Raw genomic sequence first — 269,722 nt, forward strand, 5'->3', positions numbered from 1 at the left:
GAGGTTGAACTTCCAAAATTTGAAGAATAAAAAAAAGTGGAAAAGCTCAAGCGGGTTAACACGGCTGTGTGGTGCAGCTCAGACGCTGGAGGGCAGAAGACGGCGCCGCCCTACTGTACAGCTGGCCGGACCCTCACATCAAAACAGCTTTACGTTTTTGTATTCCTGCCATTTTAAACAGAGCTTGACTAAGCCAATTCCCCCTGAAGAATGAGCATCCATCGCCTCCCGCCTCTTTCTTTTTATCTGCCCCCTTTGAAGTGCCGAGCTGTTGGGATAGACTTGAGCCCAGGAAGAGAGGGGCAAATTGGATGTTAATCCTTGTCCGAGTGCCAGAGATGTCAGCTGCAAGAAAGAAAAAAAGGGAAAAAAAAAAGTCAGGTGCCGGTGCAATTCGTGCTATTCCTCTGTAGCTTTTGTCCTCTGCCATCACATTCCCTCCAATCGCAAACTGACTTGGGGGAATTTCCAGTAACGACTCCTGAACGGCGATGTGAAAGGGCCAGGTGCTCAGCTATTATCAGCGGATCTTGTGCTGTAGCGCGTCCACATTCAGGGCGGGAAACGGGAACCGATCGATGCTAACTCTTGCACAACTTAAAAGGAAGAGCGGGAAAAGGCTTTGTCTCCCGTCGGATTCCGGGGTTCACTATCAGTTTAACGCATGATCGAGGAAAAGCTCTTTTTTTTCTTTGCTGTGCCGAGTCCGTTTAAGCTGAGAGCAGTGGTGAAATGCAATTAAGTACATGTACTGTAGTGAAGTACAAGTTTGAGGAAAGAATATTTATTAGGGTCGGAGCGAGTGACGTCGTCAGTCCGAGAGGATCCTGGTGAAACTGCTCTGCTTCTTTTCATTGTTCTGATTTAAATTGTTGTACATTTGGACTTGTCATACTCCAAAAGTCATCAAATATGGACCGCTTGTCAGGCCTGGTGAAAATAGGCATCTGATATAGGTGTAAAAAAAAAAAAAGTACCAAGAAATGGCTCTCTTGCGCCCCCTAGCACAGTTTAGCACAGTTTTAGCACAGCAGCTAGCCTCATTGAAGCAGCATCACCAGGAGGAAATTGACCTTTCACCGCAGATCAGCTGGAGGCTGTCAGAAAGCCCCTGAGAAGTTGGACGAGCACACATGTCCAGCTCCACCTGCTCGACAAAAAAGCCTCTCAGACCCATAAAGTCCGTCAACCAAATGTTTATGCCATTTTGAATTTTGTGAAAAACACGTTTTTGCACTTTTCTCCTAGAACACTTGGTCCGATTCATCCCGAACTCTCTGTGTTGGATCATCAAGACTGCGTTGAAAGCTTTCTGATGTCTCATTACGTTCAGGAGAGACAGACCAATTAACCTCTTAGGGGCGTGTCTTGTTTTTCATGCTTCTACTTTGCTAGATTTCAGGGGGAAATACTTTTTACTTTACTACACCTGAAGTGAGTACATATTTTCAAACAAAACAGTGCATCTGAAACGAATATTTAAATATTCAATTGGTAGAAATTTAGAAAATCCTTTGAAGACCATTTCATGATTCCAGCTTTACAGCATTTATTAAATAAGTTATTCTGTAAGAGCTGCAACAATTATTTTTTGGTGCGATAAAAGTCCATCACACGTCCCCAAAGCTCACATTGCAGCTTTCCAATGACATCACTTTTGTCTTCTTGCTGATCGACAACTGTCGTAATCAGAAACTTCGTCCTGTTGACTGTAATTATTTCAGTATCTGTCCTGACCTTTGACCCCAGCTCTGTGCAGACACTAAAAGCAAGAGATCACACGTACAAAGTGGCAGAGATGAGCTTTCCGTGCACGGAGAGACTTTACTCTATAATCATGAGCTCACGGGGTCATCTGGACGCTGTCGTCTTCTCCAGCAGCCTGATGAGGAGAGCTGACCCTTTTTTTGTAGATAATCACCCTAAACTTTAAATACCCACCCGTCTTTAGGCCTCTGCTCGAAAATGTCCTCCCCAAACTAAAAGTGTGTCTCTCTACAACCACGAGGGCTGTTTGAATAATGTTGTGTTATAATAAAAGCTACACATGGTGTTGTTCAGATGTGTAAATATCAGTCTACATGTTTCTGGTTCAGAGGAAATGAAGATGACACACAGAAAGAAATGAAAAGGTTTCAGGTCCAACGAGAAAAAATATCACTTCATCAGGATGATTATTAGTTTGAAATGATGCAGCTGTAAAGTCCAACTCTAACAAACCATAACACAACACGTGAACGTTCAACACATGAACATTCAACACGTGAACATCCAACACGTGAACGTCCAACACGTGAACGTTCAACACGTGAACATCCAACATGTGAACATTCAACACGTGAACGTTCTCTCTGTAAAGTTTGACTTTGATAAAGTGAAGCAGAACAAAGTTAGAAAGGTTTCATTTTTTAGAGAATTCATGCAAAGCCCCATTGGGCTTCATCTGAGCTATTTGAATGCTATTTGCATTTTCTCATGTACCAAACCATATATTTCACTTGTATATTACTTATGCTGTTCAATACGTCCAAATACAGCAGTTTGGGGCTTTTATTAAAAGAATAAAATAATCATAAAACACCCTATGAAGAATCAGTGGGGATTGGTTTCTCGTGTAATGGCTCGTAAAGCAAAGTGAAAAGAAATCATTGCTCGGCGGTCAATGTCTCATGTGAAAGACATCGAACACAATAAGATACAGAAATCTCTCTGGATGCGAAGAGAAGGGAGCGAACACACACTGTGAGCGGCGTTGTGCGACTGTACTACACAGTGTGTCTTTTAGCAGCTACGTGTTGACAAACGTTCAAGCAATTCTGTGCTAACTCTTAGCTAACAAAGCTAATACACAGCGCTGTGCTATCAGAGTCTGATTTATTATACAGCATATACAATTTAGTTTATGAACTTACACTTCTATATTGACTATGTATTAAAGAAAACATTTTTAAAGGAGTTTTGAATGGATTATAGTTTTGAAAATATATTTTTACAAATCTCCGCGTGCCCCTGGAGCGCCTCCGCGTGCCCCATTTGAGAACCGCCGGTCTACACAGTTTCATCAACACTTCACACAAAGTAGTGAAGGCATTACATCGTGAAACCTGGCGGTGGCGCTCTCGAGGGAAGTCATTCTGGTTCATCCGCCAGTGATTCATGGAGAATCTGTGGGTTTTGTTCTGGAGGCGCTCTGGTTTCACTTTGCAGCGCGTGGAGAATTGATCTGATGAAGATTTATCTTCTCATTGAACTGAACGCTGACGGGTTTGAAGGTTGATCCTGAAGCTTTGAACAAGATGTGACGTTCAATCCATCTGATGGTTGATGAAATATGAGCTATAAGTTATTATATATTATAATATATACACGTATATATTATTTATATGTGGTTCCCTCATCTCTATTCCACAAGTACGTCAAATGTTTGATTCCTTTGACAAATGTGTTGCTTGTTTTGGTTGCATGATGAGAACTTGCAAATAATATAACTTTCTGATACTTTGTGTGTGAAAGGCACCTTTTCTTTCTCGTGTGATGGCAGATGCAAGGCTAACCGCTTGGGTGTCATTCATTAATAAAGGACGGCATATGGAGAAATGTATCCTGATCCTCTGAGAGAAAATGTCTTCATGAACTTGTGAGGTAACAAAAGACACACATTGTGACTTTACAATGGTTTACATCATCTTCCTGCAGCGGTCCCAGTCCTTCAATGCAGGTTGTTTTCCCTGCAACGCTTCCCCTCTGGAGCGCTGGAGCTCCACATCGGCCCCGTGGGAGGAAGAGGAGAAGCAGCAGCAGACGGCTTGAAAGGTGAAGGAAGAGGAGACGAGTCACACAATCTGAACTGGAAGCACCATCATGCCTGAAATGTGGTGCAAGAGTGTGAAAAAAAAGACAGAAAATAAGATAATGTGTTTTCCTCTTTTAAAAAAGACACGATGAATGCACTGCGACCTGAAAAGCAGCCCTGATGAGACTTCTCATCTCGTGATAGAAAACAAGATTTTCACGTTGGCTGAATTTTCACAATCTCATCGTTCACAACAAAGACTTTGACAATAGTGTCTAGTTGTATGTATTTGTTTTCAGAAAGGCCGAATATGAAAAAAATATTTTTGGATATTTGAGAGGAAGCTGCAAGAAAACAAGTTTGGATGAGTCTTTTAAAAAGTGCTTTCTGCAGCACAGTAAGCAGACCTGGACTACTTTTACTCTCAGGATGCTCGTCCACATATTCTGACTCCAACATGCTTTACATGTCTCGGGGTTGTATGTCCAGTGCTCTCTTTCCCATAAAGGCACACGTTAACTGGTAATCTTTTCTTTAGAGGCATACATATAGAGATACAGTTTCAGGACAGAAAATAGGAAAAGTTAGTAGATATCTACTTTTACACAAAATAAATATTTTTTAAATTTATATATACACAAATATATTTACTTTAACCTTTTGGACACAGTTGTTTAACTGAGACTCTTTCCTAACAGGCCAAAGCTTTGTTTTATTGTTTATTTTATTATTATAATAGGTCCTAATCTTTCCAAAAATGAGTTTAATTAGTATGTAGGTTGTGGTTAAGGCCCTGAACTATTCAGTTTGAACTAGTCAGACACCGCTCCAGGAGGCATTTTTAGGGAATCTGGTTCATATCACGCTGGATGTTCATAGTTACCATCAAAACATCTTTAAAAGAGATTTTTTTTTTTAGATATACATTTTTTACCCAAGACTTTGCTGAACAAATACATACAATAAACACAAGTATTGGAATTAATGTGGGGTTCCTACGACGACTCAAACACACAAAAAGAGGTCTAGAGACTAATTGGTTCCACAGTTTTCAACGGGTTAAACTGATGTATTAATATTAGCATTTAGATGCTGCTCACATTAATGCAAAATCTGTACCAATCCAATATGATATCTACATTTACATAGCAATGTAATACTTTCATCTGCACAATGGCAACTCAAGCCTGTGTGTGTGTTTAGGACAAAGCGCCATCTAGTGGCGAGGGTGCAGATTGCAGCCGACTGGAACTTTCCCGCGTGCTCCTTCTGGTGGCAGCGTTTGGTGGCAACATGGCGGCCGGCTTCATGCAGAGGATCAACACTAACTGTAAATATGAACAAGATGGCATCAGTGATAACGAACTGTGTTCGAGGTGAGCAACATCTTATGGTCTGCATATTTTAAACTCAACCATACAGAATGTCCATCAGCGCGACGACGACTGGAATAAATCGCTATGAACGTTAAATGCTTTTGTTCCTTTGTTTGTTTGCTTTGGAGATATTCACAACAAATAAACAATATTCCAGCCACATTATGGAGGGTAACGATGCGTGTCCGCGCCCAAATTGTGCTGAAATAACGATTTGTTTGCCGACATGCTTTTCCAGCGGAGGATTTATTTCTGGGCTCTCACAAAAGCGACAGTTCAAAAGATGTTATGAAATCTGTTTTGTCTCTTGATGCAAATCAGATTTCATATTGTTCAACCGCTTGCCCGCCGCCTGAGGCTTTTTCCATTTTAATTCCCATAATCACTTCCGTTGGTGGCATCTTCCACATCGAGGGACGTCAACGAAAATGTCACGCCTCACTTTGCGTTTTGCTCCACCGGCAGACGAGCGTTCATTCATCAGACGTGAGATTACATTCACAAGCCTTCACTTAAGTCAGCCGGGAAAATGATTGGTTTGTTTTCAATGAATGCATTCATGACACGTGTCAGTTGTAATATTGCCTCTCTGGACATGAGGCTCGTCGTACTTTTATTCAGAGAGTCTTCACATTATCACAGAAATGTGAAGTACAAAAGAGATCATTTACCGTCACTCAGCTTCAGTTACTCGTCTCCTGGCTCTCAGGGAGAAGTGGACTTTGATTCGTTGAGATGTTGAAATGAAAGAAAAACTCACGACGGGGAAAAGTAATCGTTGTAGAAACGCTGCGCTTTTAACCCGTTGAAAACTGTGGAAACTAGTGTTGTCTCCAGACCTCCTTTTGCCTGTTTGAGTGTTTTTCCCTGTGTTTGAGTCGTTGCATGAACATTAATTCCTAAACACTCAGAGAAAAGGAGCTCTGGAGTCAACGGGTTCACAGGTTACGCTCCTGCATGCAAGATTCGCTGATTCTTGGCTTCTTGCCAAAAGCGGACCTGCAGCTCCCCCACAAAGAAGCCGTGAACCTAAAGGAAACACGGTCGTTCTACTAATGGCACCCTCTGATTCCAGTTGCTTCACTGTGTGGTCTTTCTCTGCTGTCACCCATCCTTAAGCCTCTGAGTTATTCTCTGACCATCTGATGCTAGCCAGAGGGAAACACATGTAGCTTGTGTTACAATAGCAGGAGCATAGCGTCCATCCTGGAAAAGATCCAAATGTTATGAAAAACAAACATATTTGATGTAATGCCAGTTGAAATATGTGTATATGGTCTGGCAGTGAGCCCCGGGCCCTGACAGACACAACACATGAGCTGCAGGTGAGGCTGACAGGTGCTCTGCAGGTCCATCAAGATTTACAGGGATTTTGCCAATTAGAAGCTTGTAGATGAAATAACTGCCATGAACCTCAAAATGAAGTGTTTTAACTGTTTTAAATTGGTATGTTTCCATCTTCCATCCTAATTGTTGCAGACAGACGCGTGTGAATAATCTTTCCTCATAACATCTGAGCACATGATGGTGAACGGACAGAGAGGAGTCGACTACATTAGCTCTGCCCGGCCGGCCTGAACCGACCTTCATTCTCATCCTTCCAGAAGCAGATAAGATGCTCGCTGCGACGCCGAATCAGTTTCCTGTCATGGCTAATTATTGTTAATGCAGTGATCTGTCGCGCTGTCAGCTGTGGACTTCCACTACTCAGGAATTAAATCAGACAGTCGCTCCGTCAAAGTTTATTCATGCTGGACTTTTAGTTGATTTATTATAATGACACTGAAGGACATGACAAAAAGTCTCAGCTGGAGACACACACACACACACACACACACACACACACACACACACACACACACACACACACACACGCACCTGTTATAGGTTAAGCAGATGTGCTTCAGCAACATTTGTTCAATAATTATCAGGCGGCTGCAGAAATGCAGATTACAAACGATTCTTTTAGTACCGCAACATTTTCTGTTTAAAAAAAAATTGTGCATTGATCTCATAATGTCAAGATATCAAAATAAAAACCAACCGACACACAGCAAAGTGACTCATTCGCTCCTGTGATCTTTTGCCGAATTTACCTCCCGATTTCACAGAAATCTGTTGAAAGGGTTTTTTTCATCCTTCGCGCCAGAGAAGAAGATACGAGGTCGACGGGAAGCGCACGAGCGACGATGACGTTGGAGGCCTTTTGTTGGTCCTCTGTGTGTGTGTGTGTGTGTGTGTGTGTGTGTGTGTGTGTGTGTGCGTTCAGCGTGAGCGTCTGATGTGCTGGACGTCCTCGTCTATGTTTGTGGTCGGAGAGACTTCCCACTCGGTTAACCTTTGAGTAACATCCCCCTGCGGCGGGACCGCCCGCCTTCCAGCCCATTTGCATATTTGCCAAAAAAAGCAAGAAACATTTTTACATAGAAGCGGCCCAGGGAGGTGTGTTTACGCCAACGTCCACGATGTCCGAAGAAACAACGACATTATTCAGCTGGGAGACGTGTGCGAATGCAAAACAACGCTCCTGTCATGAAAGGTTAAAATCCAGTGAAAGGCCAGAGCTTTAATGCATAAACATACCACATAATCACACGCAGGACAAGAAAAAATACTATACCGGTGTGAGGAAAAGGGCAACAAGCAGGGTTATTGTCATAGCCCGCATTTCATTACTCATAATTTATCTTACAGATTATTTTGTTTCACTTCAGTTCGTTGGATTCATTGTAATTTTAGATTTGGAGGTAACTTTACATTCAACTGCAATCATAAGAGCGACAACCTATTGTTTTATGTAACTTTAGGCTCTTAGGTGGTAGTTTGGTTATTTTGTGGGTTGCAGCATTAAAAAGTGTCTGACTACGATAAGATGCATGATGAGATATCAACATTACATGCAGGCAGAATACAGAGGATGCTGTCGGGCCGTGTGGACTAAGACACATGGAGATTTCATCAGCGGTACTCAATAAATGCTCATATTAATGCTAATAATAACAATTTACATGTTTATGGTGTCTCAACAAAGGTCACAAAGGTCAAATGGCGTTCTTGTGAAGGATCATTGTCTACTGTAAACCCCTCCTCTGTCTTCTGGCTCAACGGCTGTGAAATATTTAGGGAGATTAAAGGAGCCGGGTGAATATTTTATTACCCATCTCCCCCGGGAACAACTCCCCCGTCTGGGGGAGGAGGTCAGCTCGGAGGGAAGTCAAGTTTCTGTGGTTGTCTGGCGCTTTGACATTGAACACGCTGCTGCACACGGGGACGGAGATCACACACTGTCGACACAAGTCAAGCTTCAACATGTGTGTGCTGTTCGTGTGCATGTGACCACGTTAGGAGAACGTTAGTGACGACAGCGCGACCAGGAGAGAGAGAGGGTCGAGCGACACACACCTGCACACACACACACACACACACACACACACACACAGAAACGTTTAGTGGAGTTTTAGCAGCTAAAGATATTTCCTCTTTGATGTCTGCTGCAGAACCAAAACAGAAGTAAAAGAGAAGGAAGTTTGTCACTTTCATCCACAAAATGGGTTTAGCTTTTACAAAAATATTAGTGAATCCAATTTAACTGATACAAAATGTTCTAAAAAGGAAACCAATTAGTTTTCCAGTATATTCTTATCCGATTAATCAATAGTAATAAACGTATTCATAATTCGTAGACGCATATGTTGGTGACTGTCTCTTTAATATGCATGGTGCGTGTTGTCCTGTTGTCTGTCATTTCCTTTTAGCCTTTAGATTAGCTCACATGCTTCCAGACATCATTAAATTGCACACACAAACTTTGAACCCTGCATGTAATTGTATTCTGGATATTCACTCTAAATGAATTATTTGCGTGTATAAAAACGAACGACACGCTGGACCTCGCACCACCGACCCTGGAATCCTGGCAAATTAGAAATCTTCAAAGAAAAGTAATTATTAGGGAACACACTTGTCACATCCTTCAAGGTATGAAACACAATCATGAACAAAGACGGAGGCGAGCAGATGCCCCGCGGTGAGCTGCAAATGAGCGCTGGCATACATGAAGCCACTGAGTTCCATTAAACCCAGTTACTGGTGTTCAACAGCTTGGGCATTAGTAATTGGATTTATTTAGAATTAAATGACAAACAGACAGATGGGCGAGCAGACCGAGGCGCAGCCGTCCAATGTCAGAAACCCGACGCAGCTCTGCTTCATGTAACAACTTTGTGTGTTTGAGTAAATCAATAGGCCACATGCAGCTTCCAGCTTTGAAAAGAACGGGTCAAGTGTGTAGGATCAGAGGGTTTCTGTACGGAAAGCTACAATACCATCATAATAACTATGTTTTCATTGGTAGGACGTGTGTTCTTTAGATCCCTCATTTCACTTCAACATGTACTGCTGAGTTATGCATGTTAAATAAAAGACTATGGAAGAAATGGTCTTTTTTTTATAAGCGACTCAATAAAACTCTCTTACGGCCGACCGGAGGGTCATAACCAGACTTTGGGAATGATGTAGAGAACATGGACATAAAGAGAAAGCATGGCTCTAGTGCTGCACCACACAGCTAGATGTATAGTCCCATAAAGTATGTTCAGCAAAGGTTTTTTAATCTTTTTCAAGTCTTTCCAACAGAAATCCTGTTTTGCTTATGGTTTACTGATTTTCTGTATTGTCAGAGACGGGATGTGCGACTCATAACGTCACAGACGAGGCTCAACCGATGGAAAAACTAAATTTCCCTGGACTCCACGATGGGAGCGTGACATCGAACACAACGGACCGGTTGGAGTCATTGACGAAGACCTTGGAGGAGCTCTTCTCTTTCTGTGTGCTTTACTGACCGAGTAAAGTCATGAAACACCACAGCCAGGGGGAAATAAAACCACAATAAAAACTGTACTGCATATGCTAACAGGGTAAATATCCTCCACAACAAACATCCCTGTGACGGTTCACTGCTGTGACGAACATCAACGCCTCTGGGGAATAAGCTGTTAATTAGTCTTAGTCAAAGTGTGTAAACGTAAGCGATTAGCCGCGACCTCATCAGCAAGTCCCCGGGGTTACATTTTCACATTCTTCACAAGCTGTTCGGGAGTTTGCTTTGGCAAGACGGGGGAATGCGTGCGAGTGCGTTCGAGGAAGAGGATGAAGAAACATAAAGAAATCCCACGTGGAGCCGCAATCCACAGCGGTGCCAAAAGACGTCCTCTAGCTCCAGATAGTAAGAGTAACACTGACGAGTGTGTAGTTCAGTTTGTATTTGTGAGGCAACACCAAGTTGCTCTTACATCACAGATCCCCACACACACACACACACACACACACACACACACAGCCCATAGGCCGGCAGAGCCTCGGCGCTTAGTGCCAAACCGGCTTCACAGAGAAGTCCAACATTTGAACATGTCCCTCATCTGGCTGAGAGCCGGGGAACCGACTCCCAGATGGAAGAAAAACCGACACTGGACTGTCAAAGTGTCTCCGCTGCTCAGGAAACATGCACTTTAACAATGAGTGCTTCTCTCAAGCCTCACTGCTGTCACTGCTCTGCAGATACCTCATTGCTATGTACATGTTTGAGTATTTCTTGCCTTTTCATGATTGCATATAGTAGAACAATGACACACTGAGGGTGGGAGAGGATGGCAGGTATAGAGTATTATAGTACATTTTACTGTATTAATGTATTATACACAATTTTACATTCTGGGCTTTCAAGGCTATTTCTTTGTGTAAACAGTCCACATTTCTACATGTTATTATTCTACCTGGTTTTGTTGTTATTGTATTTCTTTTTTAATTCTAATCTGAATACGTTATTAGATATTTATTTGTGCATTTATTGTCCATTAATAGTTTGAATAATCTATTATAAACTGCTTAGAACGCATGTGTGCAAGTTGAACAGGTTATAAATCCATGTCTGATGTCTAATCTAACATAATCTCTTGAGCAGTCTGAACACTGTCGTTCATCTGGTGAAATATCCACTACCTTTAAGTACATTTAACAACTTTTAGTCAAATTTTGTATTCCATCTATTTTTATTCTCTCTGTATATTAAATATTCTTTGTACTGCTAATTTTGTATTTTGTACTTTTATACACATGTTTTATTCCACCTGTATATTTAATATTCTTTTAATGCTAATTTCTTATTTTGTTTTATTACCGTTCTACTGTTTATTTAAATGACTTGATTTTTAAAAATCGTATTTACTTGTGAGCAGTGCTGCTGTAATCCTGTAATTTCCCCACTGAGGGACTACTAAAGGATTATCTAATCTTAACCTGATTCATTCCTTAAAGTTTCTAATCAAAAACTCATTCTTGCAACATCACATTTAAACGCATCATGACGGCGACGCCCTTCAGACGCAGTTTGAACGCAAAGCAACGCCACGCAACCGCCGTTAGCTTCATCCGTTAGCTCCGTTATTGAGCAGTTTACGGCTAACGGTAACTAGCTTTTCTCCTGCCGATTCCACATGGATTTCTTGCTTAATTGCGTCTGTGCGCTGTTGATTAGCGCCACGAGAAGAAGAGGAGCCTTTGTGAGTTAAAGGTCAGAGAAGATGGGATAGTAAGAATAAACATAAGTTTCTACAATATGATCTGCCACTGCAAGTATTTAACAGTTGTTGATGTTGGGTTTTGGTCGCTTTTGTATTTTCTTTTTCTTTTTGTGTAACAATTTGCCTTGTTGTGTATTTGTTTTGGGAAGGGGAGACGAGGGCTGTAATGTGTATCCTCACCGTTTGGTTGTCGGACATCTTATCCTTTCACTCCTCATTTGTGAGGTCTATTGTTTTGTAACTTCTACAAATAAAAGAGAAGCTTTGATTAGAAGAAGGAAGATTAATATTTAGAAATGTAAGAATCACTTCAGCGCTCTTGTACAAACGGTTTCAAATCGGACTGATAGCGAGAGTATTTTTAATTAAACCGTCACACTACCAAACAAGGTAAAAAACTTCTTTTTTTTCAAAAGACAATTGCATTTTGAGAATGTAGTTGCAATAAATAAGTCGAGAAACAGTACATAGTATGAAGAATAATGACCCGCTCCCACAATTTGGTACGTCCTACACCTGAAATGCGGTTGGCCAGTGGAGTGGTGTGTTGGTGTCCAGGTGGGAGGTTTAGTCACACGATGCTGCGCAAGGAGAGATCTTTAGTGGAAAAGTCTGGTGATTTCACCAACAAGAGCCAGCTGAATGTATCAGCTAAATACTGATGCAAATGGTGCTTAAAATTGAATTTAAACATCTTAATGTAACAGTCATTGGATGTACAACATGATCATTAGATCAATATCTATTGTCCACTGGTGCTTCTTCCTGTATGAACGGCTGCCGCCTCACTGCAGCCATCTGAAGGCAGCAGGACGCCGTGGCGAGCCGTGCATTTCCTACCTCGGCCGGCCGTCTGATATCTTATGCATAAATACGTGCATGAGGGTTGCTGTCATGCAGGACGCACTCGTTGTGTCTTTCCACACGGCCGTGCACTGTGTTTACTTTCACCGAAAACAACCTCACACGCCTCTGCACACATCAGATGTCGGATTATGGAAGGGCATTAATTAATCCTGTGCGTCACAGCCTCCTTCTTCCAGATCAGCTGGTCGTGTTTGACGCTGCTGTGAAATACAGCAGTTACACCACAAACAGGAGTCGGATCAATTGAAATCGTCTGAACTGATTCAAACTATTTCCTATCATTGGCTTCCATCCTCAGTGCAGTGTTTAACCTTTTTAAAAAGAAAACACACCATCTGTGTCTGGCTGCAGAGACGAGCAATGTGACTTGTTGAGTCTTCATTCGTCATATTCATTCATCATATTCATTCATCATATTCATTCATCATATTCATTCGTCATATTCATTCATCGTGTTCATTCATCATGTTCATTCATCGTATTCCACTGCATCATGTTGTGAACACAGTCCTTCATATTTTTGAGGAATTGCAGTGCAGGCGGCCTCATGGTTATGCTCGAGTGCAGCCCGCTGATTTTTTACTTTCTGACTTCAAGATACAGCGTCAAGGTCGGTTGATCTTAAAAAGGGGTTAACATGTCAGAACGTGTTTCATTTTAGTTTGACTTATTTAAAGAAAACTGAAGATGGAAGAATATCGTTTTGTGTCTCTGATTCGCCTTTTGAAAAGGAATAGTTTGACATTTCATTTGTTTTCTCTGCAAGATCTCGGATCATTAGAAGAAATGAACAACAGAAAATATGGAGAACACTCGCCCCCAAATATCGTATTTCTCAGGCTTTTATTGTGAAAGGTAAGAGTGGATCTGGTCTTTGAGGCCCAAAGGAGTCATAAAACTTGCATTTATTCATCAATAACTTCAGTTGCTTTTCCGCTGGGTAATCTTCCCCTTCTGTGTCTAAACGTGACAAAACAGTTTAAAAAGATTTATAAACCCTCTGGGCTCTGAGGTCATTTCCTCGATTTTACAAAATTCCTTAAATTCCCTCTTTGTTACATCAAAAATTACAGAACAATCTCAGCTCTCTGTATGAGGAGGCACCACTGTCCTTAGGCACAAGTGTGATCGCACAAGTGTGTAAAAGCTTTTAGAAGAACACTACCTCGATGTTAGGAGGAGGAGTCTCATAAAAGAAAGTGAATTTGTGTATTTCCCAAAATGAATGTTGAACTACTCCTTTTTTCATAGCAAAGACAACTTCAACTTATACATTTCAAAAATAATTCCACTTCCTCGTTTAAAGACTTCAGGCTTCAGCGGCCAACGTGTCCTGAGCTTGGTGGAGCTCAGCCTCAATCCGCGGCGCTTTAGAGCAATTAAGCATCATTGGAAACCAAAATGCCTTTTGATTTGCGCGCTTCGATTTCTTATAGCTCAAGATGAAGAGCGCTCCTTTCTGTGAGCGAGCTGTTTCCCAACAGCTCATCCTGTCATATCAGACTAATCCTCGCCGGGAGCTGCTCCCCACCGAAAATCCATCGTGATCACATGATGATCCTCTGTCCTCTGGTGCCGAGGGAGACGACGTCGCCACGCCGGCGCTCTCAGCTGCCGCCGTGCCCATGTTTGTGTGTCGTGTTTTTTTTTTATGGAAATGAGTGAACCTCCCAGTTGAAGGCTGAACTTTGTCTCTTCCAAGGAGATGTAAACCTTGACTGTATCATCACTGGATGTTGTTCTCTTCTCAGAGCTCGCTTGCCAAAGAGACCTTGATCACAATACTTTATACACTGTCCGGCCAAAAAAAAAAGTCGTGGCTTCATCAGAAGTTGGCGCTCCTCGCATGGCTGCAGAACACAAACTTTACCGTCAGCTATTATTGGCCGTGTTTCATGCCGTCTGCACACAAACACAATATCAATGTAAATCCAGGAAGACGCTGACAGCAAAACAAGCAGAAAAAGTCAGCTTCAATATCTCATCGAGGGCATTAAATCTTTTCCACTTCAAGCAAGCGGAAAAAAACAAGTTCAGCGGTGTGAAAATGTTGGTTTTGGAATCACGGCCGGTGAGCTGTACAGCTCACTTGTGCTCGCTTGTAACTCCCTTTACCAGCTACACCTTTGCATTAAGCAACAACTTCATTGGATTGTTGATTGAAAGCGAAGTAAAGTACATTATTGTATGAAAGCATTTCTCGACTCATTACGTGATTTGGTATTTGATCATTTCTTTGAAGGGATCAGAGGCGTTGACTGCAGGTGTTTTCATCGGGGACTGGAACTCCTTTTGGTAATAAACGGATAAATAAAATGACCACCTTGTATAAAACGACACTCTGTGGTGTTATGCCGGGTTCAGACCATCAGGCCATCGGGCTCAATAATGGCGTGACACGACAATTGTAGAGAGCGAAAAATGGGCATTGATTGTCAGCGAGCTCTGATTGGCCGGGGGACCAACGCGAGGTCTGTGTCCTCTATCATCCTCTATAATCTGATCAAATCTTACACGACAGACAAAGACCACGCAGCCTGAACCCGGCGTTACCGTCACCTTTCACCGTTTGTAACACAACTACCACAGCACGTCACTGTGGTGCGAGTTGTGAACGCTCGTAAACAAGCCTGTTCAATGCACTTCTCCAAGATGCCACAAAAGAGTGTTCCCCTCCTCCCACAGTCATGTGTGAACAACACATCTGATGCCTTTCACTTCCTACCTTTGATTAGCAAATAATGAGTCTTATTTTGCGCCGTCTGCCACTGCAGATGCTGTTGAGACGTAATAATTCACATCATTTTCTCTCTCATCAGAAAAAAAAGGCACTCAAACGAACGCATGGCAGCAGCTCCGCCTTCACTCAGAGGGTTCAGTGCTCAAGACGGGATGTGACTGGGAATTTAATTTCAACAAACCTCATCGCTGAGTCAATGCAACATGAATGTGTCCGGTTCCTGCAGCTGAAGGGAACAGACATGCATGGATACGTTCACCTGGAGGAGTATCTCCAAAGAAGATTGTCTGGTAACATCACTATTCATAATGCAAACGTAAGTGTGTGAGCAGCCTGTCAAGTGTTTATTTTCCATAGGTGTAAACAGGATGTAGCTGGAAAACATTATTGTCTTTTTTCTAAGAATAAAGAGCATAGGTCATATAAATATTGATTTAAATGGCACAGAAGGCCCAGGTAGAAAATGCACTTAAAAGCAGCATCGGCAGCTCCCCTCGCCTTCAGCGCTTCACAGCTAGTTCCAGTCTATTGCTCAGATCTCCGGCGTTCATCTTCCTAGTTCAGGTTCACTCTATGACGTCGCTTTATGCTGCAGCGGGATGCGTACTGGACCTGCTCGCCAGCAAACAGCAGAAAGACAGTCGGAGGCGAGCTGGTGAGCATCGTGGAGCGATTGGCAGCTGAAGAGACGGATAGTGGAGCTTTGAAGAGAATGTTTCATTGATCTATTGGACTCAGAAGTTGTTATGAACCTCACCAGAACTAAAAGGTCTCACTTCCATCGCTTGTCCAGAAACTCCAACGTGACGCTTGTGTTGTTCGATGCCTCCGGGATATGTAATAATAATAGTACCGTGATCCCAATAATCATAATGTACGGGAAGAGTTTTAATCAATAACATTAAACAACTGAGACTGTTGCTCAGTGGAGAAAAGGGTTGACCTTCAATCAGAGGCTCGGCGGGTCGATCCCGAGCTCCGCTCGTCCACTTAACCCCAAACGGCTCCCGTAGCCGAGCTAACGGTGTCATTACAAGTTGCTGTGGATAATTGCGTTAGCTAAATTAAATGCAGCATGATTTAAGAGTGTCTCAGAAGTGGATTTCTGTGAGTTAGTTTTGGTCTCTTTACGCCCCTACGCCCCTTCCATCTTGAAATAACATCCATCAAACGCTCGTGGAGGGAAGGAACAGAACGCGAGCCGCTCGAAAGACGAAGAGACGAGTGGAGGCAAGCAGGGAGCTGCAGAGGAGGGATGTGTACAATAATACACAGATGAAAAACGTCTTGAGAATCTGAAGTTGATTAAAGGAGATGGAGAGTGATGCTCACATGAGTGATACCCCACCGCCCCCACACACACACACACACACACACACACACTCTATAGTTCCCCAATGCTCATTGGCATAAAGTAGAGAGCCATTGTATGTGTTTTATTCTTTTTTCTTTTCATTATGAATGCAAGAGTACACATTTCTATTTGGTGTGAGCTAATTATGAATGACGCTTTGACAAAGGCTCCGCAGAAATGACTGCTCGTACGTGCAGAGATGAAATTGATATTCATACAGCGTTGCATTTCATGATATGAGTGCCTCTGCATAGCTATTGTATAACTTACACTTATGTCTGTTTCAGTGCCAAAATAAGAGAAAGAACCTCTCCCTCCATTCATTTTGCATAATTTGGAAAACCGGAGGACCGGAATGACTGAGAAAAAGACCTTTACCACCAATTTGCTGACATAGAGATTATACTTTACGTCCATTACCTTGACAGACCTGTGAGATTTGTTCCAATCTTCCATATGAACATTTATGAGTTCCCTTTGGGAGCGCTCTCCCTTTTCAAAAGAGGCCCTGAACAAAGAAAAAAGCTTTTTATTTCTGTTCTTTTTACCAACTCCTGAGCCATTAGTGTTGGGCAAAGCATAGATACTAAAACAGGACAGTGAAATCCAGGCGTACAATTAATTGTACATTTAATGCTCCTCTGGTTGTGGAGAAGCTTCGAGGGCGATGCACTCAGCGTGTAAATAATTCAAATACAACAAGATAGTTTGCTCTGCTTTCTTACAAAAGATTTTCCGTAAAAAAAGCTTTTAAAAAGATTGTTTGGAAGTGCGTATTCATTTCAGTTTATTTTACAAATTATCCTCCGAGGGCTTTGCAGTCTGTCCACATGACATCCTGTTCCTGATCTCACATCAGATCAGGAACAACTCCCCAAATAAAGACAGTAAAACCCTTTTATAGGGAAAACAGGAAGAACCTCCATAGAGCAACAGAGGAGGATCCTCTCCAGGATGAAGCAACAGATGTCATGTGACCAGAATGAGCAGCGTTACATGAATATGACAGAAACGATTCATATAATGAGTAGTATACACATGGACCACGATCCAGATAACCACAGTCCATGAAGCAGAAGAAGGTAGAGAGGAGGACATCAGCAGGGCTGCCATGCAAAGAGGCAGGAGGCAGGAGGCAAGAGGCAGGAAGCAGGAGGCAGGAAGCAGGAGGCAGGAAGCAGGAGGCAGGAGGCAGGAGGCAGGAAGCAGGAGGCAGGAAGCAGGAGGCAGGAGGCAGGAGGCAGGAAGCAGGAGGCAGGAGGCAGGAGGCAGGAAGCAGGAGGCAGGAGGCAGGAGGCAGGAAGCAGGAGGCAGGAGGCAGGAGGCAGGAAGCAGGAGGCAGGAAGCAGGAGGCAGGAAGCAGGAGGCAGGAGGCAGGAGGCAGGAAGCAGGAAGCAGGAGGCAGGAGGCAGGAAGCAGGAGGCAGGAGGCAGGAGGCACTAAGCAGGAGGCAGGAGGCAGGAAGCAGGAGGCAAGAGGCAGGAAGCAGGAGGCAGGAGGCAGGAAGCAGGAAGCAGGAGGCAGGAGGCAGGAAGCAGGATGCAGGAGGCAGGAGGCACTAAGCAGTAAGCAGGAGGCAGGAGGCAGGAGGCAGGAAGCAGGAGGCAGGAGGCAGGAAGCAGGAAGCAGGAGGCAGGAAGCAGGAGGCAGGAGGCAGGACTAGTTCCAGACTCAGCCACGATACATGGAAACTTGAGGCGAGGAAGCACAGAGGCTCCCGGAAAGAAGTAGAGTGATGTGCGTTGAGAAGACACTCATTTATCGAGAAGGATAGAGAGAAGAGGAGAAGAGGAGAGATAGAAGAAAAGAAGAGGAGAGAGAGGAGCTCAGTGTATCCTAAGATGCCCCCCAGCAGTCTAGACCTACAGCAGCATGTCTAGGGGCTGGAGCAGGGCGAACCTGATCCAGCTCTAACTATACGCGCTGTCAAAGAGGAACGTCTTCAGTCTACTCTTAAGTGAGGTGACCGTCTGCTCCCCGAACTGAAAGTGGAAGCTTATTCCACAAAAAAGGGGCCAACTTATTTTTTAAAACTCTGGGAAACACAAGTAACCCTGCATTCAGTGAGCGCAGCTCTCCAGTGGGGTGATATGGCACTATAAGCTCCTGAAGATATGATGGTGCATCACCAGGTAAGGAGAAGGATTTTAAATAGCTCTTGATCTTACAGGAAGCCAGTGGAGAGCAGGAGGAATATGATCTCTCTTCCTCGTCCTTGTTAATGCACAAAAAGAAATGAATAGAAACAAGATTTTACTTAAATTCACCCTTGATTGTGTGTAATAAAATGTATGAAGTCTTTAAACAATGAAGTAGATGGATTTGGTATGAATATTGAGGAATGCTGTGATAGTTTGGCAATGTTGATCGGTCGGATCACTTTCATGAGCCTCGGAGGAAAGATGAACATGCTAACATCCGTATACATAAAGAAATATATACATATATGTGTTTTTGTTCCTGTTAATTTATGTCTTTTTGTTATATTAATGGCAATTTCTCTAAACCTAAATATGTATATAATTCTAAATATTTTAAAATGCGTTTCTGCATACAGAGGCCCTTCATGGGCGGCCGTGGCCGCTCCCGCTGGCCTCTGCAGTCTACGTGTCTGCACGTCCTCGGGCAAGACGGCACGCTACCTGGCTCCTGGAGTCGACCTCATCGGTGTCCGAGTGTGCGCGTGACTGTTCAGCGCTCCTGGTGAGCAGACGGCGCCCTGCACAGGTAATCCCCGCCGCCGACGTCTGAATGTGTTGTGAAGCACCCGAGCTGTCAGAAGGCATGAACCCATGAACCGCTGCAGCATCGCGGGGAAAAAAGAGGGAAGCGGACGTCAGAAACGCACGCGGTCAGAATCAATCCACTCACGGTGATGCTCGTCGTGCTGCGTGGACACAGCCGGGCCACGAGCCAAGCGTACAGACGGAGAATGAGCATGATGGACCCTCTCTCGTTTCTCTCTCTCTCTGAGGGAACAAGAAATCTGACAGACCACGACCCTCAAGTCAAGCTCAACAAGACAAAGACACTGCATGTCAGCAATTACATCTAAATACACCAGGCGAGGTTAAGATGCTGCACACACTCCGATAACATGCACGACAGACAATACTGCCGGGATTCAGCAGCTTGACAGCCATCAAAAAGAATAAATGCTTCTTTTGTTGGGGAAACGTTTGCAGCTGGCGTCTCCCCGCCGCGTTGAACCGACACGAGGCCTCTGGTTGCAGACATCTGACAGAGAAACAGACGCTGCAGTCACTCCCCCACCATCTTCCCCCTTCCTGTCCTCCAAATTCAAGCTGCTGCAAACATCAGAGTCCTTTAAAGAAACTGTAAACCGCCGCGACGTGCAAAACGCTGCAGACGTTGAGCTTCATGTATTTGTTTGTAGACAGAATATCCTCCAAAATGAACCCACTTGATCTTCTTCTTCTTCTTCTTCTTCTTCTTCTTCTTCTTCTTCTTCTTCTTCTTCTTCTTCTCCTTCTTCTTCTTCTTCTTCTTCTTCTTCTTCTTCAGAGCCTGGAGGGTTGCAGGAATGCTGATTGACACCTCGTCTGAATATTTGGTCAGGAGGGTCTTTCTTCTTCTTCTGCAGAAGTCCATTTCACAGCTGCTCTAATTGCCTCTTCTTTCTCAAATTGTCCCTCTTGTGCCCCTGTGATCAAATGTGTGCACGTTGTTAAAATAAATTGGGGTGAAACATAAAGGGAAAATACTTTCACAGCATCAGTGTTCATCTGGAATATCTCATCCTTTTGAAGTTTCACGTGCTGCTGTGTTTGAGGACGCGTGCATGAAGTCAAGTTTGAGATTTACACAATACCAAATCGTGACAATGGCACATGCACATGTATTGTATTGTTACAACGCATTGGGCTTTTTGTGACATTTTCCTTCACAAAAACTCTCCTTCAGCCTTCAGTTTAGGATTGCCACTTATCTTCTGTGTGATTAGAATCTAATTTGATTTTAAGCAGCTTCTTCAGCCCGAATGCTGCAATTGATGAAAGACTGAAGTCTTTATTTCTCCGTACCTGGTGTCTGTAGCATCTGACAATCATGAAGTTGAAGCAGCGGGCTGAACACTAAGATCACCCGCTGCTTCTTCCAAATAATTGACATCCTTGTGACTCACGCCTTCCTGTCAATACGCAGCACTGTCACGCGCTCAAGCGACTTTTTGATTCTGGAGGACGGATTCATGAAGTACATGTCTGTGCTCTGTGGAGGGAGACTCAGAGATAAAATCACTTGTGTGACTAATCAGAGTGTGTGTGCTTGTCATCACTGCGTATTGATTGAAATTTCAGAGTGATTGTGCTGCAGCTGCAGGACGCCGCGAGAGAGGAACAACTTTTTTTTTTCAAAGTGGATTAAACTTGTACAGCACTTCTTCTGACCAGCTAACCTTTTGGAAATCCGTCCGCGCCCATTTTAAGTCCCAGCATTCAGACAATCAATTTTTCCATTTTTAAACCAAACAACACAGTTTTTTGACTGAAACTCCTTCCTAGCAGGCCAATACTTTGTTTTATTGTGAATTTGTTGCAGATTCTGATTCTTTAGGTCCTAATCTTTCCAAAAAGGTGTCTTATTGACGCTCCAGGAGGCTTTTTTTGGGGAATCTGGCTCATATAATGCTGGATGTTCATTAATGATCAAAATGTCTTTTAAAAGTGTTTTTTGGGGGGTGAGATATACATTTTTTTCCCCCGAAGACTTTGCTAAACAAACACATACAGTAAACGTGCATACAATAAAGTATTGTAATTCATTTGGGGTTCCTAAGACGACTCAAACACAGGAGAAAAAAAACACTCGGGGAAAAGGAGGTCAACATTGCTTCCAGAGTTTTCTACGGGTTAAAGCATTTTGACATCATTCACCAACTTGGAACCAGGAACCGGGATGGAACCGTGAACCTCGCGGTCCCAGGACGACCGCACTTACCCATGAGCCTCAGCCGCCCGACGCAGAGCAGGCATCTATTCCCAAAGCATGAATGTGTATTAACATAAGGCGTTGATGTTTTATTCATATTCTGCCACCTCCGTTTAACTCTAACTTGCTGTTTAAGTGGGTTTAAGTGAAATTCTGCCCTAAAGTTGAGCGGGGCGATTATTCTGACCTTCTGAGCTGCTTTAAAAGTTAAACTCTGCTGCGGTCCAGCCGGCTCCTGCAGCCCGGGCTGGTGCTCATAAACCATTTCTCCCTCTGCAGCTTCACTTAAAAGGCAAACTTTCTACTTGTTTGGATTGAAAATGACAGCGTGAGCAACAAACTGCCTCCAATTTTTATTGTTCGAAAAAAACTCACAAAGGATGTAAAATTGAATTCTTCAGTAGAGCTGACAATTGTCTTTTTGAAAAGTAAGACACATCTATGTTTTTGAAGAAACAGTGTGGATTTAAAAAAAAGAAAAGAAAATACATATATATTGTGTTGTCAACGGCTTTTTAAGATAGAAAACACTTCAAACTCGAGTCTGACTGATTGGACACATGATTTCAGAAATAACTTTTGGAATTAGTTTCTCCAAACTAAACAGCACACATTGTACTGTAGTATATTACACATTGACCCTGGAGCGGTTTCTACTGGATCGATTCTCCAAGCTAGTTATTTTTTGTGAATTGGCATTCCCGTCATTAACAACACACACTCCTCTGTGCGCTTCTGTGTTGTCCCTCAAATCTGGAAAGCATGCAGACAAGATCGTGTGTGTCTTTGCCTCCTGTTTCATTATGAAATCAACATGCACCTCCTTCATAATTGAGTCACTAATCAGGCCGCAGGGGATGCAGGACCACGTTCCCTTTCCTTTCTGCAGGTTCATGCAACAGTTGAACGAGCTCTCTGCTATTCTCTGCTCCCCACAGCTGAACAAAAAAGTCATTACTGCCCTTTTTCATTAAAACGGTACAAAACAACACCAGCAGCTATTCGTATGAACGGCCTTTCAATTGCAACATACTATTTTTTTAAGTTGTTAAGCATTGAGCAACATTAGCATTCATTTGGCATCATGTAAAAATATTCACCGACTTAGTTTTGTTTAGTTTTCCATCCCTAAACGCATGCAGCATTTATTCTTTTTCTTTTAAAACCATTGTCTAAAAATGTCTTGAGAGGACAAAGCACTCACTTTATCTTGGCGTTTACAGTGTGGGACATCGGCCTGTTCTGGGACATTTGTTGAAGCACAGTTGAATGAATGAATAAATACAAAAGGCCCAGATGGTCCAGCTGCAGAGACAATTGTCATGAAAAGCCAACAGTGTCTCTTTCCACCCGCTGCAGCGGTCGCTTCTTTTCAGAATGCAATTCCTCTCGAGCACATCGGAGTCAAAAGGTTGAACGGAGAGATGACTTGAACACTGCTGATGATTTCAACTCTTTGAGGTGCAGCCTGAAGGATTCTTACTGTTGTCAATCAGTTTTTTTATTCATGAATCATTACAAACATGCAGCGTTTCCAAAAAATAGCATCCATCCATCCATCCATTTTCCGCCGCTTATCCGGGGTCGGGTCGCGGTGGCAGCACCCAGCAGACCGACCCAGGCTTCCCTCTCACCCGCAACATTTTCCAGCTCGTTCTGGGGGACCCCGAGACGTTCCCAGGCCAGCCGGGAGATGTAATCCCTCCAGCGTGTCCTGGGTCTTCCCCGGGGCCTCTTCCCAGTTGGACGTGCCTGGAAAACCTCTAATGGGAGGCGTCCAGGAGGCATCCGAATTAGATGCCCGAACCACCTCAGCTGACTCCTTTCGATACGAAGGAGCAGCGGCTCGACTCCAAGCTCCCCCCTGATGTCCGAGCTCCTTACCCTATCTCTAAGGCTGAGCCCGGCCACCCTACGGAGGAAGCTCATTTCGGCCGCTTGTATCCGCGACCTCGTTCTTTCGGTCACGACCCAGAGTTCGTGACCATAGGTGAGGGTTGGAACGTAGACCGACCAGTAAATAGAGAGCTTCGCCTTCCGACTTAGCTCCCTCTTCACCAAGACGGACCGGTACAGCGCCTGTTTTACTGCTGCAGCCGCACCGATCCGCCTGTCGATCTCTCGCTCCACCTTACCCTCACTCGTGAACAAGACCCCGAGGTACTTGAACTCCTTCGCTTGGGGCAGGCGTTTCCAAAAAATAGCAGATAAACAAAATAAATCATGTATATAAAATGTTGATGCATCAAGATGAATCGATTGAGCAATAGTTAATGCACGGTTAACACATCATGGGATTCATGTGATGACACAAAGGCCTGCAGCAAAATGTCAAATCCAGATCTTGAATCTGAGGTGGGTTTAATGTTCCTCCCTGCTGATGTTTACAGTATCTGACAGCAGTTTATCTTGCCAGAGTATGTTTGCAATAGCTCATTGCAACGGTCTCATTTCAGATTAAAATCACCCATCAACCCTCAGCCAGACGCGGGATAAACCCACACAATCATCTGAGAGTTGTTAAGCTGGAGAAGCGTCTTGGATTTTACCATCAAAGTGCAAAAGATAAAACCGCACATCGCTAAGAGCTAAGAGCTAAGAGCTGCACGTCAGCAATGTGACTGCTCACGGTGGTTCGTTTCATGCGTAATGATGGCAGCAAAAAAAAAAACCAGGCCGTGTTTATGGCAGCCACAATCACAATCAGTCCATCATGGCGACAGCTGATCCGAGGCTTTCCTCCAGAGTGAAACGTATCCATAACGTTATATTGGTTGGGCAGCCGGGGAAATTCAATAAAAACAGGAGTGATTTCCAGAGAAACAACAACAATATTGTAATAACGTCGGTGATCCTTCTTTCACCAACAGGTCAGATTTTCCATTTTTTTCATTGCAGCATATGAAAGTTGAGGGCTTTAGTGCCGTTAGAGGGAAAAAAGGACAAAATATGGAGCAAAGTTGTCGAGAATTGGATATTCTCTCAGGTTAAAGAAGCTCAATATAGAGAAAAGAAACTTATGGATTAATACATTTATGATCATGTTTGTGGCAAAACGGTGGATTTAAAATTTCGGGGTCAATCCGGTGATGCTATGAGGCCCAAAGTTATTTCCCCCAGTACTTACATTGAGAAAGAGACGTCTGAGCGGATCATTTAAGCCAGCGGGTCCCAAACCTTCATCACTATGGCCTTAAACAGAAAAATATACAAAAGTCTAGCCCACTCACTAGAGGTGAGGTATATCGCAAAATGAATCGAATGAGGTCAAAACGGCATTAGAGGAAACTTGCCCTTTTCCAAGCTCCAGTAGGAGTCAGCTACAGAGAGAAGCTGATGCTGGTTCTTCAGAGCAGCATCACGCTGCATCTCCATCAGTTCTAGTTGCAGACTCTCTTCCACTTCTTCTGCATCCTTGATGCTGGATTTCTTTCTCAATGACAGAAAAAGCTTAGAAGCGCTGATTGAATTCTGTCACGAGATGTGATGACAGACACATATGTCTTCATTTTAGCAGGAAGGTTGAACTCTGGAAAAGCTACTTTGATTTCAGAGAGCGTGGGGAAGAGCACAGCGTTGAAGCTGCATAGGTGTGTCTCAAAGAGACAGAGGTGAGGTCAGGTCTGCCGACCATGGAGGTCCTGCTCATGAAGAGGTCGGTCCTTCTCTTTCAAAAAGTGCTACATTTCTGATCTCGGTGAATAAAACTGCTGCAGCGACCTCAGAGTGAGAGAGTAGGTCCAGTGTTCAGCTCCAGCATCAGACAGGAGAGCTGGAGCTTCTCTGCGGTGGATCTGACTCAGCTTCAGACGTCTCCTTCCCCGTTGTCGTGCCCTTGAGACTCAGATCCAGCAGCTCCTCCGTAGTGCAAAAGTTATCCTCAACTCCCCGATAAAACAATGAACGGCTGAGCGATGTCTGTGCTCTCGTCACACGCGATCGAGTAAAAATTAAAAGCACAAGTTTCATCTGACACCTGATGCTTTAAGTTAGCTGACAAGTCTTCATGTTTCTAGACAGGTTCACCTGCATCTCTAGCGAGCACATCATTCCTGACTTTAGTGAAGCTCTGTGTTATGAAGTCTCCGCCTGAGAAGGTTTTGGATGTTGAGCTAGCCTTGTTAGCTGCTGTTTGCTTGCCTGTCTCTCCATTATATTTTAAGAACTTGCTACGGGCCAATGGAAAATGGGTTTGGACACCCCTGATTTAAGCGGATCATTTGTATTTCTTTGGTAAATCAACATCCCAGCATGAACACAGGCTTTTTGACATGTGAGTGATATGGATCCAAAAACGAATGACAGCATCAAGGAACTGCTTGCAGGGGCTTCATTAAGGTTCATGCTATATAAGAGATGTTGCTTATGAGAGAATCTAAAACATAAAAGGAGATTGCTCTCCTCCAATGCTGTGCAGTTGAGGACAGCAGAGTCACGCACTTGTAGATTCCAGCTTTCATGTGAAAAATACCGTGTAAAAGAGCTTTCCATATACGAGCCCTTTCAGCTTCACACAAATACACCATGACGCGGCTGATTGGCCCACTGCTGCAGGTTTATTCCACTCCTCCTCTCCCTTGGCCAAATGTCATACCCTTCAGGCATAATTATCTACCGCACTCCCACAGAGCGCTGGCCCTCATCCCTTTGCGTTGATGGGATGGATGAGGGCAGCGCTCACACTCAGACACCAGCTGAAGGTTGGCACATGGTGCTGTAGGAAGCCTGACATGCGCTAATGCTCCATGGCCCCTGGGGATGGGTGGTGGGCGGGGCTTAAGGGTTCTTCTCCTGCTGTCAATCACTGCAACACAAAAACAGAGGGCCGTGTGTCCAATAGTCCACTTGGGTTAGGAAGCTTCAATGCTTCCTTACTTAGCTCCTTTAGCATAGGAAACACTGGACCTTCCTTTCCAAAAGAAAAGGAGATAGTGCCGCCCCACAATTCCTTGCAGCGGCAACATTTAAAGTGACGAATTATTCGGCCGTTCATGAGAACAAACGATCATGAAGACAAACGCAGATCATGTAAATAATCTGAACCACATGTGGAGTAGTTTTCAGCCCTGAGTAGTGCATGCAGACCTCCCATCAGGCTGCAGGTCCAACAGTACCCGTCTGCATCTGAGAGGCAATAAACATCTAAAAAAGTAGCTGAGGTGACTCTGACGAGTGTATCAACCACTCTATCGCCACTTCTTTCCCTTCATCTGGCTCTCTGCAGCTGGAGTAAAAGACGGTCTTCAAAGAGAATTCACAGTGTGACTTTAAGTGAAACTTTAAAAGTAAGGGGGACAAAAACAGTATTTTTTTAAATGTGGAAATTGCGTCCTTGTGAGGATGAAAAGGTCCTCGATGCCTTGCAGACAAAAGAAAACGTATTTCATCTTCCTTTGTCTGTTTTCAGTCAATCCCACTCTGCTGATTTAAGTGCCTCTGTTTTTGGAAACACACCCTTCAACAACACTCGTACATGTCTGGACCGCAGAGGGTGAATGCGCTAAATTGTTACACAGATTATCATTTCAGTGGTGTCTATAATCTGAATTCCTGGACATAACATGTTCAATAGTTGTTCTTTACAAACCCTCACTGTGAAATATTAAATTGCATTCCTTGTTGGGTCTATGTTAGACACACATATTGATTGATCTATGGTCTCAATACTGGACCAATTTTCTAAAAAGTGTTGTCCCCATTAGTCACTTAGACATTAAACCATGGGGAAATATATATATTTGAACAATTTCTTGTCTTGAATTGTTTGTTCATCTAAAATGTCCTTTTTTCAGTCACTCTGGAAAATGTGTGTCATTATTCTAAAACATGGCATAATGCCAGCTTGTTAAATTACTTTGTTCAGGTTCATATCCCATACAATAAGGTTTTCTTCGAGGAAAAAGCTCACCGGGGTTCAGCTTGTCGCGATGGCAGGAGGGTGAAAGTAGTGAATGTGATTGGCCATCATCACAGCCTTTAATGCACACATCATACACAGATTCAATGGAGACTGGCCACAAAATTGCCAAAAAGTGTGATATAGGAGTGTAGTGGAAAGGCAGAGAGGAGAAAATGAACAAGAAAGTCACACACACAGAATGAACAACTGTAACACAACGCCACATCAGCCACTTGTTGAATAAAAGCCCCACACAGTCAGTGGTCAGATAATCAGATTCACATGTGCCAGCTGTTCATTCAAAGCTTTTATATGCACCAACATCGTAAGCTGCTTGGTACGTACAAGCAGATGGTGACCTGCAGGTTCTGCTGAGCAGAACCGATGCAGAAGCTGCATTCTCTCTCCTGACCACCAGGGGGCGACACCTTTGGTTGTATAGAAGTCAACGCTTCATGTTTTAAAGCTGCATTATCTCGCCTGACCAACAGGGGGAGACTCCTCTGGTTGTATAGAAGTCTATGCTTCATGTTTTAAAGCTGCATTATCTCGCCTGACCAACAGGGGGAGACTCCTCTGGTTGTATAGAAGTCTATGCTTCATGTGTTAAAGCTGCATTCTCTTTCCTGACCACCAGGGTGCGACTCCTCTGGTTGTATAGAAGTCTATGCTTCATGTGTTAAAGCTGCATTCTCTGTCGTGACCACCAGGGGGTGACTCCTCTGGTTGTATAGAAGTCTATGCCTCATGTGTTAAAGGTGCAGCTGACCACCAGGGGGCGACTCCTGTGGTTGTATAGAAGTCTATGCGTCATGTGTTAAAGCTGCATTCTCTCCCCTGACCACCAGGGGGCGACTCCTCTGGTTGTTTAGAAGTCTATGCCTCATGTGTTAAAGCTGCATTCTCTCTCCTGACCACCAGGGGGAGACTCCTCTGGTTGTATAGAAGTCTATGCTTTATGTGTTAAAACTGCATTCTCTCTCCTGACCACCAGAGGGCGACTCAGTTGGTTGTATAGAAGTCTATGCTTCATGTGTTGAAGCTGCATTTTCTTCCCTGACCACCAGGGGGAGACTCCTTTGGTTGTATAGAAGTCAACGCTTCATGTGTTAAAGCTGCATTCTCTCCCCTGACCACCAGGGGGTGACTCCTCTGGTTGTATAGAAGTCTATGCTTCATGTGTTAAAGCTGCATTCTCTCTCCTGACCACCAGGGGGCGACTCCTCTGGTTGTATAGAAGTCTATGCTTCATGTGTTAAAGCTGCATTCTCTCTACTCACCATCAGAGGGCGACTCCTCTGTTGTATAGACGTCTAGTTTTAAGTCTTCTTTATAGCAGCATGATGTTCATTTAGTCCATTTTGGTCATTTAGTCAAAATCCTAGTTTATTTGGGAGGTTTTCTGTGATTGACAGGTCGCCACTGCTACCAGAGTCGTATCAGGCATCTCTTCTTTTGGTAACTTTCATTTATTGGTTTGCACAAAAACAACAACAAAATGATAATCAAAGATGGTGAAATGGATGATTCAAAAGAGATCAGATGATAGTGTTTGGCTGCACTGAGCATGTGTTGAGCCATGTGTTAAGAGTTGTGTTGCTTGGAATGAGTTTTGCAGGTGATGTGAACTGTTTAGCTCAGGTCACTGTTGGTAGTGCAGACTGTAGTTAGAGTTTTGCACATATTACTCCAGTTGTGCTCACTGTCGTTTAGCAATCGAAAAAAACTGTAATAATAGAGTGAATGCATCACTTGCCAGGTGACAAACTTCCACATTGATAGTTCTAACCTCTCTCTCACCGTAGGAAGAAAGAAAAAAGTCTTTAAAGAAAAGTCCTCACTAATATCTTGCAGCAGTAAAAACATTCTGACAGTTTTGTTCAGACTGCGTCTTCTACACCCGAGAGCGTTCTCACACTTCAACATCCATTGTCACAGTGAAGAGTGTGTGAGTGTGTGTCTGTCTGTGTGTGTGTGTGTGTGTGTGTGTGTGTGTGCGTGTGTGTGTGTGTGTGTGAAGCCTGATAACCTCATTTCCCTGATTTCACGGAGATGAGGAAGTGTTAAAAAAACCTGAAACTCTTCTGGTTCATCATCCAGAGGTCCAATCTAATACATTTAAAGTGCTAAAGTACTGAAGCCCTTGTGAGAAGAGCTTTGACCGAGTACATGTTTTTAAAAAGATCATTATATTTTAATAATTACCGCAACATGACTTTCACTAAATCACTAATGTAGTACCACTAATAGCAGCAGATTTCCTTCATACCAGAGTTTTTGGGGAAATTTGGGGGGCTGCGATCTCATTGGCTCTCAGACTCGTCCGACAGAGAAGTAGATGTCACACATCAAAGCAGACGGTCGTTTACAATATAAGTACCTCATGGTGTGACTGAGATTCAGGTCAAAGTCGGTCATTTTTCTATTTCTAAACCAAAAAACATGATTTTTGGACTGAAAATGCTTAAAAACTTGTAATTGCTTGTGTTTATAGTGATTATTATTGTAGGTTTGGAGGCTTTAGGTCTTAATCTTTCTAAAGAGATGCAGAACTACTCTGTAGGGTCTGGATTCATATCAACACCCAGGGTCCCCTTATCACATCCCAGAGGGCTGGTTTGGCTGACAGTCAATAATACTAATTCAAAGAAATAACCTCTTGTTCTGCTTTATCCTTCCACGACATACATGGTACCTTTCAAACTCCATGGTGTCTGGGTTCATAATATCATCCGTAGTCCCACAACAGCGTCTGAATGACGGCCGCTATCAAGTTCTACTTCAAGGGGACCGGCAGCAGTTTGATTCAGCAACGGACTTATGGACTTAAATTCATCAAATGTAATCATGATTATCTTCTTCTCGTCAGCAGAGAAAAGAGACGCTCTTTCCCTGATCTTATTCGCCGTTGTAGAAAGAGAACATCATGATTTTGGCGTTCGACTTTTCGCCCATCTGGAGAGGAGCGGCGTCATCCTGAGGACCGACGTCCGGTTAGAATGAACGAGAGCGTTTGAATGCGGATCCACCTTCAGGGAACCTGCATATCCTGTAGTCTGTCATCTCGTTAGGTTAAGCTGGATAATAGGACATTTTATCGGCTTTGTTGAACCATGTACGTGGAATAGGGCTCTGAGCTTTAATGTTTAGTTCTGGACGGAGCAGAACTCATACACAGTGTGGAGGATTTCTAGTGTGCGTGAAGCAAAGCCACGCCGATAAATCCCCCTACCATGGAAAACCAAAGGGGATGAAGACTCAAGTATCTGGACAAAATGTCACAGTCAAAGCGACCTCGCTGGACTCGTGCCGCAGACCGTGTTGACTAAACACCCCCGAGACTTTCCTGAGAAAACATGGATGCCTGACAGCTCCGTCTCCGCCTCGGCCCGGTTAACCCGGACTTGCTGTTGTTTGCTGTCGCTGAAGGACAGATTTGGTGTCTTTGAAGTGGGCGGATTTGTTCGTCTCATGGCAGAAGAACACGTTCTGAGTCAAACATGAGAGACACACATCAGACTGGAATTTCAGCCAAGATTGTGGCCAACAAAACAGTTTTGTTTAGTTAGATGGTCAGTTTTGAAACTTCACTGCTCAAAGTTTTTCTACACTTTTTGGTTGAAACGATCCACAAGACGACCATGATACTTTGATTTACTGGAATGATACGGCTAAAAAGAAGAATAAAATGGGAGAGGGAGTCCTGGGTTTGAGTGTTTCAATCAATGTCAAGTCTCATGTAGTGTCAAGAAGTTTTAAAAAATATCCAAAATGTAGCTCAGATTCTAACTGAATTTCCAGACAATCTGTAAAAAAAAAATTAAAAAAAGAAGAAAAGTGAAGTAATGCAAAGTCAAACCTGTATATAAACAATGTGGAGAGCATGATGGACTAGGAATCAAATGTGCACCTGCCACATGCAGGGTACCGGTTGGATGGGGAGGGCTACAAACTCAGACCACCTGCCATAACGGCAGATAAGTGTATTACAGTTTCTTTTCGATTGCTAAAGGACAGTGAGCACAATTGGAGTAATATGTGCAAAACTCTAACTACAGTCTGCACGACCAACAGTCACCTGAGCTAAACAGTTCACATCACCTGCAAAACTCATTCCAAGCAACACAACTCTTAACACATGGCTCAACACACGCTTAGCCTTCCAGCTGAAGTTGCAGTCATCAGTGTTTAAAGGCACGAGGCTGAAATCTATTCTGTTTTGAATGTGTGTTCACAGTTTTGACAGCAGTGTGTTAGCATTTGAACAAAGTGCTGTAAATCCACAGTGTTGTGCAGCTTGTGGTTAAAGTCATGGGATAAGTGTGTAGAGTTTTGAAAACTGTGTTCAAGCAATAAAAAAGTTAGAGTTGGAGTTAGAGTTTTGCACACGTGACTCCAGTTGTGCCCGCTGTCATTTAGCAATCGAAAAAAACTGTGAGGTCACATGGTACGCGTGTCATATCTCTACTGTCTCCACATGACACACATGAACTGAGCCTCCGGTGTGGTTGACCGGCCACATGTGTGGCAGGTGAGGAAAAAACCCTCAAAGACCCTGAAGAAGTAAATATGACGTTTATATTTGTTTCAGGTATTCATTTAAGAAGGTCACCATCTCCTCACCTTTCCACACGTTCGTGGCTCATACTTGGCTCATCACCAGAAGTTTATATTAAGCTTCATGTACGGCATAATGTATTCGCTAAGCTGGTGACTATTGCATTTTATTTCATTCATTTTTGTGTCTATTAATTAACTTTTGCCCCAAGCAATGGATTTAAAAATGTTGGTGATATTTTAAGTTGGGCTTTTCTTCCTCAAATTTGCTGCTTTTCCACTTCTGTACATCTTTCAATTGGCGGATGGAAACACATTTAATTACTTTTAAGTATTATTGTTACTTATAGATCAAATTAAGGGAAAATAACTGACGAGTAAGCAAAACTCTTAATCAATCCCTTCAGGAGTCTAATTGACTACTGGATGGATAGTTTGGCACTCTTAATAAACGCACGCTTTTATTGCTATATTTATACGGAGTTGGGGTAATTTTGCTAAAGCATTTTTGAAATCTTGCCATATATACATGTTTTAACCTGTCCAATACCGCAGTAACATTTCAACTCCGATAGCTTAATGTTTGCTGCACAAATACATATGATTGTTCCCCAAAATAACACATAAACACAAATGATGGATTCAGATATCAAATAAATGCTTTCAGCGTCCAAATGCATCAATTTTTTGACCAAACAATAAAAGCAAAAAATAAGAAAAGCACTGCATGTCAGTGTGTACAACTTTAGTTTTGCATTGTGCTCTTTTCTCTTTGTTATTCTAATTCAGCAGCTTTAACAAACAGATCTTTTAATAATATGCTTACTCAACCCTGAGTCTTAAAAATCACATTCACAATGCGTTCTCAATTATGTTTCAAGGGTAATGTGTTTTTTTTAACGTTATGAAAGGAAACCAAACTAAAATTTAACAGAACACTTCCGCTCAGGTTTTTGGAAAAAAGATCACCGTTTGTTTTTGTAGCTGAAGTACGTAACGTTTAATGCATCGTTACAATAAGTCAAAGCATACTTCTGGTTTCAGGCGGGACACTGACGGCGTATTCCTTGGTGAAAGTCCTGTGTTTGCTCAAACCACCCATCCATTAACGCCAATGGACTTCAATGGAAGAAACAGATTTCTGATGCAATGAAGACATTTTCAATCTGGGAGGAAAAGCTTCTCCCTCAAAAAGATGCGAGTAAAACTGCCTTGTCGGCCTGTTTTCCAGCAGGAGAGAAAATGCACAACACAGCAGCTTCGAGGAGATGACTAATGCTTGGGTGGTGGTCTTTTCCATCTTCTCTTTGCCACGCGACGTTTAAAACAACCTGACTAGGCAACATGACCTAGTTCGAACTCCGTATGGGGGCCACTAATTCACCGCCTTCACAGTTTGGGCACAGTTTATGGTTTCCCATAAAGTTTCCCGCAGGCTTCTTGTGCTGAAGTGAGACCCATGAAAGCAGGACTAGAGACAGGGGTTGAGAGTGGGCTGCTCGGCTCTAATCCTACACCATTGTTTCACGAGGTTTGTGTTGCCCAGTAGAGGAAGTAAGAGATGACTGTGCTCTGCAAAAACAAAAGCCACTGACTGACAGCAGTGTGCCTGAGATGGATGTAGATTAATACTGACGACAGTTCACGCGCTAAAGAAACCGAAAACCTGCAAAAATGTGCTGATTTTTTTTCCTCACAAATATTCAACAACAGTGAGAAAAACCCAGATGAAACATGATTTAAATATAAAAGGGTGTAAGCTTAAGTTCATAAACCAATGTGATGTATATTGTCATTGAAGCAGTTTCAGAACATATTTTTGGTCACATTGTTGAATAATAAGCTATTTCATGCTATATTTTTGCGTTTCTCTAAAACATATTGCATTAAAGCTGCATAAATCTTGGCCATTAGAGGGCAAAAAACCTCCAGACTAGCTGACAGATGCACTGCTCTGACATATTGCCTTTAAAAGGTTCCTACTCATCCAGAAGACTCAGAGCAGCGTTACCATTCATTTGGTAGGTTTTATTAATCTGATATTTACTCTTCTTTACTTTCCAACTCCGAAGAAAAACATTTTAACTCTTTAGATCAGTGGTTCTCTAACTGTTTTTGTCACACCCCACTTTGGAGGAAAAATGTCCATGCCTCACCGCCCCAACAAAATAGTGACAAAATGGTAACAAAATGATCCAGTGGAATTTTTGAGCAAGATTGTTGAGCAAGACTCTGAAACCCCAGTTGCTCCCTGGGCGCTTCACAGCAGCCCACTGCTCTTTAATTACTAAGGATGAGTAAAGTGCAGAGAATAATTTCCCCACTGTGGGATTAAAGGATTATTTTTAAAAAATGCCTGTAATACCTCTGCGCCCCACAAGAGGGCCTGTAATACCTCTGTGCCCACAAGAGGGCCTGTAATACCTCTGCACGCCACTAGAGGGCCTGTAATACCTCTGCGCCCCACTAGAGGGCCTGTAATACCTCTGCACCCCACTAGAGGGCCTGTAATACCTCTGCGCCCCACTAGAGGGCCTGTAATACCTCTGTGCACTCTAGAGGGCCTGTAATACCTCTGTGCACTCTAGAGGGCCTGTAATACCTCTGCGCCCCACTAGAGGGCCTGTAATACCTCTGCGCCCCACTAGAGGGCCTGTAATACCTCTGCACGCCACTAGAGGGTTCTGTAATACCTCTGCACGCCACTAGAGGGCCTGTAATACCTCTGCACGCCACTAGAGGGCCTGCAATACCTCTGCACGCCACTAGAGGGCCTGTAATACCTCTGCACGCCACTAGAGGGCCTGTAATACCTCTGCACGCCACTAGAGGGCCTGTAATACCTCTGCACCCCACAGTTTGAGAACCTTTTACCTCTTGGATATAATATAAATATATAAATAAATCCTTCTTACTTCATGAAAACCTTCTAAATGGACGGGCAGTACAGGCACAGGTAATATGAACCCAGATCAGATCAATGTGTTGTATAAGAAGGATTATAAGAAAGAGAGATCCATGTATCTCTTTCTGAAGAGAACCTCAAACAAACTCTGCTTGAGTCCAGGGAGCACTCCTACCCAAACATCCTGTTTCATAAAGTAGGATTATGACTGCCGCTATGAGTTCAGCTGAGCTCATTGTGCGAGTTATGGGATGCAACACATGCAGCTGAATAACAAGCTGCAGCTTATGACGCATGGATAAATAAAAGATGATTATACCACATTATTCTGACTTCTCGTACTTGCCTTGGAACAAAACTAATGTTTGTTTTTTTAAAGACTGAACTAGACCTATTTTGGTTTTGTTTTAAGCTGCACACATGCTCATTATTAGAGCGTTTATTTAAATGACATACAACAGGCCAAGCAGGTGGTAAACAAAAAAACGGTTTAATTGCAGTGAAAGATTTAGAGCAATCTCTCGCTGCGTTAAACAAAGTGAACTTCAACCGCCGGTGTTCGTCATCAGTGACAGCGTGAGCGGGCACATGGCAGCGGCCGGAGGCTGCTTGTGAAAAACTGGAGCGCATCACAAAAAAACAAAATCCCATCATTTTAAACAGACAGTGTAAACACAGAAAAGAACACATTCATAAAGATAACGCCACTCTAGTCAACCTTCTGGAAGCTGGTGACAATAATTCAAGATTTAGCTAAATCTGTTTATTCTGAATCCTGTCTGAAAATGACAGTTTAGTTTAAGGAGCCACTTTGATCTCAACGAGATTGAAATCTTGTAGGAGAAACAGGCCCTTTTATTTTTTTTTTAAATATCTGCTCATGCTGTGGTGCACACTGATTCTGAGGAGGTTTTCACACAGGAATCAAAACAATCAGGATGTATAATGAAAAACACTTAATTTATTTTTTTCTGTCCGTGGACACTATTGTCAAACAATGTAATGCACTCAGGAATTAGAGGAGATGCTCACAGCTGTGTGCAATTAAAATTAAATTAAGGCTCAAGAAGATCTTCAGAAATCAAAACACAATGTTTTCATTTTATAATATTTGGACAAACTTATCTTTATGAAGTTTAACTTGCAACGATATGGAGAGTCAGGGATCCTTTCTAGAAGTACCGTTTCTATTTCTACTACTTCATGAAGTGTTAATACATCTCTCCTTTGCATTTGAATATGGAAACCTCCGTTTACTGGTTGCGGAAAAGTCTACATGGCAACTGCGTCCACCTAAATACAGTCTATCAAATACTTTGGAGGTTACCACACTACAATATTTGGGTTACTAGCTCTACCCTGAACAACAGCAGTACTCCTTCCTTCCTGATTATTTTACCTGGGGCATGTTAGCGTCAGCCCCAGTTTTTTATCATCTTTACAAAGTGGTAAGTTGACGTTGCATCAGGTATGTAGCCCAGTGGCCGGCAGTGCATTTTCTACCTGGGCCTTCTGTACGTCTCACTACAGCTGAACAACCTAATATCCTCATTATGACGCCACAGCTACAGGTTATTAGTTGTTTCATGTAAACACCTCCTATTCACATGACACTGCCACATTTGACGAGTGAATTAAATGTTACATTAAGCGCAACATACAAAAACACTTAAAAATACACTACCTGCAGAGAGCAGGTACATGCATGATGAGTGTCCGGCCGTTCTGGTGTTGTGTTGCAGCCCGGCCCACTGACCAATCACAGCGCATATCAATGTTGACGTACTTCCAGTGGCACTGGCACGTCAAAGAATACGCCCAGCATGTCTAACTAAAGATCTGATTGGTTGAAGACCACGACAATCAACGACAACGTCCCGTTCTTTAATGTGCAACGACCAGCTCTCCTTAAACCAAGCTGCAAGCAGCGCTGCAGGCTGGAACAGAGCAACACAGGAGGAGAGGAGCTGTGCAATGAGAAAACAAGCTAATAGGGACAAATAATTGATCACTGACTCCTGTACAAATACATATTTCAGACCTCGGGGTCCTCGCAGTTGGAAACATTGAAGTCAGCCTTGAAAAAGTTTCACTAATTCACGTGTTAACGTTGATTAGCTAACTAGCTGCAGCTATAGTGACACAGACTCAAAAATGAAAGCACTGCTTTTGTCTGAACTCATTATTTCTAAAAAATGAGCTTTAATTTTATTTGTTAAATCTGCCACAGTCGTCACACGGCAAAGTGTCTCCACTAAAGGTTTGTCTGGGAAAGCTTGACAGGCGCAGCAGCGTAGCGCAGCTTCTGCCGGCCCCTCTGGCCTCACACCGAGGCTTGATGCCGTCGGAGGCACTTTGACGTCACTCTGGCTTTAGTTACATTTTTAAAAAGCTCCGTCAAAGTAAGCGCTTCCCTGACAGCGAGCGTATGTCGCTGTGCAGAGACGGGCAGACGACAGCAAGCGTGGAGCCGGTTTCTGGGCTGAGATTCAGTGGCGTGTGAGAGATGTTGCTGCTCAGCAAGTCTTTCTGGGGGCTGCAGCTCTTGCCAGGGTAGAAATGCTCTGCCGCTGAGGGTCGTTGAAATTCACAGCCTGTGTGAGGCTCTGCTGCTTCTGTTTCCGTAGAAACAGCAGAGGGATGGTGTGAATCGAGGAATGTGGCAGAAAAAGCAGTGGTTGCATTCCCATGTGCTGAGAGATCCAGTCACGTATTCATTTAATGGGGGAAAAACTGCTAAATAATGGCAAGAAGCAGCACCTGCGGAGGCCCTGAGTGCATTTTTAACGAGCTCAATGAGCTGAACAAGAGAAGGCAGTGGTGGACAAAGTGTTGTTCCAAAAAATGATCTTTACCTGAAGTAGAAATAACACAACAACAGTGCAAAACAACAATCCAACTGAAAAATACTCTAAAAGTTATGCAGACTGGTCCATTTCAGAACCATCTTCATTACATGACTGGATTGTAATAATTGATGCATAAATGTGTTCATCACTTTAATGTTGTAGCAGCTAAAGGCGCAGACTTAATCTATATTAATGCATCATGAATAATGTTGTTGATTTATATTTTGTAGTAATAATCTGAATCTGAAAGTAACTTGCAACAGATTCTGTGAGCATAAAGTGAAAACACTGAAAGTACCTCAACATTTTATTGACGTGCAGTATTTGAGTCAATGCACTCAGAAAAGGGAATATGAAAACTATTTTGAACGTTAAACCTTATATTTGTAACATATGATACATTTAATAAGTCCCACTGTGCTATTGACCCAAAAATAAAGAAAAAGGGAAAATGGACCAACATTTTTTATGAAACGAGATTATAGAATATTTACTGCACATTACATATGGGTTCATTGGATAATGGCTAATGCCTGCTATCAGACTCTCTCTGGACATGGTTGGTCTAATGTGCAGACAGAAAATGATCCATTAGCCCGAGAGGCCTCTGAACTACATCTCAACGGAGAGGAGAGAACACGGGGTTGTGTTCTGATGAGCTCCGGGCTCACAGCAACATTTCCTCCACCGCTGGAGTTTGTTTTGACAGGATTTCATATGCGACAACTTTTGTTCTTCTTATTGTGAAATCCAACGTTTTACTCTTCACAGTCATGTGTTCCCAGAGATCAGCTGTCAATCATACAGTCACATTTAATTTATGTTTTCCATGTACTGTTTTTAATGACACTTGAGTCTTTGTTTTATCCTTCATTGTGGAGCAATGCAACGGCACGATGCATCGGCTAGTGGTGAGACTTTTATGATTTTTTTGTGCTGACGTACCTTTGAATTTACAGTAAGTCACTTTTCAGTAAGTCCTATTTAAATACATATCTAATGTGTTAGGTTTACATTTGTTTAATGTTGTGTTTTCAGTGTCCTGTGTTCCATCTTTTAGGCACAATGAAGTTCAAATGTTCATTCTCGCCACGAGGTCCATTTAGCAGCTATTCTGGAGCTTTTGATCACATCTGTTCTGCAATAATGCAATTGTTGTTTGGCTGGGGATGTATTGTGTGTTTTTATGTAACTTAAGGCATTTGTGACGCACCGCAGAGAGTCCAAAACAAATTTCCCTGAGTGGGACAATAAAGTTTATTGTATTGTATTGTATCTCAAGATTTTCTTTTAGCAGTTGGAGTTGTTATTAGATTGCATGTAATAAATATAAAGTATTTGTTTTCTCACTTTCAGGACCCGTCGTTGGCTTTAATGAGGTTCACTTTTTAACACTGTGGAACCAATTTTGTTAATTTTGACATCTTTTCCTTGTTTGAGTGTTTTTCCCTGTGTTTGAGTCGTCGTAGGAACCCCAAATTGATTCCAATACTTGTGTTTATTGTATGTATTTGTTCAGCAAAGTCTTCAGAAAAAAATGTATATCTGCAAAAAAATCACTTTTAAAAGATATTTTGATCATAACTATGAACATCCAGCATGATATGAACCAGATTCCACTGAAAAAGCCTCCTGGAGCATCAATAAGACACCTTTTTGGAAAGATTAGGACCTGAAGAATCAGAATCTGCAACAAAAATCACAATAAAACAAAGTCTTGTTCTGTTAGGAAGGAGTTTCAGTCAAAAAACTGTGTTGTTCAGCTCAAAAAGGAAAATATATTATGTATTTTATGCCAAAAGATTGTCTGAATGGGGCATGCTGGGACTTAAAATTGTTGGGGAGTTGGGAGGATTTTCGCGCAGTTTCCAAAAGGTTAACTTAATCTCATTACTGTACAAGACGATTTTATAGTTGCTGTACTGGAGCTTTTTATCATCGCACATGGTTTTCATCTGCATCATGACTCAAATTTGAACAGCAGCAAGAAATGAACAAAATAAATGAGATAAAACAAATAAATTACAAAACACAACATAAAGATATGTTCTATACGTCTTCTAACTGGCCTCAACCTGAGTCTGTGTTAAAATAAAGGTCAAAGGACGTAAATATTGAAGCGAAAATGTTTGAAAAATGAAGTGTCTTTTCTAACCCTGCTTGTCATTTTTTAGATTGCTAAAATAAAAAATCTCTTGTCTTGAAGTTATAATATTGGCTAGAACTTTGAACCTGCAGATCCCCATGCCCTCCTCTCGTGCACATTGTAACACAGTCGCTGTCGAGCCTCTTCGCTTCAATTGTTCCTCTCCTGTTCCCAAACAATCCTATTTAGCGGGCGCTCGTGCTTACGTAAGAGCCGCAAGAAAACAGCCCCGAAAGTATAAATGGTTTCCATTAAGGAGGAGGGGCCGAGGGCGAGGGTTGAGGCTCCTATTCAGAATATGACAACCATGTTTTAAATTATGTCAGATCCCAGCACTGCCCTCCCTCTGCTGGAATGTCTTCTTTTTAGCGCCGAGGAATTTTATTGCCCCACCTTCCCCTTTTCTGTTGTGGTGACACTGGTGGAGGTGGTGGTGGTGGGAGGGGTGGAGGCGCGGGGGCGGGGGGGGGGCAAAGAGAAACCGGCGCTGACCCCCATGGGGGCATCTGCTCGGGCTCACCACCTAGATGCACATTGTGACTCCGGCATAACTTCGCCGTCGGACGTCACAAGTCATTGTGTCGGGGCGTTTTTTGTGTCTCGGGACAAAGCGCCAAAGAGAGAAAAGAAAACAATCCAGATGCCTCCTCTGAAACGGCCCGGCTTGCCCCCTTTTATAATGCGAGCGGGGGTCAGCATTGTTCCAACGCGCCGTTTAGTTGTCGTTTTAGAGAAACCAACTTTTCAAAGCACATACCTCCGTCTTGTAATTAGGTTAGCTGCTCTGTCTGGACTCTGTGATGGCTCCGTCCTCCCGGGGGGATTGCTCTCACTCTGTAAAATTATACAAATTACGCTCACGCGTCAGAGCTATGTATTCATTTTCTTTGCCTGACTACCAGTTACCTAAACCCTTGAGGCACGCACGGGCCGCAATTAAAGGCTTTGGAAACAATAGGTTCTCGCCGCAAATATCATTTTGTTTGTTTTTATGGTCTGCTGCTTGTAAATATCTGGCCTGAAATCTTCTGTGTTGCCGATTTCATTGCTGAAAAAACACACGACGCCGAGAAAGCGTTGCTGCCTTTTAAGGGCGTCTGCGGTCCAAGTGCATGTCATTTGATTAGAAAAGTGTCAGCGAATGTTTCACTTTATTCTAATTATACATGAAGAGTCGAATGCGGGAAATATAATCCCACAACCCTCAATAATTTGTGTTCTCCTCCCTGATATTATTTGTATTATTGTCGTTGTCATGTTGTCATGTAAACTTTATCCTGAATTTTCCAACATTATATTGCTATCTGAAACTTTTTCTGACATCATAAATACTAACATAAGTACATCAATAAGTACTCCGATCCTTCACTTAAAAGTACTACATGTTCTTACCCACTTACTAAAGTCGTCAAATAAAAGCATCACTTGAGAGAAGCAGAAAATTAAAGTGGATATAAGTATAGTACTCGAGGAGATGCCAGAGAATAGGAGTGGAGGAAGGGACTTTTATTGGAACAGCGTGAGCAACAGGAACCGGGGGGATCTTTTTACTTTCTTTTTCACCCTCCCTCGCAAAAAAATGGAGATGAAAAAGAAAGAATAAAACCCCTCTTTGTAGCCTCTGAAATCATGTTTCACACTATATTTGAATACAAATCCATGTTTGCCACACAGGCTTTCAAGCTGCCCTCGTGAGATTCGCTGCTAAGTTAACAGCATCTTATTTGTTGGTTCTGTGGTTGCGAGGAAGACCAGATGTCTGACTCCGGAGGCCAGATGAAGGGAAGTCCGAGGGGTCCAAGTGCGAGGATGGACAGGAAGTTGGTGAACTAACAACCTTGACTCGTCTCCTAGGCCGCCCTCACCTCTGCCTTGTTCTTCATCCCGTACACTCGGTCCAGACCTTTTGGACCCTTTGTCCCCTCCCCTTTCCTTTGCCTTGCCTCCATCCTAACCCCGTCACCTAGTTTCTCTCACCTTCCCCTGCCGCTTCCTCTTCCACGGCGACCAGGCCATGAGGCGGGCAGATGTGTGAGTTAATTAGGATTCCTTATCTGCCGGCAGCTCACCTCCAGTCTGGCCTCGCGAGGCCGACTCAATCACAGACACAAACAACGACGGCGGCTCGGCTTGTTAGTATTCCCCCTACAGACTTATCACGGTCCTTTTATGAATTCTGGGGCAGAACGAGGAGGCAGCTTGGTGTCAGGGAGCGAGTGAGAGAGAGAGAGAGAAAGGGGAAAATGAACAGAATGTCTTGACACAGCCCTCTAACAGCCCTTTCGCTGTGCCCAATAAAAACAGTGATATATGATCATGTGTCTTCCATATGTGACGCTGCATGCAGACTCACACAGTGTCTCGGGGCTCCATCAGTCCGGCAGTCTATTATCTCTCTCTCTCTCTCTCTCTCTGTCTCTCTCTCTCCCTCTCTCTCTCTCCGGTGGTCCAGACTTGGAGATGAACCTGTGTGGATATTTTCTTGTTTAAGGTTTAAGGAATCTGGAGCCGGTCAATAAAACTTTTGTCCAGACCGTCTAGTCTCGGTCTTCAGCCAGAAGCCGTTAAAAAGCAAAGCTTCAGTTCACAGACGTCTTTATTGACACAAGCTTTGTTTTAACGTCGTAGTAATTCAGTCGCGAACGTTAAAAATGACGTTGAAATTATGTTTGCGGTCGAGTCAAAGTCCATGAAGTCCTCGTCAAGTCTAACTCACAAGTGTTCACGAGCAAACCTCAAATCACGACACAGAAGTGAATATTAAAAAAAAGAAGTTTAAACTGTGTTAATTGTCACATCACAAAACGCTGTCATGCATTTTATTCTCATCGCCCTGCAGCCGTTTCACTGGATGTGATGTCTCAAGTCAGAGGAATCAAGTTTGAAGTTGGTCGAATCCAAGTCGGCCTCAAGTCAGATGTTTGTGACATAAGTTCCTGTCCTCACGATGATCGCGGTTGCGCCTTTAAGTCTTAAGTCTGCAAGCTTTGGTTAAAAGACGCTCGCGTCTCGGTTTTTGGAACATTTTGGATCGAGCCGCAAAAATGAATCTATTATGATTACTATTTTTATAACCAATTTATTGCTAATTATTTAACTAGAAAATCCAACATTGCAGCTTATTAAATGTGACTTTCTGGGTTCTTCACTTGTCTATGACAGTAAAGTGAAGACCTTTTTGAGGTGTGGATGAATCAAGAGCTTTGCGGACGTGTTCTTGAGCTTTCGGAGACACTGATCGATTAGATTTGACCATTTTATGACATGTTATAAATCAACCAACTAATCAACACTGGGTTTTCATGTCATTTTTCATTTGGACTTTGGAAGAGCTTCCTCGTGTCAAAAACGTTTTTTTGTGTTGTTCTTTAATTGCCTCTCTATTTTCTCCCCTGTCTGTAAAGTAACTCCTGTTTTCTAGACATCTAAAGACTTAATTACGTGGCGGCTGTGTGAAGAATCTCTGAAAGACGTCAGTATCAGGAGGTCTGATCAGAAGGTCAACCCACAGTGTTTTCATTCTCCTCGTCTCGGCTGGCTTCTTTACATTACACATAAAAGAATAATTAACCGGAAATGAGGAAAAGAAAAGAAAAGCAATCCAAGCCTCGTCCGAGCCGCGTGACGTAGGTTCGATCTCCTTTCATGCCTCTACTCATGTATGCTGGTGCCTTTGAGCAAGGCCAAAAAGGACCTTCCACCGAAGTCCTTACATTTTCTATTTTTTATTGTTGAGAAATGCTGCGAGGTTTCTTCCTGGAGGACAACAGCTCTTTATAAAAGCTGCTCTGTGTTATCAACAGTGAGAAGTTCAGCTTCAAATCAAACAACAAAAAAAGTATAAAAGTCAAAGGTGAAAATGCCCAAAGCAGCATTTCTATACACAATGTCATTTACTTTTCCCCTCGGTGAGGTCAATACTGCCTCTCCTGGTGGAGGGTCATGGTCTGCAGGTGATATATATATATATATATATATATATATATATATATATATATATATATATATATATATATATATATATATATATATATATATATACATATATATATACATATATATATAAATATAGCTTCAGGATACCACAGAAGCACTGGTGGGAAGTAAGGATGTAAGTACACTTTACAATGTATGCTACTTTATACGTTGCTATCACAACATTTCCTCTTTATATTAGAAAATGTAACCTGGCCGGCTTTGTGTTTTCCTTCAAAATGTATTTTCTTCTAAATTAGTCAAAATGTGTTGAACCATCTTGAAATTTTGATATAATATAAGAGCCATTAAAGACAAAACTACACCTCTTCAACAGGTTTCATTTAAATATTTTTTTCAAGCCCCAAAAACGTAAAATTACATTTACAACAATAACAAAAAAGATTTAGGGGAACACACACTATAGTGACGTCTAAGTTTTGAGCATTTTAAGTCTGTAGTTTTGCTATTTGTTTTGTTTGTTGAGAAGCACTTTGTGACACCTGCTCTTCACAGGTGCTGCAGAAATAAGTTGTGTGGCAGAACTTAGTTTTTTCTTCTGTCCTCTCTCAATAACCCCAGTTGAACTGTATCTAGAGTAGTTTAAACAACCATTTTGAGGAATTGGCTACCAACTCTTGGCCTTTGGTTGGTTACAAGACGTTACTACCTTCGGTGGGTGTCCCCGCTCACTTCCCACTGTACCCAGCTTGGGCTGCTGCTAGCTCCCTGCTAGCTCCCTGCTAGCTCCCTGCTAGCTCTCTGCTCTCCGACAACCACCGAAGGTATCGGGACCAGCGCCAGCTCAACGCCCGACTCGGGCAGCAGGGACGCGGGCAGTAGCAGCAGCAGCTAGCGGGGAGCTAGCAGCAGCGCTAGCTCACTACAGCGGGGACACCCACCGAAGGTAGGAGCGGCTTGTAACCCGACTCCTAAAACCCGAAACCTAAAATGGTGTACGGAGTATTGGTGCTTTTACTTTAAGGATCTGAGTATTCCTCTCAGTAGAAACCTGCTGCTGGAGAATCACTTCGCACCAAATATTTCCAGCTTGCAGGTTGGAGGTGTTTCCTCGCAGCACGTGTTCATGCGGAGCTATCATGAACACCATTACGATTTAGATCTCTCTGCTTCTCGAGAGCCCAGGTGTCTCTGAGTTTCTGTATTAACATTCAAACGCTCCCACTGAGCCCCATTCTTCTTGTAAGGGCATTTTTTCCACCTGAGATGGCGAGGCGGGAGAAACGAGACAGTGAGCAGGGTGGTGTGAAGTCCGTAATAAGGCCGACCACAGTTCGTATAATTTAAAATGATTGCTACACCCCCCTACTCCTCCCCAGGATAGAGAGAAGATAAACCCCATGAACGCATTCCTACTGCACTGCTTTTACTTTGAAGGTGCGCGCGCACGCGTCCGTAGCCTCGCAGACTGACGTGAAAGCACGTATTGTTCTGTAGCTTCTGTTCTCAATAAGCGGCGCTGCTGCAACGAGAGGTTTGCAGCAGTAAAAGTAGCACGATCTGGCCTCCGCGTCCAGATTGAAAGTTAATCACGCATGCGCAAAGATTTTAAAGCCCTCCGAGGCAAATTGGTGATTTGGGCTGTATAAAATAAACTGAATTGAATTGAATATGGCCTTATTATTATCGGTGTGTGTTCCTGCGGTTCTCATTAGTTGAATGTGTGGAAGTGGAGTGCCTCTCCTGGTTCTCCTGTCCCACCATGTGTCCAGATGAGGAAGGGTAGGCGTTTCGATTCTCATCATTAATGTCAGCATGAACATTTGCAATGGCTGTGGTCACAAAAAAAGGGAATCTGTGACTCAAAATTATGTACTTTTTTCAGATCTGAATTTCCATTTTTTAAATTAAATACTTTCACTTATTCTATTAAATAAAATGTTTCAGGGTTTCAGTGGACCAGAGGTTGGCACTAATGGCTATTAGAGTGACATTACAATGAGTGCTTTGGCTTTGATTAATAACTTCATTTAGGTTTCTGGATTAGGAATGTGTTACAATCGCTCCTCTCTTTCCCTCTTCTCTTTAATAATGTCAGCACAAGTTGTTTTCTTTTCATATACATTTCTTATATACAAGTTATAAAGACGCATGTACGCAAACAACGCTTTGGAATATTCGGCACTTGGTATTTCATATCTGATACTTAAAAAAGTGACTCAAAATCAATCGAGCTATGTTTTTGAGCTGTTAAAAGTTAATGGGAATATATCTACTTTGTATCCTGTCACTTTGACAGTGTGATCTGTAGCTTTAGCTTCTGGCTTTGTTAAACCGTTGAATGCAGATTTAAATACAGGATTTATCCTTCAAACACATATTTCATGTCTTTCTCTCTGAAATCTTTGTGCTTCAATCATTCCACCAGTGCTTATTTATTATGAATTTTAAAATTGAGAGAAACAACAATTTTTATTTGGCTGTCTCCTTTTATCCTGTGCTGGGATGAAATGTTGGGGAACAGGGAGTTCTTCCTCCTCCTCCTCCTCCTCCTCCTCCTCCTCCTCCTCCTTTTTCCCTCCATGTGTTTCGGGCTCGCGGACAGGGCAGCGTGACGTCACGCAGGGTTGGTCTTGCCCTTTTATTAGCCAGGGAGAGCCAAGTGCCAGGTTGCACGAGCTCCACACTGCAGCTCTGTCCGGCCAGCGGCAGAGGGGATGTCCTACTAACTTCCACCCCAGCCTGAAAAAAAAAACAAAAAAAAAAAGAACGAAAAAAAAAAAAGAAATTCTAGAAACTTTCTAGAAACTTTCGGTCAAACTGAAAGAAACAAAACACAGTGACTGACTGACAGACAAAGTGTTGCAACTCGCCTCACTCCTACTTTTATGAAACTTTTTACATGTGTGTTTTTGGGTGGGGGTATCTGTGTTTTGTGTGTGACTCAAGCAGGCGGCACATCTACTTTGATAACTTCTGAATGAGCCGCTCGCGTTGAGAGTTTTTTTGTCTCTTTTTTTTCTTCATTTTCAACCGTTATTTTTGAATTTGACGTCGGGAAGTCTCTTCTTGCTCAGTGGACGGTCGCGATGGCTGTCCTGTCACTCGCGTTGCTCCTCGTAGGACTCGCATGGACTTCAGCTGACAAGGTAAGGTCCTTTTATTCTCTCCCGCCTGCTAATAATAAACACGAGAAGAGGAACAAATGAAGAAGTGGAGAAGTGGTAGCACACGCAGCAACAGGTCATTTGTTTCCTTATTAAACGTTGTTAAAAAGTGTCTCCAAACTTTCCTGTTGGAGGCACACTGCTTCCTCTGTGAACTACGTGTTGTTGACACTGCACACGCGTGAGCTCAGTTACATAACATGTCAAATAAAGGCATTTCTGTTACATTTTATTTCATTTCTTTTATACAATACGAGCAGCTTTTACAGTCAAACTGTTCCGCTCACTGTCAGCGCATGCTAACGAGCTCTTTCTCTCCCCCCTGCAGGCTGGTGAAGTAGATAGAGAGGGTAAGTCCCGCTTATGTTCTCCCCTTCTTCTTAATAGTTAGGTGTAAGTATGTGTGTGTGTGTGTGTGTGTGTGAGAGAGAGAGAGAGAGAGAGAGAGAGAGAGAGAGAGAGAGAGAGAGAGAGAGAGAGAGAGAGAGAGAGAGAGAGAGAGAGAGAGAGAGAGAGAGAGAGAGAGAGAGAGAGAACTACCTTGGTGCAGTTGGATCAAAGTGGGAGGGGGAGTTTGTGTGTGAGGAGCTCTGTAATACACCCCTCCACCCCCTCCTCTTATTCCTTCTGCTATCACCCCCCCTCCCACACACACACACACACACACACACACACACACACACACACACACACACACACACACAGACTGCCCTCCGCACTCACGCACGCTTATATATTACACGAGCAAACTGCTTCGAGGGCTTTGTTATACAGGAAAGAAAATTCCACTTCTAAATCCCGCACATCTGTTCTCCATTCTGAGGTTAAGAAACAAGTGAGCTGCAGCGGCGTCCACGGAGGATCCTTTTACACCCGCCGCTATCTTCCAAGCACCCCGAGGGCCCTTGAGCAGCAGCAGCAGCAGCAGCAGCAGCAGCAGCTGCCGGTCGGGGGCCCCTCTTTTTTTTCCTGCTTTCTGTTAGCGCGCCACCGTTGGCTCCTCTCGTTGGCCCCCACATTATCGGCCTCGTAAAAAAAAAAAAAAGCAAGTCATTTCGCCCGTTTAGTGTGGTTTCTCTTCCCAATCTTCCCCCTCCAGCTTTGCTTCTTTTAACAAGTCAAAGTCAACAGCCCTCGTGCGAGAACCACTTGTATGGACAGATTAGGTTCCCCGAGGGGTTTTATGAGAAGTTTGTGGCATCCAATCATTTTCTCATATAACAGCTTTATGTTGGGTATGAAACTAAATGCATGCCACTAATCTCAATGACTTTATTGTATAGATTTAAGATTGACATGACCATTGACACAAGTATAAGTTGTACAAGTCTACTTTTTGGGCTTTTGTTAGAACCGATATGACAAACGTGCAGCGAGAGACCACGGGTCGGATTCAAACCCCCGGGCCTCGTTCCACAGGGCCGTCGCTCTACCAGGTGAGGTACCTGGGCCCTGAACATCCGGGTCTCTTATCTCATGAGGTCGCACCTCCGTCCCTTTTGGGGCTTACGGCCGAGTGCCGCATTGTACGGAGCGGTTCGTTTGACAGCTCGCTGAAGTAGCTGATTGGGGCGGGGCTTAGCTGAAGGTCAAGGAGTAGCTTTGATGAGAGAGGTTTGACGAGGCTCAATGGGCCTTAAACTCACCAAAGCTATCAGTATAATGAAGCAATCCACTTTCCTTCCGACCTTTAAGTCCATATTTGACAAAGAAAATATGAGACGATAACTGGAAGAGCACGCAGAGAGCACAGCCCTCCGCCAAGGACAGTCCTGTCCAAACTCGTCTTTCAAGTTTCATGAAAATACAGCCAATAGTTTTTCCTTGTAATCCTGCTGACAAACTGACAAATCTCCCCCAAAACAAAGCTTTTTTTCAAAGATGAAAACGAGAAAACATAAAGGAGAAACATCTGATCAGATCTGCATTAAACACACAGGAACCTTTGGCTAGGACTCCTGTCAAAACCCTCAATAAAATCCAGCAATATTAGGATTTAAGAGTTAATTGTACCCAATTTCAAGTTTGTAAAACTAATGACCACATCATCATTAATTAAACATATCCTCTTTGCTATTTTTTTAACATTTTGTAGGATCGCTTGGACTACTTGTGTGCACCTATCGCCAACATTTGGTTGCAAAATGCACATTGCGTTGCCCAACCTCTGTGATGTTTGTGGGCTTACAGAGAATATATAAGGAGTTAAAACAATATTTCTAGACCAGAAACATTGATAGTCAAACTAAATAGTTTCACCCTTTTGACAGAAATCAGTTCATGTAAAGGCTTGTAATGTGAAGCAGCAGAAGAAGAAGTAACTTAATTCACCTCTGACATGATGTTAAAGTATCAGTGATATTCAATGGCTTCAGATTACATCTTTCTCACTGAATCCACCACGTTTATGTTGGCAATCCTGAGTCGTGGGAACGACTCCGCCTCTCCCAATAACAGCTACCAAAATCCATTTCAAAGCCAGATAATTCCCAATGTAGATAGATTCAATGGCTATTGTTTGATTTCTCGACTATTATAAGGGTATGACTTTAATAAACTGAACCCTAATTTGATTTGAATCCAAAGAACAAAACATGAAAGCAGTATGACGTACGGAGATTTGCTCTTTTTCTTCTTCCAAGGTGGAGAACTGGCTCTCGAGATTAAACCTCTGCCTACTAAAGGATTAAGCAGTGTGCCACACAGCTCCTTCACAAATGCTCACTAATCAACGGCACTAATTCTTAGCTCCTCTCTGACTCACAACTCTACAACTTTTCATCCCCGAACAATTTTCCACAGTGGCAGTACGACAAAGCAATGTGTAATGCTCTGTCTAGCCGAGCCCGACGCATGAATCGGCATCAAACAGGTAACTCGGTGCCCGTCGGTGGCGGGCCGTGGATTCTCTACCTGTGCTCTTCAGACGCGCCCAAAGAGCGTGTTTATTTTGCTTTACTTTGACATCACGTTGTCAGGAAAGCGCGGCCGCACACCGCCATTTGTAAAAAGCATGGCATTTCCTCAGATGTGTAATTTGAGTTTCACCATTGACACCTGTTTGAATGTCCTCAAGTCAAACCCTACAAGATGATTACAAGGTTTCCAGATTCCACATTGCACTTTTTTTCCCCAACCAAAAAACCCCCCAACCAAAGATCACAGAATGTGTCTGCCGTCTGCAAGACATTCAGAAAAACCAGAAGCAGCGGCCTTCTGGAAATTTCCTCTTAAGAAACTGAGTGTTTTCAAAGCCCACAGATTTCCTGGTACAATTGAATTGACCACATTAGCCAATGAACCAGAGCCTAAGGGCGAGATGAAACTGAGAACCTTCCAGTAGGACGCACATTTCTTTTGTGAGCTGTGTGTTTTTTGTAAAGCAGCAACAGTTCATCAAGGGCTTCACGGAGGAAGAAGATGCTTTTCTTCTCCTCTGTGCTCTCTAAACTGAGCGGCTTCAAGCCTGCATTTGCGTTGCCAGACCTAAATATCCATGCTCAAAGGAGACACAGCGGCATCCGTCTTGATGCAATTCTGAATCGTCTGTGATGGAGAGCGCGGCCTCCTCAATCGTTTCACAAGCCAAATGCTTTGGCTCATTGTGTGGGTGCCGTTTTCGGGAAAAAGAATATCAATCAAATACTTGCAAACCCCAAGTAGAATACTTCGTAGCGGGTACATGATACTTACACGGTTTAACTTTCAAGAAACGAGTGCTTTCATTCGGGCTTTCTAGCTTTGAAAAGTCTTATACCTGACTTTCTGTTTTGTAATTATTGTTCTGGCCTCTGTAATTGATTATTTAGACAGACAGTATTGTGACATATTGAGGTATTGTCGACGGCAACAACAGGGCCAAAAGCTTCAGGAAACTGATTTTAATCAGTCGATTTAAGAAAGAAAATCTGTCATACAACGTTCCACAGCCTGACCTTCCCAAATGTGAGGATTTGCTGCTTTTATTTTGTTTCCTATGAGTGTATATTTATGATGGCTCGGGCTCCAGAGCATGATTTCCTCCTCACATCGCTGCACACTTTAAAGAAAAGTTATAAAGCGTATTCTATAGTCTAATATGTTGATGATTGTGCCTCCTGCTGCCTTGAATGAATGAATGAATGAATGAAGGCCTCACTGTCATCGTGTCACTCCACAGGCCAGCTGAGGAGCCGGCTGAAGGAATACGGCCTCGTCACGCCCTTCAGCACCGACTCCCACGGACACTACCTGTCGCACCTGCTCTCCGCCACCCACAAGCAGCGCGTACGGAGGGAGGCGCTTCCCACCGGCGAGGCCGAGCAGAATCTTTTCTTTAACATCTCCGCCTTCGGGAAGGAGTTCCACCTCCGCCTGCGGCCCAACGGCCGGCTGGTGGCGCCGGGCGCCATGGTGGAGTGGCACGACGAGATCGCGGAGGGCGTCGGGAACGTCAGCGTCTTTGGCGGCAACCAGACGGACGCCGCCGGCGGGGCGGAGAGGATACTGCGCCGCGAGCTGCTCAAGACAGACTGCACCTTCATCGGCGACATCACAGACGTGCCCGGGGCCTCGGTTGCCATTAACAACTGTGACGGACTGGTAAGTCTTCTTCAGCCCGTAAAGCTTCTCCCTCCTCAAAACCTTTTCATTCCAGAAGTGCCATGACCTTATCAACTCTTCTCTCGCAGATTTTTAAGTGTCCGTAACTCTCCTGAGTTTAGCCTTTTCTCTCCACGTCTGCGCTTGGCATTTTTACAGCACATTGTCCCTTTGGAGATGTTCTTCGGGGCTTTTTGTACAGATGTTTGTCACGGGTGAGCGGCCATCCATTGCGCCCACAAAACCCAACAGAGTTTCTCCCCCCGAACCCTCTTCTCAACATAAAAACACAAGTTCCCTTTGTGCTCTACACAAGTGTGCAGACCCATCCTCCCCTTCACCCCTCGTAAAACACTTGAACAGTAATCGGGTGATGACCTGGGACAGAATCTCTTCGAGTGGGCCAACAAGACATCTCTGTGTTGAAGGAAGATACTCGGCGAGCCCAAAAGAACTTAAAACAAAGTCCTCTGCAGGAATGCTGTAGTTTTTTTTAAAGCAAAACAAGGGATGTGCTCCTGATTCACAATCTGCTATCGTTTTATGGTTCACAGCAGATTCGGCCTGCTCACAGGTGTCTGTCTGTAGCCAGATATTGCTCAAGAGTAGTTTCTTCCATTAGAACACCTGTAATCTGTCGAACACAACATCTGTCGTGTGTTTTTTCCGCAAAACAGATGCAAGGGGAAAAGATTGGCCGTAGAAAAAGGAACATTTTTGTCGTATTTTGGTGAATCTAGGTATCACTCTAAATACACTGTGTATTTTTTAGCCACAGTAGCGTTGGGAGCCCAGGAAGCAGCATGACCCAACGCTTATCTATGACCCCCTAACTCATCATATAGCGCCACCAGCAGGTCAAATCCATTTCTTTTGACATCATTCTGATGTAAACACAACTAGCAATATTGCTGTCACGTCCACGAATCAAAATATAACGTAAACATTTGCACGGTCATGTCCATTTATCGGACAAGAACAAAAAAACTACACAACAAGTATTATTATTTCTGGACTAAGATGGTGATCATGCTTATTTTATTGACTTATTGTATGTTCCTGTTTGTAGATGGCCATGGAAATGAAGTTAAAAGTTGTTTTGTTTCTGTAGGTGTATGAAGGCATCCACTAACATCAGGCTGTAGTTGAATATCATAAATGTATAGTTAGGATAGAAGAGCAAGTTTTGACTTGAACCAAAAGAGGAAGTAACATCAGCCTGCTTCCTTTACTGACATGTCCTCGCTGGTATCCATCTGGATTTATATACCTCGGTGTGCCGTGCCGTTTCATCTCTTTGACTGCTACTGAGGTTTAAGATTGCCCTTTGAAAAGGCAACTATGTGCTCACGATCTGACATCAAGCGCAGCCTCCACCGCTGCACATCAAACAGGCGGGACTTTGTGAAAGCAGTTCCTTCAGGAACGCCGAGATGAGTGACGCGTGGATGCGCTGACAGCGAGAGCCCTCGGCACCTCGACTTAAATCATTGTGAAACATGATTGCAAATCCTGGCAGTCTGCATTTTCTTAGATATGAGTGTTTGTGTGTCTGTGTCTGATGCTCTGCAGGGGTTCACTTTATTCTCTTCAAATTTCAACACTTGTAACACAGCAGCACATGTAGAGGGAGAGTCTGACGAGTGTGTGTGACACTGACCTGTGTCTTAAGAAACGGGCTGACTTCCTTGATAACATGAAAATGGGTTTGATCACAAGAAGAAAGCTGACAGGTGTCGCATGCATGAAACTTGACTCACCCACCATGTGATGTCAGACGAACAGTGAACAGTATTGTTGCCAGACCAAAGCTAAAATCTTACAGTCCTCTTTGTAAATGACCTATAATGATTATAATGTATTGAATACTTTTCAAAACACAAGTTACTAAGTACTTTTACACAAACAACAGAAGTCAATCAACACAGAGCCATTCCCATGCCATCCCCAGGTAATAAGTAAGTAAATGAGCCGTAAAAAAAAGTTGTTTTAATAATAAAATTATTTGAGGAGGCTCGCTCTGTTATTTAGCAAAACTGAAAGTAAAATTTAGATCCACTCTGAATGCAAAATTAGATCAGGAAATAACAAGATGACATTTTCCTGCAATCTAAATGTAAAAACTGCGCCTGAAACACTTCTTTAAACCCACAAGAAATCTACTTTTATTTTTTTAAAGGCTGAAGCTATAACAGGAGTATTTAAGCGAGACAGAAATAGAAAAAAAGTGGCGTCAGTTCAAATGAGAGACGACTAAAATGATGAATTAGGCTTTTCCTGTTTTTTAAAGATCACCTCAAACAGACTCTTGAACTTCCTGGGAAACAGTTTATCACGAGTGCGTCAAAAAGTCCAGTAAGTTAAAAGTTTCCTCTCAATTAGGTAACATAATAATACAAAAATAACTATTACAGTTTCCCAGAGTCCAAGTTTATGTCTTCATATTCTTTTTTTGTTGTTGTTGTTTTAACAAGAGACATACATTTAATTGATTATCAAACATTGATGTGGCTATTTATTTTCTGGCGATGAACTAATTTATTAATTACCCTTTTATTTTAATAATAATCCCATAGTTCTACTAGCAGCTCAGCTTTTCTCTGGAATAGTGACATACTGGTGTCGTATACGGCACTGGTAGCGGCAGCGACCTGTCAATCACCTTGTAGCCCCGCCCTAAAGCATACTTTATGGTCTGTTTCACTCTAAATAGACCATAATTTCCTAAACAAACATCATGCTGTATTGAAGAAGACTAGAAACGAGAGATTGAGACCATAACATCATATTTAAAATGTTTACCGACGGGAAAAATCAAGAGAAAAGTACAGTAATTTTCTCACAGACTTCTATACAACCAGAGGAGTCGCCCACTGATGGTGAGGAGAGAGAATGCAGCTTTAACACATGAAGCATAGACTTCTATACAACCAGAGGAGTCGCCCCCTGGTGGTCAAGAGAGAGAATGCAGCTTTAACACATGAAGCATGGACTTCTATACAACCAGAGGAGTCGCCCACTGATGGTGAGGAGAGAGAATGCAGCTTTAACACATGAAGCATAGACTTCTATACAACCAGAGGAGTCGCCCCCTGGTGGTCAAGAGAGAGAATGCAGCTTTAACACATGAAGCATAGACTTCTATACAACCAGAGGAGTCGCCCCCTGGTGGTCAGGAGAGAGAACGCAGCTTTAACACATGAAGCATGGACTTCTATACAACCAGAGGAGTCGCCCCCTGGTGGTCAGGAGAGAGAATGCAGCTTTAACACATGAAGCATAGACTTCTATACAACCAGAGGAGTCGCCCCCTGGTGGTCAGGAGAGAGAATGCAGCTTTAACACATGAAGCATAGACTTCTATACAACCATAGGAGTCGCCGCCTGGTGGTCAGGAGAGAGAATGCAGCTTTAACACATGAAGCATAGACTTCTATACAACCATAGGAGTCGCCCCCTGGTGGTCAGGAGAGAGAATGCAGGTTCAAGACACTTTGCTACACTCTTCAGAACTAAAGGGTTGCCTCAAGTCTTTTAGACATGACTTACAAGTCATAAAATCAAGTTTTTTCTGGTCTATTAATGCATAGTCTGCAAATTACAATAGCACATTGAGCCCAATAGCCAAACAAGGCATTTAACATGCAGTTGCATACAGCATATCAAAGCGTTTGTTTGTGCAGCCCTGCATAAAGCACCACTGGGAGTTTCTTTCCGTTAAAATAACCAACCGTTTGTTTAGCGCATGTCAGTCACGAGAGGCTTCGGAAGTGCACATCAGTTAATTCAATTGAGTTTTATTGAAGTGAGAAAAGGCTCTTTAATTATGAAGAGCTTGGTAAGCGTCAGTGAGCTCAGTCACTCACGGGACAACATGTTTACAGAGTTTGATGTGTTCTCACAAAGCAACGTTCAGCTTCCTATTTGTCAGTCTTTGTTGTGCTGCATCGCACATTCATAGTCGAATGTCTACCGTCTTTCTGAAAACGTCTATGTGTGAACTCTTAATATAATCTCCCAAACAAAGATAAAGCCACTTTGACCTTTACGTCAGTGCTCTGCAGGATTTGGCCGTTTCCTTTGATTGCAGCGAGAGGAAGCGGTTCATCACTCGGGCAGATTCAGTCTCTCCAAAACATTTATAGTTGAACCTCGCCGGAGATTCGGGGCCTAGAGGGGTCCGCACAGGACGTGAGAGTATTGCTTTGTAAATACTGTCGTGGCAGGATGTCGCATTGTTTTCTGCTTCGTCACAGCAGAAAACAATGCATTTAGGATTTAATGGGATGTATAAATGCAGAAATAAAACTAGGGTAAAAGTAAGCCTTCTTTATTTTTCTGCAAAAATATGAAAACCAAAAAGATTATAGATTATACCAATTTGTTATTGTTTCAGTGGTCTGTTACAGCAGGAAACCAACAAATAGATATTCTCTGAAAACCAAAAAGACTTCATGACATGCTGTAAAACTATGCGGTACAATATGATATGCTACAATACATTACAATATGATACAAAATGTTACGATACACAACAATAAGTTACAATACGATAGAATATGTTATGATACGCTACAATACAGTACAAAACGATACCATATGATACGCTAGAATAACATACAAATTGTTACGATACACTACATTAAAATACAATACATGTTACGATACAATATTTTACAATACGATATGTTACGATAGGTTACGATACGATATGTTACATTGCGATATGTTATGTTACAATATGTTACGCCACGATATGTTACGATATGATATGTTACGATACAATATGTTACGTTACGATGTGTTACGTTACGATATGTTACGTTACGATATGTTACGTTACGATATGTTACGTTACGATATGTTACGTTACGATATGTTACGTTACGATATGTTACGATACAATATGTTACGTTATGATGTGTTACGTTACGACATGTTACGTTACGACATGTTACGTTACGACATGTTACGTTACGACGTGTTACGTTACGACGTGTTACGTTACGATGTGTTACGTTACGACGTGTTACGTTACGACGTGTTACGTTACGACATGTTACGTTACGACATGTTACGTTACGATATGTTACGTTACGATATGTTACGATACAATATGTTACGGTACGTTATGTTACAATATGATATGTTACGTTGCGCTATGTTACGTTGCGCTATGTTATGATATGATATGTTACATCACAATATGCTACGATACGATATGTTACATTGTGATATGTTACATTACAATATGTTACGATATGATACGTTAAGTTGCGATATGTTACATCACAATATGCTACGTTGCGATATGTTAAATTACGATATGTTACTATACGATATATTACAATACTATATATTACGATATGATATGTTACGATACAATATGTTACGATACTCTACAACACGATGGGAGACGATACAAATCAAATCCACAAATCCATCAATGGATTGGTTGATTTTGAAAACTAAGATGGTGAAAGAAATCTGACAAAAACATTTATTTTTACAATACAAAAATCTAGCCAAAGTCAGATTTAAATACAAACCATTGGCAGCACCAAACACTCTGCATCAAGCTGTTTGCAGGCTGAATGCAAATCATGCAGAGGCGCATAGCTGGAGATCAAACACTCAGCAAAGCAGCGGTTGCTGATGAAAAAGCCTGTCGTTGGGGGCCGGTGGTCTTTGATCTCAAGTGGTAGCCTTGGCCCTTGCGAGGTGTGTGTTTTACTGTTTCTTAATTATAGCCAGGCTGCTGTCTGGAAGTCTTTACTGCAGCAGGCAGGCAGCCTGACTGCTACATGCTTATGAGGCAGATACTTCCTCCTTCAGCAGCAGTAGCCGTGTGGGGGTCGAGGTGAGGGACGCTGATCCTTACCGGCTTGTGTGGGAGGCAGCCATCATGTTTCATGCATGTCAGAGGCACAGGGGAGAGGGTTTTATGCATGTATTTATTTTATTTCCCCCTCGGTACACACGGGTAAAACACATCAGAGCTGAACTCTGTTTTTGAGTCTTTTTATTCCCATATTGAGAATACAGATTTGTCGGGGGTCACAGCAGACGGTGCGTGCTAACATGACCTAAAGCAAACAGTCTGTCAGCTCATTCATGTCTCTCTTCACTCCAGTGATTCATGCATTCTGCTGCGCAACCTGAGTCTCTGTTCATCTCATTACCCCAATGAAGGATTGAGGACACTTCATAGCTATTTCAGAAGTAGAAATTGGTATTACTTCACTGAAATATGTTTGGTTATCTGGAATCTGTTCTAATAATTATCCTTAAACACTTAATGAACCAAGGTTGTCTGAATTACTTTTGATCGTTGGATCCTCACTTGGAATTATTTTGCTAAAGACCTCTAAGGATCCTGGATGCTGTTGATCACTTTTACTCACTCGTTCTTTTCAGGACATGTTGGTCCTCAGACCCTCATGTGATCTGATGTGTTCGTCTCCACCAGTCATTCCTAAAGACCGGGTCGAGATCCTCAGGTGTGTCGCAGAAGATTTGATAACTGTTGCCAAAATAATTTGCAGAATTTGCACTGAAAAGGACGACAGGGAAAAACTCATTATCAGCCAAAGAAACATTCAGCGATCGGACGGATTTGAATCACATACGTTCACATTGCTGTAACTTTTTTTTCCCGGCTGCGTTCTGGAAGCTCTGCTAAAATATTCATGACAAACACCCTCTCTGAATGTTGCCAGATGCCCATGGACACGCGATCCACCCGATGGCTTCCTTTGAATTATCTATGCGTGGAAAGGAGCGAGGTGGCTGGTGGGTCGGCCTCGGCTGGAATAAAAGTCTTGATCTCGGTGATTTTGCAGCAGCAGCTAACTGTTCTTGTCTGTCTTTGTGAAGCTTCTCTTCCTGTGAGAAACACTGCAGCCTTGTGCGGTTCAGACACTCCTCCGCGATGCTCTTTAATAATTCAAGGTTTGCGTTTGGACCTTGATCGATTTGCCTGATCTCAAAATGTCACGCCTGAGCCTGTCGCTTGTGTCTTCTGCGTGTGAAAGATCAAAGAGCAGCCACACGAGCCATTATCATCCTTAAAAAACAAACTTTTTCAAGGTTTTTGGGAAGTATGGGCTCCATGAAGGCATTTGCTTATGGGATATAATGACAGTGTTTGATCCTTAAAACACACCTGGTCTGTGTGTTTTTTTTTTTTTTTACGAGTACAGTAGTTCCATCGTTAACATCGTTAACAGCGACTCAGATGAGGATGGTTGTTTTTTTTTTCACGTGGACGAAACATATAGAACACGACCCTTGAAAAAGAAAAAAAAGGATACAGGAAAACAACGAAGGAATGTGACTGGCCTTGAGATGTCAGAAGTGGGTGTATGCTGTATCATTCCCATCCTCTTCCTCCTCCTCCTCCTCCTCCTCCTCACGTCTGACCCCCTCTCATGTGCTCACATGGTTGCCCTGTCACACAGTTGATGATTCACATACTGCAGATGTTTTATCGTGGCAAAGTGCAGAAGTTTCTCATGTCTTGATGTATTTTTGGACTTCAGACATAATCTCGGCGTCTGCTTTTCGTCCAGCTCTGCAGCGCAGGGACGATGACGGAGGAGTATAGATTAATATTTTGTTCGTGATGACTAACTTCCCCGTGCTGTTATTAAAATGACGGGACACGGCTCAGGACACTCAAACTAGACATTTTTTCCTCCTATGAGTTTAGAGACACAACATGGAAATGAACCAGTGAGCTTGAGTTTAGTTTTTAAATTACACTTAATATGTCCTCATGGCTGAAGCACATGTCTGACACCAGTATGTACGCATGATGTTGAAGTGAAACACTTTCACTGCACAACTCATCTGGAGTCCTGGAGTGTTTGTATTAATGTCTCTCTGGATGAGTTTGGTCAGTGTGGCTCGAGGTATGACATCTCTCTCCCTGTCTCCCACTTTGGTCCAGACTCAAATACATCAACAGCTATTTGATGGATTGCCTTGCAATTTGGTTTGTACATGACTATGTTCATGTTCCCCAGAGGATGAATCCTCACAACTGTTTGATGGATTGACATGTAATTGGGTTTTTACATCCATATGTTCATGTTCCCCAGAGGACGAATCAGAAGGACTTTATTGATCTGCCTTTTCCTTAAGCTTTATGCTTGTGGTTTTGAGAATATCTGAACAGTTATTTATTGGATTGCCATGACATTTAGTCCAGACATTCATAGTCCCCAGAGGATGCATCCTAATGACTTTGTTGGTCCCCTGACTTTTCCCTCAGAGCCAGCACGAGGTAAATGCTTTTTGCTTTGAGTTAACTGTCAACAACTATTTGATGATGGTCATAACATGTGGCTCAGACATGTATGTCTTCTTCAGTATGAATCATAACAACTTTGGGGATATGACCTTTTCCCCAGCATAACTCAATTTCAATTTGTGTTTAGTGCTTACTAGCAAATGCTAGCATGCTAACTAAGATGGTGAACATGGTGAAAATTACTGTCGCTTAATGTGTTGGCAATCCAAAGTCGTTTTGAGCACGTTAGCTTAGCATGCACGTTAGCTTAGCTAAGAGCCCCTCTAACTAGTTTAACTCCTTGTTTGTTCTGAGGCAGATCAGGTAGAGGCTTTGGTTTAAGATATTTGTACACGTGTAGAGAGTCTAAACCACGCCATCTATAGCGTGCACATCTCAGCTTGTACTAGTGCATTGTGGGCAGTGTTGCAAATCAGTGACCAGGGCCGCTTTATGGCAATATGTTGGATACAGAGTCAACTCCGTCCAAGATTTGTTTGAGAGCTCAGAGAAAAGCTAGAAAATTTACCTTTTAAAAATAAAAAAAGAAAGACGCTTAAATATTTAAACGGCTTCTATTCACCGTGGAGTTTTACTTTATGCAAAACATTGTCATCATGTGTTAAAACTACGTATACCATGATGAAAGGCTCTGAATTTTTCTTTGATGATTTAAGTTAACATGTTTTATTTTGTATTTAACAGGCACAAGCATCAAACGTGCTGCTTTTTGTTCTGTTTGATAAGAAACATTAATAATTTTTCATGCTCTGGATGAAAAGCTTTCAAAATCCTGCCCTAAAACCTCAAGATCCTCTTTGATCTCCACTGATCTGACACAAAATAATGTAGACGCACTACAGGAGGTACTACAAAACACAGCAGAAAACCGCTAAAGACAGCTCTGATGACGCTTTTCAACACACATGCTGCAGCTGTATTTTGGAGACACAAACACACACAGTGGTTAGGATGGTAAAGGAGTCAAATTGAGATCGGAGACGTAACAATGGAAAGTGACATCCCTGATTACTGTCACGGTATCGCTGACAGAAATGCGTTTCATTGGGTTTCATGAGCCGATGTGGCTCTCAGCTGACAGCCAGCTTTTTCCATTCGATACTCTGGAACATCAGCTCCGTGTCAACTGTGAGAGAAAAAGAAAAGGCTTACTTTGTGAACTTTCAGCTGCGGCATGAAGTGCATCTGTGTGCCACAAAGTACCAGCTTGTATTTTGGCGCGATAAACAAAGTGTAAGCTGCCCGCAAATGCCTTAAAGCAGCCGTGAAATACTGCTGCGGCCTCGCTCGTTTGTTTCCATGAAGCTGGACAGCTGGAACAAAAACCTCCTCTTTCTCCCTGCTGCGAGAGGGAGGATTTTATTTTTCAAGCTGCTGGGCCTTGCCAAACAGACAGACAGAGACACAGACAGACAGACAGACATGCAGACAGACAGACAGACAGACAGACACAGAGACATGCAGACAGACGGGCGGACAGACAGACAGACAGACAGACAGACAGACAGACAGACAGACAGACACAGAGACATGCAGACAGACAGACAGACAGACAGACAGACAGACACAGAGACAGACACAGAGACATGCAGACAGATAGAGACAGACAGAGAGACATGCAGACAGACAGACAGAGACACAGACAGATAGAGACAGACAGACACAGACAGATAGAGACAGACAGACAGATAGAGACAGACAGACACAGACAGATAGAGACAGACAGACAGATAGAGACAGACAGATAGAGACAGACAGACAGATACAGACAGAGGCTGACCTGAGATCAGCACCGACTGAGCGTCTCCTGTTGATATCAACCTTTACCTCGCCAGTGGTGCTGTAGAACTTGGCCACCTCTTAATGTGTGTCATGTTGCATAACCAGTTTTGCCAGCCAAAAAGGGTGAGACAGTCCTGTGTCTGCGGTGTGTGTGTGTGTGGGTGTGTGTGTGTGTGCACTGCAGCTCTGATGGGTAACGCATCAGTTGGAGTCTCCTTTTTCAGAGCAGAAAGCAAAGCGCTCTCCCTCCAGGCAGTCTGAGCGAAGACTTCTTTCATCGGCTCACGACGCTGACATCAACACGGAGCGACAAATACACAGCAGAATAAGATACGCTAATGTTGAGCTCAGAGCTTCGTGTGTTCGGTGGCATACATTGTTGAGACCTCAAAGGGCGTTCTGGACGTGCACAGCTCCCGACTTATCTGGAGCTGCCACGGTGGGGGGGAAGCAAAGAAAATATCCTATTTGATTAGAAAAAGAAAGCGAGCCAGTTCCTCTTTGCAGCGAGCTGTAGCCGGGCACAAGAGTTTTATTCACTAATAGTTCTTAATGTTCCCTGTTGACTTAGCCAAGGCTTGTTGCAGAGGCTTGACCCCAGAGCTGTTTGGGTATATGGTTTGAGGTACAGGAGGGGAGGGGAGGCACACCAAGATATGCAAAGCCAAGTTATTTTCTTCCAACTTTCTCTTCCCCGGCAGCCGAGGCTCGGGTCCAGCGGGGTGTTTTTTTTTTTATTATTGATATTTATGTATTTAAACATTTTTAATCGTGACCTATTAAAAACTCAAGAGGAGCCCACATTTTCTGCCGCCGCTAACAGACGGGACATTGAGGGCCATTCACCGGCGCGAGCGTGTTTTATTTTTAACGTTATTCAAGTGCGGGGACGTTGCAGCGCCTCCTCAAAGCCAAGTGCAAATGTTTGCCCCGCTCCGCTGAGGAGCGGGGCAGAAAGACACAACTGAAATAAATTTGTATATTGTTTCTCAAAGTGCAGCCCACAGTCACCTCGAGCAAAATAACTTGCGTTCATTTCATTTTATCTTCCGTGAAAGCGTTTGACTCTTCAAAATAAAGACACCTTTAGAGGGCAGAGGAATCTGTTTGAATTCATCTGAGGCCGAACTTCAAAACGCAGATATGCCAAAAGATGAATTAAGGATATGGATGAGAGGATTCATTATCACGTGAATTCTCCTCTGAGATAATAATAATCATATTTTTCTGATCATTGTTGTGAAGCATTTTCTAAAATAGTTCCTACTTCTCCGAGACTTTCCGTCATCCTCCTGCAGATCACAAGAAAAGAACTTGTGTAGCCCCCCGACCCTCCTCCTCCCTTAAAGTCCCTTTCAGGCCCAGTGGATGAAAATGGCAGGTAATGATGACGAAGGTTTGCTCACATTTTTGAAAGCAAACACACCTTTGAACAACACCGAGGGTGAAAGGGGGCAGTGTCCTGGCTGAATTCAGACCCTTTTTCTTTCAACGTCGCAGTACCTCAACTTTTTTTTCTCAAACGAAAGCACGTTCATACCGACCTCCTTAAGAAGTTTAAACTGAAAGAGACTGTTTTTGTAAAACTGGAGCCCTTCAGCTGAATCCCATATGTTTTTCTTGGCAGACGAGTGCTGTCTGCTTGGCCGGGGCCGACGTTGGGGATATTAAACTGATGGAACACAGGACTCTTGATCCCTTTTTTTGTGAGGGTTGTGTTTGATGTACCAACTGTGTGAGCCTCTGTGAGACACCTGACATTGTCTCCTCTGACATCGGACAACACCAGAGACAGTGTGGCGGGAAACGAGCCAATAGAAACCCCTCCTGCTCCCGAGTCCAGCTTGAGATGCGAGGGACAGGTTTTTGAGTCTTGCTCGATGTGAAAGTGTGCTTTTAAATCCAAATAATAATCATCTGCAAAGCATTTTAACTCGCAAGCTCTGGCTGGAGATGTGTTTCTTTGTTTGTGAGTAAGATTGCTGGATGATATAGTTCTTAAGTAGTTTGGATTAGAGCGACGTGATGCGTGACCACTGCTCAGATAATCACGTTCACGCTGTTGTTCCACACGTCGGTTCACCTGACGGTGACCTCGCTGACGATCCGCGGATTAAATTAAATCCTAAATCATTGGATAAACAGACCGGTTTTGAAGGTTATGCAAAGTGTCTCCAAGTTGTTTTCTTTCTATTTTTAAATGCCGTCTAAACGCTAGAGTTGGTCATGTTTTTCAAGCACATTTAGTTATATTTGTTCTGTATTTGTATAGTCTCTTTTTGTTTAAGTTGAAATGTTGACAGTTGGACTGAATGAGGGCTTGAAGCTACGTGATGAAGGTGTGTAACGGCCGTGGTCACATGGTCAGAGTGCGTCACCTTTTCTTTAGTTGATGCCAATAGACAGCAGCGGCCAAGAGAAGCCTCTCTCTGGTCCTCTGGCTCAGTAACACTTTATAATAACTGCACGCTATTACATTACCTCATTTATCTCCGTTACCTGACGCGCTCATACAAAGCGACATACAATAAGCGCGCTCACCCATGATTACAAACTCAGAACAACAAGAATCAGGAAAGTACAATTTCCTAAAGAAGGCCAAACTACAGAAGTGCCAGTTAAGTGCTTCTAAAGTGCTGCTTCTTTGTTAAAGATGTAATGGTAAAAGATGTGTTTTTCGCTTGCGGCGTAAGATGTAGAGACTTCCTGCTGTCCTCATGTCAATGGGGAGCTCGTTCCACCATCGAGGAGCAGGACAGCAGACAGTCGTGACGTTGAGTGTTTAGCTCGCAGTGACGGAGCTACAAGCCAGGTGAACGAGCTGGATGTAGATATGAAGCGTTACATAGCACTTCACTTACAAAGCGTGAATCCAAGGCCGCATTTACCAGATTCGATCCTTCTTAAGGACTTAAGAAGGCTCGAAAGAAGATTCGGCTAAGAAGGAGCGCTAAGATCCGAGTGTTTCCCAGACGCGCTCTTAACTGCCTTCTTAAGATCCCGTCAAAGAAGCTTCCTAAAGGGCGAATTATACTCCTGCAAGTACAACTGTGTCCGGCCACGCAGTTGCATCGATGGACTCGTTTTGGTTTATAGTTCCCGTGTGTTTTTCATACTCCAGAACAGCAAGTGGCGCAACGACCGTTTAGAGTTGACCTGAACACCGAGGTTCACGATATCTCCCTCCAGGAATTCACCACCATCTGCGTGTCCTGATACTCCGTCAGGTTTTATAAATGCTCATATTTGTGGACCTCTTCAGCCAAACGTTCTTCAACAGGATCCATTGTTCGTGTTTCTGCTATGGCTTTTAAAAACAGCGGTCTTATGCTATGAAACCGGAAATGCGAGACTCAGAAAGGACGTGGTCAGCAGACCAATCACAGCCTTGCTGCTGCGAACAGCTCGCGTAGCTTTGACGGATAGTCACAAATTTTGGGTGACGCACGCAAGATGGCTGATGGGACTACGCAAGGGGGTCTATGCGTGTTTTGCGTGCTTGCGTCTCTGCGTAAAACCCGAGTATACAGTAAATCAGCCTTAAGACGCTCTTAGTGGGAGCTGTCCACCGCCGTGGTGATGAAACTAAATTAATCCATGGCAGGTTAATCCATCACCCACCACTTTATCAGCACATAAATCACACACAGCACGCTGTGGTCCCCACACACAGGTGCAATTACACTATGCGTGCATGTGTGTGTGTGTGTGTGCGCGCGTGCGTGTGTGTGTGTGTGTGTGCCATCTCAGCCATGGCATGAAATCCACGGTGGACCTGGTGGACCTCGTCCCGTGTGGTGGTCATTCTGATGTGTGTCCGCATGGCGCAGGAGGATCGGTGTCACGCTGCCACACTCTGTGAAACCGATGCTGAGGCCGGTGTCGTCCCCACCACCTGCAGGAAGCTCCCCACTGCGTAAAGACCAGGCTGAGGGCAACACTGCAGCGGGTTGGCCTCTGGATGTGTGGTGACACCAGCGTGACGAGGCGGTGGGTCTCCACACGGGGAAGCCGGTACTTGGACTGGACGGCCCGGTCCAACAGCACATTGAGTGGAGAAGAGCTGACGCTCACATGCATTTATGTAAACCATCACATGCATATATGTAAACCATCGCATGCATTCATGTAAACCATCACATGCATTTATGTAAACCATCACATGCATTCATGTAAACCATCACATGCATTCATGTAAACCATCACATGCATTCATGTAAACCATCACATGCATTTATGTAAACCATCACATGCATTCATGTAAACCATCACATGCATTCATGTAAACCATCACATGCATTCATGTAAACCATCTGGCTTCACGCACGGCGACGCTGTTGGTTCGCAGTGAGAATGTGTTGTATTGCAGCCGTTCAGCAACGCCTTCAGACGAGGAGCCTCTCTTGATGAGGTTCAGCAGAGTTCAGTTACACCTGTCAGTTCCCTGATATCTGTGGAGTACCACAGGGTTGTTGATGTTTTTATAACTCACGTAAACTCATATGCAGATGCTGAATGTGTGTGAAAACGCAATGAGTGATAGTAATGATTCATTTTATTTATGTAGCTACAGGAACACAGAGGAAATTCTTTATTTTGATATCGTTATTTTTCTTTTCATGCTATTATTTTTCTTGCGTCAGTGTTCTGCAGCTGTGGGCGCACATTCATAATTACGCATGGTTTTAGTTTTCCTTTGAGTGTCAGATATAACTTTCCCTGACGCGGCTGCAGTGAGTGTTGGTCACTAAGAAGGCTGTTAAGAGTGGGTCAGACCGATCTTACGTTTCCTTGAAAGAGCGTCTTAAGCTAAGAACGACTCTGGGAAACACGTCCTACTTTCGCAGCGCTCTTAAGAGCTCCTAAGACGCTCTTAGCGCTTAAGAGCGTCTTGACGACTATGGGAAATGCGGCCAAATTAAGTGTTTACTCGCCCCAAACTGCATGGAATCATAAAGTGAAAAAGACAAGAACGTACAAACGTGTTTAAGAGAAAAAGGTGGAGAGACTCCTTTTGAAGATGGCTGTGTGCTTTCCTCGCCTCCTTCCTAACCAGCTAGCCTCCCCGATTGATCCTTCTTCAGCCCCTTAAAGACAATCCTGTAAGTTTCAGAGTGTTTGAATACAGGCTGAGAAGCCCTTGAAGTGCTATCAAAGGATGAAATTATAAAAAGCCCTGGTACGTGCGTGTCACCATCTCTATGACTACTAATAGGAACGAGAGAGGGGGGGGGTTTGGTTTTAAAGCGGCAGAAAAATGAAAAAAAACAAGAGATTTGTATTTATCTTATTCCATTTTATACCCTGGTGCAGTTTTGACTTCTTGTTGTCGGCAGCTTTTCCAACTGACCCTGAGTCGGTTGACTGGTTTTAGTAGTCTTGCTTTTCAAAATGCACGTCAATGCGCTGACGAACGAGCTGAGAGAGAAGCAGCTCCCTGAAGAAAAACAACCGCAACAAAGCTCCTTAAAAATACACAAATTGGCGAGTCTCCTGTCTTCAGTTCATCGTATTTTTATCTGGACGAATTGTTCGCTTCCTGTCAGCCTTTCCCCCCCCTGCTGTGAGGCGACAGCGCTAACCATTATTCTGAAACGGTCACGCTGCACAGCCCTTATATATAATTACATTATGCTAGTCCAGGTGGAAGGACCTCACTGTTGTGTCTTTTTCAATTATTCATTCAGCAGCCGTCAAATCACCTTCCTTCATCACGCCGCTGTGTGACTAAGGAAATTCAAAGAAGGCATGATTTATTTTCTCCTATTTTCTTCGATATTCAACTGTTTCTTTTGTTCTTTCTTTATGTAGCAGCTACACACACACACGCACACGCACACACACATACATACATACATACATACATAAATACATACATACATATATAGAGAGTTTTTTTATGTGCAAATGCATCACACAAATAACTTATAGAAATGTATTTTATACTTTACGAAAGTTTTTTTTCACCCTTTAATGGGTTTCTACGTCACCTGCAGGTGCATTTTATTTCTATTGACTTTTTTCGCCTTGTAAAACTGTGCACATCAAACATAAACATAAACAAGCGACCGGGTGACTTCAGCAGAACACACCTGTGCTGACCACGAGGCAGCTTTAAAAAAATGAAAAACCACACATCGGGTGTTTAGTGGAATGTTTTTTCTGTGGAAACGCAGCAATAGAAAGTAAATCAGCAGGAAGTGGAACCTGACGTTCCCCTGACAGCGTCCAGCGTCATCGGCGTTAAGTAAATTCTCTCTCTCTCTCTCTCTCTCTGTATATGGACTGTATTCATGCTTTCCTCGAGCTGTAATAGCATTGACTTTGTGAATATTCCTGCTTCATTGTCACTTTTCCCACCAGCACGAGAGCCCGTATGGATTATACATGACATTTGTGACAAGCATTTCAAATTGATTTAAACACGTTTTGTGGAACAAATCCTGTCTTCTTCTTGTGCGTACAGCTGTGGTGTTATGTAACAAAGTACATTTACTCAAATACTGCACTTTACCGTATTTTTGAGGCAAATATTGTACTTTTAATCTCTTGCATTTATTTTAAAGCGTTTGATTGCTTTGAAGATTCAGATTCTTAAAACAAATATACTAATCAACTGAAGAACTATGATACATTATAATAGCTTATCCTCTGGGACAACCAATAATATGTGTGTGTATATATATATATATATATATATATATATATATATATATATATATATATATATATATATATATATATATATATATATATATATATATATATATATATATATATATATGTATATATATATATATATATATATATATATATATATATATATATATATATATATATATATATATATATCGTTATTCAATGAGCCATTTTGCATTATGATCACGTTTGCTTTTGGTATGTTTGAAGTATATTTTAAAGCTAATACTTGTGTACTTCATGAGCTGCATTGTTTCCGCAGTTTGTGCTTCAGTCTCAGAAAGCTTGTATGAAGATTGTTGAGCTAATAATATCTAATATTTTCCATAATGAATGAGAAGCGTGTCACACTGCTGGCTGGCGTAGTCAGATATGGATCATTTATCAGTTTGGATCAGTTTTTAGTTTCTATTTTTTTACGACAGAGAGAATTTATGTCCTTCTGTGCTCCTCAATAACAAAATGACACTTCTTTGAATCTGGCATTTAAATTTTACCAATTGTCACTAACCCTCTCGTCAGATTTCAGTAGTTGTATTTGAACGTATAACGCTCTTAAGCTTACACCGAAAATTCCACCAAATATTTGCAGCCAAGTACACATATTATTTGAAACCTGAAGCAGGACATTGTCAAATTCCATAGTTGCATGTGTTGAACTAACGATCGAGCGGTTGAGCCTCCGTTATAGTTCTGTCCAGCGAGTTTCTTATTGCGGCAAAACCGTTATTCTCCCAAACTGTAGGGGGCAGTGTTTCAAAAAACACGTCTGCAGACGCTAAATCCACCGGGCCGATGGTCAAGGTGAGCGACATGGAGCCAAGATGAAACGCTGTGCTGTCCGTCTTACAGATCAGTCGACTCGATGTAACGAATTGATCAGAGTGTTTTGTCGACTGAAAGTGTCTTTAGTGGAACGCAGCTATGCAAGACCTTTTTTTTTTTTAATGCAACGTCTCCGCTTCGAGGATAGACAACCAATCTGTTCCAGGATGTTTGTGTTCAATCGCTTACTTACGTCTGCGTTGATTCGACGGGCTGAGAGCTCAGCGCTTTTTGGCTTTAGGGCGACGCAGATTACTGATTACATCGCTCACTGAGACGGAGCGGATTTCTGCTTAGGTTTAAAGACCCTGCGAGTATGTGTCGTCTAAATATTCACACAAATATATACATATATTATATATATGTATATATATATGTATGTGTATATATATATATATACATACATATATATATATATACACACATATATTAGGGCTGGGCAGATTAACGCGTGACCGCAACATTAATCTGGCAATCCTTTAACGCCGTTAACTATTTGATCATGCGTCAACTGCATGTTTTTGTTTTGTTTTGGCTTTTTTTTTGCATTGGGAGGAGCTTATCGCTTTAAATCTCTCCAGACGTAGTTCAGACTTGGCGTCTCACGGCTCTCCCAGTCCGGCCCTCGTGAGGTCACTCAACATGAAAAATATATAAATAAGCTAAACGCCATGAACGCATTACAGCGGCACTGCTTTTACTTTGAAGGCGCGCGCTTCCGTAGCCTCGCCGACTGACATGAAAGCACGTGTTGTTCTGTAGCTTCTGCTCTCAACGAGCAGCGCTGCTCCCGCGAGCCGCTTCACCTAAAAAAAAAAAGCGCTCACAGGCGGTCAGTCTACCTGCAGCCTCCGCGTCCAGATTGAAAGTTAAAGGCTCATGCACAAAGCTCCTGACCCCGCGGTCTGATCCATGCAGAGCACTTTAAAGCAGCATCACTTCTGGATCTTTACTCTTCTCTCAAAGAGGAGAACTTTCCTCACATCACAAGATGTTCAGTGCACTTGTTCAAGACAACACAGACTGGACTTTTCTCACTGAGGAAGAAAAACTGAACTGAAAACATGAAAAGCACTTATTGCTTTTGTATAAAGTGAATCATTGCTGGTCTTTAACATCTTTAAGGTAAACAACAGACTGAACATGGACCAAAGAAGGAGTGGCTTGTCCCTCGCAGGGACCCTTACTACTGAACAGTACCTGTTCAGAAACATAAGAAAACAGATGTTTAAAGTATAAAGTATGTATGTTAACTTGCTGTTGCTCCAGAGTGCTGTTATATTGTTCTGATAACATTACTTTAAAATAAAAGCGTGCAATACGCTAGTTTTTACTTTATTATAGAATTTGGCGTGTAATGCGATTAATCGCAGGAAAATCATGCGATTAATCAGTTAATTTTTTTCAACTTTGCCCAGCGCTAATATATATATATATAAATATATATATATATATATATATATATATATATATATATATATATATATATATATATATATATATATATATATATATATATATATATATATATATATATATATATATATATATATATATATATATATATATATATATATATATATATATATATATAGATATATATATATATATAGATATATAAATAGATATATTGTTAAGCAGCACCACCAATCCGTGAAAGAGCAGAAAGTCGAAACAATCCTGTGGAGCAACTTTTGATCGGTGTATAAATGTCAGATCCTCATCTCATTACGTACAACTCTGTTTTTTTAAGGCTGATTTTTTCCCCCTCTGTCGGCCTCTGCTGTGTGTTAACAAGAAGGAGGCATTTTTAAAATAGTTCATAAGATGTTAGGAGTCAAGCAGTGCCACCAGATTATATATAACTTTTCATTTCTTTTTCATCCAATTAACCATCTGTCAGTGTGTTTTCACGGCTTCCCACCTCACTGCAGGACTGCGCCCTCATTTATGACTCATCCAGATTCAGATCTGGATTTCTGTTGCCCCCCCTCGTTTTATTCTGCTTTTATACTAGTGGAAAGAAAACATCCAAACTATACATTGAGCTGTTTATTTTCCGTCTTTGATGATTTGCGTCTGTAGATTTCTCCTAAATTCACCAGCAGTTAGCATCAGAGCCTAATGCCTCGTTTGCATATTCAAACGGCAACGTTTCCGAGAAGTTGTAATACACAAAATAATTGGCTTGATCCAAGTAATAAACTGGTTTCATTGTGATATCATGAATACAATTTGTTTCACCTTATTCACCTGTAGCATCTTAAAAAAACATGTTTACAAAACGTCTCTTTAAAGGCCTTTTTCATGAAATGTTTTTTCTTCTCAGACTGTGAGCAAGAAATATAAACTTCAACAGCTATGTATATATATATATATATATATATATATATATATATATATATATATATAGAGGCCTGGGCAAGTTAACGCGTTGATTTATCTGGCAATCCTTTAACGGCGGTAACTATTTGATTATACGTTAACTAGGTTGACCAGACGTCCTCTTTTTTTTCCAGACATATCCTCTTTTCGAGACCTAAAAAATGCGTCCGCCGGGGATTCCAAAATATTATATATATATATATATATATATATATATATATATATATATATATATATATATATATATATATATATATATATATATATATATATATATCTATATATATATATATATATAGATATATATATATAGATATATATATCTATATATATATATATAGATATATATATATAGATATATATATATATATATAGATATAGATATCTATATCTATATATATATATAGATATATATATATAGATATTTATATTATATTATAGTTGGATATTTGTGTTTCTCTGAGTCTTTCACAAACTAGTTATTACGTTCTTACAAGTTTTGAAACGGTGTCTTACGTTCATCTTCATGCGTGAGCTCTGACGGCAGAGAGAGCTGTCATTGGTCGACTGATCTCAGGGTTGCCAGATGCAGGATAATTATCCTCCAAACACGACCATGTTGAGCCTTTGGTACGATACTTCTCCATCACCAATCTGCAACACTGAGCAGCTCGTCACCTCCACTCCAGACGAACATCCTGTTACGCTCTGAAGGAACTAGTTTTGCATAAAACATCGCCGCATTAATAATTAAGTGGAATTTCAGTGACAAACTTTTTTTCCGCATCCAGATTGAAAGTCGGGAGCTTTAAGTACGCATGCTTAAAGCTCCCGACCCCGCGGTCTGATCCACTATGCAGAGTGACTACTGGTTCAGTTTTATACTTATTGTGGAAGTTCCACAAACGTCCCACTTTTTTTTTTTGCTTAAGTTGCTGAAGGAGAATTTTCCGCAGCGCCCGCTTCACGACAATCGCGCTTTCGCACAAATTTGCATTGTTTGCAACCATTCGCGTCTGTGCATTGAATGCAATCTACTCCTGCGGAAAATTCGCAACACTTTTGGTGTGAACGCAACATAAATTGAAATTAAACCTTTTCAAAACCGTGTACAAAAATCCTCTCGTGCCAATTTTAAGTCCCAGCATGCCCCATTTAGACAATCTTTTGGCATAAAATAACAAACTTTTTCATATTTTATCCGAGCGACACAGTTTTTTGACTGAAACACCTTCCTAACAGGTCAAGACTTTGTTTTATTGTGATTTTTGTTGTAGATTCCAAGTCTTTAGGTCCTAATCTTTCTAAAAAGGTGTCTTATTGACGCTCCAGGAGGCATTTTTGAGGAATCTGGTTCATATCATGCTGGATGTTCATAGTTACCATCAAAATATATTTTAAAAGTGATTATTTTTGCAGATAAACATTTTTTCCCCAAGACTTTGCTGAACAAATACATACAATAAACACAAGTATTGGAGTTGATGTGAGGTTTCTACGACAACTCAAACACAGGGAAAAACACTCAAACAGGAACAGGAGGTTTTCAAAATTGGTACAAAATTGGTTCCACAGATTTCAACAGGTTAATTTGTAAAAAACAACATCCTTCACCAAAACTCTAACCCTAATCCTAAAAGGGTGTATTCATGCCTTCTTATGTTTCTATGTAAATACAGGGGTTTGACAAAGTACAAAGCAGGTAGAAGGACAACAGTTTTAGGTTTGTAGCTCCTTGAGTTGCCAAGTGATTCAGACTCGGATGACGTATTTCAACGTATAATTCTGAATACTGCAAAACTGGTTTACTCAAATCGACCCCTAGGTTCCTCCATCTAGCTGCGAGCGCGTCGGCTGTCTGTAGAGCGCCGCATCTCACAGCAGAAGAGGAAACTATATAAGACAGATGTGAAGCAGTTCAACACATAATTCAGGCTCAAAGTAACAGTTTGAACAGGCGCATGCCTCATCTATGGCACGATGAGTCAGCTGTAATCTTATAGCGCATACAACAATATTTTAGTTTTATTCTCAAACTTTCTTTCTTCCGAATCCTGCTTCGTGGTGGAGACCCCATGTCCTCCCACACTTGAATAAATCAGATTATAACTGTTTTATTGCCACATTATGAGTCGACTTGTCGACTAACGGATCGTTTTGGTTTCGCTCTACTGAGATTTGTAGTTTTATAAAAAAAAAATTGTGCTGGATGAGTAATTTTCAAGAAATGCAGGAGCACACTTGTGGTAAAGAACATTTAAAATGGTCATTTTGTGTGATTATTTTTGGAGTAGCTCTGTCTATTGTATCTATGAATTGATCAGTGGTCACAATAGTATCAGTGTTAGTTAGTTCAGAGTTTCTTTTGGTCGCGTTGTCGTTCAGTCATGTTCTTTCTTTTCTGAATGACTGATTTCAAAGAAACATATGACCTATCTTAAAGGTTTACAGCGGTGCACTAGTGTGAGTCGATTGTGAAGAAACACAATCGATTGAAGGTTGATTAGTACGAGTCGGGGAGGAATGTCTTCGGTTGAGCACAGCCCAAATATGTCACAAAGTGAACAGCACTGAGGATGTATTTTGGTCATTCGGATGCCCACATTTTTATATTTCTAATTTAATTTTCCTGGCCGGCCGTCCGTCTACGTGGAGCACGCCCCAGAGCATGAATATTCTGTCCAGGAGTTCAAAGTTGCATGCAGACTTGAGTTAAGAACTTAAATTAGAGTCCAGCCAGTAGTGCGTGTAAACAGGAGGAGAGATGGAGGGGGTCGGAGGGGTTGATTTGGGACTATGGGAGTTGGAAAGGAGTCCAGTGTGCGCGTTGGTCGCAGAGCTCCATATGTGCACAGTCCAGCGGAGTGTTAGCGGAGAGGCCAGAGTGAGGTGCAGCAGCAGTGAAGGCCGAGCCAACCCGCCGGCCGAGAGCTGGAATAAATTCCTCCGTTGCTCTGTGAGAGGTGGCTCTGTCTGCGCGCAGGTGTATTTTTTATTTTTATTTTTTTTCTGCCAAGGCAACCGGCTCCTCGGAGGATTAACTATAAAATAGCACAATATGTTAACAGTATCTCTGCAAACTTTGACTTTGATTTAAGTAAAGTCAAATATTTTTTGTTATTTATTTAGTATGAATCTCCAAAATTGACCATCTACGATTAGTGTGTGAGATTGCGATACGCTGTTTACTTCACTTCATATCACTAATGGTGTTTAATACATCCACATACAAAAATTATGATTTTGCCCCCTCTAATCAGCATAGAATATTGGCAGATTAACTCTTTTTCCACAGGCATCTGCCCCTAACTCTGTTATTCTGAGACCATTTTCAGTCTAAAACCCCTCCTTTGAATCGTGTGAGCCTATGGGAGCCTACAGGACCCGTCTGAAGCCATCCAATTTTAGCCACTCAAAATGAGTCAGGTTCCACTCCTGGACCCCCTGCAGTTTGCCTACAGAGCCAACAGGTCTGTAGGCAATGCTGTCAACATGGCCCTCCACTACATCCTCCAGCATCTGGACTTCACAGGAACCTACGCCAGGATCCTGTTCATGGACTTCAGCTCTGCTTTCAACACAAACATCCCGTCCCTGCTGCAGGACAAGCTCTCCCAGCTGCACCTCCCTGACTCCACCTGCAGGTGGATCACAGACTTCCTGTCGGACAGGAAGCAGCACGTAAAGATGGGGAAACACGTCTCAGCCTCTTGGACCACCAGCACCGGTTCCCCCCAAGGCTCTTCTCGCTGTACACCAACAGCTGCACCTCCAGTCGCCAGCCCGTCAAGCTTCTGAAGTTTGCGGACGACACCCCCTTCATTGAAATCATCTCTGGCGGGCACAAGTCCACCTACAGGTGGGAGACTGAGCACCCGGTGACCTGGTGCAGCCAGAACCACCTGGAGCTCAACGCTCTAAAGACGATTGAGATGGTTGTGGATTACAGGAAGACCGCAGCCCCACCCGCCCCACTCATGCTGTGTGACTCCCATGTTGACGCTGAGTCCTTCCGCTTCCTCAAGACCTTAAGTTGGAGCTGAACATCAGCTGAACATCAGCTCCAACGAAGACAATGATGGTATACACTTCTACACCGCCATCATGGAGTCCATCCTCTGCTCCTCTATCACCGGAGCAGCCACGGCCGAGGACAAATGCAGGCTGCGTCATCCGCTCTGCCGAGAGGATGATTGGCTGTAATCTGCCGTTCCTCCAGGACTTGTTCGCTTCCAGGACTCTGAAGCGGGCAAGAATGTTCCCGAGCACTCTCACCCTGGGCACAAACTGTTTGAGTCCCTTCCCTCTGGCAGGAGGCGGAGGTCCATCAGGACCAAGACCTCACGCCACACAAACAGCTTTTTCTAGTTGGCAGTCGGCTCATCAGCAGACTCTGTCACCCCCAGACGATCTCCTACCGTTCCCTCCCCTGCACATCCCTCCACACCTCATATTTAAAAACACTTTACCACTTTACACTTGTCACCTTCACATACAACTTACATCCCACCTTAAAGTACTGTTAACTGTGCACTTTATTTAGACTCTAAAGTTATTTTAACTTTAATTCTCTATTTTTAATTCACTGTTTTCTACTTTTAGATTTTTAGATTTAATTTTTAAATATTATTGAACCTTGTTTACTGTCGAATATTTATTGTCTAGATGTTAAATGTATGCACCTCCAGCCAGGACAAATTCCTTATATGGGAAAGCTTACACAGCATTATAATACAGGTAGATGAAATCAAGCATTCTGATTGGTTGAGAGTGAGTCACGGGGGTAGTTTATTCAGACAATAAAGTACTGTACAGCCTGTTTACATTAACCAGCGTTCCATATCAGTGCGCACTCAAAATATCAGGTAGATTTAAATTGCGCGACCGTTAGTTGTCACTTCCAGCTTGACATTTACCAAACGTGTAGCGGGGGTTTCTCTTGCGTCTGTACTTTTATAATAATAAAATAACACGCTGCTCCGTTAGGTAAGACAAGACGGCAACCACTTTATTCTTGTCTCCCTTTTCACTCGATTAAATCCTCCTCTCTTTCCGCTTCCCCTCCACAATAAAAGCCCTGGGTGTTTACGTACACACTACAATAGCGTACTCATGTTTCGTGTGGGCTTTGATATTTTGGGGGGAATGACTTTCGATGACAATGTCAGCGGCGAATAATGTGTTAGTGGTCCCTGTTCCTGCTGTACAGTCACACTATACACTGTACTAGTCTCTGAGAGACTGGTTAACGCTATGAGAGACTAGTTAACACTCTGAGAGCAGACTAGTTAACACTCTGATAGACTAGTTAACGCTCTGAGAGACTAGTTAACGCTCTAAGAGGAGACTAAATAGCGGGGAGCGAGCGCATAAAACAGGAAACGAAGGCGAGAAACGAAAACGGTTTGATCACAAAATAGTGACGATTGCCAGTGAAGGATAATCACCGTCGGCAATTTCCAGAGTGAGACAAGCTCTCTAAACATCATGGAGGGGGAAATAACGGAGAAAAAACGGACAGAAGCAGCGAGAGCACTTATTTTCATCGGTGGCTGGGCGTCATCTTCCACCCTGCTTTACTGACCAGGTCGTCAGTTTTATAGTCCCGTATGTCCCGTATGTGAAACACATACGGGACTATTTTCTCTACGCTACTGAAATGCAATACACAACTTTTGGTGTCTACAACTATGTTGGGTTGGAAGGCAGCTTACTATCACAGTTTAGAATGTCGCTGGTAACCGTATTATAAAAGCAATAAGGTCCGAGAGGCAGTACTGTACTGTATCTACGCGTCGGGCCTAACAACACCCTTGAACAGTACATTATTGAACGACACAGTACTGCCTCTCGGACCTTCTTGCATAAATAAATGATTCTGATTTTGATTTTGTGAGAGCTGCTGCGACTCGAAAAGCCCTCACTTTCTCCCTGTACCTTAAACACCTCCTTAAACATGTAAGCGCACGCTCCTGAGAGTGCAAGCAAGGCCATGTGGATTATTGTTTTAATCGAAAAGTAAGTTATATTTAAGTTTTTTCGCTGTGAAAATTAGTTTGGGCAGAATGCAATGCCTGATAAGTTGCTGCTGTTTTGTTCTGACAAGATATTTGGGAGGTTTCTGTAAGTTATAAGCTTTACAGAACGGTGCGCTAACCACGTGTAGCATCAAGCTAGCTAGAGCAAAGGAAATCTTTTCCATAACTTGGGGAACTCTCAAGTCACTTTCAAGTCCTCTCAACTCATACTTATGGTTTAAGTTAATATTTATGGTTGAATTGTGTTTTAAACATGCACTAATTACTTGTATGCTCTTGTAAGGTCAGGCTGTGCCATAGACTTGATTTTACTGTACGCAATATGATAATTAATATTATCAGTGTATTCATTACTACTAATGCCATACTTTGTTATTTTATCATTAGATTGTGTAATATTTTATATTATATCATAGTTGTTGACAATTACATTCTGATTACTTCAGTACATTTGTAGATTAACATTGTATTGCTGTGCACATTATAACATTGTATATACTATATTAAGTATCTGTTCATGATTACAGATTGTAAAGCAAATTTGTGAATTTGGACTATACAAAATAAACTGAATGAAATAACCAAATGAATTACAAACATCACACCAGAAACCAATTATTAACCAATAACAAAGTACTAATGTTCATAAACACCTATGTTTATACATACATATTTATTACCATTCAACAAATTATAATCATCAGCTGCAACTTAATTACTGTTTTCACGGTTATTTATGTTTCTTTTTTTTATTTCACTATGTGTTTCTTGTGCGTTTCCCCACGGCAGGACTAATAAAGGATTATCTTATTTCCTTGTGCGTTAACAGTAAAATAGCGACAGGTATCAATGGTTATTCTAAAGGGTTGCTGAGCGTCTCTGCCACGTGTGTTCATGCAGCTTCGCTCAGCCTTTCACGAGCGAGACGCAGATCAATAACTTGGATTGGATGGGCTTTACTTTTCCAGTTATTTACTGCATCTTGTTAGCAGTGTGAGCCCCGCTCTTTTAAAAATATTCCACCCTCAACCACGAGCATGACCGGCTTCTGATTGCAGGAAATGTGACGGCGGCAGGTAGCAATCACAAAGCAATCCCCTCCAATGTGCCACTAATGATGTGGAGCTTTGGCTCATTGCCACCTGCTGCTGTCAGGTAACCAGCTGATAATTGCAGACGGATGGTATTTTATGTTATGGGGGAAACAATCGGAAAACAACATGGAACCAGGTCGCAGAGAGAACAACCGCACACATTTAAAGCAGGCAGTTAGCTAATTGCCTACAAATCTTGAATAAAGGAGAAGAGTTCTCATTAACGCGTCTTTTAATATGTCTCTGTGTGTTATGGTCTCTTTGGTTACACATCAGTTTGTACAAATGAATGCATTATATATTTTCTTTTCACGAGAGGAGGAAGAGGAAGTCCTCGCTGCATACAGTTACAGCAGCGCAACCCAGTCAAACAGCCAAATAATTATAGAATAACTGTGTCTTTGTTCAGTTTCAAACGTGCTGAATTATATACGTTATACCACTAACAATGTCTCATATCCCTTTGTATGCAGATTATGATCTGTTCATAGTAATATGCTGACAGCAGTTTATGAAACACTTCTTTTTTTCCTATACAAGTAAGGAAGCATTGAAGCTCCTTTCCTTTGCATTTAGAGAATTTGACCATCACTTATCATGGCGGACAGTTAGGTACTTCAGGTCATTTCATTTAGTGAGGAAGGTTTCTAAAAGAAAAGGAATATTCGACCGCAGCCTTCATCTTAATTTGTAACCTTGTTATAATCTGCCGCTGCCGAATGGATCATGGTTAATAATGGACAGCATATTAAAGAAGTCCAATGCCACTTTTTTTCCAAGACACTCACTGTCCGCGTGTTGCGTTGCAGGCCGGGATGATCCGCACCGACGCAGACGAGTACTTCATCGAGCCGCTGGAGCGAGGCGCCCAGGAGCTGGAGGATCAGGGCCGGGTCCACGTGGTCTACCGCCGGTCGGCTCTGCTGCAGGCCCCCTCCGACACCCCCTCCGACCACCAGCTGCGAGGTAGGGCCGCACAAGCGCCATGTTTTACTGCGACCGGGGCCAGTTTATATATGCATGATGTGTGATATGATGGAATCTACAGTCAAACAATATATATATTTTTAAATACATAATCAAGGCTTAATTAAACTCAGTGACCTCTTCTATATGGTTATTTTATTGCGAGCTGCTCATGTTTCGAAGGCTCAAACATCACTGGCAAACGTGGGGGAAAAAAACTACAGACTTTTTTCAAGGACATATATGTGTGTGTGGAGTAATAAATGAAACCCTTGAGGGCGGTGAAACCACATGAACTTGACTGAAAGGAGTGTCGCCACCCGTATGGGCCGCTGCACGTGGGAATACAAGCGCTCCTCTTCTTTCAACCCCGTAGGAAATAAAAAACGTCCCGCTGGCGTCCCGAGACAGTTTCCGTTTCATCTACAACTTCCCTTCATAAACAGCTGCTGAAAGAAGAAAGCTGCAGAGGCTTTTCAGGAAGGACAAGGTGGTTTTTTTCTTCATTATTGTCAGGAAGGGCCCCAGATCTGATGTATGAAATACTGCCCACAGTTCTTTTGACAGATTCAAAATTACATTTTTTTGGGGTTGATGGCGTTGTGTTTAATGAGGTGAGGAATTGGGACATCATCTTCCTGTGCCATAGCTGGGAAAAATTGTTGCATTCATAGACAAATACAGGCTGAAAATGTGCTCCTAAATATGTTATTACAGAAATAGCAACTTATAAGTATAAAACTAATTGGTGACAGAAAACCTTCTACATAGGGTTGGGTACCGAGTCGTCCGGTACCTGCCGGACCGAAACACAACGCGGATTTCGGTCCTTCTTTTCAGTGCCTGAGCCGAATTTAAATACTTTTTTTTTTTTACACTACTCTGTAATGTTGCACGGTATGTCGATACTAAAAAGATAGCGCGGTACCCGTACCTTAAAAACGATAACGTAACATAATGTGGAGTCCAGTAAAGCAGCAGAGTTTGTAGAATCAAACAGTTTCTGAGTGCAATTCTGTTGCACACCTGGTTCTTTAGGCCACTTGATGCTTGAATGAATGAATGAAATGAATAAATGAATGAATGAATGAATGAAAAGTACTTTATTAATCTCCAAGGAGAATTTTTTTTGTCATAATAGCAGCATCCTAATGCCATAAGCTAAGCTAAACACACAGATAAAATAAAATAAAATAAATAATAACAGGAACAGGGGTAACAGATATATACATAAGTAAGAAATAAGTATATATATATATATATATATATATATATATATATATATATATATATATATACATGCAAGCAAGCGAAATGAATACATACATATATATACACATATACATACACACATACGTACACATATACATACACACATACATACATATCTACATATACATATATACACACATACATACATATACATACACATACACATACATACATACATATACACATACACACATACATACACATACACACCTACCCGTGCTTGTGTCCGTTTAAAAAAAAAAATATATATATGTGTGTCTATATATATATATATATATATATATATATATATATATATATATATATATATATATATATATATATATATATATATATATATAGTTTAAAGTTAAAACGTTTGAAGCTGTAGTTTGCAGTGTTTTGTATGTATTTATTCATAGTATACTGTAAACAGTTAATATGTCGTTCAATTGAAGAAAAAAAATTGCCTTGACAATAAAAAAGTATCGGTTTAGCACCGGTATCGCTTAAAAAGTGTCGGTTTAGCACCGGTATCGGGAAAAACCCAAATGATCAGTTGTGCCAAACTCCCAAATCCTGTCCTTTATTTCCCGAAGAAAGTTGACTGAACCCTAGTTTTAAATAGTCCCATCTTTAGAGAACGCGGCATGTCGTGACCTGTTCAACACGGCACTGCAGCAGAGCTAAATCACCACTTAGCACTCATTAACTCAATAGATCCTTGTTGCGTCATCGGGGATCTGAGACAAGCTGTTGGCTTTGAACTTGACTCCCTCCCCCCTCCCTCCCCCGCCCCTCACATCACTAAAACCCTCATTTGAGAATACAGCTAAACTGTAAAGCCTGCTTAATGAATTTAAAACGATGGATCTGAAGTGTGTCTTGCGTGTGTGGTGGGTGTCGCCCGCCCACACTATATCTCCGGCTGCAGTTTTTTGAGCTGTAGGGCCGTGATCAACAACGATGCGCGGCAGCATAAACCTGAGAGGCCATGCGTGCATTAACCTTCCGGGTCTGCAAAAAAGTGATGCCAGTGCTGAGTTGTGGCTCAGTAATGGCAGAGCAGGGTTGTCCTTCAATCAGAGGATCAGGGGCTAGTAGGGAGTGATGTGTCCTTTGGGCAAGAAACTTAACCCCAAATTGCTCCTGCAGGCTGAATTAATGATGCATGTATGCACGGTGAGTTAGAGTCCTGATTGCCGCCTTACCCTGTTATCAGTGTATGTATGGATGTACATGAGTGAATGATGACAGGTAAAGCGCTTTACCCGTTGCTGCTGTTATCATGAATGATAAAAGCGTTCCCCGCTTGCTCTAAATATGCAGCTTGCCCTGTATTTATACCAAACAAATGCCACTGCGCATTGAAACGGTGTCACATGGACTGTGAAGGTTAATCAAACACTACTTCTTGTGGATCACTTTGCGTTTCTGGACATCGAGCTCCCATGAGTCTCTGTAGTCATGTTTTATCAAGCATGAGATGTCGTGTGGAGGTGCAAGTATATTCATACGTAAAGGTCTCCTGTCAGACACATTAATAAATGTGTCATTTCTGCTTAAAAATCATTTGCCGGTGGAGAGATTTGCCCTGATTGCTGTTATGGAGATAGCGCCATTGCTGTGTTAGAAAAAAGATTGAATCTGCAGAAAGAGAAAAGGAGTTCTGAGGCAATCAGACGCTCAATTTATTCAAAAACGACATTTTAGTTTTTTTATTCCTAGCACAGGCTGGACCACAAGCTGGGAAAATTACAATCCACTTTGCAGTTTTGCGCAATCCCGAAAAGTTTTTTGTGTCGAAACTGGCAGCTGACACACACACACACACACACACGCACACACGCACACACGCACGCACGTGCACACACACCAGATGCAGTACGCCAGAATCCGTGAATCTGTGATTTTTTTTCTCAAATTGCATTGCATTGTCTTTTTTAAATGTGATGAATATCATACATGTTGTGGTATGAAGTTTTCCTTCATTTACTAAATATTTCCCTCAAGTAAAAAAAACAACTGATAAACTAAAAGCGGTTGCAATTTCACATTGTTCATGAACGCCCCACTGGGAACGCCAGCTCAGTCAACAGGAGACATCCAGCAATCAAACAGTGAGGAACAAGGCAGTGCAAATAAATGCACTACCTTGCGGGAAGAAAAAAGTAGCAGCCAACAATCGCGGCCCTGAAAACACTTCTTTTTTTTTCATTTGTGTAAATTATTAATGAGAAACAGGACAACGCAGTAGGGTCGTCTGGGTGGCGCGGTACGCAATGCCGATGAGTTGATTACATGTATTTTTAATCAGGAAGCTGCAATGCAGAGACGCCTTCCATCCCCCTACAGTGAAAGTGTACGCTATGTGCACACGTAAAGTGACAAGATGAAAGCGTATACTCTTCTTGCTTTTGTTGTGTTCTCGCCGTTTATGGAAAGATGGAAACCTGAGGAACAAAGAAAAGAAAAAAAGAAGTGGTGCACAGTGATAAACAACACGCTCTGGTCCTGATGTGACATTCAGAGAGAATTTACTTCCCTCTGCTGAGGCCAACGACGCTGTCAGGGGAACGTCAGGTTCCACTTCCTGCTGATTTACTTTCTATTGCTGCGTTTCCACAGAAAAAAAACATTCCACGAAACACCCGATGTGTGGTTTTTCATTTTTTTAAAGCTGCCTCGTGGTCAGCACAGGTGTGTTCTGCTGAAGTCACCCGGTCGCTTATGCACAATGTTTATGTTTATGTTTGATGTGCACAGTTTTAAGTTAAGTTATTTGTGTGATGCATATATATATATATATATATATATATATATATATATATATTGTATGTTTTGGTCATGAGCAATTGTAGCGCAGTGAAGAAAAACATGTTTTAAAACGTAACTGTTGTCTATTTTTCTCAGCTTCCAGTTACATCGTGTGGAGGGTAATATTAAATATGTACCCTGTAGTGCACGACAACATTTCTTGTAATATGGTCAGCATTTTTTACACACACACACACACATAGGTAAGTTACTATTTTCATTGCATCAATTTATCGCGGCTCAGAGACAGAGTGCATTTCCTCTGCACCCTCCGTGTGCTTTTAATTTCCCATCATCCACATTTCATACTTATTCAATACCAATAAAATTGTCTCCGCCATGATGTTTTGAAAGAAAATGTTCATCCTACTCCTATTTTCATTTCTATGTCTCAAATTTCCGTTATTTTTGTGTCGCTTCCAAATGCAGCTTCACATTCAGGACATCGCAGGTGAAGTAAACCCAACATAGCACCTCCCTCACCTCGCTCTCATCATAGGTTCACGTTGATCGCGGTGCTGTGGAAGATGATTTGCAGCCGACGGCAGAGCTCGTCTCTCGTGATAGTTTGCTGTCAATCCGATCTGTGATCATTTTTTCATGCCATCTCGTATGCTTCACTTTAAATAATTTAAACACTTGACTTAAAAACACATTTGTACAGCCTCCATCCGGGGTATTGACCATATTCCGGTCTTTGGATATTGCTGCATTCAATGCCGAAATTACATATTTAACGACATTATTTGTTAACAAGTCAACATTCACTTTTAAGTAGAGATGGGTATCGTTTGAGTTTTTCCTGCTAAATGCTAAACGGTCCCTGAACCGAAACTTTTTTATTGCCAAGGCCATTTATTTTCTTCAAATTGAACAATATATTAACTGTTTGAAGTATACTATAAATATATATACATACAAACCCTTTAAACTATATAAATATATATATATATATATATATATATATATATATATATATATATTAGGGCTGTGAAATGATTACAATTTTTAATCAGATTAATCACAGGTATCTGTGGATTGATCATGATTAATCACATATTACCGGTATTCTCTGTATATTTTTGTAAAAACAAAGATTTATGATAAAAGACGAATATGTACATTGTTATTTATACATTGGGCTGCTGTTGTAAACAATGCAACTATAGGCCGTGAGGTGAACCCCGTTATCGTTTCATCCCGCTCCGCAGTCATCTACGCAATCTTAAACTCATAAAAAAAAGAACGAGTCGTGCTAAACTACCCAAAAAAAAGTTTGTCGCTGAAATTCCAGTTAGTTATTGATGCGGCGATGTTTTATGCAGAGCTAGTTCCTTCAGAGCGTAACAGGATGTTCGTCTGGCGTGGAGGTGACGAGGTGCTCAGTGTTGCACATTGGTGATGGAGAAGTATCGTACCAAAGGCTCAACATGGTCGTGTTTGGAGGATAATTATCCTGCATCTGGCAACCCTGAGATCAGTCGACCAATGACAGCTCTCTCTGCCGTCAGAGCTCACGCATGAAGATGTACATGTCCAGGAACAAGAGGACGTCTGGTCACCAGGTAACTCTCATTACTCACAGAAGTCCAGTGATCCTGTCAGCGCCACATGATCCGTAGCAGCCAAGTCATTTCCCTTTTTGTTCTCTCCAGCTTTGTACAGCGCGTGGATTTGTGTCATGATTGTGTGTCTTTGCGGTGCTTTGATGCTCGGTCCCCCGTTTCCACTCGCAACACTTTGGTGAACCTTCATCCTCAACAATATTAATGTAACTGTGCTGCTCAGCTGGTCTCAGGCAGACTTAGTGAGGGCTCTTTGTTGTCCAGTGATGCTGGTTTGACGCATTGCTCTTGAACGCCCCTCGCTGACCAACATGCTGCGCGTTGAGATGTTACTTAAGCTGGTTGTGCTGGTGAAACGACAACGTCTTCCCACAGAGTGAACATCTGACTTCTACGTGTATATATATATATATATATATATATATATATATATATACATAGATATGTATATACGTAGGCGTGTAAATATATATATATATATATATATATATACATATATATATATATATATATATATATTTCAGATGTATATGATATATATCTAGCTGCATTAATTAATTAATCATGTAATTTAATCATAACGCGTTAACACGTTATTTTTCACAGCTCTAATATATATATATATATATATATATATATATATATATATATATATATATATATATATATATATATATATGTGTGTATATTATATATATATATATATATCTTTTTTTTTATTTAAAAAAAGACCAGACAGGCATCAGGTGGTCTGATAGGGAGCGTTTGCAACAGAACGCAGAAACGATTCTACAAACTCTGCTGCTTTGTTGGTTGCTTTACTCGACTACATTATTATTATTATTATATACTGAGAGCTTTACTGGACCACACATCATTATTATTATATACTGAGAGCTTTCCTGGACTCCACGTCATCATTTATATACACTGGAGAGCTTTCCTGGACTACAGCTTGGTTCCAACAAGGCGAGGACGGTAAGCAGAAGCTCCTGCGGTCTTATTGTCTCCCCAGCGATCACTCTGTGAGCACGCCGTGTGTGTGCGCGCGCTGGTAGCCCCGCCCCCTTGAGCCCCGCCCCCTTGAGCCCCGCCCCCTTGAGCCCCGCTGCATGACAAGAGAGGAAGCAGAGCAGTGACTGCGCTCTGATTCGATAAAGTATTGATACTAAAAATATGCAAAATCATATCGTTTTTTAACGTTTGGGTACCGCGCTTTTTTTTAGCATCGATATACCGTGCAACATTACAGAGTAGTGTAAAAAAAAAAGTATTTAAATCGGCTCAGGCACCGAATGGAAGCACCGAGATCTGTGTGGTGTTTCGGTCCGGTAGGTACCGGACGTCTTTGGACCGGTGGCACATTAGCACCGGTTCTCGGTACCCAACCCTACTTTTAAGGGGGTTTAACAGGAGGTTCAGAAGGTGCTGCTGGCGCTTTGCATCCTCCTCATCTCAGCGCCTTCATATGTGTAAAGGCGCAGCACTTATTTCATCACCTCTAGTCTCCTGTTGAGGCCAGAGAGTCGTATTAAGAGCAGCTGGTGTGTGTGTGTGTGTGTGTGTGAGTGTGTGCATGTGAACACTCTGACGCTGAGTAGAACTGCATGTCAGAGGCCAGGAACTCTTCTCCCAATGCTTAGTGCCGAGAGAACTTTAACTAAGTTTGTGATGAAATTAGAGGCGTCCGATTTCTTTTTAGAAGTCTGACGTGCAGATTTTGTTTTTTAACAACAAGGCTCCAGACATCAGACCTTTTTTAAAATTTTTTATACCTTTTCCTGGAGCCTATAGTCAGTATTTTTTCTTTTTGTCAGGAAAAAACACACTCTGTTATCACAGTGCAGGCTGGTCTCATCCAACATTTATAGAACTACCTCCAAAATATAACGCGCTGTAAATCTAAGATATCCCACACAATGTTTTTTTATGTTCAACTCCTTGAAAGAGGAATAAAGAATATTGAATCGCCCACCAGGCGGGGAGGTACGGGAGGTGGTTGGGTCCAATAAACGGCGACCTTTGACCCCGGAGGCCGATGAGATCTTGATGTTTTTGTTCATTTCCATGGCAATCTCTTCCTAAACTCTTCCAAACTAAGTTCCCTGTGGAGACAAATGTTCAGCTTGAAGAGGAATGTACGGGTGTCACGATACCAAAATTATGACTTTGATACGATACCTGCCATAAATATTACGATACCGCTACTTACGATTAGAGCTGCAACTAACGCTTATTCTAATAATCGATTAATCCGTCGATTATTTTTTCGATTAATTTGATTAATCGGAGAAACAAATAATTTCAAAGCATTAATTTGCAACCTTTTATTACAAAAACAGAACTGACAGTGCAAATTCACAGTGCAAAAAATCTTAATAAAGAATTTATAAAAAATAAAGAAATACAAATCAGAAAACTTAACAGGATTTTTTGACGTCAGAACTTGTTCTCGACACTCAGACGCACACAGTTACACACATGCACACTCAGACGCACACTCAAACAATCACTGAAACACACTCACAGACATGCACACTCACAAACACACACTCACAGACATGCACAGACACACACACTCACAGACACACACTCAGAACTCAGAGAACAAGAGACGATAATCCAGAAGTAATCACTCAATGTATCAACAGATAACTTACAGACTGCACTTTATCTACACAAAGGTTGTTCATTAGATATAGAACCTTTGTTAATGATTGATCAAAAATCGATCGTTAATGCTCCCGACGATCGATTAAAACAATTTCATCAAATGCCCATGCCTAGTGGGAGTCATCCATCGTCTGAGGATGCCCGGTGATCCAACTCGGCCAAAGAGGGTCGTCACACATAAAAGTTAAAAAGGTGGCTGCATTTTTGCCACAAAACACAAGAGGCAGCGTCATCCAGTCAAATATGTAAAAGCTCGCCTTCCTGTATGATTTGTAATGTGAACTGTAGTTTTACCCTTTAGCTGGTTTCAGTGGATACGAGTATTTATTATTCAAGTTTCAAGACCCGTCTTCAAAGGTGACAAAACTCCTCTTTCAGTGAGTTGCACGAACGTGGAGTTCTCATGGATTTGTAGATTAGTTTTAAGCCTCGTGTCGCGATTAAAAAAGGTAGTTCTTGACCTTTTTTAGAAACTTCAGTCAAGCCCTCTTAGGATTTCACTGGCCCTCATTGGTCCACTTTCCATAGTTCATCTTTGTACGTGATACAACAAACCCCTTCCATTGGCTTTCTGTAATGCACCGGGTCAGTCGGGGGTCCAGTCCATCCCGCAGATGTTGGCACACTGCAAAAATTTAAATCTAAGTAAGATGAAATAACTTAAATCAAAGCATTATACGCTTGTTTTTTGATTGACAAGATATTTCTTCTTATCAGGCAGTTTTTATTTTAGAGCATTTCACTTGTTTCAAGAAGTCTTGGCAAGTCAAATTTTCCTGTTCTGTTGGCAGATAATTTGTCTTATTTCAAGTAATATTTCCCTCATTTTATTACTTTCTTTTCTTGTTTTTGGAAGCTGAATTTCTGCAGTGCAGTTAAGTTGTTCCACACCAAAGGGGAGGAAGTTCAATATGGGCCTGGCTTTGTGCTCGGGCCAGCGCGGGTTTACAACATTGTGGAACTGGTGGATGTCCACATGCTTTCAGCTACTCGCTATACCTTTTAGCAACGCTTTTGATGAAGGGTCGACCTTCGCTTTGTCTTGACGGCAGCCTTGTATTCTCTCAATTTTTCTTAAGGTCGCCTTTGACTGTGGGAATCGTGCCTGTTGCAGCCGCGCCTGTAGCATCAGATTAACTCGCTGTTTGTGGATCGGAGGGTTCTGAGTAAATAATACTCAGCGTCTTTGCTTAATTTCTCAAGTTTTAACACCGGAGTCGGTGGAAACAGGATTCTGCTGACACCCCTGCAAGTAAAACAGCCGTAAGCATTTTACTGTTTTCCTATAAAACAAATTTCTGTGATATGAGCTGCCAAAAAAAAGCAATCGCGAGCGAGAGGATTACACAGCGAAAGGTGCTTTGTAATTAGCCAGCACATTGTTTCTTTACAGAGCTCCACTAGAACAACAGCTTGATTCATGGAACAGAGTTTTATCTTAAAAGAATTATGTGTTTGAAAGATAAGACGTGTATCATCAAACGTAATCAGTAGTTTTTTTCTTCATCCTCAGATACAAAAGAAAAGTTGTCAATGCAATTACATTAAATGTTGCTGAGTAATGATCTTGTAGATTTAGTGATGAAGTTTAAAGTTTGGGTTTTGTCTGGATCTGTATGTGAATGGACGGATAGGGGTCGAGAACCTTGTTGAAGTACTGTCGCTTCACAAACATGTGGTCGCCTGCAAATGTCACGGCGGAGTGGAGCGAGACTCAGACGGACGGTCGATGCCAGAGATGTACACTGAAATCCTTCTGCCAACATGAGCTGTAGATACATGAACATGTTTCATCGCGTAGGGTCATCTTAGGATAAGTTTAGGCCCCACTGGAGTCTGAGCTGAACCTGAACAGGTAACTCTTCACAGAAACTTACAGATAACACAAATTGAATTCAAGAGAGCATCAGGTACAAACGTTTCATCGGGTACATTTCCCTTTTGGCAAACACCCAACCAGCCACCAGTTTGCTAAAAAAGAAGAGCATAATAAATTCTCAGATAAGGTTGTATGTCTTCTTTTCCAACTGGATTTATTGCTGTTTATCTGTAAGTTATGACTCTGGTTAGACTTGAGTATATATATACCTAAGTATATATATATATATAAAATATTCCACGACAACGGGGCGAACTCTATTTGACTATAATAATAAAACAGATAAATGAACCTGTTCTTGTAAAGCGCTTTAACACTACATGACATCATTCACCCACTGATGGGAGGAGCCACATCAGTAACATCAACCATTCATATACATTAAGCGCGGCTGTGGGAGAAATTTTAGGGTTCGGTGTCTTGCTCAAGGACACATCAACATGTGCGAGCGGCGCCGGGGATCGAACCGCCGATTCTCTGATTAAAAGATGATCCCTGCTCAACACTGAGCCACAGTCGCCCTATAAGACATGTATGAAACGAGAGTACGGTGTCATAGATTAAAAGCTTTAAAACAAATTTAAAATACCTTTTTGAGAAGTAATTTTAAAAGATATCTCAGATACTTCTCCTGAAGATCATGTGGTGTGACCAAAAGCTCAGTGCTGACCGGCCTATAGAGGCAACGGGGCTTGGTCCCACCCACCTTGAGCCACCAAAAAAAAAAGATTATAGTATTATTAATTATAAATTATAATTATAAATACATTATACAAATTGTCCCTATTTGTGTTGTTGAGCTATGGAATATACCCAGTAATATTTGTAAAATAGGATATCTGCACCAAATATCTGCTTTTCCTGCTTCTCTCCTCTGCTAGTGCACGTCTCTGCTGCTCACATGCACGTCTCTGCTGCTCGTGCACGTCTCTGCTGCTCACATGCACGTCTCTGCTCCTCACATGCACGTCTCTGCTGCTCACATGCACGTCTCTGCTGCTCACATGCACGTCTCTGTTGCTCACATGCACGTCTCTGTTGCTCGTGCACGTCTCTGCTGCTCACATGCACGTCTCTGCTGCTCGTGCACGTCTCAGCTGCTCACATGCACATCTCTGCTGCTCACATGCACGTTATGGGGCTACATCCATTCTGCCCAAAGAAGGCGGGTCTAATACAAAGTTTAGCCAATCACTGATTAAAGAAATAAATGAGTGACGTACAATTCATCCAATCAGCGCCATAAAAAAGACTTCCAGAGGCGCTGTTCTCACCTCGCCCCAGAGCACTTTCCTGTGTCTCTGTTCTCGTCAGGGCTCGTGTCTCGTTCACATCTCGCGTGATCTCGCCGACATTTTAACGACATGACAATGTAGCGCTACTCTTGCAAGAAGACTCAACCCAAACGAGATAAAATCTCTCCTCCAAGACGCGTTTGAGAGAAGAACTTGAGCGGAGAGACTTCAGGTGAAACGACTGGTCCCAGATCAGCCGCCTGAACTCAGCATGAAACAACAGACCAGCTGCAGAAGAGACGCATCACTCTGTCTTCATTAAAGGACTTTCACAGAGGTTCACAGACAGCATTCAACAACATCATGAAAGTGTTTTACCAGCATTAAGCTAAGCTAACTGGTCTCCTGTAAAACGAGATGCTTATATTTTGAAGGCGGCTCGCTATGTGCACCGTTTGTATTTGAAAAGCTACAGAAAATAGGTTTTTGTACACATTATAAACATTAACGGTATTAGCACTCCGAGTAAGAGGCACAAGGTTAGTTAAAGCTGGCAGACACGATCCTCCACCTGTGAGCTTCAGCGAGCCCTGTCCCTGTGTGTGTCTGCGTGCTTGCGTGCATGTGTGTGTGTGTGTGTGCACTATTAATGCAAACTAGTAGTAAGTAAACATGATTATCGTTTTAGTGTCTTTGTAATAATACGTCCTTATTATGTCAATGTGCTGGAATAAATATTAGATATTTAACTGCAAAGTAGTAATGCGTGATAACTTTTTTTTTGCATTAAATCATACCGGGATGTTTGCTGAAATTAATTGGCTAGCCCTTCCCATAAAAAAAAATCCAGCAGCTGCCACTGCAAAAGCTCCAGAACAGCTGTATGTCACTGGCTTTTTGTGGCAAGATAACACAAACCCATCTTTTCCTCTGAGCCCCTGTTCGGTTCCCTCGGAGAAACAAGTTTTCTCACTCTGAGAAAACGAGTTTTACTGGAGCCAAAATGACTCGCGTTCAAACAAATATAAAACGTGTCTGGAATCCCAACGTTTCTGGGAGCGTGAACGCGTTGGTGATGATGTGACGCTGGTCCTCTTTCCGGTCTGGAGCAGGTGAAGAAGTCCCCGGCGGCCAGGTGACCAGGTTTCTGCCGCGAGTCCTTGTTCCTCTTGGAAAGCTCCAATCATTTCCACAAAGCTTGAAAAAATAGACGCATTTAGATTGATAATTCACTTCCTCTGGTTGCTTGAAGAGAGAGCGGGCTCAGTGCTCATCCAGCCGTCACCATGGTGACATGCATCTACAGACATTGACAACAACATATGACCAGTGCAATTTCTTTTAAGAGATCATTATATAGTCAGACGCTTCATGTGACATGACCAAGAAAACTTCATAATTTGTGTTCTATAGTTTGTTGATAGTTGGGCTGCAACTAACGATTATTTAATGAAATTCGTTGCCAACTTTTTTGATTATCGATTTTATCGATTCGTTGTTGCAGCCCTAGCCTACTGTTGTTGCTAAAATACACTATAGATGCATATAAATGCATTTTAGATCACATTCAAGGGCATATTTTGCACCTATTTAACACTTTTTGCTATCGAATCGTCTTTTCTTACTGTTGAACACATCTTAGTACGCTTACAACAAATCAACTCAAACCAATGCCTTCATGACAGCCATCCATCAATAAAACTTAGTTTTATTCACCGTTCTGCGTTAACATTGAGGTAAATAAGTTTCAGAAAACAAACTTTCAGTCTCGACCTCCAGGTGACGCAGGCGGTTGTCTTTGACACTCTGATCTGTCGACTTTAATTAGTTGGAATGCTGCAAGCATTCCAACTATTGTTCTTCAAATCTTTATTAAACTTATTATTAGTTGGAATGCTGCAAGCATTCCAACTATTGTTCTTCAAATCTTTATTAAACTGTTTCTTCTATTTCTTCCATCCGTATTTTGGACCGTAACTAGTCCTTCATATTTCCAGTTACAGAAAAAAGTTCAATTATTCAAATATTCAGCTACTTAAGGAGACGATGGCTATGACTTTTCATATTTCTGACTTTTCAAATTTCCAAATTATTAAGCTTTTTATGATTTTTTTTATAATGGGACCCAATGGGGAAATCTTCAAATCATCTTCAACTTCAAACGTTTACAGTTTCTTCATACATTGAGCTTGAGACAATATTTAAAATTCCAAATGTTGACAAAACCTTTAGCTATTAATCTACGCTTTTACATTTTTCATATTTTCTCAAATTTTAAAATTATTCAGCTTTTTATAAAAAAAAAATGAATGGTTTCCAATGAAGAACATCTTCAAATCCGCTTTCAACTCTTCAACTTCAAAAGGGAAAGGCTCTGTCATGCCTCCAGCTAGAGACACCATTCCACCTTTAAAATGTTGACAAAACGTTTTTGCTGTTATTGTATTACTCATCTTTTCGATATATCCTATATTGTTTTAACTGTCGGCGTTTTCGTTTTATAGTTTTTCCGCACCTTTTCTGCCTTTCTCATTATTGTGTGTTGGGCAGCTCAGAGCAGTGACGTAATACTCCAGAGCGAGGGCACTTGGCGATACACATATTTTAAACTTGCTCTCTACTCCAAACCGTATACTCTTTGGACATAATTTATAGCTCAAAACGTTGGAAATCTTGTCTTCTGCCGTAAACTGCGGTCGATAGGAATCCAACAGATAAGACGTGTTGAGGTCCGACTGAATGGGAGAGCCGGTCCGTCCCCAGCAGCAGCCCTTTGGTCTGTGCATCTACAGGCAGCAGGCACGTAAGCGGCCGCACACGCGAACGGGTGGCACATGAACGGCCGTGCTCGCGCGTGAACGTGTTATTATGGTCGCGTGCACGTTCGTGTGTGTGTGTGCGCGCGCGTGTGTGCAGGTCACTTTGGTTATAAACGTCAGGATTAACAGCGTCACTGACGTTCACGTTGAGGTTTGACGGATGGTTTTGTAGACACTCAGTAATATCAGGTCTCTCACCAACTGCACCTGTAGATCAGTGGTTAGCAACTCCGCCTTAGGAGCAAAGGGTCAGTGGTTCAAACCCCACCTATGACAGATTTTAATTTTTCAAAAAAACTTTTTTTTTTCTTCTGTTGGACTGGACACTGTGGCGGGCCGGGTCGTATGTTTGACACCCCTGATTTAGATGATGCAGTTTTCCTTTCAACTTTTCCAATTATAAATTTAAACGACAAGAATTTTCAACAGTTCAATTAAATGACTTTGAACTGTAAAATGTTTCAGTAGGTATTTTGCCTTTTCTATATTTTCAATAATGATTTGCTATTTATTTATATATTCATCTATTCCGCTATTTTCAGCTATATTAATATATTCAGCTATTTTTACATATATTCAGCTATTCTTTCATTTTCAAATATATTTAGCTATATTTAGCTAATTTAAGCTATATTCCACTATGTTCCGCTATATTCAGCTATTTCTTTCAAATATTTCAGCTATAAGCTTCAGCTTTTTGCATTCCAACGCATTTTCAGCAGGAAATGCTCTTTCTAGTTTTTATTATTATTCTATTTCTTCCATCCGTATTTTGGACCTCTTAAACTCCTTCATATTTTCAGCTACAGAAAAAAGTTCAATTATTCAAATATTCAGCTACTTAAGGACACGATAGCTATGCCTTTTCATATTTCTTACTTTTCAAATTTCCAAATTATTAAGCTTTTTATGATTTTTTTTATAATGGGACCCAATGGGGAAATCTTCAAATCATCTTCAACTTCAAACGTTTACAGTTTCTTCATATGTTGAGCTTGAGACGATATTTAAAATTTCAAATGTTGACAAAACCCTCAGCTATTAATCTACGCTTTTACATTTTTCATATCTTCTCAAATTTTAAAATTATTCAGCTTTTTATCAAATTAAAAATGAATGGTTTCCAATGAAGAACATCTTCAAATCCGCTTTCAACTCTTTAACAGGAGCCTTTTAGTCTGTGCATCTGCAGGCTGAAGGCACTTGAACGACCCCACACGCGAACGGGTGCGCACGTGCACGTGCGTGAACGGTCGCGCACGTAAACGGCCGTGCACGCACGTGAACGGCAGCATAAGTGAACGCTCACTAACGTGAAACGGCCGCGCGAACGGCAGCGCTAAAGTGTTATTATGGTCGCGTGCACGTTCGCGTGTGTGTGCGCGCGCGTGTGTGCAAGTCACTTCAGTTACAGACGTCAGGATTAACAGCGTCACTGACGTTCACTTTCTGAGGTTTAACAGATGGTTTTGTAGACACACGGCAAGCCAATAATATCAGGCATATGACCAACTGCGCCTGTGGATCAGTGGTTAGCAACTCCGTCTTAGAAGCAAAGGGTCAGTGGTTCAAACCCCACCTATGGCTGACTTTCATTTTTTTTTTAAAAAAAAGCTTTTTTTTTTCTTCTCTTGGACTGGACACCCGGGCGGGCTGGGTCGTATGTTTGACACCCCTGATTTAGATGATGCAGTTTTCCTTTCAACTTTTCCAATTATACATTTAATTTTCAAATATATTCAGCTTTTTTAAGCTTTATTCAACTATATTTCACTATGTTCAGCTATATTTAGCAATTTCTTTCAAATATTTCAGCTTTATGCTTCAGCTTTTTTGCATTCCAACGCATTTTCAGCAGGAAATGCTCTTCCTAGTTTCTATCTTTATCTTTTTAAACTGTTTCCTCTGCTGAATCAGTGTGGCATCCATCAAGCACCAATGACGCTGCGGGTGTGCGTTTAGTGAAAGAAGGCAGAAAGAAGAGGAAGTGTTGCAGCATGAAGGAAGGTCTCTGGGTCTTGTAACTGCTGCAATTGCTTTCATTATCATTTAATAAGTCCATTCAATATGTCCATGAAAAAGGTCACGGCGCACCCGCAAACCCCCCGCCCCGGTTTCTTTTCTCCCCAAAACCCAATGATATTGTTTTTTTTTATGAATAAAATATCCAAGAAATTAGTAGGTGATACATTTTTGTAACTAATTAATTGATAATAGTTTCAGGTGTTATATTTGAGAGAGGTTTAATATGTAACCTGTCCTGAAGCACACACACACACACACACACACACGCACACAGCCAGGCATGTGAGAGAGTGAGGGTGTGATCTCCGGGAAATGAGGCTGACAGTGACAGGAGATGTCTGCACTCCTCAGCGTGGGATCTGATCTCCTGTTATCTGGCCTGACGCCCAGGTGAGAGATTCACCCTTTGGCAGCACTTGGATATTAGCTTTTATTTTCGCACGGTGGTGAAAATAGAGTCAAGGGGAACTCGTAAAAAAAAGGCCTCGTGTCAGAGCGGAGACGGAGAGGAAGATTTCCGATGGTCACGTCGACGCGGCAAAGCTGGCTGGAGTGTGGGAGGAATCAGGAACGGGAAAAAAAACCTTTTAAGGATGGAAGAGACACAAATAAAACCCGACTGAGAATAAGTCGTTTAAGCGTTTAATCCTCCTCGAATTCGCGCCCACGAAAATATGACCATGGAGAGCGAGTAAAACGTAGATCAGTGAGTGAAAATGCCAATAAAAGACCTGCTGGAGTAAGACGTGTTTTTTTTTCCACGGCTGACAAGCCTCTTACCGCTATAATTGTTAAGCTAATCACTAGTACAGCCAGTAAGGCACAAATCTCAGCACTGATTTACGGTGATTACACGTTAAACCTCCTATTAGACCTCCACATCATTGCACAGTTAGCAAATGTGTGCAGAGCACATTTCAGTCTGAAGATTTTGGGGTCAGGTCAGGTAATTAGTATATTGTGGTCGGGTTCCTCTAGAATTGTGGTCGGTTGGGCCAGAGGGAAATGAATGACTTAAGCATTGAGTGTGTGCAATGCAAAGTAGATCCCCTCCCCCTCACTTTAAATACAGCAGATACTGTACTGCGTTGTGAGAGGATCAGCACAGTATTCCTCCTCTCCAAGAGCTCAGGGTTTCCTTTGGATTTCCAGGGGAGAGAGGAAAAAAAATGTAAAAGAAGCTTCCCGAGGTTCGTCGTGCGGGGAAGAGGATTTTCTGTTTGACCATCTGTTTCCAGGTGAAACAGCCAGAGGGGATTCTTCATGTCTGCCAAGAGGCTGCTGCGCCAGAAAGAGAAAAGGAACGGTTTGTCACATGCCGGCTGTTTTGAGAGACGGCGCTCTGTGATATTGAGTCATAAAGATGAAGAAAAAAAAAAGATGGATCAAAGCCCAGCGCTCCGGGAGGTCAGAGGTTTTATCCTGCTGGATGAATGAACTCTGATAATTGCCTTTGAGTGACGCGTGTCCCCTCCAGCTGGTCATTACTTGGTTTCAGAGGAAGAATACCACAATTATTTATTATAGAGACCACAATCAGACTTTCAGACGACATCAAAGTCATTGTTGAACCAGCCTGCAGCGAATCGACCCACAAAGCCTCTTCCAACCTCGGTGATTAGTGCAGTTTAGATAAATTAAAACAAGCTGCTGTGTGTATCACGGTAGCTGTGGTCGGTAAAACCAGTATAGCGACGCACAAAAGTTTCACTCTCAATTAAAACATTAACAACATGCCACCATACCGCTTCCAGTCTGAACAGAGCCTCCAAACTTCAAAATAAATCACAATTAATGTGAACTAGTATGCACATCAGCGGAGCAACACACCACGGAGCCCTTACGTCCAGACAAAGAATACTAATTCCCTTCTGAAAAATAATTAGCATCCTGTGCAAACAGATTACCAATGATACATAAACCCCTGTGACTGGAGTACATCACAGAAAGAGGACAAAATGTGTTGTTTCCACCGCATGTTGTTGCCTCCCCCAACACATCGCCAACACGTCCACAGCCGGTGATTTAACACCATCAAACGACTGCCCCGTTTAAAATAATCTCCCAACAAAAGCATTTATCTGGCGAAGCTGCCGCGCTGCATCGTGTCCGTGCTGCTCCGCCCCTCGGCTCCGCTTCACACCGTCCAGGGAAGCTGTGTTTTTTTTTTGCATCTCATTTAATTGTTTGCGCAGAAAAAAGAGGGCGAACGTGACCCGAGTTCTCATAATCGTGTCCTTTTTTCTGCAAACACAAACGCGCTCGAAAAGTGATTCACTACTGAGCTTTAATGAGCCACTTGTTGTGTCATCAGATGAATGTTCAGGAGGATCTAATGGGTTTCTCTCCCCTGTAGTGGAGCAGTAAATTAATATTCAGGAGGAGCTAATGGCTATTCTAGTTGTGTTATAATTTGTTTTACATAAATAATCAAACATATCTGCACTTTTCCCTCATTCAAACACGGCGGCGCTGGAAGAAGTCGTAAAAACGACGGCGCTATTGCCGTCTGATCCTCATCGCCGGGGTGTGAGGCTTTAAATTACAGTCTGTAGATGAGCAGTGGTTTTAATGATAGGCAAGTTTATTTATATCGCACATAGAAACGCATTATGAAAAGACATGTAAACATAACTTAAAAACAGATAATCGATCATTCAAGATAATTAAAAACTGGTGTGAAAACATTAAAGGTTATCAATCTGCACGCTATTTTAAAGACTCACGGTGAATAATAATTAAAAACCATCACGGGTCGAGCATATCTCTACTAAAAATCACATAATGTAAACTGAAAGAAACAAAAAGACGAAATGTAGCGAGTGAATGTCAATGAGAATACAAGTTCAAGTAAAAAAAGAAGTACATTTTGCTTAATTTGAAAGCGAACTGTGACGGTAATGAAAGGGTAAAACGTGAGAGGATTTCATTGCAGTGTAACTGCTTGAAAACCTGCACATTTTACTTCTATTTTTGTCTCACAGTTCAACAGATATTATTTTGCCCACTGCTGTAATGTGTTGCAGACAGAAGTCATTTTAGTCGTAGGTGAGTGTGAACGTTTGTGTGCGTGGTTTGTTTGTGTGTGTGCGTGTGTGTGTGTGTGTGTGTGTGTGTGGTGTGTGCATGCAGAGGCACATTTTCAACGTTCAAAGTCGAGGCCAATACGTAAATCCAAAGATAAAAGCGTAGGTGCTGAACACAGGCCCCTCCCACCTCAGCGCATCACCAGCAGAGTAAATACTTCTTTGCTGACGCCGATCTCGCCCCCCTCCCTCCTCTCCGACTTGCGTATCAGCACATCGGGAATACATTACCCACATGGCCTCGTGTCTCCGGGAGCGCGGCACCTCTTATTGCGCCGCTGATGAGCTCTTTCCATCTGAAAACCTGGTGGTGATTACCGACCTCGCCGGCCTCCGAGCCAAGGGTCTGGAGGCGGGGTGGAAAAGATCCTTGGAAGCGCTGGCCGCTATTTTTGAATCAAGAAGCGCTTGTGTTGTGTTCTCTCTCCTGACTGTGAATCATCCAGGCGCTTTTCAAAAGCCACATGGCAGCTGGGAGCTGCTCACGAGCAACTCTTTCTTCTTTCCATCCAGTCGGCCCGCTAGCCGGAGCCCGAATACCTCAAATACTTTGCTGGTTGTGATACTACGTCCACTACTTTGTGTCTGCTTCAGAGAGAGACATAGCTTTTTAAAGGATGAATTGCAGCTGTTTGTTTCCCCAGTATTACAACACTTTTGCTCAAATGTCTCTTCATTGTGTAGGAATGTGAGAGCTGCAGCAGCGCTGCCCGCACGTCTGGAGAGCTCAGCACGCTCACCAAAACAAATACCCAAGAACTCGTCCGGTCGTTGAAGAGATGTCGTAATAAGAGATGTTTATTAATCTCCAACGCTAGCCTCACGCTTGTTTTTGAGCAGTGACCCGAAGGTTTGTGAGTTCCTTTTGTGCTTTTTGCACCCTGTGCCCAGGTTTTGATTTAAAAGAGTAATATAAACCCTCAAAAAGGTAAAATACATATTACATTATATTACATTTCATTTTGCGGACGCTTTTATCCAAAGCAACTTACATTGTTGCTCTATACACCGTAGACAGAGCAACAGGGAGCAATTAGGGGTTAAGTGTCTTATATAGATGTGTAGATACGTATGTATGGAAATCATGAGCTATTAAGCCTACAGGAAGATTTCTGAGTTGATGAAGTTATGCCATGAATGTAAAGGTACATTATCAAACATATTCAGAGAATTAATCATTTATTGATGTTGGACCATCAATACCATGGAATGCATCATAATATTTTTGGTATTGTTGTATCCCACTTCTGAAATGGTGATTATAAAGCAGTTATTATCATTGCTGAGGTGAAGTGGTATTCAGGGGAAGCTCCCGCGCCATTCTGTTTTAATTCTGAACCAAGCAAGCGTGCAACAGACTACAAAACAGTCATTTACGAGATGACTCGTTGGTGTTTTCTCATTGGACGGAAACCCCATCAGGTAAATCAGCTGCTGATTATCTGTAAAAAACCAGCAGACTCAAAGTCCTGCGAGCCGTTCCAACACATCGCTTCAGATCGATGCTCCTTCTTACTCAACTTTAGAGGGATCGCACTTTTGTTATTAGATACATTTAATGTAATTATCACATCACAAGAATATACGAAGCTAGAAAGAAATATAAAATGTCGTAGTCCACCAAAGGTTTTGGCGCACTTAAAAGTTTAACTTTTAAGACGAAGGTGCAGAGTCGCACAGCTCATCACTGTCACGCTCGGCCAATCGGATCAAGCGAGAGGCGGGCTTTATTCCTTCTTGTCTTCCTGTGGTGTGAACAGCGGGGAATTCGAAAGAAAATGGCCTCCGACGAGGCGCTAATATTAGTGATATTTAATTACGAAGAGCTTTACGATTCTCGATGGAAACATGACTCTACTGCTCAGAAGACGCTCCAGCTGACTCCTGCTCAGATGAACGTACAACTGAAAGCTCTCCTCATCCAGACACAATTCGCGGAATAGATTCGTCGAACTCTTTTCTTTTTCGTGAACTTTTCGTGATTCCTCCTCATCCCACAACACAGCAAGAGCAAGAGCGTGACTTCTGTGTGAATCCATTTATTAATAAGGTTTTATTCCCCGGTTGTGCGTGCAAGCTTCGCTCCACAGGCGCACCGGGATGTTTTGGCCGGCACGTTTTGGTCGAGGCGTCTTTGAAGCGGCTGCGCTTTTACAAAGTCGGGTGTGATCGGCCCCTAACAGTCGATACTCTGCTAGCGAGAATGAAAACAAACAGGACCACACACATTGGTGGCAGAGGTAAAAATAGTCTCCCTTCACAATCTTGCATCACCTGAAACCTTTCAGTAATTTTCCAGTATTTTGGGTTGCCCACATTCCTGTATTTTATCAGTTGTGTTGGGCAGCGAGAGAGTGGAAACAGCTCGTCACTTGATCTTTCCACGATGACATTGGGTTGTTTGTTCTTGGAGAGCGAGAGAGTGAGGAGAAGAGAAAAAAAAGGATGCAGGTCACCAAAACATATTGAACTCTGTGAAAGGAAATACAGTGAGCGTTTCTCCCCCCGAAAAGCCGGTTCGCGCCCCGCTATGAATGAAGCCTAAGTTTGGCGGCGTGTTGTAACCGGCCGACCCCGACAAGGCGGGCCGTTGTCTGGCTGCAGGGCGCTGGCTCCCTCTGCCTCTGCACTCGCACACAAACACACAAACACACTGCACAGCAGCCTGATAGCCGACAACAGATAAGCAACACAGAAACTTTCTTATGTTGTCAACAGAAAGCAGCTTGAAGTTGAACCCTTCCTGTGGCGCCCATGTGCATAATGCACGACTAACACACCTCACCATACATAAAGCTTCATAATGTCTCCATGGCACTGAATGATCACAGTCATGAGCACTCATTCATAATGACAACAATCAGGGCACATTTTCAAGCTGTTTATATTAAATCAATTATTATATTTTTTTACTTTTTTTTTTGCAAGAATCATATGTATTCTAGTGAATACATTAAAAATCAATTATACTGCATTATAATTACTTTTATGAAGCATTTTAATGTATTTACAAGTTACTGTGGTGATTGTTGATTGTAATTTTATGTTAGATTGTTTTCATTGCATACATGTATATTGTATATGTATATTATCATACCATATTATTTTATTTTAACAATTATAATACGTGATCCAACAAAATAATGACCAATAATATGTGAAGTATTATGATACTTCACCTATGACCTTTATAAGTCGTTCTATAGCGCTTGATGTGCTGTGATTATTGTTGTAAAGCATTATGAATGCCTAAAAGTATAATAATAGTGTTATAAGGAGATTATAATACATTATACATTTGTTTTTAATGCTTTATAGATATTGGCGTTAAAGAAGATTTCATCAAATTTGATCGCTTAGGTATGAAGCTCCAGTTAGAACGTGGTTAGCATAGCTTAGCATAAAGACTGGTAGCAGAGGGAAACAGCTAGCCGGCTCTGTCTGAGTTAAACCAACATGCAAATAAAAGTCCTGTAAATCTCATTTCACACGCTGAATACTGTTTGTTCAACCCGTATGTGAACCTAGAGGTCAAAACAACAAGGTGTGCTTTTGTACTGTACAAACAGGAATAAAGTTATTCCGTGCAGCGTCTCAGGCTGTGCTGAAGGTCGCCTGAGACAGGTTGTGGGCAAAGGCTTTGATTTGGGTTGAGTCTCTCCTCCAAACGCAAAAATAATGCAGAGGCTCTCCACCGATCACATCCAGGGAACCTTCAGGTGCTCTTGAAGTTGAAAAGACGGCCTCGAAAAACAAAGAGAAGAAGTGTGTTGTTTTTAAACACAGGAACCAGCTGCTGTTGCAAACAATCCAGCTCGTCCAACAGAAGACCTTGTGTCTCCCGACTGAGAAAAATGTTTTTTTGAAGTGTTTTGAGGCAAGTTGAAGTAGAGTCTGTAATCCTTGAGAGCGAGAGGATATATTTTGGTCAAAGCTGTTGATGATATCAGTCGTAGTTTTTCGGGCAATAGCCGAGGCATAATTCTAGTTTGCGACGTCAAATTGGATCTTATTTTTAATTTAATTGTTTCTGCTTCGGCCTCCATCTCACTAAAACTCAAAAGCCAGCGGGATTATTTAATTATTTTCCGTTTTTCCTGTGACTTTACAAACACAATGTTTAAAAGTGAAATGTCAACTCAAGTCTGTCGGGAGTCGAGTCTCACAGCTGTCGGGTCCAATCAGGCCTCAGAGCGTGGTTTTGTGACGTCTGTCACATCTACAGCTCAGGCCGATGTGATGAACACACTTGAGTTCAACCTTTTGGAAACCGTGCGCGAAAATCCTCCCGTGCCAATTTTAAGTCCCAGCATGCCCCATTCAGACAGTCTTTTGGCATACAATAAATAATTTTTCCATTTTTGAACTGAACAACACAGTTTTTGGACTGAAACTCCTTCCTAACGGGACAATACTTTGTTTTATTGTGATTTTTGTTGCAGATTCTGATTATTTTGGTCTTTATTTTTCCATAAAGGTGTCCAATTGAAATTTTTGCATAATCTGGCTCATATCATGCTGTATGTTAAAAGTGATTTTTTTGCAGGTATACATTTCTTTCCCAAGACTTTGCTACATAAATAAATAAGAGTATTTAAATTCATTTGGGGTTCACTACGACGACTCAAACAGGGAAAAGGAGGTTTAGTGACAAAATTAACGGGTTAAGTAACGATAATATACAGAAACTTTCTTAAAGGTGCAGTGTGAAGGATTTGTCGCCATCTAAAGGTGAGATTGCGGATTGCGGCTATTTGAAAGTTTTACTGTGTTCGCGTGCACACTGGTCCCTTTTTAATATCTAACTTTAAGGTTGTTAACGCAAAACAAAGAAACTGAGAAATGCGTCCATAAGTCCATAGTGACTTCTCCAAATGTCTCCGATTCAATAATTTATATAATTTATAGTAGTAGATCAAGAAAAACAGAAAATACTCACAGATGATGAGTTGGGACCCGTAAAGAATTTGTATTGTTGCTTTAAAAATGACATTCATGATTAGTTGGTAATGAAGATTAACAGGAACATTAACAAAACTGGAAGGTGATTCGGGGAAGATCAAATGTGTCAGAGAGTTAACACGAATAACAAGTCACACGCTGCGTAAAGCCCACAGGGGTTCATAAATACACAGTATACATTTTCTGATTTTCCAATGCTGCTGTAAACAATTTTCCAACGATTAAAATCTCTTCTAGACATTCTGAATGCAAAGGTCAACAGTAAATGAAAGAGAAGTGGCCAGCGGTCCCTGTCAGTCGTCGTCTCCATGAGTGACGGCTCTTCAATGCGGCCGCGCGGATCACTTGTTGTGGCTCGTAATTATGAATTGTCTGTAACAGGTTTGAACATCCGCAGTCGGCTTATTGTGACCTACATCAATTTCCGGTGAGGGGGCAAAAAAAAGGCCTTCGGACTCGCCGCCATCATTGCCCTTTTCAACAGAATGTATTCCTCAAATCACTCCGTGTGACTGGATACACCAAAGATGAATCAAAGATGATGGAAATGCAACTGTGTACTGAAATGGATGTGTGATATTTGACTTTGGTGGAATGCTTTTCCTCCTCATGGATCTCTCTTTATGTTTTCTCTTTGAGGGGAGTGCCGTCTCTCCGCCGTCTCCGTGAGTTTATTTCCCGGCTCACGAGCGTGCAAATTGAGTCGTTGTAGAAGCATCGGCGCACGCTCGGCTACCACTTTGGTCTGTTCACTCCAGTAAATATTAGATGTTGATTTACTAAAAAACAAAAATATGTAATCAGTTTTGCCTACTGACCGTCAACTCTGTGGATATTTTCACAATACAGTCGTCCCTCGCTATAACGCGGTTCACCTCTCGCGGATTTAAATTTGATTTATTTTTTTCCCTTTTCTTTACAGCTACAATTTGAACGAGCATTGTGTTCGGCGTCCTGATTGGCTGAGGGACTGTACTGTACACCCTTTGTCAATCTTTGTCAGAGTACGTTCGGCTAAAAAGGCAGCGGAGCGGCGTCAGAACCTCGTAGATTGATCATTAAAATGAAATTTGTGAAACATGTTTGGGCTTATTTTTTTAAATCCGCAAAAGTTTGAACTTTAAGAGTGTTTAAATAAGAGAGAAATGTGAGAAAGTGTTATTGCCTGTCTGAGAAAAGTGTGTAAAAGTGTGTGTTTAGGGGTTTTACGGCCTGAAAACATGTATAATAATGGTAAAAAATAAAGCTGATTATTTCGCGGCTTTCGTCTTTCGCGGGTTATTTTTGGAGCGTATCCCCCGCGATTAACGAGGGACCACTGTAAAGAGATTCGAGAAGCAGCTCATGAAAATGGCCAAAAAATAATCATACAAATGTTACGGCAACTCGTTTGAGTGAAATAGAGTGAGGGAGTGAAAATGTGTTTTACATAAGGCGCCATCTGTGTGTAGCTTCCCCTCGCTTTGTGTGTCTGATGTGCCGCTTGGCAAAATACACACAAAACATGGCCGGCCTGTTGCACGTTGTGAGTTTGACTTGAAGACCTCTGTCTCGTTAACACTCTTTTTGTTTTGGCGTCCATGACCTCTGTGATGACAGGTCTGTCTTATTTATAGACCCCTGGACTGGGATCTGTGTCACTGGACATGTCAGCTGATCTGGGAGACGACGGTGATGAAAACTCGTGAATAAAGTAAAGAAATAGATTTTCAGCATCATCAATGTCTCACGGTAGCTTCATCTGTGTGAGTTTTTGGGTGACCTCACAGCCGGGTGTCCTCGGGATGGAAAAAGAATGAAGGAAGGGAAACCGAATACGATCTCCTTCGTATGTTTACCCTTGACTGCGAGAAGAAGGGAAAGATATCCGCCTGCTGTGATTTAGGTTTTTCCTTGTCGCGTGACGTGGGATGCAGACTGCAGCTTTACAAAAGCTTTTACTATTGTCACCTTTGGGATGAGCCGAGTGGGACTGCTAAAAGGCGTCGCCCTCGCCTTTCAGGGGGTTTTCTGTCCATCTACATTGACAACAATGGATTTGAGGCCGCCAAAAAAACGCTGCATGTGAACAGACCCCTAACTCCTCCCTGCCGTTGAAGGAAAATAGAAGATATTTGAAATAAATGTTCACTTTCTTGCCCTCTTGCTTGCCTGGACAGCTGGTGTTTTAACACAGTTATCCATCAAGTCTGGCAGTTGTTCTCGTCAGCGAAAGCAATATTGATTCATAGTCGTAGTTGGGGGTGGAGGGCAGCAGGTCACGCTTGTTATTGGCATTGACAGTTGTTGGGGTGAACGTTTGAGCAACCAGTTGGCTTTCTACAGACAGTGGACGAAAGAGGGACGATCACATTTCTTCGGAAATGACTTAACAAATGTTCAATATTTACTCTTTGTTTTCGCTCCAACAAGTCTTGAGGGAAAAATCCATAAGCGCTGAGAGTGTTACTGTGTGAGTTGTGGGCTGTGACACCAAGCCAGTGAGCTGTGTATTCGCTAAGAGGCTCCATAAAGGTACAGGGGACAGTTCAGATCAATAACATGTGCACAGCACCACATCATCAGACGGACAGGTCTAGATAGACAGACAGACAGACGGACAGACAAAAAATGATCATATTAAATGAACTAAGAACACTAAACTAAACAAACAGTAGTGCACAGATGTAGCCCGAAGGTGTCAAACATACGGATCCGACCTGCTGGAAAACTGTTGAAATGATAGGGGGAAAAAAAAATCTTTCTTTTTTTAACTTTAAATGTTTAAAAAAAAAAAAAAGTTTAAATTTTAACTAACATAATAATAATAAAAACTAAATGTAATTAAAAAGAAAAGGTCAGACATGCTAACTGATCCACAGTGACAATTGATTGGAGCACTGATTTTACTAGATTTTGGTGGTCCCCTTAACTTTCAGCCCTTTAACTAAAATGAGTTTAACACCCCTGAAGTAGCCAAACACCAGTGTAAAACTACTCTTTACGATATCAGATGAATCTAGCTGTAACTCCCCTCCACCTTTACATCACACGTTAAACAATCTTCTCTTGAACGGGAACTTTTGCAAGCAGTACAGTAAGTTGATCAAATATATATTATTTAGTTTGTGGTGTAATATATCACAAGGTGCAGCATTAGTAACGGTTTTCGTTGGTAAAAGCATCACCGACGAGCTTTTTTACCATAAAGGATGTTTTTCTTTGGCAGAGCAGCCAAGACATCTTTAGAAGTCATTAGTAGTGTTTTAACCCGTTGAAAACTGTGGAACCAATTTGGGCTCCAGACCTCCTTTTCTCTGTGTTTGAATGTTTTTCCCTGTGTTTAAGTAGGAACCCCAAATTAATTACAATACTTGTGTTTATTGTTTGTATTTGTTCAGCAAAGTCTTGTGAAAAAAAAATATATTTGCAAAAAAAATCCCCTTTAAAAGATATTTTGATCATAACTATGAACATCCAGCATGATATGAAGCAGATTCCCTAAAAATGTCTCGTGGAGCAGTCAATAAGACGCCTTTTTGGAAAGATTTGGACCTCAAGAATCAGAATCTGGAACAAAAATCACAATAAAACAAAGCCTTGGCCTCTTAGGAAGGAGTTTCAGTCAAAAAACTGTGTCGTTTGGTTCAAAAATGAAAAAAACAAAATACTTATTTTATGCCAAAAGATTGTCTGAACTGATTTTTGCGCATGGTTTCCAAAAGGTTAATAATCCAGTGGGAGTAGGGCTGTGCGTAACTGGAATGACTAAACCCCCACAAGTCTGTTAGTAGTGTTTCAGAAGAATGCAGCTTTTAAAACCCTCCACATCACTCCAACACAGAACCACGAACCAGCGCGGCGTCTCCCCTCCGCAGGGCGCCGCCTCCCCTGCGCAGGGCGCCGCCTCAGCCAGCATCTTTTCTCCTGCTGGTAATTAGGCTGCTGCTGTTGTTGCTGTCAATGCTCCTTTTCAACTACAGGGGCGGAGGAAAGAAAAAGGCTGAAGCAATGTATAAAATCTGGGGGTAATTATTCCATGTCGTATGTGCCCCGGGGAGTGAAAAAAACAATCCCTGACATGACAAGAAGCAAGTTGCCAGCACTGAATCATCTGCAGCTCCAGAACACCTCGCTACTGGTAGAATGATGAAGATGGAAATGATGGTAATTTAGTTTTTCTATTCAATGCTAAGGTGGCATTATTGGTCTTGTGCACCTGGTTTAAGGCCCTCGATGCTCCAGTGAAAGCCACATCTGGCCCCAGGCGGTTTGAGATTGTGTAGCCACGGCTAACAAATTACAAACACTATTCAGGGCGACTGGAAAATGAGATGTCAAGCGGGAAAGATTTGTGGCAATAATGGCTTTGGCCACACATTGCTTTTCTTTATTCTTTTCTTCTCCTCACCCGCACTGATTATGAATCAAACCATATGGAGAAAACTGGGAAGAAAAGGAAACTCCACGGGTAAATTACTTGTTCTGCGCCCGCGAACAACCGCCACACTCGACCCGTAGCTGCAGTGTTACAGCTGACCGAGCAGACATTAGTGTCAAATGCCTGTGATTTATTGGTGGAGACTGCTTTTCATTGGCTATTGTGTTTAAACTAAGGCTATTTGAGTTATTGAATGTTCCTGAAAGACCTCTCTATTACAGTTCTTCTCATGAGCTCAGGGAACGTGATGCTGTCATGGCCACCAGTGAAGGAACCTGGTGCTCTGTTTGACCCTTTTGTCAGCTTGTTCCACACACCCCGAGCACTTTGACATCATTTCATGGTTAAAGTGACAGCAAGGTCAAACCGATGACAGTGAAAAAGAAAGGCAGGGTCTGTATTTTTTTATATTTTGGTCAGAAACCTGATGACTTCCTGACAAAACTATCAAAAGCTCTGACAGAAAACAAGTTAGTCAGTCAGTCGGTGTGTATTCAGTCTGAGGATGATTTTCTTTTTCTTGGTGTGGAGTATCTTTGGAGGAGATTTGCTGAGTGGGGCTGTCAGAGTCGCCAACTTTCTTGATAGAATCAGCAAATGGAGCTGTAGTGCTCCTTGCTAATTTTTTATAGCAAAAAGAGTTGCCTCTGGGCTCGAATCTTTTTTAAAACGAGTGCAATATCACTAGCTTCCTGAGATTAGCAGCCCTGCTAAATCCAATCTCCCCGGGCAGGTATGATGGCACGATGGGATGTTATTTACAACAGTCCCCAACCTTCCTCGTTATTATTTTGCCATTATTGGTCGTTGGCATTGACCGATATGGCATTATTGGTCAATGGAAGAAATGAAATGAGCATCTGCCACCTAGCTGCCAAATAACTAGGTCACCTGCCACGTTTTTTCTTATGTTAAGATGATTTTTTAAATTATTTTTCAGACTCGTCAGGAGTTACATTCACCCAAAACAGCAGCGTCAGGCAGCAGGCGCACTCGACAACAGCAAGCTGTGATCTTTGGGTAGTTGCACAACAAGATCACAAAAAAGATTTCAATGTTTTCCCCCAAAGGAGGTCATGAATCAAAGAGGTAATGGGAATAGAAATTATGTAAAAATGTATAATTTCGAAAAGAGTGTTGCAGCTGGAACTACTAGAGGGATGGAGCTGCTAGTTGATATTACAAGGGAAGAAAACACTTTCTGGTATCATTAGCATCTGTCTGTTAATGCAATTGTAGTGTGTGAGAATTGTGTACCTAAAAATAATTAAGCTTGCACTTCTTATGGAGAGGAAAGTAGCTAAAGTTAACGGTAGGGTTTAACGTCGAACCATCTTGTTTATTTATTTTTCATGAAATGCCTCAATTCAGTTCAGTCCAGAAGAGCAGAGACCTGTAGGGTATGTGGAGAGGGTTTCTATGTCTAAAGATGTCAGCTGCTTTACTCCTGCAGGCTAAGTCCCGGAGGTGTCAAAATCCTAAAGGCGCCTCTGCTATTGAGTACCAGGAATGTACAACAGATCAATAATAACTAGTAACAGATTAATAACAACCAACACAACTAATAGCCTTCAGCTGTGGCGTCATAATAAGGTGATTTAGGTTGTTCAGTTGTAGTTTGATGCCACAGAAGGCCCACGTAGAAAATGCACGGTCCGCCACTGCTGAAAGGCAAGTTTATTTGTAAAATACATTTCAACAACAAATAATGTTGCACGGAATACCGATAATAGCAAAGTACCGCGCTACCCGTACGTTAAAAACGATACGATTTTGCATATTTTAAGTATCGATACTTTCTCAAAATAGAGCTTCCTTTAAACTGCTCCGCTCCCTTTCTCTCTCTCTCTCTCTCTCTCTCTCTCTCTCTCTCTCTCTCCCTCTCTCTCTCTCCCCCTCTCTCTCTCTCTCTCTCTCTCTCTCTCTCTCTCTCTCTCATGCTGCATGCAGAGAGAGCATGGAGACGGAGCTCAGAGGGGCGGGGCTTAAGGCTCCAGCGCGCTCTGATCGGGGAAGACATGGCTGGAGCTCAGGAGCTCCTGCAGACCGTCCTCTGCTTGTATAAAAAAAGACGCCAGGAGTGTAATCTGGAGATACTTTGGATGCAGTGCAGACTGTGAGGGAAAGCCCACTGACACCGATAGACCCGTCTGTAAAACGTGCTTTAAAGCAACGCAGACAAAGGGAGGTAACACGTCAAACATGGCCAAGCAGCTTTCAAGCAGACAGCCCGAACATTTTAAAGAGTTTAATGAACGATAGGTAAGCAAATGTAATTATAAACATGAAAAACCCCAAGCTCACCCATATACAGCCACGAGTAGCAATAGCCTCGTTTGACTACAAGCATTTATTATCATGAGGTCAGAATGCACACAAATGTGTACCAAATGAAACACAATTGATGCAAACTGGTGACATGCTGGTGGAGCCTGAGGGTGGATCTCGAGCTAATTAGTTCAAGATTATTAATAAGTGCATTTTTCAATAAAAGGGAGAAATTACCCCTTAATTATGTGTCAATTTTTAATGTACCCATATGATAGCTTTAGTTTTTTTTCACCTCAAACACACATTTGTGAAATTATTATTTGTAGTAGTATGGAGTATTATTATCTACAATTGCTCATACTTATGGAAATAGCTACACAGTCATCCGGACAATAGACCTGCAGAGCTGTGTATAATCAATGCTGTGATGGCACCATGTAGTTTTCATTAATATCTTGCTGTATGCTAATACTAATATTAATGCCTTTTGTCAAGTGTTCAAAAAGCTGGGCAGAAACAAGCTGCTCAAAAAGGGAACCATACAGATGTTTTATTTATTACTATCATAGATAAATATGCCACTATCGTATATATGGTATCGTATCGAATTCTAGTATCGTATTATAAGTATCAGTATTGTGATATTTATGGCAGGTATTGTATCGAAGTCATAATTTTGGTATCGTGACAACCCTAACAACAAAGCGATTCACAATGCTTGACATAAAACGTTTGAAAGCATCAACACATAATGCAGAATAAAACAGGATTTACAGTTAAGAACATTCATTAAAACATTAAAAATATCAAAAACAATATTGAATAAAAGTTGCAGTGCAGAAATAAAATGCAGTAGTGAGATGCAGCAATTGAATCTGGTTCAATTAAAGACAACAGCAAACAGAAAAGTCTTCAAACTGGATTTAAAGGAGCTGAAGGTCTCAGCAGACCTGCAGCTTTCAGGGACCTTGTTCCAGATAAGTGGAGCAGAAAAGCTGAACGCTGCCTCTCCGTGTTTAGTCCTGACTCCTGGAACAGAAAGTAAAAAGGATCTTAAGATGCGTAACGGACGTTGCATCTCAAACACACTTCTTGAAACCTAGTAGTTGTGTTGCCTGAGGCCAAAGAGTCCTTGAAGAGTATCTGATGAGTCGGGAATGAGAACAATTGATATATGTAAATAAATAAAAGGGAGTTAATTAAGGCAATGGTCAATTTAGATTTTTAGAAACGTCTTCAGTGAGACACAAACAAGAGAATTTAGGGATCATCATCCGCCTTCAACCCCCTCGGTGCTATTTTTAAACAGGATCCATTTATGCCAGAAAAATAAAAGAATAGATGGAAAATACGGAATAACAAAACAAGACAAAACTGATGTGTTTTTTTACTTAACTTTTTATTCAGTTTGTTCTTTTTTTGGGGCAGGAATGAGCTTCTGTGGTAACTAATGAAAGATTTCATATCTTAGATACACAATAATGATGTGTCTTATGTATTGAATTTGGTGAATTTATTCTTCTTTCACAGTTAAACTGTTTAATCCTCTGGGCCCTAAAGGTTCTTTAAATTCCACTTTTGAAAGCACTTGCGTATGTGATACATACCCATGTGATACACACCCATGTAATACATCTACAATTACAAAACAGCAAAAGTGTAAAGAGAAAATATGACCCTAAAGCTGAAAAATGTAATCTTGATTTTGGAAGTTCTTTACATCTCTTGTGAAAACAAAACTTTACTCATGTGGTCGAATGGTTTTGGTGCTAGAAATTGGTTTATTGAGAGTCTTAGGTTGACACAAGCAGTGAAATATATGAATAAAATTGTAGATACATGTAAATAAATGTCTAAAACCAAATTTTGTATTATTGTTTTTGGAGTAGAAATGTTGTCTGTCACTACTTTCATCAAAATGAGAGAGGGACTGAGATAAAACGAAACTGAGGAATGACTTCATACTACACGACCCACTAGAGGGTCGCGCCCCACAGTTTGAGAACCACTGGTTTCACCCAAGAAGCTCACGACTGACGAGGCTCTGACTGGCTTCTAGTGACCATCACTTTGACTGAAGCCCTCCATGTCTGTCCAGTTTTTAAAAAGTTCCACTCTGGTCTTCTTTTCTAAAACTCTGCGCACCAGACGTGCAATTATTATGCTCGACAAACAAAAAACAATCCTGTGTTTTCTCACATTCTCAGAAGAGCACAATGCAGACAAAAAGGGACTAAAGAAGAAAGGACTGCGGAGGAAGAGCGGAGACAACATGCTTCTGAGCATATGCATATTTGAAAGGATTATCTTTCAGCAATGCTGACTGGAAAGGGTTTGAAAATAAATAAATATACATACTTATTATATATCTCCCAACCCAAACGCCAGGTGCTCTAGTCAGAACCAGGATCCACCTGGTCGCACTCACAACATGTGATGTGGCTCCTTTTGGTTTCCTTTGAACGCTCGGAGTCGATGCTCTGGTGCTCTCCGTGGCACCCGTGATCCCGCCATTTTGACAGTCGATGAGATGACACCCTGAGCCCATTTTCAGTTATCTGCTTACTGGGAAAGCCAGCGTGAAATTGGAGCTATTTGGCTTGCACCTGCTTATGTCGCAGCATGCATCGTGCTGCGACGACAGTTTTGATGAAATTTGCTATTTCTGATCTTTGAAGCTCCTCTTGTCAGAGCTCCTTACTGCTCATCAGGCTCAAGCTTGGGTTAAAAAGTGTCCTTTTGAAGATAAAGGTGCTACAGGTAAGATGTGGCAGAGTAGCAGTTTTGCATTTTTTTGACAAATGTATGTAGATATCAGCCGCAGAGCAGCGAGGTCTGGCAGTGAGTCACTGTGGAGTGTGTTTCCTACAGTCCAGACATCGAAGAAGTCGAGTGGTACCAAGGTTTTTTTTATTAATACATCCGTGGTCCATTTAAATTAAAGGAGCACTGCATTACTTCCACAATGTACTACATTCCCACTAGTGCAAACATCTGTATTTTTTTTGTGTCAAAATGTAGACTCATGCCGTTTCTAGCTTAGATTAATTGGACTCTAAACTGCCCTTAGGTGTGAATGTGAGCGTGAATGGTTGTCTGTCTCTATATGTGCCGTGTGATATGTGTCTTGCAACTTATCCATGGTGAACCCTGCCTCCCGCGACCCTAAACAGGATAAGCGGTTCGGACTCTTGTGAAATATTTGCGTGACACTGAGTTGCGAAAGCCAATCAGCGTTGAAATGCTCTCCGCCGTCATCAGCGCTGTCCTGTCGATGCTGAATCAAACTGCTGCCGGTCGCCCTGCAGTGGCGCTGGAAGCGGCCATCATTCGCAGTATAAAGCAGAACTTGTGGTTATTTCCATGGTGCATGGAGGAAATAGTAACTGTCTTTACGGAGATAAGCCACGCCGATAAGCCACGCCCCCTTTCCGGCGCAAATAAAGAGAATTGACCACATGTGGTCGAGAGAGTAAAGCGTATCTTTTGGTTTGAACGCAGCATAAGACTCATAGGTCCTCCGTCATAAAAACAATGTATTATAGCATCAATGGTGCCAGTGACATCATTTCTCAAACAAAACAACTGCATCCAACTCCCTCTCTTGTCACATTTTAAATTTAACCATTACTATTTAATCCACATAATGCAAATGACATTCAGTAGCTCTCGTATATATTCCCATCCCCACTTTAAATGTGCGTTTCCGTACAAGTCTCTCCAGGAGAGCTCCAGTATATAGGCCAATCCCACTGCATTGCTACACGGCAGGAACAGATAAAAGGATTACAGCACATATTTTAACGCAACAAAATAGAAATGCAGCTTGTCGCTGTAATACACTGAATACTCGTCGGGGATTTCCCTCATGAATTAACATCTTTTTGCTGTCGGACGTATTAACATTTACAATTAAAAAACATAAAGATCTGCATCCTCCGAGGAGAAAATTGCCTGAATTGGATCTGAGCAAACACATGCAAAATGATCTTTGTTTTCTACCACGCTCAGGTTCATTCTGGCAATCCATCTGCGTCCTTTCTCCTAATGAGGTTGCGGGAGCGGCGAGTGTGGACAGCAGACACGGTAGATTTCCACTCCGGGGCTGAAGCACGTACGAGTCGCCGGCCTCTGTGCCATTTTTAGCCCGCGGCCGTTCTCTGGCTGGCCTCGGTGCCACCTTTGCTGCTCGCTGCCGCGGGTGGGCGGCTGCTGGATGGGGCCACTCCCATCTCCTGAGCTGCTGCTGCTGCATGGTGGGGCTCCCATGGGACTGGGCTGTGGGGGCGAGGTGGAGGATAGAGGATGGAGGGAGGAGAAGGAGGGGCGTGCTGGCCACCGACTCAAGCACACTAGTGGTCTTAAGGAGCGCTGCTGAGGGGAAGTCCTGTGCGTTTGAAGTAGGTACCTTAGAAAGCGTGTTTATTCGGGGCGGGGGAGTGCTGCACAAGAATGCCTGTGTCATGACGGGAGCGGCGGAGGGGAGGAATGCACAATCCCAACATTGTAGGAGCCTGGGCCACAGCTGAGGTGGCAGCCATTTCTTCTTATTTATTCTAGCTCCCTCTCCACTCAATCACCGGCCCTGTCCCTAAACATCCCTGGAATTTTTTTCTTGATGGCCTGCGTTTTTTTGTGCATTTCATGGCTTGAGATTCCCAAGCATTTGCCATCGCAGTTTCACCCTATGTGGATGACATTTGTTTTCATCTTATCCTCCGTGTGATCTTGACCGGCTTCAACGCCAGAGAAGGTTACTGCCGAGCGCCGATACGTCACGTTCTTCATCACCTCTGTCGTCTCTGTCACGTTCTTCGTCACGTTTGGCTAAAACTGCTGTTACTGGAAGGAAATTAGTTTTCAATCATCCCTCGCTGCCAAAACATGGCAGGATGAGAGCACACTGAAAGCGTCTTTCACACACCAGCTTCTTGTAATTATTATTATTCTTATTATTTCTTGGGTTTGTTTGCAAATGGGCCGACTCAACCACCGTGAACCCATTTCTTCTAGTTCAGGGCCTGTAATATCTCTCCTGAGGACTACAAGCGGAGGTTTATGGACATCGACGAATTGAAAGATGACCCCTCCGGCCTTCAGAATATTTTTAGTTTGAATAAAGAAGTACTCAGCTTGAACACGGGCAGCAAGCACACAGCTAGACATGATCCATGCTGAAACAACTACACAAAACCATGTTGCATTAGTCAAACATTTTTGTTCCCGCTGATGAATATTGGCGGCTTTCTTACAGGGAAATTAGAATTTTAAGTAAATGTCATTCTTTGACACGTTACATATTCACACCATGTAAAATGGATTTCATTTTGTTTTTTGTTAGAAGGCTGTGAAAAGCAGTCAGTACTTTGGGGTAATTTGTTTAGCCGATGGGAACATTGATGAGATTCAAACTTCAATTTGTTGAACTGTAGATTGTAATCATGAGTAAGCTTGTGCTGGAGTGAAAGTTTGTAATGACAGAGAAGGCCTCAGAAAATTGATAAACAACCGTAAGTGCACTGAAGGTTCAGACGCTGAAAGAGAGATCATGCATTTGTGTGTGTGTGTGTGTTTGTTTGTCTGTCTGTCTGTCTGTCTGTCTATCAATGGTCTTATATTTTCTGCGCTCCTTTATGACTGATTGTTTTGATCAAAGACCTCTTGTGGTTACAGCGATTCAGCACTTTTTGTAAACATCTGACTCCTCCCTGCTCTTAAACGGCCGGTAAAAGCGATTCACAACTGCTTTTCCCAGCGATCGACTCGGCTGAGAACAAGCTTCACCTCGTCTGACGCAGGCTGCATTTTGGCCTTTGTGTTGTTTGTAATGTTTAGATTTACTGAGGTGACATGCAATAAGTCAGTTTTTGATATCTTCGCAGCATTTTTGAGGGTAACTCCTCCTTTTTGGGGTTGGAAAACTTGGTTAGAAAAGAAAAAACACTTTGGTTGACACCAAACCAAAGAAACAAGCTCCAGCTAATTAACAACACATCCACATGGGAAGACGTTCCCCACCCAGTTGTTCATCCTGCACCTCGACCGCTGGCTTTTACGACAAACTCTCCTGCTGTTCGCCAAAGCATTCAGTGCGTCCTACTGTAACGCAAAGTGTACAATGAAGACTCTCGCAAAGGGATTACAGAAGACGCCGGGTGAAGGATTTCATATCGGCAGTGAGAGGTTTCACAGTGACAGCCTTCGGCCTTCTGTGGCAAGCTCAGCAGTATAAGTGGAGGAGGTTAAACACGCTGCTTCAACGGTAAAAACACACTTAGAAAGTGTCAGGAAGTGCAGAGAGAACTTCAAATCTGATCCGAGTGGAGACATGAACTTGCTTTATGATGTCCCATTCATGCAACCGGAATGAACAATCTGTAGATTATAAAAAATGTCCTTTGTTTGCGCTGTTACGGTCAGTAAATTTGCAATGGCTTTTGTATGAAAATAATTTTTAAAAATTGCCAGTTTCAATGCCATGAGCGGTGTCAAAGAGACATTATTTCTGCCCACTTAAACTCTATGAACTCAACAACTCAAGTATGTTGCATACTTACTGTGACGCATGGGTCTGAATGCACACAACAAAAGTGAATAAGAAGAATTTGAATTACTGTACGAATCGGCAGTGGTTTTCTGCCACTCTGGCTGAAGGAAAAATACATTCAGATTACTATCAATGCTTCGTTGATATATTTCTTTAATAAGGTTTACGGCCTTAATTGTGTTTGAAGAGCTGCATTATAGTTTTTTAATACTAATAGAATAAAAAACAAACTGTTTCACTTGCAAAATAAAAACATATTTATAAAAACTAGCAAGTGTTGTGTGGCCATTTTATGTGTAATATACTTTTTATATTCAATTATGGTAATTAACGTTGGGGATGACTGCTTATTGTCTTTTTAAAAAAATCTTAAAAATGATAGAAAATTGTGGGACAATAAATGTCTTTCACAGTTTTCCTGAGCCAAAAGTCATTTATTCAACCAACAGTCAGTCATTTCAACGTGAAAGCTCAATAGCAGCTCTTGTGTGTTATGCAGGAGTAATTTCTTTGCGGTATGATTACTTGTTTAAAGACTTCCTGTTAACACGTCCTCGTCCCCTGTCTCGATTCCTCTACAGATGCAGAGATGGACGTACTCCAGAGCCTGGACTCTGTCGCCCGCAAGGTCAACGAAAGCATCAGCCGCCGCCGCCGCCGAGACGCCGGGGAGGACGACTACAATATTGAAATCCTGCTAGGAGTCGACGACTCGGTGGTTCGGTTCCACGGCAAGGAGCACGTGCAGAACTACCTTCTCACGCTCATGAACATCGTAAGTAACCTCCACGCGTTTGAATGCTCATATTGCAGATTGGACTGTATCTACAGGGAGCCATAATACTCTCCCCACTTCCTGTTTGGCATCTTTTCTGCTGTCTTTTTCCTTGAGCATCATGCAAAAGTGTTCCTGAGGATTACTCTCCATATTCTAAAATAAATTACCATCTACGAGAGAATTTTCTCTGAGGAGTTGAAACTTTTATTTTGATTCATTTTTTTATCGTTAAACGACAATTATTTTCTTTGCGTACAGAAAAACTGTCTTGCATAAAAGTATACCACGACAAGACCACAACAACACAAATACTTAAATCATATATTGCATATATGTGCATAATGTTCACCAACACTCTTTTTTTAACCTTAGGGGAATGTCTTGGATGTGAGGTCACAATGACACTGACAACCTCTTGTTTTGAAGAGTGCCTTAAACGTGCATTCTCTCTTCTGACCACCAGGGGGCGACTCCTCTGGTTGCATAGAAGTCTATGCTTCATGTGTTGAAGCTGCATTCTCTTTCCTGACCACCAGGGGGCGACTCCTCTGGTTGTATAGAAGTCTATGCTTCATGTGTTAAAGCTGCATTCTCTTTCCTGACCACCAGGGGGCGACTCCTCTGGTTGTATAGAAGTCTATGCTTCATGTGTTAAAGCTGCATTCTCTCTCCTGACCACCAGGGGGCGACTCCTCTGGTTGCATAGAAATCTATGCTCCATGTGTTAAAGCTGCATTCTCTCTCCTGACCACCAGGGGGCGACTCCTCTAGTTGTATAGAAGTCTATGCTTCATGTGTTAAAGCTGCATTCTCTCTCTGACCACCAGGGGGCGACTCCTCTGGTTGTATAGAAGTCTCTGCTTCATGTGTTGAAGCTGCATTCTCTCTCCTGACCACCAGGGGGCGACTCCTCTGGTTGTATAGAAGTCTATATAAGTGACTCTACTTCTCTCTTGATGTATTCCCTCAGTAAACATTGTAAACATGAGTTTGTCTCAATCTCTAGTTTCAAGTCTTCTTCAGTACAGCACGATGTTCATTTAGTACATTATGGTCTGTTAGAGTCAAACATGAAGCAGACTCTTTTTTTTAAATATATACATTTTCCTGTGTTCTATCATCAATACACCAGTAACACATGTACTGCTATTTACATGTCTTAACTAATCACACAGGGGCTTTCTGTATATTTTACCTTTGGAAATGATTCAAATATCCCTTGTGGTTAAAGAGTTAATCTGGATTTAGCTTGAGTTTGCAAACCATTTGCAATTTAAGACGTTTTAAAAAAAAAAACTATTCTAAAGCAAACAAAACATTTTAAAATTGACATCAGCTCTGTGTAATAAGTGGCATCTTCATAAAATGTCCGAAACAACTTATAACGCATAAGAGAGCATGAGAATGGACCTTTAAAATTGTCTAAACTTTTTTACACTCTCAACCCTAAACATTTCAATCAGCTTCATTTTTTCAGTGCTGTATAAAGTCCTCAAAAGCCATACGTGAGTAAAAGTAAAGATACCTTACTGGAAAATGATTCACGTCAAAGTCAACTATTAGAATACTACTTGACTAAAAGTCTGAAAGTATCATATTTTCTGTACTTAAGTATCAAAAGTATTTTTCTGACATAAAATGTATGTATGTATTGAAAGTAAAAGTACAAGTACATACTGTTAACGATCAAGCGAAGGGTCAGAATTTTGAGAATTATGAAGTTACACAAAGGTGTAAGTCACAGAGTAGACTGGACATAACGAACACACATCGGGTGTCGCTGCTCCCGTTATCCCGAGATGAGACACGGTCTGTGAAAGTATTGTTTTATACGTAACCGGTCTGTAGCGCATAAAGGTTTGGGACCGCTGGAATAGAGGATGAGGCGTAATATTGTGATCCTCCAAACCTGCATGGTCCCCGATGTCGGTCTCATGATTCATTTTTTTTCTAAAGAAATGCAGGGAAATGTATCGGAGTAAAAGTGACAGTTCTCTTTATAAAATGTAGGGAAGTAAATGTAAAAAATCAACAGAAATATAGACAGTAAAGTAGAGTTCAGATATCCAAAAAAAATACTTAAGTACAGTAACTAAGTATTTCTACTTGTTACTATACACCACTGCATTTTTTCATTCGTGACTAGTAAAACCAGACCGACGATGCTGAGCTGCATCTCACGTTTCTTTAGGGTTCCCAGCTTTCAGGTGATGTGTCCAGCAACTATGTATCCCACACTGTTGACCCACAATCTCCTCCCGAAGACCCCCTGCACGCCCCTTAAAACGCCAAACATGGGTCACTGGGGTTAAAAAAACATTAAAAAAATGGCAACTGAAGTGCAGTTGTTTTTCCGTTCTTACGTCTTCATAGAGCTGAGTCAGTATAAGTAAGCACTCTGCTCGGTTTCCCGAGGCCAGAAACAATATAGAGGAGGTTACACAACCCTCCAATCTGCCTCAACAATCCCATACTGATTGTGGCCGGTCCGTGATCTGAATATATACGAGCAGCCGGGGGTGAGTCCTCTGCTCGTGTTGAATCATCCCATCTGGAAGCGTCACAGAGGCACAGCGCCGTGCGTCCATGTGCACGCCGAGATACCGAGAAATGACTCCCTCCCCCGTTCAAAAGGAGCGTGCCATTAAATTCAGTAATTGCACCTTGTCGAGGTCGTAGATGCTTTCAGTCGGCGCTCGGACAATCCATTCACACGGTCACGAGGATTCAGCAATATCACCGAGACCACGACCACTCGCTGCGCCGGGGTGGCTTTCACTGAGACGTTTCACAGGGAAAGCTTTTCAGCACGCGGTTTTTGGTGCTTTATGGGGAGAACTATGTGAGCTGCTAGTTCCTGTTGGTGATTAAAGCCATGCCAACACATGTGCACGCAACGGGTAGCTGCCGACATCAATGGATGGCGCCGCTGTTTATGAGATGGTGTGCTCCCATACATTTCTATCAGGGTGATACTGAGTGTGTAGCAGCTTCACAGCCTCAGCACCGCTACCCAACTAATATATATATATATATATATATATATATATATATATATGTTCTTTTAAACCCTTTCCAGTCAGCATTGCTGAAAGATAATCCTTTTAAATATGCATATGCTCAGAAGCATTGATTGCGTAATGTTGTCTCCGCTCTTCCTCCGCAGTCCTTTCTTCTTTAGTCCCTTTTTGTCTGCATTGTGCTCTTCTGAGAATGTAAGAAAACACAAGATTGTTTTTATTTATCGAGTATAATAATTGCACGTCTGGTGCGCAGAGTTTTAGAAAAGAAGTTCAGAGTGGAACTTCTTATTCTCCAATAGTGGCCTTGTCTGGTCTTACTGGTTCAGACGCTGTATGTATGTTAACTTGTTGCTCCAGAGTGCTGGTATATTGTTCTGATAACATTACTTTAAAATAAAAGCTGCAATACACTAGTTTTTACTTCATTCTTGAATTTGGCGCATAATGGCAGAAAAATAATGCGATTAATCAGTCAATTTTTTTCAACTCCGCCCAGCCCTAATAAAAGTATGGACATGGTGACGGCTTTCAGCCGGTTCTGAAAATGACAATTATGATTTTATGCGGAAGGGTTTTTATTTGGTTTATTTATTAATGTATTGATTTTTGGGGCTGAACCGTTTGAGATGCTTGTTTGTGTGTCTTCCGGTCAATAAACGTCTTTTTGAAAAATAAAAAAAATCTCTCTCACTCTCTCTCTCTGTCATTCTTTCTCACTCTCTGCTGATCTCACTCTCTCACTCATTCTCAAATTCTCTCTCTCTCTGATTATCTTTCTCTCACTCTCTTGCTCTCTCTCGCTTTCCCTCTCACTCCCTCACTCTCTCACTTTCCTTTTCCCTCTCTCTTGCTCTCTCTCTCGCTTTCCCTCTCACTCCCTGTCTCACTCCTTCTCTCTCGCTTTCCCTCTCTCTCTCTCTTTCCCTCTCTCTCTACTTGTGTGGCTGTGGGCTCCAGTGATGACCTCATGAGCTTGTTCATGGTGTTTTCCAGCAGAGGTACTGGGTGGCTTTGACTGGAGGCGTCTCTTGCTCTGACCTCTGAACACTGTAACAATAGCGCCCAGTGACCAAGTCTAATCATCTCTCTCTCTCTCTCTCTCTCTCTCTCTCTCTCTCTCTCTCTCTCTCTCTCTCTCTCTCTCTCTCTCTCTCTATCTCCACTGTTGGCTCTACTTTCAGATAAAGGTTTTTTCTTGCCTTGCCTTTCACCTCTCTCTCATTCTTCCATCTTCCTGATTGTCATTCTTCTTGTTCTCTCCTCTCTTTCTCGCCCACTCATTTTCCTATTCGCCTCTCATCATTCTTCTCCTCTCGCTTTTCTTTTCTTTCCTTCTCTTTCTCTCCTCTCTTCCCCACCCACTGATTCCCTCTTGCCTATCGCCTCCTCTCTGCCTCTCCTCGCTTATCCCTTTTCCGTCTGTTTGATTTCTAGTTGCTCGTCAACAAAGACCCTCTCCTGATCTAATCCCCACTGTTCTCTGGTGAACCAGAACCGATTGAGACATTCATGTGCTGTGTTAATGACTGCGTTTGTACCTTCAGCGTGATCAACGTCCTGTAGTTTGCATGGACACACTGCATTATGTAATCGGGTTAGTCTTGCTTCAGCTTTATATTTGGTCCCCGAACCTGCTCCAGTAAATGAGATAAGAATCAAGTCCCCTCATTTGTCTTTCATGAGACTCCATTAGCTTCTTCTGCCGGACGCCTCTGGATTTCTGGGAGAATTTGTCTTTATGAAAGCCGTGATCAAGGCTGCCAGTGCGGGAACTCTCCTCTGAATATCGTCTCTCTCACGCCATGCATATCTGCTCAGTTCTGCTGTACCCTGCAAACCAATTCAGTTCACCGCAAGCTTTATTCTGTTTGAAATTAAGAAAATTACCTGAATTTATTGGTAGGACATCCAGCTCTGGATCCGATATTTAAGAATACGTCGATGTGTAAATGTTGCTTTTTATAGGCTTCGTTTTTGTCACAGTTCCTTTATTTGTTCGTCACAATTCCCTCAGTTCTCTTGCACCATTTTTTTTGTTGGTTTTATTTCCCCCACTTGAGTCAAGATCGTTCCCGCTGCTGGAGGATGGGTTTCAGTCATCAGCGTACACATTGAAAGACACACACAGGAATACAATCGCATCAGTCGGTGGCATCGCTTTTCCCTCTCAGGCCGTCAGAGATCGATAACATTTCTCATGAAATCTTCAGATAGAAACCATTACCTGCTGACTCGCTCCCCAGAAAACACTCTAATGAGAGGTTACCCAATGCCCAATCGGCTCTCTCGGGATATAACCGGAAATAACCAACATCAGCGTGTCAACAGACAAGTTATTAGAGGCGGTGGAGAGTTTGAAGTTTGTCAAGCTGATAATCTGAATTTCCACAACCCTAATCGGAAGAAAAAATAGACAATTTGTGTTCATGTGTGAGGTTAATTGGTTGAAATCGTCAAAGTCAAACTTCACTGGAACCTAAAGCTGTAAAGAAACATTAGTTACAAATAGTAGAACATGGCAAGGTTTCATTAATGAGTCCTCTTAATGGGACATAAAGTAAGGCATTCCTTTTATGGACCTATGTTGGTGACTTGTGGGTACTGCAACAACATTTACACTGAATTATATAGTTATCTGTTCAAAACCTTATTGTTGTGCAATTTGTGCATGTGCAATTTGGATTGGACTTCAATACATCACAGTTAAATATGTTGTGCTCTTTAACGGAGTATAGTTCAACACCAGGACTCACTACAAGCTTAAATATTACGATCCAGTTGAATCAACGTGTTCAAACATTCCAGGCGTCACAAAGGTGGAATTTATAGCGCTGTTGTTGCTTTTGGTCTTATTACCATCGTTTTGTTCCAAGACCACGGCCATGAATCTGCTGCTGTAACTGCCTCCACCCTTCTGGGTTTAGACTTTCCATCTGATGTTGGAACCTGGTTGCGGGGATTTTTTTCTTCTTCTCCCAATCATTCACAGGAGTGAGGTCCAAAGGCTGTTGGTAGATAAGACCGGCGTTCCAGTTCATCCCAGAGGTGTTGGATGGGTTTGAGGTCTGGGCTTTGTGCAAGTCAATTCCTTCAACACCATTTCTTTAAAGACGTGGATTCTTGCTCAGAAACGTTGCCATGTTGAAACACGAACAGGCTGCAAACCGTTGCCACAGAGTTGGACGCTCACTATATTCTAAATTATTATTGAATGCTTCGCATTAGTATTTCCTCTCGGTGGAAAGCCACCAAACCAAAAGTAGATAAAAACATTTTTTCTACAGCTTTAGAGGTCAACCATGATCCATTTAGAGCTGCAATGATTAGTGGAGGAATTTATTAGTAGATCAACAGAAAAATGACAACTATTTAGAAAATGGAATAAGCACCAAAAGCAAGCAATTTTTCATACAAAAATGGCAAAAAAACCCATGAAAAATCAGCTTCTCAAATATGGAGATTTCCAGCTTTTTGTGTTTCATATTATATTTTACTGAATATCAGCTACAATAAACACTGAAGTTAACACTTTATAATAACTACACACTATTTAGCATTAGTAAAGCATTAGTAACCACTTAATTCATTAATTTATTAATTCATTAATTTATTAAGCATTGTTTCAACATGAACACTCATTAGTATGCAATACATTATTATAGTTTGCTGGCACATACACATTATCTATTATGCTAGCTGTGACTAGCTCGCTAGCCAGCTAACGATAGGTCCTGACACAGATACCGGCACTCACCAACTCAGTTGTACGGAGACCAATCCAGGTGATAGCGAGATACTCGTGCCACTGACAGGCATCGCCGCACATCACCTGGCTGGCATTCTCTCTGGCCCGGCCGCGGTGGTGACGTGTCATCAACGTGGGACACACCGGGTCCCATCGTGTAAACGTGTGTCCCACAATGATGACGGACCAGATAGAGCGCCGGCCAGGTGGTGGTCTACTTACAACTGAGGTGGCGAGTGCCGGTACCTTTCTCAGGACCTCTAGTTAGTGACGAGCTCGCTAGCTGGCTAGCTAGCGAGCTAGTCACAGCTAGCATAATCAATAATACGTATGTGCCACTGCCAGCAAACTATGCATCACCCCCATCACCATCATATTTATGTGTTTTTAATCTCTTTGTGGTGTGTCGGTATCCTTTTTCTGGTGAGAAGATAACTGAGACTGTTAGCTTTGAGGCGCTGCCGGCCTTTTAATATTCATTTATTCATGCTTTGTAAAGCATAGATAGTCCTCACTTGCGATGGGATCACACACAATACTTAACTAACGACAAGTAGCTGAATTAATCCTGAATTACAGTATTAAAACATGTATAAAGCACATGTTGACCATGAGTGTGTCATCTATAAGTCCTTAATAATTGGTTTGCAATATATATTACTTCATTTATAAATGGGGAATCCATCTTTTTGTAAAGTATGAAAACACCATCATGAAATGCATAATAGTCAAGCTTATTAATCAAGAATAAAACATTTATAACAGTGTTTATGAATGAGTGTTTATGTTTTAACAATGCTTTATAAATTTGATAAATAATGAAAAATATATAACTAACAAATGTAATACATTTTTGCATTAACGCCTTTTCAACGTGTTAATCAGCTCAGATTAATACATCAATTCAGACCGCTTGATAATCCAAACTTTCAGAATAAAGACAAAACTTCCAACATAAGTTTACAGACAGCACAGTGAGTTTTTTAGATTTTACATTTCAGTTGAGGAAGTTAGTGGAATTGATCGGCGACCCCATCAATCTCCCGGCCTGCTTCCCTCTAGAGAGATTTATTGTGACCATTTTCAGCTACGAACCAGTGGACGTGAGGTGGATGGAAACACAAACTGTGAGGCTGAACACATGCAGCAGGAAGTGAGTACTGGACTGTGCGTGTGTGAAAGAAACCGTAAAGTATTTGCTTTTACGTCGAGTGCGTGCTCATGACAGACCTATGTAAGTGAGCGGGTCAGCCCTGTGGGGAGAGAAAGAGAGAGAGGGAGATTCATATGTGTTGTAATTGTATACAACAAGGCCAAAAGTGGTAATCTGAGGACAATTCAGCACGTGATTGTAGCTGCTGGATTATCCTCTATACCCTTGTGTAGAAAACACTGACATATTGCATGATGAGGCGGATAAACGCAGTGAGAAATCACTGGCCCAGAGACGATGAATCCCACTGAAACGCCGCCCCGTCGCCTCGGTCCAAACGCTCCCGGCTGATGATGAGCTCTCGTCATATGGATGAGTGGCGTCAGAGACGGAGGCTGATCTGTTCACTGATGCCGTGTATTCTCCCCGTCTGGCCGGTCATTTAGCAACAAAACAGCAGTGATGAAGACAAGGACACACACACACACACACACACACACACAATACAATCCATCTTGTACTTGTTTACAGTTGACATTTCTGCAAGTTACAACATGTAGGGGATAGTAAAAATAATAAGAAAAAAAAAAGACCTTTTATATTTTTCCATGTGTTTTGCAACTAAAACGGTTTCCCTGGTTACCCCAAGGCTTGCTAATACCTACAAGGTTATTTTATTGTCATATTACAGGGCCGCCAATTTGCTCAACCTAACTCTTGGACAAAAAAGATAAATAACTTTTTCCTGAAATTTAAAACTACTCTTTTTCTTGTTTTCCGTGTCTATTGAAGACATCGGCTCCAATCCACCCAGATAATAGTAGATCACCATCTTAACTCATCTAAATACTAAACTACACATGCAGGGTTACCAAACCCGCGTCATCACACTGCTTTGTTTAATACTCTATTCTGATTGGTCAATTAAATTAGATATGCTATTCCTTTAGGATTTCAGGATTAGCAGCAAAGAGGGCAACGTGCATATATATATATATATATATATATATATATATATATATATATATATATATATATATATATACACACAGACATGATACAAATATAACCTATTAGGAACATATGTATTAATATTAATATTGCACAGGTTGAAGTGTTATTATTTTTTTCTGATGTGAGGTCCTGGGACAGGGATGTCATATGTGTACAGATTGTAAAACCCTTTGAGGCAAATTTGTAAATTGTGATTACACAAAATGAACTGAATTTAATTTAATGTGTGGTCTACTGTGAGTGTGAGCTCAGTTGGTTGTGCAGCCTGACAGCAGCAGGAAGGAAGGACTTGCGGTACCTCTCATTCACACCGGGGATGAATCAGTCGGTGTCTGACGGAGCTGTGCAGAGCTGCCAGCACGTCCTGCATGGGATGGGAGGTGTTGTTGGCTTTTCCATCATCCTCCAGTCTCCCGCCTCCTCCACTGCATCCAGTGGACACCCCAGCACGCTGCCGGCCTTCTTTAGCTTGTTCAGTCTCCTCCTGTCAGCTGTCTTGATGCTGCTGCTCTAGAAGACAACTCCATAAAAGATGGCTGATGCCACCACAGAGTCAAAGAAGGTCTTCAGTCGTGCTCCCTGCACTCCAAAAGACATCAGTCTCCTCAGCAGAAAGATTCGGCTCTGTCCCTTTTAATGGAGTGCAGGTGTGTGGCCAGTTACATGTACGATTTTACAATCTCAATGTCCAGTCCCTGCATGCTCAGCGGTTCCGGAGGAGAGCGTTTAACCCGGCAGACGTCCACCACCAGCTCTTTGTTTTTACCAGAGTGGATGTGGAGGTCATGGTTCAGTTCCCTGTACTCCATGTCTACATCGACGGAAAATGAGGCCGACGATTGCGAGAAGAGGAACGGAGCCTCCGTGCTGCAGGACACCCAGACTGACTCTCCTGTAATCGCACATGCTGCGGGCGGTTGATGACGAGGTCCAGGATCCAGGCAGTGAGGTGGTGGTCCACTCCGGTCTGCTCCAGCTTGTCCCTCAGAAGCAAAGGCTGGATGCTGTTGAAAGCACTGAGGAAGTCGAAAAACACGACTCCCACAGTGCTTTCAGCCTTTTCCAAACTGGTAAGCGAACTAAAGCGGATCCAGGGATGAGCTCACCAGGGACCAGGCTCTCCAGGATCTTCATCAGGTGGGATGTTAAAGCCACCGGCCTGAAGCTGTTGAAGTCCTTGATCCGCGCCGTTCTTTGCTACTGGTACCACACAGGAAGTCTTCCATAGCCGTGGTTCTTTCTGCAGCCTCGAGCTCAAGTTGAAGACGTGCTACGCTATGCCGCACAGCTGGTCTACGCATCCTTGAGCTGCAATCTGGAATTGTGGCCTTCCTCACCTTAATCTTCACCTGGTTCAGGGACAAGTTGGGGGGAGGGGTGCTGTACGTTGCTGGAGTGTCGGTGGGTTGCTGATCCCAGGGTGACTGCGTCCAACAGTCTGTTATTTCTTATTAACATATTAAAAAAATGATCATTTTAAATACATTGACAATTAGCTTTGCGGTGCATGAGGCCAAGAGCTATTTCCATCAACGCTTTACCACCACTGCCACATTATGTGTATATATATATATATATATATATATATATATATATATATATATATATATATAAATATATATATATATATATATATATATATATATATTTATATATTTATATATATATATATATATATATATATATATATATATATATATATATATATATACTAGCGTCCAATCACATTCGTGCAGATGTAATTTCTGTGCCTACACAAGTGTTTGTGGGCGCGTTTAAGTTCCTTCTCCCATCGTTCCTTGCGTTGTAATTTTTTAAAATATTATTTGCCATCATTACAGTTTGATCGAACTCCATTTGTATATTTCTCTCTGCGTGAATGTCTATAACACCGTTAAGTAAAGTCTTCCTTGTGCGCTCTGCACCTTGAGGCAGGTCACTGGACATGCACTCGAACTGGAGTCTTTAGAACCAAGAATCCATCTGTGTTTTTAATATTTTGCGCATATACCCGCCGACACAGTGAGAGACGCCGATCCCTGGAGGAAAATTTTATCCCTCCAGCTGATTAAATTCACCCGATCGGTCTGTCTGAATGCTGAACACGTTTCCTTTGTTTCCCTCCATGGTCCTCATTTTAAGTGACAATTATCCTCACATAATAATAATAATAATAATAATAATAATAATAATAATAATATATTCTAACAATGATTAATGATAATGAAGCTGTACTTGTAAAGCACTTTAACACTACTTGACATTGTTCACCCATTCATAAGAGGAAGTGCCATACACAGCAGGCGCTACGGGAGCTTCAGGGTTAAGTGTCTTGCTCCAGGACACATCAACATGGGCTCGCGGATCCGGGGATCGAACCGCCGATCCACCGATTAAAGGACGACCCCGCTCGCCACTGAGCCACAGTCGCCCAGTATGCCCATTAACAACATATATTTCCTTACGGTTTATATCTGTCACAAACAGCTTTGTTTTCATGACTCCAGACATGGCAGTGCACTGAAGACAAACATAAACAAACACACATACACAAAAACAAATACAAACAGACACACACACACACACACACTGTCGAGCTTTGATACTGAATCTTTGACTTTTTTTCCCCTGGGCTTAAATTGGGTTTGCTTTTATTTTTGGGTGAGCAAGAGCGCTTCATGCCATAATCACCAGCCTACTTTGATGCGTTATTTTAATAACAACTTTTGACTATTGCCGCATTGATTTGTTCTCGCTGCTGTTCAAAAATCATGTCACTGAGAGCCGTTCCCGACTCCTCCCGCGTCTCATTAACACTAAACCCACATTTTACATTCTCTGGCCTTGTTGTGTTTTTGCTACGATACATAAATGCGACGTCTCTGTGGAACGAGCACAATCGTGAGACAACTGCAACACTTTCTGCACATCTTTCCTGCTGTATAACACACTTATAATATTATATATTATAACTGTGTGTAATATATGGCAATATATTATAATGCCATACATCATTAAAATCACCTCTGGCCAGATCCTCTGAGGACAAATTTTCACTGTACACATTCACAATTATGCTGATTTACACTTCATATACACTACACATACTTTGCGTTTTGCACACTGTGTTTAAACTCAATTGATGTCCTTAAATACACACTGCACAGTTTTTTGAATTTTATTGTGTATATATATTTTACAGATTTTGCACACACATTTGATTGAATTTAATTGAATTTCCTTTATGCAGTTATTTTTATTCTATTGTGTGTGTGTGTGTGTATATATATATATATATATATATATATATATATATATATATATATATATATATATATAAATATCTGTCATCCCTGTTCTTATATTTTATTTCATTTTGTGTGTTTAGTTTATTTATTCCATTTGGTGTCTGTGTTGGGCGCTACTGTGGCAACACCAATCGGGAAATGACATGTAATGTATCTAAGATTTATTTTACAAAAAACAACAATTAATAAGTCCTACCAATCTTGAAAAATAGAATTAGTGTCTCCACGTATATATATATATATATATATATATATATATATATATATATATATATATATGTGTGTGTGTGTGTGTGTATATGTATATAAAGAAAATAGCAGTTTCAGGGAGTTGCAACCATTTGAAGTGTTTCTAATGGCGTCATTAAACCAGTGTATGGATCAAATCACTTTTGTTCTGTCTTGGGAAAATATTTCACTGAGAAGGTTCAATTGTGATCAATCTGTTTGTTAGTTGCTGCTAAGCTTACAGAGGAAAAAAGATACACCAAGGAATAAAAAAACTAACATTTGGCATGCTCTTATACTCTCGCTGATGCTCTTTTCTCTTTTTCGCAAGAACCAAAAACAAATCCAGTCCCATGTGGTGCAAGATAAGGGAATAACACACTGAACAGGAGTCATACTGTTTAAATGATGTTGCACTCGCTAGTCTTGGTTTCTAAACAATTACTGATCTGCTGACAATGAATATATATATAAAACATTTTTTTAAAACATGTATAATAACAGTTTTCAATGAAAGATCACAATTTTAAGCGTATATTTGGTTTTCTTTCCGTTGTCACATTTGATGAGGTCCATTGAAAGATCATATTTTTTCCTTTTTTACGGCTTCTGGCTACGATGAACGGTGTATTGTTGCAAACGTGTAAAGAAAACCGTCTCTTCAGTCTTGACGGCAGGTTTTTGGCCGTCAGAGGGGAAATGTTTTACGGCTTGTAGCGTACTCCTCTGACAGATGGTCTTGGACTTTAACTGATGATTTTTAAACGTCTTCATTCCTTACAAAACTAAATTAAATCACTCAAAAACCAACAGCAGAACTTGATCCTCTTCATGGGAGTGCTAAAAACCGTTTCTTGTACATTCCTTATTGACCGTAACAAACTTCTTTTTAGCCGTTTAGCGTTAATTCTCGCTTTCAAAATAAAAGCACCTTACAACAAAATATGAAATCAAATACATTTTGCTTATGGCAGACCAAAACATGCAACAAAAAACAACTAAATTGATTGCCAAACAGTTTCTAACTAAAGCACACATTGAGTTACTGACACGGCTTGTGACAGTTCATGGGCCCTACTCAATGTTTGCTAGGAGATCGTGCAACAAATGTCTTCACCGCGCTGAACTAAAGTTGTTTTGTTACGAGGCGGTTGCCACACAACGTAACACCAGCAACTAGGCAATTGTGTTTTTTTCCCCATTCTAGCGTTGTATTGGTTTCATTCTTCTTCTTCTGTTACATTAATTGTATGTTGCCACTCGTGCAACCACGAGTCAGGTTTCTGTCATGATTTGGAGTTTTCTGTTTCCTGTTTTATTTTGTAGTCTTGTGTCCTCTGTGTCCCTGCACTTCCTGCCCTGGTGATTGTCCGGGATTGTGTGTGTACCTGGTTCCTGGTTGTGTCTTCCCTTCACCTGTGCTGCCCTCATTGTGTCCACTTGTTGCTTGTTACCTCCCTCTTGGATTTAAACCCTGTTTGTCTCCTGTCTTCTTGACTTTGTGGGTTTGTGTAGACTGGGCCTGTAGCTCTTTACATATATATATATATATATATATATATATATATATATATATATATATATATATATATATATATATATATATATATACATATATATATATATATATATATATATATATATATATATATATATATATAAATAAATAAAACAAAAGCTCCGTTTTTATTTAGATGCTAACTAAATTTGGCTTTACTGGCTCCTCCTCGCAGCAGCACAGGCTGCTTCAGGAAGTCACAAATCAGCGGTTGCAGGAACCTGTGATTACGGTCATTCATGGGGGTGATTTATAAAGAATGGGTTGTATTCTTTCGCTCACTTCCTGTGGTGAGCAGAAGCCCAGAATAATCCTGACGAGTCAATGACGCAGATGCCTTATAATATAAACACAGTGGCTGATGACGTTCAACCTCTGCCTCCTCAGGTGAACGAGATTTACCACGACGAGTCGCTGGGAGTCCACATCAACGTGGTGCTGGTGAGGATGATCATGCTGGGGTACGCCAAGGTGAGTGTCATACTGCCATCCCTGTTGGATGGAAAGATCTGAGAGTCGGTGAGAGGAGACTGTACTGCAGTAACTCCTCCAGACTTTTACCGGGATGCCACTTGTGATTATTTCCATCATGCATCATTCTATGAATCCTATAAAGCAGCAAATGTTGGAGAAAAAAACACAATTGTAGTTTGCATGTCTACATAATAATGCTGCTACATTACAGAGCTGGTAAACACACTTGAAACGTAAAAGTAGAAGACAGAAAGTGGCCTTTGAGATTGTTTAGTTTAAACGCCGTATTGATGAAAACGCAGCAGGTTCGAAAGCAGGAGAAGGATGCAACACAAACGCGACATGAGAAGCCAATAATGATAATAACAGCATTTCTTTGACAGTGACGAGAAAACTAAAGGGGGAAAATGGAAATGCCAGAAAGAATCTCCAGTAAAATAATAATAGTGTCCCCACGGGAAGAACAACAGCGTAACTCATCTACATACACAAGGTCACACCAGCATCTTAAACACAACAACAATCAGTGGACGCGCTCGCAGATACAAATAGCAGCTCTGTGTGCGCCGGTCTGAGTCGCTATTCTGTGTTGTGTGGTTTGCAAACGGATACATTCAGATGTTCGCATATGACACACAAAACTGATCGCCATGATGAACAGACACATGAACGGGTCTGACTTTCTGTTTGCAATTAATTGATTCATCGTGGCAGGCAGGATTATGAAAGTTTGGATTCAGACTCTATCGGCACAAATCGGCCTCAGCGTTGGCTCAAACGGTCCAGAAGCTCTGCCGAGGACATGTAGCCGAGAAATGTATTATTTATGGGTAAGATGAGAAGTTGCTGCAATAGGTTCGGCATAAATGTTCACACACACACACACACTTAAAAGTCTGTGCGCAGCATTGTGTGTGCTGTGGGAAAACAAAAGCTCTGACCCAGAGTAGAAGCAACTACCCGACTGAAGTAAAACAATAGTCATACTTATTTCCAGTTTGATTAAACTCTAAAGTTTCCTTCCAAAGAGTACATAAACAAACAATTCATCTCCGGAACGAACGCATTGTGTCTTCACAATCTGCTGTCTTTCTCTGCAATAGCAAAGTAATAATAAAATATCAACACGCAGCGTTTTGTTCTCACGCCGGTATTTATGAGAAGTGGTTCTGGTCAATCTCACGTTGCCACCGACGAGAAGAAAGAGAAGGGATGAGGCCGGTTGAGAGACTGGGGAATGCGGATGGACGTGGGGAGAACGGTCTGGCTGCTGGTGGTGGCAGTAGAGGTCAGAGGTCAGACACTAGAGGGCAGCTGAGCGGGAGACAGACAGTGGAGAGGCAGCTGTGACATTATATTTGTATCATATATCGTCGTTAATCTGATATTCTGAATCTGAATCACTCCTCTTGCAACTGTGTGAAATCACTCAGATGAACTTGTGATGCAACATCTGTTTCCCATCAATTGTGTTACATTTCAAAGGCTCTCATTTCTCCAGACTCTCAACACAACAATATTCTACACAGCGCACAACCATTTCGTCCCGATTCAGCATCTGGCTTGTGGATGCTAATTCATGTAACTACAGAAACGGGAGTTGAACGACTGCACCGGGGTCGAGGTGTCTCTGTGAACATCACGATGGTTCGGGATTTGCCGGAATATTTATTTCGGTCTCGGCAGGAAAAAGATGAACATAGTATCGTAAGAGCGGACACACATTGTAGCCATTTAATATAATTACATCACTTAACAGCGAAGGCAAAAAAATGGATGCATGCGGCGACTGAATCCAATTATCTTTTCCAATATTAGCTTGACTTACTCATGAACGTTCCTGCCAAAGTCCACTTTATTGTCCAGCTGGGCAGCATACATGGTATACAAAGTAATCTGATACCAAATAAGCTTTCTAAAAAGTGTAAAGAGGTCTGACACCGATTTGACTGATTATCACAATTTTAGCGTCAAATATATGGCATTTAACGACAAGAGCGGCCCCCACCAGCTGTAAAACATCTGTTAACGTCAGCTTAACGCGGGAGTTGATGACTAGACAGAAGGTCAGCTGCTCAGACCGGACCGGCAAGGGCGATGAGCCGGGAGAGTGCACATCACACAGGCGAGGAACACACTGGGAAACCCACGGGACATATTCAGTCTGCTGGTCACGTAAAATAACCCCAGAGTGCCTGTGTTCATCCAGTGTGACGCCTGAAGGCGCTAACAAGCCGTGCCCTTTCTTTGGTGTGCTGACAGAATCGTGACTTGTTCATTTACACTGTCATGGTTCTCTCTCCCTCCCTCTCCCGCTCTCCCTCTCTCCTGTCAGTCCATCAGCCTCATCGAGAGGGGGAACCCATCACGGAGCCTGGAGAACGTGTGCCGCTGGGCCTTCGTGCAGCAGAAGGGCGACACCGAACACGCCGAGCACCACGACCACGCCATTTTCCTGACTCGGCAAGGCTTCGGCCCCACGGGGATGCAGGGTGAGGCCGCACCGTACCATGTCATGTTCCACTTTTAACAAGCCGTTAAAAAATAACCCTAATAACCGCTGCTGCTACTGCCGCGTCCTCACTGCCTGATTTGAGCTGAGGCCGGTCCCGCTGACTTTGGTTGTTATCGCGGCGCTAGCTTCTGCAGCTAGCGCTTACAACACTGTTGTTTACTTAAGCTCAAACAGTGCATACAGACAGTCAGCACTCGCCAGCTAGCTCGCCAGCTAGCTCGCCAGCTAGCTCGTCGGGTTAGGACCCCTGCCTCTAGGACCTAACCGTCAGACCTGTTTTCCGTCCCGCCTCCCCCGCGGGAATTTTGTTCCTTATGTCGCTGCAACTGCTGCTAATTTTAGAATAAGAAAAATCCACAAATTAGCCGCACCGATATTTAAGCCGCATGGGTCAAAGTTCAGAAAAAAAGGAAGGAAAAAAAGTAGCGGCTTCTAAACTGAATTTTACGTAAATTTAAAAAAGCGCTCTTTTCCATTTTTTGTTTTAAAAATCTACTTTTCATTAGTTCTCCACGCCGTCCTCATGAGATGGTATCAACATATATAAAACCACTGCCCCACCCAATTTCCCTCTCCCTGGATGGACAGAAATGCAATAGATTGCATGTGTCCAGAACAAACACATTTAATGCACATAAATAATCCTACAATGCGATCGGCATCAGTGAGTGTAATAGAATAACAATGACAATACGAGCATCAACGGTAGCGGTGATGATGATCCAAATGTGACCAGGACTGTAGTGGAGGGTAAACGCCGTTTACGCACCTCTGGAATTTTGGAAATAGCGTTTACCACCTCTGAGTGGCGTTTATGCACCTCAAAGATCCATGCGCCTTGTATTCTCCCGTTGGAATAATAACGTTTATAATGGTGTGTCATTGTTTTCTTGCTTTCCCGCTGAATTTAAGCATATTTGAATTTCTAAACTCTGCGGAGGAAAAGGAAAGGGGGGTGTGAGGCCGGTAACGGGGCCGGTCTGAAGACCGCTTGCCAGAAGGTGCCGGGAACGACCCGCGTCCCGCCGGGTCCGGTCTTCTCGGGTCGGGTTGTCAGCTGCAGCTGACACTGACGTGAAATCAATCGAGCGGAAAGAGCCCCGAGACACAACATCCGGTTTTCAAAGTAATGACTGATATGGATGTGTGAAGAACATTTCTGACCACATCCAAACATCTTAACTGTATAGAAATGTTTTAATATGTCAAACACAAGCGTACGATAGTCTTAATCTAGCAATGTTCTTGTTGTGTTGACAGACTTTTCTTTACTGTTTATAAACTACAAACACATGTATTCACTGTCATTGATAGTCTATGACTTTTTTAACTGAAAACATAATGCAATATAGCCAGGACAGCTTTACAGAGTCGCGATGCTTTGTGTTGCGTTGCTACGCGTTGCGTCAAGACCTGTATGATCACAAAATTCATAGTTTACCCACGTCTAATTTTACCACTGCAGCACTGACTGTGACAAATGTAATAATAAAAGCACCAGCAGAGGGTCGTGACTAACACCCCCAGCTGCCGTTATTAGGTTGTTTGCGATCATAGTTTATCTATAAGCACGCAGATTATTATGGGATATCATAACTGGAAACAGAGCTAGGTTTGTATTAAAATTATGCTCGCGCTTATTTTCATCATATGCATATAATCTTGATTTTTACAAAGAGGGTGTCACCAGATCAGCACCTCTACCGTCTCTCTATTAGCAGGAATAAATCATTTATTAATAGGTAACGTATGGGACGGGGAGATGCTTTGTGATCACACTTTAAATGCAGCAAGCGGCTCGAGGTGACGGCGCAGGACTTCTGTCTGGAAAGAGCTCCGGCCAATCAGAAAGCCTCTTTACGCCGATATCAAACAGCTAACCGCACGGACGATCTCCTAATGAAAGTGGCCCCAGAGCTGTTTTGGGCTTTATAGTTGACACCTTTCTGTAATTTAGTTTCTCGTGGATGCAGTCCCAGGAAAGTCTGGAGGCTTAAGGCGATTGAGACAGTCTGCCAGATATCGACTGCTTTGTATTTCCTCCACAGCATCCGAGCTGAAAACAATCAGAGGGACTAACTGTCCAAAATCGATGCCATTCGACTTGCTCTATGCTATTTTCATTAATGCCGTTGAACATCAGCGATTTATTTTAGGGTGAAGCAAGTTATTTGATTTGGCTTTTCCTTCTCTTATTCCTACAAGAAAGAGAGGCCGAAAGCCCTAATTTGTTCTGTTTGAGACTTAAACCGAACTGAGCAGAAAAAAACAAATCTTTTCAAGCTCTTTTTTATAATGTTTTACTAGTACAGACACGGGAGAGGCGTGACATGCTCGGATCCTCCATCCACAGAGCCAGCAGGAGAAAAATGAATTGTTGTATTTATTGCCACGCTAATTGTGCTGCAGTGTAATGAATGCAAGGCTGATTTGAACAGGATATACTGTACTCTAGCTACTGTGTTTCATTGCATTCAAATTGAAATCGATGGGGAAGAATGAAGACATCAAGCCGTTGTTTTTTCGGCTCAAACTTGAAACGACAGGTTGTTAAAGCTTGGTCAAACAAACTGTGGCTCCATCATCCATGTTTGGCAGGACTGGACCTGGATTTTGAAGGTTTAATCTGCAGTGCTGCTAAAGCTCCGCCGACTTTCAGACACACGGTCGCCTCTCGCAACGTCTGGCGAACGTAGGACGAATGAACCGATCTCGAACCGATCAGGACGTGACCATGCAGGCTCAGACTCCGGGGAGTTATTATTAGTTTCTGGTCCGTGGATTCTGTCACAGCCTGGGTGCGCCGGAGAAAAGGATTTATTGTTATGAGACTGAATGAACACGGTGGCTCTACCAGTGCTGAGTCGTCAGGGCCTGCTGAGCCTTCTCTGCTGGCCTGAACAGAATCACTAAGTTAGTTTATGATTTGATTTTATAATTTGATTCGGATTGGCTGACTTGGCCGAGCGTGACAGTGATGAGCTGTGCGACTTCACGCCTTGCGCTTAAAAGTTGAGAATATTTGAACTTTTAAACGCGACGAAAAAACGTGCGGCGCAGCGTTTTGAAAGGCTCATTAAAGGCCGTACCAGAGGAAAACAATGGTTAAACTAGCAACGCATTTTTGAGAGTTGCTGGTAGACTTCAACCAATCAGGTCTTTAGATTGACACGCTGGGCGTGTTCTTTGACGTGCTGTGGATGCGAGATAAGCGCTGTGTCAATCACACGCTGAGGGTTGAAGTGTCAGTGTAAGCTAACGTAGAATCATGAAAGCGGGCCGACACTGTGATTAAGTGTGCTGTTGTTCAATGCTGTGTCAAAACATTCAACTTATTGACTGCTACCGCCCACAGCACAGTGGCTTGTGTGTCTTTCGCTCCAGTGTATGCATTGGCCTGCTTGTTATAGTCACTCATGTGGATGCACTGTGTTATAGTGTATCATCAGTGTTATCATGTAAACATGCTCCGGATATAAAGATGACAATCTGGGTAGTGTATACAGACAGGCATCAATAATTATCAATGCCTGCACACACAAACATATATATTACAACCAAAACGACTCAGAAGCCCAATACAGGCTCAGACTCCGGGGAGTTATTATTAGTATTATTATTAGTTTCTGGTCCGTAGATTCTGTCACCGAACCACCGACCCTCTGATCAAAAGACTGAAATGCTAACCACAGTCGCCCCATTTGTGCGCTGACGAACAGTCCAGACGCATTGGACTCCTTTGTGCCGTCTGAGTCAACAGGTTTGGAAATAAAAACACACAATAATAAGAAAGAACAAATATGAAAACAATATAAATACGTGGTTTATGTACAAAAGGTGGTAGTATGTACAAGAAAGGTAGGTAAGTAGGTGCAGAGTGTGAGCAGGTGGAGTGAGTCTGTGATGACTCTTTATGTTTATTATCCAGTCTGCATACTTCACTGATATGGTTCAGTCGTTGCAGTAGCTTTCTTAATTAATGCAACAGGATACTGTGTGTTAATTACAGACTACAACTACTAATCTGGTGACCATTTCATCTCTTTGTTGAGCCTCTGAATCCATGTAAAAGTTTCTGCAGTCTAAATAATTAAAGTCCACCTGAACAGACTTTTCTTTTCATTTCATCCTTGGATGTGTTCAGTGATTCAGAGGTCTCGATCCAGACTATGGAGTCTCCCTGGTGTGCTAAAAGTTACTTTATCACATCCTGAGTTTGTTTTTGCAACAGCAAGAACAACACAAAATTGTGCTGGACCTTTTTATTGTACTGTTTGGGATGCAACTGAATTTTGGTGTGAATTTTTAACCAGCAAAGGAGAATAGGAGAATCTCCGACCACAGCAAACCGACAGTGGAGAGAAACAATACATGGTTTTAATGCCATTTTGTATTGCAGTCGTGTGAATACGAGGAGGATTCCACGATATACACTGTTTGTTGAAACCTGTAGGCAGGAATGACTCTATAGCTGGCTGGAAAATCAATATATGACAATTCCCAAACCGAGCGGCGTCTTTCATGAATATCATAAAGACGTGATTGGCTTCACAGATTCCCATAGGACTCCACTAATCAAAGGCGGGGCCGGGGGACATATCTGCAGTGAGCCAACTGTCATCCCCCCAGTATCTTACAATCTCAACACAGCAGTCCTCCCTTGAGCCGTTGTTATATGTTGAGAAGCCCAAAGTAAGAAAGATGCCATTAAGCCTGCTCTCTGTTTGAGTGTGACATGTTTTGAGATCGAATCATTTTCACCGCTGGAAATAAACAAAGCAATTGACCCCCGCCCCTCCCCCCTCCTCCCACACCCGCCCCCACCCACCCCCCCCAAACAGAGAACAGACAATAAGTGGTTGATGGACACCGTTGATGGTGAAGATGGAAAGGAAATGCCAGTTCCCCAAAAAGCAAATCTCCTCCATCAAACAGCACCGCCTCGAGAATCCTATTCCCGCTGCACACATTGGGACTTTTTGTCTTGAATATATAGATACGTGTGTATATGTTTTTTAAATATTAGGGCTAGGCAGATTAACGCGTTAATACAAAATTAACCTGGCAACCCTTTAACGGTGTTAACTATTTCATCATGCTGTAAGAGTCTTAACAGACTGTATTAAGATGTGTTTGTGATTAATACAAATGTCTTTAAATGCTCCTTTAATTACGTTGCTGACTACGTCATTACCTAGTTTGCTCAGTTGAGGTTATCAGTCTGTGGAGCAAGACAGTTTTTTGACGGTAATAAGGATTACCAAAGCAGACAAGGTTGCTGCTACACATGCGTTAACTGCATGTTGTTGTTTTTTTTTGCATTGGGCGGGGCTTATCGCTTTGAATCTCTCCAGACAGCGTAGTTCAGACCTGGCGTTTTACAGCTCTCTCAGTCTCCCAGTCGCGCTCACAGGCGGGCAAATACACGACATGTACCAGCTGTTCCGCATCCAGATTAAAGGTTAAAGGCGCAAGGTCCTGACCCCGCGGTCTGATCCATGCAGAGCACTTTAAAGCAGCATCACTTCTGGATCTTTACTCTTCTCTCAAAGAGGAGAACTTTTCCTCGCCGGTTGTGACTGTAACACTGTATAAATGTAACTACTACTGAACATATTGTTAAATAACTGTCTGTGTATTTGATTATTGTTTATTCAAGTTTAAAAACATTGTACATGCATTTATCTCAATATACAATTAGATGGAAGCAAATGTCTCTGTTACTATGACAAAAATCCATGGTCTGGGGCAGAGGTTCTTAAGATAATAATTAAATAAATAAAAAATTCGGGAATGAAGCGAACTATCACAAATAGTTGCAAGTAAAGAGTGTTGTGAAAGCCGTTCTGAGAAGCCTGAGTACAGCGCTCTGCAAAGACCCGCGACTCACTGAATCGGGTCTGACACCAGTGCTCTACGAGCTGCTGGTGCCACGTAAGGACCGGCAACTTGCGGCCTCTGAGCTGGGAACCTGGTGTGGTGCCACTGGTGCCACTGGTGCTACTGGTGCCACTGGTGCGCGAGGCATCTGAGGGGGTAACCAGACATACCGCGACGTGCAACCGGTCATGGCTCTATGAGGTGCCTGTTGCTCCTGTATGTATGTGTATGTGTATGTCTGGTCCGGCCGACTCATTGATGATTTATCTGACTGAGGTTTGTTACAATCTTCGGCTCTGAGGTACTCGTCGCCTTCTGCAGGCGCAGATTGTTCTTCCAGCAGCAGCAGCGTCGCTCACGGTGCCGTGTGTTCATGAATCGGTGGTGCTGGTGGATTAGCAGACAGTTTGAGAAATTGAGAAATCAATCTTACTAAAGATCAAATAGTTTTCCTTCGTATATATACGGCAACAGACTGTATCGACAAAAAAAAGAAGGAATATCTGTGTACGGATTGTCCTCCCTGTTAATAGATGCCGTGCCTCGTGCTGGCTGCAGGGTCATGAGGGCTTTGTTGTCTCATTTAAAGTGGCAATCTCAAAGATTTTCTGTCAGATAAATATCTGAGAAGTCTCAGTGCTGGTTGGGCCTCAGGCCCCCTGATGAAAGTGTTGCAATATGTATGTCTCAGGCTGCATTCACAGGAAGGAAAAAGCTGTAGCGTGGAATTTCAGACACAAGCCCGAAACTGCACCGTGTTGAACTTTTAAGCCCAATTCCTTAGTTTCCACTCAAATAGAAATTGTAACTCACTAAGGCCTGACATCTTACGGATTGGCCCGTTTAAGCCTCTGTATTTTTCTAGTCTCAGCGGCACAAGTGGCAGGAGCTGCTTTCACACCTCACCATGGTTCAACTTCCAAGGGCATGTGTGCCCAGAGCCTGTGTTTATCACTGATCCCGGCCTGAGATGAGAGTTGATCCCTCTCTCCGTCTGTTCAATATAATTGTAATCCCAGCGTATTGCTCCATACCCGCCAGATTCGTCCACCAAATTAGATTTTCATCAAAATAAATGGAATACTCAAATAGTGCATGAAAGCGCTCACGTCATATTGACAGGGAAAAGTCTTTTGATGACACCAGAGAGAATAAATGCACCTTTATCCTCTTTATTACTGTCTGCCAAGGTCATCTGTGTGGTTGTGGATTGATTTGCGGCACAATAATGGCTTTTATGGAATAAAGTCTCTCAACCTGTCTCTCATTTCACATTTCTTTCTTTTCTCTCAAATCCAGACAATATTATCTTGCCTTTTCTCATTCTCTCTCTATCTTCTGCCCTCTTACGTCTGCATTTCAAACGTCCCCATCCTGTATTCAGGTCCAGATGCTTTCCCTTTCTTCAACACAAAACCTGTTGATCAGAGGACAAATCTTGTCAAAAAGTTTTAATCAAGACTGCAGCCTCTCAGGAGAGTCGTATACGCTCTTCACAAAAATACAAGTTTCAGAGAGTAGTTGATGAAAACCGATGCACTCGTTCTTTGACTGAAAAGTGCACCCTCTCGTAATGGCACTATGGGGGAAACGCTTTCAAAAGAGGTCCGAGGTAGCGGCGCACAGCCTGGGCCTCTCTGCGCTTTGTTCAAAACAAAAAGTTGAGGTTTTTGTTTCATTTTCCGGAAAGAATAAAAACTCTTGTTGGTTTCCATTTTCTGGCCAGTTTGTTTCAACATGAATCCTCTTCATCTGTAACGAAGAGACGAGTTCAAAACTTTGAATTCCATAGTGTCCGTTAATTCAAGAAGTTAAATCAGATGTTTATCGCAATCAATTCATATATGTTGAATATATTTTGAAAGCGGTTTTCAGTTGTTAATCAGCTCCAGGTTCAGCTTTGTTGGTTGAATCCATCCCCACAACTAAGTGTGATATTTCTGTGTTATTTAAACGTGTCACCCTCCAGACAAACAGCTTGATAATCACCAACGTACATTCATGGTCAGGGTTAGAGTTTTGTAAATGTGATTTTGAGTGCTTTGATGACTGCAATATGAATCGGTTTGCTTCTTAAGTATTTGAACTTTAGGAGAAATCTCCGACCCTCTAGACACACAACCATCTGCACGGCGAGACGCCACTTTCTCCTTTACTTTATTATCACTTCCAACCCATGTGCGAAATGTAGGAAACAAAAAAAGCGCAGATATTTCATCCAGCATACAACAAAGACATGAATGAATCTTTGTCTTCTCGACAGTGTACGCTCCTGCTAACGAAGGTGTGATGAACGCTTTCTTAATCAAGTTTTATAAAACTTTGTTGAGGTCTCGGGAAAGATCGTTGTCTTGGTCCTCTTTGATATGAAATCAAAACCATTGTCTTTACCTTCACTCTTCTTTTTAATAGCCTCAAACTAATGACGTGGGAAACGCTGGTCTTTTGTGGTTGAGTTGAACGAGAGGCGTCTTCATGAGGAATCCTCTGTCGTCGTCAACATTTGACCAGTTTTCCTGTTTAAAAGAAGACTTTTCTTATTTGAAATGTTCTTTCCGGTAACCTGCATCCTCTCTCCTGCTGTCCTTCAGGTTATGCTCCGGTCACAGGGATGTGCCACCCGGTCCGGAGCTGCACCCTCAACCACGAAGACGGCTTCTCCTCGGCCTTCGTCGTGGCTCACGAGACCGGACACGTGTAGGTCATTTACTCTACGTCCGTCCTTAGAGTGTGTCGGCGCTCCGAGCATACACCCGCTCCTCTTTTCCAAGGTTAACGTCGCGTTGTGACGTCGGTGAAAACATCGCCCTTCTGCTGTAAAAGCCACCGTTGCGCACGTGAACTGGCGTTTGTCTTCCTCAGGCCTTCTGTCCACTCGTGCTCTCGATGCTTACTGACGTGGTGGACCTTTCAGCAGATTGGCCTTCAGCGTCTGACGCCAAACATGTTTCTTCTTATTTAAATTCTGAGCATTGTTTGTTTGTCATCGCATGTTCACATCCCCCGTTCCCCTTTCTCTTTTGCCCACTCGGGAATACGTCTCACAGAGTCCACGCTTCCAATTGCACACACACTCACACACTCACACACACACACACTCACTCACACACTCAATTTCAATCCAAGAGACACCAAACAATCCAAATCACAGCTTGCAGAATCCTTGAAGCCTGCCAGCCTCCGAATCCAGCAAGACATGCAGTTAAAATTTCCCTTGGTCAACAACAAAAAACTGATTACTAAGATAATTAATGCTGCTATTTGCATATAGTAGACTCAGTGAAACATCAAATGTGCTTGTGCATTGAATCTGCAACAAAAGCAACATCATTTTTTTGCCTGAAATGGATTTACCCTAAATACTGGCAGCCGACAGCTGCTACTGCAAAACCAGTCATTGTTACTCTCTGTGGTAATAGGATGAGCGCTTCTGCAAAGACATTTTCTCTTCCTTTTAATAATAAAACAACTATTTACAATACATTTTAAAAAAACACTTAAGTTTAAGTAAAAGAGATGATTTCGGTGGGACTTTCAGAGATCAGGGCTCGTAATGTGCTCTTTGCTTTCCACGCCTCAACATAAGAAACGTTGCAGCGACCACAAGCACAAGCTGCTATCTGTCGCTCTTTTCCCTTTGAGCTGATTTGAAAGGTGAGCAGGACGGTGGTGTCGGCAAAGAAAAGCCGTCCTTCAGCAGGACTGTTCTCTCTCTCTCTCTCTCTCTCTCTCTCTCTCTCTCTCTCTCTCTCCGTCCTGCTGAGATGTCCCGGAGCGAGACACCAAATCCTCCATCTTCACGGGTGTTGCTCTGCTTCTGACCCTGGGACTCTACCTGCAGGCATCTGTAGACTTTTCTTTGGAGAACAAACAGTGTGGAAACTAGGGGCAGTACTGTGCACACACACACACACACACACACACGCAGATGGTGTGAGGGTAAGGTCTGAGACCATCCTTCAAATTCAATTTCAAAATCAAATCTCTTAAAGCGGAAAGAGAAAAAAAGTCCTGAGCCGGCAGATAAACACGGGGAAGCTTAACTCATGTCACACGAGCAATATGTGTAATGCAAGAGATTTATTTTTAAATATTGAAGTGCACTGACTGTCTTACAATGTCCTGATTTTATATATATATATAACTTACTTCCGCCCTGGCGCTTCAGTATTATTACCGGACTATTTGCCGACTTGAGCCCGACGTGAAAGCACGTATTGTCCTGTAGTTTCTGTCCTGAACGAGCACCGCGCCAGCGAGTCGCCTCTCAAAGCTTCACAGGCGCTCTAACGGCAGCTCACGCTGCAGGCTCAGCAGACCTGGATTGAACATCAATCACGCAAAGCCGCCGCTGATACCTGTCAGCTGTCCTTCACATCTCCACCTCATTCAACCAGACGTCAGTGCACTTGTTCAACACAACACAGACTGGACTTTTTCTCACTGAGGAAGAAAAACTGACCTGAAAACATGAAAAGCACTTATTGCTTTTGTATAAAGTGAATCATTGCTGGTCTTTAACATCTTTAAGGTAAGAAACAGACTGAACATGGACCAAAGAAGGAGTGGTTTGTCCCTCACAGGAACCCTTACTACTGAACATGGACCAAAGAAGGAGTGGTTTGTCCCTCACAGGGACCCTTACTACTGAACATGGACCAAAGAAGGAGTGGCTTGTCCCTCACAGGGACCCTTACTACTGAACATGGACCAAAGAAGGAGTGGCTTGTCCCTCACAGGGACCCTTACTACTGAACATGGACCAAAGAAGGAGTGGTTTGTCCCTCACAGGGACCCTTAACACTGAACATGTCTTGAACAAGTGCACTGAACATCTTGTGATGTGAGGAAAGTTCTCCTCTTTGAGAGAAGAGTAAAGATCCAGAAGTGATGCTGCTTTAAAGTGCTCTGCCGCAGCACATCGGCTTTTACACTTTGCAGAAGCCGACGCCGTGGCCGATGCGTGCCGTAATCAAAGCTCAGGACTGTCCAACGAAATATTCGTGTGTGACCTTTTTTTTGGTTCCGACTTGTTTTTGGCCCGGCAGTGTATGTCATAAGTGTATCAGCGGACCACACTTTACTGTCTGTGGGACTTTAAAGGAGGTTCATTTTTCTGTAAATAGGATTACAGTAAACAATATTATCCGCTTCAATCCACACATAGCTGTGCCGATAATTAAAACTGATACTAATGCCAAGATCTGATCAAAGCAAGTATTTGAATAAAATTACATAATTCATTTCTTAATTATTTTCATTCTTTATTTTTAGCTTTCGGTCTAAAGGACTTTCATCTGGACCGAAAGCTAAAAACAAAGTGTCCTCTGCATACAGTTTAGTGTTTAGGGTATTTCTTGCACCGTTACTTCCAGCATCTTAATATGAAGCGGTGGCGGCATTTAATGATATGAATTCAAAGTGTATTTATGCAAATAACCGGTATAGCTGACAATAACAAAGTAAAAGAATAACTTCTTGTACTTCAAGATCAAGATCTATGTGGCAAAGGAAGAGAAAACACGTGTACAGTACATCTTGATACTGTCTGAGACTGATTACTATGCTACTGCAATGAACGAAGTGTCCCAGGAGGCTCAGCAGCCTCCTCACACGATCTTATTGGCTGTCAAAGGATCCGGGGAGAGACGGTAAGGGGTGACATTGAAGAGACGCGCCGAGAAAGAAAAACAAAGAGGAAAGACAGGAAGATGATGTTCCTGACCCGAAGACACGCGCTTAGCTGACAGCCAGACCGAGTCCCTGAGCACAGCAGAGCCTCGTGTTGTAAAAAACTAAAATAAAGGAAGAAAAAGAGACAATCTGTCACCACAAAATGTGACTGACAACCTGAGTGATTTTTTACGAAAGGAATATTATAAACCCCACGAGCTGAAACAGAGTCTTATTGTTCCCTCACAACTCCTGAGGGTGTGTTATGTTTACGAAAAAAACCCAAAACAAAGAGAAACTGTGTTCAAATGCTTTAACAAGCTCCTTAGTAGTCAGTTTTGTGGCGTCAGTAGGTTTTAAATCCAGTGATCTAATAAACCTCTAAAACCTCCTCTGTACAATATTTGTTGGGTTTTCTGGATTTAAAATGTATTAATTTCTCTCTCTCTCTCTCTCTCTCTCTCTCTCTCTCTCTCTCTCTCTCTCTCTCTCTCTCTTCTGTGAGTTGTTGCGTGCACTGAGAGACGCGAGCACAGGTCTGTTTGTGTCCCATGTGAAAGCCAAAGTCCCCGTTGACTTAACATTATATTTAACTTGCGTACTTCAGCGACGCCACTTCCGTAGTTCTTGCGACCGCGATCATGATCTTTTTTTCTGAACCTAACAGGCTGATCGCTTGTGTTGTTGAACACAAATAACAAAATGACTCTGCAATTTAAATCTGCCTCGCACATCGATTTAGAAAAGCACAAATATACTCAAGCAAGCTTCTCCTGGTTCCTTTTACCTACTTCCTGTTGCCTTCACTTGAGGGTGCATGCAGTGTGCAGGATTAAGTTGCATCCAGCTGTGAGGTTGCAGAAAACTCCTCACGCCTCCTTTTCCGAGCTCTTCCGTGAACTACGGTGGCCTTCAGGTGACACAAAGACTCTCTGTGGGGCCAGTGTTTGGTCCAATCCCCATGTATGTACTGTAGATAATATATACATCATTGTATTTTTGTGAGCTTACAATAAGCCCTTCATAGAGTATATCTAAACATGCAATGATTCTTAGTTTCAGGTGATTGTACACTGATGGAAACAGCCTTTTGTATTTGAATCCCCCTGAATCCTACTCACTGGTCCTTCCAGCACGATAAAGTATCAGTGTTGTTAAAACATTGTCTGCTCCTATTTTAACATAAACTAACACTTTTACGTTATTTTTACAAACTAAACCATCATGTTTAATCTCACGCTATTGTTTTGCGTTTAAGACAGTTAAATCATTTTGTTTAATGTCAAACTCATTTCAGTATACAAAGCAATATTGTGTCTGAACTCGAAGCAGCACATTTAGTTTTTGCTGTGAAGCGCATTCAGCCGCCGACAGTCGACACACCAAACCCAGCATGCTTTTGTTTATTTAAATTTGTTTTGCACATTTCAAACGAGACATTTTCACATGCTGATACCAGACGAGCAGAAGTGCTTCAATGTCTCATGCGTTTCTAAAAATGGCTCGATGGGAATGTGCGTTGGTGACACTGGAACGAGCGGTATCGACGTGCTCGCATGCAGATGTGAGGAATTATTGATGCAAACTGTTTGCTCTGGAAACACGACCTCTCATTCAGAGCTGGGATGGTACAGGATGTCCTTTAGCGGGGCAGCTGGCTTATAGCAAAAAGCAATATCACAATTATTAATATCATTTTTTCCTTTGGAAATGTGTAGAAAGAACATTTTCTGATTTTACATGATAATCCATATTACATCACAAGAACTCATGCCTCTTGTGAGAAAATAATGTTTTTTTGCACAGCCCTGTCATGTACAGCAGTGCACAATGAAATTGCTTCTATGCAAATTTTTTTTTTTTTTTTTTAGCTTTCTCTCACTGTTTGTCCAAAAAGTCGTGTTTCACGTTAAGAAAAAGCTGTGTACCTCTATCAAAACTCAGTACTATTGTTTTTCTCACAAGACACACAACATTATAGTCACCTGTATGACGGGGGGAGGCAGCTATTGGAAGGAACGCAACGCAAAGACCAATGATGCATAATGATAGCTCCAGCCCGAGGGAGCCGCACAGAGGAAACGCACCAAACAAAGAGACGAGCCGCCCATCCGTCCTCTTCACAAAGCCGTTCTGAGCAGCTATTCAAGACAGACGGCTTCACGTTGTGAGGCATTAACATCATTATTGACTCTGAGTTCACGTCACAGACGAGCTCGACTGGGTCCAATTGTTTTTCAAAGCATAATATGTTTATTCTTTTAAACCCGAAGCCAACAAGTGTAGATATAAGTACACCAAAAAACAATCGGTTTGCAGCATAGTTTCTTCAGAATCACTCTTCTGTGGGGTTTTATCTTTAAAATAAATCTATGTGAGGCACTTTTTCCATCAAAGCAGAGTGGAACATCAAGAAAAACACATCGGAAATCTTGGTTCATCCCAAAGTTGGCCAGTATTGATCTCCGTTATTTATTCTGTTTCATGACAACATTTTTTGAAGAACGAAAGTTTTCTCTTGACCTTTTGAAAAAGTCTTTTAACGGAACAATCCCAACTCTAAGTCCACTGACTTCTTCAAAACACCACGTTAAAGGGATGTTTAGTGTGATTGTATTGTCTTTATCTGGCTGGACCCGCCTTGTTGAGATTGGCACCTGTTTGACTCCGGCTGCAGACACGTGAACACTGTCCACTCTCGAATGAAGGCTCAAAATGTCCACAGGAAGACTGAATAAAACAAAAGAGAAGAATGTGATTCAGACAAAGCGTATGAAATGCTCATTTCCACATGGAGCTTGTGGGACAGGATGTGAAGGGTTCAAACAAACCACAGGAGTTTCTTTCGTGACAAGTGACTCGTTAGTTTAGTGAAGTTGAAGTCAACTGGGAAGTTCGGTTGCCTAAACCCTCAACGCCCTGTAAAAAAGCAGCGTACATTAACACACTGCTGTGCACGTTAGATGAATTGGTGGAAAGATAGAATGGATAAAGTCTTGCAGAGGTTTTTTTGTTGTGAGAAGGCTGATTGAGCCGTGTTTGTATTGAATGGGAAGACACATCGTAAACATCTCAGAGCTTATAAGGCTTTGCAGCATCGAATTGTTCCAAAGAAGTTTTTTTCTCAAATAGATATCTGAATGTCATTTGTGGTTTATCAAGTGTATTGAATTTTGCACAAGGTCTGAAATATTCAACATTTCTGTTTTTGAAAATAACTCAATATTTGCACAAACCATGTTTTTCTGTTACTTTCACTTCAAACCTTTTTGTCTGTTCTGGTTGTGGTTCAGTTACTGTAAAAGTGTCTGTTCCAAGTCTGGCTGCAAAGCAGAGAGCAGCAGTGAGAGGTGGTTATCACTTGGTTCCAGTTGGACGAGTGGATGTGTGGGACATGCAGTCGAACCCCTCTCATTTCCTGCTACTGGTCCTATCTGGTTGCAGTAGGACCTCCAGCAGCGTGGTGATGGTAAGCACTGCTCCTGGGTGGAGGAGGAGCTGCTGGGTACTGCCGATACGTATACACAATAGCCAGTTTCCACGTCTTGCCACCGAAACATGGTGCAACAGAAGGTGATTGACTCAAAACCTCTTGGGCACTGAGGTATCTTGATATCCAGCAGTTTTTCTGTGTAAACAGCTGCTCCTCTCTCCGTTGCAACAGGTTGGGAATGGAGCACGATGGTCAAGGCAACCGCTGCGGGGACGAAACGGCAATGGGAAGCGTGATGGCTCCTCTGGTGCAGGCCGCCTTCCACCGATACCACTGGTCCATGTGCAGCGGACAAGAGCTGAAGAGATACATCCAGTGAGTTCATGTTTGAAGGTTACCAACACTTGTAGAAGTGGAACTGTTTGGACGCTTCATCCAAAAGAAGAGGAGCGCTGTTCCTTCGTTGATCACATCTGACGTCGTAGCAACCGAAATAAATGAGGCTTAAAGGGATTAGGGCATTCGTCATCTGGATCTGCTTAAAAATACAACCAACATAATGAATCATGCAAAGTGGCGGCCGTGATTATTTTTGAGAGGTTACCTAAATACCTCGTGGATGTGTAAGAACGTTTGAAAAGTTTTGCAACTTTTCATCTTGACCGTTAATTTATCGTGTTGCTTGTTGCCATTTGTTAGAAATGCTATTTATTGTGCAGTTTCAAATGGCAGTTTATATCTAATATACCATATTAGTATTTTTATCCATTATGGCATCTGAAAAATATGATTGCGGTTTAAAAAGCAGGCTCACTAAAAATAAATAAAATGAGTGTGATCTACTCTTGAGACAATAGATTTTGAGACGAGCAACGGACAAATTACAAACGTGAACACGTCTGTCGTTGGGTACAGTTCAGCATTTTAAATATGTTCCTTTAATTAAAACAGCAGCACATCCAAACAGGCCCTGGAGGCATTTCTCCCACAGCTGCACTTGGAATCAATTTTGGACGTGGAAAGATCAGTAGTGCGCCGACACCAAACGACTAACAGTGAATCGAGAGAGACGACAACCTGCAATCAATAATCGCACTGCAGTGCTTTTGGCATTTGCCGGCTATTTGAAGTGGCTGCATTGCAGAGAAAACTCAATATGTGGTGGGAAAAGTGCTCCTGCCGTATGCAACTCAATTTATTTCGTATAGCCCATAATCACAAATTACGAAATTGCCTCGGAAATTTAATATGAAACATCTGGGCAATCGGAGTTGAAATACACAGACTGGATAAAATTTTAAAAAATTAAAAATTCAAAGGAGGACGCAAACTAGAGAGGCTTGTGTAACTCTTTCATTCCCTCGCAGCACGTACGACTGCCTCCTGGACGACCCCTTCAAACACGACTGGCCACAGCTCCCCGAACTTCCTGGCATCAACTACTCGATGGATGAGCAGTGTCGATTCGACTTCGGAGTGGGCTACAAGATTTGCACCTCAGTGAGTACATCTTCCATTTGGTCAACACGAGCTACTGCGTGTGATCCGTCAAGAGATCTAATGGAAAACGCTACTCAAGATGCGCCGACAGTAGATAAGAAGCTTTTTAATTTACAGACTTTATAAAAATGTGTGCGTTACGTCTTCGTGCGTTACGTCAAACGCACATCTGCTCACTTTAGCTTTAGCGGGGCCTCTCCTGCGGCGCTGCTCGCCTTCTGCAGATGGCTCTGGGTGATCACAACGTTTGGTCTCGTGGGGTCGCATCCCTTTGATATGTACGCTCGCTTCTATCTGATGTCACATTTCTGGTAATGATGTTAATTAGAGCCTCGATCTACCAGATGTAAAACAAAAATATCCATCCTCGTTCATATAAAAACTGTTTATTTTGCATTGGTGGCAAGTTTTCAAGCCTTTTCTTTTGTCAAAAATATTTTTCCCAATGAGGATTATTAGTTCAGCGCTGAACAGTTGAACATTTAAATAGGTGGCAGAAAGGAAGGCTTTATCTTAGCTGCAAAAGTAAGTAAGTCGCAGCGCCGTGATACACAGACATGGAATTTGACTCCAGCTCTCTTCGCACATGTTATATACAATAAACAAGATGCATATATATATTTTTAAATTCATTAAAGACAGAGTAGTGCAAGAAGAGTCTGGTTAACTGTTCATTAGAGTGACGGCCAGGGAGAAGAAGCTGTGGTTTTGGCGTCCAGTGCTCTGTAGCGCCTACCAGAGGGGAGGAGGTGAACAGCTTGCGTCCAGGGTGTGAGGGGTCTTCCTGACTCTGGAGGTGTACAAGTCCAGCATGGAGGGCAGGCTGGAACCAATAGTTCTCTCCTCAGACCTGACGATCCGCTGTCGTCGGTCTCTGTCTCGTTTGGTGACCGGAAGGTAGCTGAGGAACAACATCAGGACATTCAGAGAACATCATGCACCTTGCAACAAAGAAGTCTTCCTGTCAAGAAAAGCTCAAAACCTGCAGGTGCGTGAGTCATCCTGCGCTTTCTCGGCGAGTGTGTCCACTGTGAGGTAGAGCCCACGGCTCTGCCTGCATTCTGACTTAAGATCTCCACTCCGTGACTAAGCTCTTCATTTTAAATCAAGGTCAAAATTTCTCAGAAGCCCTTCTGAATTCGGACTGACAGGCTCTCAGATAGCCGGCCTCCCCAGAGGGACGACGGCCGCATCGTTTGATTCCAACACATTTAAGCAGGAGGAGGACAGCCGGCTCCATCGGAGGTTTAGAAAAGTTCAGCTTGAATCTTTCTGTTAACTTTTTGCCGCAGTTTCCACTTTGCAAAAAAAAATAAAAATGTTCTACTCACTGAAACTGCTCAGAGCAGCCACTGCGTAGGAAACATACACCATATATATAGATATATGTATAAAAGCATCGGTCGTATTCACCGTGCCCCATTGGTTTGTAGACTGCCGCTTTAAAGCCCGGGTTTGGTGTCGAGGCCGCCGCCATCTTGTTTTCTTCCCCAAAAACGGCACGAAAGGGATCTAGTGAACTCATGCTGAAACAGAGCTTTTTAGACGGGAGATTTTATTGCTTATGAACTGAAGACACGCTGAAAAAGGAAAGAACAACAGTGGTTGATGTGAAGTGTCGTTGCTCTGCACAGGTGACGCTCTGAGCTTTGACTCAGACTGTACCTGTAGCCTTAGAAAGATACCACTTGGTGGATATTCACAGATATTTAAAGAAACTTGGTAACTGTTAAAAAGCTGCGTGGCCATCCACCGTCCGTTTATTGATATTTGTTCAAACAGATTACATAAAAGCCAAACTGTACAATCCGAGATACATGACGCCTGTAACTTGATAGCTTTCCTCAGAGGCAGTCCAGCGCCAGAAACCCTAAAAGTACTCTATTCCAGAGCTGATCATTTACTATGTAGGTTACCCGAGTGGAAACGCTGGCAGTCACACAGCTTCATTTGGAGTTTGAGTGCTGGCAAAGCGTACCAGCGGGGAGAGGCGCCGAGTCCATTTCAATTCAGAGACTAAAGTGTTAGCTCTCCTGCCGCAGTGCTCTGCACTGACACCACTTTTTTTTAACACAAACCTGGTAATGGCACTCTCTTTGTACTATTTCATGGACTATAAATGATCCTGCCTGTTGAATCCCTGCAGTGCATCAGGTAGTTTCTGCTGCGATGATAATAATTGTCTCCCTGATGCGAGGCTTTATAAAAGTAGAGCTGCATGTCATCGGATGTTATTTTGGGTAGCTGCCTGGCTGCCGGCTGAAAGTCAGTGAACAGTACAACCATCAATTTAGAAATAGTGATGACACGGCGAAAAGCCAACAGAACCTGATAAAGGAAAAAAAGGGGTTTGTGTGTTGCTAGAGTTTCTCATCGGGCGACATCATGGACGGTCGCTTGGGCAGCAGTGGCAGCTCGATCCGATTTAAAATCCAAATATTCAAATGCAGGTGCAGCCCTGCAGGCAAAACAAATAACTGCTGCGGATTTTTAAAAAATGTCCATCTCGGGGTGATTATGAAACAGATGTGCATCGCCAGTGTTTTCTATGCAAAGAAAAGCTCAACATGGATAAAAGATTCTGTTGTGTGGATTGAATGCAAAGGTGGGAATCATCTTTTTCTACTTTACAAGGCATTTCAAACTTTTTCTTTGCCAAAGTAGTGACATAATCTTCTTTATGTTCACCAGTGGAATGAAGCATCGCAGGCTGAGAAAAACAGTACAATTCATGCTGGAAATAATGACATTAATACATTTGGATTGTTTTAGGTTTCTTAGATGAGATTATCTCTGAAGTGAAGATTTTCCAAATGTGGTTTTTGTATGTTTTCTTTTTGAAGAAGTCTTTTCTGGAGCCCAAGATAAAAATGAAATTACCTAAAAGCTTATTCAATTAGCACCATTTCATTTTCTATGGATAGTCTCTCTCTCTCTCTCTCTCTTTCTCTCTCTCTCTCTCTCTCTCTCTCTCTCTCTCTCTCTCTCTCTCTCTCTCTCTCTCTCTCTCCCCCTCTGGAATATAATCGTAGCCTTGTGGGGAGTGTGTGAACAATAATTGGCCTCCGCGGTTAGCTCCAGGTGACCCAGCTGCAGGTTCCCACAGAGAGTGCTCCTGAAAAACAAAACAAAAGTCAGAGCAGTCATTGTTTCGTGTCTGAGCCCAGTGGATTCCCAACTTTTGTTGGTTTTCTTTGTTTAGGCAAAACAAAAAAAACCTTTCAATCCAGCTAATTGTCTTGTGTGCCTCTACAAACTAGGACAAGGACACGAGTGCCACTGACGGCCGCTCGCAGCGTTCAGGTGTTTCAGTACTTTGCGTCGAGTCGCATTGATGGACAGAGGAAGCGGTCCTTAATCAAGGACCTCCATCGGGGTGATTTGAACACTTATTAGCACTTAATTTTTACGATTGACGATGATCTGAAGTCCCACCGGTCACCATTTACCGTGTTTACCAACAAATATGATCCTTCTGAAAATGTTCACCGATATACTTTTCCAGCAGTTTGTATCAAAGCTTCTGGAGAAGTCTCCCCTCTGTGTTAAGTGTGGCAGAGTAAAAAAACACAAGTTTAATGGCTTCCTGGCGGTGCGATGGAAACGGGTCAGAGGAGTTATTTTAGGGCTTGTGTGGAGCACAAAGCCTCTCGGTATGAAGCGATGCTCTGAGCAGATGAAAAGACTTTTTTTGTTGTCTCAATCAGTCTGATCTGCTCAAATTTGTGTATAGAAAAAAATAAAAAAAGCAGGGTGTTATCTGTCTATCAGATAGATACACCGTATCTGTGGAATACTTAAATACCTCTTTTTATTCATGACTTCATCGCATCATTTCATTTTTTATCAAACCCATTCCAAGCCATAATTGCATCTGTGCATCGTCTTATTGTAGGATTTTTGAAATGTCACAGGTCAAATTTGTCTTTGAAATGAATGATAAAACGTATATATGAAAAGTAAATGCCCATATCTGCCTTCCAGCGGGTCAGGGTTATGAATCAGAATGGGGGCAGGGAAGCGAAACGTTGTTCTCATTCGTAGCGTCTGTGAACACGAACATGACTTTCTGTTCTGTGTTTCAGTTCCGTACCTTTGACCCGTGCAAACAGCTGTGGTGCAGCCACCCGGACAACCCGTACTTCTGCAAAACCAAGAAGGGGCCTCCTCTGGATGGGACGGAGTGTGCTCCTGGAAAAGTAAGCTCACTTTGTTTTACGAGAGGGCCCAAAAGTATCTGCACAGCACGCAAAGAAGCACCTGGACACGGTGATACGGTAAAAACGCGACTCGTTATATTTACGGCTGTAAGTCAGCAGCAACATTACGTAGAAATGATTTGCTGCTACTTACAAGGCCTGCGCGGATGGTTACAAGCCCATACATGGTCTTCCTCAACAGTGGCGGTGTTCTCCAAAACACCAGGGGGCGCTCAAAGTAAACATTAAGTGAAGAACGCCAAAGACAAGACATTAAACTCCTCAGAGTCAAGGGAGGATTTACAATTAACTGTAATTTAATTGGATTAAATTAATAATTCATTGTATTTGTTATGGTATGTTATATTTATCGACTGTATCGCCTCAAATAATATCCCGTAAAGACGCGTCCAACACGTGCAACAACGAATGTAAATATAACTGAGCGAAGGTCTAAAAGTTAAATATCATGGTAGTATTTTAAAATGAATTTTCCATCTTTTTAATAATAGTAGAAATGTGGTCGTTAATGACTTCATTTACCATTTTTGCTTTTAACAGTATTTCTGGTAGTCGTTTCTGAAAATAAGAAAAATTCAGAGGCGCACCACCAACTGCGCCGCAACTCCGATGTCTGCAGCCTTTTGCACTTACCGCAGAAAATATGAAGTATTGGTGTTTGTCTGACCTTTCCCTCCCTCATGTCGTCCTCTGTAGTGGTGCTACAAAGGCCACTGCATGTGGAAGAACCCCAACCAGGTCAAGCAAGACGGCGCCTGGGGCTTCTGGAGCAAATACGGCTCCTGCTCGCGCTCCTGTGGCGCTGGAGTCCGCTTCAGGACGCGTCAGTGCAACAACCCGGCGTGAGTGGCAAATGCAGAAAACGCACACTTTGATCCTGTGACGTGTGCATGACGTGTGCGTGACATGTGCATGACGTGTGCGTGACATGTAAAAGTGTCTCAGGAAGTTGGCTGAGAGGCGCAGACTGTCATCGCAGTAAAATGAGAAGTTTTCTAAAGGGACGCTGGTGTTTAGAAACAATACCACTTTTGTCCACAGGGGCCGCCAGAATCAGCACAAATTACATTTCTGGGTGTGGCTTTAACCAACGAGGTTTAGTTTCCTAAAAGAAATGTTTTTAAAGTGTTTTAAATACATGTCGTTAGATGTTGAGATTGATAATACTCTCGCTGTCTCCAGACAGTAAGCGGGCTGATTCGTAGTAAGCTATAATTTACTTCCGGTAAAGACCACCATTTTCATCTAGTACTTTATCAGCCCAGTAGTAAATCACTTCTTTTGACCCGTAACACCCTTTACCTAAGTTTAAGTGTCATGTGCAGGAAAGGAGAGTTTTTAGGCTCCGATTTAAATATTGCAGCTATGCTTGCAAAGCCTGTGAAGGACAAGTTTATTCATTACACATTAAAATATCAGGTTGGTCCCCTCACAGCGAAAAGACGTAGTAAATCAATCATTCCATAGGTGGGTAATATCGCCGTGTATATAATATAATAAAATATAGATGGTTTCGTCTGAGAAGCCGTCATCGGAAACTGTTTTAAAAAGGTTGTGCACTTTCAAAAAAAATAGTTGAGTGGATGAACTACCTGTCAATCAAACTCTAACCCAGTTAGGAGAAGAGATTTCATTATTACGTTACTCTCCAGTTCTGCTATAAATGGTGCATTTGCAGCACGCGCGCCAGCCAGCCTCTCCAGAAGGCCGTAGCTTCTCACAGGACACGATTGGTCCGTGAGCTACTTGAACCCTGACATCCGTGAGCCACGAGAGACATAGAGGGCTCCAAAGAGGCTGCGGAGCTTCTCTGCAGGCGCAGATTAAAAAACAAACCCCTAATATTCGTAAAAGTTTCTCGGACGCATTTTTCGGGCAGGATTCACTCTCTTAGTCTGAGTTTCAAAATAAATACTCCCAGTCTGATCTCCTCCAGGCCCTCCAACGGGGGCCAGGACTGCCCGGGAGTGAACTACGAGTACCAGCTGTGCAACACGGACGACTGCCCCAAGCACTTCGAAGATTTCCGAGCCCAGCAGTGCCAGATCCGCAACTCCCACTTTGAGTTCCAGGGTGCCAAACACCACTGGCTGCCCTACGAGCATCCCGACGGTAAGCCAGAAAAATGTCAACAGATTGTTTCCGTTCCGGCGTTTGTGCCAAAACGGAAAATAATGAAAGTCGACATTTTAGACCAGACTCTTTTCTCCAAAGGCGAGTTTTTCAATCGTGCTGCTGTGTGTCTGCTTTTCTTTTCCTGGGTTCAGTTTGTGTATTCGCTCCCTTTCGCCCTCTCTCTTTTCCCTGTTGTGGTCTCCCGATCGCTGCACTAGCACGCAGAGTTAAACACAGCGTCCACGCTTTACAATGTGCTCTTTTAAAAAAAAAAAACTGCTCTTCTAAGACTTCGCTCCATGCAGCTGTTTGGCTGTTCATTACTCCTGAATTGGTCTGGGGGGTGAGGACGAGAAGCTAAAGTGGGAACCAACTGTTTTTGTGGATGGTAAAGAGCTTTTCTAAAGAGTGCAGTTCATTTTGGTACAGCAAACTAAATATTACCCCCGGGTGCCATGAATGGTTGGGGTTGCCAAGTCAATCAAGCGTTTATTTTTTAACAATAGAAAGTCATATTTGTGAGTGTGAGTTCGACGACAATAAGTCTCAGATTGGTGCGTGTGCACAGATTACTTTAATAGGATTCATCCTTATTTTATTATTTAACAGTTGAAGAATTAGACTGCTAGTGACAAATGGACCCGTTGCATCTTCCATGCCTTTGTGCAGGCGGTTGTGAAGCACTTTAAATGTCACATGAGATATCTTTTACTTAGGAAAATTTGTAAGAAATTATGTAAAAAAAACATTCATATTTGATGAGATTTTAATTAATATTGTGCGTTTTCAATAATGTTCTTGTTTTGCCAAGTTGGATTTTCATTTTCATTTCATTCATCATTTATAAAGCATCCAATGATCTGTTGTCTCGCAGGCAACAAGAGATGTCACCTGTACTGCCAGTCCAAGGAGACCGGAGACGCGGCGTACCTGAAGCAGCTGGTGCATGATGGGACGCGATGCTCCTACAAAGATGCCTACAGCATCTGCGTGCGCGGTGAATGTGTGGTAAGGTGTTTTTAGATCACGTGATTTTATCAAAGTGCAGAATAGCGGTCGCGGGCTGTTGCATTATCGACCACAATCAGTCTCAGGTGTTTTACACAGTAACGATATAATATTGTTTTGATTTGTTCCCAACAATGTTTTAAGGATTTAATCAAAGCAGACATACATAAGTACTCCTGTTGCAGCCTTTCTTTCCCGCCTTCATTGATGCTGCTTTTCCACAGTGTATTCCATGTTTACAGGAGTTTAGGAGACATACAGCACAGCGACAAGACTCTGGCCACTAATTGCCGTAAAAGTTTAAATGAAAATGATGTAAAACTTTTTGAATGTGCATTTCCAACAACCAGTCAACGTACATGGTACCCAGTGGTGGAAGCAGTACTCAATTCACAGAGTAGACATACAAATTAAACATTTTAGTGAGCAAACAGTGATGCAGTATGCAGAATACCCATTTTCAGAGTCTTCCTTTAATGTTGCAGCTCAAGTACTAATCCCTTAAAGTGTACATCGGGGCAGTACTTGGAGAGTAAATGTACTGAGTTCCTCATAAACAACCTCACGCTGTGGTATTTGAAACAGGACCTAGACAATTAGTTCACTGGCTCGCGGTCAAAGAAATTTGTTACAATCTGTCGCCGGTCTGCTCGCAGTCAATCTCACAGTTTTTCCTGTGGACCGAACCGAACCGCGGCTCATGTGGCTCATGTGTCTCATTGTTCGCTTCGGCCTCCAGAAAGTGGGCTGCGACAGAGAGATCGGCTCCAGCAAAGTGGAGGACAAGTGCGGCGTCTGCGGCGGGGACAACTCCCACTGCCGCACCGTTAAAGGGACCTTCACCCGGACGCCGAAGAAACCTGGTAAGAGCTCACGGAGCCGCTTCTGCAGACATAATTATTTAAAATAAACACAGAGAATATGTTGTTTTCAAGTGAACAGGTTTTTCCAGTTTTACGCTTTCTCGACTCCGGATGACGAATGTTTCCCGACGAGCGAGAGATTAACCTTCATAGGACCTAAACATGCAGCAATGTTCACCTCACGCCTAAATCTTTATGTTAAAAGGTTCTAAATTCAAGGATGTCTATTGCTTCCACACGGCTCTCAACATGGCGATGGCCGTGTGTGTTGCTCACCGCTGGGACGGGGCGATCTCAAAAGGCCCCCAGCAGAACATTTAAAGGTCCTAGGGGTCTTTTTGGGCTCTCCCTTTGACCCGTGACCGCCGAAGGTCACAGGTCCAGTGGTACAATTTGGTAAAAAAAAGCGATGATCAATCAATACATATACATATGTATTGATATAATTGATAATATGTATATGTATTACAGCTCAGAATTTTGAATAGAGAACCTTTAGTGGAACGCACACTGTTTTTCTCTGCATGTGAGGAACACTGAACAATAATTTCATTAAGTGACTAATCTAAAGGCTTTTGATTTGAATGGTCCAGATTTAGGGCCGTTAAAATGTGTCTGTCGCATTGAGGAGAGCACAAAACCCTTTAGAATGAATTGTTAGCCTTCCCCTGGCTCCCTCAATCAATTATTTATTTACTTTTTTACCAGCTCTTCTTTTTACATCTTTAGTCAAACCCTCAACAAAGTCAGATTTTCTGAAGGAGTATAGCTGTGTGTGTCCACCACACCGCTATACCGAGAGAGTTTACCTCATGTAAAAAGTTGAAGTGTGGAGTAGCAAAATCAGAAATATTGTTTTAAAAAATCACACATTGGCAGAAAGCTTATTGGAGCGATGCAACAGCTTGACTGAAGTTTGTCTTTTTCTCCCTCGAAATGAGAAACAGTGGGGCGAGCAATGCATTCGTGTGGCTCTCTGGGAGCAAATACAATTACAATCCCGGGAAAAAGAAGCTAGAGAAAAGGAAATGTGCTGGAGAACAGACGACAGATGCATTGACATTCACATCTCTGCCTCTTGTGGGATGCAGGAAGTGGATGCGACAAACTAACAAACTGGATCTGAGTATCTCAAGTTCAGCAGAGACGCCGGGTAGCATCGGCGCTGTAGACGGTGCTTCACAGGTGACGTGGTCTTGTCACGATGTGGCTCAAGACATCTAATCTTGTGATTTGTTTTCCGCTGTGTGAACAACACAAGACGACAACGCGGGAGTCGTTATGTTTTTTCTTTTAAAATGACACACCTGTCACTCGGACCGTGATGACAACGGAGAGACGGGTGAGCGTTTGTACGACGGTGCAGTGTTTGTAATGATAGCAGCTCGAGTGCATTGATTGAAAGCCACAACTGAGACCACCAAGGTGTGAATGAAATTGCCATCCACCTCCCGCAGATCTATACCACCATTTCTGCTCGGTCGTCTGCAAAGTAAGTGGCCTCAATTAAATACAAATGAGCCTGTAGGGAGGGTGCAGTGTGACGTGAGTGTCTGACAGCCGTCACTCAGCTCCTCTTTAATTGATATAGTGTTTGTTTTTTTTTCAATTGCACATGTTCAGGAACACAAGTGGGCTTTCCCATCCTTTAGTGTGACTAAATGTTTAATTTCATTTTTGAAAAAAGTATGTGTCTTCACTTGGACCGCCAGCATGAGCAGAATAAAATAACCCGACGAATGAGCCGTTTATTTGAGCGGCTTCATGATGCTCTGCAGGGATTCATCTCTGGTGCCGGCCCGATCCCTCCTTTACCCTTTTTATTGACTCAACGTGACGTCGTAGAGTCAATAAAGAGCATCCCAGAATAAACAGGAAACTCTCTTGAGAGCCGGGACAGGAAGGCTTCATGAAACCGTTACAGGATTGTTTCGTTTTTATTGGTTTCTTTAACATTTCACTCTCTCTCTCTCTCTTTTTAACCACTCACCTTTTTTAACAGGGAAACAGTTAAGCAAGAGAGCTCAAAAAGAAACCCCATTGTTGGAAAACTCAATATGCAAGTATCCAGTGTCACTGAAACCCTCCTGCCCTTTTCTCCTAGCAGCTTCTGAGCAACTTGTAGTGCAGATGGATGCCTAACGCTGTAGAGACGAGTGACACAAGCTGCTGTTTCCTCTGTTCCTTCTTACTAATCAAGTGTTTATTTAAGTCTGACTGTTGTTCCTGCTCCGGGTTCATTATCCAGTCAAGTCTCTAGAAGTCCGTACGGGAAGTTGTGGTCTTGTGTGTGGTAATTTAATGTACTTTGCTTCAACAGCCTAACAAACTAACTTTAACGTCAGAAGTGTCACATTGAACCGACCTGCAGAGGAAATCCAGGATCTCAACTGGCATTGCTGATGCTTACTTCAAACCAAGCGTCCTTCCCCAACGGGTCCAGCTTGTGTGTAGAAATTCCTCCAGTCCCCCCCCGGAAACTGTACTTTTTATGGAGCGGCTTGTGGTTTTCGAAAATTGGCTGCCATCTTAAAACGTCCTCTCGGAAGCGAGGGGGCATCTTTTTTTCCGCCATTTTCCAAAAGTTAGAGTGCAATTTATTCATCTCCGGCATCCTGCAAAGTAATTCCCCTACCTGTTGCAATCCCTCGAGTGAACACCGCTCCCCCCGCGCACCCCCACCAGCGCATTTATTACCGCAATTATTGCAGCAGAGTGTCGGGCCTGCCCGTCAAAATCCACGGCCGAGTAATTACAGCGCTGCAGTTGGGCCCCGGTGATTGACATGAGCTTCCCAGCCAAGCCGAGAAAAAACGAGTTTGCCTCCCTCAGCCAATGTGAATTCCTCTGCGCGACCCAACTAACTGATTCCTTTTATTTTGAAGGGAGGACCAGAGGAGCCTTCTCTTTGCCCAAAGGAGCACGAAATGTGTTTTTGAATGAAACCGAAGACTCTAGAAATATACTGGGTGAGTCACGGTGGGTTTGCAAGCGGTGGACATCTGCGACGGAAGACCTTTTGCTGCCATGTAGTCTGAAAAAAAAATGAAAAAAAAGATGCTACTTGCGTCTCAATTGAAACGTGGCCGAAGACGTTCACATCTTCTCAATATGACGGATGAGAAGGAGGAGTTTCAGTGCAGGTGGATGTGAATGAGCGGCCTGTTTTCAATGAGTTTCACCTTCTTCTTCTACAGCGAGGAGGAAAGCTGACAAGTAGTCTTTTTTTTTTTTTTACCATTTTCTTTTTCCCCTGAAACACCTTCCAACATCTTTGTAGAGCAAAGAGAAGCGGACTTCTGATCCATGCCGATGTCCACCGCTGCAAACAAAGAAACATCATCAATGTATCTGCTTAACTTACCTTTCTGTGTCTTTTATCCCCTCCCCCCCTCCCAACTCTGCTTCCGCCGCTGCTGCCATCTTGGCAAAGGCTACCTTAAGATGTTTCTCATTCCTCCGGGAGCTAGACATGTGAGCATCCAAGAACACGAGGCCTCCCCTCAGATTCTTGGTAAGTGTGACTTCCTTAACACGAAACATGTTTGAAAAAAGAATCAAGAGGGGCCATGTCGCCGCCCTCCTCATGATTTATCCGGAAGACGAGTGGGAACATTTGCTGTAAAAATCACAGATTGTAGGCTTTGCATATTTCATTCACTGCCACCCTCTGAGGCGGAGCAAATGAGTCTTCATGAGGCTCATTCATCATTAATCAATCTGTTTAGGAGAGCTTTCGAGATTCAAATTAGCAGCGTTTTTAATCTCTCTTTCGAGTGTGATGAGGTGAACACAGTGGCACTGTAGGATGAATCAACATGATTCACGACCAGTCGAAAGAAATATGTGAGAGTTCAGCCTTAAACGGAGGCTTGCATTGACTTGCACTCTGATGTGTTTAAGAGTATGATTGATGTTAGTATTGACCCCCCCCCCCCCCTCATTTCACATAACCTTTCATCAAGAGCATCCCGCTGCTTTCCTTTTCAACATTGGTTTCCTTTAATAATGATGCTTTGACCTTTACCAATGAGTTATTTATGTCTCAATAAAGTATTTCTGTCAACACAAATCATATTTCCTGAACACTAATTAAGTTGTTGTTGTGAGTAAATCTAACTCCATCCAAAACAGAGTCAAACAATTGTTGCAAGGCAATTGAAGCAGTTTTTTTTCTTTTCTTTCTCTGATTGTTTTCTGCCATCTAAGCAAATAAGGCAGTATAAAACATTTTCAAAATGTTCAATCTGATCGGCAAAAAGAATAATAATATTGTTAATACTGCCTCAATCAATTAGACGACAGAAATCTATTTGAATGATATAAAGTCCCGATGTTTTTTAAAGTCTAACATTTTAGTTTAAACATCATCCTGTTGAGTCGGATGTGACTTATTGTTTGTTCTCCTTTTAGCTCTGGTTGGTCCTCATAAAGTCTGTCTCTCTAATATGTTGACAAACTGGCCTCTAACTGTTTGTGTCCAAAGTGGGAGTTCAAACCATATTTATATAAAAAACAACTGATTGATGCTTATGTAAGTGAACGTTTAACACTAAGTTGTTTAGTAACAACACGTTGGCGGCTCCTCTGAGGCTGTCAGGAGGGGAGGGAGCATCGACCATGAGGCCAGCATGTCTTACATTTACTCTCCAAAAGAGATGAGGAGAAGGCCCAATAGAGAGGAGGACAATAGAGATGAGGAGAAGCCCCGCTAGAGATGAGGAGAAGGCCCAATAGAGATGAGGAGAAGGCCCAATAGAGATGAGGAGAAGGCCGAATAGAGATGAGGAGAAGACCCAATAGAGATGAGGAGAAGGCCCACTAGAGATGAGGAGAATAGAGATGAGGAGAAGGCCCAATAGAGATGAGGAGAAGGCCCACTAGAGATGAGGAGGAGGCCCAATAGAGATGAGGAGAAGGCCCAATAGAGATGAGGAGAAGGCCCAATAGAGATGAGGAGAAGGCCCATGAGAGATGAGGAGAAGGCCCTAATAGAGAGGAGGAGAAGGCCCAATAGAGAGGAGGAGAAGGCCCAATAGAGAGGAGGAGAAGGCCCAATAGAGATGAGGAGAAGGCCCAATAGAGATGAGGAGAAGGCCCAATAGAGATGAGGAGAAGGCCCAATAGAGATGAGGAGAAGGCCCAATAGAGATGAGGAGAAGGCCCAATAGAGATGAGGAGAAGGCCCAATAGAGATGAGGAGAAGGCCCAATAGAGATGAGGAGAAGGCCCCAATAGAGATGAGGAGGAGGCCCAATAGAGATGAGGAGGAGGCCCAATAGAGATGAGGAGAAGGCTCACTAGAGATGAGGAGAAGGCCCAATAGAGATGAGGAGAAGGCCCAATAGAGATGAGGAGAAGGCCCAATAGAGATGAGGAGAAGGCCCCAATAGAGATGAGGAGGAGGCCCAATAGAGATGAGGAGAAGGCCCGCTGGAGGGGAGGAGAACATAAAAACGGTGGAGTGGGTTGATCATGAAGCCAGTCAGGCTGCTGAAGATTTTGATAGGATTTCTATCTCAAAATTCATTAAAAAAAAGCCCACATCGATCCCGACAGACATCCTCTCTGTTACACACTACATGATTATATTATTATGAGTCATGCATTAAATGCTTTCACTGTTTTAGTCGTTTGAGCTGGAAATCATTTTTAGATATCAACTAATGATTGATTAGTTTCCAGATTAATTTTCATCTGTTAAATGATTGTTTGTTTTGGAAAAGAAATTGGAAAGTGAGAAATGAGATGACACATTCACCTTCAACAGTCCAAACCTCAAAATGATTTCAAATAATATATATATATATATATATATATATATATATATATATATATATATATATATATATATATATATATATATACACACACACACACACACACACACACACACACACACACACACACACACACCTTCTACTTACCGTTTAAAGGTTTCTGGGTCACTTGGAAATGTCCTTATTTGTCAAAGAAGAGCTCTGTTTTTAATGAAGATAACACTGAATGAATCAGAAATGCTCTCTATACATTGTTAACATGGTGAATGATATTCTAGATGGAAACATCTGGTTTTTAATGAAATATCTAGTGTATAGAGGCCCGTTAGCATCACTCCAGTGTTCTGATGGCACATTGTGTTTGATCATCGCCTCAGAAAACTAATGGATGAGTAGAAAACCCATTAAAAACCCTTTAAAATCCTTTAAAAAAAACACGTAAAAACCCCTTACAAATCCCTTGAAAACTCTTGAAAACCCTTATTCATATTCCTTGTTTCTTTTATCTTACTGCTATTACTTGTGAGCAGTGCTACTGTAATCCTGTAATTTCCCCACAGAGGGACTAATAAAGGATTATCTTATTTTATCTAAAAACCCAAAGAAAAAAAACCCATAGAAACCCATTGAAAACCCTTGAAAATATATTTTTTTAACTTAAAAACCTCTTACAAATCCCTTCAAGTCCCTTGAAAACCCTTAAAAAAGCTATAAAGCTATAACACTGGCCTTCCTTTGAGCTAGTGGAGCATCTGGAGCGTCACATTTCTGGGTTCATTATTCTCTCAAAATGGCCAGGAAATGGAAATGGAAAATTCATGAAAAACGACTAAATGCTTCTGAAAATATAAAAGTGGAGTATCTTTAAAAAAAAAGACCAGCGCTTTGACAGACAGTCGACCGAGAGAGGAGCTTGTCACGTATGACAGTCTTGTAACTGCATATTCAAGTCAAGATGCTTTTGTTCATGAAATCACAGTTCTCATATTTGTCCCCGGGAGACTTTGGAGATAACGAACGCTTTCCTCATGTCAGTGGAAAAATCCCTCACAGTCACTTTTCTGTCACTTCCACGCTCGCGAGTGCGTAATGAAGTACGTCTCTCCCCACAGCCATGTTTTTTTAAAGTTATTATTATTTATTTCCTGCTCCGGGATTATTACCTGATATTAAAAAAAGGCATTGGAGGTGAATCCACCTCCACGGTGAGTCACCATCCATTGCTCCCACGTACACGCACAAATCCAATTGAAGTTCATTGTGATGCGTTTCGCCGCCTCATCACAAGCTCTTTAAGATGAACCCATGACGCCAGAAGCTCTGAATAATCTAATCCCCCTCCTCCTCCCTCCTTCTGCGGGTCCCTCAATACGCCAGTGATAGGCACGAGGAACTTTTCTAGCTCAGCCTGCAATCCGACTTAATTTCAATTTAGGTTACTAATTTATTAATGCGGCGTCAAATCATAACTGAATGATAATCTCTTTTTCATATGGAGCCGCTCTATAAGCACTCTATTATTTACGGAGACCTCATTATCCCCCCGTGAGCAGGCTGTTAAAGAAAGAAAATGAGTATATGCACTGGAGAGAGAGAGAGAGAGACGTCGGAGTATTTCATCTTCATCGAAAGAAAGGAAGAGGAGGATTCAAATGGAAAGGAACATTAAAGAGATATAATGTGTTTATTTGTGGTATTTTAAATCGCAAATGGGGTTAAAACCAACAGTGAGGACCATTTTAGTGCTTTTATTCTTGCACATTTATAAACTGTACCTTCATGTAAAAGAAGGCGGTTCAAGAGATAAATAATCATTACATTTATTGCTTAGTGAAAAAAAAAGAAGCTGCACAGCTGTTGTTTTACAAAGACTGTCGCTGACTGACGCTTTGAATAACAGAACATCCTGCGGGAACCTTTTGTTTTCACTGCAAACTAAATGCGTGACCTCGCCGTCCAAGTGTGAATGGAGACTTGGAACGCACTTACTTTTAAACTTTCCTTTCAGAAGCAGAGGAGGGAGACGTTAGCGTCTCATCGGTGAGTTCCACGCGCCTCGTGTGCAAAATAGTCTTTGACCCGAGGAAAAAATTCAGAACATCTTCCCTCCTGAAGAACCTGAACACGCCTCCTCATTACCCTTTTGAGGAACTTTACTTGAGTCCACTCGACTGTTTTTCAGCATCAGATTTTATACAAAATAACACTTAACCTTTTGGAAACTGTTTGAAAATCCTCCCGCGCCCATTTTAAGTCCCAGCATGCCATATTTAGACAACCATTAGCATAAAATAACTAATTTTTCCATTTTTGAACTGAGCGACACAGTTTCTTGACTGAAACTCCTTCCTAACCGGCCAGGACTTTGTTTTATTGTGATTTTTGTTGCAGATTCAGATTCTTTAGGTGCTAATCTTTCTAAAAAGGCGTCTTATTGACGCTCCAGAAGGCATTTTTGGGGAATCTGGCTCATATCATGCTGGATGTTCATAGTTATCATCAAAATATCTTTTATAAGTGAACATGTTTTTCCAAAGAGTTTGCTGAACAAATACATACAATAAACACAAGTATTGGAATTAATTTGGGGTTCCTACAACAACTCAAACACAGGGAAAAACACTCAAACAGGAAAAAGGAGGTCTGGAGACAAAATTATTATTACTTACCTTTTTACTTTTGGACCACTTTGAGAAAAACGATGTCTAGTTGGAGCTCATTTGTCACATTTTAGCTGTCAACGAGTTGTAAATGATTGATAACATTTACCCTCTGAATGCGTCCTCTTGACAGAAAGCGTTATGTTTTCAGGGCGTCCGTCGAGTGAACGTAATAGCTGAGGAACGCTGGACGGAAATTCTTCAAAGCGTCGACTTTGAGTCGGGATGAACTTTTGGTCATAACTCAAGAAATCATATGCTCCTTAAACCAATATCACAAGAATAGGATAAAACGATGACATTTTGAACCGACGTGCATTGAAACACAAAACATGACGTGAGGCAGTAATTCTAGTTTGAATACCATTTAAGGCTCAAATAATTCAACTTATTTTACACATAATTCTTGTGAGCCTTTGGGCTCCGACCGCTAATTAACTCTGTAAAGTATTAACAGTGAAAACAGTACAATGCTGTTTCCACAATATTAACAATCTAATAATGTTAGATGTGATCAAATGTGAGTCAATGTAGAACCAGCACATGGACTTTTTGCTAATAGCACTTAGTGCTAATATTAGTGGCTTACGATTGCAGCACTTTTGCTTCAAACAGAATATTTTATCCTGCAGTATTTCTCCTGGAGTAAAGCATCTGAAAAGCTCTCCCACCAGCACTGCTGGTGATTACCCAGCGTTCTTGTAAAGTAGATCCAGAATAGCACCTGCACTTTGTGGAGAGGGCTGTGACGTCCTGTGATGGATCGTTCTCCTGCGTTATCATAAAAGCTGAAAGGTCCAGCGTGAGAGAGTGACTGTCGGCGGGAATATTGGCTCTGTGCTTCAGGAAAGAGCTGGATGTTGCCTCCACCTCCACCAAAGCATCAATCAGTATGTGATGTTCTTCCAGCGCACTTTATTTCCACCTCAAGGTTTTTTGTTTTTTTTTACTTCCCGCCGCAGGAGCTAAAGCGTAAAGATACAAAATGTCCTTTTGGTAATGATTTCATCAACAGTGCACATCTGGCGCTCGATGAATCTCGCCGCTGTCAATTTCTTTGCAATTAGTTATGTCTCTCTGTCTCTTTCTCTGTCTCTGCTGTAGTTTTGCAAACAGCATCCATCTTTCCCGTCACTGTCATTATCTGTGAAGTGACATGTGCTGATGGATCACAGAGAGCATTCTCTCTTGCTTACACTCCAGAGGACTAGCGGCTGCGTCTGGTTTCCTGCTGTTTGCTCTGCCTTCCTGTCAAAGTGTTGACGTTACACACAGAGATCTGCATGTATTCATAACGGCTGCAAATCAAGACATGTATTTCTTTTAAAAGGAGGAAAGGATGCAGGTCGCCACTCGAGAACTTAATGCAGATGCACGATGAGAAACAGTTCACGGTTCCACCTGCTTACAACAGTTTAAAAGGGAAATTGCAATGCATGTGTCTCATGCAAGAAGGATTCAACTGTTGAACAGTTAAACAGTCAAAAGCTTCATTTAGTCAAGTTTGATTCATGTTTCCTGGAACATGAAATAAAAAAAACAACTGTCATTTTACTGCTAACAAACAACGCTGGCCCCTCTCCATCCCTCAGTGTAGTGCACGACGTGAGCGCCAGAGGAAACATCCCTTTTGCAGAGACATGTGGGTCCCTTAAGCGTGCCCTGATTGTCACTCATTTGCATATGAATGCATCAGATGTATTCGAGGCAGCTGGCAAACATGTCCGTTTCCATTTCCGCCTCTTGTCTCTGAGACGTTCCATCAGCCTCGACAGCGTGTCGTATGAAGTCTAGCACGACTCGGACGTCGTTGGGTTCAGAAACCGCTGCACAGCGGGGCGCCGAGGCTTTGAGCTATTCCATAAAATAACCTATCTGGGAGCACAATTTGAGCTTCTTTATTTTTTTATGTTTTTAATCTCTGAGCCCTTTTGTGACTGATAGAGTGAAGCCGTTTCATAACCAAATGACTGATTACAGCGATCAAGAACCAGGCAACGGGGCATTACATCCTCAACGGGAAGGGAGAGGAGGTCGTGTCCAGGAGCTTCATCGACTTGGGCGTGGAGTGGAACTACATCATCGAGGACGAGGTGGAGACGCTGCACACGGACGGACCTCTGCACGACCCCGTGGTGGTTCTGGTAATGACTCCTCCTCCTCCTCCTGTCAGAGCTCATGTTCGATTGGTTTTAAGTTAATATGGTCACGTCTCTCGTTAGTAACTTGGCAGCAGTTGCTAAGAGCTAAGCGAGTTAATCAGAGCTCCAAGTCTGAAATTAGGAGAGACTTGTTTCAGAGGTTAACAATCATTTGTTACAATTGCATATACTTGAGTCTTTGGCATCCTGAATTAGGATAAGCACGAGGCAATGATGCTGATTTCTGGGGGTAGGAGGTTGACAACAACGCTGTGATTGGCTTACCAAACTCGGATTGGTTCATCTAACATACACGCCCCCACACATACACTCAGCTGATGGAGTAATCGCTGTGAGACTTAGAGACTGAGCTTGTGAATGAACCGGAGAGGAAAGAGTGTCTTCCTTACTGAACCTTCACTTGAGCTTCATAATATACTTGACCTTGTGATCTCAGTTGGATTTAACATTGTACCACTTTGAATAAGTCTGACACTAAGACCAAGATTACTGTTTTCTAGCTTCACAATGGTCAATGGTTCCAGTGTTGGGACTGGAAAGCTAAATTATAAGGATCTCTCAATTGAAGTCGTCCAGTTGGAGGACATCGGAGAATACAGCAACGCAGCGGCAGTGTCTATGGAAAGCTCAGAGTTGGGGATCGTTCACATTTTTGACGGCCGATTACTGCCAGAGAATACCAGCATCCAATCAGAAGACAGAGTCCTGTGACTGACCACAGAGAGATGAAAGGCTTATCGTGGCTTCCTGCTGAGAGCTGGCCTGTGTGAACACATCTGTAGCAGCAACTGTCTGAATGAGTCTAAAACCTTGATATGTTCTTAGGGTAGGAGCTCCAAACCCAACATCTCCCAGTGTCTTTTACTGGATGTACTGGCACACTTTCTCACACAGAAACTATTGCCAAGGACTAAACATCTCTGTTCCAGGTTCAGTCGTGCAAACACAAGTAAACAGCAGCTGAGCAGCGGCTGAGCTAGCTGCTAGCACGTTAGCGTGTGCATCCAGTGGATAAAAGATATCGTTCACAATGCACAAGCATGATTTTAGATACGCTCCCTCACCCTGAATTCTAGTGAACTCTGTCTCTTATTTATAGACTTGAACTTTAAGCGTTAAAGTATGCTGTCTCAAAGGCTAGGATGAGGTCATAGAGGATTAAAATGACATGAAATCCAAACAATTGGAGTAGCAAGTCCCTTCTGACCACAGCAGCCTCTGTGCAGCGGGAGAGAGAAAAAGTGTAAAATAGTGATGCAGCATCTCTTAACATTTTAACATATCACTGTCAAGCCCCAAATAAAGCCGTGACATTTCATCAAACAATGGACCCACCTGTCTGAATGAATAAAGGGCCTTTAAGAGACGAATGAAACTGTCTTCCTGTTGAGGACAATTTAACTTGTCAGGAAAATGGAGCTAATGCCAGATTAACCCATAGAAGGGCTATCTATTAAACCAGTTTTTTAAAAAAAAGCAGTTTCTCCTCCGACATTTAACAAATTCCTGGAGGTCCAGAAAAAGCACAATTCTTAATAGAGCCATCGCCAGCAGCAGAACAGACAGAAAGGGACACACAACTGAATGCAATCTGAAGTCTTCATCTACCCCGTGGCACTCATTCATAATCTGCACGCACACAAATGCAATAGAATAAGAACTCACCTTTTTTTTTCTTCTTAAATCATCTGATATGCAAACTTTGAAAGGTTTCAGGCGTTTTCTTTGCTCGCAGAAGTAATGAACGGAAACAGCGGACAGTTTTCAACGAGGGTCATAGTGTGTCTTTGTCCTGAGTCTGTTTGGTGATCTCTCACCGGAGTGTCATCAATGATTAATGTCTTTAATACTTCATATTTATTTAGGCTTTGTTGAGGTGACTGGCTTACACACACACACACACACACACACACACACCTACCTTTCATATTCCCTTTTACACATGATTTATTTTTTCCTCTCAGGAAGGTTGTTTTCTAAATTGCCGTTCTTACGCGAGACAAACGCTCACCGTTGTGATAATTAAGAACATTTAGTTTCACACCAAAGAGAAGGCCAGATCTGACTGAAGTTCAATTAGCATTTTCATTATTTTTATGAAAAGCAACTTAATTAGAAGAAGAGCCGGGGAAGTAGTTAAAAGAAGTTGAAAGGCAATTTAGTGGCTTCACAAAAAAGGGTAAGAAAAAAAAGGCTTTCACACGTGAGTTATGTGCTTCTTTGGTGAATCATTCAGATAATTATACATATTTAATTTGGCAGCGAGTGGAGGATAGAATTGAATTGTTACGGCACAAAGTAGTTCTGCTTTGAAAATTGAATGAAATGTTATATTCCTGAGGCTCACATTTATAATTCTTCACTCCCTGAATCGTGTAAAAGGTACTGAGTGAGTTGTCTCCATCGTTCCATTGAGCACAACCACAACCACTTCAGTCCAGCAGAAAATGCTAACCTCCCAGTGGGCCGACAAACACACGTCACCACTGCAGCGCTCGACTATACAACGATGTGACAACTAAAGGGTCCACATGCTGCTGATTTGTTCAGCCTTAATCTACAGGTGCTGTTTTTACTTTCAGTAATATCTGAGTGTTGATCTCTTAAACCCACAACCAGCATCCCCTCTTCACGTCTCTCTGTTGTGAGCCCTGCAGCACCTGATCCAGAGGAACAGTCGAAGCCTCAGTAGTCGTTCCTGCCTTCGACCAATCACGCTCTCGTATCAACGGACAGCGCTGATGTTATTGCCGAGACTCCGGTCGATACGATGGGAGCCGCTTACGCAATACTTACCCTGTTTATTGAAATTCAATGCAGTCATTAGCACACACTCTGTATGTCAATGCGAAGAAGAAGCTTTCATGCTAATTTTTGGTTTGTTTTATTGTCCCTTTGTCGGCAGATTATACCCAAAGAAAATGAAACGCGGTCTACTTTAATGTACAAGTACATCATCCACGAGGACTCGGTGCCTGTCAATAACAACAACGTCATCCAGGAGGACACGTACGAGTGGGCCCTGAAGAGCTGGTCTCCCTGCTCCAAGCCCTGCGCCGGAGGTACGAGAAGAATTACCATCCCATTAGGAAGACTTCTTTTGTTACTATAAGATTGTCTGTGTATTTCACGCTTTTCACAGCGTGAGTCCTTGTGTTAGCTCCTTGTTTCTAAGCACGACGTATGGATGGATGGATGGTGGATGGATATAGAAAACTTTATTAATCCCCAGTGGGGAAACTCATTTGTCACCATAGACAACAGACTCATACAGACAACAACAGATGAGGCTCACAGTGCACAACAGACAAAAAAGACATTACAATAACAAACAGCAGGAAATGTCATATGAAACAAGACACATAACTGACATAGAAAGATGCTGAATTTAAATCTAAAAACCACAACTAAAGGTGTTCATTAAAAAATCAAACTGCTGCCGGGACAACAGAGCTTCTGAGTCGCTCACTGTCATGCATCATGGAGCTTTTAATTTGAACTTTTATCTTCAGCTTGTCTTTTATCAAACAGCTGTACTAATATTTCTTTTAAGCGTTATGCACGTTGTATTATGTAGTTCAGAGGTGTCAAACATACGGCCCGCGGGCCGGATCCGGCCTGCCAGGGATGTTTAATCCCAAAAATATATATATATATATATATATATATATATATATATATATATATATATATATATATATATATATATATATATATATATTGTTTTTTTAAAGTACAATATTAGCAGAGCTGGATTCAAACCTCTGGTCCTCTGCTTATAATAAGACAGACATGCAAACCATTGATCCACAGTGACAATTGATGTGAGCTCTGATATTATTGTGTTAGAAGTCGGTAAACATGGATCACGTCATGAAAGTGGCGTCACAAACGTGTCACAAAGCGAGGGAATCTGCAGAGGAGAGAGAGTCCAGGCAGATAAACAGAGGGCTGATGTCTGAATTTATGGTCTTTATGTTTCTAGGTAATTGTTGAAAGACCTTAAATCAGAGTTTATCATCTAAAATTCTTCACAAATGATTGAAACATAGAGAAAACATCATGCGTCATTATGCTGTGATTTTACTGGTCCGGCCCACTTGAGATCAAAACGCGCAGCACGTGGCCCTTCACTAAAATGAGTTTGACACCAAGGATGTAGCTGATGCCCACGTATGAGAGGATCACACATTAACAGTGTTTTTTTAGTAGGTAGGTCGGTCCCGTGTGGCTCGCAGCACAATGAGGGATCATTTAAAACCCTCTATGAAGCTTAAACGATGGTGAGGGACACCTCCTTGAAGACGGGTTGTTGTTTTGAGTACCGCCGGTTTAGTAAAGAAATACAGTCGTGGACGACCAGTTCATCAAGAGTGAAATATCCACGATTGTGAGGATTCATTACATTACATTAAGCTGATGCTTTTATCTAAAGCAACTTACAATGAGTGCGTTCAAACATGAGTACAAACTCAAAACAACAAGAATCAAGAAAGTGCAACTTCTTCAAATATTATGGTATTTAAGTGCCATTTAAGTGCTACTAAAGTGCTACTTTCTTTATTTAAGTTATAGTCAGAAAAGATATATATATTTAGTTTGCAGTGGAGGATGTAGAGACGTTCTGCTGTCCTGATGTCAAAGGAAAAGTAGTTCAGTCTTGTCGGGGTTCATTTTCAGGTGGTGTGAGAGATATCAGTCAGACAGGAAGAGATTCGTGCCGCTACCTGTGTTTCTGATCGGGGAACGAGACGATCAGTTGGGTGTCATCAGCGTAGCAAAGCCATACGAGCGAATGACAGAGCCGAGAGAGAGTTTGGTCGTTGAGGTAGGATGAGAAGAGGACGAGTGCCTTAGATACTGTAGCGTGATCGGAGATCTTGCCGGGGAAGAGGAGAGGAGGATGGTGGGAGGCGGGGGAGTAGGAAGGCAAGACCTCTTTACCTAAAACGGTGGCACTCCGTCAACTATTATCTCAGCGATCCCGGAGGAAATAACAATCCTCCTCCGATATGAGTATAACGTCTTCGGTCTTTAGCTCACCCCGGGCTAAATCTTTAGGATTTCTGAAATTTGGAGTTAAGTTATAGGTTTTGTTGAGGGTGTTTCACAGCTCTGTGCTGTCAGGTCCCCACAGTCTCAACCCGTATAGCGAGTGTGTGCATCGTCTAAACCTTGTCTCTGCCTGTTTGACACCATCTCATCATTATACTGACACTGCACAGTTTTCACCCAGAGATACTTACTTTAAGTCTCTTCGGGAGATTCAGTCCTCACTTCTGTATCTCACGGTTGGTGGACAGGGAAAGAGCATTAAATTGTTCTAAAGAACCAGAACTTTGTTTGGTTTCAGTCACTCACTCAATCGTAAGGCTGAGATTTTTTATTTGCGCTCCAATCACTGACAACAATTTCATTTTAACTCAATGAAACAGTGCTCAGTGTAAAAAGTAAAAAGAAAAAAACTAAGTTCAAAGCTGGAAAAAACTCTCTCTGTTCTGTGTTCCTGCACTAGACTGCCAGGCTCTCTTCTCCTGATAGCAGAAGTTTCTTCCAGACTAGCTGGGTTCCCTGTCCTCCAGACTAAAGCTGGAGCCTGTCCTCCAGACTAAAGCTGGAGCCTGTCCTCCAGACTAAAGCTGGTGCCCTGTCCTCCAGACTAAAGCTGGAGCCCTGTCCTCCAGACTAAAGCTGGAGCCTGTCCTCCAGACTAAAGCTGGAGCCCTGTCCTCCAGACTAAAGCTGGAGCCCTGTCCTCCAGACTAAAGCTGGAGCCCTGTCCTCCAGACTAAAGCTGGAGCCCTGTCCTCCAGACTAAAGCTGGAGCCTGTCCTCCAGACTAAAGCTGGAGCCTGTCCTCCAGACTAAAGCTGGTGCCCTGTCCTCCAGACTAAAGCTGGAGCCCTGTCCTCCAGACTAAAGCTGGAGCCTGTCCTCCAGACTAAAGCTGGAGCCCTGTCCTCCAGACTAAAGCTGGAGCCCTGTCCTCCAGACTAAAGCTGGAGCCCTGTCCTCCAGACTAAAGCTGGAGCCCTGTCCTCCAGACTAAAGCTGGAGCCCTGTCCTCCAGACTAAAGCTGGAGCCCTGTCCTCCAGACTAAAGCTGGGTTCCCTGTCCTCCAGACTAAAGCTGGTGCCCTGTCCTCCAGACTAAAGCTGGAGCCCTGTCCTCCAGACTAAAGCTGGTTCCCTGTCCTCCAGACTAAAGCTGGAGCCCTGTCCTCCAGACTAAAGCTGGAGCCCTGTCCTCCAGACTAAACCTGGAGCCCTGTCCTCCAGACTAAAGCTGGAGCCCTGTCCTCCAGACTAAAGCTGGAGCCCTGTCCTCCAGACTAAAGCTGGAGCCCTGTCCTCCAGACTAAAGCTGGGTTCCCTGTCCTCCAGACTAAAGCTGGAGCCCTGTCCTCCAGACTAAAGCTGGAGTCCTGTCCTCCAGACTAAAGCTGGAGCCCTGTCCTCCAGACTAAAGCTGGTGCCCTGTCCTCCAGACTAAAGCTGGTTCCCTGTCCTCCAGACTAAAGCTGGAGCCCTGTCCTCCAGACTAAAGCTGGAGCCCTGTCCTCCAGACTAAAGCTGGAGCCCTGTCCTCCAGACTAAAGCTGGAGCCCTGTCCTCCAGACTAAAGCTGGGTTCCCTGTCCTCCAGACTAAAGCTGGAGCCCTGTCCTCCAGACTAAAGCTGGAGCCCTGTCCTCCAGACTAAAGCTGGAGCCCTGTCCTCCAGACTAAAGCTGGTGCCCTGTCCTCCAGACTAAAGCTGGTGCCCTGTCCTCCAGACTAAAGCTGGAGCCCTGTCCTCCAGACTAAAGCTGGTGCCCTGTCCTCCAGACTAAAGCTGGAGCCCTGTCCTCCAGACTAAAGCTGGAGCCCTGTCCTCCAGACTAAAGCTGGTTCCCTGTCCTCCAGACTAAAGCTGGAGCCCTGTCCTCCAGACTAAAGCTGGAGCCCTGTCCTCCAGACTAAAGCTGGAGCCCTGTCCTCCAGACTAAAGCTGGGTTCCCTGTCCTCCAGACTAAAGCTGGAGCCCTGTCCTCCAGACTAAAGCTGGAGCCCTGTCCTCCAGACTAAAGCTGGAGCCCTGTCCTCCAGACTAAAGCTGGAGCCCTGTCCTCCAGACGAGCTGGGTGCCCTGTCCTCCAGACTAAAGCTGGAGCCCTGTCCTCCAGACTAAAGCTGGAGCCCTGTCCTCCAGACTAAAGCTGGAGCCCTGTCCTCCAGACGAGCTGGGCTCCCCGTCCCATTCCCTGAGGCTGGGACACGGTGGTTAAGATGTTTCTCCTGTTCTAGTAAAGTTGCATATGAAGTTCAGTCTTCTCTAAATCTGGTGAAAGTTCTTCCAGACCGTGGTTTGGTGAAAAACAAGAAGAGGAAGTCAAAGTTCTTTGTCCTCTCTGTGCATCACCTCTTGTACCTCACAGACACACTAAACCCCTCCTCCTTTTCTTTAAGGGTCAGTCCTCGATCTTGTCTCTAAGATAAGCTGAGGGTTCGTTGCCTAATATGGTCACACTGGCTGCTGGACTCCAATACACAGGAGAGCGTTTTACATTTATCCATAATATAGAAAAGATGATATAACATAGCAACTTATAACGTCCTATGCATTTTATACGGTCTAATCACAAACTGTACATTAAATAAAAGACTAAACAGTACATATATTCCTTCAGTGGTTAAAAAGATAATGGTTATACATTAAAAAAAAAAAAAGGTTATTCTGAAAAAGAAAATAGTTATACGTTTTTAATGATTACACTTTTTTACTTTCATAATTTCCTCGATCACTCAACACGACCAAGGTCCTGGAGGGAGGAAATAAGAATCTGGCGCTTCACTGTGTCAAAGGCAGCAGAAAGGTCTAGAAGGATGAGGGCAGAGGACAGAGAGGCTGCGCTAGCAGTGATAAGTTGCCCAGAGACAGCAAGGAGGGCAGTCTCTGTTGAGTGGGCAGCTTGAATCCGGCCTGGAGACTTGCTTAAAGATAGCTCTTGAGAGTTTTGGAAAGAAAAGGAAGGACAGAGACAGGTCTGTAGCTGTTGACCTCAGACGGGTTGAGAGTGTGTTTCTTTAGGAGAAGGTAAACTCTTGGCTTCTTCCGAGAGTTAAGGAAACAGCCAGCTGAGACGGAGGTGTTCAGATGGATGAGAAAGGGAAGGAGGTCAGGAGCAATAGACTGGAGAACGTGAGATGGGACGGGGTCACGGGGTCACGGGGGCGGGCAGAGGTTACCAAGGTAAGAAGTTGATTACGAGACAGGCGGGTGAAAGAGGAAAGCGGCAGGGAAGAAGATGAAAAATGTAAATGTGGAGCGTGTGATATCCTTCATGGACGATGATTATCAGGCTCTAAAACACAAAGAAATATGAGAAAAGGAATCTCGTCCTTCTGGAACGTTATCACATTGACAATTATTTCATCTTTCACCAATAAGATCCTCCTGTCACCACTGTAGAAGTGCAGAGTTTGCAGTATGGAGTTATCCGTCAGAAAGAGGACGGTGCTGAACTCGTTTCTCTCTGCGCCGCCTTTTCTCTGTGAAAGATGCAGAGATGCATCATGCATTGTTGTTAAAGTTAAAAACCACACTGTGCATATAACTGGCTGTTTTTACACAGGTAATACAGCAAAATCTGTGTTGTCTGCATGTGCAGACAAACCTAATAAACACATAGAACATCATAAAAGTCTTTTAGTTTAAATAATTGTACGAGGCTCCTGAATTGGAGCGATCTTTGCAGTGTATTTTCTGTTTGAATGAGATGTTTGGTGATGAGGCATCTTTCAAATAAATACAACATGTTTTTCAGGAGATAATGACAATGAAAATACTATACTCTTTTCAATAGTTTAAAAAATATTGATGCTTTTCAATGATGTTACAAACATTAAATGTTGTCTAAAATTGCCAAACTTTAAATCAAAAACTGTCTGGAGAATGAAAATGATTGATTGCATTATATTTCCTAGTTTCTTTAAATTTTCTCTGCATCTGCTTGTATGGATTCCACAGAGACTCGCACGCTAAAGTCTTTTCTTCCTTTTCAGGCTTTCAGTACACCAAGTATGGGTGTCGAAAGAAAGGGGACACCAAGATGGTCCATCGGGGCTACTGCGACGCCGGCAAGAAGCCCAAACCCATCCGCAGGATGTGTAACCTGCAGGACTGCACGCAGCCGCAGTGAGTACAGACTTCTTCTCTGTCACTGTGATATAGTGGGAATAGTGAGAATAGTGAGGCGTACATAACGGCCATAAATCTTTTTTTTTATCAAGATGGAAACTGGGGTTTATTTGGATTTCCGAGCACTTTGTCTTTTGACTCCTGTGACGTAAAAGCAATTCCTTTGCTCTTTACAGATCTGTCACTCCAGGTGAGTCCATGTAGAGTGGAGCAGTGTGGGGGAAACCCTCCCTCACTGCATATCTCACAACGTTACCATATTAATGTACATTAACATGATATGTTACGTTTTCTGGAAAATCAACGGATGGAGACGATACAAAAAGATGATTCATTCTGATCCTAAATAACCCAGCCAATGAAATGCAGAGACAAATCACAGAACTGCTTCGCATTGATGCAAAATCATATAAACATGACCATAAAGGAGTCCTGCTCATTGATGTGCAGCATTGCCCACAACGGGGTCATGCATTTAGGGATATGAAAGGATTGATACAAAATCATTAACTATAAAATCGTTATCAAATCCATGTGGTCTCATTGTAAACAGTAGAGTTAATTATTATATGACCATTCCAACAGAAATCTAAACAGATTGTTGTACTTCCAAGTTTTCACACACTCCTTAAACCTTCAAAATCCCGATAAAAACAAAAGGTCTGGGCAGATTAACGCAATAACGCAAGATTAATCAGGCAAACCTTTAACGGCGTTAACTATTTGATCATGTGTTAACTGCATGTTGTTGTTTTTTGCATTGGGCGGGGCTTATCGCTTTAAATATCTCCCAGACGGCGTAGTTCAGACCTGGCGTCTCACGGCTCTCCCAGTCCGGCCCGCGTGAGGTCAAACAAACATTGACCAGCGCACTTGTTGAAGACAACACAGGCTGGACTTTTCTCACTGAGGAAGAAAAACTGAACTGAAGACATGAAAAGCACTTATTGCTTTTGTATAAAGTGAATCAATTGCTGGTCTTTAACATCTTTAAGGTAAGAAACAGACTGAACATGGACCAAAGAAGGAGTGGTTTGTCCCTCACAGGGACCCTTACTACTGAACATGGACCAAAGAAGGAGTGGTTTGTCCCTCACAGGGACCCTTACTACTGAACATGGACCAAAGAAGGAGTGGCTTGTCCCTTACTACAGTACCTGTTCAGAAACTATATATACAAACTATATATGTATGTATGTTAACTTGCTGTTGCTCCAGAGTGCTGTTATAGTGTTCTGATACTTCATTATTGAATTTGGCGTATAATGTGATTAATCGCAGAAAAATCATGCGATTAATCGGTTAATATGTATTCAACTTTGCCCAGCCCTAAAAAAGAAACATGCAACAGTAGAAACTGTTTGAAAAAGGGGCGGGCACGAAAAAAAACAAACAAGGCATTTGATTGGATCAACCTCCAGTCAACCTCCCTAGAGCCAGTTGAGAGAAGAGTGAAAACATGTTTTCCATCGAGAAAAGTGAGGTTTTTACTGACTTTCTCTGCTCATCAACCTCTACAGGTCTGATATAATTGACTGCCAGATAGGGGCGTGGCTTGCAGGCCGGTCGCTCCACACAGGACGCTGATTGGTCCGTGTGCTAGTTTACCAAAAATCAATAGCATTACTTGAAGCCTGACAAGGTTGATTTCCATGATTTTCTGCTGCCGCAGCAGAATGAGAGCCCTTTAACGGTGGAGCCTTCATGGGCTCTATGGCAGGTATGTAAGGCTTCAGTAAGCCTTTGAATCACTGATTTATTCAGAGAAGTATGTTTAAATGTTGTTCTCCAGCGACTAAGTATTACACTTTCATAAAGACAGTTGCTTTAAGAGAGCGATTACAGTAGAATAGTTATAATTAAAGCAACAAAGGCCAAGACGTCCTCACTTTCACACTGTCCACACATGCATTTTAAAGTGGCAGCTGAATTATTCATCCATAATTAAACACATTTTAAGTCCATTTCCCAAAAGATGTTTTTCCACTCTCTCATGTCACAGTAGCTTGTTCAGATTAAATCATATCACATGGAGAAGCTGCTAACAGCAATGATGCTGTTTTTGTCCCCACACTAGTTTAAAGTTATTTGGGAATAGCCAGTAACTCTTTATCTTACAACTCCCATGATGCAAATCCATAGCATTGTTCATGAGATCCTCCTGGTCTGAATCACATCCCTATGGCCAGAGGCCTTTTAATCTTCACATCTCCTCCTGAAGAGCACACCGAGGTCTGGAGACGGTGAAAACAAAAGTCCAAACAAGCAGATGAGTTGCCTACTTTGAAGTAGAGAATGGATTCAATTGGCTGATTCCTTACTTTATAGCTAGATGGTGTGAAAAAGTCCTAATGTAATGCAGTCAGTAACTCAGTGTTAAGTAGTGCAGATATATTCAGCAGCTATTCCCTTCGGTGCTGCAACTGAGCAGCGGCTTTAATCGGAAGTTAAACCCGTCTCCTAATGTTAGTTTTAGCACTTTGTTTAGCAACACGACAAATTCAAACCCTCAGAGATGGAGTTAAAGCCGAGGAGTCTCTAATCACAGCGATGGCTTTACGCCGTGCGAGATCCCGGAGCAGGTCTACTTCCTACCAATACGACTTGTAAGGGGAGCACCAAATTGTGTCGCAAGAGATCTATCAAAGAGGTTTTAAATTTGACTCTGGTACTGGAAAAGTGATGGCAGCTGGATTAGAGACGAGATAAAGGGAGCGGAGAAACAGCCTCTCTGTGTCAAAACAAACTCAAGCTGTGCGTAGCAGCTGCTGTGCTCCGAACAGCGGCAGCAGGAGTGCAAAAGTAAAAATATTAATGTGGGGAAATGAATCGTGTCGGCTGAGGTGATAAAGTCTAAATTCTGGGGCCGTGACAAAAAAAAAAAGCCTCTGGAGGTGAAAGAAATGGATGCCGAAGCTGATCAGTGATGGAGAGCCACAGTCAGAATCCTCCACCCCAAAAGCGGCTTCAGTTTAATCAGCCAACTTTATTACTTGGAGATGATGCAACGTAACGTGCTGAAGACCTCACAGAGCGAGCTACTGTTTCCCCGCCGGCTGTTCTGTTGAGCTTTAAACCACTAAAGGCGAGCGATGTAATGCTGCCGCGAGCGCATGCAGGCTGAAGCACTCGCTCCCTGGTGTCGGTTGTGTTCAGCGCTTAATACGGTTAGATTGACTTCTCTTTGGGATGTGCAACAACAAAAAAGGGAATAACTTGTGTGTGTGTGTGCGTGTGTGTGTGTGTGTGTGTGTGTGTGTGTGTGTGTGTGTGTGTGTGTGTGTGTGGATCACCTTGCCTCCTGCATCTTAATGCATAAGCTAAACTTTAAAAGTGGTGTGCATGAGACTTTTTGCCTGCAGAGGCTCTACCGGCCCGTTTGATCCAGACTGAAATATGCCAGGAATAATTAACTTTAACGTTCAAGGTCCCCAGAGGATGAATCGCACAGATTTCAGTGATCCTCCTGATTTATTCTCTCAGAGCCACCAGCAGCTCAAACTACTTATTCTACTGGGATTAACAGCCGCCAGCATGTCAGCCACCTGGGGCCGTTTTTTTTTAAGTATTCTTATCGGATCAAATCTTTAAAAAATATGGGTTCAGAAATTGGATTAGATCACGTAATCCAATATTATTGTTGATCCGGATCAACAATACTTCAAAACTTCATGGTATGATTGAGATCATTATAATCCCAAAAACCAGGATTAAACTGATCCCAGCATGAGGGTGGATTCATGGTGGATATCAGTAATAAAACTAGGTAACTAAAAGTGGTTAGTTAAATAATACAACATTTATATCAAGCATTTTACAGCATTTATATTTATTCAGCAATTTCACTTAAATGTATTCTTAATCTCAGCCCTATAATCAAGGCAGAAGGTCAATCACAGGTGGAGCCAGAAGGCCGACAGGAGCCCCAGAGAGGCTCAAAGCACCCAAAGAAATGACGCCTATGAGGTACTTCTGTAAAAAGAGACTGAAAGGGCAGAAGTACAGGTCCATCTCGCAGAGGAACAGCTTATTCTTGCCAGTTCAACTCAATAGATCTTGGTTTGAAACCTGTTTGAAACATCCATAATGGATTTGTGAGTAAAGTATGTACTTGTTGTAGGTCTCAGATGAGCGGACTGCCTGTTTCCAATATTGTTTGTTTGCTGTTCCGTTCAGTCCTTTCTGTTCAAATAAAGCATATTGGAGTGACCCCACACTATTACACTTGTTCTTCACATAGATACATTGTAATAAAATACATTTGTAACAAAAGGTTGCAAATTAATGCTTTAAATTTTTTTATTTTTTTATCCGATTCATTGAAAAAATAAGACAGATTAATCAGTTATTAAAATAATCGTTAGTTGCAGCCCTACAAGGCAGGTAAGGTCAGGTAAGAGGCAATAAATAACATTTAATGGCAGCTGGTCAGTTAACAAAACTAAAATGGAAGCAAAAAGGCCTCAAGGCCAAAACAATAAAGAAAAACCCACACACTAGCGAGAACACCAGATATGTCTTCTCTATTGCATCAAAAGGAAAAACAATACTGACCTCCCTTTCTATCCACAAAACCGGAGAAAACAGAGGTGAGAACAAAAACGGCAGAAACGCAGCTTCCCCGAAATGACACGTGCAACATTTATAAACACTTCCTGTTATTGCAATGTCATGATGGATGAAGAGGGTTGCAGTACTCTCTCATTCCCTCTCTACTTCCTTTTGACTCTTTGCACTCGGCACTCTTCGGTTTCTCCAGTCAGTCGGTGTGAGGAGACAGACCTTTGAAAAGAAAGGCTAATTTGCTCGATAGCAGGGCGGCTTTTCTTTTCATTATTTCTTGACTTGCAACCTTTTGCCTCCTGACTTGACCCGTCTCTCATCCTTGAGCTCAGGAAAGGTCTGAAAGTTTGGACAAACTTAAGATTCCAGCAGAAGAGATGATAAATGTCAAGAAGGAAATGTAGGACAGTGTGCCTGAACGAGATAAGATTACATGACTGGGGATGGTGTAGAGCAATACCAGGTTGTGGGGAGGGAAGCTGAATATTATCATAGTACCTTTGCTAGAAATAAGAATTTAAAAAGGTGGTCTAAAACTTTGTGGTCACGGATCTCAGGGGCCTGAAAGACGGGAGTAAAACTCTGGAGAGATGATGTCGCATGTGGTTTGAAGACAGGGTTAGATAGTAATAGCTTCACAGGAAACCTGGGCCCTCCACAACAATCGGGCTACAGAAGTTTCTCTCAGACCGTTGATCTGATAACTTGAGAAGAATCAGAAAGTCCAATGACCAAAATCCTCAATCCGGCTGAAATATATAGTGAAAAAAAAGGCCATGATCTAAAAGTTTATTGTTAAAAATTGGCCTTAAAACACTTAAAGTGATGTTCAGAGACATCAACCCTGCAGATAAGAGGATGAATTGCTGTGCAGCACATTAAAAGCTTGTCATTGTGATTCAAAGGACTCAACATCTGGAGGAACCTCCCTCTGTGTGGCTCACAAAACAGTCTTGTTTTCCTTTTTGGAAACGCCGGTAGCGCTGAGAACAAAACACAGACGGTTTTGTCAGTCTGAAGGAGGAGTTCTGTAACTTTTGTTGACTTCAACCACTTCTAAAATACTGCAGTCTCTAAATGTTTAATGTTGGTGTGTACACAGCAGAGGCAAACTCACATCGCAGCCTCAGAAATACAGCAAAGTCCACTTTCACACAAACATGTTTTTGGACATCGTTTGTTGGTAATATGGCAATCTCTGAGTTGATTGATGACATCGGGATGCACACATTGTATTTAGTAGTAGTGTATTAGCAATATGGCTAAAAAAAAGTCTCTCACAGCAGGAAAACAGAAACAACTGACAAACTGACTTGCAAGAGAAAAGATGAAGCGTGCTGCGTTGGTTCAACTTTGTCCCATCGTGCTTACCGTAGCTGTGCATGCACACCGTTTACCTGCACAATGAGCATTATTGTTTTCTCTGCCAGGAGAAAATGAGACCCACCATGTGGGAGTGAGTGAGTGAGTGTGTGAGTGAGTGAGTTTGCGTGTGGTTGCATCTTTGTGTCTGTCCACAAAATTAGGCCGCAAACTGCATAATATTTTGTCCCTTTTATTTAATCAAATATTACAACAGCAGCCGGTGCATATGTGTGCCTTTTCAGTGACTTTCTTTCAGTGTGGTTGATTTTATCTGGATTTACTTGTGTTACTACGTGAATGTCTGACTTTGTGTTTCTTTCCCTGTCGAACTCTCTGAAAGAAACGTACCTTCCCTTTTTCTAAAGGGTCATTTCACCGAGAACATAAAGCATATAGGCCGCAAAAGTTTGTTGAGATTTCTGCCACCACGTCGTTAGTAGCGCTCAATTCATCCAAAAATGTAAATTAAAAACATAACAGGAAAATACCCCAACCACTTTGTTTCAAAAGTAGAAAACTTGGTAAATTGTCACGTTTCGGCGGCTGAGATTATAATCTGATTTGGGTAAACTAACCCTTCATAAAGGGCTGATTGGGTTGGGGTGATTGCTCGTTAATTCTACAGAGCAGTAGAAGCAGAAGAATAGTAAGTAATTACTTTCCAAAGACAAAGACTGCTGCTTTCAAAGCTGTTGCCGTCTGCTTTGGAAGCACACTCTACAAAGACAAAGACGCCCGAATTCATGATTTATTATTGGAACGGCTCTTTCTCCCCACATTCAACAGTCTCTTCAGCCCAGATGGGGTTGCAGGTCTGCTAGGATTGTAAGGGAGTGTTTCTTCTGTAGTTTTTTCTTTTATTGAACTTTTCCTTTTCTTTTTTTTGTACTTTTATCTAAACCACAATCCGCTCATTAGGTTATAATTCCCGCCACGTGAGCCGTTTCTTTGTTTATTCTGCTGCTAGATCGTCTAGAAAGCAGCGCGTGGAGGATCCGGGAGAAGCCCGCTCAGTCCCTGCCTGCTAGGGAATTGAGTTGAAGAAAGGAGGTCTGATCAGAGGTTTGGTGGAGGAGATTATCTTGCAGTGTGACGGGTTTACAGATTCAGACCCCCGATCAATCCGCCGCTCACCACTCGGTGAGAGTGCCGGGTTGGTGAGATAACGCTGTGTTCAACCCTCTAGGTTTCTGTCTCACAGGGATCCCTCACCTCTCTGCTTCTACTGAAACTCAAACCTATCAAAGAAGCAGATCAATAGGAAAGGACTTGAAGGCAGGTTTATGTTTCCTTCGCAGCAAAAAGTTCATGTTTTTCAAGCAAAGATATCGGATGTTTGGAAGTTCAACGTCATCAAACAAGAGCTTTTCTTTGTGTGTGTGTGTGTGTACTGAATGTATTTGGGTTTTGTACTGATTAAAAAACATAGAAGTAAAACATAGACATCAACTTGGGTTCTGGGAAATTGTAATTGGCACTTTAGAGACCAGACAATGAATCGATTTATCATAAACATAATAAGAGGATTAATCCCTTTGGCCAAGTTTCCCTTGAATGATAAAAAACTGATATTCAAACATTTAAACACACTGCTGTGTTAGATAACGATGCCCCATAAGCAGTAAATTGTGGTTTCAAAAAATGATTTTTTTTTTCACTGGGTCATGTATGCTATCCTATTAGCATACATGACCCAAAAACACAGGCTACCTAGACATTGTGATTTTTCTTTATTATTTCAGTCGTCTGTGAAGTAGTCAGCGTGATATCGATCTCAGGTATGATCTGCTTCCGTCATCTGAAAAAAAACAGTGAAATATAATAAAGATCACTATATATATATATATATATATGTAAAGAGCGTACCAGACAATGGCTGAATAACAATATTTATTATATTATCACCAACAGTATCATGAGCAATGTGAGATAAAGTGCTGCTGAATGTCGTTATTTAAAAAACAATTTGCATGCTTTCATGCAGCGGTGGATAGAAACAACCTTTACGTTGTCTCAATGAGGCGTTGGAGGAGTGTTAGCGTGTTAATTACTGGAAGCCTGGTGTCGCCTCCAGAAGAATTCAGTTTGACAACTTCTCTCGTTCGCATAATTTATTTCCTTAATCACAGGTAAAGTAACACGCGCTGCAGTTGCAAAGGCAGGGAGTCGTCCAGTCAACGCACAAGTTAACCGTCTAAATTAAAAACAACACCCCGAACAGCCGGACGTTCGGCTCTTTAATACACGGTTTTCTGTCATCAACATATCAAAGCAAAGTAACATTTATTTGGCTCTAAACTGTCAAGAGGAGGAGAATTGTGTCCTCATCTCTTCTCACAGAAAGAGACGTGCAACCTCCAGTCTGCTTCTCTGGTGTCAACATACTGATAAACAGGTGTGTGTGTGTGTGTGTGTGTGTGTGTGTGTGTGTGTGTGTGTGTGTTCAGGAGTGCAGACATCTGACTAAAGTTCCCTTGAGAACCAGACATTTCTAGACACAACTACGACTGCATAGCTGTTTTGTACTGACCTCGCTAACCTAACCTGAACTTCACTCGACATGAATATGAAAAGCATCTACAGAAATTTTAGATTAATATTATCAGGAGTCGCGTGTGTTTGTTCTGATGGATTACTGCTGTTTAGAACCCACACATTCACTTTTACTCGAGTAGGATTATGGATGTAGGACTTCTTCCGCCTCTAGTGTGCAGACACTCTTTTGTCACGGCGTAATCAGCTCAACCGAGCTGCATATCCCCGAGTAACATGCTCTCTTTGTTTCATCCAGATGGACCTCGGAGGACTGGGAGCATTGCACCAAAACCTGCGGCAGCCTGGGCTTCCAGATCCGGACGGTGCGCTGCGTTCAGGGCCTCAGCGAGGGCACCAACCGCTCCGTCCACAGCAAGTACTGCAGCGGGGAGAAGCCGGAGAGCCGGAGGCCCTGCAGCAGAGTGTCGTGTCCCGCCCAGTGGAGGACCGGAGCCTGGTCAGAGGTTCGGTACCCACGGGAGGTTTCTTTGAAAGAGAGATGACTCTAACGTTAGAGGGTCTCTCAGCCACAGATCCCTGTGATTGATTGGATGTTCAGCGTCACCTCGGTTTCAATTAACTGTCAGCTTACTTGATTTTTTGTATAAAGTGAAGCATGAGGCGTCAGATATTTAATTAAGGGCAGTGTCATATCTCAGTGGAAAACATGTCAGTCTAAGTGCTCCCGTTTCATCAAATCAGAACTTTTAAAGATTAAAAAAAATCTAAAAAATCAGACCTCCTGCTTAGTGTTGCAGACCAGCTGATTGGTGTGAGCTGGTTTCAGATGTATTTTTGATGATATGGTCCGTCTTTATGTGCACGTAGACGTGCATATTTGTGCACATAATAGTTCAATAATATAGGGTTTGAACTGTATGAATTTATCTTAGCATCAGTCACAAACAGCTGCAGACGGCTCCTCTGTCTCCATCTCAGAGTAACGTGGTGGTTCGCTTTGATCTTTAGCTGTAGCTTTAGTTTTAGCAGAAGAATTAGCAGAATAAGTATGCAGCGAGTGTAGATAATGACAGTGTGAGCTGCATGGAAGCTCCGACAGCTTGACAGCTTAGCTAAGGGTAATTTCCCCTGACGCCATTTTGGTATTTGTCAAACGTCATCGCCATCGTGGAGTGCATTTTGAAGTTGAGATGACGAGATATTAACCAGAGCGTTTTCAACGTTTTATGAAAAGCAAATTTTAATCATAGCAAATTCAAAGAGTGAATAGTTTTTAAGGGGCCGGTAAAGAGCAGTAAGTGGCTGTATGAAACAGACAAAACAAGTTTTTTTGTTGAGAAAGTGTGAGTCATTCCAACCACGAGAGGTCCTTGAGCATGCAGCTGTAGCTGGCAACACAACACATGACGCAATGTGCTGCATCAGAATGTGAGATCAGCTGCAGACTCGCACAAGGGCTGACACACAGACACACTAACGATCGCATGAGCCTCCTGGCAGAGGTAAAAAATGAAGTCAAAATGCCGCTTCTCAGACAAACCTCCTAAGTCCTGTTCAGAAAACCAATCCAGGAGGGAAACGCCCGCTGCGTGGGGAATCTGCACGCAGCAGGGTGTGCAGATTCCCTTTGTGAGGAACCGTCTGGAAAGAGAAATCTCCATGCCGAGGCTTGTCATCCCACTCAGTTGTTCTGACATTTGCTGCGGCCCGTGTGACATGCTCTGCTATTTGTCTCAGCATGTGAGCGAGTCCCCTGTCTTGCCTCTCCTCCGCAGTGCTCTGTGAGCTGTGGAGAGGGGATGGAGAGGCGACTGGTCACCTGCCGGATCGGAGATCAGTGTAACGGGGACAAACCGGAAACTGTGAGGTTTTGCAGACCGGGACCCTGCCACGGTAAGCACGCCATTTATTAAGGACGCTTAGCGGCCGATTACACCAGGCGGGTTTTTTAACTAGGCGGGTTTGGGTTCACGATATTGAAAAAAAAAAAGTACGGCGAATACCACCATCTGTTCTGCGAATTGTGTCTGGACGACGAGAGCTTTCAGTTGTACTTTGGGCTGAGCAGGAGTCAGCTGGAGCTTCTGAGCAGTAGAGTCCTGTTTCCATCTAGAATTGTAAAGCTCTTCGTAATTAAATATCGCTAATATTAGCGCCGCGTCGGAGGCCATTTTCTTTTAAATTCCCGGCTGTTCACACCACAAGACAGGAAGGAGTGAAGCCCGCCTCTCGACACGCGGCGTTTAAAAGGCCGTACCAGAGGAAAACAACGGTTTTGCTAGCGATGCGTTTTTGAGAGCCTTATGCAAGTCCTTTTTCTAAAATAGGTCTTGTCAGCGCCGGCGATTGCTGTAGGCGAACAAGGCGACTGCCTAGAGCGACAAATGAGTTGGGGCGCCCTCACAGCGCACATTTCAGCACTGTGAGCAAGACACGTCACATCAAAGATGTCATAATACGGGTATGACAACAACTCGGCCAAAAATCTGATTTTTTTTTGTCAAGAAAACGGGAACTGATTGGCCAAGACTCGACACGTCACATCAAAGATCTTCGATTGCAAAGAAGGCTCACTCCAAAAAGAAAATCGTTTGCGCGATCTGAAAACTCTATTGCACGGCCACTTCGACTGACCCGTGACATTTGCAAAAATGAAGCGGTCCAAACCATCTGGAGCACAGGGACGAAAAAGGAAAAAGAGGAAAAGAAGTGAAGTATAGAGGTAAGTCTTCTCATCTCAGCCGTTAAGGAGTCAAACAAAGTACATTTAGTATTGTGCATCACCGGATATTAGACGTTTCATTGGAGTCACTTAGGCTAGCCACAGCTAGCTAGCAACTGTTACTTTGCTAATTTGCTACTTTGCTAATTTGCTACGTAGGCTATTACTAGCAAACGTAACTTCACTGATAACCTACATGGATGTACATGTGTAAAGACCAGTATCTGGATGACGTATGCTGGTTATGAAAAGTAGTTGCTGTCTACATTCATTATAAATGGCATAAGTTCTGTTTAGTGAATTGACAATAGCGGGTGCATACACACACAGTAACCATTTTGGGGATAGTGGTGGTGTTCACCCTTTTGTACACTTCCTCCCCAGGAATATACTAAAATGTATGTGTTTTTTGTTTTTATTTTTTATTTTTATTTTAAATTGACCAGATGCACTCAGGCAATTTCTTCAGAGGCCGGCACTGCTGGAGAAAGGACGCCTGATTTGCCTCCCTCTGAACTTTGTTAGTAGCCGACACAACTGGCACTATTGTTGCTGTTTTTGTTATTATTATTATTATCGATTATTACTTTCATAATCACATCAAATGTATTCTACTAATTGTAATCAGTAGCATTATTTAGCCTTGTAGCAGTGGTGGCAGTACTCGTAATTTATCTACTGCAAGTTACATGGTCACATAAAATGTATTTGTACAATGCAACTACATGGATGTGTGGGAGATGCTTGTTCAATGAGGGGGGGGGGGGGGAAGGAGGGGGGGGTAGCAGAGGTGAAGTGAGGGGAATTTGTGTGTAAGGGAAAAAAAACCCTGTCAAACCTTGTTAACCACAGTCATTCTCTATACAGCTTGTGTCATGTTTTGAGGTTTGTTCAATAGCAATATTTGAAAAAAAGAGTGTTTTGCACACTTTATGGAGTTAATTTAATCCTAACTTTGAGTGTGTAATAAGGTATTTAAAATAATAAAAAGAAAATGTTCTGAAACTATTCTGGTGTTTGTTTATGCACTGTTAATAATTGTCTCTTCAGTGATGTAAAATATTGTGTGTTTGTGGGGGGGGGGGGCTCAAAACTCACTCTCCCCGAGGGCAACCAAAGGGCTAGAGCCGGCCCTGGGTCTTCGGACCCCAATTCTGTCAACAATTCCTTCAAAACAAAAGCAGAATTTGTCATTTCCTCCTGGAGGTTTGCAGGTTTACCTCCTTTACTACAAGGTATGTGTCGTCCCGACCCCCCAGTCGCTTTCCATCAGTTTCCACATGGCATTGAAATCAATGTGCAGACCTTTGGAATTTACTGGAGTCGCACGATTCATCACAGGGAACGTCAAGGCTGCCTTAATTAGTTTTAAAGTTCTATTCTTGGGTCCTCGCTAAAGTTCATAATCCAATTTCCTTTAAATATTCTGTCCTTCAGCTCACAACAATAATACAACTTCTCTGATGAATGACTCCTTCATGCAGGTTTTATGAGTCTGCAAATTATTTTCATTACTAACGGAAATGAATAAAAAACAGCTGCAAAGAAAACATGCGTCTGAAATGTGGAACACCTCGTTATGGTGAGTAGAGCGGTCATCAGCACACAGCGTGTGTTTAGTAGTAGTGAAGGACTGACACACGCAAAGTCTGCAACAGAAGAAATATCAACTTCTTCTTCCTACAAAAGAAAGTTGGATTTGTTTGCTTCAAAACGATTGATCATGGAAATGAGATAAGCTACAAGATAACATAAAAGATCAAAGAAATGTCTATGACTATGTGCAAGCTTCATCACTTTGTGACTGGTGACTGAATGAATGGCCATCAGCTGGGACCCGTCTGGTTTTCACCAGCAGCTGATCCATTGATCAAAAGCATCTGCCTCCAGTCATTCATTATGGCGTTGTGCTGTAATTGACATAAGGGCTGCTGTGCAGTGAACATTACATAATCTTGCTTTAACAGCTCAATTTGCATTTATTTAAAAATGACATTTATTAAATGTCCACGTATACCGATTACCTGACGGAGCCCTCCCTATGAAGCATGAATGTCAAGCAGCTTTGCAGCAGAGATGCAGGGATACATGAGGATGAAGATGCAAAAAAACACATGTATATTGACCCACTCGCGACGTGGCTGCACATCCTGAATATGCAGCGAGTAGTAAAGGAAACCAGGTGGGGACTTCCTCCTGCAGCACATTTACTTTACACTGACAAGAGAAAGGTAGGAAAGAGAAACAGGATTTTTGAAACGGCTGAAATTACAAATGAATTCAGGAAGTTGCCCCAACATGTTATACTGTGTATTATTTATTATAACTTAATTATTAAAGTAAGTTTACACACCGTAAAATAACATAATTGTCAGCGTGTAAGTTCTTGTTATGGTACGGTTTAGTACTGAAAGGAAGCAATTCATGACGCACGGCCATTACCTTATGAGGGAGAAAAATGCATGCAAGTCAATGTGTTTGTTTGTTTTCTGTTTGCAAATAGGTTCATCTCCATAAATCCTCGAGGGACAACTAAAAACCTTTTTTTGAAGATCTGTAATTTCACATAAAAATGTTGACGCCGTAAATATCTCCTTCACTTCCCGCGTGTGTTGCATTGATTAAAGGGAAGTCGATCAACAGTACACCAAAAGTACAAACTAAAATAGAAAAACTGTCTGCATACCCACTAACGGTGAAAGAGTCACAGTTGTTGCCTCTTGTGCATTAACGTAACATGTTAACAACTCCTCCAACATTGTGGACGACAGTACATTCTGTCTACTAATCAATACAAAATAAAACACGTCGTTTGCTTTTTTTTTTTGTCTTCCAGACGAGCCGTGTAACGGAGACAAGTCCATCTTCTGCCAGATGGAGGTGCTTGCGCGATACTGCTCCATCCCGGGCTACAGCAAGCTGTGCTGCGACTCCTGCAGCAAGCGCGGCGGCGCCCTGTCTCTGTTCTCGGAGGCGGCCGAGGCCGAGGACCACGTTCGCTTCGGCTCCGCCTCCCAGCTGCTCGAGACTTTGACGGCCTCCTCGGCGGCCGCCGCCAAACGCGCCGCGCCGAAGAAGAGCCCGGCGAAGACCACGACGGCGGCGCCTCGGCGGGTCCCGCGACACGTCGGTCTCGCCGGCAGGAAGCTGCTCGCCGTGGCGCCGCTCGCCCCGGCAGAGGGTCAAAGGTCGAGCGGCTCGACGGATAGTCGGTGGCCCGCTGAAGTGGAGCGATGAGAGCGAGGCCCTTCTTCCCCTTCAGGACTCGTAATGTACAGCAGCTTCATCCTGAGTCTTCTCATGCCAGAAACACCAACGGAGAGAGGAAAAAGAAAAGTGCGGGTTCACTTTGTTTTGTTTGTTTTTTAGAGTCCCCTCCCCGCTCGCCCCTCATATGGACTTTAAAACGACGTCTCACAGGGAGCTCCCAGAGCATAACACATTTCATTGAGGAGAAGATAAAACTATTTTTGTACTTTTTTTCAAACTAAAGGCACGTGGTCAGAAAACAAAGGCTGATGAAACAGTTGTGTTCAGCAGGGAATCACTTTAGGTATCAAAAAGACAAAAGACAGCTAAATATTTCAATAAAATGACATTTAATTAACTCCACCCCTCCCAAACTTTTTACCAGTCGACGTTACAAATGAATAGCTGCTTAATTCCAACCAAAGCTTTTGAACCCAACAACTCCTGTATCTTCCTGTACCCCCCCCCCCCCCCCCCCGACCCCCACTCGGTTGCTCTTTTTGTCTGGTCTTCTCATTTAATTTCAATTTTGGCAGCGGGTCTTCCGGCAAAATCCTCAGCAGACGGCAGGAGAGGGAAAATGTCAACGGGTGCAGTCATTAGAGCCGATTAAATTTGTGAAACTGACTGCGGAGCGAGAACGCGGGGTTAAAAATCGACACAAGGAATTTTGAAACAAAACGCATTCGGAGTGTGAACGGCTCCATTTACCGGGACGTCGTTCACAGAGGTTTTGGGTTTGATTGACATTGCTAAACATCATGTCGCCAATGAAACGCGTCAACTTCCAGTCTCTGGACCGGCACCTTTTGAGCTGCGTGGGAGGTTTGCTTTGAGTGTGACGTGAGTGACGATGAGCAAAACGTTCAGAAGATCCTCTCACGCAGCTGAAAAATAATCCCCTTTTTTACTTGAACTTTACAAACTGCCATTTTCTTGCCAAAAAGATGTTGGTGTGAAGCTGGACTTGCAGAGAATGCACCTGTCCCCGTACTCGAGGAGTCAAAACAAAAAAACACCAGACTTTATGGGGCCGAGAAGGAAAAGAGGCCAAACCAGTGAAAACCATCAGGAAAATGGTTTCAGTTGTATAGATTGTTTTATATAACCAGCAATGTCTGTTAAATTGCGCTCTACAGTTTTTATGGAAATGGGTATTTATAAAGGTTCCTGTAAATACTGTACATGAAAATATCAGTATTATTTGAAGAAGCTGAGGATACTTTAAAAACACATTTTATTCAATTATAATAAAATATATTATTCTAAATGTTTACAGTTTCAGCAGCTTTGTTAAATGGACTTTACTGATGCAACATCTCATTCGTCCTGAGACGTACGCTTGTTTGCTTTCTTGCCGAGAGTCTGTTATGATGATCGATACCTTATGTAGCTTAGCATAATGACTGGAAGCAGGGGGGAGCTAGCCTGGCTATTTGTCCTAAACAACGCCACCGAGCTCATCAGTTGATATATTACATTTTGTTAGTTTGATCTTCACAAAAACCGACTTGTAAAAATCGAGGCTAGCTGTTTCCTCCTGCTAGCGGTCACTGCGTTAAGCTAAGCTAAGTCAAGCTAACCATCTTGTGGTTGTCCTTTTCTAACCTGCAGACAAGAGAGTGATATAAATCTTCTCTAACTTTTGGTAGAAAGCGATGAGCTCATATCTTAGTGTCAAACTATTTCATTCAGAAGCATCTTGTAAACTTTAACCACGGCCTTTACCTTTTTTATAAATCAGAAGTTTGTATGATGCTAGCCATCGACCTTGTCAAGTCTTTGTATTGACCTCCTTGTGAAGGTTTTTGCTCAGAAAGGTTGTTTGGTCAAAGAAGGGAACTAAGTAGGGAACGTACTTAGCAAGTGTTCCTAAACTGTGTGTTAAAAACAGCAGGTGCTTGTTCAGTTTGAACAACTTAAAAAAAAAAATACCACGCAACTGAAATGTGTTTGGAAATGTTCTACTTTGATGTGAAAGTGTAAATGCTCGTCTTGAACAATGCTGTTCAGTGTTGGATTTGCAGGTTATTTTCTACAGTAACATATGCTGTTTTGAATTTCAACTTACTTAAAGCGGCATTAAGCTTTTTCTGACCACTAGGGGGCAGAAAGACTCCCAAACAAACTCACAGTATTTACCGATCCAGCAGAAACAGAGCAACACGAGCGTCCCACTGAATCAAGTTTCTGTCCACCTGATGAATATAAATCCAACATGTGTGCTCCTTTTAGCTCCTTTTAGCTCCTTTTAGCTCCTTTTAGCTCCGTTTGGTCTCTACCAACTCCTGAGGGAAATATGTGATCATCTGTAAATGTCTTTAGCCTCTAAATATTCCACTTTTCTAACCAGCTTGCTTATTTCAGCTCTGTGCAGTTTGGTGCTAACACAAGCTGTTAGCCCGGGAGCTGTTAGCCCTCGAGAGCCGATGTGCTAAAAGCAGTGGTACAGGTGTGTATTCTCAGGTGGTTCAGTGTGCTTTCACACTGCTAATTGGATTACAACGTTACACATTTCGCCCAATGGAGCTTTGAGCTCATCACACCCATTCACATCCAACCAAACAAGGTTTTATAGAACATCTTGTGTTTGTAGGAACAATGCATCATTGTAAGCAAAAGACGCTGAAAAGGATTCGACAATATATATACTTTTTTATTTCTTTTTTTTCAAAATATTTCTGAAAAGGCTTTTTTTTATGGTGGAAGACGGTTCAGGAGAGAAAAAGCTATTTATTGAAATAAATCCTCACAACCACCATGCATCTGACTGCAATAGCAAAGACACAGTTTTGTGTTTTCAGCAAAATAAATAACTATTCATACTCACGCCTGTGTGCCAATGTATAGTACATGTATATAGCATTGAGTACATAAATATTTATTGAGACTTAAAGGGTTCAGCTTTGTTTTTAGTGTGTGCTGTGCCAACTCTTCAATACAGCAGATAAACCATTGAATCACATTTATGAAAATATTTTTCAACCCCATTTTCATCTTCTAAATGGATTTCTAAAAAAAACCTAAAAAAATGATAGACTAGAAATGACATTGTTTTTTGCAAACAATTAGATGTACATATACATGCTCGATCCTGAGATGTTTTACTTTGTCAGAAAGCTGTCTTTTCACAGCTGTTTTGTAGACGTTACCAGAGCTGTTACATCACAGTGACATGACCAGACAAATGCTTTATTTTAACCAATAAAACATTCATAGTTTAGCAGTAAAGTTGTTTTTATGCTGTTAGTAGATGTCAGTATTGTCTAACCATTTTACATTTCCCTCCTTTGTTCTTTTCACGTCCTTTACTTGCTGCCTTTACAACATTGCTGCTAATGTTATGCAGAGCTTGTAATAATACATAGGATGTAGTTGTAGATGTTACATTGACAATCCCTGAGCCTCAGACAGATAATACTGCAATGCATTCTCCATGTACTGTATTAATAATACCCACTGTGCTGTCCGTGCATTTTGAGTATTACGATTGTCATGACTGTCAGTCACTCTCCGCTCTATTCGCTTTTCCTATGTATTTGTGTAGATTGAAGTGTACACTACTGATGCTGTTTGTTGTAATGGGGAGCACATAGCAATAAAAGATATGATTAACTACTCGGATGTCTTGCTTTCAGTCTTTCTACATGAGCATTGCGGCAGAAAGAAAACAATCTGTTTTTATACGGTTTTAATGAAAAAGCTGAAACATTATTGACGGAGGTTTACTGTCGGTAGGTGGATTTATCAACCTTTTTCCCCGTGTGTTTCCAGGCTTCATGCCCATATAGCAGCTTGGTACTTGACTCCCTGTGTCTTAAACGTGCATTCTCTCTCCTGCCCACAAGGGGGCAACTCCTCCGGTTGTACAGTTGTATATAGAAGTCTATGAGAAAATGACTCTACTTCTCTCGATTTATTCCCGAAGTGAACATTGTAAACATGAGTTTATGTCTCAATCTCTAGATTTGATAATTCAAATAAAAGATGGCGAGGTCACAGCGACTATGTCCACTTCTTCTTCCTCGAGTCCATGGTCAGTAGCGTAAGTTACGTTACAAACACATGTATTTTAAGCCCAATTGTGATGTTTTTTCTAACCCTAACTTACTGGTTTTGTTGCCTAATGCTGCGTTCACAACAAAAGAGTTGTGAATGAGTTGTGCGAGGAGATGACATGTAAAGTCAAAGCATTTAGCCGTCGCTAAATTCAACAGCTGGAGTAGCGCTGTTAGCGGCAGGTCAGAGCTGTGTGTGCACACAGATGATGCTATGAACCCAGACACGATGGCGTTTGATGTTTCAACGTTTGTGTGACTTTCACAACGACTATAAGGCAGAACTCGTGGTTATTTCAATGTTTTCTCTGTTAAAGCCACGGAAAAGCAAATGATGCGAATTAACCACATAAAGTCAAGCGAGTAAACTGAGGCGAAAAAGTGTTGTGAAAATTCACAACTCTTTGGTGTGAACGCAGCAAAAGCCTAACCGTCACCATTTAACAGTGTTTCACATTGACGGCGCTCACACTTAATACTAAAGATACGGTAGCTGAATGTGCTCAAAGCGAAGGCGGGTGTACTCTATGGATAAAGATCTACGGAGAAACAGAACAAAACATGTCAAGTGAAGTAACCTGAAGGTTAAGGCTCAATGCTTTACTTCCCTCGCTCGACTTAAAGCCGTTCACGCCTTCTTAAAATGTATTATTAGCTCACAAACTGCAGCGCATGTGGGATGGCTCAGAATAAACGTCAGTGTGTTCACGGTTGATGAAGGAGCAAGTCACTCGGTCCGTGTGACTTCATGACGTCGTTGGAATAGTTTGGTTCCATGAGGAGTAAAATATGTCGTGTTTTCGTCACAGCGACAGTCTGCGCTGTGCCCAACTCACCCGAGCTCCCAGCAGACGTGTGCGGAGACCAGAGGCTCGCCGGTGCCTCGCGGCCTCGTTCTCCATACCCAGCATGCAACAGCCAGCACGCAACACGGACTTAAGCTGTTGTGGGTGTTCAGATTTCTGCATGAATAAACATAACACATAGTGGAGTTATTAGAAACATTATTATGGGCCACACACACACCAGCAACAACAACAAGCATGACTGCAACACACCTGTGTGACTTCAGAAGTGTGTTTTTAATAATGAAACACTGTGTGTGTGTGTGTGTGTGTGTGTGTGTGTGTGTGTGTGTGTGTGTGTAAAGCCTAGTTTATGGTTCTGCGTAGCTACGCCGTCGACGCACACCCCTACGCCGTCGCCTGACGTGCTCCTCCAAATAATCCTAACTACGCGTTGCGTTGACGCGGACCACAAGCGCTGTGATTGGTCCGCTCAGAACGTAATTTCCGGCAGTTTTTGTGGTCGTACAGACCACCTACACAAACGTCTTCTCTGCCGCCTGCTCTTCAATATTGATGAGCTCCGACTCTACAACCCCTGAAAGCACACAGCCACACAGCCACACAGCCACGCCCCCCTGGTGGCATGGCGGTGAACTGCAGAGCAACGCGGCGCCTCGACGCAGAACTTCGAATGCTCAACGACGGCGTCACGTCGACGGCGTCACGTTGACGGCGTAGGTACGGCGTCGACTTGACGCCGAACCATAAACTAAGCTTAATGCAGTGCGTCAGGGCCTGCTGAGCCTGAACACAATCACAAAGTTATAGCTATTTTCTAATTAATATATATATATATATATATATATATATATATATATATATATATATATATATATATATATATTATAATTTAAAGTTATCGCTATTTTATAACGTAATTGTTTTTCACAGATATGTATTATGTGCATGCATTAATGCATTATAATTATTTGTCCCTGTTAGCTCATTCTCTCATGTCACAGCTGTCCTCATCTGTTCCTCTGCTCCGTCAGCGGGTGTGGTTCTGGTTCTGGTTCTGGTTCTGGTTCTGGTTGATCCCCGGTGGGCTGACGGGGTCGGGCCGGTCAGGACGAGGCCCGGCTGGAGGCGTCCGACTGCGAGGCGCTGTGTGATTGTGCGTTGATCGGCGAGGCTGTCTGCTGGTGTGGCTTCATGGATCACATCCCCCCCCCCCCCCCGGAGCATGCACCGACCCACGGTTGCTTGCAGTGAGCAGTGGGCTGATGTCAGAAATGTCATGAATAATTGCTTTTGTGTACACCTTTGGGAACGTGGATGCCATGTGTGCAGTGACATACTCAGAGACTCGGTGCGCCGAGTGAATTGATTCTTTCTTCCTTCTTGATGTATCGCCGTATCAACTGCAGTGGATTGTGAATTTGCGTCAGAGCCTCTCAACATCACAACATGTCAGCGGCGTGGCGGGTCTTACGGTCATTGAGAAGGTGAGCGCTCTTTCTGCTCCCGCTCCACAGAGCGGAACATTGCAACATCAAAAACACTCCATTTAATCTACATTGTTTTAGGAAAAGTCGTCTCTCTCTGTCGTCTCTTCCCTCTGAATGATGGTGTCGTCTTGATGAGGTGGAGGACCAGCGGTAGGAGCTTTTCCCTCGTGTTTTTACAAAAGTCCACGACAAGTTATGTTTTTGCTGATGTTCCAGAGAGGAGACATCAACCCCATAATGATTTTACACACAGTCAGTCCCACCAGAGTTGCTCCACCAGCAAACCTAATCATCTTTACAGTGGGACACTTGCTTCTCTCTTCATTTATCCTGGAATTTTGTGCAAAAGAAGAAGAAAAGAAATACTATGTTTGGTCCTTTAACCACATGATGAAACCGTGTGGGTTTGTACGGGATTCAGATGTTCAATTAAAATCATTGATTAGTAAGAATCAAGGCGTATGACACATACCTAGTTCCCTCCCTGCTTTCTGCTCAGCTTCTGCTCTTCAATCAGTTTGACAATCGCTGCACTAATCACATCTGATTAAGTTTGATTGATTCTCAACATCACCGGTGGGAGGGCTTCTCAAACCGAGCTTCTCTTCGGCTCTCTGCGACTCCTTTCACATCCGTTGCAGCCCGGACGTATCGGTGCAAATGAAAAGATTTGAATTGACTTCTACACTGTAAACCCCTTTGGTTGCAAAGAAGGGAAAATGTTCAGCATTCAATATTTGGAACGGGACTTGTCTGCAGTTTGATAGTAAGTAAAACAAGCAAGATGAAATTCCTTCAATAGGTGGTTATTTATTTACACTTTGCACTAAATATACTCATAAATATAACCAAGATCTTTTTAGATTGATAGATATCAATCACATAGTGAGAATGTAATTCATCTCTTTTAATAATGTCTTCCACAGGACGACGTGTTCAGTCATCACATGTGGATGTTTAAATATCTAACATAATAAATGTAATATATAATAAATATGTAGAACATACAATAAGTGTATTCATCAACATGTTAGACTTCTCTGCTTCTCAGCATTTGCACATATTTTTCACTGCAGCATTTAATGAGTCGTCTGCACAGCATGATTCTGGTTATTATCCTTCTGAGAGCAGCAACAAAAGCTCCACGTGCTCGTCTGCTACATAGCAGCGAGTATCTTCCTGTATTAACCTTTCACATGTAATGAAATTGCTTATATTGTACACGACATCCGTGGACAACAATAATCCAATGCTGGATCAGTGTGGTTAGCTTTTTTGACCTTTTAATAGGGATGTAGATTACGGCCAACAACAGCGTTAATATTCAAATCCGCACAATTCACTCGTTCGCTGCAGAGTCTTCTTTGGCTCGTCTCCGTGGGATTAGCTGCCGATGGCTTCCTATAAGGCGTGAGTGAGTTCACTCACAGCACACTGCCTGCATTTTCCTGAGACGCTGAGGAAACGGGAGCAAAACTTCTCCACGGATAATATTAAAATCCCAGAAAAGCGCCATGGCTGCAGACATCAGTGGTGCTTTTCCACAGCTCATGAATTCCTCTGAGCTGACACATTACTTTGGGTGGCTGCTTTTGGCAACGATGCAGAAACGTGACATAAGCCCACTGCAGAAAAAGCCACAGTGTTGTCTTGACTCTGGACCTGGCGGCGCGGCGCGTGACCACCAGATGCTTTTTAAGGCCCTTCTACTCGCTGTTTGTCAGATTCCCGTCGCCATTGTGGCGTCCGGGCATCTGCCCGCTGCCGCCCCCGTCCAGCCTGGTCCTCCATGCACTCGTTTCCTATCATTTAAATGCATCACTTCATTTGGCTCTTCTCAGCGTGTGCGTTTGGGCCTGTTGACGCTCACCCTTCCTTCACCGGCCCAGAGTTGCTCTTCCTCCCAGGTCAGGACTCCAGAGTCAACTCCGATGTCTCCGTCCTCCTGAACTTCACCACCTTTGTCCGCGGCCATCCTGGCGCTCGTCCAGCGCTGCTCGGTGCTTCCACCCCGTCCGCTGGCTCTGGTCCTGCTTATATTTGCCCTGCTCCACTTCTTCTTCCTTTGTGTGAGTCTCATCCTGTCTGGCCGTAAACCTTAGGCTCAGTCTCACTACACGCCGGCCATCAATTCTGAACCCCAAATTCAAAAGAAGCGTTGCCGTGAGGCAGCGGGTTCAGCTCTGCAGGCTGTATCGGTATTCATTCCATCCTCCATTAAAATATGAAATATTAGTAACATTATCCAATGCAATAGTATTATACAGTAGTCTATAGACAGTAGTCGTGTTATACAATATGATTTTATTAGAGACTGTCACCTTGTAATTTGTGGATTGACCTGAATATATTATTCAAAACTAAAGTGATTTATTACCTTGTGTTTTCTTTGTCTGCTAGAAACGAAGGCCCAGGTGATCTTTCGTGACACAAGTTGACATTTATCCGGGAACAGAGTCCAGCTTTTACTTGTGCCAGTGAATTTTTGTTGTCTGGACAACTGTCATTTTAACTTCATGTGTGAGGAAGCCGACTGGCTGTTTTAAAACAAGCAGCCGATCTCTCACTCGGTGCCTCTATTTCTTTACAGCTTCGTTATGACAGGATGGATTTCATCACTGGACCTCCTCAGGTCACAGCTGCAGGCGCTGTGGTACCAGTACTTGCGAGACATTACCGATACAAATATGTGTGTCCCAGCAGTCATATTTGTGGCAGTTCTGTAATTTTAATAGAAGGGTCAATGCTGTATCACTATATTGTATTAATATTGCATGAGGTTGAGGTTGTCAGTGTGCGAGGGCTTCACATGGACATCAGCATTTACCTGATTTACCTCCTACGTCTGCAGCCACACGCTGACTGCAGACGTAGGAGAGGTTAGTACTTAAAGCCAATGTCACAGCTGACGTCTACCTAACCGTAAAATTAGTAGCAGCAAGGAAAGCAGCAGCAGAGTCAGTGACAGTACGAGCAGCATAGTGGCGTTAGCAACAGTAAAACAGCAAAGCCAGAGGACATTAAGTGAGAAAAAAATGATTTCTGCTATTGTTGATGTATAATTTGGTAATGTGTGTGGCTCTCTGACACTTTGGTGATGGTTGAAGAGTCCTGGTTCACGGAGTGTTTTGGCTAGAATTATTCACCGCCAACTGATGTTATTTTGAGACCATCAAACGCATCATTCTTCCTGCTCTTCTTCCCGATGGCGTCCCGCAGGGTTCGCTGCTCGTTCCATTCCTGTTTATCTTGTACTCGCTTGTTCATCGTACTCCGCCACGGCCTCCACGTTCACTGCTCATGGCGATGACATCCAGCTTTACATTTCCACTCACACATGACTATACTACTCAATCTCACTGCGTCCAACTAAGCAAACTTCCTCAAACTCTTCTGTGATAAATGAAAATATGATCAAAACCACTTACCATAAACTGCACTCTGTCTATGATCTTAGATTTCATAAGCAAAACTTTGGCAGAAAACAAACTGTGTGTTTATGCAAGATCATATTAATTATGTCAAAACATTGCTTTAGAAAATACTTTGCGTGGCAAAGTAAAAATGTATTTTTCATTGGTTTACTTTTCATTTCAGCCTCCCATTAAACACATTTAAAAACGCGTGTGGCACACATCACGGGGGTTAAGGGGCAGCCTGGTTTGCAAAGCGAGAGCAGCTGACAGTGTGAACACTTTGCCGAGGAGCTCAGGGCTCCACGTCGCTCACCTGATGCCAGGGACTCCTGCAGGAGCGTCAACACATTCAAAAGATTTAAAGGTTACTTCATGTTTCTGTGGTGACGGTATGCAGCCAATCAGGGAACACATTTTTTGTCAAAAGGGTTTTCAGCAGAGTGGATCGGCTTGGGAAACTGTCCAAGGTTTTTCTTTTTCTTACAAACAATTGACAGAACAGTGATCATTTAGTTTCTGATGTGACTGATGTCTGTTTCTCCTTTGTGAGCGGAGAGAACCGGCTGACAGCTCCTTTCTTGTTCTGCATGTGGAAGCTTCAGATGATGTGGGACAGGAAGGAGCCGACTTCTCCACCAGCAGCCAAATGTGAGTTTGTTGTCTGTTCGTGTTAGTCTGTTTTTGATTGAAGGACGACCGCTGATCACCACAGTGCCACGGTCACCCCTGAAAGTCTTTTGCCAAAAATGATGTAATACATGAGGCTAAAACAAGATCTCTAACTGTGTGTTTTAAAGGTGTAACAGTGGTTATAAAGGTGTAACTATGTGTTATAAAGGTATAACAGTGGTTATAAAGGTGTAACAGTGGTTATAAAGGTGTAACTGTGTGGTTATAAAGGTGTAACTGTGTGTTATAAAGGTGTAACTGTGTGGTTATAAAGGTGTAACTGTGTGGTTATAAAGGTGTAACTGTGTTATAAAGGTGTAACTGTGTTATAAAGGTGTAACTATGTGTTATAAAGGTGTAACAGTGGTTTTAATGGTGTAACTGTGTGGTTATAAAGGTGTAACTGTGTGTTATAAAGGTGTTACAGTGTGTTATAAAGGTGTGTGTGTATATATATATATATATATATATATATATATATATATATATATATATATATATATATATATATATATATATAAAATCATAAAAATGGTGTTCGTTTGGGAGGATTATCTTGCGGAACAAAACATGTAAGTATTATAAACGTTTGTTTGCAACCGAGCTTTTTTTCTGCAGTAATTAGCTTCTTGACAAGAGAACCAGCGCGATGCTAACTGGACTCTAACTATACTCTCTTTTTGTACACAGGCTCTTCATTAGGAACTTAAATCTCAGTCATGCCCCACTGATAACCAGGGCTATGGATTATTTTATCATCAAAACAAATGGGCTGCACTTGAAAGATGAATCCATGAAGGAGTTGAAGTCTCTCTTGTTGACTGTGAGCTCTTCAGAGTAGAACCGCGGTCGCTCGTTGTTCACCTCCCTGTGGTTTGGTGCTGTGGAGCGCTACGAAGGGTTACAACCCTCTGCATGTCGGCCGGCTCTCTGCACTAATGCTTCCACTCAGGCAACTTGTTCCGCACTGGATTTGGTCAAGTGTCTCACTTCACCCTTTCCATCTCAATCGAAGGTTTCTTCTGCTTGCTGGAGTAAATTAAGCCAGATTTATAATGTGGAGGGAAAAGTTACACAAACTAACAACACTGCGACACCCATTTTCTTTTTTCCCATTTCCTTTGTCTAACTCAGATTGTTAAAGCTTCGTGTTATTAAAGGGCTGCCCGCAGAGTTTTTATTTTTACAATGTTAACAAAAGGGAGCAATTTTAGAAGTGGATATCACTTTGTTTGAAGCTGCAGTCAAGTTGTTTTTTTAGGAGGGATTCTAACGTGATTATATAATATAATGTGTTTCAATTTAAAATTGCTGTTTAATTGTGATTATGTAGCGCATGTTGTGTTTCTTGTGCTATTTGTATGAAACTCAGCGTTATTTCTGCCTTTCTTGAGGATTAGTAAGCCAAAAAACAAGTGTAATGCTTTCTGGTTTAATAAAGACTATACTTTTTCTTTTTTCTTCTCCAATGTCTAGCTGGAGCGCCTTGGTAGCCGAATAGTTAGCATATGTCACACAACCGCAACGTGACCTTTGTTGCATGTCCCTTCTTGCCCCCCCTCCCTTCCTTCCATTGGAAAGAAAAACTATGTAGGCCATCCACATTACATAAAACCATTTGTTGTTAAGAGCTCCAGGAGAAATCAGAGAACAAGAAACATTCAAGAAACCAAACAGAAACGACCTACCTCCATAATAAAGACATCAGGTTGAAGGGTGAATGCTACCACAAACCAGTCTGCCACCATCAGTGCAAACATGAGGGATGTGTCCAAGGTGAAATGGTACTTTACTGTTTGCCAAAGTTAGATTTAAATGAGCGGAGAGGTTTGAGGTAGTTTGGAAGCTTAAAGGTTAGAGCTTTATTAATGAATAACACGAGACCGAGAAGGCCTTTCCTCACCGGGTTTGTGTTCTTTTCTGGACATGAAATGTCACCTCGCTATATATATATTCAAATTCTTGTTTTTGCCACAAAATATTTTACAGAAAGAAAATATTCGGGAACTAATTATGGGAAGGTTTTTTTCAGAACAAGGTTCATAGTGAATATGTACACATTGATATTTTACATCATCACGAGGCTTACGGAGGCTTAAGGATCAGAATATAAATGACAATCATTAGCAAACTTTTTTTGTACTTTTATTACTTACTTTAGCTTTCCTTGCAAAACGTAACATTCTTCGTAGCATGGAGCCTTTAGCTTTGGCCTTTTTATCTTCATATTGTTGTTTATTCATCACTCCACTGCTGCATGAAGGCTGCTCAAACCCTGTGACACAGACAGCATACAGACAACTGTTAATCATGAATCTGAATGACAGCCAGATAAAGTCATAAGATTAAGAATAATAACTGTACTTATACAGCACCTTTTGAAAACAACATCTACAAAGGGCTCCACAGAGAAGCAATGCAGAGGCTTAGCCAAAACCACAAGGATCACACAATGCAGGAAGCATCAACATCAATACAAACAAACATTAAGAAAACAAAAGGGCAAAAAAGAATAAAGACAATGAAAACAACTAACATAAACAACAACAAAAAGAGCAAAAGAAACAGGATTGATTCAGGGATTGAGCTGAAGTGGAGCCTGGAGTATAAAGTTGTATCATCAGCAAAGAACTGGACACTGAAGAATTAAAAGGAAGAATTATGTAATATAAATAGTAGTATAGGTAAATGTGTCAGTGTTGAAAAAATGTATCGGCTACTTGTGAGTGCCTCATCGCCCTCATCAATCAGATTATATTTATTTACATGTGCCTGCTGGCAGTAGTATACAAATTAATATATACTTATGAGGATATATGTACTGTATGCGCGTATCATGTACTTTATATGTGTATATTCATGGATGTATGTGTAGATTACCATATAACTAGTGTGAATATGTGCACGGTCAGATCAGTATTTATGTATTGTTTATAGTGAAAATAAATTGTGTGTTATTCACTTTTGAGTAGCAACTTGAAAATATTACGTGTTGCAAGAATACATTATTAATGATTTTACGGTCGACAATCAGCAACAGTACAGTCTGAGTTCTCTCTATAAAACTCAGACTGGAGGTTGTGGAGTAGAAATGTATGTCAATGCAATCAACTGTAACTACTTGTAATTATCAAAATTACTGAAGATATATTTGCAGAATGTATAACTTAGATGGTTGACGTTGTGTTCAGGGGCGGGATTATCTTCAGCCGTTTGCATTGTCCACCTCCACTTCCTGACCAACAGCCTGTAAGAACTGACTCTTAAAGCTACAGTAACACAATTCCAACGCACGCAGACCACTCACAATCTATTCAGTCCTAAATCTTTATACAGTAATTCAAAACATACAGTGACCTTCTTATGCATACAGTTACATGATATATATATATATATATATATATATATATATATATATATATATATATATATATATATATATATATATATATATATGCTAATTCATTATAATTTCCTGCGGCCATTGTCTGGGGTTGTCAATCATGTTATCAGCTCCATTGTAAGCTTCACCTCTTGCTGCTCTATTCTTCTGAATCAGATTCTCTCTCTGCCTTTCATGCTGCTGTTACATCGCTCTCCATCTCTGCCCGGTCTTCACAGGTTCAGCATTTCTCAGCATACCAGTCCCAGCAGATCATCAGCCACCACCAGCGGCTGGACTTTATAGGGGGATTTATCTTGCTGCTGTTGCTGCTCATGTCAGACACCACTTGATTGCAAACCTCCCACGAGAGGAAAATGCACAAGTTCCTGCATGCATGGTTCTGAAATCATGAAATATGAGGAAAACACCTTTTGCAATAGTTTGCAACAATTGCATAATATCTCCGGGCATCTGGATGTCATCCGTCACTGTTTTGAGGAGCACATGAAAGTATCTTAATATTTCATCAGTCGGCGTTGACACTGGTGTCGGGCAGCGTGAAGCTGTCAGTGGGTCTTTGGGTGGTTCAGTACACTTCACTCCTCATCTCAGGGTCATTGCTGATGAGTTACGAAGCAGTGCATTCAAAATATCTACAGAAAGATCAGAAAGAAGATTAATGGGCCCAAACAGAATAAGAGAAAATATATAAATGTCAAAAAACAGATCAACCACAACAATGGAGCACACGCGACTGTGAGTGGGTTTTATTTCATGAAGCAATTTCATTTTAAGATTGGCCAGAAATGTAAAGAGGGTAAAACATCAGTGGTTTTACATAAGTGAGACATCTGAAGCTGAGGCTGCACTTGAATAGTCCTTTCTGTGAGGAACCTTCCTCGTGGAAGTACCTGAGTGGCCTTCATGATAAGTGCTGGTTGAATTCTCTAAATGCAAAAGAAAGGAGCTTCAATGCTTCCTTACTTAGCTCCTAAACATAGGACACACTGGACCTTCCTTTACGAAAAGAAAGGAGATAGTGCCGCCCCACAATCCTTTGCGACGGCAACATTTAAAGTGACGTTTCATTCGGCCGTTCACGAGAACAAAACGATCATGAAGACAAACGCAGACCAAGAAAATAACCGTTACAGTAACTTGGAAATACTTTCAATAATCTGTTAAACCTGCTGGAAACTACCAACGTTACATTGCTGCTGTTTTGCTGTTCCCACAACATGTACAAAGCTTTCTGCCACGGTGTGTTCCTCTTCAAAATAAAAGCACAGGACTTTTTTCTTACAATTTTTCTTTGCCCAGGCATGGACGTGGTTAGTGAAAGTGGAGTTGGATTTTCTAAACACTGCGGTTGTCTTGTCCTAACACCTCATGAGTTATCCTTCCCATCTTTTCTTGACCCCGTGACGTTTGTACAGAGCTCACATGTTAGCGTTCAGGAGGTCTTTTTTTTTAACTATTCGACTGCAGCTCAACTCCTGGACTTTGGCAGCTCCTGAGAGGGTTTTCACTTCCAGGTCACGTCCCACGAGGCAGAACCGGATGTCTGTAAAGGTCTAAACTCCTGTCAAAGAATATCTATATAATTACACCAGGCTTGGTTTAATTATAGACCCAAACCAAAGACAAAGGAAGGAATCGGCTCTGTTCCTGTTCTTAGATTTAGATTAGTTTTGTCTCTGTTATTTAGTGTACACACATTTATTTTAGATTGTTTCCTGCATCTTTTATATCATCTGTTTTGTATCTATGAACGCACATGAACAAAAGTCAACAATTATTTTGGATAAATGGAAATTAACTTTTACAGAGCTATACTGAATGTTTTATAGTTATGTAGTATAGTAGTAGTATAGTGTTTAGTATCTAATTGTACACTTATAAGTTGTAGTTTCAATAAATTTGCCTAATGTAAGTCAGTTTGATATGAATAATTACCTTTTATGTCAGTAACAATGCTCTATTATGTTACCAAAAAATATGAATACAAGAAGTTTAATTTATTTTAATAATTTGATTAAATTTGATTTAAAGTTGAGACACTGTCTGGCAATTAAATAGATAGCATCTGGAGAATTAAAGCAACAATAAAAAATGATCCAATCGCCTGTGTTTAAAGGCTCTGGTCTTAAAGTCCTCCGCGTGACCATGAGCTCCTGCGGGAAGTGAACAGCGCTCCTACTAAACTCTCTCATACGCAGTATTAGGAGATTAAAACAAATATATAGCTCTTTTCAGAAGTAGAGTCTGGGAATGAAAATTCCAGAGAGCGATGAGACGATGTTCACAGGACCTGCTGTCATCCGGTGACGAACACCGTCACAGGAACGTTTCAATAAGTGTTGAAACCACGGGACATTTTCATTTGTTGGTAACGAAGCGGTCAGCGGGGCTCTCCGTGACTCAACTCTCAACGAGGAAAATGTCCCAGTGGAGCCACGAAGCGCTTCAGGCCGGGAAATAAGAAAGACGCACAAATTACAAAAGGACACGTGTGATGGTCAGGAGAGGCTGCAGCTGTGTGACGGACAGCAGTGAGGCTACAGACCGCTGTGACCTTTCTCTGCTTCGGGGAATCAATTTTAGTCATGGAAATTAACCGATTTGTGGAACAAGTTGTTCCTGTTGTTAAACAGTGAAGCTGGTGCTCTTTATGTCTGCAGTGAGGTGTGTTAGTCCTGCAAGTGAATCGCTTATTTATTCTTATTTCACTTTTACTTTCAAGGCTTTAACCCTCGCATGGTGTCCATTTTTTGTAAGTCAGCAGGTGTTGTGGATCTGCTGGATCCGCTTTATTTTGGAGTTTTTAATTCAACACAATTAAACAATTTGATGTTAAAATACTTAACAGAAGTTTTCTCCCCAATCAGAAGCAATGAAAACAGCAAATAATTGAATTCAGGTACACAATTTCCCACTTTTGTGAGTCCGGGTCCAGTGGACCCGAACACCCTATGTGTAATATAAATGTGTTTTTTTTAATGAAAAAATAAAACGGGTCCCATAGACCCGAACCCCATGCAAGGGTTGATTTGAAAGAGGTAGACAGAGAGGCTCAAACGGCCCGACAGGTGACAGTGACAGGTGCACAGAGGAGCCCGGCGGGACAGGGGCCCCCAGTGAAGGGTCCAGCAGCGCCTCAGAGCAGCAGCTCACCGCACCGCGGCCCTCACGAGGTGATGATTGCACCGGGCTCCTGTGTCGCTTCTCTTTTTCACACTGCGGTCTTATCAGCCTCGTCTCCGCTCATCCTCTCAGTCCTCACACATGTACAGAGAATAAATTAACATTTTAACATCACTTTACTGCAAAGGTTATTTGAAGAAACACAATCATTTTAACCTTTTCAAGTTGCACGTTAAAACTTGCCATGCATTGATTACATGTCAAGAGTATCTTCTCAATATAATGATAATAATTCAAACTTTACAGTGCTTTCCAGTACAGAGAGACGCTTCACATTGGGGACAAGAGACAGAGACAGACAGAGCAAAACAAAAATGGAAAGACAAAGCAAGCAAAAACAAACATACTGAACACTTTTGGTAGCAAAAAAAGAAAACTGGAGGACGAGTTGGAAGAGGTGACTTTTAGTGACCTGAGCCTGAAATTAAACAGCTATGACATCATCTTAGCAAGCTCTGGTTCACCTGGGATTAAAGTCCCCAAAAACACGCCAGTCACAACATTTTGTACCTTACAACTTAACTTGCCTACCGGCAAAAAAAGCCCCAAAAATATGCATTAAAAACCTTGAAAAATACCAAAAAGGAAATTCAAAAGCGGACCTTCACCTTTGAAAACGTCAATGGAAAAAACACACTTTTAATACACAAACACACGGTTGTTCAATCAATACAATCACCTCACACACCGGCTTCCAACATCAGTCCATCACAGATCTGTTCCTGTCATGACAAGGAAAACCCTTCACTGTCCACATTAGGAAGTTTAACTACCTCCAAGTCTAATCAAATGAACGGGCAGTCCAGAGGATATATCCAGAGGATATATTCTGCTGCACACGTACCGACATCGTGCATGCATGTGACCCCACAGCAATGTCTCCAACACATCCTGTACACGGCCACACTGCCTCCAGCCTGCCCTTCACGGATTGCCATTTGCCAGTAGGGTGGAAGCTCAACATCCATGGAGTGGCTGCTGATTCAGTCCCATCTGAGCATAGGACAGCAATTCCCAGTTATGAATATATATACAATAGCCTGGAACAATATTGGGGCACAGTGCATTGAGTTACAATATGATGCGTTCAAGCTCTTTCCAGTAAAAATCCGTATCGGGGCGAAGGCAAATTATCTTGTACAATTTAGTTTTTGGCGAGAAAACTTGAATCAATGCAGCTGTTCGGAAAAAATGTTTTCATAGAAATATATAAAATATATACTAAAGAAATAATAATGACCCGTTTAACTTTAAGCAGCTTTGTAAAACATAATTGAAACGACTAATGCCAATACTTTATCAGTATCAGCCAGAACAAATGCACAAATCCTCTGTGATATTTAGACCAGGAACAGATTTTATTGCACTTCTAGATCTATTTTGTGAGCGGCCAGAAAAGCTCATTATTCCAAGACTGGATAATAGTGATTTTTGTGTCATGTTTATGTAAACTGTGAGCCTGCTGGGTGACATTAGCCCCCGACTGCAAGTTCCCTGCCGCTTGATGTCGGCACTGTATAATCCTATGGCCAAGTCATTTGTGTCCTTTCAAAGGCTGCAAGGAGGCCACTAATCTTGTTCTTTTGTTGAGGTAATTACAAAGCAACGGAAACTGTGTATTTGAAGTTCTCCCCTTACAAGTTCAAAGTCACACGGCAGCTAAAGGCGCTGCAGCTCAGGCTAACCCTCTTGAACATGGCTCACATCCAGTGATTAGATATTGTAGAGCAGGTTTTTTATGGGTATTTTGATTCTCAACAAAACAAGTATCTCAAAGTATCAAAAACATCCATGGTATTTAATTCATTTAAAATGATATTTCAAGCAGCAGATACAAGAGTACTTTCAAATAACATGTGGGCCCATCATTAAACTATTGCATAGTGAGGCAAGGCCAGTTTATTTGAATAGGACATTTCAACAACAAGGCAATTCAAAGTGCTTCACTTAAAAGCATTAAAAGCATCAGGACATCATGCAAAATAAAACAAGATACGAACATTCATTAAAACATTAATAACAGTCAGTAAAACAATAAAAAGCTGAAAATAGAATAAAAGCAGCAGTGCAGTTCAAGAGATGGATTTGATCAATATCCTTCAATCTGTTTAAATTAAGGGCAGCAAACAGAAGGATGTTAAACATTTAGTATTGTTGCATAGTTATTTTAATAAATGGTTTCTGGTCTTTTTTTGTTTGCATTTTTTGCATCGTCACAGGTTGAAAACTATGCAATGGGCTTGTGACTCCCTCTGTTTTATTTATTTGCCTCTCCCTTCCTCTTTCCTCTGGTTAAGTAGTTTTTACGAGTGCTTTGTGTTGAGCTCTTATTTTTCTCTCTGTTGCGGTGGGATTTTTTCGAACAAAATGTTACGAATTGACGACACTGTTTGGACCATTTCCTGCAGGCAGTTGTGAGAATAAGTTTTGCGTTTTTGACATCTTGCAAGTTTTTCCAAAAGTTACAAAAAGTTTCTCAATTTCAATATTTTCCTTAAAGCCAATTGCAGGACTTATTTTTGTATTTGGTTTCATCATTGGCCCTCTCATCCCGGCGCCGGCATTCTCCTTATTTTTTGCATATTGAATTTTTTTTACCATTTGCTCGACAGAGAAATGTTTCCAAAACACTAAAGTTGAGTCTCACAGCGTCCGTTGTTCAGTGCCAGAGTTCTTCAGCTTCCCATTGGTTGCGACATCTCCTTGCAGGCAAGCGCAACTGAGCTAAATCTGCACATCCGGCTCGGTTCGCTGCCGCCTCTCCAGGTCCTCCATCTGTGCCGACCCCCCTGCCTACAGGGGGCGGCTGGTTGGCTCGTGGCAGCAGCAGCAGCAGCAGCAGCAGCAGCAGCAGCAGCAGCAGCAGCAGCAGCAGCAGCAGCCTCTCTCCTCCACAGCACTGTGGTTTAATGTCTCACTGAAGAATAACTGACTCTAATGAAATGTGGCCGTGCTGTGGCTTCATGAGGACAATTATTCTTTTGCCTCAGCTGTTTTTGTGCGAGAGTAGAAGGTGACAACAGCCAATTAGCTGTAGAGCTAATTGGCTGTTGTCACCTTCTACTCTGGGTTCCTAACTGTCTGGAAAAGAGAGATGTGTTGATGTGGAGCCCACAAAGAGAAATCCCCCTGCAGTTTTTTATTTTCTTTTTGATTGCACAGCCACTCCAAGGTCAGCCTAAGGAACAGGCAATTAACAGTATGTAACGTTGGTGTATGGCCTTTGTTTAATGCCTCACCGAGTCATGTTTAACCCTGTAGGGGCTGAAGTCATCAGCTACATTAATTAACTAGTGTTTAGCCCAACAGAAATAGAAACAACCAACCATATGGAGTGCAGACGTTAAAAGCTCACTCAATATGAAGCGCTTCAACTTTAATGATCTCTTGACTTTTCATCCAGCGCCGTTATCTCTGTTAACATTTCAATTAGTTCTTCAGTTAGCTCTTAAGTTGTGCTCGCACCACACGGGGTGAAAGGGGGTGTGGCTTATCGCTGTTTAAAAGAGCGATCTTTTTTGACTGTGGAAGAAATAACTATTTGTGGAAGTCACAAAAACGTCGGAACATCAAATACCCTCATGTTTGGGTTCATAAGACCATCCGTAGCCGCACACAGCTCGGAGAATTTCCCCGACTCCTTCAGGAACTGGACTCGACTCCTTCAGGAAAAATTCATATCACTGGATGTTTTTTTGTAAACCCGGAGAGAGAATCCATGCATTTTTTTTGGGAATATAATTTTTCAACATTACAGCATTTCTGCAACTAATCCATATCTCGGTGATGGGATCGCAAACTATTCTGTTCTGGAGAGCTGCACCGAAACCCACTTATTGTTCATTACCTCCAACTGTATTTAACCCTCGAGGAATCCTTGAGGGCAAAAGCCTCATTTTCAATGACGTCGAGGGTACAATGATTATAGAACGAATACACAAGAGAAAGGAATTAATGAAAGGCAATTCTTCTCAAATGTTAGACTTCAAAGAGCAGTGAAAACCTTATATTTGTAGATAACAGCCCACTTTTAGCTTCCAGAAGGCTTTTGTTTTTGTCATGTAGTGTGTACTGAGGTGACTCCCTCGAATACTGTTATTGAATAGATGCAGCTTTTCTTCTTCAACTCTTGTGTTCTGTGTTTTGAAAGCACTTTCTCAATTGAAAAAGTGAGATGTGCCATGTGCAGTCGATAATGCTTGGAGATCTGTTGACAGACAAATTGAATTTGTGTGAATTGCTTTCTACTGTGTGACCCTGTACATAGTATGTCCATTTAGAGCCCTAATGTTCAGATTATACATGCTCTGGCTCTAGGAAATAACACATATTAGTCTTGTTTGCATCAGAACAAATGTCAGAAATGTCTAATCATGAAAAGGTGCAGTATTAGCAAAGCAGCATGAAGATTGGCATCACAATTATGCTGTCAACACCAGATAAAATATGTATATATTTTAAACCTTTTGGTCCCTGAGTCACGCAGCCTGATTTTTGAAGTCTCTTTTTAAAAAAAACATGAACTTAATTATCTCTGCAAGCACAACGTTTATTATCTTTATTTAAAGTGCTACAATACTGAAACCATTGTGAGAAAATACACATGAAATATTAAAGCCGTAGCACGCAAAAAAACAACAATGTTTTCCCATAGAACAAGTGACTTTTCTACTGTTTGAACCGAACAAAACGTTTTCTTTACTACAACACCTTCCCAATATGTCAACGTTGTGTTTCGCAGTGCTTTTTGATTTGGATTCCTTTGATCCTAATCGTTCCAAAAAGGTGTGTTATTAGTATGTGGGATGCTGTCAAGGCCCTGAACCATGGAGATGAAAAAACTCATGATTTTTGGCCAATCTTGCTCAGAATCATGCTGGATGTTTATTATTATTATTATTTGGAAAAAAATGATATGAAATAACACAAGTATTACAACTCCTTTGGGGTCCGTATGACCACTTGAACACCAGGAACAAGAGGTACAGACCCATATATACCTCAGTAATAGCAGTGACAGTACTGTGTTTAGCTCTGAAGCCGTTTGGTGTGGACTCTCTTGAGGGCGATGATTTGAGCTGCATATTAACTAAAGACTCAAGGACTTCAGTGAAATAGGGCAGTTTAAAAATTGGCCGAAAGTAATTAAGATCCTTTTTTTTTACCAGCACCCTTGTGCAGTGGGACGACGTGTGCAGATTTGAAAAGGTTAGAGAGATTTGTAATTTGTTCAGCAACCGATGAGCCACAGAGTTTTAATATAAATACGGGACTAGTTTTTCTATCCTGCAATAGGCAGCGTGGAGCGCCTCGCTAACAACAGGTGAAGGTGGAGCTTAGAGGTATACAAGTGTTAAGACAACAGAGGAGGTGAAGGCTGGTAGGCGGAGCCTAGAGGTATACAAAGCATAAGACAACAGAGGAGGTGAAGGCTGGTAGGCGGAGCTTAGAGGTATACAAGGCATAAGACAACAGAGGAGGTGAAGGCTGGTAGGCGGAGCTTAGAGGTATACAAGGCATAAGACAACAGAGGAGGTGAAGGCTGGTAGGCGGAGCTTAGAGGTATACAAGGCATAAGACAACAGAGGAGGTGAAGGCTGGTAGGCGGAGCTTAGAGGTATACAAGGCATAAGACAACAGAGGAGGTGAAGGCTGGTAGGCGGAGCTTAGAGGTATACAAGGCATAAGACAACAGAGGAGGTGAAGGCGAAGGCTGGTAGGCGGAGCTATAAGAAGATTGTGCGGAAGCTGTATCAGCTTCAGCCTCAACGTGACTTTTCATTTAGTGCTAAGTAGCTAATGTTTGCATGCTGCAATGCAAATTGTACTTGGTCCAACGTTACATCTGATAAACATCAGCACTGTCATGGCGAGCATGTTAGAATGCTGATGTTTCAGGGGAATTTAGCTCAGCCTAAAGGGGGGTTCACACCAAACGAGGCGCGAATGTATCGCACGATCAGATTACATGCAAAGTCACTGCACAGACGAAAATACGAAAATCACGCCGGGCGGCACGATAGTCGCATTTGAGGCGGCGCGAATAGCACGTTTGACGCCGGGTGAACAGAGCGTTGGTCGTGGGGCGAAATATCCCAACTCCAGCGAAAAAAATAATAATCACGTGACGCAAAAATTGTGTCAGACAATCAAAGTTGAGAAGCTCCGACCGTCGTCACCGCCGTCCTGCCGTTGCTGAATCAAACTGCTGCCGGTCCCCCTGAAGTAGCGCTGATAGCGGCCGTCATTCACACGCTGTTGTGGGACTACGGTTGCTGGTGTGGTTCATACTAAGTATAAACAGAACTAGAGGTTATTTTCTCCTAACTGTGTGCGGCTACGGATGATGTTATGAACCCAAACACGAGGGCGTTTGATGTTCCCGTGTTTAATAAACTTCCACAGCAAGTATAAAGCAGAACTACTGGTTATTTTTTCCGAGGCCGATAGCGGAAAAGCTAGCTCTTTTCACGACGATAAGCCACGCCCCCTTTGCAATGCTGCTTTTACACCAAACGCGGCGTGAAGATTTGCGTCACTTTCGGTGTGAACGCAGCATAACAACTAAGGATTAGGGAAATATTTTGGAACTCCTTGTTTTACTGCTCAAGAAATAATAAAAGCAATATTAATTGTTTTCTAATTAGTTGTCTAATTAGTTTTTTTCTCACAATATAATCAAAAAGAACCGATAAGACTAGTATCTATAACATTACTAGTATCTATAACAGTACTAGTATCTATAACATTACTAGTATCTATAACAGTACTAGTATCATAACAGTACTAGTATCTATAACAGTACTAGTATCTATAACATTACTAGTATCTATAACAGTACTAGTATCATAACAGTACTAGTATCTATAACAGTACTAGTATCTATAACATTACTAGTATCTATAACAGTACTAGTATCATAACAGTACTAGTATCTATAACAGTACTAGTATCTATAACATTACTAGTATCTATAACAGTACTAGTATCATAACAGTACTAGTATCTATAACAGTGATAGTATCTATAACATTACTAGTATCTATAACAGTACTAGTATCTATAACATTACTAGTATCTATAACAGTACTAGTATCTATAACAGTACTAGTATCTATAACAGTACTAGTATCTATAACATTACTAGTATCTATAACAGTACTAGTAGCATAACAGTACTAGTATCTATAACATTACTAGTATCTATAACAGTACTAGTATCTATAACATTACTAGTATCTATAACAGTACTAGAATCATAACAGTACTAGTATCTATAACAGTACTAGTATCTATAACAGTACTAGTATCTCTAACAGTACTAGAATCTATAACAGTACTAGTATCTATAACAGTACTATAATCTATAACAGTACTAGTATCTATAATAGTACTTGTATGGATATAATCCCGACGATAATCCCTCATCACAACACTGCTAGCGTTGTTGTACTTCTGTTGGTGCTTGATCACTTATCAAGATCAAAAAGGTCAAATAAATTGGATTTATTTTTGTAAATCAGAATAGCAAACGTGTTTTGTGGAGTCAGCGGTGCATCTCTGGATCATTCAACTCTCCATCTTTCACAAAGAGTGATCAGCGAGGCGGAGAGACACACATCTTGTCGTTATACTCTGAATGCTTGTAAATGAGATAAGTAGACGGAAGAGATTCTGATTCCTCTTTTGGGGAAAATCTAGAGCGCCGGTGAATGGAGGACACGACATGCAATCATTTTAATATCTCTGCGTTGCATGTTATAGTCACTTCCTGTTTCCTGTTCCAAAGGGAATGTCATGAATTCTCCTTGGCTCAATCCCAATGTCCACACTCAAGCCGTCCCGCTGACCCTCAGGGACTGAAGTCACCCGCTCGATGGTTGAGTGTGAGAGCCTGTGAAAATGAATGAGACCGCACTTTGCCGCAACTATCATGTGACTGTGACAACATCCAAAAAATGTTGTGTACAATTGTGGGCATTTACTTAAAAATGTGTAATCCCTCATTTAAACGCCTTCCAGGCTCTTTCCTCACCAGATGAGACGTCGTTTCAAAATAGCTAATTCCTCATTTTTGTCCAAATAGGCTCATTAACACAACTTGTTGATGACTGAATCTGTATGATGGAGTAGAACAGGACCAGCAGGTTGTACTTCCTGAGCTATGCTGTGAAGAAGAAGAAAAATACCTTTTGATTGAAATGATGGAATAGAAATATCTACTTTTTACAGTCCGGTTCAACTGGTATTTTGTCATGTATAACTTATTGATAAAATAGTTAAGAACTAAGTCTAACTTGCCTCTTTTTTTTGGTCTCACAATATGTCCTTGGATCCAAAGAGCACCTATTTTAAGGTTTACGATCACATTATTTCAAGCCGCCAGGTTGTATTTTTATTATCCAGGGGTCTTTTTTTTTTACCATTTCACAACCTTGTGTTGGGGAACAGCAATACACAAATGTTGCAACGTTGTCCTATTAGGCTTATTGAGTCTGTTTCATTCATCTTTTAATGGCATTATGCTAAAATGTAACCGTCGCTGACAATTAAACTCAAAACTTTGGCAAAATGTGTCTGTCTGTATTAAAAACTGTCTTTTATAAAGCAGTTCCCCCGGGAAAAGCCTTTAAGAAGAAAAACACAACTAGCTGTGGTGGAAAATAAATCCCTGCTTCTTCCAGGAGTCTTCGAGGAGACACTTTTAACTGGCATGACAGGATTCTCCAGCAGCATGAAGGTCTGCATGTAACGGTCAGCGCCTCAGGGATCAATGATAATAAATATCAGCATGTTTTAATCGTTTGCTGACCAAACATGTATGTTTTCCTTTTTACTTTGTGGTCAGTTCTTCACTCACAGGAACAGGAATCTCCCACTGCCAGTTTAAGTCCCAGCATGCCCCATTCAGACAATCTTTTGGCATAAAATACGTAATCTTTCCATTCTTGAACTGAACGACACAGGTTTTGAGTCTTTGTTTTATTGTGATTTTTGTTGCAGATTCTGATTCTTTAGGTGCTGATCTTTCCATAAAGGTGTCTTATTGACGCTTCAGGAGCTATTTTTAGGGGAATTTGGCTCATATCACGCTGGATGTTCATAGTTATGATCAAAATATCTTTTAAAAGTGATTTCTTTGCAGATATACATTTATTCCCGAGACTTTGCTGATCAAATACATACAATAATCATAAGTATTGGAATTAATTTGGTGTTACGACGACTTAAACACAGGGGAAAAGAGGTCTTGAGTCAAAGTTGGTTCCACAGTTTTCCACGGTTTAAAGATATCTGATGCATTTATAGCAATATTTCATATTGGCCACTTATATTTTTTTGTTGTGATAATTCTTTTGTTTTGTCTCTTGGTGAGAAAGAAAAAAGAGAGTCCTCAACATTTTAAAGCAAACGTCACATAAAGCTCAATATATTCACTCATGCTGATGTAGTGACTCAGTGGGTTCAAAGCTCAGCACTGTGGCAGCAGAGATCCATCCAGCGCTCTCATCCTCTTCATCGATAGATGAAGGCTCGCCGTCAGGGAGTAGCCTTGTTACTACAAACAGCAATATGTTTTACATAGTTTCTTCTCTTTCTGTTCACGCTGAATCAAATACTGTGACAAAGATAGACTTCAGCACTTTATTGTCAATAAGTTAAGACCAATATTTTTATTGATGACCATTTGGACATTTTGCACAGACTCTCACAGTTTGGGCACATTGAAATATCTATGGGTACAAAAGCAAGACAGAAATGAACTTGACAATTTTGAAAAGCATAAAACACAACCACAAATATAATTAGTTTCTCCATTGACTCAATACTAATTACACATCATCAAAACAAAGACAAAGTAAATATACACTACAGTAAAGTACCCTGTCCCCCGTTCATTAATGTTCTGCAACACGTGGAGCGATTCCTTTGGAAAAGTGAGATGATGGTCCCGCCTGCAGCGGGGAGGCCGCTACTGGCCTGCCAGCTGTGAGCGCCGCGACCTTTACAGCCCCGTCTGATATACATTACATTATCGTACAACAAAAGTGCATCGTGAACCACGTTTCAAGGCAAATAACACAACAACCACAAAAAGGGTTGAAATGAGGGAGGTGCGGGTGGTGGACGGGTCAAGGCCTTCAGCCATGAGACTGCTCTTCCTGTCTCGTGTGTAAGTACTTTAGGCGCTTTAATGTGACCATTATTATGTTAATAATTCTCATTAATTAAATGTAGTATATGAATGAATGGGTTATGAAAGGATTTGGCTCGAATGACTTACATTTTATTTTGCTTTTAAGTAACAAGCATGAATCATTTACATTTACACAAGCTTTGCTTTGATGAGTTTTGACCTCGTTCTAAATATAAACCTCTTTTTTAAAAGCTTTTTTTTTTACATTTCAGAAAACATTCCAGTTTTCTGGCTATACAGGTGTGGTCACTGTGATCCGTTGTGTGTCGTGATACTGGTTCACAGTTAAGCCACTGGTCTAAATCAGTCAAGATATTAAACTATGGACACACAACCACAACGTACGTAAGTCTCATCGTTAAAAATGAACATTAAACCAATTTTAAACACACTTACAAATGAAAAAAAGACAATTTGATTAAAACAGCCGTGGTCGCTGGCCACGGTGTGAGAGTGATTCTCCACTCTGATGATGAACATAACAGACTAGTATTCATGACGTACATGTTTTGTGTGAGTAACTACTGTAAGGCCACGTTTAGATCTACAGAAGGAAAAACCAATCCCGGCCGTCTCCACTCATTTCAAATGGAGGCAGTTCGTCAAACACCGCCTTCCTCCTGTTTCCCCCCCGATGGGCAGCGGCAAAGTAAGAACAGACGACGATTACTTTCCACAGTAGAATAACCCGTCTGGAGGTAATACAAACAGTTGTGCAGTGCTTTAATTATCAGCATCTCATCGCGTTAATCTGCCACTCCAAGAGGACCTCCTGCGTCACGTGTTATTGTCTCACCTGCATCTTACTAATAGTAATAAGGCGGAGGGGCAAGTAAAAAAACGGCTACGTCTCCATGTTTGAGAGATAAACCGGATCAGAGATGCAATAGGAGAATGCTTTTATGATTTGACTGAATATTCAGTTCATTGCCTCGCTGTCGTCCATGGATCGAAAAGTTGCCACGAGGCCAAGTTATTGGGATTCCTCTCAGTGTGTCAGAGAGTTTGGGCAAAATCTGATGTTTTGAATCAATATTTTGGAGTTTGCGTTTCACCAGAGGCACAGCAGTTCATTTGTTTCTCAATCCCGTTCAACTAAAGCAAATTACATCAGATTAATGCGTGTCAATGAATTTATGGCAGTGGCCTTTTCCATAATCAGAACCTTGATCTATAAACCTTGCAGTTATTTTTTATTGTTTTTGCAGACAATCACAGAGGTGTATAAAACGTGATGAATAGCCCTTCACAATTAAATAGGACACTGTTTAATTCCTTTCTTTCTTTAAAAAATACATTCTCTCTTATTCCCTGTTAAAACGGCAATCGGCCTTTGTGTCCCGACAAATCTTTAAAATTGGCATTAAACATTATTTAAGAACGTCTAAGTTAAAGACAGAAAAGACCCACATGCTAGTACACAAGATACACACATGCAGACTAGACAGCTGGACCGAGAAGCTGTAGAGCGCCAACAAGAAGTTCACAGTAATCAGTCCATTTAAAGCAGAGAGAAAAAGGGTTTTCCACCACAGGCACCAAAAAGTACAAATTCATTACATTCAATAACAATGGAGTGTCACATTTAACATCTTGTTTCTGCCGAATGTCTCACAAGCAACGCTTTAAATGCCGTCAAGAGTCGAGAAGTGTTTTTTTATTGTTATTGTGGACTCACCTGACTTCTCTGGTCAGGAATGAATGCAAATTGCTAGTTAAAAGCAAACTGAAAACAAACAGAAAATCAGCAACAGAAATGCTTTGACATCTTTCTGCCTCTATATTTAGCTTTAGTGAGGAGTATGACGCTGGATTACAAGCTGGGAGTAGAGCCGGGGGTTCAAAAGTGGCAACAAGTGATTGATCTCAGTCCAAAGTCCTGATCGAAGTCATTAGACGTAAGACTATGTTTCTGTATTGAAAACAGTTTGGCACATGTTGTAAAAAGAGAGAACAAAGGGTTCCTACATGTTTACATTTCCCCAAATATAATATAATAATAAGTATTATTTTGTGCTCATCACCTAAACTTTGATTGTTTTGGTCTCGATGTGTAACATGAGTTAATATCTGTGGAGCTAAAAGGGGAACAGATCGTAATCAGGCTTATGAATGAAGTTTCTGAGTCGTGGTCCACTCTGGTTCTGAGCCGGTGCAATACACAGACCGCTGAAGTGCTTGAACCCAAACTACATTCAGAGGATTCAAAATAATTCGGCCTCCATTAAATGCCATCGCGCCCGGACATGTGACCCTCGGTGCTGCGTGGCGGACATCATGCCACTCAAAGACCCGAGGGAGCAGCGGCATTCAGTGAAGGAGATGTGAAATGACTTTCAGAAAATACAATTTAGCCCCCACCAGCAAAATACTTGGCTGAGTCATCACTGCAGCGATGGCGGTTGTCTCGGTGTAGAACTGCTGTCAGTGCCTCAATCAGCTCAAATCTGCTGGTACGGCTTTACTTCTGACCTTTCACGCCTCACGGGGGAATCTAACGGCGTTAATTTCACCCGTGAGCGAGTAGAAATGCTTGTATTCAACTTCAAATTGACTTAAAATGAATTATTAAGAACCCTTTTCATGTGTTTACGACTGTCTTCTCACACACACACACACACACACACACACACACACACACACACGGTTAGTTTTTCTGTGTTTGTAGTTAAAGAGAGAGATGGAGAACAGGAGGCACTGAGTTCCCTCCTGTTCTCTGAGATCACCCGGACTGTGTTTTAATGCAGCCGGATTTGCCATAAAGTTATCCTCATTTGGATATTTTTCTCTTTCTGTTGTCGGAATATGGAAGGAGTATGAAATTGGTTTACCCCGCCAGCTTTTTAAAGGGTCTGCGTTGACCAGCAGTCATTACCAAGCTGCTGAGCTGCAGATAGAGTCATTATTTTTCCACAACTGCATTGTTTATGAAGTCAGCGGTGCTGTGCGATCGGCTTTAATGGCGTTTAAAATAACCCAAAACGCAGAAGCAACTCGTCATCAAGTTCAGCCGAGAGGCATCGGTGCATCGAAATGAGCCTGAGCTTTAAAACGTCAAATAAATGTGACAGATTCAGAACAGACGTTCGTCTGGAATGTTTCAAGTGGACATTGAAATAACCCACATATATATATATATATATATATATATATATATATATATATATATATATATATATATATATATATATATATATATACACATATATGTGTTTGGGTGTGTTTAGTAAAAGTGCATGTTTTTGCAGATGCAACAGTAGAAGTTAAATGATTGTGCCGATAGTAACGTGTCCGTTATCACACGATGTCGTCAACACGTTCTGGCTTTTCTGTCTATTTTTGGCACTAATTTAATTACGACTCTCATCCAAACCTGTGCGTGTGTTTACACGTTCTTACGGACAGCCATTGTACAGATAAAAAGAGCCGAGGACCTTCACTATGGCTGCTATCTTTTTTTTCTTTTACAGTTTTTACATCTTTGTTATACACATTTTTTTATACGCCACCAACAGTAGAGATTTTAAAGTTTGTAAAACACCTTGAAAGGTTGTTGTGTACGCTGCCCTGCAGGAACATGGACTTCATAGTCATGTTCACACTGACAGATTCACAGTATCACTTGACTCCAAGTTTAAGACTCAGTTACTGACTGACAGCAGACGACACATGAGTTCAAGACTCTTTTTTTCTTCCCATTTACTGTACAAGACTGTTCATAGAGATAAAAATAAATTAACAGCAAAACACTTTATCTGAGATTTACATGGCACATTCATTAGATATCCATGAATGAATACATAATACCATTTAGCATTATTACACCTTTCTATGTACATATTTACAGAGCAGATTTCAGAATAAAAGCCTGGATGAAAATATTTATATATATATATATATATATATATATATATATATATATATATATATATATATATATATATATATATATATATATATATATATATATGTGTGTGTGTGTGTGTGTGTGTGTGTGTGTGTGTGTGTGTGTGTGTATTGTTAGGGTAGATGGCTTGCATACAATCATAATAATCAATAGTTTTCTTCTCTGTACAACATCTTTTTTACATGTTCAATGCATGAGCAAAGAAATAAAACATCAATATGTGCGTCTGCTGCAGAATTGTCCCGTAACTGTCCCTTTCTATTTCTGTGTCATGTAATAACGCTTCAGGATTATTTCATTTTTGAACTTATTCACATAATGCGGGTACGTGTAACTACTTCCTCTGTGCTGTATGTACGCTCAAAGATACCTGAAATATATCTTCAGCCTCATGTCTCTGTGTTCTCGTCTCTGATTAGACGCCGGAGCCCTTTTGTCTTTGAAGCCTCGTTTTAAAGCTCGATCAGCAGTTTCCCACGCGGGGCCCCGGATGTTTGAACAATAGAACAATAGAAACGAGTCCATCTAGTGCGCCAATATTCAAGGGCGTTAAATTATAAATTATTCCTCCAAGTGATTTCCCTTTTTTGAAATCTGCTCTGCAGCCACCACAGCACATACATGATGGATGCACTTTTTATACATTTATACAGGTATCGACCCGTCCTGATCGATAAGTGAAATAGTTTTTTTCTCTGCAGGACAGTTATAGCCATTTCATCCAGGCTTTCTTTTTGTTTTTTCGGACAGTATCCAAAGTGCCCCGGACCACACGTTGGCTTCATAAAAACCTCCTCATCATCGTGAACGTCTTTGCGTCTTTGCGTCTCTGCACGTCCTCAAATAGACACCACAGTCACGCCCCCGCTGCTGCCGGACCCCTTGTCGCGGTCCTCCAGGACCATGTTGTGCTCGGCGACGTGGTTGAGTCTCCGGGACGTGTTCTTATCCAGGCTGTTGAGGGAAATGGGCTCCAGGATCGTCTGCGCGTTGTTGGCGGGCAGCACGGAGTTCCCCTGCAGCCGGTGCGAGTAGGTCTTCCTCTGCTGCCTGTCCGCCGCGCACAGGCTGAACTTGAACACGGCCTGGAAGCCTCGGCGGAAATTCTCGTTGAAGAACCCGTAGATGATGGGGTTGACGCTGCTGTTGAAGAACGCCAGCCAGTGGGCGAAGGGGTACACGTAAATGTTGATGATCCTGTACTGCTGCTCGGTCAGGCTGGTGTAGTCGCTCAGCATCATGAGGGTCCACAGAGGGAGCCAGGAGAGGATGAAGAGCAGCGCCACGATCAGGAGCATCTTGATCGCCCGCTGCTTCTTCTTCGACACGGAGTGGCGGCTCTCGTGGCCCGGCTTCACCCCCGTCGGCACCGTGGATTTGAAAAGCGTGATGCCGATCCGGGCGTACATGATTACGATGAGCGACAGGGGCGCGAGGTAGATGTTGGCGAACAGGACGGTGGTGTAGATCTTCCTCATCTCCTGGTTGGGCCAGTTCTCCCGGCACCAATAAAAGGGGTTTGTTTTGTTGTCGTAGCCCAGCAGCACCCGGATGGTCTGCTCCTTGGTCACCTGGAGCATCACGCCGGAGGGGCACATGATGGTTATGGCCAGAACCCAGATGATGACGATGATCACGGAGGCCGTGGATATGGTCAGCTTCTGCTTGAATGGGTAGACAATGCATCTGTATCTGCAAAAAGAACAAGGAAAAAGGATTGGATACACAAGGGAAATGGATTTAGAGGATCACGAATACTGACTGGCTGACTCTGTGCGGCAGGTACAGTGTCTGTTCAATAAAGAACATCCACGTCCCTCTTTGTGCTTGGTTCCATGTTTTCCCTTTTGTCCCCACTGTTAGAACAATGGGGACATAATTAACCCGGCTCATTGTGATTGGCGACCTTATCAGCCGTCGCTTTATTGAAGGTAAAAGCTATCCTTCAGCAAACGGTGCACAAAGGTTGCCTTTGTCCTGCAGATGGAACGGGTTTACCAAGTATTTACAAGCAAATGTCGGGTTACGTAAGCCATGAAATGTATTGTAGAAATAATTGCAGAGGGCTTTGTCTCTGCAACACTGTGACTGCTGTATATCTGTGTCTCTGCTTTACAAATGCGTATGATCATTTGTACATTCATTTGGCATAAGCAGACATACTGTGAATCTCTACTCGTGTCTACATGACGGGTTAACTGCACCACCATGGATTTTGGCACCTCTAATCAATAATATTGGCTGTAACATCCCTGTGGGGCCTGATAAGATCACAAAAATAAAAAAGGCTCTTTTTTTCGATCGACAGCCCAGATTGGAGGGCACAAAATCATTTTGTTTATTTCATGCATGTTACTGCTTTATGTGGATGTACTGAACATCTTTAGTAATATAAAAGTGAAAGAAAAAGCGTGTTACATGAGAAAATAGAAATGCAAACGCTTCATTTGGAGATTAGCCAAAACTGTCTTCACTAAACAAAAAACAAAACTTGTTCTCCTTCACTTTATCCAGAGCCAAGTTAAAACGATGGTTTCCGCTGAGAGCCGTCCACTACACTGTGTTTTTAAAGGACTCAGAAGTTCACTCAGTGAGCGATCAGGATGACAACGTGTTCGACTGAGCACCTTTTAATGGACACCTTTAGTTGTGGTTTTTAGATTTATTACAGTTTTCCATCCATCTATAAGTTTAAAGCTTACAGCGTCATTCTAAAGAGATATTAATTGTTTTCTTGTCCTCTGTTCCATCTTCATTAAACTTGAACTTGTAACACATCTATACTTTGCTACAGACAGATATTAGGTCATCTCACAAGGGGTTCTGTATTATAGCACTATTAATTATTCAAATAGCACTTGTGGTTGAGGAGAAAACTCACTTTTAGTTTACGTATGAAAACGTTCCTAATTTTTGCGAAAAGCCGCCAACCGGGGAGCGCCGGGTCTTCCCGGCTTTTGTGAGCAAAGAAGCGTCTGGTTGAACCGCCTCAAAAGCATCCTGGTGAAGCCCGAACACAACTCCTTCTGGCTGTGAGCATCAGGAGCGTCACTGGGCCACGGCAATAGATTTAGTGAGAGTGTGATGTATCCGTACAACTCTTTGATGAAGTTGGAGGCACGCAGGCGAAAAGAGATTCTCTCATGTGTGCTTGATTGATTACATAACTGACATCTGTTCTGAATGCTTATGAGACTCTTAGTCATTTGAGATTTTCAAAGGCTTTTCTTCTGCAAAAATCTGTGCAAATCTTCTTTGAAGGGATAAAATAATCCTTTATTAGTCCCTCAGTGGGGAAATTACAGGATTACAGTAGCACCGCTCACAAGTAAATAAGTAAGTAATATAAATAAACAGTAGAACGGTAACACAATTACAAATTAGCAGTAAAAAGAATATTAAATATACAGATAGAATAAAAATATACAGATGGAATATTTTTTTGGTAAAAGTACTTAAACATACTGAAACGTAGTGGATACAGCACCACGGTCTGAGCTTGGTGGGAGGCAAAAAAATACTATTTGTATTGAGATGAATGTATAATGTTTCTTTCCATGAGCACATATCTACTGTACATTTTGATAGATGTTTGAATCTGCTGTTGAGAGGTGTGCAGTGTGTGGACGCCTGTCGGGATTAGCAGCAGCGGCTTGACAGTCGAGCTCGCGGCAGCGCGACAGAGAGTCAGGAGACTTCTCCTCCTCCATAAACTGTGCCAAGTTCACAGAGGACTTTTATGATCCACCGAATCTGGAGCAACTCCTAAAGAGACGCAGGAAAATGTGTCCATGTTTACTTTGTGATCCTCCTGTAAACGTGCTAGCGCTGCAGCTACCGAGTAATTTACTAATTCAGTATTCTATCGATCAATCCATTGATTGATTGAGCAATCCTTGAATACTTTTGCTTTATTTAAGAGCAACGTCAAATAAGATGCAAAAGAGGAAATATGACGGACCAACTGATTGATTGAAATGCAACATTGTTGCTGCCTGAATCGCAATCAATTGTACTTTCTGTCCAGGTTCAACTTTTCATGGTGTTTAAGTTTCATGTCACATTCTGGGCTCAGGCTCATCTTTTGGAAACCAACTTATTTTTAGGCCCTTTCATCGAAAATGTCCTCCCCAAACTAAAAGTGTGTCTCTCTACAACCACGAGGGCTGTTTGAATAATGTTGTGTTATAATAAAAGCTACACATGGTGTTGTTCAGATGTGTAAATATCAGTCTACATGTTTCTGGTTAAGAGGAAATGAAGATGATACACAGAAAGAAATGAAAAGGTTTCAGGTCCAACGAGAAAAAATATCACTTCATCAGGATGATTATTAGTTTGAAATGATGCAGCTGTAAAGTTCAACTCTAACAAACCATAACACAACACGTGAACGTCCAACACGTGAACATTCAACACGTGAACATCCAACACGTGAACATCCAACACGTGAACGTTCAACACGTGAACGTTCAACACGTGAACATCCAACACGTGAACCTTCAACACGTGAACGTCCAACACGTGAACGTCCAACACGTGAACGTTCAACACGTGAACATCCAACACGTGAACGTTCTCTCTGCAAAGGTTGACTTTGATAAAGTGAAGCAGAACAAAGTTAGAGGGTTTAGTTTAGAGAAGATACATCTACCAAACCACATGTTTCACTTGTATATTACTTATGGTGTTTAATATATCCAAATACAGCAGTTTGGGGCTTTTTTTTTCATAAAGCGAGCTATGATTTACAGTTTTATCTAACAATCGCTCAGTCTTTCCCTCCTACTGCGGGAAACTAATATAGTGTTTAACAAAACAGTGTAAACTTCTAAATGTCATCCTTTTTCCACCTTGTTGTCGTCTACAGTACTTATTTGTATAAAGCCACACGATACAAACGATAAGGAATGATGTATTAAATGCTGCTTAGAGCTGGTAGCAAACAAGTCATGAATCCCTTCCAATGGATATTAATGTTGCTGTGAAAACTTCACCTTCAAACAACGACAAAGACCAGATTCCATTTAAACAGATCCTAATGTAGGGTTATAATTTAATAATTGATAAAGCGCCAGTAGCCTTATCAATGTTGCATTTGGGATTGTTGTTATTCTGCTTCTTTCATCCCAACAAAGTATTTTAAATAACGGTATGTTTAAATAACGTCCCGTCTTCATAGATGTGGTGTCCGGCTCGTCTGAGCATGACTACACCGGCCGGACTCTCATCCGTCATCTTTCTGATGGACACGAGGAGTGACTTGGACTTTTGGCCGTCAAAACATGTCAAACTCTGTCAAACTCTGTCAAACTCTGTCCTCCCAGAGACGCAAACGCTCTCCGGGGACTTGGACGTCGTCTGAGCACCAGGCGGTGATGAAATACCAGCTCTGTCGTTTGTCTCGCAGAGCGTTGTGTCGTCCCCTAATGGGAGATTCCTGTGATGGTCTATCGAGTGGTTGAGCAGGATTAACAGCCAGCTGGTGTCATCTCCATGAACAGCAATGAGAAAGATTCATGGTGATCATTCAGATAAAGGCGACGACGCGATCCTTTGCTAAGTGATGGAAAACACTGGACTTCAGTGTGTCATATGACACTGTGGCAAAAAGTCCTTTCTCTGTCCCATTTCTAGCATTTTGTAAAAGACCACATTTCTACAAAGAAAAACGCAAATAAAAAGTTTAGTTTTAGACATTTATTTACTTGTATATATCATTGTATTAATATATTTCGCTGTTTTTGTGAACCTAAACCTTTGTTAAACCAATTTCCATCACCAAAACAGTTCAACCACAAGAGTAAAGTTATGTTTTCATAAGAGATATGAAGAATTTCCAAAAATCAAGATTACATTTTTCAGCTTAAGAGTCTTATTTTGTCTTTACACTTTTGCCTTATGACAATGTTACCTGACTATATAGAGGGTACGGATCTTATATGAAAGTGACTGAAAATGACCTCAGGGTTAAAAGAGTTAAATAAAAAAGCCAAAATTTGATGCAGATCTGCTAGAAATAAGCTAGAAAATGTAATATTTTAATTATGAATGTATATATATATATACATTTATATGTTTATATATATATATATATATATATATATATATATATATAAATATATATATATATATATATATATATATATATATATATATATATATATATAAATATATATATATATATATATATATATATATATATATATATATATGTTTTTATATATATAAATTAACACAACACAAAGTGGAGTGCTTCGGGTTATTCCAGACTGTAACTTAAGGGAGGATTCAAATTTGCCCCTTTGCATTTTATTCAGACTCCATTTTCCTTTTTTTTGGAACGACCACATCGTCCTTCGGCTGAAGAAAGCTGTGGGATGCACAGATGAAAGCTCTGTGATAAAAGCAATGAGAGGACCGATTTATGCCACAAGAATGAAGCAGATTGTTCCTCCTTCTCAGAGGTCAGTGTTCCTCGAGTGCCGTTCCTTCCTCGAGTGGTTTCTGGTTTTCTTTCTTTTTTTTGGTTGCAAATCAAGCGACCCAGAGTGACAATGTGAGCCAAAAAAAATGTGTACCATGAACGGTTACATGCAGCAGCAGCAGCAGCAGCAGCAGCAGCAGCAGCAGCAGCAGCAGCAGCAGCAGCAGCAGCAGCAGCAGCAGCAGCAGCAGCAGCAGCAGCAGCAGCAGCAGTAAAACACAGCCACAGTACCTGTCAACAGCAATAGCAACCAGAGTGAAGACGGATGCTGACACGGAGATCCCTTGAACCATGCCGCTCATCTTGCAGACCAGGCTCCCGAAAGGCCATCCTGTCGACAGGGAAGATGTGTTCAGCTGATTAACGGCGATAACAACACAACAGGATGCAACGGCAGTTTGTACCATATCTGTAAGTGTAACCCAATCATCCTGACTCACAACACATCACCAGCGTAACCTCTGGCTTCTGTCACCTCGTCCATCTCCACAACACTTCATCATGGCGCTGTTGGGTGTGTGTGATGCATGTAGTGGATAATATGATTGTGAAGGTAACGATTAAATAAATGTCAGCTCTTTCTTGTTTTCTTTCTTTAACCTTTTGCATTCCCCACTCAGACAACCTTTAGCCATAAAACGTGTCATTCTTCTAGTTTTGAACCGAACCACAGTTTTTTGACTAAAACTTCTTCTCAACAGACCAAGGCTTTGTTTTATTGTGACTTTTGTTGCAGATTCTGATTCTTTAGATCCATAAAGGTGTCTTATTGACGCTCCAGGAGGCTTTTTTGGGGAATCTGGTTCATATCATGCTGGATGTTCATAGTTATGATCAAAATATCTTTTAAAAGTGTTTTTTTTGCATATATATATATATATATATATATTGTTTTTCACAAGACTTTGCTGAACAAATACATACAATAAACACAAGTAATGTAATTAATTTGGGGTTTCTCCAACGACTCAAACACATGGAAAAACACTCAAACAGGGAAAAGGAGGTCTAGAAGCAAAATTGGTTCCACAGTTTTTAACGGGTTAAGGAACATGCAGACGTTTGTGCCTTTTGTATTCAATTGATATGCATTGTTTCTTTCATCAAAAAAACTGACACCTTCATTTTCAGCAGAGCCAGACTTCTTTTGCAAAAGAAAATCTGGTTGGTGGAGGCAGAACACATTAATTAGCGCTGCCTCCGGCTCTGATGGGTCTGGACCTGCCCACCGACTGCATCTATTGTATCTCAACCCACAGGGATAGTCCATTACTGCCTTCATCTACAACATCCTTGGGTTTTCACACTAATGAAACTAAACAAAACTGCCCAGAACATCTAACGATCTTCAGTGGCATTGATGACAAGGGGCGAAGGACGTTCAAAGAAAATAGGCAGCCTGCCACAACATAGTCACCGTATTACCGTCTGCCAAGAGGTACAGAAGTATCCGACTCCTTTCCTCTGGCTGTGAGTCAGTGTGTGTGTATTTCTTATGAAGCACAATGGAGAAACGAATGCATTGGGCAACCATGAGTAGCACAAGGACGACACATGAAGCTGTGACCATGTCATTTATTGTGCAGAAGCTACGCAAGCGTGATAATGCAGTCCACGCTAGACTTAAATGGCTTTTGGATGATATTGTCACTTTCATCTCCTGGTGTGATGTTTCTTTTTTTAGGTGGTTGACAAAATCGCAAAGGGGCCAATGAGCATTGATGCGAAACGACCCTAAAAAAGAACTCCATTATGATCCATTAAAGTATTATGCGCCCGTAAACATCCAAACTTTGCAGAAGATGAAAGCCTTCTTTGATAGGCGACGACAGATTGCTCTTCAACAAGGCACTCAGAGGTCCACCAAGAGGCGGCCGCCTGTCAGACACACTGTACTGACGCTCATAATGCCCCGAGTAAGTGATCTGTCGTCTCGGGTTCTCTTCAACAATGTGGATCGTGGACACACACACACACACATACACACACACACACACAGGCACAGGGACACGCGCTTGTTTTTGAGCCACTAAACAGTCGAGAAAATGTATTTTTTTTTGCCAATACTCGTCCCTCTGAGTGTACAGCATCAGTCAGACGGCCAATGACGTTTGGCAGCGGCTGTCATCACTCGGGCTGCCAAGTACGAGTGATGACAGTTGGCGTCGGGCTCCATCATCGATTAGCTGGATCTGTGCTGTGATGCGCGGCGCTGGGACAAAGTGCACCAAGCCGGCGGCAGGAAGCCGGTGGCAGGAAGCCGGTGGCAGGAAGCCGGCGGCAGGAAGCCGGCGGCAGGAAGCCGGCGGCAGGAAGCCGGCCGAGGCCGCGCTCTGCGCAGTGACGAGTTACAGGAGAGACCTTTTGATAAGTGATATTATTTTTTAAGTAAAAGTTGTCATTATGCAGAATGGCTCATTATAGAATATACATGAACGCATGTATGTGTGTTCACATTCATTTTGCCGATGGTGAAAAGGTGGGGCTAATTTTAATTAAACCCGTTGAAAACTGTTGAATCAATTTTTATCTCCAGACCTCCTTTTCCCTGTTTGAGTGTTTTCCCCTGTGTTTCAGTCGGAGGAGGAACCCCAAACTGATGACATTACTTGTGTTTATTGTATGTATTTGTTCAGAAAAGTCTTGGGAAAAAAATGTATATCTGCAAAACAATCCCTTTTTAAAAGATATTTTGATCATAACTATGAACATCCAGCATGATATGAGCCAGATTCCCCAAAAATGCCTCCTAGAGTGGTCAATAAGACACCTTTTTGGAAAGATTAGGACCTAAAGAATCTGAATCTGCAACAAAAATCACAATTTAACAAAGCTTTGGCCTGTTAGGAAGAAGTTACAGTCAAAAAACTGTGTCGTTTGGTTGCAAAATTGAAAAATTACGTATTTTATGGCAAAAGGTTGTCTGAATGGGGCATGCTAGGACTTAAGATTTTCACGCACGGTTCCCAAACAGTTAATATACTGCCCGGTAACTTTATCCATAAGTATATGTTTTTTTTTCATTATCAATCTGAATCTAACGTGATAAATCAAGCTGTCACACAAATGTAGTGGAGTAAAATGTACACGTTCCTCTGAGATGTTGGCAAATATAAATAGTCACTTTATTATTATTTTTCCAGCGAAGAAGATATCTTTTTAAATTCTATTTAGTTTGATTAACAATGAAAAATCAAAGACATTACAAGCAGATTAATTGGAAATCCAAAAAGGTTGCAGTCCTCATCATCTCTTGGATGTGAAGAGTTCTGCTCTTTCCTGTGACTTCCTGCAAAGCTTGACTCAATTTGACCCTCGCAGGCTCCGCTTCCTCTCTTACTGCCACTCTGCTGAGATGTGAGAAGAGCAGCTCTGACTGCTGTGCTTCCGGCAGTCTCTTCCTTCGCAGCAAAAGAGTTATTTTTTATTTATTTATTCATGTTGGGCTATTCTCGTCACGCGGTGAATTACATGACCTTCTTCATTATTGAGCTGGATGTCAGAAACCATTGGAAGTGCATTTCACTCAAACAAGCAGTTCAATCAGGAGAGACTTATTTCAGAGGTTAACAATCATTAAGTGCGACTAATGTCTTTGGCGATGGGAGTCCATCCTGAATTAGGATGAGCACGGGGCAGTGATGCTGATATCTGTGGCAGCAGCATCCCCCTGGAGTCCAGTCGCTGGTGGTGGTGTTGAGCATGGCTGAATGCTGACGGGATTGGAGATGAAATTACAACCGACAGCAGCAGAGAGGAGACCCTATTTTAAAAGTTTGACAACAACGCTGTGATGGTGTCATGGTCCCTGCTGGGCCTCGCTCCCTCCTGGTATCCTGCCGGTTTTCCTTTATCGTGTTTCTCTTTGGTTGTGTGTCCTCTGTGTGTGTGTGTGTGTGTGTGTGTGTGTGTCTGCGTGTGTGTGGACCTTTCCTGGTCACTGCCTTGCCGACCCAACCGGCCAACCGTGACAGATTAGCGTGAATGAACCGGAGTGTAAAGAGTTTGTTACTAAACTTTGGGTGCAACACTGCGAGCGCCTGTTTTCTCTTGTTGTTTTTTTTCAGTTTGCATGACAATGTAGTGCAGAGTAGCAAACTGAGCTGCAGGGGCCTGACAATATTTTTGTTTTGAGATTGTTTATTTGCATTTGAAAATACTGTTTGGCACAACCTCAATTTTCAGCAACAAAAGAGATGGACTACATAGAGGAGACAAAACCTGCACAACACTGCCCATCAGCATGCGCTGTTCACAAACAGCCACCCGCATGAAGTAGAATCATATTTTAGATTTTAATATTCCTCATGATGGCTAGAGGCACGTTACAAAAATCACACTGCTTCAGGAAACGCTTTCCACTTCTCTCCAGATTGATGTCTTTAAAAAGGTCGAGGGTTTCTGAACTCCGGCTCCAGTGAGACCTGAAACACACACATGCTGTCTTTTTTTATTCCAGTCCTGACGAGCTGATAGCGGAGTCGGCCACATTTGGCATCACCAACAGGTCAAATCTCCCCTTGACCACCGCAACCATTCCCTGGTCTGCCGCCCGCGTAGTTTAGGTTTGGCGACTGGATTGATTTTGTTGAGGGTTCGAAACGTTTAAAGCAGTTTTAGTGTTTTGTATTTTTGAGTCACGTATCGGATCGACGGGGCAAGAAGACTTTTAGAGATGCAGCGATGAAGCCATTGAGCCATACTCTGAGTTTTCTCTTTGGCTTTATTACAGGAGCTGGTACACAAAGATCAAGAATGAATCTCTTGTTGCTGTCGTCATCTGAAGCGGTTAATTGCATTAAACACCACATGATTAAGATCGTATTTTTTATTTGTTTAATATCATCATAATTCCCTCTAATATATATTGTAGATTGCTGTGAAAACATCTCTAACTGTATTGATTAAGTTATATTGCCATTTTAGAAGATGACACATCAAGATGATTCGTCCAATGGAAACGTTGACTGAACAGAGCATCAACGTATCATAACTTAACTCAGCCTGTCTTTTGTCTGGGGAGGACGGTCTCATGACAAGGAATCCTAAAAAGCTAAACACCAAACATCAGAGACATTTGCATCCTTCCCATACAGCTAAGAATAATGTGCATATTATTGTTTGATGGTTATGTGTTTGCATCAGGAATAGCAGAAAAAAATCTGCATTTCTTCATAGTTCACTATGTAAATGTGATTAATTTATGCTCATTCCCCTAAATAGATTTTAATAACACATTATTTCAAAGGCAGAACAGGCCACATTGTAAAGCATGCATTATTGATGTTATGTTTTTCATAATTTGGTAATAAAGGTCACTGAGACGTTGGCCATAGCTCAATCATTCATATGCTAAATATGACAATAGGGTCAAACGAGGCGAAATGATGAAGTGATGACATATCGTTGTTCATGAAGCGTAATTTGATTGCTTGGCATACACGTGGTTCTCGTTTCTCTCACAGAGAATTCAATGTTGTGCTCAGTGGGGGAGATTTCAGCGCTCGCCCACTAATCTGTTTCTGAACCCGTTCCGATATGAAGAAGCGTGATGAAAACTGTGCTGCAGGTTTCACTGAAACCTTTCTGTGTTCACACTCGCGGATCACAGTGCGAGTTCCCTGCACAGCTCAGAAGACACCGTTTCTCTGCAGGTGAAAACAGACTCTATTAACTCGGAGCAGATGTCGCTCGCTGGCGTCGTCTTGCATAATTTGAAATGTGATTATCAAATGCAAAGCCAATGAGCTTTTCATTCATGTTGACTTGTAGCTGCAAGCTGTCCAAAATATTTCAGGATTTCACTCTGAGTTGTGTCATTGCAGCAGGGAATTTAATCACGCCGAGCAATTTGCCAGCTGGATTTCCCTAAACTCAACGTCAAGGTCTGATAAGTTCCTGATTCAGACAATAATGAATGATTACTGTGTGTTGGCTGCCCTTGTTAGGAGGCAGAGTGAGTATTATCTTTTGTAGTATGCGTGATGATAATAGTACCCACTATAAAAACAATCTCTGGAGGTGAATACAGCAATTTATTTGAGCCACAGTCACTGTAATCACCGCTAATTCTTCTATTATTTAATTTACATGCTCATGGCTAACACAGACATGCTCGCAGGCTTTGTTTTGTTTGCATTTTATAAGCTGACACTCCACACTGGATCCAGATCAAACTCCTCATTTGTATTCTCTGAAAAAACTGTATAATCAATAATAAATGTTTAATCGGTGGAGCAGAAACTTGGGTAATAATGATTATGTAATTTATTAAGGCCCGAAAGCAAAAGACACTGGTAACGGTGCTGCTGCTTTCCTGGGATGCCGTCAGAGGTGTCAAGTAACAAAGTACAAATACTTCGTTACTTTACTTCAGTAAAAAACTTAAGTTTGATACCTCAACTTTTACAGAAGTATTTTTTTAACCCTGATATCTAAACTTCTACTTGAGTAATGAATGTGAATACTTTAGACACCTCTAACATGAAAGCATTGTCTACTGTAGAAGTCATCAGAAACTTACAACTATTGTTTAAACTTGCATACAGCAATACTTATACTTATATAAAAGCAATGCTTATATGTTTCTCTTTTTTCTTAAACTTTTAAACCTTTTTGCACTTCATTATTATTATTTTTCACTTTCACAGAAGAGAAACATACTTTCAATCTCCTGTATGTTTGCACATATGTAAAATTGACAATAAAACTGACTTTGACAATATGTAAGACCGTCTTCACACAGTCATTCATTCAGAAATCTTCTCTTCCTTCAGTCTGTGCAGCTTGTCCTCCATCAGCTGACTGTGTGTGCGTTCACTTTGACATGAACCAACCACAGTCTTCCACGGATTCCCAAAGCCAATGACATTTAAAAACTGCTCTCCTCTTGTGCTTCAGCTGTCATTGCAGGATGAACCGGTGCGATCCTCTTCCACCATGTTCACCTCCAGTCTCCCTCATGTCCAGAGCCCAGTCAGCTGTCCACACAGGAAAGATACGTCCAACACGGACAGACGTTCTCGGCGCAAAGGAGCGAGGACCCGTTCATCGCAGCTTTCATTTTGGTTTAGTTTTATTTTGCTGAAAAGATGAAGTCATGTCAGCATCTGCCAGATAGCCTGTAGTCGATGAAGAATCTGAAGTGTGAGCCACAAACACTTGACCATGTGAGATTTGTATCGTTAAGAGCAAACTGCCGAGTCCAGTTGGCACAAAGTGTAAAAAAGTTCATGACGAATCACTACTTCAACTCCTCCGAGCCGACGTCCCTTTTGACCACTTTAGGCTTTTAGGAAGGAAAACAATGCTGGAGGTTCATGCTGTGTGGGGTAGCCTCTGAATACTTGTTGTTATTCTATAATGACGAAAGTATAAATGGAAAAACAAAGGCAGCCCTGCAGAGAATGGAACTCATGGGTGATAGGGGATTAGGGAACAAGGTTATTCAAAGGATCAACAGGGCCAGCGGCTCTGTTCTGGCTCTGATGCGTTGTGACACACCAAAAAGCTGAATGTTGGTTGAGGGAAAGATGGATAGACTACTTTGCCATCTATATCTTTTCACACAGTGGGGAAGAATGATGTAATAAATCGACATGACGGTGGCAACAGGGGGAAAATGAAATGGTGTAATCTCTACACAGTGGCCATTTAGGATTTCTTGGACTTGGCTCATCAGATGTAGCTCTACTTGGTCAAACTTGGCTTCATTGCTTCAAAACTGTGAAAACAAACATGAACTTCAGTTTCAAGCTTCAACTGGAGAGAAAAAAATGGACATTTGGTCATGGCTCCTTCTGCAACTGACTGAAAAACGCCAAAGCTCTCAGTTTCGCTCCACTCCCTCCTGACTCTACGTGTCAGTCACGTCATTAGTCTAGTCCCACCTCCCAGACGCACCTATAGTGCACGATAGTTTGCAGCTGGGAGTGAGAAGGTGTCGTTGCATGCATGCACCGCTGCTGAAATTGCATGATATTGGATCTCATCAATCCTCAATGTGCATTTCCAGAGATGTGTCGGAGACTTCTGGTCCAGACTGTCACTAGGCTCAGCTCATTTCAGATGTTTGTGAATACGATTTTGTAGCATGTTCGCGTAGCATCATAGCAGAGGGTGACCAGATTTAAATTTGTGAAAAAGAGGACGCTTCGTTGCGGGAGGAGGAAGGAGGGCAGGGGGGGTGGGGGGGTCTGGCTGTTCGGCGCAGCATCAAGTCGGACGCGTATTTGTCCTCCTTATTTGGAGCCGCGCAACCGCGCCATCGTTTCCAAGATTGGACCGTGAGACGCAGAGAAAAGTTGATGTTGTCATCTTCATAATAGAAGATCTTTGATGTGACGAGTCCAGTCTTGGCTAATCAGCGTTAACATGTCTCCAGCAGCCGTTTCTCAACATGCGATCTTCTCTGTACTTGATGAGAAAACTCACAACTGAAAGGTGACGTTCTCTGAATGCTACTGTTGTTGAGACACAACATTTAATTTGAGGACGTTTTCAGGCGAGAAGTTAGTTGTTGAAGCATCAAATCTGTAGTCGGTTTGTCAAGAATCAGACGACTTAAACGCTACGGAAAGTGCTGCATGACATTGGAAAGCTTCGCTTAGCGTTCATAATCTGTTGGAACTGCATCCAGTTTGTATGTTACTTTCTGTCGCCGCCGACAGGTTCTGAACGAAGGGTTAACCAATGATATACGGTTAGAACAGCGGGGATTTTATTATTATTCATGCAATATATGTACGTAATATATCTCTCTGTATATGTGTGTATGTAATATATAAAAAAATTAAAACAAATTTCATCCCTGACCCGTTTTCATTCCTGACACAAGGAGAGCAGTACAAGGGTCGTCCTTCAATCAAAGTTAGTCCTGATGGGCAGGTGGTGCCTGCAGGTGGTGCCTGCAGGTGGTACCTGCAGGTGGTACCTGCAGGTGGTGCCTGCAGGTGGTACCTGCCCATTAGTATGGTTGCCCCTGCCATCAGTGTATGAATGTGTGAATGATGCCATAGTGTGAAAGCACTTTAAGTGGTCGGAAGACTTAAAAGATCCGACCCGCCAGGGGGTCCAGTCCAACATATATATATATATATATATATATATATATATATATATATATATATATATATATATATATATATATATATATATATATATATATATTTATATATATCTCAAAATTAGCAGAGCTGGGATTTTGAACAATTGATCCTCTGCTTGTAAGACAGACATGCAAACCATTGATCCACAGTCGCAATTGATGTGAGCGCTATTATATTATTGTGTAGGAAGTCGTTAAACATTGATCACATCATGAAAGTGGCGTCACAAACGTGTCACAAAGCGAGGGAATCTGCAGAGGAGAGAGAGTCCAGGCAGATAAACAGAGGGCTGATGTCTGAATTTATGGTCTTTATGTTTCTAGGTAATTGTTGAAAGACCTTAAAATAGAGTTCATCATCTCAAAACCTTCAATGATTTAAACATAGAGGAACATTGTTGTTATTTATGCTGTGATTTTACTGGTCCGGCCCACTTGAGATCAAAATGGGCAGCATGCGGCTCGTTCACTGAAACCAGTTTGACACCCCTGATGTAAACTGTACCGAGGCTCAAAGCAATTCATTCATGATAGAGAAGGTGAACTTTTGACCGGTAGGTGCTGCTCAAAAGTCCTCACAGTGGGGTAAAGTTGAATGTCTTTACCCAACGTGATGGTAATGAGTCCATCCAACAGCTGTTGAGACATTTCCCTCAAAATGTCAGCCTGCTGGTGGCAACAGCGTAAAGTCAGGTGATCCCCAAAGTCATGAGGATTTATCCTCTGGATACCATGACTGTCTTCAGCAGATTTCATGTAAATTCACCTGAAAGCTGTTGAGATTGGATTACAGTTAAAGTATCTTGTTACGAGATTAAATGTTGAAAATATGATGACCTGTTCATGGCATTGGATTACACGGCGCAAGCCCGCAAAGACCATGAATGTCTCTTTTCAATTTCACAGCCATCCACTGAAGGCAACACAACCAGCTTGGCTAAAACAAATCCTTATTTTGACACCAGTTAGACACAACAGGCTCCCAATGAAAGTCTCAATGGACTGTGCTGCTCACCTGTAATAATGTTGTCGATAAGTGTCGTGGGCATGCAGAAGATCCCAACCAGGAGGTCACTCACAGCGAGGTTTAAGATGAACAGATTGGTGACAGTCCTCATGTTCTTGCTCCTCAGCACGATGAAACACACGACTCCATTTCCCACCATGCACACGAGGAAGATCAGCATGTAGGATATGATAAAGATGGCCGCTGTGGGCGGCTGATGCAGGTAAAATCGAACATAGGTGATGTTGCTCCTGGGTTCGACGGCCTCCAGCGAGGAGTTGTAAAACGTCCAGTTGTCAGACAGTTGAGTCAAGTTGTTCCCAGGTCCTTCGTTCATTTTAAACCTGCAGCGTGAGAGATGGCTTCATGGTGAATCAGCTTACTTTAACAACATTTTTCTCCAGTCACGCTGGGGAAATACATATGGACACCATCGACAAAATGCTTGGTATGTGATTCATGTGTATTCAGGTTAAATCACCAACATGGAAAACATGTGTCCACAAAGAGGAGGTGAGAAAAGTGTATTAAAGCTCGAGCCTGCATTTAATGTTTGGCTGCTTTGCCACTCGAGGCGATAAAAACAAGTTGAACAAAACAGACATTATGATAACCATGCATGGTGGATTTTGACAAACGGGTCAACACACAATAGTAGCTGTTTGTACAAATGCAGGGGAGCAACGTTAGTGATCATTTAGAGTCATGTTTGTGTCCAGCTGATGGTTTTAAAATCCAACGCATGCTTTCTTTCAGCTCCAGTTAGGCCAACGCCAACTTCTCTCTTCCGCTTTATTCTCCTCCGTATTTACTTCGTAGTTCCTAACTTTGTCAATTTGGCCCTTAAAGCTGAGCAGGAAGTGTAGAGAGGCTTTATCGGAGCACTTTCACTGAAAGAAACGTTGCTGCTGAGACTGGATTCAGTGATTTAGGATGCAAGGCTAAACTATAATAAAGTCGAGGGCAGGGGAAACAACAACTAAGCGAAAATACGCACCAATACTCTGTAAAGCAGTGGCGGGCCGTGCACTTCCTAAGCCGGCTGTCTGATATTGTGTCCATAAGTACGCGCATGACGGGATGCTGTTCTAATTATTTTTTTTAAAAATGTAATTATAAAATAGCTATAACTTTGTGATTCTGTCTAGGCCAGTAGAGAAAGCTGAGCCCTGACGGCCCGCCACTGCTGTAGAGCTGAGGAGAGCGGCAGAGGTGGGAGATAAGTCGACATGGATAAACCCTTTGACATCGCATGTTGTCTTTGCTAACAATAGAATTCAAGTAACTAAAATATTCAGTCGTGCAGCTAGTTCTAGTTCCAGTACACGTATGTCCTATCATATCCATTCATATGCAGAGTGAGCACAGAGTGCATAATTCATCGTGTCTCCACAGAGCTGACATGGAAATCAGAAACATCGTCACCTCCTCACACACGTCTTCACTGTAGAAGTCCCGTGTGTCTCAGAACACTGGCAACACCAGATGTTAAGCGATCACGCACCAGTTAGGGTTGCCGACAATTTGACAACTTCACACGCGTGTTCGGAGGATCTATCCATAGAAATGGTGCTAATTGAATAAGCTTTTAGGTAATTTCCTTTTTTATTTTGGGCTCCACAAAAGACTTCTTCAAAAAGAAAACGTACAAAAAAACACATTTGGAAATCTTCACTTCAAAGCTTTAAGACTTGAAACTTTTGCTTTAATTCCCATCTTCATTCTGGAGATTATTGCAAAGTGCTTTTTTTGTATAGCCTGATAATTAAATGTTTCATGACTAAAATCTTACAAAAATCAGCAAAGTGAATGATAAGACGCTAATAAATGAAAAGTTAACTTTCAACGAGTTGTCAGACGGTTCCCTCGACAAGACCGAAGTGCTATGAGCCGTTTGTCAGTGTGAACTGAGCTATCATCATCGTAGCTATCCAGGCTGAAACACCACTCGATGGCCGAGCACACAGCTGATGCTAACTCTGCGCCGCCTCGTCACAGCCAGACCGAACGAATGACTTCAGACAGAAACACATGGACACCACAACCAAGAACACACTCACTGCAGCCAAAGCTAATGATGCTACTGCGTGTAGCCTGTTAGCGTTGTGGAGGACGAGGATCTAGTGATGTAATACACATCACATCCAACGACAGGACCTACGAAGCCTGACTGCTACGTTCACACCTCTCTCTCTCTCTCTCTCTCTCTCTCTCTCTCTCCCTCTCTTTCTGTCTCTCTCTCTCTCTCTCTCTCTCTCTCTCTCTCTCTCTCTCTCTCTCTCTCTCTCTCTTTCTCTCTCTCTCTCTCCTTTAATGGCATGAATGTTGCAACAACAATATTGCCAAAGCATTAAAACACATCAGAAAAACATAGAAATATACAACTTATACAGATAACAAAAATAGCAACAATAATAATAAAACAATAGGAAATTAAAATAATCTCTCTCTCTCTCTCTCTCTCTCTCTCTCTCTCTCTCTCTCTCTCTCTCTCTCTCTCTCTCTCTCTCTCTCACCCTTGTTTACCAAAAATGTGCACTTTATCGTTTATTTTGAATCACCCTGTTTGGCAGTTGTTTTCAATAAAATAAAACATTTGCATGAAACAAGCCGAACTACTTTTTTATGTTAAAAGCATTCAAATGAAAAAAAAGCAATTAATTGCGATTAATCGCGAGTTAACTATGAGATAAATGCGATTAATCGCGATTAAATATTTTAATCGTACTAATTTAACAGTACTAGTTAGTATTAATATATGTCACGCATATAGTATAATTATGTCATGGCCGCTTCACTGTCATAGATTCCTCCAATTCACAGAAATTACAACATTGTCATCATATTATATGACATGTAGTTGGGCCAAGAAATGCTCATAAGACACACATAATGCACCGTATTAGGAAATAGTTTAATTGAGCCAAAAGGTGCATGTGTACACACATTAATAAGGAAGATTTATGAATGAAATGACAACCAAAATTGTTTTTTTTTAAAAGTCCATTTTATGGTATTGTGTTCCTTGGAAACTGACCCATTGAGAGGAACAAGAGACGGACTTCTGTTCTCAAGAGGAGAACAACATGCATGCACCATGCCTTCCCCTGAATGGATGTTTCTGAGGTGCGCAGGTGTTTAAAATTGGATTTGAGGAATGTTGCGTAACAGAAAATAAACAGCTGGGACAAACCTGTGAGACATGTGCTTGATTCAGCTGTTGGGATTGGGATGAATGCTGTTTATTATATCTAAATAATTACTCTGTGTGATCACGATTGGGTATTTTTTTATGTTAAGTAGTATTTGTACGGCGCTTCAAAATGTACTCAAAGGCACTTTTACATGTGAAAAAGCAATGGTGATATGAACATGGCTGATCGATGACAGGAGTTTATATCCGTGAGCTGTTGGTAATGGTGGAGTGGGTGGTGGGTGGTGGAGATGTAGAGATGGGTGTCTCCAGCATAGTGGTGGAAATGGAGACGGTTATGTTGCCACCGAGGAGTAAAAGTCCGAATGTACGACATATTGGATCGCGAGTGTGGTACAAAATGTCTCCACCATCTGCTGTTGCAGAAAGATTGTTCACATTCGATCAGTTGCTGTCAAGTGTTTTCTCCTGCACAACTACATGATAAGAGCAGCTGTTCAAAGATTACAGATTACAACACCCAACATTGCCACAGACAGTGCAGATAACGATGTTGGAACCCATCAAGACTGGGCAGTGAGCGGTGGTGAACACTGACGGGGTGTTTTATGCGGAGTGAGCGCTGCGCCAGACTCTATTAAAAAAAGAAAGAAGAAGATGTTTGGCCTTGTGTGCTCTGATTCATTTGGCGAGCAGTTAGCACACTAGATGTAATTGTGTTTTAATGGAAACTCAACTCCTGGCATTTGCTCCCAGTGTTCTCCTCCATTGTTTTGTAAGAGGAGAATAATAACAAATAAAATTCAACAGGCGAACAAACTTTAAAAGAGACTTTTTTATTCCTTTAACACATGCCTTGATGTGAATGGTAGTGACATGTAATTGTACTTCAACAGAACTTTTAAATGTAATACTTGAGAATGGATTGTAGAGCCAGGGAATCTAGACGTTGATGTGATGCGCCATGCCAAACCGACTGCAGATTTAATTCCTTATTTATCGAAGCGCAGACGTGGTGGTTTATGTGGGATGTTGTGTATCTGAGACTGTGTGTGTGTTAATAAATAATGTTTTAAAGTAAACCCAGTGGCGCAAATTGTAAACTTTCTTTCTCTGGAACTCCAAAGAAACTTGCTTCATCTTGTGGAAACAAGTTTGTTGTTTTTTCTATGTTATTTGCATCCTCCTGGAAACTCTGCAGGTGGACAATAGTCATACTAAGCAGGTATAAAGTAGCATAATGACATTTCCAATATAAAAAAATTAATAAGTTTGTACCTCTACGTGAAAATATCGAGAGTGAAGTCAATCTGAGATACACACACACACACACACACACACACGACAAACAATGGTTTTGTTGTATCTGCATTGTTTCAATACAATTGCAAAGTGGGAGGAGTCACATCCTTGTGCTTGTCAAATCACATCACGGTGACTGACAGAACTTTTATACAGCAGTTTAACACTTCTGATCATTATATTGGATCGCAAACCCATGACATGTTATGACTAATGAGCGAGAGGTTGATCTGTCAGTCAGGGGAAATGCACACGCCAATGTGCACATATGTTGATTTGCATAAATAGGTCACACACACACACACACGGCCTCACATCAATATCAAGATCAATTATAAGATAGACGCTTCCTGGACAGATCTCACGATCAATAGATGGTTTTATTAGATTTTGAAAGCATGATAAAAAATCACGTCCGCTTTGATAAAATCCTGTGGTTGGTTGGTTTGCTGTCACACCACCAAAGACGCCACCAGAGTCTGCTTTGAATGTAACACACACTTTGACAGTGGTCTCGGTTTGATTGACAGCTTTCACACCATTCCAGATACGAACTGCCCTCACCAGGCAAAATGATCTGAGCTCGGCTTCATTTAAAAAAAAAAAAAAAGCCTTTATCACATGATAACATGTCAGAGTACAGTGATTTGCAGAAATATTGCACTCTAGCTGACCAATATCTGAGAATGCAAACAATGAAATGGTCCACAGAAGCTGTGTTTTTGTAGACATCACATGACCTGTGCAGAATAAACCCTTGTGGGACCCACGTCAGTTTAACCTCATTGACTAACCATCACAGCCTGTTCCTTCAGAGCGGAGCTGCACGCCTGAGAGACTTCCCCTCGGACTCGTATTGAATACATCTCAAAATCAAAGCGAAAGATGAATAGCTTCTCTCAACTGCAAGCGCCTCGTTAGATGTCATTTACTCCACTTCAGTCTTGTAATATTGGCAGCTCACAGCAGCAACAACGGGGCTTTAAACTTACGCTGTCCAGATGGAGAGATTCACCTTTGAGAGGTAAAAAAGTGCAAGCTTCAAATAGACTCATCTGCAAAAAAAAAGATGAACCAGCAGGGGAATTCCACATCGTGCAGCTCCACAAGCCATCTCCATCTCATTTCACCTCGTAGTTTCTTTCATTTAGGCTGCAGTGTTGTTGGGTTTGATATTTCAGTCTCTCTTTTTTTGCCGCATGTAAGAAAATAAGCCACTGCAATTATTGCATTTGTGATTTTTTTCTTTCTTTCAAAACTTCAATGTGCAGCTTGAAAACAAATCAGCATGTAACACAATGGGAGGTCCGAGGCCATAAACCAGAGGATGTTTAGATGCATGTACAATCAGATTCAAGGCATCTAAAGCTGACAACAAAATATCTAAACAGGCAAATCATGAGATTTCATATATGTTTAATTAAAAGAAACGAGATGAGTAGTTATGTTTTCAAGTCCCCAATAACGCATATGAGCTGCCTCTGAATTTGCGCACAAAACTGTTATTTTATTGCTTCACAGCAGCCGGACTAACTGGTGAATGCTCTTATGGGTGTACATTAAATGCCGTCATTGCGCGCGCGTATGGCAGTCGTTGCACTCCAGGCGCGCGCTGGTGGGAACATGCACATTTCACGCACAGCTGCTTTCGCTTCGGATTGTTCTGATATCTGTTGTGGGCTTTTGCGCGTCAGACCTCGGCACGGGATGGACACTTGACGGAGCTAACTGTACACAAATACGCGCATGGCTGACCAGGCCGGGACAAAGAGGTCTCAGTGTGGAGTTCAGGGCATGAAAGACAGAGGAGGGGGGACACTGTCCTGGACAGAGAGCGGGACGGGCACGCACTTTAACACTCGAGCTACTGCTCTGAAAGCTGCGCGCCTTTGATGCCCTGATGAGTCCGATTCCAACTTCAAAAAAGAAAATGACTCTCTTCTGAAATGAATAACCGATGAATGTGCACTGTGTGAACAGCAAATTAAGCAACTTACCTTTTTGGTTTATTCCAAATCAAGCTGGTGACTAACTGTGTGCTCCGAGGGAAAGAAAAGTAAAATAAAATGTCCCCTCTGCTCTAAATAAAACATGCATAGAACAAGGAGAGAGAAAACACACGGACAAGAGAATGTTCAAAAAAAAAAAAGAAGAAAAAAAAAAGGAGAGTCGAGCTCCGCGCCCCGGGTCTGGGCTCAGCGTGAGCCCGGTGTCATGTGCGTCGCGCGCCGCGCCTCGTCGTGTGTTGCGGGATGCGCTCAGCCAGCCGCTCAGAGCGCAAGTGGCGGGTTGACAGCAGCCGGACTCTGCGTGGCGCATTCGATGCGGTGACGTCAGCTGTGAAAGTGGGTGTGGTCTCGCAGCTGGAGGAGCAGACTCACGTGTCCTCTGAAATGTCAATATAGTTGTAACGGGATGCAGTGACAACTGTCATTATTTATCATTTCAGCATTTATTTACATTTTTAATTATGTTTTAAGGAATTTAACCTGAATCCAATTAAACGCGAGAGTTACACCCGCGGAGGCCCAGAGGTGCTGGAACTTAATAGAACAATTATATGAGAAGTTCTAGTAGTTTCATCATGAGCTGTGGGTTTTACTTTAGCCTACATTAAGGGAAAAACATTATGTATAGTGTGTGCGTGTGTGTGTCTATAGATTGTGTGTGTACACATCTATATAAATATCTATATATAATATTTGCTATCAATGTTCCTTCATAATGCGTTGACGGAAATATAGGCTGTATTCCGGATACCGGTATCAGAACAACTCTAGTTTGAATGTTTTATTTATTTGTTCAATTCAGAAATGCATTCATATTCACTGAAGTTTTCCCATTTTTAGTTTTTGGAATAAATGAATAATACGTGAATTGAATAACGAGCGACACACCGGGGGTCTAATGCTTCAAACGCAGAGATGTCATGGTGTTGTCTCATCCATATCTGATTATTATAACACCATGGAGGGCTTCACACTTCAATACGAAGCTGAACACAGAGATGTGGCCAGGAGTCGAGTAGTTTGAAGGGTGTGAATGTGCAGGGAGCTGGTGATGAATGGCCACAGGCAAAGTGCTGTACGCTGACAGTGCACCTTGCTGTCAAGTCAGCTTTAGATGCCTCTGCTTGCTTTCTCAAAGGGAGCGTCCTACTTTAATTTGACTCTTTACACCCTGTTGGTATATTATTCTGAGATACAATTACACAGACCTGGACCTCCACCTGACAGGTATTGTTGTTGTTATTAATGATCATTACAATTGGTTTTAAAAGGTGTGTAATACAAGAATGGGAACCTTTTTATTGCAGACTGGGGGGGGGGGGGAGTGTCCCGGGAGTTACTGTCAGACCCTCAATACGCAGCGCGTGTATACAGGCAGCAGACACTCACTCTGCTACACAGACATTTCTTTTGCACTAATAGAGGCATGGAGCGAGGTCACAGGGTGTGTGGACCGGGCTGCGCAGCTATTTTCACCACTTTGACGAGAAAAAAAGGAGACAATCCGTGGAGCAATGTGCAACAACGCAGCGCTTCTCGTTTGGATGCGTCCAACCTCGCCTCGGCGATGTGGTGCATCCTGGCTGCCCCACTGACCAATCACAGCGCATGTTAATGGCCACGGTGGGCCAATCATATACATCCACGCCATTTCCCAGGCGCTTGCACGTTAGAGAATAAACCCAGCTTGTCAAACTAAAGATCTGATTTGTTGAAGCCCACGACAATCCACAATAACCACTCCCCGTGTACTTCAATATGCAAAGGCCTAAACTGCTTTGCTGACATAGAGACATAGGGGGAAACAATCTGATTGGATGAAACTTTCTTTCAAAGGAGCTGCATGAAAGCAGCGCTGCAGGCTGAAGGCAGAGCAACAGAGGAAGACAGGAGCTGTGACATGAGGACATAAGGTAATAGGGAAAAATAATTATAATACATGTAGTGTATTTGTGAAAAACAATTACACTATAAAATAGCTATAACTTTGTGTTCAGGCCAGCAGAGAAGGCTTCGCAGGCTCTGACGGCCCGCCACTGATTCATACTTACTGTTTTCCTATCAAAGACATTTACAGCGATGTAAAGCTGAGAATAGCACATGGAAGTGAATGTTTCAGCTATTTTATTTTTAAATAATTTATTTTGATTATACTTGATTCAGCTGATTAACCCCACCAAATTTCAGTCCATAGAATGCCATAATAAACTTTACTGAACCTTCACAATCTTCCTTGGCCCAAACCAGTCTTATTATAGTTTATTTGGTCTGAAACCCAGAGATATTAATTTGTAATAACTGTTATGACATTAAGCAGCCCTTAAACAAACCTCACCCAGTCCTCTCAAAGTGGAGCAGCAGAAAATGGACTTAGGCTGCAGGCGAACAGTCAAATAATGACCTCCTAACGTCTAACCCTGACCACTTTTCTTTAACCGCTATGAAAATCATCACAGGGTCAAGGAAAGATTCACGAGGAGGAAAAGACGACCGGAGTGTTTAGAGAATCTGAATCCACGTTCACTAACGACGTAGTTATCACATGACGGCAGGCGGATGTTAGAGACGTCAGCTGCAGCGGTGAAACTACAACGACTACAAAAAAAGCACATTTGAAATACTTTGTCGGTCTTCTTACAGTGTTGCGTCATGCAGACGATTTAAACAACACGGTTTAAAGTGTTACTTTATTAACGGGGTTGGAATAGAAATGAAAGGAATATGGAAGTGAAACCAAAGGATTTTCACAGAGTAAAAAGCTACGAAACTGTCTCTTTGTTCAGTTTCAAACATGCTGAATTAAATACGTTATCCCACTAACAATGGCTCATATTCCGTTTTGTTATGTCATATGCAGATTAGGATCTGGTCATGAGAATATGCAGCCAACAGTTTATGAATCACCACACAACTCACAACTTTGATCACTTTACAGCAACAGCAATGTCATTGGAATATAACATTAAGCCCTGAACAGCTGTTCCTTGCGTAAGACTCATGAAAATGCATCGTGGGAGAAAACCACTCAGCAGTTGTTGATGTGTTTCATTGCGGGCACAAAGGTCTGAGCATGCTGTGTGGCTTCAAAATTATTATTTTTTTTTTCAGGTTTAGGTGAGGTTTTACCTTTTCAAGTTTTGCTGGGGTTATTGGGTTGAAAAAATGTTTCTCACTAAAATAAAATATGCCAAAAAGAAAAATCTCATATTGCAGAAAAACTTCATAATTCATTTGAACACTTAACTGATGGAGCCGGATCGTCTTTTCTTTGAGCTCTGCTGCAGTGAAGCAAAGCGGCTGATGGATGCTTTATTTTGGGGGTCAATACTTTTTATCCGGCCCACATGGGTCCAGGCTCTTTTAAAAGCCTTTGAGCAGCCACTGTTTCCTCAATGGGCTTTCAGAAGACTCCAGAAGCAAAGTCCCGGCTCTGCCCCGGCCTGCTTTGGGGCATGTGCTGTAACCGTCGATCAGCTCGAGCGTTCCCGCTGACTGAAGGGCGAACAAACTCAAGCACACAGTCTGGTGCATTTATAGACACGAATTGTCGGAAAATTGACTTTTGTGTTTCGGTCCACATCTTGCCAGTGGCGAGCCGAGAGCGAATCTGCCGGTTACAAAGCAGCAGCAGGAAGAAACTGAAATGGATCACAAAGAAGAACTTCTGTACCTGTTTCCTGTGAGAGAAGAGAAAGGTATAGCAAATACACAACAACAAAAAAGAAAGAAACCCAGTGGGAGGGCTTGGTTTCTCAGAAATAGTTTCTTGGTAAACGTTTTAGAGGAAATAAAGGATTAATTTTTTCTCGGAAGGCCAGGTGGGCTGATGGAGAAGCCTTGAAGCTTTAACTGGATGGGCAGTATGTGAAAGTTTTAAAGCCGTGTGTTGAAAGGTCTATGAGGAATATGATTTTGAAGTAGTACATTTAGTCAACTGTAAAATGCTCATTATCTAACTGCTTTTTATTTATATGGTCTATATATATGTTTTGCCGTCTCTCAGCTTTGTCTTCTTCTTTCAACACACGGCTTTAAAATCCTTGCACATCTCTGCCAGCTCCCTGCGTTAATCTGCCTGGAAGCTTCTTCTGCAGACAACCGTCTCTTGTCATGAATCACTTCTTAAGACGTTTATTGGGGACAGGCTTTCACATGATTTGCTTTTAACACACTGAATTCCCATGGCAGCTTTCTGTTTTTATTTCAACCTTTTGAGTTTTTTATGTTTAATGTAGTTTACTCTCAAGCTGCGGTTTCGCTGCACATATGTTATTCAGTAAACATGTAATTTTCATTCATGTTTTATTTGTAAAGAAAATACACGTCAGATCTTTTTTTCTGACCAACCTAAGTAATACGTTTGCAGTTAAACGAGACACATTTTCTCTTTTATTTTAGTTACTTAAACAAATAATAAATGACTGACTGTGTGCAATTCATAATTAATTCGTTGTTTGACCTTCGAGCTGGGGAGGGATAATCACATTTACGCCTCAATCCTGATTGTCTGGTCGCCCCTAGCAATCACAAGATAACCCCGCCCTAAAGCATACGCTTATGATCTGTGTGACTCTAAACGGATCATAATGTACTGAACGAACATCATACACAGCCTGTTGTTTGTTTATTACATTATCATCCATCATGCTGTATTGAATCAGACTGGAAACTAGAGATTGAGACAAACTCATGTTTACAATGTTTACTGAGGGAATACATCAAGAGAGAAGTAGAGTCATTTATATAGACTTCTATACAACCAGAGGAGTCGCCCCCTGGTGGTCAGGAGAGAGAATGCAGCTTCAACACATGAAGCATAGACTTCTATACAACCAGAGGAGTCGCCCCCTGGTGGTCAGGAGAGAGAATGCAGCTTTAACACATGAAGCATAGACTTCTATACAACCAGAGGAGTCGCCCCCTGCTGGTCAGGAGAGAGAATGCAGCTTTAACACATGAAGAGAACGCATGCTTTAGGCGTTAAGCGTTTGCTTCACTTTTCGCTTCTATGCTACGGCCATCAAGTTACTTTTTCCCCTGAGATGATCACAATTTTAACATTAGTGATTCTTCATTACCGGATTTTTCTTCTATATCCTCACGCTTGATGCTTTTACACTAAAAAGCTTGGATTTCTAGAACCACGGGAATATGAGGACATTTTGACCGGCATCAAAATTGCATAGGCGTTCAAATGACATCATCACCCACAAATGATGTAACAGGGTTCATGTCGACCCCGATCTCCTCTGAATGACTTTGCTGATGTTAAATCTTGAAGGACTCTTGAGGCTCGAGTGTAGATGGAGGTCTGTTTCCACCTTAATTAGATTTATGTTATTTCACACCTGAGAAAAGCCTGAAAACTAATTCCAGTGGCACAGTAATTCCCGGGAAGCAGGACACAAAACAAGTTCTTTATTGGGCTCTCGTAGCCGCCCAGAACACCACCTCCCGAAGGAGGCGAGGCAACAAAACAGTTATGTGTCGCGATTAAATGAAACATAAAAAATGACAGCGCTCGGCCTACAGCACACACACGGATCTGGTATTTGATCATCTGCATTTGTTTGTAGAAAACATGATGCATTCACAAGCCGCGTGCTCGTGTTGTTTAAAGTTGAGAAGTGATGCAGGTCAGACACCAAAGACTGAGTTTCCAAACTTTACCATGGATTTTAAAAAAAAATCTCAAAGTGAGCGCATAGGGACGTGGAGACGAGATGATTTATTTATTCTCCCCTCGCCTTTCGTCTCTTCTAATGAAGACGGGCTGAGCGATGAAGCAGAGCTCGGCTCCTCGGAGCGCAAGAGAGGGAAAACAATTAGATTTATGTTTTGGCTGAGCTCCAACTTCACGCCTGGCTTCCTCTTCATTTACAGAATATGTTGATTTATTTTCTCCGTTAACTTCATGGCAACGTTAAACCCCGTATGTGTCCATTGTCCTAAAGCTCTATAATCTGTATTTCATACTTTCACTCTTCTCTGCTTGAAAAATGCCTCAATATTTACCCCGTTGTATAACTTCTAACTACAAGCAGTTGTCAAACTTTGGCCCTGATGGTCCGGTGCTGACGCTCAGCATCCTGCCAAGTGACGGATGTTGCCTACAGTTTGAGTTTTCTTTGCACCAAAAGGGAAGTTTGTGTGAGGTTTTGTTGCTGCTGGTTTTTGTTGTAAGAAATGTGGACTAATGAGCTGCTGCCACCTGGTAAGAATTCATTATTTACTACTGTTGGAGCTGTTTTCGACATCGTTGTTGGAGTGCAACAGTTGAAGTTGGTATCGCCAAAATTGGCGCTTGCGTTTAGAATCGAGATTAAAAAAAACAACAGTGTTTGTTCCACAGCCGTCTTCTTTGTTCTCCTGGCGTTCAACCACATGCTGTTGGTGCCAGTAATGACTGTCATGAGTCAACCGCTAAAGCAGCAAACCCCAGAAAAGCTCAGGGCTCAGGCCTGTCTACTGTAACGAGGGGTTATTACTCAGCATCAGAACAAAAAGCAGAAGTTCTAAGTTCTAAAAAAAAGTAATTATTGAATTAATAAACAACTAATAAAAAACTCAATCGCCAAATGAGAATCATTTTTCTCCGAAGAGATTTCCTCCGCGAGCCATCTGACTATATCCAACAGGTCACATCCCGCTGCAGGGAGGCGGGATGTGACCAGCGAGACGCCCTCAAAGTGTCCGTGTGCTTCAAACAATGCTTGAATGCTTGAATCCCCATCTGATTGTTTTTGTTCCATCACTTCTTACCAAGTTGCCATGCGCTGATTAATAAACATCAGGTCCATGATTTGTTTTGCACAAACTGGAAATGAGAAGAGGGGAAAAAATATGCTGCTGCCCTCCAGCTGTTTTTTGGTGCAATGAGGCTCAGTCTGTCCGGGCAACTGCACAATAAGAGACATTTGCTCTTGCCTGAACTTTGCTCACACATCTAATCTCATCATAAGTGGCTCAGGGGAAGAGCGGGTCACTAATCAGACAATCTCATTTCTCCCCCCACCTTTGATTCAAGAGGGTTTAATAAACTGACAGTTTCGTCTCGGTGACCGCAGGACATCCTTCAAGTTATTGTGAACTACCTGCGCCACACATTCCCAGTAGAAAGATAATGACCCGCTGTCAAATTACTACCACAGTCATGTTTTTTTATTTTACAAATAAAAGTCCAATAACAGCCCGGGGGGAGAAAGTAAATAATACATAAGTTTCTTAGAAAATAGAAAAATAACCTTGACGTACACAACGTTGTACTCACCAACGATTGGAGAACTGTTATCGAATTACGTTTGTTCTGAGCTGTGTTGCTGCAGATGGCGTCCATTCGTGAAGAGTTACTTCAGCATTTTCCAACCGGGATCCTGTTTCCATGACTTCAAACCACAGCAGCGGACCTAAGCTTGGCTTTTTGACCTTGATATTTATAAAGATACGGATACGGCCATGTCGAAGACGCTTGAGCACCGTGGGCACGCCGCCCTCGTCTCATACACAACTCTCTCTCTCCATTGCTGTTGTAGCTGACTGGGAACCAGCAGTAGTGTTACCGACAGACAAGTTACACAAATAGGGGATTTATAATGGGAGTATTTCAAATTTGACTTTTACGTCCTCTAGTTTTGTTCATTTTCTTATCGAGCAATGACTCCATCTGGATGAAAACGTGGTTCTAACCCCAGCGCCCTCGTTCTCCAAGTACTCGTACTCCCATGAATCGATACTAAAGCCCCTGATGTGACGTAGCAAAACCAACTGCAGAGCCTGGCCTTAACACAATTCAACCATGAATATGAACATGAACCATAAATATGACTCAAAGGACTCAAAAGTGACTTGAGGGAGATCTCCAAGTTATAAAAATATAATTGCTGATATCCCTAGCATGATGCCACACATGATTGGCGCACCTTTCTGGAAAGTTTGCGACCTACGGAATCGCCAATTGTGCCAAAACCACTGTCAGACAAACCTCAGCAATATATCAACCACAAATATGACTTACTTATGGATTAAACATCCATACTAGTATTGATACTAGTATTGGTGCCTCTGCGTGAGCAGAGCCCCATTGTTGTGGAACCAGAGGTGTCCAAGGTCCAGGGAGAAAGTTAGGGCATTTTTGCTTTCAGCGGACCTGAACCTACGGTTCACGAAATCTGCACTAAATGAATTACTACAAATATTTAACGTCACTTAGTAAAAACATTTCAGAAATACAGTTAATACAGTGCTATTTCAGTAGTACAGTAGAAAAAAAGTGATTCACATGATTAAAAAGAGGAAATACACACTGGATTTCTTTCCTTCTTTCCTGTGTTCTATCATCACATAATCAACCAGTAACACATATACTGCTATAATAACCTCTTAACTGATCTCACAAGTGTTTTCTGTATATTCTACTTTTGAAATGATTCAAATAGCCTCGTGTTTGAGGCGATATTCTGTATTTAGTATGTGCAAACCATTCGAAATTTGAGAAAAATGGTTGGAGGGACTAAATGAGTCATAGGAAATGACTGTGATGTTTTCTATAATACTTTAAACGTTGCTGTTTTTAAAGTGTGTTAGTTTTAACCTTGCAAACAGGTACAAAACAACCCGGCTGCCTTTGATTCAATTGGTACTTCTGAGAAACACCATCAGGCACTTTGCGATTCTATATTTTGAATAAAGTGTAATTGAAGTGGAGGCTTTTCGTTTAGCCCTGATTATCCTCCGCTGTTCTGAGTTAATTGTTTTGTTTTATTTTTTTAAGAGACTGAGTCCTATCTTAGAAGAACATAAGGCAGTCTACGAGCAGGTCTGGTAGCAGAGTCCAGGCATTTGAGAGAAGTTTTTCTCTCCTTTTGAAGTGTTGTGCACACAGCGGGGGTTTGTCGCCAGTGACTGTGCAGACAGGATGCTGATCAGAGGCTGCTTTACCCCGAGGCCCCATATGAACTTTTCTAAACTGGCTGGAGATTAACTCTAAAAGAAGAAGCTCAGTCTGTGGCTGGAAAGTCCTCTGAGCTGATCCATTCTCCTACGTTTTTAGCGTCATAGGAAACGACTAGTGATACTTTTGAGTTGCCCCCCCCCCCCTCGATAATTAACTTTTGTATGAATTTAGTGTGATGTTTCAACGTTTTGGGACAATATCTGGGTCTAAAAACGATCAAACCACTCAGCATCACTGTAATTATAGAACGTAATTAGTTTGAGGTTCTCGTGACAGCGAGTCTGTAGCATGAAATCATTCATCCGTCATCATCTTCTTGTTTTGACAAGTTTCATTCGTCAAAACAAAATGCCATATGTGTGACTGACGTAAGGGCTCTTGAAGGAATACAAGTAAGTACAATTCGTGAAACAACAATATTCTGAGTGCAGCATGCCAGTAAAATGGAAACTGCCACCGGTTGACCTCTGCACGTAAGCAGTGAACACAAATTGCTTTTGGGAAACGGGCTCATGAATAAAATAGAATAAAATACAATATTTTCCAATTAGAAATTGTCTTCAGGCAAGTTGTGCTCCTTCACTCATGATGGGACTTCAATTTGCAGCATTGTCGTGGTGAAATAGGAACGAGCCAAAACACAAAGTGTTGCCCTGAAGTTGAAAGTCTAAAATGTCCTAAAATGCTAAAACCATTATTGCAAACCGGGCCATACAATGCAAAGCAGAAAAAGTCGTGGCGGGTATTATTTAAAGTGCCTTTATCTTCTGTCAACAAACTAGAATTGTATGTGCATCTAACATAGCAGAAAGCTTTGATTTGTAAACAATTTAAATTGACAGAAAACAGTTTCTCAAATGTTTGGTTTCAGGAGCCAGTTAGTCCAACACCATAGGCAGATATTCCTTTGTCTATGGGTGTTGTGCTGGCCCTCTATCCTGTTGCATATCCCTGTCAGCTGAGGCATTTATCCTGAAGCTGAGCACACAGGTACCTGCAGCTGGGCAGAGTGGCAAAAAAGGAGATGGAGAAAGCGTGTGTGTGTGTGTGTGTGTGTGTGTGTGTGTGTGTGTGTGTGTGTGTGTGTGCACCTATAGCAACCTTTCAAGGCGAGAAACGCAGGAACACATCACCATGTGTGCTGGCATGAGTCACATGAAATCAGCTAGTTGTGTACTGAGCACTTGCAAAGGTGTGAATGTGAACCGCTCAAATATGCACATATGCTCTGTGACAGTGGAAATATTTATTTTATAAAAATGACTACGTCCAACCCCATTTCGTTGGTCACTCCCCTCTCGTATACGTCGCTCTCTGTGTCTGTGTTACCTCATGCCAGTGGATTTTACTACTGTGCCAGTGCAAGAGCAATGTGTCCGAGAGCTCGTTACGCTCTCAGGGCTCTCAAGTGTCACGCGTTGAGCGTGACTGTCACGCATTTCAGTCTTAAGTCCCGCCCTCCCACCGCACATTGTGTTTCTCACGCTGAAAAAAACTCTAGGCTATTTAATGTGCCGCTGCAAGCAAACATGACCTGGTCGCGCTGCCGGCACCGCAGAGGAATCAAGACCGTCTCCCCCGAGTCCCCTGGAGGTCTGACGTGAGGAGCCACTCATCAGCCAATCAAAAAAAAGAAATGGCTACACAGATAGCCAATCAGAAAAACAGGCCACGGCTTTCTTTTATTGTGATTTTGGTTGCAGATTCTTTAGGTCCTAATCTTTCCCAAAAGGTGTCTTATTGACGCTCCAGGAGGCTTTTGGGAGGAATCTGGCTCATATCATGCTGGATGTTCATAGTTATTTTCAAAATATCTTTTAAATGTCTTTTTTTTTGCAGATATACATTTTTCCCCAATATTTTGCTGAACAAATACAGACAATAAACACAAGTATTGGAGTGAAATTGGGGTCGTAGGGTTCCTACGACGACTCAAACACCGAAAAAGAGGTCTAGAGACAAAATGGTTCCACAGTTTTCACCGGGTTTAGAGTAAAACATAATCTCTTCCACAAATTTGTCACGGGGCGGCTCGGAGAGAGGACCCAAATGCAGATGCGGGGTGAAAAAAAAAGTAATTTTATTCTTTCCAGAATAGGCAGGATTCTCAAAAACAAAGAGGATTTTGACAGAACAAAAAGCAGAGACAGACAGTACAAATCGACAAGTGAACTGAAGACACACGGGGCTTAATAGGAAGAGTGGGTGATTAAACACAGCAGGGGGAGATGTGGTAACTGGAAACAGTCAGGGACCAGGGCAGACAATCAGACAACCAACGGAGCAGGAAGTGCCGGGAACACAGAGAACACAAGAGACACGGACTACAAAAGAAAACAGGAACCCAGTCATATTGGGACCCCGCGCCACTCTCTCCTCTAATATCTTTTCTCACCTTTCATCCTCATGGGAGGATTGTTTTAGGGGCTGAGAGGTGAGTAACTCTCTCCTGCATTTGTTTACCTCCAAGAGCGGCGCGCTCTCTGGCCGTGACAGTGACGGCAGGATGAGTGGATTCAGCAGAGAGAAAGACATTTATGGAGTGATGCATATATATATATATATATATATATATATATATATATATCACTCCATAAAATGTAGGATTTGAAGTCCCCATCCAGTGGAGTCAGGAGCAAGCGATATTCTCTGGATTGAGCAGGGGATTCAGAGAATACTCTTAAGGGAAGATGTTACACTGTGAAGGTGTAGTTGAGGACAGTGATGGGGTCTCTCTTGGAACCAGGTAGATAAAAATGCACCGCTCTGCCGCCCTACACCTGACCAGTATGAGTCTTTTAAAAGCAAAAGCAACATGAGGCGAGTGCTGCAACTCGTGCTGCACACTGTTCCTGCTCACAGTGGCGCCGAGGTCCAGTCCTCAGGACTGTTTCTAGGTTGTCCCGAGGTTTTTACGGCGGGGACCTCACCCGTCAAAGGTGAGCCAGTCACCAACACTTGACCCTTTCTCGTGAGATAACCTCATGAGGTTTTTATCTCAGTGAGCATGAACAGAATCCTCACCCTGCGGTCTTCGTCTGTCTCTCACTAATCTGCTAAGTCCTCAAACACAGAACATTTATGTCTCCTGTAGTTAGAAAGAGGCCTGTGGAGCTCCAGCTCACAGGATCCAAGTCCTCTCTGCTGTGCCTACAAACACAATCACTGTTGGGAATTCAGAAAAAGATAAATGTCAAATCTGTTATTTTATAATCCAGTTTAAAGCCGTGGTTCAGCTGACATTCACCTCTGTCGGGTTTACAGTGCATGTTGCTCCTCGTCAGCCGTCCAACTTCCTTTCGTTTTGCCCCCCAGACATCTCCATCAAAAATTGCAAATGGTTTGTATACACAAATAGATAATATCTCCTCAAACACAAGGGCTATTTGAATAATTTCAAAAGGTATAATATACAGAAAAGACTTGAGACCAGTTCCATTCTGCAGTATATGTGTTACTGGATTATTGGTTGATGATAGAACACAGGAAAAAGAAAAAACTTCCAGGATGTAGTTCCTCTTTTTAATTATGCATTGATAATCACTATTAATACTCATTGCCAATAAAAGTGTTATAATATTTGAGACCCACTGAGCTGCTTTGCTGAAGCAGATGCACCAATACATGCCAAGCAAGTATCGTTTAATCCGTATGTAAGTCATATTTCAGTTTTTAAAAAACTGAAATATGACTTACATACGGATTACATACGTACATACGGATTGTCTGTTTTGGTGGAATTGGCGGATTCACCCATTTTTTGGGGCGCATGGGGTTTATAAGACTGACTTTGTACCAATTCCCCCTCTGACTTAGATTAAAGGGGAAAAGCACAGCGCTACATTAAAAGGGAGCGGACGGATCTGTTGTCAAGTGCAACAACTCGATGCCACCGGACTGCATAAGAAATTTAACGAGACCTAAGAATGGCAAAAGGAAAAGAAGCACACGGAACCAAACAGTCACTTGCGTGTCTGGGTGTTATCAATAAACAAAATTCAATGCAACAAAACAAAACATGCACCACAACAATTAACCCCCTCAAAGTACGACTCAATCCCCAGCTCCCCCAGCTTCTTAACGTCCCCAAAATAAAGTCCAGTTACAAAATAAATCTGTGGAGCAAGAGAGTAAAATAACCAATTCGAGCAGAGCCCTGAAATCTCATTTGGAGTTTAATGTGTGAATTTCCCTGCTCCATCAGATCAAACGGGACGAGCCAATGCAGTAACCCGCAGAGAAAATCTCTTAGGCTCATTTAAGGTTTTTTCCTTTTTATTCCACATCGTGCTCGCCATTTTAAATAAATCAGACCTGTGAACGGTGAAGTGACAGATGGGCTTTGTCACAGGCGGAGCAGGCTGACGGGGGACGACTGGATTTTTTGTCACCCGTCACATTAAAGCTGAGTGAATAAGAACACGTTGCGCTGCATCCGCTGTGCGAGGGCGGTGAGGCATGTTCAATTGATTTGGTGCATGACTCCCATGTTGCACAACATCAACTCGGATGTTGATTCATTCCTTCTGAGGGAACCGATCCCAGCTCCTCCCCTCCAGAGAAAAATCAGAGGACTTAACTCGGAGCCAAGCAGAAGATTTAGTTGCTTTCTATAGAAACGGCGAGACGTGTTCGAGCAGCAAGAACTTCAATAATTGCGATAACACGCAGCGTTTCTTAAAACTTGAAAGACTTCACTCTAAATGTGAAGAAATGGCCGATAATGGCAGCAATACCCGTTAGAGCGAACACGGGGGAAAGGCATCTTCAGGTACAATTACGCTGAAATAGATTTTTTCTCCTTTTTTTGTACACAGAAATGAAAGCTTAACCCGAAAGGAATTGAAGGAAACGCCATGAAGCATTTCATATGTGAAGGGTTTTGGGGGGCAGTGATTCTCCAAAGGCCAGAAGCGTTATTGCCAGGTCGATTTCTCCTCCCACGAGGCATCCAGCACTTGAGACATCTATATAAAAAGCCAACAATTTGAGGAGAATATTGTCTTTCTATCTGATCAGAGGACCACACACATGCCGTTAGTAAAAATGAACGCATGCTACAAGTTGTGCTGTTGTGCAAAGGTGTATCCCCAGGAGAGTGGCATGCGTGTGCAAAGTGTGGTAACGCTACGCTGATGCTCATCTGCAGCGCCTGAATATTTAACTGAGCTTCTGCTGGAGGCCTCGATGTGGACACGGGTTTATTCTTTCAACCGGCTCCGCCCGTCGGCTGGGTTTCATCATGGCACGGTGAAAGAGTGTGAGATTGTTCTAACACTATTGCCTTTTGAGTCACAGCCTGATTTTGACTTTGCTACTTCACCTTTTTTTCCCCCAGAGCACGAAAGAGCACACAACATGAAGGGTTATCGTTTAATACCTTCCAAGTAGAACATTAATCAGACTGCATGTCTGCTGCGGCACACTTATCTGCCTTTTGAATCACACTTCGGATGAGAAACAATCTGTTTCCAAATGGAAGAAAGTTCCATGAATCATTCAATATTTTTTCCAACACTCTATGCAATTTGAACTATTATTACCATGTTTTACAAGAAAATAACATTTAGGAGCAGTCTGGCTTCTGTAAAGACATTGTATGTTGCTTTTTTATGCATAATATTTACTATATATCATCTACTTGTATGTGCATCACATCTGTTTATTTGTACCTTCTCTGTTCAGCTTTAGTTTTTTAGCTGTGTGTTTATTCTAGCAGTTTGTATGTAAGTTGTCGTTGGACCTGTGCGTGAGAACATGTGTTTCCTGTCTGCGCCGTCACAAGGGCAGCGAACAATTATTCACATCGATTATTTTTAGCAAATATTCAGTTTACTGTCAAAATCCTTTGAGCATCTGCAACCAGTTCAGTTTTGCTAGTTTTGCTTTAAAATGGATTCAGATCTTATTTTTTTTTACGTAGAGGAATTTTCCTTCGAGCAACTGATCGACTAATTGTTCCAGCACAGGAAAGATAACATTGTCTACGTAGACAGAGAAAGTATATAAAAGTGTACAACAGTATGTCATATACAATACTTTCTTCCTTTCAATGGAAGTCATGTTGACTCAACTTTTAACGGTAAAAAGGGATAACTCATTACAAAAGCACAAAAGACACTTAAAAAGAAAACAAATCCAAATGATACAAAATATAAAGACAAAGGACAAATAGACAGGAATAAAGTTTATAGAGCAGTTTTAGTGCAGAAATAAATTCAACAAAAAGACTGAAGTTGTTCAGAGTCGCGGGAGATTGTAATCACTTTTAATCACTTTTAATCACTTTTAATCACTTTGAATCACTTTGAATCGCTCGACTGCAGAGCGGAGGGGGAAGAGTTGTTGTTGTTCTCAGCGAGATACGACCAGAACCCTGTGGTGGAACCATTACAGCTACAAATAAGAGGGTTCTTATGCATTCCTCATGTAGGTGTGCGTGTGCGTGTGCGTGTGTGCGTGTGTGCGTGTGCGTGTGCGTGTGTGTGTGTGTGTCCACGGCCAATCTTTAACAGTGCTGGACCCATCGGACCTCTGAGCATGCTTCAGTTTATTAATATGAGCATGCTTCAGTTTATTAATATGAGCATGCTTCAGTTAATTAATATTGTTACGTCTGATGTGAATAATATTTGAATGGCTCTTTTTTTTATAGTGTGCAGTGTTTTAGACCCCCGTTTGTTTTGTTATAAATAAATGTGTTCTTTTAAGAATTTGTTCTTGTTATGTTATTACACTGATGTGAATATGCACTGTCCCTTAATGACGCAACATCCCGTCAGGCGCATATTTATGAATCTGCACTCTGCAGTTAATGTATTTGTAAGTGTTGCGCTTCACGCAACATGTTATTTCACTTCTCAAATATGAGGCGTACAAAACCTGTAGCTGTGGCGTCACAATGAGGTGATGAGGATGAACTATTGTCACAACCCCGGCTGCACAGCCATGACAAAAAAGGAGGGAATACACAGAGTGAGTGGTTTTACAGCAAGTATACTTTATTTAGTTACCGAACAGAGGAAACCTGATTGTTGTGCTCAAACCCAACCAGAGGCCTGTCTCATGAAGCTGGTTAACATAGCCGGGGTTTCCCTCAGTTATCCAGCTGCACTTAACCGCGGTCTCGCTTTTTGGTCTCACGAAGCCGCCACGACGTCATCACGGCTTCAGCCCACCGTGACGTCATCACGGCTTCAGCCCACCGTGACGTCATCACGGCTTCATCCCACCGTGACGTCATCACGGCTTCAGCCCACCGTGACGTCATCACGGCTTCATCCCACCGTGACGTCATCACGGCTTCATCCCACCGTGACGTCATCACGGCTTCAGCCCACCGTGACGTCATCACGGCTTCAGCCCACCGTGACGTCATCACGGCTTCAGCCCACCGTGACGTCATCACGGCTTCAGCCCACCGTGACGTCTTCACGGCTTCAGCCCACCGTGACGTCATCGCGGCTTCAGCCCACCGTGACGTCATCGCGGCTTCAGCCCACCGTGACGTCATCGCGGCTTCATCCCACCGTGACGTCATCGCGGCTTCAGCCCACCGTGACGTCATCGCGGCTTCAGCCCACCGTGACGTCATCGCGGCTTCAGCCCACCGTGACGTCATCGCGGCTTCAGCCCACCGTGACGTCATCGCGGCTTCAGCCCACCGTGACGTCTTCACGGCTTCAGCCCACCGTGACGTCATCACTGCTTCAGCCCACCGTGACGTCTGTAGATCGGCCTCGGCATGGTGTGATAACAATGGAACTGCAGGTTCTTTCAGAGACATACATACATACATGCCACGCTTGTGTGTGATATTAAACACAGACAGTAAGATGAGAAGTCTGAATACAACAGTGAAGCAGTAACTGATTTAAGGTGAACACGTTTTGCTTTCAACAATTGTCTGGAACCAAAGGCTGGCATTGAACGCAGGCTCATACTTATTCCCTCGTTCATTCTTCCTTTCCACATTTACTCACACAAGTTAGAACCTACTTCATTGAGACAAAGTTTGTGTGCGACAACATTTCGTTTAATGATAAAAGTCAGTTGTGTGGAACAACATATTGTGTTTTTTATGAATTATCACCATGGAGATCACTCCTAACCCGCTAAAAACTGTGGAAGTAATTTTGGCTTCAGACCTCCTTTTCCTCTGTGTTTGAGTCATCGTAGGAACCCCAAATTAATTCCAATACTTGTGTTTATTGTCTTAGGGAAAAAAATGTATATCTGCAAAAAAAAAATATGTTGATCATAACTATGAACATCCAGCATGATATGAGCCAGATTTCCCAAAAACATCTCCTGGAGTGACAATAAGACACTTTTTTGCAAAGATTAGGACCTAAAGAAACACAATCTGCAACAAAAATCACCATAAAACAAAGTCTTGGCCTGTTAGGAAGGAGTTTCAGTCAAAAAACTGTGTTGCTCGTATCAAAAATGGAAAGATTAGTTATTTTATGCCATGGATGGGGCATGCTGGGACTTAAAATGGGAGTGGGAGGATTTTCACGTACAAATTCTAAAAAGTTAAAGACAATTGGCCGCATTTCCCAGAGTCGTTAAGACGCTCTTAAGCGCTAAGAGCGTCTTAGGAGCTCTTAAGAGCGCTGTGAAAGTAGGACGTGTTTCCCAGAGTCGTTCTTAGCTTAAGATGATCTTTCACTAAGAAGGAAACGTAAGATCGGTCTGACTCACTCTTAACAGCCTTCTTAGTGACCAACACTCACTGCAGCCGCGTCAGGGAAAGTTATATCTGACACTCAAAGGAAAACTAAAACCATGCGTAATTATGAATGTGCGCCCACAGCTGCAGAACACTGACGCAAGAAAAATAATAGCATGAAAAGAAAAATAACGATATCAAAATAAAGAATTTCCTCTGTGTTCCTGTAGCTACATAAATAAAATGAATCATTACTATCACTCATTGCGTTTTCACACACATTCAGCATCTGCATATGAGTTTACGTGAGTTATAAAAACATCAACAACCCTGTGGTACTCCACAGATATCAGGGAACTGACAGGTGTAACTGAACTCTGCTGAACCTCATCAAGAGAGGCTCCTCGTCTGAAGGCGTTGCTGAACGGCTGCAATACAACGCATCCTCACTGCGAACCAACAGCGTCGCCGTGCGTGAAGCCAGATGGTTTACATGAATGCATGTGATGGTTTACATGAATGCATGTGATGGTTTACATAAATGCATGTGATGGTTTACATAAATGCATGTGATGGTTTACATGAATGCATGTGATGGTTTACATGAATGCATGTGATGGTTTACATGAATGCATGTGATGGTTCACATGAATGCATGTGATGGTTTACATAAATGCATGTGATGGTTTACATGAATGCATGTGATGGTTTACATAAATGCATGTGAGCGTCAGCTCTTCTCCACTCAATGTGCTGTTGGACCGGGCCGTCCAGTCCAAGTACCGGCTTCCCCGTGTGGAGACCCACCGCCTCGTCACGCTGGTGTCACCACACATCCAGAAGCCAACCCGCTGCAGTGTTGCCCTCAGCCTGGTCTTTACGCAGTGGGGAGCTTCCTGCAGGTGGTGGGGACGGCACCGGCCTCAGCACCGTTTTTACAGAGTGTGGCAGCGTGACACTGATCCTCCGATGCGCTGATAAAGTGGTGGGTGATGGATTAACCTGCCATGGATTGATTTAGTTTCATCACCACGGCGGTGGACAGCTCCCAGTAAGAGCGTCTTAAGAAGCTTCTTTGGCGAGAGCTTAAGAAGGCAGTTAAGAGCGCGTCTGGGAAACACTCGTATCTTAGCTCCTTCTTAGCGAACCCTGCTTTCGATCCTTCTTAAGTCTTTAAGAACGATCAAATCTGGGAAACACAGCCACTATCTACATGCATGTTGAATCTGTGGGTAAAGGGACAAGATTTTGTCATCAGAAGCGCTCATGTTTTTAATTGGTCGATCACGTTTGGGCGTGGTTTGGTTGCACGTGCTGCAGAAAAACAGCCAATGTGAAGAGCAAAACAATATCTCGGATTTTTGATTATCCAACATCAAGATTGGACTTTTCTTCCCTGAAACCATTTCTTTTAGTGCTGACTTGTGATTTAGGGCTTTACACAGTAAAGTCCATCGGAATATAAAAACTTTTCATAGGCGACGAAGTTCACATTCAGTCGTGAACGTGAACTTTTGTTCTCTTCAGTGCCGTCGCAGCGCTACCTGAGGAAGTGTTGGTTCCCAATAAGCTGCTGTGAACAAAAGATGAGATCATGAGAAGGCTCTGTGAGCTAGAAAGACAAAAGATGAAACACATCCTCCAAAAACAAACTAAGTCTCATTTTTGCATGTTGCCTTTTGTGTAAATTGTCTGAAGATCAAATGCACCATTCAATCTGGTTCCTTCTAAAGTTATCAACTGTGGACCTCCTTACATACAGGCATCTATATACATGTTTATGCTTTTAATCAAACTGTTGTCTCTCATTCATTTGAGTCATTTAAGGTTTACTGTATGCTTTGAATCCTTATTGTTAGTTTAAATACTACATTTGATCACTTTTTACTGTTCACACACACATTTCACACAATGTTTGCTCATGGACATTTGGTTTAAAGTCATGGAAATGTTATTTTAGTGTCATAGAAAATTGGTTTAAAGTCATGGAAAAGCCATGGAAATCCATTGGTCAACATGTGTATGGACCCTGGAGAAAGCCCAAAATGTGCACTGCAGGGAGACCCTTGAAATGCCCCCAGTGGACAGCCGGGCTGTAACTATAAGTGCAACAGTGTCGGTATTTTATCTTTGTAAATAATTCTTTTGCAAATACTGGAACTTAGAAATTCAATGGAAATAGCATCAATTATATGAACTTTATTCATAAAAGCAGTTTTATATTAATAATAAAGGCCTTGACAATAAGTAATGATACCCAGGAGAAGAATGCACATCCACACAGGTGTATTTGTACTTTGTACAGATGAAAGTACACTGTCAGGTCTCTGATTGGACAGCTTCCTCTATCGTTTTGTGTGATAAAGAGCAGAAGTCTAAACCGCCATAAAATTGAAAACACCTCAATAGTATTAGTGTGTACTGTACTTAGTTTGAGCACTACTGCAGCTTTTCTTAAACTTAAAAGTACAGAAAATGTGTTTGTGATTGCTGTTCCTGCAGGTTGTAATGCAGCTGGACGGCCACTAGAGGGAGCCACTGACCCATAATTCACCATACAACTGAGTTTATAGTGGAGCTTAAAATACAGATACTGTACTCTAATGTGCAGTGAGTTCTGGAGATGAAGGAAAAGGCTTATTGATATCAACATAAGTCATAGTGCATGTGCTGATTATATTTCATATCGGTAGTCTGAAAGTAACCAGTAACTAAAGTTATCAGACAAATGGTGGAATAATAAGTCGAACACATATTTTTGATCTGAGATGTAGCACATAAGAAATATGAAGTAGAAGAAAATGGAAATATTAAAGTAAATTACAATTACTTTAAAACTGTAATTTGTTTCTATTCACCACTGAATATCAAAATGGTCAATTTATATTCTCTGGATCTATTCATTGTTTCGAGGATTAACTTTGTATTTCTCACAATTTGATTCATAACGAATGCTCTTTCTGAAGGAAAGTGTAAAGTCTAATTGATTAACATAGAAAATAATCAATAACTAAAGTTCTCTTCATCCCTGATGTCATGATGACCGTATTACTATATATGATTACGACTACGAGATGATTTTAATCTTTTGGTCCATAAAATATTTTCACATAAAACAATGAAACATAAAACATGCATCTTGCAGTTTAAAACTGACATGATGATATCAAACATATTGGCGTAAAATGATGTGAAAACATCGTCTTTGCTCTTCATCGGACTGAGAGACAGAACAACGTCACTGTTTGAGAATTCTGTTTATTTCCAATGTACATTTCATTTGAAAAATATAAATTCTAAAGTAAACCATTTCCCCTGTTTCTAAGAAAAAATTAAAATAAAAAAAATAAAAATCACAAAATAGTTAATCAAAACAAACGTATCAGTGTTTATTCCGTACCCCTACAATTAACAGCGTGAACATTTATTTTGACTTGATGTAGATTTTTGTCCGCATGCTCGCGCTGCAGAGACGACGTTGTTACTTCGGCCGATGAGCTGGAGGACAAAGAAGGAAAAAACTGACATGAAGAAAGAAAACCTGTAAAACACAGTGAACCGAGGTGGTACAAAGTAACTCGTTGCATTTTGGTTTGAGCCGACGTGCCTTTTTATGTACATGATTTACAGGAAGCAGGAAGGCTCAAGTTTAATCACACGCTTTAATTTGACTTGCACAGTGGTGATGACGACAGAGAGGACGGCCACCAGACTCAAGCGTCCAGGTGAAAAGAAGTGCTCCGGTCCTCCAGAGAGGAAGTGGGGATACTGTGATGATGAAGATGATGAAGATGAACAGTGCTTTAAAAAGGTAATACTGGCCAACAAGAGTTCTGAGAGGTTTCTTTCTTTCTGGACGCGACCGTGTGACCTGCAGGT

General features: G+C 42.1%; 2 protein-coding genes across 3 annotated transcripts; one reads left to right on the top strand and one right to left on the bottom strand.

Annotated features, from left to right (window-relative positions):
• The first annotated feature begins 46,655 nt into the window (after positions 1–46,655).
• adamts3 (ADAM metallopeptidase with thrombospondin type 1 motif, 3) lies at positions 46,656–197,600 on the top strand. Of its 2 annotated transcripts, XM_068605151.1 has the most exons (24): positions 46,656–47,102; positions 47,449–47,470; positions 51,280–51,701; positions 79,648–79,804; positions 117,936–118,129; positions 132,549–132,632; positions 134,971–135,127; positions 143,622–143,727; positions 150,368–150,511; positions 151,504–151,636; positions 155,722–155,835; positions 156,553–156,698; positions 157,793–157,968; positions 158,846–158,979; positions 159,719–159,842; positions 161,845–161,901; positions 162,728–162,811; positions 163,276–163,356; positions 170,263–170,426; positions 173,350–173,506; positions 179,489–179,621; positions 188,344–188,551; positions 189,824–189,941; positions 193,607–197,600. In XM_068605151.1, exons 1-24 carry the CDS (start codon positions 47,043–47,045, stop codon positions 194,005–194,007), a joined length of 3,576 nt encoding a protein of 1,191 aa, XP_068461252.1. In that variant the 5' UTR covers positions 46,656–47,042; the 3' UTR covers positions 194,008–197,600. The 2 variants fall into 2 exon arrangements, with proteins under 2 accessions (XP_068461252.1, XP_068461251.1); XM_068605150.1 differs by lacking the exons at positions 46,656–47,102; positions 47,449–47,470; positions 51,280–51,701; positions 161,845–161,901; positions 162,728–162,811 and adding an exon at positions 77,454–77,724.
• Positions 197,601–225,248: 27,648 nt separating this feature from the next.
• npffr2a (neuropeptide FF receptor 2a) lies at positions 225,249–248,465 on the bottom strand. Its single transcript, XM_068605163.1, has 4 exons — positions 248,205–248,465; positions 241,761–242,095; positions 231,871–231,970; positions 225,249–226,844 (listed from the first exon to the last, which is right to left on the bottom strand). Exons 2-4 carry the CDS (start codon positions 242,086–242,088, stop codon positions 225,992–225,994), a joined length of 1,281 nt encoding a protein of 426 aa, XP_068461264.1. The 5' UTR covers positions 242,089–242,095; positions 248,205–248,465; the 3' UTR covers positions 225,249–225,991.
• Positions 248,466–269,722: the final 21,257 nt, after the last annotated feature.

This window comes from Clinocottus analis, unplaced genomic scaffold (genome assembly GCF_023055335.1).
Source record: "Clinocottus analis isolate CAN_PGR_092001 unplaced genomic scaffold, fCliAna1.0.p SCAF_7, whole genome shotgun sequence".
NCBI classification, from domain to species: domain Eukaryota; kingdom Metazoa; phylum Chordata; class Actinopteri; order Perciformes; family Cottidae; genus Clinocottus; species Clinocottus analis.

What these genes read in the sequence shown, in the direction of transcription:
- adamts3 (XM_068605151.1), top strand. Translation starts at nt 47,043, where the DNA reads ATGGCTGTCCTGTCACTCGCGTTGCTCCTCGTAGGACTCGCATGGACT. An exon ending in CTCCAAGCCCTGCGCCGGAG is followed by an intron (nt 173,507 to 179,488) that starts GTACGAGAAGAA and finishes CTTCCTTTTCAG; the next exon opens with GCTTTCAGTACACCAAGTAT. An exon ending in CAGACCGGGACCCTGCCACG is followed by an intron (nt 189,942 to 193,606) that starts GTAAGCACGCCA and finishes TTTGTCTTCCAG; the next exon opens with ACGAGCCGTGTAACGGAGAC.
- npffr2a (XM_068605163.1), bottom strand. Translation starts at nt 242,088, where the DNA reads ATGAACGAAGGACCTGGGAACAACTTGACTCAACTGTCTGACAACTGG. An exon ending in TATCGACAACATTATTACAG is followed by an intron (nt 231,971 to 241,760) that starts GTGAGCAGCACA and finishes CCCTGTCGACAG; the next exon opens with GATGGCCTTTCGGGAGCCTG. An exon ending in GTTGCTATTGCTGTTGACAG is followed by an intron (nt 226,845 to 231,870) that starts GTACTGTGGCTG and finishes TTCTTTTTGCAG; the next exon opens with ATACAGATGCATTGTCTACC.